Genomic DNA, 282,693 nt, shown 5'->3' with positions numbered 1-282,693 from the left:
CATTCTCCAGCTCCTCAGAGGCTCCTGGCTTCTCTGGGATGGCAGAGGCCCCGCCTGGCTCAGGATGGACCACTTTTCTGCAGAACATGGGAAACTCCCCACCCCAGCTGCCATTCAGAGCCCTGCAGAGCTGCACCCCGCTTCCCATCTAACCTCGCCCTGGGCAGAGACCGTCAGCATGGCCCCAGTGGGGTGCAACCCCTCCCCTGCCCTTTTGCCCTCAAGGACCCTCAAGGGTTGCTTGCTTTAGACTGGGCTAGAGACCCTAACCAGGTTATTTTCTTATTGAAATTCCTAGAGGCATTGGCGCTTCCATCCCTGACATGGATGCTGGGTTGTTATGTCTACAAACAGTGCGATGGGCCCTTGTATGAATTTATTTTGTCCTCTTTAGGCTGTTTCTCCAGCTACCTTTTGGGGGGAGTGGGACAGAATGGAGAAATCTCTTTGCATCATTTTCAGCAAGAGTGTTCCCAAATTGGTGTCGTCCACTAAGAAAGATGTTTCTGGTGCTGGTGGGAGCAGGGCTGTTCCTCTGCGCTTTGGGAGGCCATGTCAGTCACAGTCCTGCCGGCCTGCCTGTGGGGAGAGGGAGGGCAGACCTCAGTGCCACAGACTTTTCATGGCGGGGAAGCTCTGCTCCCAAAGCGTGGGGGAGGAAACAGAGGGCCTCCCACACCAGAGCTGCAACTTTCCTCATTTTGTTACGCGGAGTTCGGGGCGAGCAGACTCTCCTTGTTGTGGCTTCTTGTCCTGCGAAGTTTGAAGAATAAAATTCGAGGACTAAAAGATTTTAAATAAAAATGTGGGAGTTTATTACAAGTGTATACAAACTCCCCCTGGGGGGGATGGGGGAGCAAACGGGAAAAACCTGCTCTCTCTCTCTCTCTCTCTCCCTCTAACGGGAAAAAATCAGTTCAGTTCCTGAGTTTCTTTGTCTGTGGGTTTATAAAGGCTGGCTGCTCTTTGTCTCTTCATGACCCTTTCTAATGGGACCCTTTATGTCCCCTGTCCTCTCCTAATTGGCCCCTCTCCTGCAGGATATCCATTTCCAAGTTCAAAGCCCACCCAGTGCCCCCTCTTCCCCTTATCTTGTAACATTCCTCTATCCTCTGTGAAGGTATGTCTTCATCCCTCATGGGCCCCCTTTCCCTGATATTGCCTTTCCTGTCTCTAAACTCCTTTCAATTTTAAAGACCTTCATCTATTTTAATGAATTTGTATTCCTCTAGTCCACATATTTTGACCCAATTTCTCACTAATACTCAAGCCTTGCTTCAGTGAAAGAGCATCACTCCCTCCCAATTTCCAACCAGCTCTCTGCCCGGAATCACATCACCAAACTTCTTGCACTGATTTGGTAATGGAGAGAATAGCCTAAGAGGGTTTCCTTTCATCTGGGGGAAGGGCTTAGAGGAAGGAGATTGGGGCCTCAGTGGCTGTCACACCTAAATGGAACTGGCAATCATTTGAGGAGGAGGGATATTCTGAGTTGAAGGATTCTTGGTGAGTTAAAGACCAATTCTTGTCTTTGGCTACGAATGGACTCACTAGGATGCGAGCAAAAAGTAAAATGAACTCTATCTCTCAGAATTAGTTAAATGACAAAGAAGGTGTAGGAAACCCTTCCAGCCCTGGCCGGCATGGCTCAGTGGTTGAGCATCGTTTGTAAATGAAAGGTCATCCATTCGATTCCCAGTCAAGATACATGCCCAGGTTGTGGGTTCGATCTGATCAATATTTCTCTCTCTCATGGATTTTCTTTTCTCTCTCTCCCTCCTCATTCCTCTATAAAATCAATAAAAACATATTTAAAAAATAACAGAAAACCCTTCCAAGCTGCTCAGGCCTTTTGGGAGGAAGGTATGTGTGTGGAGAGAGGCTGACCCTAAAGGGGAAGGTATGACAAGATCTGAAACCTGTGTGTTTGAGCCAGACTATCTCTATATCTAGATCCATCTTTGTCTTTTCTTTTTTTAATTGAATTTATTGGGGTGACATTGGTTAATAAAATATATAGGCTTCAGGTATAAATTCTATAATATATCATCTGTATACTGTATTGTATGTTCACCACCCCAAGTCTAGTTTCCTGCCATCACCATTTATCACCCCTTTACTCTCCTCTAACCCTCCAATCCCCTCTCACTCTTGTAATCACCATACTGTTGTCTGTGTCTATGAAACTTCTCTAAAGAGGACATACAGATGGCCAATCCTATATAATAAAAGGCTAATATGCAAATCAACCTAATGGTGGAATGACCAGTCGCTATGATGCGCACTGACCACCAGGGGGCAGACACTGAATGCAGGAGCTGCCCCCTGGTGGTCAGTGCGCTCCCACAGGGGAAGCGCCGCTCAGCCAGAAGCCGGGCTCATGGCTGGCGAGCACAGCGGCGGTAGCAGGAGCCTCTCTTGCCTCTGCAGCAGCGCTAAGGATGTCAGACTGATGGCTTAGGCCCACTCCCTAAGCCATCAGTTGGACATCCCCTGAGGCTCTTGAACTGTGAGAGGGCTCAGGCCAGGCTGAGAGACACCCCCTCTCCCTGAGTGCACGAATCTCATGCACCGGGCCTCTAGTAGATATATGAAAAAATGCTCAACATCATTAATCACTAGAGAAATGCAAATTAAAACCACAATGAGATATCACCTCACACCTGTTAGAATGGCTACAATAAATAAATCAACAAACAACAAATGTTGGCAAGGACGTGGCGAAGAGGGAACCTTTGTGCACTATTGGTGGGAATACAGATTGGTACAGCACTGTGGAAAGCAGTATGGTACTACCTGAAAAAATTAAAAATGGAACTGCCTTATGAGCCAGCATTTCTACTTCAGGGAATATATCCCAAGAAACCCAAAACTCTAATTCAAAAGAATATATGCACCCTTATGTTCATTGAAGCATTATTTACAATAGTCCAAGTGTCCATCAGTAGATGAGTGGATAAAAAAGCTATGGTAGATTTACACAATGGAATACTACTTAGCTGTAAGAAGCAAGGAAATCTTACCTTTTGTGACAGTGTGGATGGACCTGTGGAGTATTATCCTAAGTGAAATAAGCCAGTCAGAGAAAGACAAGTACCATATGATTTCACTTACATGTGGTATCTAGTAAACAAAATAAACTAACAAACAAAACAGAAGCAGACTCATAGATACAGAGAACAATCTGACAACTGTCAGAGGGTTAGAGGGCTGGAGGCCGGGTGAAAAAGGTGAAGGGATTAAGCAAAAGAAAAAAAATAGTCTTTTCTTTTTATTCTTAAAATTTCATCAAACTAGTGATTAGTATTTTCCATGGCCAGACACTGTTTTAGGCCTTGGGAATACAGTGGGCAGAACAGGTAATATTTCTGCCCTGAAGGAGTTTACATCTCAATTGCCAGATGCAGATAATAAACATAACCAGTAAACAATTACATAAGGTAATTTCAGATAGTGACAAGTGCTATAAAAAAAGCGTTAAAATGTTTTGCTTAAAAAGGTGAGATAGAGAGTGACAGGGCGAGGGGAGGGGTCTTGGACTTTTCTGGGCTTCTACAGTGGGAAGAAAATTCAAAAAGGAAATGCTAAGTCTGTGCTTTAGATGGACGGGCAGGAAGATCTCTCTTGAGGAGGTGAGATTTACTCCAATGATCAGTAGACCTGGAAAGGGAGTGTTCTAAGAAGAGAAACAGTAAGGACAAAGGGCCTGAGGAAACCAGCTTGCTTGGGCCTGGCACCATGAGGTAGAGAAAACCAAGAGATGAAGTCACACATAAGGCAGAGGTTAGCTCATACAGACCTTTAATTCAGAGACAGGGACTTTGGACTTTATTCTAAGGGCTTTTAGAGAATGTTAAGGAGGAGAATAAAATGATTTAATTTTGAGAGCTCACACCGGCTGTTGGGTAGATTATAGACTGGGATGAGTGGAAGCAGGGAGAACATTTAGGAGTCTATTTCAATAGTCCAGGTGAGAGATGACACCTAGCTTGGATAAGGTGGTAACAGCAGAGATAGAGAGAGGTGAGCAGATTCAGGGTCTATCTTCGAGGTTGAGCCAACAGAACCTGCTGGTGGGTTGAATGTGGAGTAGGCGAAAATAAGAGGGATCTAATAGGGTTGCTAGTTCCATTCATTGAGATGGGAAGCCTGAGGAAGGAACCAGTGTTTGGAGGGGAATCAGAGACCTATTTTGCCCAGGCTTTGTTTGAAATGCCTGTGAGACATCCAGATGGAAATGGGAAGCAAATAGTTGGACAAATGAGAATTCTTGGAGCACAGATTTAGCATTCCTTTTTGAATTTTCTTCCCACTGTAGAAGCCCAGAAAAGTCCACGAATGGGCCTGAAAGGGCAGATTCCCCCTTTCACTTGGACCAGCAGAGGTACCCTCCAAGGGGCCAGGTGCCACCATCTAATAAGGGTTTTAGTGTGCCTATGGGTAGCAGTATGCTTTGGTGGACACAGCAGAAGTGCTTTAGAGTTGAGAGGGTCAAGCAGGTTGTAAGTTGCTATTTGTCATTAACTTACATTTCAATTTGCCAAGTGCCTTCTCTTTCATTATGAATGACCTTCAGTTGACTCTTAGTATATAAAGTTTCTCGTTTCTGCTTTCCCCTCTCCATTCTCATCATCCCTGTCCTGGCTTCTCTAACCACCCTTTACTCTGTGGGCTGTGTAAAGTAAAAAGCTTTAGTCCACCTTTTGATGATGGCGGGGAGGGGGATGGTGTAGGGAGAGGTCTCTAAGAAAGCTCAGGAAATAGCTTGCTTCTTTTCTCCTTCTGAAAAGTTAGGGAAGAAAATAGTGAGAGAGATGGGAAGCCAGGTTGGAAGGAATAACTTCAATTGTATTTTAATAAAAATCAAAAAGCAAGCTGCCCTGGGCTGGGAGCAGGCAGCCCCGAGGGAGAGCAGAGGAGACTGTTTTTCCCTGGGGGCTGCATCTCCGGAGAGGAAAAAGGCGACACAGCCAAGCCTAGAATGCTCAGTCACTCTACCCAGTTTCCTTTCATCACCAGAGGTGAAATGGTTAAGGCTCTGAGAGGGGACAGAAAGCCGTCCTCCTCATGGACCCAGCAAGTGGAGACAGGGCCTTCTCCTCTACTAGAAAATGAAAACGTTCACCATTAATTGGCTGGATTTAAATAATTGGATTTTCAGTAAGTAGGGCACAGTTAAGTTCAACAAACAGATATCAAGCACAATCCTGCCACTTCCTAGCTCTGTAATTTTGGGAAACTCACCTGACCTAAGTCTCAAATTTCTCATTTGTAAAGATGAGGATCATAGTACCTACCTTGTGAGGTCATTCAGGCAACGCATCCGGTGCACTGCCTGGATCAGCACAGGCACTCAGTAAAGAGTGCCTGCTGCTGTTACTACTGTAATGATGGCTATCACTATTACCATGTTAGGAAATCTGGGTGCTAGGGATATAAAGATAAAAGATATAATCTTACCACCTAAAAGCTTAAGATTCAGTCAAGAAGTAGGAATAATAAACATTAAAATACAATGTAATGCACATGTAGTAGGGTTTCTTACCAGAAGGGTGCCTGCAAGTGGTTACATTTTAGTGAGACTATATATCCATGTAGGCCAGGACAAAAAACCAATCATCTTGGAATTGGAGAGTCTTCCATAACCTTATTGGGTGGGGGTCAAGTAAGCAGCTCAAATTGTTCACCAAGAAAGGTATCAGGACATGCCTATAGTTTTGTTTGTTGGTTTTTGGGGTTTTGCTGGTGGTGGGGTTTTGTGTTTTTTGTTAATCCTCACCCAAGGACATTTTTCCGTTGACTTTTAGAGAGAGTAGAAGGGAGGGGGAGAGACAGAGAGAGACACACATCAATTCTGTTGCCTTCCACACGCAGCCTGCAACCAAGGCCCTGACAGGAATCGAACCCGGGCTGAACCTCAGTCCCCGGGCCGATGCTCCATCCACTGGGCCAAACCAGCTAGGGCTGTTGTTTTGTTTTGTTTTTTGTTTTAAATATATTTTATTGATTTTTTACAGAGAGGAAGGGAGAGAGATAGAGAGTTAGAAACATCGATGAGAGAGAAACATCGATCAGCTGCCTCCTGCACATCTCCTACTGGGGATATGCCCGCAACCAGGGTACATGCCCTTGACCGGAACTGAACCTGGGGCCTTTCAGTCCGCAGGCCGACGCTCTATCCACTGAGCCAAACCGGTTTCGGCTGTTGTTGTTTTGTTTTTTAAAAGGAGTTAGTCACCAGGGAGGAATAGAATAATGATGGCTTTAAATCCTCAGAATAGTGAAAGCTAGAACCAGCCCTGGTTTAGCACTACTGAGCACAGAAAGAGCTGATCACTTCGGAATCTGACACCTGGAGCCTAGACTGACAGCACCTGAGGGCCCGTGGGTCAGGGTGACATGGGGACAGACTGGCAAGACTCCACTCTGGCCCAGACTCTTGACCTTGCACTGACCGCACTGGGCGGGTTCCCCATGGGCACAATGCTTTATCTCTGTTTACATCTTCTGCCTTGCTGCCTTTTCCCTGAGCCACCTCACACAGCTGGCCAGTGCATACGCAGCCTATTATTGTGGAAGTAGCCAGGATGCCTCTTGCACAGTTTGGGGTACAACTGTTGTGCCTCCCAGTTCATCTGTAGAACACAAATGTTTGAGCCCTCACAGACCAGTAATAAACCCTGAGGTCCACACTGTCCTCCCTCCAACTCCTTCTCCGTAACCCTAAGTCCTTGCTGCCTCATCTGCTGTTACTAGGAATTTGGCCAGGAGCACTTCCTATTGGAGAGCTCTGGGGTGGGGGTGGGCCATCCCCAGAAAAATATGCCAAGCACCTTCCAGGAATCAGGGACACATGGCCAATGTTGCCGCATTTACCCTCTGTCTCAGCCATGAGACTGACCTACTAGGTTCTCTTTCAGGTACCTCTTAAGCACAGTGAATCCTGTATGCACAGGGATAGAGTTGGAGGGAGGATAGTCTGAACTTCTGGGTTTCCTATTACGGGTCTGTGAGGGCTCAAACATTTGCACTCTAGAGATGAGCTGGGGGGCACGACAGTTGTCCCTGAAACTGTGTAAGAGGAATCCTGGTTACTTCCACAGTAACAGACTCGTGCATAAGCTACAGTGGCAGGAAGCAAGGAGTGATGAATTCTGCAAGAAGAGGTATTGGGCCCTGACGGGTTTTGCTCAGTGGATAGAGCGTCAGCCTGTGTACTGAAGGGTCCCAGGTTCAATTTTGGTCAGGGGCATGTACCTTGGTTGCAGGCACATCCCCAGTGGGGAATGTGCAGGAGGCAGCTGATCGATGTTTCTCTCTTATCAATCAATGTTTCTGACTCTCTATCCCTCTTCCTTCCTCTCTGAAAAAAATCAATAAAATATATTTAAAAAAAAAAAAAGAAGAGGTATTGGCCTGAACAGGTTTTGGAAGAATGGGTAGTTTACAGTGATAGAATGGAAGAAGTTCATTACAGATGGAAGAACAGCATGGCCAAAGTTTTACTGACCCGAGACATAAGATGGCTCTTCAGTGAACGCAAAGTACCTTTGTCCACTTTGCCACAGTTTTGGTGGATTCATTTCTTGTTCCAGTATTTAGTGATAAGCTTCCTCCGTTCCTGACAAAGTACAAGTTTAATATATGTCAAGTATTTGGAAGAGTGCCTGGCACATGGTTAGCACTATCTCAGTGAAACTTTGGATAACTACATTGTTCAACTTTTTTAAAAGTATAAAATGTAAAAAAATTCTCTAGCCCAACCAACCACCCTTTTCTGTTTTCTACTCTTGCCCTCCTTAATCTCCATCCCTCAAAAATTCCAAACATTTCCTTTCAAAAGCCAAACATTTTAAGAGGCCAGTCTGAAATAGATGCAACACAAAACATCCCAAAACGGAAAGGCTTGCAGGACAAGGGCAATGTGCAATGTTTTGGGTCTGGGTGTGATTACTGGCAAACAGATAGTATCTAAAACAAGGCTTGACATTTTTCGTCTGTTCCAGCCGAAGTCCTATTCCAGAGGTTCGTTTAAATAATCGCCTCCAGGCCCTCTAAGAACCTTGTCCTCCGTAGATCGCCAAGACGGAGGGAGGCGGCGTCGAGAACCCGCGAGGGAGCGCGGAACCGGGCCAGGTGTGGTGGTTCTCGCCGCCAAGTGCCAGCCAAGTGCCACGTAACCGGGGCGCGGGGGCTGGTGTGACATCTAGGAAAGGTAAAGAGAAAGGCAAGCCGGCCTGGCTGTCAGGGCAGGAGCCTCGGGAGGGGGCAGAAGTAACGAGCCGCGCAGTCCCGGGAGGGTGGGCACAGGGCGAGGAAGAGGGTCCAGGGTGGGGCGCGAGGAGGATGCAGGAGAGGAAAGGAACGTGGCGAAGGTACCTGCCCGGGGCGCCGGGTCCAATGGGAAGAGCGCGCGAGCCGCACCTCAACCTGCCCGACGACGTCACGACGCCGAGGCGGACGCCAGGCCAATGGGAGGCCGGCACGGGCAGGGGCGGGGCCCGGAGGAATCGGGGCCGGGGCGCCCGGAGACAGTCGGCGGAGTCGTGTGGCCACCGCGGGAGACAGGAGCGCGAGCGGGCGGCCGAGGGCGCCACCGCCACCTCCCGCATGGTGCCGAGCCAGCCCTAGGCGGCGGCGGCGAGGCCTGCGGGGCGGCGCCGCGGAGGGGGTCGCGGTCGCGGTCGCGGCTTCCCGTCGCCCACACTTCCTCCTGCGGCGGCCGTCTCGGTGGGCGGGATGGCGGCGGCCCGGGGGAGCGGCCGCGCCTCTGCGCCCCGGCTGCTTCTGCTCCTGCTGCTTCCGCTGCTGTGGGCCCCGGCCGGGGTCCGGGCTGTCCCCGACGAAGACGGCCTCCGGAACAAGGAGCCGCCGGCGCCCGCTCAGCAGCTGCAGCCCCAGCCCGTGGCCGCGCAGGGCCCCGAGCCGCCGCGGGCCGAGGTGAGCCGGGCGGGCCGGGGCGGGCGAGGCTGCGGGTACCCGGCTCGCGGCCGCCGGGAGCGCCGCCCTCGGCCCGGGGCTGCGGGCGGGGGAGGGGAGGAGAGCCCGGCCCGGCTCCCGGTGGGTGGGAGACGGCGGGGCGCTTTTCCGGGGTCAGGCCCGGCCGCGCCCGGCTCCGCGCGCGGCGGGGGAGGGACGGAGCCCGCGGAGATCCCGCGGCTCGGGGGCCGGGGATGCTGCCGAGGAACGGGGTCTGGTCGGCCAGGTGCGCGGGGAACACTGGTCCCGAGCGGGAAGTGGAGCCCCGAGGGCGGCCGGGAGGCTTTTCGTTATTCCCAGGGCGAAAGAACGCCGGGCTTTGCATTGTCGGAGCAGCTTATCCCGAGCTGTTGGCCCCAATTCAGCTTTGCCGGACTTGTGTGTTTTGTCTTGTCTTTTGACAAATGTACGTACCTGGGTTTTGGGAGCGTGACTCTCACTTTTTAAGAACGTGCTCCTGCCCGCGGGAAGCGGCCCTTAGGCTCGCCGGGGGATGGTCGGTGTTGGGCGGTAGCCCGAGGGCTGCGGCGGCGAGGGGGCCACCGCTCGACGTGTCCGTGCGCCCAGCGCCCGGTGGCCTCTCCCCTAAGGAGGGATCCGTGAGTGTCTGAGTGGATGTTACTAGAACCACCTAGTCGCTTGTATTCAAGTTCAGCATTTCCTGCCTAGACCAGTCCCGGGCTGTCTCCGCACTTCCCATTTGAATGCCTGAATTCAGGTCTTCTGTCCTGCGTCTGGCACTCCAGCCCCCCACCCCCACCCCTTCCACCCGAGGCGACCACGGCCGGTCGCCACCCGGCGAATCTTCCTAAACTTTGAGCTCAGTTTTACTTCTCGGAAATGTTCCCCGAGTGGCCCCTGCCTGCTGATGGCAGGCCGGCCTCTCCAGCAGGATGTTCAGGTTTCTGCAGGATCGGGCTCCGGGCTCTCCAGTCACCGCTCCCGCGCCCACGTGCTCCACTCGAACCGGAGACCGTGCCATGTGCTCGGTGGCAAGGCTCTCCAACAAAGGGTCTCCCGGAAAAGGCTGGGGTGGGCTGGAAGCCCACTGGTCGGAACCTGCCCACCTTCCAAGAACCAGCGGATACCTCCCCTCTGGGAGGGCTTCCCTACCTCCTTCAAAGGGGTTTCTCTCTGGCTCCTCGCTCCTGGGCGTTGTTGACCCTGTTTGCCATTTCCAGCTCCGAGATGCTGATTCATGACATTTTTTCATAGAGTTTATCATTTAGCCGCCTGTCATTTAACTCATTGGAAGTTTCTTTTTTTTTTCTCAAACAGTAATTATTTTGGGCTAAGTAATAACTTTGTGAGTGAGAGAGGTATTTTGAATGTAATTTTCTAGGCCTTTCATTACAGTTTTAGTCATACAACAACTTTTGAGATACAAAAATAATACCCTTTAGGCAACTTGGGTGAAAAATCTAGTCATAAAATAAAGTCATCAGTATCTAGTGAGCATATTTAAGTGGCCTTAAGGATCCTTGTCTTTGAAATTGGATGTGGAGGCAAGGGGCAGGCACAGTATATGATTTTTGTCTTTAATATTTTGATATATTTTTGATAGGAATATATTCTAATTTCTATATCATAGTAGAATCCAATTGTTTTAATTATATTTTCATGTAATTTTTTGATAGGCTCAACTATTTTCTCTACTTAGAGTACTACAGCATGTTAGAAGACATTTTTTAAAGGCTGGCTATTTAAACTTACCCTTTTCATGCCACTGTGACCGTGGATTTCTGAAAATGGAGGGGGAGAAATCTCTCCTTTACTGGTCATCATTCAAGTGAAAGATGTATTATTAAAATGTAGTTATATCTTACAGGGTGCTTTGAAGCAAGATAACTGAATTTCTAACAGCTTTCTACTTTGGGTATTTTTTTTCTCTATGATCAGATAAAAGTTGGGGGAGTTCACTTTGAACTTGAGAATTAAACCCCAGTATACAAACTCATGAAAAGAAGTACTGTTGATCATTCATATTCATTTATGCAGTTAATGCTTCTAGTGACTTACTCAGGTTTTATTATTCCTTCCCTAAGCTAAGTGTGTAATATAAGAAGCATTAAGTCCTTTTAGTTGAGGGAGGTTAGATAGATTTAATAAAGGTAATTTGTAATTAGCTGCATATTCCAGAAATCCCAAGAACTGTTCTGGTTAAGTAGCACTGTTGATAAAGCCTATTATCTGACCCAGTACAAATTCTTGATATTTACTGTTTCTTGGCATTTCTTTTATTTATTATCTTTTAACTGTGAGAAGGCCTTCCACACAATATTTGAACTTTTTTTCATTTTCATTAAGTTAACAGTTCTGCTTCCTGCAGTCCAGTCTCCCAGTTCTAGCCTCTTTATAGCTAAGATTGAGGCCAGGAGATGTGAGAAGCTTTTCTTGCTCAGGATTGCTGTGTCAGAATGAAGTGAACATTATGTTGCCAAATTCGTTGCCTGGTGTTCTACCATCAAAGCAATTCATTAAAATCAGTGAAACACTTAATACATTCAAATGTCCAAATTTATTAATCCATTAAAAACAACATTCATAAAAATAAAGTTGTTAAAACATTCATTAAAATAAAAATGTATTTGTTAAATATGTATTATTCTAGTATGAATTAACAAGTAACAATAAAAAATAAAATATTTAAAAAAACAGACTACACCATTCATGAAAAGAAACGATAGTGAAAATTTATTTTTTTGAAATATATTTTTATTGATTTCAGAGAGGAGGAAGGGAGAGAGAGAGAAAGATAGAAACATCAATATGAGAGAGATTCATTGATTGGCTACCTCCTCCCTGCCCCCTCCTGGGGATTGAGCCTGTAACCCTCATGCGCCCTGACTGGAAATCGAACCTGACCTCCTGGTTCATAGATAGACACTCAACCACTGAGCCATGCCAGCCCGACTGGTAGTGAAAATTTATAATAAAATATAATCTTCTATTGTAGTGCAATTTTTAAAAACCAGGTTTATGCATGGTGTCATAGTTGAAGTTGAATGTGTATTTTTGTGCACACTTTCCAACTTCTGAAAAAGGTTTTCTGGCTTCTTATAATAAAGTAATGGCTATGAGACAGTTTTAAGGCAATTCTAAGCATTTCCTTCTGACTCTTATCTTTAAATAATCTAACCTCTTGTGTGGTAACTTTTGTTCAGTACTTTTTGGGTTTTTTTTGCAGGCATATCAGTCTTTTTTCCTAGAAAGTATCTTCCCTAGTATTTTGTGTAGCTGAAGATTCTAATGTAGGTATCATGTTATGTTTCAGTAGTCAAACATATGTGTTCATTTGAACTCTAGAACTAGAAGGAATTATTTTTTCATTATTGACTTATTTTTTTTCCTTGAAGATCATGAAAGTAGAAAAGAATACTTTCTAAATGAGCATACTTTTTTCTTTTTACAGTTCTCCAATTTGGAACTAACTTTAACTTTGAGTAAAGCAAGTTAATTTCTAATTATAATTTGTTGACCCTGCTTTCAAGATGTAAATGTTTTGGATTTCAGACCCAAAATAAAATGAAACAGTGGTATTTGTAGCAAGGAAAACACTGTATTTCATTACTATTTCATTACAGTATAATTGAAGAGTGGAGTATCAGAATTGAAATGATAGTCACCGCATCTGACTCTCTTGTACACATCTAAGTATTTGCTTCTCTGCCCATACCTTCTGCCTTTAGACTGGACAGAACTATCATCCTTCCCATACCTTTTCTCTGACCTCCAGTATTTTTCCCCCCTCAATATCTTTATTCTTTCTATTGGTTCCTGTCTGCATACACATGCCCATAGGTTCTTTCCTACTTGGGGAAAGAAAGAAGGCCATTGATTTAACTCATTTTGACTGCATTATAAGCATACCTCGGTTCATTGCGCTTCACTTTGTTGCGCTTCACAGGTGTTGCGTTCTTTACAAATTCGAGGCAAGACCCTCCACCAGCAGAAAGATTACGACTTGCTTTATTGCGAGGCTCGCTTTAATGTGGTAGTCTGGAACTGAACCCACAGTATCTGTGAGGTATGCCTGTAGTTTCTATTCAGTTTTATCAACCAAATTTCTATCTAGGAAATTAGTTGCTTTTTTACTTTGCTTTAGTCTTCCATTGTCTGGCTTGAGCCCCTGTCTTTTTATTATTCCTTTTTTTAGTCCTCACCTGAGGATATGTTTTTACTGATTTTAGGTGGGGAGGGGGCAGGGACAGAGAGAGAAAAAAATCCATGTGAGAGAGAAACATTGATCAGTTGCCTCCCATACATGCCCCAACTGGGGATCAAACCTGCAACCTGGGTATGTGCCCTGACCAGGAATCGAACCTGCAACCTTTTGTTGTATGGGACAGTGCTCCACAACTGAGCCACCCAGCTAGGGCTGGGCCCCTGACTTTTTATTGAAATTTCATTTTTGAAGTATAACTTTACCTTACCTAATTGCTAAATGCAGGGTTCTTTTTCAGTTCTCATTTTGACACTTACCTCTACTTTTTGAAGAGTTGGACCCCATCTTTGCTGTATGAACGTGGGAAAAATTATTTAACATTATTGGTCCTCTGTTACTCCTCTTGTGTTAAGTTGGGATGACAGTTTTTAAGGTTTTGAGTATTTGAACAATGTATATGAAAATACCTGGCATCTAATTAGTAAGTAGCTCAGTGAATGGTGTTTGTTTCTATCTCAACCATCTGTGGTGTTCTCTTGCCTGGCTTTCTAAATATCTAAGACAGTTTTTGTTTTCTTTCTCTTCTCCCACCCTCTTTTCCCTAAATATAGACATTCCCTAAGGCTTTTCAACTTAATCTCTAGGCCTTTTCCTATGGGAATTTCGTCTACTTGCAAAGCTCTAACTGATAAATTTAGGCTCCCAGTTACATGCTCTGAGGCTAAAATCAGGGGTCCCATTTGTATGACTTCTTGGAAACCTTCATTTAAAATGCTTTTTTATCACCTCAAATTGAATGTGTCTGAAACCAAATCCCTTATTTTTATTCCTCTTTCCCACATATCTTGTAAGGAATACCAGTATTTCTCTTAGTCAACCAGATAGAAAACCTTAACCATCATCTTTGATTCTCCCCTCTTTTTAAAGTTCTGTTGATTTTCTTTCCACAATGTACAGAATTTTTTTCCTTCCCTATTATTAACATTGGTTTTGAGCAGCTGACTTCCTAATTAATTGGTCTGGTGGCTGGTATTCTTTTTTAGCCCTGATGTACAGTAGTATAAGTCACAGTGCTTTAATCATGTTTGTGTCTTCTACTCAAAAACTTCTAAAGGCTTCTTGCTTGCCTCTAAGCTGGACCATAACCATACAGGATTTTCAGTCTGGGCCCTATTTTATCTTGCTACCCCAGTCATTCATCTGATGGTTTGCTTCCTGTTCTCAGAACATGCCAGTATTCTTTCACATTGTCAGTCCAGGGAAGGAGGTAAATGCATGTACCCCACTGCGTTTTCAAGTTAGCCTTTGCATGAGTGACTAGTACTGAATTCTGCTGAGACTGTGAAGGAGCCTTATAGAATGAACCTCAGAACCAGCTTCCCTCATCGGTCAGAGATTGCCCCACAGTTGTTAACTCTATACTTCTGGGTAGTGAATGCATAATTGCAGAGCGCTTTCTGGTTGTATCTATCTGAAGACTTAGAGCCTACAAGGAATTGGTTTCTTTCTATAGATAGATAGATGGTAGATAGATAGATAGATAGATAGATAGATAGATAGATAGATAATATATAGATATAGATATAATCTTATTCTCTTCTCCCTTTGTAACCATCAGCTTGTTCTCAATCTATAGGTCTATTTTCTGTTTTGTTTTGTTTTAGATTCCATAAGTAAGTGAAACCATATAGTATTTGTCTGACATTTCATTTAGCATAATATCCTCAAAGCCCATCCATGTTGTCACAAATGACAAGATTTCACAGTATGCCTGTGTCTGTGCATGTGCATGCATGAATCATATCTTTGATTAATTTTTTTGCTTGTATCTGTCCAGTTTTCCCCGCACCACCTATTAAAGAGACTGTCTTTATCCCATTGCATATTATTTCCTCCCTTGTTATAGGATGACTATAAGTGAGGATTTATTTCTAGTTGATGCCATTGATTGTGTGTGTGTGTGTGTGTGATTATGCCAGTACTATACTGTTTTGATTGTAGCTTTATTATATAGTTTGATATCAAGGAGCATGATCCCTACTTTGTTCTTTCTCAAGATTCCTTTGGCTATTCGGGGACTTTTGTGGTTCCATATAAATTTTAGGATTAGTTTTTTTTTAAATGTGGTGCCTCAGAACCGGTCCTAGTATGAATTAACAAATAACATTAATAAAAAATAAAATATTAAAAATGTGGTGCCTCAGAACCAGTGCGCAACTTTGGGTAAAGCAGCGGTTCTCAACCTGTGGGTCGCGACCATCGGAAAACAAATATAGCATATCAGATATTTACATTAGGATTCATAACAGTAGCAAAATTACAGTTATGAAGTAGCAACGAAAATAATTTTGTGGTTGGGGGTCACCACAACATGAGGAACTGTATTAAAGGGTCGCGGCATTAGGAAGGTTGAGAACCACTGGTAAAGAATGAGCATTGTAGAATGATGGACATGTCACTAACTCTTTAAAGCAGCGGTCGCCAACCTTTCAGACCTCACGGACCACCAGTTGGCGACCGCTGCTTTAAAGTGCTTAAAGTGCTTGTTGCCCTTTTGGAGCTTTGCCACATTTTCAACTTGAATATCAACCAAAGCACTGGTTTGTCTTTTTATCAGGCCATATTATCTCTTAGGATATTTTTAGCTGTTAGTGTAGGACCATCGATATATCCAGCTATATTAGACCTCATCTTAGCAACAGTCAGCTTTTGCTCCAGCCTATTGAGAGCTTCCTCTAAAGTGTTAATGAAATTTATCTCAGCTTCTTGTTATTTGGATATTTGATAAGCATACCCTGGTCTTTCACACCAGTTACAAATAAAAAGCTAAGAACTTAATCTCAGCTCACAAATTCTTAGAAAATGAGGTAATTTTTATGTGTGGATATTGTTGGTCTACAATTATTTAAAAATAGTTTTGTAGAATTGTATTTGGATCTGCATTGTAGCAATCATCAATTAGAGGGTTCTGTGATTACTGATGGCTTTCAAAGTGATTACACAGTAAATAAGTCTAATGACCATGACAGTAAAAAACATCTTAATTCACATACAAAATAAAAGAATTGTAAATAATGACTTCTTTAAAAAAATAGCTGATGTATATATATATATTTTTTTTATTTCAGAAAGGACTCACACCAGCTGTCCCAGTTCATACCAATAAAGAAGATACAGATACCCAAACTAATTTGGGGTTTATCCATGCATTTGTCGCTGCCATATCAGTTATCATTGTATCTGAACTGGGTGATAAGACATTTTTTATAGCAGCCATTATGGCAATGCGCTATAACCGTTTGACAGTGTTGGCTGGTGCTATGCTTGCCTTGGGCTTGATGACGTGCTTATCAGGTAAGTGTACTTTTCCTCCTAATAAGTTTATTGGTTTTAAGCAACAGCATGGTGTTTGATATTGAGTCACTGAATCATTCAGTTAATCATGGAATTTGGTTCATGTTCCAGAGTTTTGTAAAAAGAAAATGGTTTTAGTACCTAAATTCCTGAAAACTATACTGCATTTAAAATTAAATGTTCAGCTGTTCAATAAAGATACATACTCCTCATTTATTCACTGGATTAGAATCCTTACTTTTGCTGTGTATTCTTGCTTTTTTTTCCTTTTCATTCCAGATAAGCTTATTTATGTCTAATATCTTACAAGTAGAACTCAAGCAGCCACAGAGAATTGCATATTCTTCTGTTGAAGGACATTTGATATCAATAACTGTGGAAAACTCTTGGGTTGTTGTGTTCTATTAAGCTGTTGTTACCCATTATAGTAAAAGAGTGAAACATTCTTAGATTCCTAGTTTGTGCTGCTAATACATAGGCTTGCTTTTCAAAGAATTAGACCATGAGAAAGTAAACTTACCATTCAGTAATTAAACATAATTTAATCTCTGATTCAGAAGCAGCCTTGAGCCACGTAGTTGGGTAGGAAATAGTAAGCTTCCTCCTTAGAGTCAGGCTTGGGCCAGACTCTGACTGTGCCGTGTGTTAGTGGAATGATAAGTTACTTCACCTCTTTGAGTTTCAGGTTCCCCATTTGTAAAATGGAAATAGTATCTACCTGCCTTATAGGGTCACAGTGCTCAGTCATTCACCCCTGTTCTTCCCTCAGCAGTTTTTATTTCTGGCTGCTTAGATGCTTGTAGTAGTTTACGTCTTTCAAAACATACGAGTATTTTAATGATTAAATTAATTTGACTTCATATTTTAGAAATTAGCATTAGTGTTATTCATATTTCACAATAAAAACAGTTTTCTCTTCAAAAGTAAATTTTGATAGGAAATGGGAAAAGTGGGGAGAGTTGTAAATGGTAAAGTTACTTTTTTGGAATGAGTTTCAGTAAATTAGAGAATTTTATCTTTGAAACTTTGAGCTTCTAGATAACTAGAAGGCTGTCCTCTCTGCCCATTCCCTCACCAGAAGCTGGCTCCATCAATCCCCTGATGTCTTTGTGTTCATACCCATTTTCTCAGCTCTAAGTAGGGTTACTCTCTCCTGTCCTGACCCTCAGCCCACCTCCCTTTAGCTCAGTGGTTCTCGACCTTCTGGCCCTTTAAATACAATTCCTCATGTTGTGACCCAACCATAAAATTATTTTTGTTGCTACTTCATAACTGTAATGTTGCTACTGTTATGAATCGTAATGTAAATATCTGATATGCAGGATGGTCTTAGGGCCTAAGACTTAGGCGACCCCTGTGAAAGGGTTGTTCGACTGCCAAAGGGGTCGCGACCCACAGGTTGAGAACTGCTGCTCTACCTGCTGGTGGTGTCTGACAGCTCTTCTCACCTGTTCTATAGAAAGGATAGGTTTTATTTGTGGTCTTCAAATCTTTTCCTCGTGTATCTAAAATAATTTTGAAAAAGTATGTACCTCCTGTCACATTGAAGTGATCTAAGACTTGTCATATTAAGCTTAAGGACTTGCAGAGATCTAATTTCTGGTATAGTATACAAAAACTGTATGGCATTCTTTTAAAAAAGGGGTGGGGAACCTTTTTTCTGCCAAGGGCCATTGGATATTTATAACATCATTTGTGGGCCATACAAAATTATCAACTTAAAAATTAGCCTGCTAGGGACATATGTAATACTTTCAAAAATAAATATTTAAACAGAATTAGCCTGCTATATGTGGTCAAACATTTAACTCACCCTAATGCCTTGGAAGGGCCAGACCAAATGATTTTGAGGGCCTTTTACGGCCAGTGGGCTGGATATTCCCCACCCCTGTTTTAAAACATACCCAGTGGACTCTAAATACCATTTATCAATCTGATAGCCACTATCACCATCATTTCTTTAAAAAAGCATGAATAAACTCTTTAACATTTAGAAATTTACATTGATCTTTTCTATTATTTTCATTTACTTTTGTCATAGAACTTTAACAATTACTACAAGTTTTTACTTGAAAATCTTTTTTGGATCACACTGTCGTATTTATTTTGGAGCAAAAAATATATATAAAATGTGTTTTAAAAGATGCTGAAAATTTTCTTTAGGTCTCTAAATGTTAACAGTTTATATGACTGGAGTTATAGTTACTATTATTTTTTTCTAATTATCACCTGAGGACACATTTTTAATAATTTTAGAGAGAGAAGGAGGAGGAGGAGAGAGAGAAACATTTATCTGTTTCCTCCTGCATGTTCTGACTGGGGATTGAATCCACAATCCAGGTATGTGCCGTGACTGAGAATTGAGCCTGCAGCAACTTTTTAGTTTACGGGACAATGCTCCAACTAACTGAGCCACCTGGCCAGGGCGATAGAACTATTATTTTAAAAATTAGTTTATATATACTGACCTGGCAGGGGAGGTACCATGATTACGAAGGTGGTTTTCCCAGGGTGAGATTTATCCATTGCACTCCAGATGTGCTGACTCCTGTGATCCCCTTCCCACAAAAAAATTAATAATAAAATTAGATTAGATGTCCATGACAACTTATTGCTAGTATGGAGCAAGGTTTAGAATCAATTCTGATATAAGTTAGTGATTCCCAAATCTGTATCTTCACTTCAAATACATTGCCAAGGTGTAGAAGGGCCATACGTTTGTAGCTCTCTTCTGACTTGATGAAGAGAGTAACCTAACCTCTCATTGTTCCCAGAGAAAAAGTGCTTGAGCATCAGAGGAAAGGTTCCCAAAGAAAGAGAAAATAGAGGGACAGTAACTAGGGAAGAACATCACAGCTAGAATACCAGGTGTTTTTTGCTGTCTGTGGAGATGTCAAGGCATCCCAAAGATAGGATTTTTAAGGGTAAGTAGTAACGCAGGTTGTTGTTGTTTCTTAAATATTACCTGAAGATAAAAGGAAAACTAAGTTTTCAACACATTTAAAAAGGTTTGCTACATTTCATTAAAAATTACTAAAACCTCTTTATGGAAAATCTTTTAAGTTTATCAAGTTACAAAAAATACTTATATGCCTTTTATCCAGATTCACCTGTTAACATTTTACCCCATTTGTTTTAGCATTTGTGACCTATCTATCCATTTATCTAAATCTAAATAAAATTATGTACACACACAATGTATATATAGATATATGTGTACATGTACATACAACTTATATATCTTACAGATGTATAATGTATATATACATTTAAAAAATCATTTATTTATTGACTTTTAGAGGGGGAAGGAGAAAAAGAGGAAGGGGATAGAAGCATCAATTAATTGTTCCACTTTTTTAGCACTCATTGGTTAATTCTTGTATGTGTCCTGACAGAGTCAAACCCTCAACCTTGGGGTACTGGGACAGTGCTCTAACCAACTGAACTACTCAGCCAGGGCTTTATACACAATTTAATATGTATCGTTATACACAGATTGATACATTACTTTAATCTATCACCCATATTTTGTTAATTGACCTAATATTCTCTACAGCAGGATCTTTTAGTATTTTAATCTGAAATGTTTACATAGCCTTTTCTTGTGTTTTAGACTATTTACATTTTTAAAAGAATAGAGCCCCTCTAGTGGACTGTTACTCATTTTGTGTTTGATATTTCCTCATGATTAGATTGAGATTTATTTTTTTTTCTTTGAGTTTATCTTTATTGTTGAAAGTATCATGTCCCCCCCCTTTTTTTCCCCATTAACCCCCTTCACCCCACCCCACCTTCATCACATTATTGTCTGAGTCCTTGGGCTAAGCATATATGCATATAAGTTCCCCAGTTAATCTCTTCCCACCTACCTCCCCCCTTCCCTCTGAGATTTATCGGTCTGTTTCATGCTTCTATGTCTCTGGATCTATTTTATCAGTATATTTTGTTAATTAGATTCCACGTATGAGTGAGATCATGTGATACTTGTCTTTGTCTGACTGGCTTATTTCACTTAACACAATACTTTCCAGGCTCTTCCATGCTATCTCAAAGGATAAGAGATTCCTGTTTACAGCTGCACAGTATACCATGATGTAAATGTACCACATACAGCTTTTATATACTAGTTTATACTGTGTGTGTGTGTGTGTGTGTGTGTGTGTGTGTACACTAGAGGCCCGGTGCACAAAAATTTGTACCCTGGAAGGGGGTCCCTCAGCCCGGTCTGTGCTCTCTCGCAGTCTGGGACCCCTCAAGGGATGTCCACCTGTTGGCTTAGGCCCGCTCCCCGGGCGATCAGGCCTAAGCTGGCAGTCAGACATCCCTCTGGTAGCCTGGGAGCCCTCGGGGGATGTCCACTTGCCAGCGGGGAGCAGGCCTAAGCTGCAGTCGGACATCCTTAGCACTGCTGAGGAGGCGGGAGAGGCTCTCGCCACCACTGCTGTGCTAGCTGCCGTCAGCCTGGTTTGTGGCTGAGCAGAGCTCCTCCCATGTGAGAGCGCACTGACCACCAGAGGGCAGCTCTTGCATCGAGCATCTTCCCCGTGGTGGTCAGTGTGTGTCATAGTGACCAGTCATTCCCAGTCGTTCTGCTGTTAGGGTCAATTTGCGTATTACCCTTTTATTATATAGGATAGAGGCTTGGTGCACAGGTGGGGGCTGGCTGGTTTGCCCTGAAGGGTGTCCCAGATCAGGGTGGGGTCCTGCTGGGATGCCTGGCCAGCCTGGGTGAGGGGCTGATGGCTGTTTGCAGGCTGGTCAAGCCCCCCAGTGGGGACCCTTACCCCATGGGGGTGTGGCCAGCCTGGGTGAGGGGCTGAGGGCTGTTTTCAGGCTGGCCACAGCCCCTTCAGGGTGTTGGGGTGGTGGGTCCTGCTGGGGTGCCTGGCCAGCCTGGGTGAGGGGATGATGGCCGTTTTAAGGCTGGCCACGCCCCCTGGCGACCCAAGCTCCCAGCCTCTCCTTTTTTTTCTGGGATTTATTTATCTTCTATAATTGAAACTTTGTAGCCTTGAGTGGAGCTGAGGGCCAGCCAGGGAAGGCAGGAAGCTTAGCTTCCTCCATCGCCGCGGGCAGCCCAAGCCTCCTGCTCACTGCAGCTCTGTGACCGCCACCGTCTTAGTTGGGTTAATTTGCATACTTGCTCCTGACTGGCTGGTGGGTGTGGCTTGAGTGTAGCCGAGGGATGGTTAATTTGCATGTTTCTCTATTATATAGGATACTAGAGGCCCGATGCACAAAAATTTGTGTACTCGGGGGGGAAGAGAGGGGTCTCTCAGCCCGGCCTGTGCCCTCTCGCAGTCTGGGACCCCTCGGTAGATAACGCCCTGCTGGCTTAGGCCTGCTCCCGGGTGGCAGAGGGCAGGCCCAATCCCTAGGTGCAGCCCCTGGTCGGGCTCAGAGCAGGGCCGATTGGGGAGTTGGGGCGCCGCCCCCTGTCATGCACAGAGCAGGGCGGATTGGGGAGGTTGCAATGCCACCCTCAGTCACGCTCAGGGTAGGGCCGATTGGGGGGTTGGGGCACCGCTCCCTGTCACACTCAAGGCAGGGTCGATGGGGAGGTTGCGGCGCCACCCCTGTCACGCACAGAGCAGGGCCGATCAGGGTGGTTGGGGCTCCCTACCCTGTCGCGCACAGAGCAGGGTCAATCGGGGTTGGGGAGCTCCCCCCTGTCACGCACAGAGCAGGGCCCATCGGGGTTGAGGAACTCCCCCCTGTCCCTCACAGAGTAGGGCCGATAGGGGAGTTGGGACACTGCCCCCTGTCACACACAGAGCAGGGTGGATCAGGGGGTTGGGGCGCCGCCCTCTATCACCCACAGAGCAGGGCCGATCATGGGGTTGGGGCGCCGCCACTGTCACACTCAGGGCAGGGCCGATGGGGAGGCTATGGCTCTACCCTGTCACACACAGAGCAGGGCCCGTGGGGGGGGGGGGGCGCCGCCCTCTATCACCCACAGAGCAGGGCCGATCAGGGGGTTGGGGCACCGCAGCCTGTCACACAGAGCCGCAGGGCGATCAGGGGGTTGGGGAGCTCCCCTCTATCAGGCACAGAGCAGGGCTGATCAGGGGGTTGGGGCGCCTTCCCCTGTCACAAACAGAACAAGGCGGATAGGGAGGTGTGGCCCCGCCCCCTGTCACACACAGAGCCACAGGGCGATCAGGGGGTTTGGGCGCTGCCCCCTGTCACGCTGATCCCGGTGCTGGGAGGCATATTACCCTTTTACTATATAGGATAGAGGCCTGGTGCATGGGTGGGGGCCGGCTGGTTTGCCCTGAAGGGTGTCCTTCAGGGTGGGGGTCTCCACTGGGGTGCTTGGCCAGCCTGGGTGAGGGGATGATGGCTGTTTGCAGCTGGTCACACACCCTTCAGAGTGGGGGTCCCCACTGGGGTGCCTGGCCAGTCTGGGTGAGGGGCTGAGGGCTGTTTTCAGGCTGGCGGATGATGGAAGCTCCCAGTTGCTCCTTTTTCTCTTTCTTTTTTTATTCTGGGCCAGCTTTAGCTCTGGCTCCAGCTCTGAGCCCTCTGCTGCTGAAAGCAGGCATCTGGTTTGTTTAGGTTCTATAATCGAAACAATGTATAACTCCAGCTCTGAGATCCCGGCTCGGCTTGCTGAAAGCAGGTTTCTGGGGTTTTGTTTAGCTTCTATATTTGTTACAGTGCTTCAAACTGCAGGCTCAGAGGCCAGCAAGGCAGGCGGGAACGTTGGTTTCCTCCGTCACTGAAGCAAGCAAGCGTCATGTTAGTTTCAAGCTGCCTGGCTGCCGGCCGCCATCTTGGCTGGCAGTTAATTTACATATCGCCCTGATTAGCCAATGGGAAGGGCAGTGGTCGTACACTAATTACCGTGTTTCTCTTTTATTAGATAGGATGGATGGATGGATGGATGGATGGATGGATGGATAGATAGATAGATGGATTGATTTCAGAAAGGAAGGGAGATGGAGAGAGATAAAAACATCAATGATGAGAGACTCTGGGGATAGCCCATAACCTCGGTATGTGCCCTGACCGTAAATCTAACCAGGACCTCCTGGTTCATAGGTTGACACTCAACCACTGAGCCATGCTGGCCGGCACCACAGCTTTTTTATCCACTCATCTACTCTTGGGCACTTCGGCTCTTTCCAGATCTTGGCTATTATAAATTGTGCTGCTATGAACATAGGGGTGCATATATTCTTTCTGATGGCCAAGAGTCATATGAAAAAAGTGCTCAAAGTCATTAATCATCAGAGAGATGCAAATTAAATTGACAATGAGGTATCACCTCAAACCTGTCAGAATGGCTACCGTCAACAAACCAACAAATGACATGTGCTGTTGAGTATGTGAAGAAAAGGGAACCCTAGTACACTGCTGATGGGAATGCAGACTGGTCCAGCCACTATGGAAAATAGTATGGAGTTTCCTCAAAAAATTAAAACTAGAACTGCCATTTGACACAGTGACCCAGTTTCTAGGAATATATCCTAAGAAACCCAAAACACCAATAAGAGATTATGCATTCTTGACTAGAACTGTACATAGCTGAGGTTTGACCCTGTAAGAGCATCTTATTTGGCCCTCGTTATGATGTTAGTTTTATTCACTCAGTTAAGATTTCTTTTTTTCTTCCTTTGCCACTAATATGCAATCTTTAGGGAGACATTTTAAGACAGTGCAAATACCCTATTACCCTCAGTTTAGTATCAGTTGATGACTCCTTACGATTTAAATATTCCCTTGATGCTTGCAAAATGGGCTAACTCCAGTACCCCACCGCACTCCCAATGACCCCTGCATACTACTTTACAAAGAGCTCTTCCTCCTGTCCCATTGGTTTGTCTTTCTAGTATAAACTCACGAATTTCTTTTTCCAGTGGTTTATAATTACTTCACTATATTGTTGCTTAAGTTGTCCCAGATTTGGCGGCTGGGGCCCTCCAGGCTGGCTCCTGTGTCCTTCTGACATGCTCCCATTGTTTGTTTTTGCTCTTCTTACTTTCTTTATAACGCGATAGTGCAGACTCATCTTGTATCTTCTCTGCCCAGTGTTGGAATTAGCCACTTCTCTGAGGAGCCTTTTAGTGGGGAATGGTATTAGAAACCAAGATCTGGGGGTAGCAGGCCCTGACAGCCGGGCTAGGACCTAGCCCATGTCTGCTGACTCCAGCTCTAGTGAGATCTTAGGGTATCTCCAGCAGTGAGGACAGGCCTGCCCCAAGAGAGAGGAGCTTGTCACTGACATTGTCCAAATTTGCCTGTGTATGATGGTGATGAAAAGCAGGTTGACCTTTATTTGTCTATTTTATCATTGGTTTTGATTCTCAAAAGACAAGGCATCCCCATGGCCCGCATCAAGCAAACGGCTCCTACTGCTCCCCACCAGCCATGGGAAGCCACAGCAGCCAGACATGTTCTGGCACCCCCAGGTGCTGGCTGCCACAGGTGTTTTGTAAGGTCTGTGTCTAGAGTGGGCCTAACTCATTCTCTTTCTCAAACAACTCCAATATGTTTATGACTTTAGTTACTTCCCCAAAGTCAGCGTTTATCAAGGTGGAGATGAAGCTGAGCTACATGGAATGCAAACCCAGGGATGAGATGCCACATAAGAGGAGAGGTTAAAAAAAACCCCACAAGATTTGGGTGAAAAATGGCTGTTACTAAGATGTCTTTGCTTCTTGGCCTTTTATTGGACAGAGCTAGAAAATATATGTCCATTTGTGTGTGTGTACTTACACAAATATAGTTCAAATATAGATGTGCATATCAGCATAGGTTTGGCACACTTCTAAACATGATTTAAATTTTTTTTTCAATTTTGTAATACAATGAAATAGGGACTAGTTCACCTATGTAGTTGTATACTTGATGTTCAGGCAGATTTATAAGTGTTGCACCCATTCTATAAAGGAAGAGTAATTATATTTAGAGAGGAAGAGAAGCGGGGAGGCATCAACTTGCTGTTCGACCCATGTATGCATTCATTGGTTGACTCCTGCATGTGCCACGATTGGGAATCAAACCTGCAATCCTGGCACATTGGGACAACTCTCCAACCAACTGAGCTACCCGGCCAGGGCGGTATTTGGGTTGTTGATGTAGGTCCAAGTATAGTTTTTGTATAACTTACATAATTGTCCTCTTAACAATGGAAAAGAATGTTACTGAATAAGTTTGAGTTTATTGTAAATGTTATTTTAATATAATGTATAAGGAATTCATTTTCTTTCATAAGATTTATTTTAAATAGTTACAAAGGAGCAGAGTTTAAATCACACCATATGAGAATCTTGTTACAGTTTTTCACTATAGAAGTTTATAATTTAAAGATTTGAGATGAAGAAATACCACTTCCATAGGAACTTGGTGTAGCTTCCAGGTTATAAGATTTCAGGATCCTTAGAAGACAACAAAGTTTACCTTCTACCTAAAGTACTAAAAATGTCTAGAGAGGAGTTCTGTGGAACACGTGCCATCTTCAGTTAGAACACTGATTCTTTTTTTCTTTTTTTAAAAATATATTTTATTGATTTCAGAGAGGAAAGAGGAAGGAGAGATAGAAACATCAATAATGAGAGAATCATTGATCTTCCGCCTCCTGGGGATTGAGCCCACAACCCCCAGGCATGTGCCCTGACTGGGAATTGAACCCTGACCTCCCGATTCATAGGTTGATACTTTAACCACTGAGCCACGCTGGCTGGGCAAGGAACACTGATTTCTTGATAAGCTATCTTAGGTCATTGGCTAGACCTCAGGGTTCAATATTGGTGAAGGGAAAGAATTGGAATTATTTAAGGTTATTACGCATTAGATTAGCTTCTAATGCAACCACTGTTCTTTTAAAACAGTAAATTATGGTTTCTGAAGGTTGGGATACTTGCTAATTAATGAGATGTACCGTGGCATTTTCTTCCAGTTCTGTTTGGCTATGCCACCACAGTCATCCCCAGGGTGTATACCTACTATGTTTCAACCGCATTATTTGCCATTTTTGGCATTCGAATGCTCCGGGAAGGCTTAAAGATGAGTCCAGATGAAGGTCAAGAGGAACTGGAAGAAGTTCAAGCAGAATTAAAGAAAAAAGATGAAGAAGTAAGTCATAGCACTGATAAATATCTTGACCAAAAAGGCACTCCACTAAGAATCAACACTGTCCAGAGGTTTTCCGGTGGTTATCCGTAGCTGTGTGATGTGTATAGTAGGATACACAAAATAGCTTATTTTGCTTAGTTTGCATTCTTGCACCTGGGTGCGATGAGACTCTGGGTTAGTGTGAATGTGGTAAAGAGAGGAGGTGGGGCTGAATACTAAACATGTGAAATCAGCTCCCTTAGATTGATTACACACTTCTGAAAGCAGAAACTGCTTTTTCCCACAGTACCTAGGTTAGCAAAGGACCAGGAAGTACTGTTGGATTAGTTTTGTTGGGGAGGAATGCACGCATTGAGAACATGGTATTGTCGCTGTGTGAGACAGTGATTCAAAAATTAAGTTTGGGGTCACATAACTTTAGTTTCTTGGAGAATAATCCATAGAATTTAAACACTTTTTAAAGAAAGATTAAGTTATTTTGTTCAGTTCAATGGTTTTTGTGTTTTGTTTTGTTTTAATTTAGTTTCAACGAACCAAACTCTTAAATGGACCAGGAGATGTTGAAACTGGTACAAGCACGATACCTCAGAGAAAGTGGCTGCATTTTATTTCACCCATCTTTGTACAAGCACTTACATTAACATTCTTAGCAGAGTGGGGCGATCGCTCTCAACTGACTACCATTGTTTTGGCAGCTAGAGAGGTAAGTGAGCATAACTAATGTTACTTTGCTCCGGAGGACCCTGGACGGAGTCAGGTTTTTTCATATGCTAGAGCCGTGGTCGGCAAACCGCGGCTCGCGAGCCACATGTGGCCCCCCGGACCCCCAAGTGCAGCTCCTCCACAAACCACGTGCGGGTGCACACGTACAGTGCGATTGAAACTTCGTGCCCATGCGCAGAAGAGCCGGTATTTTGTGGAAGGGCCACACCCAGGGGTCCAAAGAGCCACATGTGGCTCGGGAGCTGCAGCTTGCCGACCACTGTGCTAGAGAGTATTATTGTAGCTAGTAATTCGCCTGCTCTTTAACCCTTTGCGGTCCATTGTTATTTTTGGAATTCAAACAGTCTGGACCAAATTAATTGATGGGATTGAATGTTGAACTTTTTAATGTTCTTATTGCTCGACGTTGGACCTGCTCCTAGCGCCTGGTCTGTTGAGTCAGCCTCGAGGTTGGACTGTAAAGGGTTAAAACTGATCTCCCAGTTTCTACAGTCAGTGAGATGGTATTCTTGTGTGTAAACTTAATTGCTCTCTTGATTCATCTTGCTGAATACTCTTCAGTTTTGCCAGAATGATGCTGTGACAGTTGTCTTGGCTTGGCTTTCTTCTCTCAGAACTTTCCTTTGTATAGTAGCTGAGAACATAAATTGATATAATTTTTGAAGGTCAGTTTGGCATTAAATACCTAAAACCATAAAGGTGGGTATCTTTGAGTTCTTCTGTTCCTTGTGCTAAGTAAGTAGAGTGTTGGAGAGATGACATAGAAAATTTAAGTTTTAGTCCTAGGATGATAAGCCCTAAAAGACCTCAGATCATGTTTCTAGCCTTTGCTCTATTATGAACCACCTGAAGCCCAGAGATGGGTGAGTTGTCAGAGAACATGCAGTAGTGGGTAGCAGGGACAGGGACTAGAGCCAAGGCAGGTCTGTCTGCTAGCCTTTTCTGTATCTTGTTCATACTAGTAGTTATCAAAAGCTACTTACTTAAAAGATACCTGTTTTTTAAAAATGTTTAATCTTTCTTTTGAGGATAATAGTAAAGTTTTACATGAAGTCTATTAATATTCAGATTTATTGATATTAGCTGAGAAGGTTGTGGAATTTTCAGAATGTGCTACTTTTCAGGCTTTTCTTGATCTTCACTAATATTATTTATCTGATAAATTGCATTGTCTTCTGGGATTTTTGTGTTTTTAAAAAATGTTTTTATTGATTTTAGGGAAAGATGAAGGGAGAGGGAGAGAGAGAGAGAGAAACATCAATGAGAGAAAAACATGAATCAGCTGCCTCCTGCATGGCTCCCACTGGGGAGTCAAGCCCGCAACCCAGGCATGTGCTGTGACGGAATCAAATGGGCGACCTCTTGGTTACATGGGTCGGCGCTCAGACACTAAGTCACGCCGGCAGAGCTAAATTACATTATTTCTGTCTGATGGTAGAATTTAGATAACTAGCTTGATTACAATGTTTTTCACTCCTAGGAAATATTATAAAAGAACAACTTCCTTAACAAAGACTTCAGTTAAGATACAGGAGTTGAAGGCCCGGACTGAGGTAGTTGGAGCAGGGCCCTTTTGTCAGAGGAGCTTCAAAAATGCTGTATTTTGGAAGAAAAAAAAATAGAATTTGGCTTTTCATTTAATTCCTATATTTTAAAACAAACTTTCTTTTAAAATGTCACTTTATTGGCTTTGCCCTATCATTTTCTTGATATCCAGCCTCTTTTATTGGCTTTCAGATCACAGAACTGGGACTTGAAAGTAAGTGACCACTTTGTTGTGGAGGTGGCAGTCTTGTGGGTGGGCTATCAGGAGGACAGAATCATTGCCTTCTCCTTAACACTATCATCTGAGTGGCACAGCGGCTTGTGAAAGGCTCAGGATTCCGTCTGTATGAGTGACCTTGGCCTAGCGGCACATGCTGCCTGGGTTTGTCTCTTGCTGGGTGATCCCGTTTCCACAGCACCTCCTGCGACCTATTTTGTGGGTTCTGTGAAACAATATAATGCATGTAGGGTCCCCAACACAATGAGCACTCAGTATTAGCCATCTTCCACACTACCAGCAACATGGGGTATATATTTTTGTTCCCTTAACATTTTTTTCTTTTTGGTAATTTTTTGTATAAACCATGCATTCTCGTTCAGTCCATTTTAGTCTGAACATCATTTCTGCTTCCAACATAATTTAGTGTTCCCACATTGGATTCCACAGAATCCTAGTGTCCTTTGACATGTTAATGGGTACTAAGCAAAAAAGAAAAAAAAAATGAGAAGGTTCCAGGGTCAACTGAATTTGGCAGTAATACATCCTGGTTTTTTGTTTTGAAGATTGAGTATAGAAAATAACAAATACCGAAAAATCCTTTGTTAAAGGAACTATTTAATTTAATCCAGTGATTTTTCAAATATAATTTAAAAAATATATATTTATTGATTTCAGAGAGTATGGGAGAGGGAGACATCAATGATGAGTATCATTGATCAGCTGCCTCCTGCACGCCCCACACGGGATTGAGCCCACAACCTGAGCATGTGCCCTAACTGGGAATTGAACTGGGACCTTCTGGTTCATAGGTTGACGCTCAACCACTGAGCCACACCAGTTGGGCCAAATATCACTTTCAAATAGAATGAAAGCATCTTCTAGCTTACCAGTTTTAGAAGTTGCACTACACACTTTGGGAAATGCAGTCCCACTGTCCTGGTCTCACTAGGTGTTTCAAACCATCTCCATTTCATTAGTTTCTGCACATACACTGTCTACTCCTCAGCAGCCTCACCTGCCACTTAGAAGCAGAAGTCATTCTACTTCATTCCCACCCATTCCCTGGCAGTCCCTTACCTCCTGGGATTCTAGCCCTCATGTCCCCACTTAAAGTTTAAATCTTTGCCTTTCTCCCACCTGAATTTTTGAACATTTTAGCCTACAGATGTTTCTCATCTAAAATTGTTTTCCCCCTTCCTCAGTTCTACTTCTCTTCCAGATACCACCTTCTTCCTCTCTTCCCCTCAGTCTCAAAGCACTTGACTGATGGAAACAGGGTTTGGTACTACTTCTTTACTTACAAAACCCAATGAACTCTAGTTTCTGGCCTCACCGGTAATGTTGATATAGTGCTTGGAGTTCATTGTAGCACTCAAAACAGGTCCCACTTTGCTCATCTTGGGAGACTATTTACCTGGCCATCTTTTTCACTCTCCTTTGAGTGCCTCTTCCTCTGTCATCCCTTCGGTCTTGCTTTCCTCGTCACTGTGTTGCCAACATTCTCTCCCAGCGTTTTTATATTCAGTCCCATAGCTTATTCACCACTGAACTTAACTGACCCTTGACACTCTCCACTTTATTTTTATTTTTTAAATATATTGTATTGATTTTTCACAGAGAGGAAGGGAGAGGGATAGAGAGTCAGAAACATCGATGAGAGAGAAACATCGACCAGCCGCCTCCTGCACATCCCCTACTGGGGATGTGCCCGCAACCAAGGTACATGCCCTTGACCGGAATCGAACCTGGGACCCTTGAGTCCACAGGCCGACGCTCTATCCACTGACCAAAACCAGCTAGGGCGACACTCTCTATTTTAAATCCTGTTGTCATCCATAAACCCCTTCTCCATTGCTTCCCCTTTTTTAATCATATTGGTATTATTTATCCATAGAACTGTCACTGAGACACTTGGGTGCCATGCCTGAGGACACAGAGGAGAATAGGGTGCAGGGTCTCTGTTCTGAGGAAGCATAGTCAGACTATACGGTAAAGGTTACCAAGTTTACTCACAAACGGATGTTGCCTTCGGGAAGAGAAGTCGCCCTAACACTGAGCTAACTAATGTCTGTGAATTAAGTTTAACAGCTGAAAGATTGAGTTAGGGTTTTGATTTTACACTTTTTCTTTTATCTCTAGTCCTAGTATAACTGAAACATATTCCTTCAAGCAGCTATTATTACATGTTTCATAAATCTACATCGTAATTTTTAGAATGGTTTTGTGCTTTTTTGAGTTGTTTTGACCTCCATTTCAGTGCTTACTTTCTCAGCAGTTTCAACCCTGGTTTTAAATTAATGTTGCTTTGTTTCCAGGACCCCTATGGTGTAGCTGTGGGAGGGACAGTGGGACACTGCTTATGCACTGGATTGGCTGTAATTGGAGGAAGAATGATAGCACAAAAAATCTCTGTCAGAACTGGTATGTTTTGTTTTTCTTTTAATTACAAAGACAATGCCATGTCTTAATTCTTGGAATCACTGAGAGAGCTCAGAAAAGAAAGGGGCAGATTATTTTAATTATTTAAATGTTTTTACTTCTGGAGTAGACTTGGTCTTTGTAATAAAAATCTCTCAAGAGGTCCATTGTGTTGCCCCTACTTTTGCAAACATGGACTGTTTTTCGCATGTGTAGACGTAAAATACAAATTCATCCATAAGCATTACTAGATTCATGGTAGCTTTTTTTTTTTTTTTTTTTTAAAATATATTTTATTGATTTTTTACAGAGAGGAAGGGAGAGAGATAGAGAGTTAGAAACATCGATGAGAGAGGAACATCGATCAGCTGCCTTCTGCACATCTCCTACTGGGGATGTGCCCGCAACCCAGGTACATGCCCTTGACCGGAATCGAACCTGGGACCCTTGCAAGCCGACGCTCTATCCACTGAGCCAAGCCGGTTTCGGCCATGGTAGCTTTTTGTTAAGATTAATTTGCAGTAAAACAGTCATCATGTGGAAATATGAGAACTTCTGGTCCTAAAAATATGTCTTATAAGATTGGGAACCATAGGTAAAGACTGTATTTTCTGATTCTGTTGAAATTCTCATACGTACCTGGTAGGCCCGAAAGATGGCTCTTTGCTAGTCAGAAGTTGTTGGATATGCTCTTTTATAACTGGGTTTTAAGATGAGTTCTACTTTGCTTGTCAGTACAGTTCTATCATTTCTCAAAGCAGTGCTGGAGGAAACCCTCATTCTTACTGTTCAAAGTCAGGCATGTTAAGTGTTTCTTTGCTGTGGAAATGGGGTCTAAGCCAGTGGTTCCCAATGTGGTGCACACAGCCCACACGGGGGCAATTTGACTTTTAAGGGGGGCAATTCAAGAATGAGTTATTAACTGAATTTTTTGCATTTTTTACGGTCCTAGGGGCCTCATATACAGTATATACAATATAGTGACATATTTATGCTTTTCAGTTCTCTATTATGTTTTGAAATTTCATTTGCTATTTTTTCCTATCACTTCAATTTTTTTTTTTTTAACAATTTCTTAGCGATTTCTTCCTCAGTACTTCAGATGTCCTTTCATTATTTTTTCTTTCATGGATGCCATATTCTTTGGAAGCTTGTTTAGACTAAGTTAATGGCCTTTTAGGCTTCCTCCATGTGAATAGGAGTTCACTTTTTGAATAATAAGAATTATATGTCACAGGGGGCATCAGGATTTGAGAGATGCTTAGGTGGGGTATGGCCAAAAAACGGTTGGGAACCACTGGTCTAAGCTTTCTAATTTGTTTTTAAGGTTAATATACTTGACTGGAAAAATAATGGGCACCATCTTGGCTTCCTCAGGAATTTTGCATTATTTAACTTTTTTCTCTTCTCTTGCAGTGACAATCATAGGAGGCATCGTATTTTTGGCATTCGCATTTTCTGCACTATTTATAAGTCCTGATTCTGGTTTTTAAGAAGCTCTTTATTCACGTAACTCTTGTGTTTATGTACATAGTGTACATTGAAACAAAAAGTGATGGAAAATACTGTATTTTGTAGCAATGAGTTATGATGTCCAAAAGAAATAATCATTGATTCTATTTGCAACATGGATTTTTAAAAGAAACCTGACGTCTAAGTGTGGATTTTTCTCTTCTCCAGGATAATCATGTTAATATGGTCTTTGTTTTAAGGACCTTTTTTGCTTTTGGTAGGGGGGCAGTATATACAGAACCATTGTGCAGTGGGTCTACCATTTGAGTTTCTTTTTCAGCACTGACTAGTTTATAAGGAATACATACCTTTTTTTTCCCTGAATCACTGAGGTGCTTTAAGATGTTTATCTTAGAATTTTTCCTCCATGCCAGTAAGCAGCCATTTAATCCTAAGTCTTTCCAAAATTAGGTTGTTTAAAGAAATAATAAAAAAGAGCAAGAAAAGTGTACTAATTAGTCAGCTCTTCCACAAGTTCCGTATCCAGTAATTCAACCAACCACTGATCAAAAATACTTGAAAAAAATGTTACATTGTTGCTGATGTATATTCTGTTGTTAGGCCTACAATGAATGGCTGTGTCTGTACTGAATATGTACAGACTTTTCCTGTCATTATTCCTTAAATATAGTATATCATTTACATAGCCTTTATATTGTAATGAGGTATTATAATCTAGAAATGATTATAAGTAAATGTGAGTAGGTTACCTGAAAATACTCCACCATTTTGTATAAAAGACTTGAGTGTCCTTGGGTTGAGGGAAGGGGTCCTGGGATCAACCCCCTCAATACCAAAGGACAGCTGTATTGTTATATCAATAATATGACAAGAATTGTTTGCCAGGCCATTCTTACTTTTTAAAAAATTGGGTGGGAAACCCAATATAAAAGAGTCAATATTTGACAATGTGAAATTACCAAATTAAAGGAGAATACAATGAGTGTATTCGTATTTTTTCTATATTGAATAAGCAGTGTAACATACAATGTAAATAAAAGTGGTATGACCAGTGCTTGTTTTCCCTTTTGTTATACAAGTTTATAACTTTTTAGTTTATCAAAGTAGTATTAGGAATTATAGATTAGTTTCTAAAGTTGATATAAAATAACAGGCCACGCATGGTTCTAAAGCACTTACTTAGCCCTGACCAGTTTGGCTCACTGGATAGAGCGTAGGCCTGCGGACTCAAGGGTCCCAGGTTCAATTCTGGTCAAGGGCATGTACCTTGGTTGCAGACACATCCCCAGTGGGCAGGAGGCAGCTGATCGATGTTTCTAATTCTCTATCCCTCTCCCTTCCTCTCTGTAAAAAATCAATAAAATATATTTAAAAAAAAAATAAAGCACTTAACCCTCACATAGTTCTTTGAGATGGTAGGTACTAATTTAAGGTTAAAAAAAGGAGTTCACCCAAGGTTACATAATAGACTAGAAAGTCAAATCAGTTTAACTCTAGAGCCCTTAATCATGGCTCCCTCACTGTCATATAAGTATTTTTTAACTTGACTACTAACTCTATTCCATCCAAGCAGCATAACTGCTTTCTCCCAGCCTGACGTTATATTAACACTAGAGGCCTGGTGCACAAAATTCGTGCACTGGAGTTGGGGGGATCGAGGGTCCCCTCAGCCCGGTCTGCACCTTCTCCAATCTGGGACACCTCAGGGGATGTCTGTTAGGCCTAATCCTGGGATGGACATCCCTCTCACAATCCGGGACTTCTGGCTCCTAACCGCTTGCCTGCCTGCTGGTCTGATCGCCCCTAACCGCCTCTGCCTCGGCCCCCAGCCTAAGCCACAGTCTGTTCTCCTTTTGCAGGAGGCAACCTGGCAGATCAGGGGAAGGCGCCGCCCCCATCACCCACTGCTGCTGCTACTGCCATTGGCAGCCACCATGGCTGCCTGAGCCTCGGGCCAGCCCTGGGCAGTGGCAGCCGCCATCCATGGGTAGCCTGAGTCTCAGGCAGCCGCTGTAGCTTTGTCTGGATGGTGGTCCGAAGACATCCATCCTAATTAGCATATTGCCCTTTCATTAGTATAGATATGCAGTAACATTGCCATTAAACGCCTCTTTAAACCCAAAGGACAGTTCTAAAGAAACTCCCACATGTTCCTTGTGTGATAGCTACTACAAAAGTCCACAGTAGATAGTACATTTGTAACTTGAAGAGTTTTAGAATCTAATCTTACATATAATGTAATCACCCAGCAGTCAGCAGTGTAAATGCAGCCACCATTCTGCACTAGTAACTTTGTGGGAAAGAGAGCTAACCCCTACTGGGAAGAGAGCTAAAAGTAGCTGTCAGCCAAAAAGTAGCAGTAGCACACACTGACAAAAAAGTTACGTTTTGAAACTTTATGGTAACTCTTTACAAAGGTAGAAAATAATGTCCGCTAATTAGACTAAAGTACTATAAAGGAATTTCAGGTTAAGTCCCCAGACTGCACCATCATTCTCTGCAGTAGATACAAACAGAACAAGTGAGGAATTATGATCTTTTCCAAGAACAGAAAGATAATCCCTTGTTAGAAAGCAGCTTGTACCATCATGGCCCAAACTTGGCAATGCAGGCAGCCTAGTTTTAGGATTAGCCTAACGTGTGAATAACAGCATGGCTTTCTGAGGCACCACAATCTTGTAACAGGACATTACTGAATTTGGTAGCTCAGATCTAAGCTGCAAGGTAGAAATCATTAATGTGGGTAGACTCCATTGCTGAATAAAAGAAAAATTTCATTGATAGTGATTTTAAAATATTTAATACTCTTCTCTTTAAAATCCAAAATAATGTAATTTTTACAAGTTAAGTGCCACATAAAGCAGGTGTTATTTTTTGAGAAATGCAGGTGATACTGAAAACAGTACTGAGGTATTTTTTTATTTTTAAATTTGAATACGGAAACAAAGTCTGGACCTATTATTTTACATTAAAAAAAAACCAACAACAATGCTACTGCTTGGCTCTTTTGCTGTAATTTTAGGTTCTGAATACATTACAAGAGTATGAGAAAGAGCATTATAATAGTACATGTAGTTTTAAAAAACTGCACATCATAACCTGGAAAAATGATCATAAAGCGAGAGGCCTGAGTGAAGGTAGACTAGTAACACATTTTTACCTCTGAAAGGATAGCTTTGAAAAACAAGTGTAAACAATTGTAACACCAAATTAAAATGGCAATGTTAAATGTTAAATGTTAAATGACAGAATGATCCACATTTTATACAATATTGTATTTCCACAGATAGCTCATGAAAATCAGCAGAGAACTAAGAGCACCGTTGAAACCATTCATTGTCCCTTCCTGCTTCTGTGCAATTTAGGATTTGAGCTAAAGACAATACTTGGAAAATGTCAGTCTTGTTTTTTTATAAATCAACTTGGATTTCAGTTCAATGTTTGCTTTAGGAAAAAGAGGTATTCTATGTCAATTATCAGCCATTTATAGCTCCACCATTTCAGAAGTAAGAATGTTAGGCTACATCTAAATTGTATTTAAAACCAAGAACCAAGCAGTAAGGACAGCAATGTAGCACACAGAACATTAGAAATAATTCGGTGTATGTTTTTACAGCTACCAACTGGTGTTAACAATTAAAAATTTACAAAGATGAAACTTTTTCTTTTTTGCACTAACTGGTTTCAATACAGCACTGAATTTAACTCATCTTTGGGCTTCAATCTTTATACAGAGTAAATATGCAAGTGCCGTACAGAGATCCTTCCCCAGCTTACGCCACAGTAAGATAGTTTTCAAAATTATTCTAGAACGGTCTAAGTTGCTGCTGTTCATAGCTATTGAGAAAAGGACATTCCCTGGCCAATTTCTTTTTTTGCTTAATGATGATTGTCTAGCTATATAATACATCAACTTGAAGATAATACAGCTTTTCCTACATTTTAACACCAGTTCTGGCACAATCATTGCCAGCAGTGAATTTGTACCAGTACAGGCCAACTCAAAAACATATATTATGAAACATTTGAATGCTGTTCTTAAAGCGATGTCACAGTTTGTTTCCTCAGAAATTTAAAAGCATACATTTGAAAACATCACATCTTCAATTCAACTCTCAGAGTTAAGGAACATATTTTACATCATTAAATCCAACTTGCTTTAATGACCATTCTCTAAGGGATCCCAAAAGCTAGACAGCGTCCCCTGTACCTGACCTGTGGGAACCTAGAGAATTCTGTTCCAATGCATTCCAGCCAGAAGTATCCTCAAATGTCTAAACACTGCTTTACTGAGCAGTGCTGTGCATGGAGGTTTTGTTACTGTTTTTAAAGAACCAAGCAACATCACACTATACTAGTAGACAGCAAACATTTTTTTGTAGAAGAGTTTGCAGTGTGGATACATTTTCCCATCTCTATTAAAGACTTCAAATGGATTTTCATATAGATATGAGAGTAGGGCCATTTGAAGATGCTGACTGTTTTACTAACATTTCCCAAGTGGGCAAAACAGGCAATTGTGCCATTGGTTCTGTCATACTGGCCTTTGGCTGTAATCATAGAAAAAGTGTCCCCCAAATGGAAAAGGCAGGACATAAAACTAGAAAAAGGTTGGAGCTATATGAAGCAAATGTGAAAGGAGTTACCTTTACTTTTCTCTTAAATAAGTGGAGCACAGGAGGGCAGTGCAGAGGCACCTGATGTGGGCCCTCCCACTGCTGTCCTGCAGTAGAACAGGTGTGGATGCCCATGTGGAGTCCTCTGAGGGCTAGAGACTGTGCCCACATTAGAAGAGCCAGTTCTCTAGTAAAAGAGTACAAGGCAAGACAAAACAAATCACAAATTAAATACATGACACTGAAATCACCGATAGAAAACAGAACACAAAGATATTTAAAAATATAAATAAATACATTTAGCCATTTTTATTCAAGAAACCCAGAGAACTGCTTACAAAGCAATTTCTTCTTTAAAACCACTTTCTAAATTCCTCCGTAAATACCCACTGTTTTGATTGTCACTTAGCACAGCACCTCAGTGTTTGCTGGTGGTGGTGATGGAATTTCACTCTCTTCATAAACTATATTCTATTTCTTAAAGGTCGTTTCCTTAGGAAAACCCAGGCAGCTTACAAAATATGTTAAATACTCAAAACAACCTGCAAAGTATTTTATTTAAGAAAAACAAGGAATGTAGTGTTAAATTATGACATGTGGGGGAAATATGCAAAACAGTCACATGGGAAGAAAGTGTTTTAATCTTTAAATAACCACTTTTGTTTAATTTTTTGTGAGCTGTTCAATACTGTTAAATATCCTGAATTATAACTAAACCAACAAAATTCATCCCCAGTGTTTCCACAGAAGTCATTAAAATAAGACCAAATTACACATTTTTCTTTTCTTCAACCAAAGTAATCCTTTTCTCAGTCCTTTTTGTGCAAAAAATATTACAAGAGCAATTCAAATGGGAACGCTGAAATGACATGCCAACATTTCAGAGCACATTGAAAACACCCAGAATAATTCTTGAAATGACTGTATTCTAAAATATTACTAATAATCACTTTTAGGTTAGTTCTATACATTTATTCACACTGATACAATTTTCCTAGACTTCTGAAAATAAACAGGCTCTTTTGGTGTTCACACAATAGGCAAGATAGGTTTACAATAGTGTCTAAATGGAACTAGCATCAACAATCTCAACTCCACCACATTCAAAACAAAAGTCAAGTTCATTTGGCTACCTTGAAATCACTCCCATAAACCTACTACGGTTCACTGGATCTAAACATTTCTCAGAAATGGGTCATTTTAAAATTTCACCTAAGTGATGATTTGGGGATCCTTTAGAAATGGTAATGCCTAAGATAAACTTTATCAAAATGAATAATTGCAATAAAGTGCTTGTTATATTTAAAAATGATGCTTTTAGACTGTGGTATGTTGTTTTAAGTGTGTGCTATTCCTACATAAAGGATCCCCAGGCATGAGAGTTGGGTCTTCTCACCTGTCTCAGAAAGCAGCAGCACTATCTTTTGGTAGGCTGACAATAGGCACATTACCCATGCGGACGAGGCTATCCTAGTGCTATGGCAAAGGGGGAGGAAATTAGAAAAGGTGGGAGGCATGTGGAGGGTGGTTCCTACGATATTCATAGTTATATACAAATATATTAAATATGCTATAAAAATAGTCGACTCTTTTCCTTTGCAATTACTTCAGAAGCTCCTTTCAGAAGAATGCTCACCCAACCCAAACAAACTGGACAGGTTCTCTCTGTCGAATCACCACTACAATGGCAAGAGCCGTTGTGCTGTTTCTTTTCCAATCAGTTTACTCCTGGCTAGACTCACTCAGCAATAGTAATATCCAGTGTTTACACCTTCCAACATTGACTCCCAAGGGGCTATGAACAGGGACACAGATATTGGAAAGGTTAGAGATTTGAATGAGTTTAACACAAATGTTCATCAACAAACTTTCAGTCATCAAAGAAACATAGAAAAAGAAAAAATGAATACTACCAGAGTAAAATGCTACTTGCATTCCACTTTTTAAAAAGTTTGCCGCAATGTAGTGGGAACATTTTAAAATACGTTGAGTAATATCCAGTTAAGAAGTACTTTCACCTATCTGTAGGACCCCTATCTAAGGCTTCTTGAACAAGGATTCATCTCTTCTTTACAGAGCTGCACTGCTTCAGTGTGCTTACTTAACTAATGGCAAGCAGACTGCTGTAAGGCAATGACCAGCAGCTACAGCACTTCTGAAGAAACCAAATTACCATTTCACTATTCCACACAGTATTCTATAACCATTCAAAGACACTGGCACTCTCCTATTACTAGTACATTACTAAGCCAGATTTAAGTGACAAAGCAGAGCACATGACTCAAACTACCCCCTAAGTCGAAGTTTGGAGACTGAACTGTAGAACTTACTACCCCCATCCGCTATATCTGCTTTTCTGCACATATTTTCCACTAAAAAAATAGGGTACTTTTGAGTGTATACACGCATGGTTGCTATACACCAGCAGCAATTCTATTAGTCCTTGTAGTCTTCACTCGTAGTTGTTAAAACTATACTGACTTACGCAGTGCCACAGCAAGCCAAAGCAAGATAACAACTGCAGAACAGCTAACAATTTGCCTGATCTTTAATAGTTTCTTATCTAAAAAGTGCCACCCAGAATAAAATGTGTTTTTAAAAAGAAAAAAAATGACAGAGTAAAGCAGAGGAAAGATGATTTTTAAGTAGTTAGAAGGTGTTCCTATTTTGTTTTTTCATGACTTAGATTTAGTATTTTAATTAACAACTTTGGCTACAGAAATGAAGGAAGAACAGGCAACTGCTTAATCTTCATTAGAATGCTCAAGTCTCCATTCATGGGGAGGGGCAGGGACAGCTTTGCAATCCAAGTTCAAGAGAAGCAGGAGGAACAGTAAGGAGCTAAGAGGCAGCTGGTGCTTACTAGCTCTTCTAACACAACGAAGCCTACTGGCAGCAGAGGTAAAGCAGCTAGCTGCTTCTTTAAACTTAGTAATCAATTCTAAGCAGAAAAAAGTGAGCTGTCAGAAACGACAGTGATTATAAATGCAAAATTGTGCCTAGGTTTTGCTTTTGTTCATCTAAGTACACAGTACTCATGGTCCACCATCTTTCTTTTAAGTGTGATATTTGGAGGATAAACCTTAATAGTTTTTCATATATTTTATTAGCTAAATCCATATCACTAGATATCACCAATGAATGAAAGAGGCACAACTCACTATGGAATGGCATGATAAGGTTAACATAGGCAATTTGAAAGGGGAGATAATTAATACTGTTGCCATATTTACAACATCAATTTTGGTGTTGTATATATGCTCAAGTACACACATATTCTGACAACTATCCTTGACATTCATGAGTCAGAAATCTCTTCTGGATGATCATTTAGCTAGGAGAGGAGCTCCTTGATATGTTAATTATTGATTGGTATCTAATGACACTTCTTTTATAGAAGGGTAGGTACCAACTTTCTTTGGTTGTTTTCATTTTCAACATTTTCTAATTTAAGTGTGGCCAGGTATAGTTTTCTACAGAAAAACAATATATCCCTAAGGATAATAGCAAAGCTGAGGACAGAAAAGTCTGAAGAACTAACTTGGAGTTCCTCAACTCCTTTATCTAGCAATTCTGTATTAGGTTATTTTCATTGCTCAAAACCTTTTCTGTTCAACTTCAGTTGTGTTATACATTTTCTTTTCAGGTCAATTTTGATTTATTACAGCTTGCTGTCTTCCCTTTCCACAGTAATAATTTTTGATATTCTAATAAGATATTTTCCTTTGCTCTACAGTTGTAAATTTAATTATCAGTACCATAGAATATATAAAATGTTTTTATGAATATAATTTTTGTTGGAATTTATTACCTTTGGAATATGATATTGCCAAATGAAATCTTAGTTCATGTTTAGAAAGCATGTGAGTTCCAATATTCTAGTGTTATAGTGAAGGCAAAGCAAATTCCTACACCTCTTTGTAAAAATCATATTGAGCAAATATTTACTGGTAATTCTTCAATGACTCCTTATTTCAGCTTTAAAGAAAGATGCTGATTTAGGAAAAACAATTTGCAATCTCACTGATGACTCTGATAGTGTTAATATGTCATCTTTTATTTCTAAATTATTTATATCTCCAGCCAAGAGATTCAAAGCAGTCTTCATAGGAACTTAGGAGAATAATGGCACTGACACTCACATGCTATTAAAAATGTACTAAGGTTTCAAAACTGCTACTGAAACCAGACAATGAGTTCAAGATGGTGAGTTATCACCTGAATCAAAATCAAGGCACTATGGGTTTTTTCCCCCTCAAATAACCCTGAATCATTTCTGACTAAAAGAAACATTGAAATTGTGAAGGATAATAAAAAGATTCCAACAAATCCTAAAAGTTAAAATTCCCACCAGTGAGAATGTTAAAAAGTGCCTAAAATGTTTTGTGTGCAAATTTTACTCCTGTAACTGAAACATTCATGACATTTCTTTCAGGCTTGTTACAAACCATTTACTCAACTATTTCCAACTATGAACTATATCAAAATATATGATCAAAACTCCCAACCTTCTAAAATAAAGCAGTGCAAATCCTATTTTCAAACATTATTGAAAATAATGAAATGAAGGATACTTCTGAGTAACTTGAAAATCCTGTTATTTCAATCATTTAACCTGAAAAAAATCCATTCCCAGCAGCACATGATACCTCACTGAACAAACTGTGACATCACAGCCAAGTATGAACAAAAGACTTGTGCCCCGGAAAAGTGAAGAGAACACGATCGTGTTGTAAACGAAAGGGAAAACAAAGGATGTCTTAGTTTGCACATGGCATCAGAATCTAAGGAAATGTATTCATACCTTTAAGGAGGAGATAATGCTTCCATGCAGCATACAAAATGTTTTGCTTTCTTTCCTTTTATCCAGACATATACATAATATTTTTACAGCATCTTTACATAGAGAATGTGAACCCACACAACATTCTGAAATTGCGATTCCATCATTATCTGAGAAGGGAGAGGGGCTGGGGAAGAGGGCCTGGTGGGTCGACTGCACTGTCTTCATGGCATCATTGTAAGCAAACCCCTGATGTGGCAGTGGTGTGTCCTCTGTAACACTTGAAAACAGGCACTGAACCACTAAAAGTTACTAACATTGTTAGTGCCTTTCTGATTCACTGGAGGTCATATTTCTTTAGCTGAGCTTCTACATTTGGCAATATACTCTTTTTCCATCAAAAAATATCTGAGCAATTAAAACACTGTCAGAATTGGCTATGGCCCTATGGTCATTTCCTGCTGGCGGGTATTTAATGTACATCTGCAGCACTAGGCAGCATTTTCCCTGCTAACTAATTCGAGGAATTAGAATACTCAATACTGCATCTCAGGAATCTACTAGAACTTTTCCTCCTAATCCTCAGATCATCTGAGCAACTCTTTATGGGCCAACCCTTCCTCCCTTGAGGTCAGAGAGGAGACGTGTGCTACTGCGGTTGAACCTTGGAAGGATCCGTCAAAGTGTCAGTCCTGTGCCGACTCAGTTGCTGTTGCTGCTGAGACTGGTGTTGCTGGTGATGTGATTGAGGGAAAGTGCTCTGTTGTAGTGGAAACGCAGCAGAGAGGATAAGCTGAGTTGAAGGGTTCCCATGAAGCAACCTAGAAGTCTAAAAACAAATGGATTATGCAACATTGCTTTACTCCCACTAGTTTGTGTACATTAAGATTTACTTAAGTTTTCGGACAATGAAAAGGCAGTCACCACTACAAATGAAGGACACTTGCAAGCACACAGATAGATCCTGAACCTTAAGAACCATTAAGCTTTGCCAAGGATCTGGGCAATTTGCTTTCTGTCTTTGTCATTAAGAAAAACTTTTCTTTTTAAAGAGAGAAAAGAAATATAAACTGTTGTTTTACTTATTTGTGCATTCATTGGCTGATTCTTATATGTGCTCTGACTGGGAATCGAACCCACATTGCGACGATGCTCTAACCCAGCCGTGGGCAAACTACGGCCCGCGGGCCGGATCCGGCCAGTTTGAAATGAATAAAACTAAAAAAAAAAAAAAAAGACCGTACCCTTTTATGTAATGATGTTTACTTTGAATTTATATTAGTTCACACAAACACTCCATCCATGCTTTTGTTCCGGCCCTCCGGTCCAGTTTAAGAACCCATTGTGGCCCTCCAGTCAAAAAGTTTGCCCACCCCTGCTCTAACCAATTGAGCTACCTGGCCAGGGCACATTAGCAAAAGCTTTTGTAAGATAAAGAACCCAGGACATGCATGAGCCCTACAGGATTACAACAGAGGTACATTTTAGAACTAGGTAATAGACAAATTGTATAGTCCTTACTATCTACATATGAGTGTCTCTCTGAAGGGTATTGCTGATCTTACTTTTTTAGGTATCCCATGTGTTTGGAATGCTTTTTCCCAAAGTGGGGGGGGGGGGGGGGGGGTGAGAGAATGTTCATTCTTTTAAGGGACCTCGTTCTGATAGACTTAGAAGACTGAGGTCTTAAGGCAAGTCCTCTCCTTTTTTAAGCTTTTACTTAATTCTCATTGGTTATCTATCTGATAATAATACTTTATAACTTGCTATAAATTCTGCTTAATAATTCATTTACAACAGTAAGTGAGGCAATCATTAATAGCTGCAGTATAGGTATATGACTTGAGAGAGACTTAGGTAACTATCTGTTTAGTTTTCCACATCCCAAGGTTAGGAATTATAACTGAACTCCTAGGGTGATAAATTAACACTGTATTTATGCGTGAGTATACAATATAATATTAAATCTTCTAATTATACCATGTTGTATAACTCTAAAATTGATTTGTGCCTGGCCTATATGGATTGGTCTCTAGCACAATCCTAGACTACCCTCTATTCAAAATGGCTCCCCCTCAGCCAGAAGAGAAAAGGCTGGACTTCCCTGCTGTGCACCCGCCGTGAGAGTGCTAGAAACGTGTCCTGATATCCTTGCTGAGGACACTGTATCCTTTGGAGAAGTAGTTCCTGTCCAATACACCCCTAGGAGATGTGTGTCTGCATTCTGGCCAGTGTGTTTATCACTGGTGGTCATACACAACAGCTAATTTATATGCCTTATGCTATGTTCAGTGATTTACATGCATCATCCATAGCACCTCCATATTACAGATGAGGAAACTGAAGTTTAGCAAGTTAAGTAACCTGCCAAAGGTCCCGCAGTACGTGGTGCAGAAGTGACTGAATTCCAAGGCAGCAGGACTTAAGAGCCCAAGTTCTTAACTATGACATATACTGTTTCCACAATATTTCTAATACTAATGTTAACCAAAAAATCATTATAAAACTTAATCTTAAAAAATAATTTAAGATAATGCCTAATTTTTTAAAAATCCGACTTGATACCTCTGCCCAGTAGAGAGTCGTTTGATGGGCTGCTAAAGATAAGAGATGAAAGAAAGGTGCCTTTCCTTGAATTCCAGAAACTCTAGCCAGAGAGGGCTCTATATAAGTGTCCTGATATGGGCAGGTAGTAGCCCCTTATTCTATCCAGCAGTTTAAATAATTGGTTATGTCCATGGCAGGGCTGTCTTTGAAGGACTGAACAGGGAAATACATATAGCCAATCAGACAAACTTTGCCTTACAGAAATTTAACTTGTACAATTAGCTTCTATGCATTTTTCAGATCACTTACAAGTGTTCACTTAATGCCTAATTTCATTATTAAAAGTAAATAGGTTTGGGAGAATTACCTGTAAAAATTGCTGTGGTGGTTGGTTCAGCTGAGCCTGAGATGGTTGCTGAACTGATGTGAGCTGCTGCTCCTGGGAACTCTGCTGCTGCTGCTGCTGCTGCTGCTGTGTGACTGACAACGTCTGTGACTGCTGCTGTTGTGCAGCAAAAGTAGGGTAGGCAGTCACCACCTGACCCATAAGCATAGTGCTAGGTACCATGACCGCCCCACAAGCTACAGGAGCAGTTACTAATTTGGTCACAAGTTGCTGACCTTGAGAAAATCTGTAGGAGGAAGAAAAGAGGAATCAGAAATACAAAAAAAATATGCATTACAAAAGGCAGTGGCTGAATACTTCTCTAAGATAATACCCAATGATATTGCCCATTTAGTTTTTTAAAGCTGTATGTTTCAATTTTGTTTCGTGTTTTTAACCCTCTTAGTGCCAGGGAGCGTGACTGCACTCCTCCTGTCTTTCGCCAAAAGTGCTGGGAGCACCATCGGCAATTTTTTTTTTCCTACTAGTATTTTATAATACAATCAGCAAACAATATATGTCAAAGATGAAAACAAATGTAGTAAAGGTTTCCTTAAGTTTTTGAATATGTAACTTCATTTACTTGCGATTCATAATTTTTTTCCTAAACTGCTGTAAAAACAGCAAAAATGCCTTGGCAATTTTAGCATAGTTCCTAGGATATTGGTTGGCACTCAAAGGGTTAAAGATCCATTTTGAGATACCAGTAAAACAAAATGTGTATATAGCCTGGCTGGTGTGCTTAGTGGCTGAGCTTTGACCTATGAACCAGGAGGTCACAGTCGATTCCCCGGCAGGGCACATGCCAGGGTTTCAGGCTTGACCCCCATTGGGGGCATTCAGGTGACAGCTGACCAATGATTCTCTCTCATCATTGATGTTTCTATCTCTCCCTCACCCTTGCTCTCTCTGAAATCAATAAAAATATCTTTAAAAAAAAGTTTTAAGACTACAGAGATTCTAAAATTAGAAGCTTCCAAATATAAATGGCATTTCTTCAAAAACTTTGTTTCTAAGTCAGCTATTCCCACTAAAAGATATCATAGATTACTTTCTTGAATTGCCCATAAAAGTTATGTATAGAATATGTTTAAGCACTTGAGGTTTGAAATCAAACACTGAGGCTTGAATTCAGAAAGCCTTCTTCACCTCCTTAACTAGCTACAGGCTCTTGACCAAAGTATTATAAACTCACTTTTTTCTTACCTACAAATTAAAAGACCCTAACACATTTTTAAAAAATAAGAATTAAATGAAATAATGTTTTGAGCGCTTAGTATAGTACTAAACAAACTCAAGAAAGGCAAGCTACTTTTATTTCAAAACAAACTATGGTAGCGTACACCCTAATCATTGTTACTACATGAAAACTCACCAGTATCTGTATTAAAATAATAAAAATTTTAGTGACACAAAGCTTGTAATAAAAGTCATATAAAAGTGTGCTGCAGAATTTGGCTTCTACAATATTTGGTAGCACATTTCTGGACAGGTTGCTACCTTTTTATTACAAAGTCCTTAAACAATGAATACATTATGCATTTTTATTTCAAATTCAAGAATATGGGCTGGCCCTGACCAGTGTGGCTTGTTTGACTGGAGCGCCATCCTGTACACCAAAAGGTGGTGGGTTCAATTTCCAGTCAGGGAACATACTCATGTTGTGGTTCAATGCCCAGTGGGGGCATGTGAGGAAGGCAGCCAATCAATGTTTCTCTCTCTTTTTTTTTTCTTCTCTCTCCTTTCCCCTTCCTCTCTCTGGAATCAACTTTTTTAAAAAAAGAATACTATCTGGAGTAACAAACTAAAATCATGTTTTTAAAAATAACCTTACTTTTAATCAATTAAGATACAACTTACAGATGACTAATGAACTCCGATAACTACCTTATCTGTCTGTCCTGAGTGAATGTAGTTACTGCAGCACTCTGGGTACTGTTTTGTGGCATACAAGATGGGATCTGGACCATGCTTCCGGATGCCGGCTGAGAAATCACCATCGTGTTATACAGGGGGGCTGTAAGAGTGCTCTGGGTCTGACTAGGAAGAGATGTTTGTTGGCTATGCCCGCTTAAGACATTTTGTTGACTCTGTTGGAAAAGAAGAGATTATAATGACAGATTAACTGAAAAATTTACATCAGGAAGTATGCTTCTAGAGATCATCCTAGTAATGGTTGACATTACAGAAAAAAAGTGGCAAGACATATTACTCTGAGAGAAATCTGACCACAAAGTAATGACTTATAGTAACTGAGAACAGATTAGTCTTCAATATCTTGCTGAAAGGTAAGCTATGATCTTAGAAAAGGAGCATGATCTTAACAGGGATAATATAAAGTAAACATAAAGACTTTCTATTAAATCCCCCAAATGAGTGATCAACATTAGACATTTTTCTATACTTTATTTGTAGCCCTGGGATTTATAGTCACAGATGTACATCAATTACCAAAATTTCCTGGAATACTGATTAAAGCATTACTGCCCAAACAATTTATTCTTCATGTATGGTAACGTATTTCCTGGTCAGTCTTCTTTGCAAGTCAAACCTTTTAACCTACAAATTTTTAAATGTCAAAATAGTGAAAGTATTTAACAACCAACAGCTTCACAACTAACACTTTTGAACAAAATATTTTAATAATGACTTTTCACTATTATATTTTCTAATTATTATTAAAATTTAAATATAGTATTGTTCAAGATAGAGCTTTTTTTTAGTTGCAGCAATAATACACATTTTAATTGTTGAACACTCCATAGCCTGTATTAATAGATAACATTACCTGACTTGATGAACTTTGTAAAGTCTGCTGTTGTATCATGTGCTGAGTTGTGCCAACGTGTCCGGTATTCATTCCACTTTGAATTTGGTTAGTTTGAACAACCTGGCTTTGCATATTTACAGGTGCGAGTTGCTGGATGTTAGATGAATTTCCAGAAGAAAGTTGAACAGAACCAAAATTCAAACCAGGGGTTGACTGTTGTAAAAACATCTTTAAAAATAATGATTACATTAAAATGAGCTTTGTAGATTAAAAACAAAGATGGATAAACACATTTTTAAAAAAGGAAAAACAAGCTACGAATTAAAGTTTCAAAAGCAAGTAAGAACACTAAAACATTCTGAATTGAACAATTAGCAATAAATAATTACCAAATAAAACATACCTCATAATCATTCCTCCAGTCATCCTAACCATATCATGTTTCCAATGGTTAGACTGCAGCTCTGTATCACTTATTTATAATTTATGGCATTAAGTGAAAGTTGTTTTTACTTAAAGTTTCCCTTTACTAAAGTCCTAGTCTCTGACAGAAATAACTTGAGAGTGGCTAAACAAATCAGACTATGAAATTACTCCTACTGGTATTTTATTAAAACAATCATTGATGATTATAAACTCTGTACCAACAAGTACCTAAAAGTCTGTAAAACAATTTTTATATTACAAGTTAAAGCTTATTAAAAATTGAACTGCTAAAGAGGACTCCAATCTGGAGAAACAAGGATGCTGATGGAAATACTCTTAGGAATGAATTTTTAATGAGTATAAGTGCAATCACACTGAATAGGTAACCAATGAGTATTTACTTAACTATACTGATGAAATGTTTCTCTTGCATTGTCATTTTAAAGATAATTTTCAGTTACAGCTGTCATATTAGTTTCAGCTGTACAACATAGTGATTAGACATTCATATAACTTACAAAGTGATCACCCCAATAAATCTAGTTCTCATCTGACACCATGCATAGTTATCACAATATTCTTATTATTTTTAATCCTCACCCAGGGATATGCTTGTTTGTTTTAATGAACTGATTTGAGAGAGAGAGGAAGGGAGAGGAAGAGAGAGAGAGAAACATTGATCGGTTACCTTCTGTACTCACCCAACCAGGTATTAAATCCGCCACATGGGTATGTGTTCTGACCAGAAATCAAACCCGCGACGCTTTGGCACATAGGACAATGCTCCAACCAACCACACTGTCCCGGGCTACAACATTATGACTACTCTATAACAACAAATCTGTACTTCTCAACTCCTCCACGTTTTTCACCCATACTCTCAAACTCCCTTCCATCTGGCAACCTTCAAAATGTTCTCTATAAGTTTGTTTCTGTTTTGTTTGTGAATCTATTTAGGTTTATAGTTTCTACACATAAGTGAAATCATATTGATCTTTCTCTGTCTGGCTTATTTCACTGGGAAAAATACTCTCTAGGTATTGCAGATTATAAGATTTTATTCTTTTCTTATGGCTGAGTCATGTTCCATTGTATATATGTCCCACTTCTTTATCTATTCACCTATGGATGGATACTTAGGTTGCATCCATATCTTGGCTATTTTAAACAATGCTGCAGTGCACATATGGATGCAGATCTTTTCGATTTAGTGTTTTGCGTTTCCTCCGATAAATACCCAGAAGCGGAGCTGCTGGGTCGTTCTTTGTCCCTTGTTATAGCCTTTGTATCCAAGTCTGTTTTGTCTGGTATAAGTATTGCTACTCCAACATTTTTTTTCCATTTCCATTTTCATGAAATATCTTTTCCCATCCCTTTACTTTCTGTCTGTCTTTTGATCTGAAGTGAGACTCTTGTTGACAGCATATGTAAGAGACTTGTTTTCTTATCCATCCAGCCACACTATGTCTTTTAATTGGAGCATTTAATCCATTTACAATTAAAGTAATTATCTGTATATATAAAACCCCAATATGCAAATAGACTTAACGGTGGTACAACCAAAAAACCAGTCACTATGACGTGTGCTGACCACCAAGGAGCACACACGCAACATGGCAGGCATTGGCAGGAGGCAGTAGAGCATGGAACATGGTGCGCGTCGGCTGTGGTGGGGTGGTGGAGCAGGTGCACCAGACCAAGGCAGGCGCCGGTTGCTGCCATTGGGGTGAGCCTCTGATGGTTACTGAAAATTCTTTGCTCCTGCGCACCACGATCCCACCTGGTGCTCACACCTGTTGCCGGCCCTGGCCTGACTGGTCAACACCATCAGCTTCTCCACCTCCCCCTGCTCCTGGGGGGCAATTGGGGCAGCAGCACTGCTCGCACCTGCTGCTGGCGCAGGCCCCACTTGCACCTGCTGCTGGCGCTGGCCCCAATTGCTCCATGCTATCAGTGGGTGCAAGTGGGGCAGTGCCGTCAGTGTGTGGGAATGGCAGCAGCGAGAGCAGGGCTGCTGGCAGACAGGGGCCCAGGGGCTGCAGTGGGAGGGGCCAGGTGGGGGAACAGAGGATGGGCTGAGACCCACCCCTGTGCCCACCATACCCTCACGGCCCACAGTTCCTTTCAAAGTGCACGAATTCATGCACTGGGCCCCTAGTTGATAGATAAATGTAGTTATTGCCATTTTATTCTTCATACTTTTGGTCTTTTTTCTTCTTTTTAAATAAGTCTCAAACATTTCTTATAATACTGTTTTGTTTTTTTAATTCTTTATCATTGAAAGTATTACATATGTCACCTTTTCCCCCCATTGTCTTCTCCCAGCCTGCCCCTGATGCCCAGCCCTGGCCTTCACCACCCCCTTACTATTGTCTGTATCTATTGTCTATGCTTATATGCATACAAGTTTTTTTTGATTAATCTTTTATCCCTTCTCCACCCCTTCCCCCACCATCCCTCTGAGATTTGATGGTCTATTGGATGATTCTGTGTCTCTGGATCTATTTATGTTGTTCATTATATTCCACAAATGAGTGAGATTATTTGATACTTATCTTTCTCTGACTGACTTATTTTGCTTAGCATAATGCTGTTGCAAATGGTAAGAGTTCTTTATTTTTTACCTCAGCATAGTATTCCATTGTGTAGATGTACCACCGTTTTTTAATCCACTCATCTGCTGATGGGCACTGGAGCTGTTTCCAAATCTTAGCTACTGTAAATTGTGCTATGAAGATTGGGGTACATATATCCTTTCTGATTGGTGTTTCTAGTTTCTTGAGTTATTCCTAGAAGTGGGATCACTGGGTCAAATGGGAGTTCCATTTTTAGTGTTTTGAAGAAACTCCATACTGTTCTCCGCAGTGGCTGCACCAGTCTGCATTCCCACCAGAGTACATGAGGGATCCTTTTTCTCTGCATCCTCGCCAGCACTTGTTATTTGATGATTTGTTGATGACAGCCATTCTGACAGGTGTGAGATGGTACCGCATTGTCATTTTGATTTGCATCTCTCGGATGATGAGTGACTTTGAGCATGTTTTCATATGTCTCTTGGCTTCCTGTATGTCCTCTTTCAAAAAGTATTTAGGCCAGTTGCCCATTTTTTGATTGGGTTGTTTATCTTCCTTTTGTTAAGTTGTATGAGTTCTCTGTAAATGTTGGAGAGTAAACCCTTATCATATATCACATTGGCAAATATGTTTTCCCATGCAGTGGGCTTTCTTGTTGTTTTGTTGATGGTTTCTTTTGCTGTGTACAAGCTTTTTATTTTGATGTAGTCCCATTTGTTTATTTTCTCTTTAGTTTCCATTGCCCTAGGTGCTGTATCGTAAGATCTTAAGAGGAATCCACAGGCAGCAAAATCTAATTTTAATTTTGTGATTATATTCTCAGTGCAATCCTATATAATAAAAGCCCAATGACCAAATGGTGGAATAACCAGAACGACCAGTCGACCAGTCACTATGAGCTGCCCCCTGGTGGTCAGTGCGCTCCCACAGTGGGAATGCTGCTCTGCTGACTGGGATGAGCGGCACTCCCACAGCAGGCCGATCCCCACAGTCCATGCCCCCCACCAGTGCAAGAATTTGTGCACTGGGCCTCTAGTTTTTAATAAAATATGTGGTAATCATTAACTATTTACCTAGCTTCATTGGTATGAAAAATTTCTTAAAATTAATAAAGTTAATTTTAAGCCCTAGCCTGTTGGGCTCAGTCGATAGAGCATCTAACCTGTGGAAGAAAGAGTCCTGGGTTTGATTCTAGTCAAGGGCACATACTTTAGTTGCAGGCTCCTCACCTGGCCTGGCCCTGGTCAGGTCACTTACAGGAGGCAACCAATCGATGTGTTTCTCTCACATCAATGTTTCTCTTGGTTTTTCCCTCTCTCTTCCTCTCTCCCTAAAAAAAATCAATGGAAAAATGTCCTTGGGCAAGGCTTAACAACAATACCAAAAAAGCTGTGTAATATCTACATTCATGTATCAATAATCTTAATGAAGATAAACTATCTGTTCACTAATAAGCTAAACACAAAAGCTTTGTCTTCAAATTTTTCACAATGGACAGATCTTTATTAATGTCAGGACACAGTAGTATTAAAAAAAATCAAAGATTTAAGAGATTATGACGTTATATACAGCAGAAAACTTAATCATATATAAATTAGTTGTCTCATCATGATCCTCACAGCTTTCAGGATTACATTCCTGAAAAATGTTATATTTACTTATTATTAATATGTCAAACATATTTTTTATTTTAGTATTTACAACTGTCAAGTAAATATGTATTCTAACATTAATGTGTTTGTATTGCAACCTGCATCTAACTAACCTAGATGTGTTCCTACTGGCTAGTCACTTTGATCAGATTACAGGTAGGCAGTGCAGATACCATTTTCTGCAGAATTTCAGATGTAGGTTATACCTGGGAATGTTAGAGCTGCTAGTGGAAGAGATTCGATCATTCACCTCAACTTCTTCATTTTGTGGATGAGATCCAGAGAAGTTGCAGCTTGTCCCAGGTCAGATAGCTAATTAATGGAAGAACTAGGACTGAGATATTAAAATTCACTTATAACCTGTATGTTAGCCTTTTCTCTCTCCATTCCTCCATTGCCATCCGTCTCTACTCTGTTGCGGAATATTCCTTGCAACCTTGAGGTAGAGAGTAGTCAAGGAAATCAGGGCAATTTAGCCTGACCTCTATGCAAAGTCATCTTTAGGTGAAGTTCTCTCTTAGTGCGTTGTTCTTTCCCTTGGAAGCCGACAGCTCTCTCTGGTAGTCTACAAGGCAAGAGCTAGTGAGTGCCCTGTCAACTTCACTTTAGATACAAATCCGCAAGGAAGTTCTATCCCCTCCCCTAGAACTTCCAATCCAGTCTTCCCCGATTAAACACTCACTAACAAAGAAGGTTTACATAGTCCTTTTAATATGGCTCAATTAGGTATCAAATAGGAAGACAAGGAGTTTTAAATAATGAGCCTTCCCCTTATATCGTACAGTATGGAAGAGAGGTAAGTTTCACAGTCTTTACTTTTGGGAGGGGGATGTCTATATCTGAAGAGTTCTGATTTCAGTTCATTTCCCTTTACACAATAGAACTGCACCCCGATTCGTAACAAATATCCTATAGCAAATACAGATCATCATCGTAAATATTAATTTGCTTTCAAAGAGGATATAATCTAGCTCCATATGAGAAAAGCTAGTTCTTAATAACATCATTTTGACCTTTTCCTTATGAAATAATAATATTGGCATTATAAAAGAAATTTTTGTAAAAATAATTCATGAATTTGCATAAATTATAAGGTTTTTTATTCCTTCTACATTAGCCGAGAATGGGTTTCTTTTAGCTATTTTAGAAAGTAGTCATCTACTCAAAATAAGTTGTTTCTAACATCCAAATCCCCCGCCCAATAGAAGTGGTGGTGGGATGCCTTTTTTCATAGGTGTGCATATGTCCTTTATGACTGGTATTTCTGTCTTCTTGGGATATATTCCTAGAAGTGGGATTACTGGGTTAAATGGGAGTTCCATTTTAAATTTTTTTAGGAAAACTCCATACTGTTTTCCACAGTGGCTGAACCAGTCTGCATTCCCACCAGCAGTGTACAACGGTACCCTTTTCTCCACATCCTCGCCAGGATTTGTCATTTGTTGATTTGTTAATGATAGCCATCATCCTGACAAATGTGAGATGGTGTCTCATCGTTGTTTTGATTTGCATCTCTCGGCTGATTTGTGACTTTGAACGTTTCTTCATATGTCTCTTGGCCTTCGGGATGTCCTCTTTCGAAAAGTGTCTATATAGGCCCTTTACCCATTTTTTTATTGGATTATTTGTCTTCCTTTTGTTAAGTTGTATGAGTTCCCTGTAAATGCTGGAGGTTAAACCCTTATCGGTGATAACATTTGCAAATATGTTCTCCCATGCAGTGGGCTTTCTTGTTGTTTTGCTGATGGGTTCTTTTGCTGTGCAGAAGCTTTTATTTCGATGTAGTTTTATTTGTTTATTTTCTCCTTCGTTTCTACTGTTCTAGGAGATGTCAGTGAACAGGTAAATCTGATATTTTGCTGTCTACGTAATCTAAGATTTTTGTGGTAGATTTTTATGGTTTCCCATCTTATGTTTAAATCCTTCATCCATTTTAAGTTTGTTTTTGTGTATTGTATAAGTATGTGGTCTAGTTTCATTTTTTTGCATGTATCTGTCCAATTTTCCCAACATTTATTGAAGAGACTGTCTTGACTCCATTGTATGCTCTTGCCTCTTTGTCAACTATATATATATATTTTAATTAAAAAAATATTTTTATGGATTTCAGAGAGGGAGGGAGAGGGAGAGAGAGAAACATCAATGATGAGAAAGAATCATTGATTGTCTGCCTCCTGCACATTCCCTCCTGGGGATCAAGCCTGCAACCCAGGCATGTGCCCTGACCTGGAATCGAATCCAGGACCCTTCAGTCCACAGGCTCACACTCTATCCACTGAGCCAAACCAGCTAGGGCTTGTCAAATATTAATTGAGCATAATGGTTTGGGTCGATTTCTGGATTCTCTGTTCTGCTCTACTGGTCTATATGTCTGTTCTTGTGCCAGTACCATGCAGTTTTGAGAACAGTGGCTTTGTAATATAACTTGATATCTGTAATGTGATCACTCCAACTTTGTTCTTTTTTTTCTCAGGATTGCTGTGGCTATTCAGGGTCTTTTTTTTTAATTCCATATAAATTTTTGGAGAGTTTGTTCTAGGTTTGTGAAATATGCCGTTGGTATGTTTAGGATATTAGGCTTTTATTATATAGAATGGCCATTTTTTATAACAGCCACAACACAGAGACAGGTTTCATCCTCCTAACTCATATGCTTATCTGTTCATCTCTAAAGATTCTGAGGAGAGGACAAGTTCTCATGAGTCCTGGAATGGCTGAAGAAAGTATACCTCCATCATTAATATATAAAGAGAGGATGCTAATGGGTGGGCATTGTGATATTTAAACCAGTCACAACCAAAATATAGAACCAGAGATGATGTTCAGATGAACATTTACTCATGAAAACAGGTGGAGGAAATAAGATAAAAAAAACAAACTAGGTATCAACCAACAGTTTTGCTTATTTTGTCAGTCTTAAACATTTCAGCAAAAGTGTGAAATATCATCTGCTGGAATGCCACTGGTATTTTAACGGGATTGCACTGACGCTATAGATTGCTTTGGGTAGCATGGACATTTTAATGATGTTGATTCTACCAATCCATGAACACGGTATATTCTTCCACTTGTTTATATCTTCTTCTATCTCTTTTTTCAACGTCCTGTAGTTTTCCGAGTACAGGACTTTTACCTCCTTAGTTAAGTTTACTCTTAGGTATCTTAATTTTTTTGATGCAATGGTAAATAGGATTTTTTTTTTTTTTTAGTTTCTATTTTTGTGAATACATTATTGGTGTATAAGAATGCCATAGATTTCTGGGTGATAATTTTGTATCCTGCTACATTGCCAAATTCATTTATTAAGTCTAATAATTTTTTGATGGAGTCTTTAGGGTTTTCTATGTACAATATGATGTTATCTGTGAATAATGACAGTTTTACTTCTTTTCCAATTTGGATGCTTTTTATTTCTTCTTTTTGTTTGATCGCTATGGCTAGCACTTCCAGTATTATGTCGAACAGGAGTGGTAAAAGTGGAAATCCCTGTTTTGTTCCTGTTCTTAGGTGAAATGGTTTTAGTTTTTGCCCATCGAGTATGATGTTGGCTGTAGGTTTGTTATATAAGGCTTTTATTATGTTGAGGTGTGATCCCTCTGTTCCCGCTTTGCTTAGAGTATTTATCAAGAAAGAGTGTTGGATTTTGTCGAATGCTTTTTCTGCATCCATTGATATGATTATGTGGTTTTTGTTTCTCAATTTGTTTATATGATGCATCACTTTTATTGATTTGTGGATACTTTACCAGTCTTGCTTCTCCAGTAAAAACCCCACTTGGTCATGGTGTACGTGTAGTACGGGTTTTATGTTTTAACATAGACTCCTTTAGTTTTCTCTCTTGTCTGAGAAGCTCTTTATGCTTTAATTCTAAATGATAAATTTGCTGGGTAGAGTAATTGCGGTTGTAGGTCCTTGTTTTTTTTCATCACTTTGTGTATTTTGTGCCAACCCCTTCTCACTTCAAAGATTCTGTTAAGAAATCATTTGAGCCCTAGCCGGTTTGGCTCAGTGGATAGAGCGTCGGCCTGGGGACTCAAGGGTCCCAAGTTCAATTCCGGTCAAGGGCATGTACCTTGGTTGCGGGCACATCCCCAGTAGGGGGTGTGCAGGAGGCAGCTGATCGATGTTTCTCTCTCACTGATGTTTCTAACTCTCTATCCCTCTCCCTTCCTCTCTGTAAAAACTCAATAAAATATATTAAAAAAAAAAAAAGAAAAAAAAAGCTTTAAAATCAAAAAAATCAAAAAATCATTTGGTAATCTTATGGGAGCTCCCTTCTAGATAAATGCTTATCTCTTGCTACTTTTAAGATTCTCTCTTCAGCTTTAACCTTTGGCATTTTAATTATGATATGTCTTGGTGTAGGTATCTTTGAGATCATCTTTTTGAAAACTCTGCACTTCCTGGTCTTGTATGTCTATTTCCTTCATCAGGTTAGGGAAATTTTCTTCATTAATTTTCAATTCCTCTCTTTCTTCTCCTTCAGATACACCTATGATGCAAATGTTAGAACACTTGATATTGTCCCAGAAGCCCCTTAAACTATCCTCATATTTTTGGGTTCTTTTTTCTTTTTGTTCTGTTGCATGTCTTCTGCTATCTTATCTTTCAAATCACTGACTCAATCCTTTGATTCATATACTAGTAATCTGTTGATTCTCTCTAATGTATTCTTCATTTCAGTCTTTTTCATCTCCATTTAAAAAAAAAACACCCTCACTGGAGGATATATTTATTAATTTGAGAGCGAGAGAAATATTGATGTAAGAGAGAAGCATTGATCGGTTGCCTCCCATACACGACCCTACTAGGGTCCCAATTCCAACCTAGGTAAGTGCCCTGATCAAGAATCAAACTGGCGGAGAAACTAAGATGGCGGCATAGATAAACACCGGGAAATAGTCGCCCCACACAACAATTGAAAATTATCCCAAAGGACGGAGCAAACATCGTCCAAAACAACAGGAAGGCTGGCTGAGTGTAATTTCTACAACTAGAAGAAAAGAAAAGCATGCTGAGAGCCAGAGGAGTTGCGGAGGCTGAGTGCAGAGGTACGGGGGCGGCTCGTGTGCGTGCGGAAAGGGGGTGGCACCTGAGGACGCGGCTGTCTTTTTGAATCACAAGCTCCCGACTGCTCTGAACTCCGATTCCGGGAAGTCTCTGGGGACCCAGGACTCATACGGGCAGAGGCTGGTCTGTCAGGCGGCAGCGGGCGAACTTGAGGGTAGATTTCCCTCAGAGGTGCTTGCAGCCGTTACCGGGACACTGAGACGCGCGACTCCGGGCGCGGAGAATCAGCCATAGCATCTTTCTCCGCCCTTTTGACTCCCTGAGACTCCGCCCCACCCAGGCTGTGGCAGAGGCTTTTGCATGTGAATGTACCTAACTACAGCCCAGCCTGGCAGACCCGGAACTTCCAAGAGAAGGCCCAAGGCCCCGCAGCGGCTTGCATTGCTTCACAGCTGAGCCTCTTCGTGGTTCCTGCTGTGTGGCCTCAGGCAGGGGCTGAATTAGCACCTCCTTAGATCCAGGAGCCACTGTACCCAGTGGTCAGAGGGGGACCATTCTCCCACTTCAGACACAGCTGCTTCCCACAGCCAATTGGCCTGGAGGTCAATTCCTCCCAGTGATCCTACAACAACCGAGGCACCAAGAGTGCACCAAGAGTGTCCACCCCAGGTAACTGGGGAGGCTGAGCCACTGGGCCCTACAGGACACCTGGCGCGCAGGCCACTTTATCAACACAGGGAAGCAGCCAAAATGCGGAGACAAAGAAACAGGTCACAATTGGCAGAAACGGAGGAGGGCAGACGACTGGATATAGAGTTCAAGGCCACGTTTATAAGGTTTGTCAAGAATTTTATGGAAACCGCCGATAAATTTAATGAATCCCTCAAGGAGTATAGTGAGACCATGGAGGACATGAAAAAGGACCAACTAGAAATTAAGCATACACTGACTGAAATAAAGAATAATTTACAGAGATCCAACAGCAGACAAGAGGATCCCAAGAATCAAGTCAAAGATTTGAAATGCAAAGGAACAAAAAATACCCAACTGAAAAAGAAAAAAGAAAAGAGATTCAAAAAATATGAAGATAGTGTAAGGAACCTCTGAGACAACTTCAAGCGTACCAACATCAGAATTATAGGGGTACCAGAAGGAGAGAGAGGGCAAGATATTGAAAACCTTTTTGAAGAAATAATGACAGAAAACTTCCCCCACCTGGTGAAAGAAATGGACTTACAAGTCCAGGAAGCGCAGAGAACCCCAAACAAAAGGAATCCAAAGAGGACCACACCAAGACACATCATAATTAAAATGCCGAGAGCAAAAGATAAAGAGAGAATCTTAAAAGCAGCAAGAGAAAGACAGTCAGTTACCTACAAGGGAGTACCCATCCAACTGTCAGCTGATTTCTCAACAGAAACCATGCAGGCCAGAAGAGAGTGGCAAGAAATATTCAAAGAGATGAATAGCAAGAACCTGCAACCAAGATTACTTTATCCAGTAAAGCTATCATTCAGAATGGAAGGTCAGATAAAGAGCTTCACGGATAAGAAAAAGCTAAAGGAGTTCATCACCACCAAACCAGCATTATGTGAAATGCTGAAAGGTATTCTTTAAGAGGAAGAAGAAAAAGGAACTCTTACCATTTGCCACAGCATGGATGGAACTGGAGAGCGGATAAATACCACAAGATCTCACTTATTTGTGGAATATAATGAACAACATAAACTGATGAACAAGGACTGATCCAGAGACGGAGAGGCTTTGATTGGACTGTCGGGCCTTGGAGGGAAGGTAGGGGAGGGTGGGGGCAAGGGGGAAAGATCAACCAAAGGACTTATATGCAAGCATATAGGCCTAACCAATGGACACGGACAACGGGGGGGTGAGGGGATGAGCGGGGGGAGGGGGGGTAGAGGGTACACATATGTAATATCTTAATCAATAAAAAATATTAAAAAAAATAAAATAAAATAAAATATATATATAAAAAAAAAAAAGAATCAAACTGGCAACCTTTTGGTATACGGGACAACACTCCAAATGAGCCACCCATCCAGGGCTCTATCTCCATTTTTATATTTCCTGTCTCTATGTCGAAGTTCTCTTTGTGATCTTTGAGCATTTTTATAACCAGTGTTTCAAACTCTGCACCTAGTAGACTGCTTGTCTCCGTTTTGTTTAGTTCTTTTCCTGGAGCTTTGTTCTGTTCTTTCATTTGAGTCATTTCTTTTGTCTCCTCATTTCTGCTGCCTCCTTGTGTTTGCCTCTAGGTATCAGGTAGAGCTGCTACATATCCTGGTCTTGGTAGAGGGGCCTTATGTAGTAGGTGTTTGTGGGGCCCAATAGTGCACTCCCTCATCACCTGAGCTAAGTGCTCCAGATGTGTGCCCTTCTGTTATAGTTGAGCCTTGATTGCTGGTGGACAGGACTAACCCTCAAGCTAACAGACTGTGAGGACTAGCCATGACTATAGTGGAGGAGCTGTTATGCAGGAGCTGACCCTATGGTACAGGACCTGCTTTAGGAGGGCTCCAGTACCTGGTGAGTCTGCCCTTTGACTTATTTGTGGAGGTGGTTGGGTGGTGCTCTGGTGTAGACTGAAGTGGCCACGTTATGTTGGTTCTGGGGCCTCTTTGTAGGTGTAGGCCACAGTTAGCTGCTGTCTATCTCCTGCCCAGGGCCGCTTGGTATCAGCTACAAAGTGATCTGCAGATGACTATTACTTGTGCTCGGTTTGGAAGTGCTTGGCTTGAGAGGCTACACTGCTAACTGAGGCCAGCTTCCACTAGTGCTCGGCTTGTGGTTACTTAGCAAGAAGAAGTATGGGGCATGCTGAGACCAGATGCTGCTTGTTTGGGGTTGTGAACCTTTGAGAGATTTTAGGAAAGTCCGCAGCATGAGCCAAGATAGGCCGTCTATATTGAAAAGCCACTGGAAAAAGCTTGGGTGGAAGGGGTCTCAGGGAATCACCAGGGCAGGGGGAACAGTGATAGCCAGGTTGATGGAGGCTCAAGATATGGTGCATGCCTGCACCTGCAGGGGGAGAGCTTAGCAAACGGCTTCTGCCAGCCCTTCTATCTGGGAGAAAGCTGCCCCTCAGGTCCTCACCCTAACCTAAAGCCAGACATTTCAGTTTCTCCCTGTATGTCCCTGGCATTTTTTTGAGCTGCTGCCTCAGTGCTGAAGTTCAGAGGGAAAAACACCCTGTGAGCAGACCCTGTAAAAGGGAGGACTGGGACTCCAGCAGCTCTCTCTCTTACTCACCCACAATTTGTTCTGGTTTTCACAGTCAGAAGTTATGGGAACTTTTCTTCCTAACAGTGAAATCCTGTGTTGGGGGAGCATGGCATGAGGCTGGGACCCCTTGCTCCTCAGGGGCATCTCTGCAACTGAGATATCCCTGCACATTCTCAATCACCAAACATGGATGTAGGACCAGCCCCTTTCGCATACCTGCCCCTCCTACCAATCTCAACACGGCTTCTTCTGTATATTCTTAGTTATAGGACTTTGGTTCAGGTAGACTTCAGGTAGTTTTCAATGATGGCTGTTCTGGAATTTAGTTGTAATTTTGATGTGATCATGGGAGGAGACAAATACAGCATTTACCTATTCTGCCATCTTGACCAGAAGCTTCTCTTGCATGTCATTTTAAATTAAAAATAGTCTATTTCCCTAAAAAATTAAAATGTGATTGGCATGCTTTGTTAAAATCAAATATAGTAATATCTTACCTGTAGCCCTTGACCATGGACCATTTGAAGTTGTTCTTGAATTTTTCTTAGTTCTTCTTGTTGCCGATGAATATTCGCCTCTATCATTCGTGTCCGTTGTTCCAATTGGTCTTTCAGATGCTGCATGGCTCCTAATTGTGCTGAAAACTGAAACTGAAGTATCATGAATGAAGAAAGTGTAAAGTATTTTAGAATTACTTACTCCTTATAATTGTGCAATGAGAAAAGCAAGCAGTATATCATGAGCTAAGCATGTCTTGCCAGTTATCAATGGATGCCTATCAGCTAATTTACCCATCTTTGCTTGCCTTTGTCATACTGGAGCTGGACTCTACAAATAGTTCTCCTTTGCCAGCAAGCACAAACTGAGTGACACCAGTTTATGGTGCTGGAGGATACTACAAAGGGAGCTGCTTATCTTTCTGGTTCTGGTGTTTTTCCTTCTTGCTCTTCTACCAGTGGATAGCTTCCTACTAGGTCTCATCCACCCTAGCAGGTGGTTCTCCAGTAAAGTCTCACTAAGATCCAAGTGGTTAGCTTCCCAGCAAATTTTATTGGTAACCCAGCAGGTGACTTCCTTTTCTCCAGCCCTAGTCTGTGGCACCTCAGCGAACTTCTCTACCATCCACTGGCTACAGCCACCCCTCCCCCAGTGGGATCTTAGTCTCAGCCTGGCCTAGAAGAGAAGTTTAGGGGAGGGGTTGAGGAAGTCTTCCAAGTTGTTCTTTCCTTGGGTATTCTCCCTTTCACTATGGTTAGAGTTGCTCTCTATATCTGTTATCTCTGTAGTCTTAAAAATTTAGTAGTTAATCCCTGTTACTAGTTAACAACCTATATATATAAAAGCCTAAGCAACCAAACGACTTGTCACTATGATGCACACTGACTACCAGGGGGCAGATGCTCAACACATGAGCTGCCCCTTGGTGGTCAGTGTGCTCCCACAGTGGGAGCGCTGCTCAGCTGACAGATGGGCGCCAGACACAGGGCTCATGGCTGGCCACTGCAGCTCAGAAACCACAGTAGAGTGGCAGCGAGTCTACCAAGTGGCGGTGGCGGCAGGCACAGTGGGGCAGGATGAGCAGGAGTGGCAGGCAGGAGCAGCAAGCAGCTTTGGACTGCCAGTTTCTGCCCCATCCCCGCAGGCTATGCCGAATCCGTGCACCGGGCCTCTAGTGTTTTATAATAACCCTGTTCATATTTTTGACTCCTGAATGCATCTTGACTGATTAAAAGTACACAGTGATGTTAAAAAACCTGAGATCATATTGTAGAGCCATCACTTGTTAGAACAAATTACTTAATTTGATTTCTACCCTTTAAGAATGGTAAAGTAGCCTGCACCTAGAGTTATTCATAACAAATTCTGACATCCCTAGAATATCCTCTTTGTTATTATTATTCCTAATAATAACATCATTAGGAACTTACAAAAATCTGACAGATAACCAACCATAATATTTTTCTCATATTTTCAACTGAAACTGTTCTTGGGTTAAGTACAAAACATAAGCTTTGAAAGACTAAGCAATTATGAATTAATGAATACATACATGAATGAAAAAAAGTTATTCTATTAACAGGGCTTTCAGTCTTACTTATTTCTCTATGGTTTATCTGAGTGATAAGCAGTTTTTATTTACCACTGCTTGAAATTGAGCCATATTTGGGGATTCACTACTTAAGTCTACATTTAATTATTTTAATTACACTCATTTATTTTTTCCATGAATATTCGGCACAGGATACAGTATAAGAGCAGGAAGAATTTTATTTTATTGGAAATCTGTTTGAGTCTTAAAATAGTCTTCCAAGAGTGAACTGCATCTAAAAGTGAGAAATGCCCCCCAAAAGCTTTTAGTCAACTTCAAAAGTTTGCATTGAGGATACAGAATATTACTTTTCAAAGAATACAACCCTTAACTACTGAAGTTGATAATAGCCAGACCATATCATATATTAGATTACATATGGTGTTAGAAAATACTACAAATGCAGTACACCTCAACTCTCTCATTCTTTTATTTTTTTAAATATTATTCAAAATGTTATATACAAATATATTTTATCCTAAGTAAATTTATTTATACCTTTGGATAATTACATTGCATCACTTACAGAACTTCTATTAAGTACAAATAAGAAAACAGAAACAAACAAAATAAAATCATAGAGCTAAGAGGCAAAGTATCTTTATGAACAAAACATATGAAATTTGAACACTTATTAACATTTTTGACACAGCAGATATTCTTTACTTCATGAACATATGCCTTTAAAATGTTAAATGCTTATTTAGTATCTTGAGATTAATGAACTAATGGAAGTATGTCTAAATTTTTAAATAAAAATTGTTAACTTTCAAAATAAAAAGCATTTGAGGACTCAATGATGTTAAAAACCGTGACAACTGCATATAATATTTAATAACACAATGCTATTGTAAACACCTTACATGATCAAACACTGCTAAATGTCAAAACTATGATGTTTAGGAAATTTAATGCATTGTCAATATATGTATATCAGTATTAATTAATAAATAAATAAATGCCATATAAAGCAAAGGTTTTTTAAAAAATACTGTTTTTATCTATCATTATTTGAAATTAAGACACTGTTAAGTCAAGGTATATTTAATGCTAAACAAACCAGTAAGAAAATATTGGATTATTTTTACTACCAGTCAGTAATTTTTTTAATGTGTCTGAGGCACTGAATGAGTACGGAATCATAAATTACACACTGGAAATTTATAATAAAAAGCAATTTCTTGTCACTTTTGTAATACTTCTCCTTTGTTAACTTCTGTATTTAGGCCTCCTTCAGGACTCAGATTAAGCAAAAATTCTTCCAGAATGTTTTCCTTCACTTTCTCAGGCTGCACTGTATCCATCTAACGTGCACACCTATCGGGCTATATGTCCTGAATATAGACTATGTATTGAACTGCAGTTCTCATCATTGTGAAAAAATATTTTAGTATAGATATTACATATTTTGTACTATCACCACCTGCAATATCTGATACATACAAGAAATTCAATAAATGTTCTATTTGTGAACAAATAAATGAATGCATGAAAATTACTTGATTCTTCCAATATCCATAGGAAGAACAAAATGAACAGCTATATTTCATCTGTAACACATTTCTGTCTGCAGTGTTTCTCAATTGAGGTGTTATAGAATATTAAGCAGGTAATTCTTTGCTGTACAAAACTGTCATGAATCTTGAAAGATAATTAGCATCCCTGGTCCTTGCTTACTAAACTAAGGACCAGTGGTACCCCCAAAACAATGACAATCAAAAATATCCCCAGATATTCTAAATGCCCACAGTTGAGATTACTGCATCTGTAAGAATATTTTTAAAATCTGTACTAACTTAAAAACAATTTATTATTTCAAAACACTCAACTGAAACAAACAAACAAAAATACCTGGGACATGCCTTGTGGAACTGGTAAATTTGTGGCTTGAGACATCACTGGCTGTGTTAATGATTGACCAATAGACTGGGAATTTATCGACTAGAAGCAAAATAGAAAACAACACTGGAGTGATGATCATTCCCATACATGAGTATTTCCACCAGAAATACCACCATGGTATCTTTATAACTGAATTACAATTTGCCTCACACTTACATTGAAAATGCCTATTCCCTACTCATGTTTCTATCTTCCAAGGCATCTGCCACATTACTCTGCATGGGCTCTCAATAAGAGCTGACTAGATTTAATTTAAAGTCACTAATATTTAAACTCAGATGAACTATTTTAATCTTCATAGAATGGGAAAATGAACCAATGAGTTTCTAAAGACTTGGATGATTATTTTCCCCTTTTAATAAATCTTTATTCAGAAGAATATTAACAAAAGAGTTACCTGAATACTAAATGATGACCTCCTTTGTGCCATCTTTTCATGAGCTGGTAAATGCTGTCTGGGAGGAGTGCTAGTATCCGTTGGGATCTTTGTTGGTGTTGCTGAGATTAGTCAACAAAAACAGAAGAGAATTAGTACTTTATAAAATACAGTTTTCAAAAATGAATCTTAAAACATACTTCAGTGAATAAAAATAAGGTTTTTGAGTTCCTTTTCTAAATTATTCAATAAAAGTGAAATCTATAACAATAAGATGATTCTCTTTAATTACTCCTTTTTAAGGACAAAGAAAGGTTTGAAATAGAAAAACTTCAAATATAATAATGATTATGACTCCTACAACTCAATAGTAAAAAAATGAATTCAACTGAAAAATGGCCCAAGAAATTGAATAGACATTTCTCTAAAGAAGACATACAAAAGACCAACCAGTATATGAAAAAATGCTCAACATCACAATCATGAGAGAAATGCAAATCAAAACCATATTAAGATATTACCTCACACCAGTCAGGATGGCTATTCATTAAAAAAACAAAACACAAAATAGACAAGTGTTTGCAAGAATGTGAAGTAACTAGAATTCTTGCACACTGTTAGTAGGGATACAAAACAGTACAGCAATTGGAAAACAGGGTGGAGGTTTTGCAAAAAAATTAAAAACAGAACTACCATATACGATCCACCAATCCCATTTGTGAGTATTTATAAAAAATAATTGAAATTAGGATCTTGAAAAATATTGGCACTCCTATGTTCACTGCAACATTATTCATAATAGCCAAGAATTTGAAACAAGCTATATGTCTATTTACAGATGAATGGATAAACAAAATGTGGTATATACAGCAATGGGCAAAAGTAGGCTTACAGTTTTTCATATGGAAAATAATAATAAATAATACAAAAATAAACCTGTGTTTCACATACTCACAACTGTAAACCTACTTTTGCCCACTGCTGTATTGCAAACAATGGAATACTATTCAATCTTAAAAAAGAAGGAAATTAAATAATATGCAACAACTGGATGAACCTTGAGGACATTAGGCTAAGCGAAATAAGCAATGACAGAAAGATGAGGAGTGCATGACTCCATTATCTGAGATATCTAAAATAGTCAAATTTGTTGAATTAAAGAGACTGGTGGTTGCCAAGGGCTCGGCAGAGGGAAAGTGGGGAGTTACTAATCACTGAGCATAAAATTACAGTTAAGCATGATGAATAAGCTCTAGAGATTTACACTACAGACTGTACCTATAGTCAACAATAACACTGTACACTTAAAAATTTAACAGGGTAGGTCTCATTTTAAGTGTTCTTACCACAATAAAATAACATTTTTTTGAAAAGAAACAGCTATAGTAGGGGAAAATTTTTTCCCTAAGATTTCAGAAATCCTGTTTAACCTCTGATGTTCTACCGACAATGTTGAGTAGTTCACCACAACCTCTTTTCTCCTTACTATTATATATATGGTTTTAATACCATGAGATATTAAAAATTACTTTTAAAAAAAGGTTACTAATAACAATTATGCAAGTCTTCATAAAGGTTCTTTAAAAACTTTCAAAAAAGCAAATTTGAAGAATACTTACTGGCTTTACAAGTAAAATAAATAAAAGGAATAAACAGTTTTGCTTTCTTTTTGAGGGAATTAAAAACAACAACTTCAACATTATTACACATATATTTTATAGGTTACTTCATAAACTTAATTCTTTGTTAAATGTGAACAATATGCCTCTTACTCACTGGAAAGTTTAATATATTTTGAAATGTAAAAACTATTTTAAAGTACCATTTGATTGACAATGCTGATACTAGTAACACAATTTAGAAACAATCTCTTTAAAGAAGTCTGCTTTCAAGCTAGAGTACTCACAGGATGGGTCTGAGACTGCAGTGTGAGATGATTTTCTTGAACTACGGGAGGAAGCAGAAGGGGTTGGGCTGTGATCAAACCTTTCCAATGCTTCCTTGAGACTGACTGTGTTTATACGGTTATCAGACCCAGAATCTTGGCTCTAAGGAGAAAGAGTAAAATAAATGTTTTCTTGTGGTTCAGTTCAGAGACCCCAAATTATCAATATTGCTTACTAAGCCTTCTCCCCCCAAATCAGTTTTCACTCATAACAAAGCAATTATATTTGTGTATTAAATAAAAAAATAAAAATTTATTTTTTATAGCCAGATGGTTTTGGCTTCATTCTCGATTTAAAGAAACAACAGGTGCAAAAGAATGAAGGTGTACTCTTACCATATACCATACGCAAAAACTCAAAATGGATCAAAGACCTACCTAATCATAAGAGCTAAAAACTATGAAACTTCCAGAAGGAGCAAAGCTTTATGACCTTGGATTGGCCAATAACTTCTTATATTTGACATTAAATGCTCAAGCAACAAAAGTGCACCAGAGAAAAGTATACCAGAGTGGAAAGGCAACCCATGGAATGAGACAAAACATTTGCAAGTCATTTACCTGATAAGAAATTAATATCCAGAATATATAAAAAACTATATAATTCAACAGCAAAAACCCCCAAATAATCCAGTTAAAAAACTAGTAATGATCTTGCAGACATTTCTCCAAAGAAGATATAGAGATGATCAATAAAGAAAAGATGCTCAACATCAACAATCATTAGGGAAACCCAAATCAAAACCACAATAATATATTACTTCATATCCATCAGAATGGCTATTATGGGGTGGGGGTGGGGCACAGAAAATAACCAGTGTTGGTGAGAATATGAAGAAATTGGAATTCTTATGCACTGCTGATGGAAATGTAAACTAATGCAGCTACTATGAAAAACAGTAAGATGGTTGCTTAAAAATTAAACATAGAGCCCAGCGGAGTGGCTCAATTGGTTGGAGCATCATCTGTGCATTGAAGTTTGCCAGTTCGATTCCCAGTCAGAGCACATACCAGGGTTTTGGGCTTGATCCTGGGTGCGTACAGAAGGCAACTGATCAATGTTTCTCTCTCACATCAATGTCTCTGTCTGTCTGTTTCTCTCTCCTCCCCTCTTCCACTCTCTAAGCATATCCTTGGGTGAGAATGAATGAATGAATAAATAAATAAGTAAACAAATAAAAAGATAATTTGCCCAGCTGGTATAGCTCAGTGGCTGAGTGTCGACCCATGAACCAGGAGGTCACAGTTGAATTCCCAGTCAGGGCACCTGAGGGGTTGTGAGCTCAATCCCCAGTAGGGGGGGTACAGGAGGCAACCAATATATGATTCTCTCCTATCATTGATGTTTCTTTCTCTCTCTCTCTCTCTCTCTCTCTCTCTCTCTCTCTTTCTCTCTCTCCCCCTCCCTCCCTCCCTCCCTCCTCTCTGAAATCAATAAAAACATACCTTTAATAAACAAACAAACAATTACCATATGATCCAACAATTCCATTTATGAGTATATGCTCAAAAAATTGAAAGCAGAGGCTCAAATATTTGTACACCCATGTTCATAGGTGCATTATTCACAATAGCCAAAAGATAGATGCAACCCAAGTGTCTAATGATGAACAAGTAGATAACAAAAATGTGGCATATACACACAATTAAATATTATTCAGGAAATTCTGTCACATGTTACAACATGGATAAACCTTGAGGACATTATGCCAAGTCAAATAAGCCAGTCACATGAGGACAATTACTGTATGATCCCACCTGTATGTGGTGCCTAAGGGGAGTCAAATTAATAGAAAGTTGATTGGTGGTGGCCAGAGGCTTGAGAAGGAGGGAATGGGGAGTCATGGTTTAATCAATGAGTATGGATATGGAGTTTCAGCTTCGGAAGATGAAAAAGTTTGGTGGCTAGTGGTGATGACTGCACACCAGTGTGAATGTATTTAATGTCACTGAACTGTACACTTAATACTGGATAAAATGGTAAATTTTGTTATGTGTATTTATGACATTAAAGCAATAAAGAAAGTGTAAAAAATAAACATCAGAATAAAGATGGCACTTTATAGACAAGGTAGTATAAGCATCTTTGTAAATTCAGCATTTGATTGCTCAAAATCTTCCTCTTCACTCCAACACTGACTTTTCTACAGAATTTCAATATCCATGTGGATGATTCATCCAAAAGTCTGTACTGGCCTCTCAGCTTTCTAGGAACTCCTCATCTCCAACAACGTTCTCCTCTACTCCACGTTAGGTGTAATCCCTACACTTCCTAGGACAACTTAGCTTTCTGGTTTTACTCCTACCTCATGGTTATTTCATGCCCAAACATTAATGTTCAGCATTTGGTTGTTATCTCTCTCTGCATCCATTCCTTTGGTTATCAAATTTAGACTTGTGACTTTAAAACCACCCTACACTGAAGTTTCTCAAAAATATATCTCAAATGCACCTAACTCCCAGTAGAACATGGTGGTAACAATAATCATGGTGAGAAAGCGGACGGAATATGTTTTGGAAGTAGGGCTAGTTGAATTTACTAGGATTGGACACTGGCATGAGGGAAAATGAAGAAGCAAAGGGGAACAATCTGTATTACTTTAGTTTCTATAATGGTCCTCATTTCCAGGAACCCTAGATTTAAAGCACTTTTCTCAGAAAATTTATTTTATTAGAACATACTGGATATTCTTCCTCTACATATACAAAGCTTCTTTAAAACATTCTTTCATGTGGGATCCATCAGAGCAGAGAACTTGTCTGTGTTATTCGCTGCTGCATTCTTACCAGACGCAGCGGTTCTCAACCTGTGGGTCGCGACCATCAGAAAACACATATAGCATATCAGATATTTACATTATGATTCAAAACAGTAGCAAAATTACAGTTATGAAGTAGTAACGAAAATAATTTTATGGTTGGGGGTCACCACAACATGAACTGTATTAAAGGGTCGCGGCATTAGGAAGGTTGAGAACCACTGATTAGAGCCATGTCTGGTACTTCCTGGCACACGGAAGGTACTTAATAAGGTTTACTGAATGACTGAAAAATATCACCCTGGCACACTGCCTGTTTAACACACTTTTTATATAGATTCTTGCCTCTTCTCATTCCACTTATTTCTGCAAGTCGAAAATACCTGTGGTAGGCAATTTCTGACATGCCTCATGATGATTCCTACCTTGTGGTATTCACTCCTTTATATAATCCCTCCCCTTGAGTGTGGGCTGGACCTGGTGATTTGCTTCTCATGTACAGAACAGCAAGAGAGACGTGATATCACTTCTGTGATTAAGTTACCAAAGATTTTGACTTTCATCTTGCTGATTTTCTCTCCCTGGATCTTCTTGCATACTTGCTCTGATGGAAAGGACCACCTGGAATGGAACTGAGGGTGACCTCTGGCCATCAGTCAGCAAGGAATCAAGAACTCAGTCCAAATGCCCATGAGGAATCAGATCCTTCCAACAATCAAAGTGAGCCTGGGGCGGCAGGTTCTGCCCCAGGTGAACGTTGGATAATTATGGCCTCCACACACCTGATTACACCTTGTAAGAGACCTGGGCTGACACCTTGACTGTAGCCTCCTGACCAATTCTGAACCAGAGGCCCCAACTAAACTGTGCCTGAACTCTTAACCACAGAAACTAGGAGTTAATAACTATTATTTTACATCATTAAGTTTTGTTACACAGCCATAGGTAACTAATACACTACACTTCTACATGATATAATGAAAGAAACCAGAGTTCAAATTCTGACCATAACTTCCCAGCCATCTGTCTTTTTATTTATATTTTTATTTTTTTAAATATATATTTTTTATTGATTTCAGAGAGGGAGAGGAGAGATAGAAACATCAATGATGAGAGAGAATCATCTATCAGCTGCCTCCTGCACGCTCCCCATTGGGATAAAGCCCACAATCTGTGCACGTGCCCCGACTGGGAATCGAACCATTACCTCCTGGTTCATTAAGTTGATGCTCAACCACTGAGCCATGCTAGCTGGGTGCCATGTGTCTTTTTAAAAAATATATTTTTTAATTGATTTCAGAAAGGAAGGAAGAGGAAGAGATGGATAGAAACATCAATGATGAGAATCACTGATTGGCTGCCTTCTGCATACCTCCTACTGGGGATCAAGCACACCACCCAAACATGTGCCCTGACTAGGAATCTAACTGTGACCTTCTGGTTCATAGGTCAATGCTCAATCACTGAGCCACACCAGCCAGGAGCCAGCCATGTGTCTTTAGGGGAGGTTCCCCCCACCCTTAAAGCCTTAGTTTCAATATTTTGAAAGTGGGGATATTGCCTACCACGTAAGGATGTTTGAGGAGTAAAAGGTATTTTGTAATTCATATAAAGAACCTACCCAGACCCTAAACATATTATAGACAATTAATAAATGGTAGTTTAAATGTGAGATCTTACATGTCACTCATCCAATTATCACTAAACAGCAGGCCCTTCAAATCTTTTTTAGAAGCAGATGATGTTTTAAAATATTAAAGTAAAAATTTATAACCCTGTCACAAGTGAGAAAATAAAATATTTGAAAAACAATTTTCCTATAAATTAGTGAATCTTGTCTTTCATTGCAAAGAAATAATTAAAAAAAAAAAAAACAGAAAAAACCTGCAAGATACATACTTTGTCAGCAGCCATCTCAGGAAGAGACTCTTCAATGCCAAGTTCTCGTCGTCTTTCAGCCCTAACTTCTGCATAACTACAAATGAAAAAATATATAATTTTAGTGTTTCATCATTCGTTTAAAATAACACACAGGTGTACTCATTCACTGTTTGCTATGTGTCTTACTTGCTCATTACTAATTCCAAACTATTTTTCATGCACTACACAAACGTACAATATATGTACAATTAAAAGACAATGTACAATATCTTAATTAAAATTGTATTTTTCTAGGTATCTAATGTAAATGATTTGTAAATGCACAGTTCTTAAATTCAAATATATTAAATTTAAAAAGAGTATGCTTGTCTACTCAGTTTTTTTAAAATATATTTTTATTGACTTCAGAGAGGAAGGGAGAGGGGAGAGAGAGATAGAAACATCAATGATGAGAGAGAACCATTGACTGGCTGCCTCCTGCATGCCCCTACTGGGAATCGAGCCCGCAACCCTGGCAGGTGCCCTTGACCAGAATTGAACCCGGGACCCTTCAGTCCGCAGACTGACCAACACTCTATCCTCTCAGCCAAACAAGCTAGGGCTCAGTTTTCCTTTTATACAACTGACTCTGGTACAAAAAAAAAATAGTTACAACTTCTGCTCTAAACCATAAAATTTATGTCAAGAATTATATATATACTAAGAGGCCTGGTGCACAAAAATGTGTGCACTCGGAGGAGGGGTCCCCTCAGCCTGGCCTATGCCCTCTTGCAGTCTGGGACCCCGCAGGGGATGTCCACCTGCTGGCTTAGTCCCGCTCCCTGGGGGATCGGGCCCAAGCTGGCAGTCAGACATCCCTCTGGCAGCCCAGCAGCCCTGGGGAATGTCCACTTACCAGCAGGGAGCAGGCCTAAGCTGCAGTCGGACATCCTTAGTGCTGAGGAGGCGGGAGAGGCTCCCGCCACTACCGCTGTGCTGGCAGCCATCAGCCTGGCTTGTGGCTGAGCAGAGCTCCTGCTGTGGGAGCACACTGACAACCAGGGGACAGATCCTGCATTGAGCATCTGCCCCCTGGTGGTCAGTGTGTGTCATAGTGACCAGTCATTCCCAGTCGTTCTGCTGTTAGGGTAAATTTGCATATTACCCTTTTATTATATAGGACAGAGGCCTGGTGCATGGGTGGGGGCTGGCTGGTTTACCCTGAACGGTGTCCCGGATCAGGGTGGGGGTCCCGCTGGGGTGCCTGGCCAGCCTGGGTGGGGGGCTGATGGGTGTTTTCAGGCTGGTCACACCCCCTTCAGGGTAGGAGTCTCCACTGGGATGCCTGGCCAGCCTGGGTGAGGGGCTGATGGTTGTTTGCAGACTGGCCACACCCTCTTTAGGGTGGGGGGTCCCCACTGGGGTGCCTGGCCAGTCTGGGTGAGGGGCTGAGGGCCGTTTTCAGGCTGACCAAGCCCCCCCGGCGATGGAAGCTCCCAGCCTCTCCTTTTTTACTTTTCTTTTCTTTTTATTCTGGGATTTATTTGCCTTCTATAATTGAAACTTTGTAGCCTTGCGAGGAGCTTAGAGCCAGCCAGGGCAGGTGGGAGGGAAGCTTGGCTTCCTCCATCACCAGGGGCAACCCAAGCCTCCTGCTCGCTCCAGCTCTGTGGCTGCTGGCTGCCATCTTGGTTGGGTTAATTTGCATATAGTTGCTCTGATTAACTGGTGGGCATGGCTTAAGGCATAGTGAAGGTATGGTCAATTTGCATGTCTGTCTTTTATTAGTGTAGATATGTACATATATACATGCATATTTATGTGCGTGTGAATGTGTGTGTGTGTATATGTCTGCATTCTTTCGATATCATGTCTGTAAGTAAATTTAATAATATACTGAAACTGTGTATCAAAAATAAAGAAAATCACTCAGTAGTTCATTAAAAAGTCATTCATTTGCATATAAGCCAAACCAATGGACATGGACAACAGGGGGTTGAGAGCATGAGTGGGGGGGGGGGGGAGAATAGGGGTTAATGGGGGGGGGGATGAGGACACATTTGTAATACCTTAACTAATAAAGAATTTAAAGATTAAAAAAAAAAGTCATGCATACACACTGCACTGTCAATATCATTATGGATGTTACTATAGTTGAGAAATTTTGTAAAATAATTTACCTTACTACAGTGTGAGTACAAACAATAAACTCTGGCCTTGAATTCCACTGGTGATAAGTGATATAGTAATGAGTTTGAAGCCAAATCCACTGTTGTCCTTTGGTCAGGAACCTGTAATAACATGATTTGCCTTTCCCATATTGCATCACTAAGAAGAGAAAAAATTTTTTGATTCATATAAGTTATGAATCTGTTTTTTAGCAAAAGCTATCATTAATATTTATACCTATACAGTATATACAATTCTTCTGGATTTTATTAACATATATATCAATTATAAAATGCTATCTATAGAGATAGCTTAAAGTCTCAAGCAATTAATCTTCCACAATGTCCAACTTAGAGCCAATTACTGCTGATCTTAGATACTTTTCATACACAATAAACTTCCAAATACTCAAGAATAAAGTATTCACAATACTGACTTCCTCCTGACCAGATATACAAAGGATAACAATAAGTAATCACACCTGTACTCTGGCAGGTGCAGCATCTTTGAAACATTTAATTCTAAACCCTAACAGACCAAAATCAGATTAACTTAATTATTTGAACTGGTAAGTACAGTATTCCCCAAAATAGTCTTCATAGATTGTAAGTTCTGCAGCTTTTTAATAGACATTAAGCCAAAAAGGGGGAGAGGTTGTAGTTAAATTAATTTGGGAAACTATGTTAAATAGGTTTATTTAATTTTTTAAATAATTTACTTTTTATTTTTATTGAATTTATTGGGGTGCCATTGGTTAATAAAATTATATATTTCAGGTGTCCAATTCTATAATACATCATCTGTATATTGTACTGTGTGTTTGTCACCCCAAGTCAAATCTCCTTTCATCACCATTTATTATCCCTCTGCCTCTTCTACCTTCTCCTATCCCCCTTTACCTCCGGTAATCACGATACTGATGTCTGTGTCTATGAGCGGGTTTTATTTGCGTGTTTTTTTTGTTTTTGTTTTTTTGCTTAATCCCTTCACCTTTTTCACTCAGTCCCCCAACACCCTCCCTCTTTGACAGCTGTCAGTCTGTTCTCTGTAACATGAGCCTGTCTCTATTTTGTTTGTTTATTTTGTTCATTAGAGTCCACATATAAATGAAATCATATGGTCCTTGTCTCTCTCTGACTGATTTATTTCACTAGCATAATATTCTTCAGGACCATCCATGCTCTAGCAGAAGGTAAGATTTTCTTGTTGTTTTTTTCTGCAGCCAAGTAGTATTCCATTCTGTAAATGTACCACAGCTTTTTTTTTTTTAAACTCCTACTATTATGGAATGTTTATGATTTCAGATGTAATGAAAACCTATTACTTTAAATGGGACTTGCAAGGTGTTCCACCCAGTTTGTCAATCAACAGAACTTACACAACATTCACAGAGTAAGTTGTATTCATGAACTGTTATCATATTTTTAAGAAAATATTAGCATTCTAGCTTCCTGTGTTCAATGCTACTTTCTGGTGTTGTTATTTTTAATGTTTTTCTTTTTTATGGAATGTATTACGGTAATATGGCTAATAAAGTTATATAGTTCTCAGGTGTATATCACCATTTAGCCTCCCTATACCCTCTTCTACATCCCCCCGCCCCCGCCACCTCCCACCCTCCTTTTCCTCTGGCAATTACCACTCTGCTATCTGTGTCTATTAGTCTTCTTTTTAAAAAAATTAATCCCTTCAACCTGCCCCTCCAACCTAGCTCCCTCTGACAGATGTCAGTCTGGTCTTTGTGAGTCTGTTTCTATTTTGTTAATTTATTTTGTTCGTTAGATTCTACATTTGAGTGAAATCATATGGTACTTGTCTTTCTCTGATTGGTTTATTTTCTTTAGCATAATGCTTTCAAGTCCATCCATGCTGTTGCAAAGAGTAACCTTTCCTCTTTTTTTACAGCCAGGTAGTATTCCATTGTGTAAATGTACCATGGTGTTTTTATCCACTCTATTGATGGGAACTTGGGCTGCTTCCAAATCTTAGATATTGTAAATAACACTGTAATGAACATAGGGGTGCATATATTCTTTCCAATTAGTGTTTTGTGTTTCTGCAGATATATTCCCAGAAGTGAAATCACTGGGTCATAAGGCAGTTCCATTTTTAATTTTTTGAGGAAACTCAATATTGTTTTCCACAGCGACTATACCAATCTGCATTACCACCAACAGTGCACAAGGGTTCCCTTTTCTCCACATTCTCGCCAAAACTTGTTTGCTGATTGATTTATTGATGATAGCCATTCTGACAGTGTGAGGTAATATCTCATTGTGGTTTTAATTTACATTTTTCTGATGATCTTTTCATATGTCTATTGGCCATCTTTATGTCCTCTTTTGAGAAGTGTCCATTCCTGTCCTTTGTCCATTTTTCAAATTGGATTGTCTTTTTGGTGTTGAGTTTTCTAAGTTCTTTATAAATTTTGGATATTTACCCCTTATCACATGAGTCATTGGCAAATATGTTCTCAGTGGGTTATCTTTTCATTTAGTAGATGGTTCCCTTTGTGCAAAAACATTTTAGTTTTATGTATTCCCATTTGTTTATTTTTTCTTTGCCCAAGGAGATATATATTTAAAAAAAATACTGCTATGAGAAATGTCCAAAATTTTACTGCTTATGTTTTTTTCTATGATTTTTATGGTTTTGAGCCTAACATTTATAAGTCTTTAACCCATTTTGAGCTTATGCTTGTGCACAGTGTAAGAAAATGGTCTAGTTTCATCTTTTTGCATGTACCTGTCCAATTTTCCCAACAATTATGGAATAGACTATCTTTAGTTCCTTGTATGTTTTTGCGTCCTTGGTCAAATATTGAGTGTGAAAGTGTGGGTTTATTTCTGGGTCCTCTATTCTGTTCCATTAATTTATGCTAGTACCATGCTGTTTTGATTGCTATGACCTTATAGTATATTAGTTTGGTACCAGGTACCATGATTCTTCCAACTTTGTTCTTCTTTCTCAAGATTACTGTGGCTAACCTGGGTCTTTTGTTGCTCCACATACATTTTTGGAATATTTGTTCTAATTCTGTGAAATACACCATTAGTATATTGATAGGAATTGCATTGAATCTATAGATTGCTTTCGGTTGTATGGACATTTTAATGATGTTAATTCTTTCTATCTTTGAAAAGGATGACATATGCTTCCACTTATTTGTGTCTTCTTCATTTTCTTTCTTCGATGTCATAATTTTCCTAGTACAGGTCTCTTACTTCCATTAAATTTATTCCTAGGCATTTTTTTTTTTTAAAGCAACTGTGATGGGATCATTTTCTTAGTTTCTCTTTCTAATAGTTCAGTATTGGTGTATAGAAATGCAATTGATTTCTGGATATTTATTTTATATCATGCTTCTTTACTAAATTCATTTATTGGTTCTAGTTATTTTGTGTGAAATCTACTTTAGGGTTCTGTATATGACAGTATCATGTCATCTGGTGACAGTTTTATTTCTTCCTTTCCAATTTAGATGCCTTTTTTCTTCTTCTTGTCTGATTGCTGTGGCTAAGATTTCCACTACTATGTTAAATAAGAGTAATGAAAGTAGACATAGCTTATTCCTGCTCTTAAAGGAAATACTTGTAGTTTTTCCCAGTGGGCATGCTGGCAGCTGTGGATTTGTGGATATGTGACCTTTATTACGTTGAGATATGTTTCCTCTACTCCCACTTTGCTGAGTTTTTAAATAAAAAATGGGCTCTAGCCTTTTCTGCTCAGTGGATAGAGCGTCAACCTGTGGACTGAAGGTCCTGGGTTTGATTCCAGTCAAGGGCACATGCCCAGTAAGGGGCATGCAGGAGGCAGCCAATCAATGATTCTCTCTCATCATTGATGTTTCTATCTCTGTCTCCCTCTCCCTTCCTCTCTGAAGCCAATAAAAAGATATTTTAAATAATAATAAATGGGTGGATTTCATAAAATGACTTTTTTCCATCTATTGATATGATCATGTGGTTTTCATCCTTCAGCTTTTTATGTGGTGTATCACATTTATTGATTTGGAGATACTTGTACCAACCTGCATCCCCAGAATAAATCCCACTTAATGGTGTATGATCTTTTCAGTGTATTGCTGAATCCAGTTTGCTAATATTTTGTTGAGGATTTTAGCATCTATGTTCATCAGGGAATTGACCTATAATTTTTCTTCTTTGTAGTGTCTTTATCTGGTTTTGAAATTAGGATAATGTTGGCCTCTTAAAATGAGCTTGGGAGTCTTTCCTCATCTAGAATTCTTTGGAATGGTTTGAGAAGGACAGAAGTTAGTTCTTTGAATGTTTGGTAAAAATAATCTATAGACCCACACAGTCCAGGACTTTTGAGAATTTTTTTTATTATTGCTTCAATTTCACTAGTTGTAATCTGTCTATTCAGATTTTCTGATTCTTCCTGATTCCATTTTGGAAGACTATGTTTCTAGGAATTTATCCATTTCATCCAGGTTGTTGAATTTGTTGGCATACAATTATTCATAATATTTTCTTACACTCCTTTGCATTTTTTTTGGTATCAGTAGTTACTTCTCCTCTTTCATTTCTGATCTTGAGACCTCTCTCTTTTTTACTTCATGAGCCTGGCTGAAGTTTGTTAATCTTGTTTATCTTTTCAAAGAACCAGCTCTTGATTTCATTGATCTTTTATATTGTTTTTTAGACTCTATTTTATTTATTTGTGCTCTAATTATTTTCTTCCTTCTACTCAATTTGGGCTTTGTTAGTTGTTCTTTTTCTAGTTTCTTTTGTTTGAGATTTTTCTTGTTTCTTGAGATAGGCCTGTAATGCTATGGAATTCCCTTTTAGGGCTACTTTTGCTGTGTCCCATAGATTTTAGGTTGTTGTGTTCTCATTTTTGTTTTTTTCAAGGTATCTTTTAATTTTTTTCTTGACCCTGTTGTTAACCCATTCATTGTTTAGTAACATGTTATTTAGCTTCCAAGTCTTTGTGTGTTTCTCAATTCTTTTCTTGTGACTGATTTCTAATTTCATACCATTACAATCAGAGAAGATGCCTGATATGATTTCAATCTTCTTAAATTTATGGAAACTTGTTTTGTGTCCTAACATGTGGTCTACCCTAGGAAATGTTCAATGGGCACTTGAAAAGAATGTATACTCTGTGGCTTTGGGGTTAAATGCTCTGAAGATATCAATTAAAATCTATCTGATCTATGGTGACAGAAAAAAAAAAGAAATCTACCTACTGTTTCCTTGTTGGTTTACTGTCTGGAAGATCTATCCATCAATGTCAATGGGGGTCCCCTACTATGATTGTATTGCTGTTGATCTCTCCCTTTATGTCCATCAAGATTAGCTTTACATATTTAGGTGCTCCTATATTGGGTGCATAAATGTTCACAAGGATTCCATCCTCTTGTTGGATTGCTCCCTTTATCATACATAGTGTCCTTCTTAAGTCTCTTACTATAGACTTTGCTTTAAATTCTATTTTGTCAGATGTAAGTATTGCTACTAACTTTATTTCATTTCCATTTGCATGAAATATCTTTTCATCCCTTTATTTGTAGTCTGTGTGTATCTTTTGTTCTGAGAGTATTTCCCTAAATTTTAAATTCTACAGCCTTTTAACAGATATTAAACAAAAAAAGAGGGGGTTTTATGGTTAAATTAATTTGAGAAACTTTGTTAAATAGGTTTAATCTTCTCAAAACCTTAAGTATGTTAATGTATGTTAAGATTTGGGGAAGGCGGAGGATTGATTATGAAGGGTTTCCTAGTTTTCCTTGACCGTAAAATCCATTTTGAAAGGACTGGCATTCAATAGACCAAACCTTAGGAAGTGCTGGTCAAGCATCAATATCTATTTCTCTCAGTGTACGTTATCATGAGTTTAGTACCCATATTGCTTGAAGTGAATAATGCTTTCTTTTGTGATAAAATGACTTTACTCTAAAAATCTTCCATGTAATTATTATCATAAAACATGCTTAATTTTCATATAGAGAGGCTTATTAGACCAGCCTAAGAATCTTGAAAGAATCTTAAATATCTAATTTAAGTTTTAGAGGATATCTAAGATAGTAGGATTTGGGGAGGAGGATAAGGACAGCAAATAAAACCTATCATTGAAACAAACCTCTGAAACAAATTATAAACAGCATGTGGTCCAGCGATAGGTCTAGATTCTAATCCTTTTGCTACCACCAATGAGGTACCAGATTGTGGGCAAACTACTTGGCCTTGCTGTGCCTGTTTATTCATAGAGATAATAGAAGCTACTTTCTAGAACTGTGGTGATGAATAAATTGTTTGCATAGTGCAGGGCAGTGAGATAATGCTTTTGCTGTTAATAACAATAATGATAAGTAACATTAAGCATTCACTACGAACTTTCTGAAAGAATCTTTAGATGTATACCTACCTCCTGGGTAGATTTATATGTCTATAAGTCAAAATTTATGATATAGTGTCCTAATATTTTGACATACTATTTCAATTTTCAAAGGAATCTACTTCTTACTCCAGATATAGCATTTATATACTTCAGAACAAGGTTTATTAGACATCATTTTATAAAACTGTACTTACTATTACAGACTGAAATATGTAAATAGGAACAAATTTAATTTAAACTTGACCTATTATTCCTAATGGATTGGTTATATTTCAAAAATACAAAAATGTTTATATGTCTGTATTTTACCACCTTCTATTAATACAATAGTTACTTATATGATTAAAAACACTTATCACCATCAGAAAGATTAAAGTCTACTTACAGTGTTCATGACATTTTGCCAAATTTTCTAGGTCATCCACATGATAGTAATCATAGCCTGATGTTCCCAGAACTTCAAATGGCAAATATCCTATTATGGGTGGTGCCCTAAATTACATATAAAGCAATATTATAACTTTTTCCATAATGAGGAATATTCCAACTAAAAATCAATTTTAAGGGAACCTTTATATATTTGAAAAAGTGGATAACGAACTTGATCATCCAAATCAGAAAAAGTTTGTTTTGGAAATCCATTAATTTAAACAATTATATGACTGTTCCCTTTTTATAAAATTTAAAAATGGAGTTACCTGTGATCTAGAAATAGAAATTTCCATTCTAAACTATGTCTAGATGTAAACTCTTCATTGGGTTCTTCAACAGTGCACATTTCCTACAAATAAATTAATAATTAAAATTCAGAAATACTTTTCTGCCTTTTGAAGAATCCTAAATATTGTTAGCCACAGAAGTCCTTATTAGACAACTTTTCTAGCAATTTTTTTAACACATTTTAATTTTCTAATACTAAAGAATATGGCAATAAATAAATGCAGGCTTCTAGAGGAGTACTTCTTACTCGACACGTTTCTCCATTCACTCACATGCCTATAAATCCTAATTCTGAATTCAGATCTCTCTCCTGAACTTCAGTGCCATATTTCTGTGTAGATGTCCCCACACATCACAAACTCAGTATTTCCTAAAATGAACAAACTGCCTTATTCCTCATATCCAGTTAAAACAATTTTCTATATCACCTTTTACCATCTAAATGCTTACTACTAAATCCTTTCAAATTCACCTTCTATCTTAAAAAAAAAATCTATTTAACCCCATCCATCTTCAGTGTCTTAGTTCAGACTAGACCCTCATCATCATTGGTTCATATTATTGCCACAGCATCTCCCCAAACAACTCTACGTGTTCTTCAACCCATCTTCTATTATGGCTGTAATTACCTTACTAATACTCAAATATAACTATATAACTTCCCTGCTTAATGATTCCTCATTCTGTTAGGATAAAGTTTAAACTCTTCAGCATGGAGAAATAAAAAAAAAATAAAGAACGAAACATATTTCAGTTCTGGCCTTTTTCTATTTTTTATCATCTCCCAACATCCCTACCCCCTCCACACACAGTAACCCTAGACTCTACTCATATTCAACAATGTATTCCAACCTGCCTCTGTGTCCTTGAATGACCTTCTATAGCACAATGCAGTGATTAAAGAGTATGGGCTTTGAGAGAAAAAGAATTAGAATCAATCTCATTTCTACCACTTAATAACTTTGACTTTGGGCAAATAACTTAACTTCCCTAAGCCTGTTTCCTTATACATAAAATGGGGATCACACTAGCATCTACCTTAAAGGATTGTTATAAGAATTAAATTAGATAATGAACATAAAATATACAGTATGTAATAAGCACTAAATATTTGCCACTGCTATAATTTCCTAAGATCAAAACAAGAAGAGCAAAACTGTTTAAGATCTTCTAACTACTAATTCAGTACTTGTCCTACAATATGGCATCTTCCTAATTTTAAAATCTTAGCCTGGTTTACTTCCAGCCACGTTCTTTTAGTGGCTGAATTACCTCACCTTCCACTTCCCTACTAATCATCTGCTTGTGAGGTCCAAAAAATAAAAATACATTCTTTAATTAAATTTTAAAACTAAAAAGATAAATTGCATTCAAGTAAAAAGTAAAAAGCCACTTGTATATTTCTAAAGAAAATGTCAAAAATAATCTTTAAAATTACACACGTTTGGCCTTTCTCCTTTAATGTAGGTTATGAACTACACAAAAAAAAGCATCTTAAAATTTTGCACAAACGCACAACAGTGATATGTAACCACTGGTTAACTGCAAAGGATATATTTTTCAAAATGAATTCTAAATTTAATGAGTACCTTGGATAACTCATTATGTGCTTAAAAAATACAGCATTATGATGATATATATTTCAATATTAATGGCCATCACTATCTTTAATGTTTGTAGGAAGTTTCAGTTATTCTAGAAACAGCAAAAAAAAATTACATAAAGACTATTCGGCAAAATATGAATTTAAATCCCCTTTAGGAAATAAAATTCAAAACATACCTTGATGAACTGAGGTGTAGCTAATCTGACAGTAGCTACAAAACAAACTCTATCTTCATAAGATGGTCTGTGTGTGCGTTGTATAGTTCCTTCAAAACCATTGTGTGCTGAAGTGGATACTAAAACAATAAGGAAATATGTATCATCACTTAATCCAGTAAAATCTAGTTATTATTGATGTTCAAATATCTATGTTTTCAAGAGCTTGAAACAATACCAGATTAAAAATACATTGGGCCGAAACCGGTTTGGCTCAGTGGATAGAGCGTCGGCCTGCGGACTGAAGGGTCCCGGGTTCGATTCCGGTCAGGGGCATGTGCCTGGGTTGCGGGCATATCCCCAGTGGGAGATGTGCAGGAGGCAGCTGATCGATGTTTCTCTCTCATCGATGTTTCTAACTCTCTATCTCTCTCCCTTCCTCTCTGTAAAAAATCAATAAAATATATTTAAAAAAAAAAAATAAAAAAAATAAAATAAAAATACATTGGAAGAAAAGCATTTTAACTCACCACTGTTTAAAGATTTGAAATTTCCTATAAATTTCACATATTCATAGGTAGATGGCTCTTTTGGGTCTATTGTTCCTCGAAGCATATGACAACAGAATTCTAACTGATTTTTTGCTGAAGTGGGAGAAAAAATATATTTGTGATTTATCATGAGTGATATATTACATGAAAAGATTATAAAAGTTGTACAAGTTTACAATATTTTCTCTAACAGTACTCAATTACATTTTTATTTAGTCCATAAAAGTAGAATAACTATAGGAGATGATCTTCTTAATACAGAAAATAGATGATCTATCCTTAATAGAGAAAACTGATCTTCTGATATAAGCAACTCCATATTTCCCCATTTTTATCTGTCCTTCCTTCTCATTCTTCACTCTAATTTCAAAGAACAGTTGTGTTTCCCATTTTAAAGTTAATGCTTCTATGTCTACTGTGAACAGTCTTTCCTATGTTCTTTAGGATCAGGGCTACACCTTTATTCATTCCTTTAGCATCCACACCTTCTCTTCTTTGAGTCATTTGTGTCTATTTGTAAATCTGCTTAGGTCTTCCCATCTCAGATAAACAAAATTTTTTCATACTACTCTTTTTTTAAAATATATTTTCATTTATTTCAGAGAGGTAGGGAGAGGGAGAGAGAGACAGAAACATCAATGATGAGAGAGAACCATTGATCAGTCAGCTGCCTCCAGCATGCCCCCCATTGGGGAACAAGCCAGCAACTTGGGCATGTGCCCTTGACCAGAATCGAACCTGGGACCCTTCAGTCCACAGGCCGACTCTCTATCCACTGAGCCAAACCAGCTAGGGCCATGCTACTCTTTATAGTATCAGAGAAATTGCCTTGCTTTTCATTATGTGCTTTAAGTTCCATACGCATATTCATTTATCTTAACTTCACGCATGGTGGCTTTCTTCCTTATAACCTGTATAGCAGGGATGAGAAACCTTTTTTCTGCCAAGAACCATCTGAATATTTATAACACCATTCGCAGGCCATACAAAATTGCCAACCTAAAATTAGCCTGCTATATTTGGTCAAACATTTAAATAACTCACCCCAAATGCCCTGGCTGGGCCAGACCAAATGATTTTGTGGGCCTTACTTAAATGGCCCACAGGCTGGATGTTCTCCACCCTGCTCTATAGGAATTGCTTGCATAAAGATCACCAATACTTGTACAGTAATCCCCCCTTAATCCAGGGAGATATGTTCCAAAACCCCCAGTGGATGTCTGACATCACAGATAGTATCAAACCCTATAAGTACTAATATTTTGGCAAACGTACATACCTATGATAAAGTTTAATTTACAAATTAGGCACAGTAAGAGAGTAATAATTACTAATCATGAAAGAACAGTTACAGGTATACCTCATTTTATTGCACTTGTGTTACTGCACTTCACAGATACTGAATTTTTTACATATTGAAGGCAAGACATACCACTAGCAGAAAGATTATGACTTGCTTTATTGTGGTGGTCTGGGAACTTAACTGGAAATATCTTCAAGGTATACCTGTCATCACAATATACTTTTTATTATAGTTATGTGACTGTGGTCTCTCTCAAAATATTTTATTGTACTGTATGTACAGAAAGGATATGCTGGACAGAGAGATAATTCACATCCTATGTGGTACAGAGCAGGATGACATGAGATTTCATCACACTATTCAGAATGACATGCAATTTAAAATTTATGAATTATTTATTTTTAACATTTTCCATTTTATATTTTCAGATGGAGATTGATTGCAAGTAACTGAAACCATGCAAAGTGAAACACAAATAAGGGAATACTACTGTACTATTAACTTCAATGGGCTTTCCTCATTATTACTACCTCTTCTTAAAACTCCCACTTCATTCAATAGCCTGAAACTTACCTTCCTACCTTATTGAAAATTTCTATATTTCTACTAATCAGTCTTCAAATTGTGAGCACTTATAAACTTGTTTTGATCTTGATCTATCATTGCCCTTTATAAATTTATCAGCATTTAGTCAACTTACTTACCCCTAAATCTCTCTCCCCAACTCTAACATTTTGTATAAGACTAAGTCTCAGGTCACTATGTGCTTTCAGGACATTGCTACTTGATTGTCCCATCAACAACTCAAACTAAAAATATTTCAAAGTGAATTTATCCCTCTCTCTTCCTAAGCCAGCTATTTTTCCCCTCTGACCTATGTGTTCCTATTTCTCAAGATAGAAACCATATTAATTTGGTCTCTTCTCTTCCACAAGCCTCCAGTCTGTCACCAGGACCTGCTTTTTATTTCACCAAAAAAGCTCTCATAACTTATTTTTCCAAATGAGCATCCAATACCACCAATTTAGTATAGATGCAAACCATCTAGGTAACTACAAAAATGTATCCTATATATGCCTCCATACTCCTGCCACTAGAATTGAACTTTCCCTACAATTGTTAACTGATGTTACTTTCACAGTTATTATTTCAGCACTCAAGGACTAGTAATGCCTTCTTAATTCACAGCATCAAACTCACATTCTTCTGTCATTATCATGTATGACTTCATTACCTACCACAACAGGTTCAAAATCTAACCACCTTCTTCCTAAAACCTCCACAGATGAACTTTAGCCACTTGGTCTCCTGCCTAACACTAAGTCCTATTGAATTTATCTACTCAACACGCACATATAGGCTTTCTTCTCCATCCTTACTTCTGTAGTTTTTTACTTCCAGGCTAATCCTTTTCAAATTTTCCACCTGAGATTTTATCCAAACCAAAAAGCCACCTTTTTTGCCAGGTCCTCACTACATAATAAAAATCGAACAAGTCTGAATGAAAGATTAGGCCCCATTTCCTTTTCTAGACACAAATAACACCACTGGTACCACCTCACTTTCATTAAGGCTCAAATGACCTATTTGCAGAAACCTGAATTTACCTCCGTTTTAAATCATGTTTAATCTTCTGGCATGAAACACTTTTTTTTCTGGGAAAATAACTTTTTGTATATCGGTGTTTAACTAGGGGTAAGTCTTTTAATTAAGGTTTCTCTCTATCAAAACGTATTGTTGCCATCCACCCTCCAATCTTAGAAGCAGAAGCCTAACGTTTGTCTTTCTGCCAGAGGCTTTCATTCAGTTCTCCCACCAACTCTGCCCTATGAAGGCCTCTATAGTGGACCCTTTCTTTGTCATCTTTTAGGTCTCAGTGTTCTACCTTTCTAATTCTTCTCTCCTTACTCTATATATTCATCTCAAATAATACAATTCAATCAATGACTTGAAATACTATTTATAGGCATATAACTGATCTACATCATTATATCCAGCACAAATCTTTCTCCTAGTTGAAAAACTAGAGTGGTCTATTGGTAATGTCATAAGAACTTAATTTTTTAAACAATTATAAATAGGCTTCAAATGGACTCTCCTGGTCTCTAATTCATCTCATCTTCTGACAGGCCACTCAGTCACATCAAAGATATACATTCATACATACTTACACATATGTGTGTGTGTGTGTGTATTCTTGGACAGTTAGTTTTCTATAGAACTTGAGAGTTCAAAATACCAAGAACTTTTCAAATGATTAATAATATCAGAATTACCAGAAATGTCAAAATTAGTATCAGTATGACCAGAAAAGTCAAAATTAAAAAATAACGAAAAAAGTGATTAAAAAAAAAAATCTAATAACTAATGACCAAATATAAATATAGTCTTGTGATCATCTCAGATTTTACATAGAGAAAAATTTAGTGAAGAAAATGAGGTATTCTGGTCAAATTAATTTGCCAATGAACCTAGAAGAGATGTCTGATTATACCATAGTATTTTTAGTTTTCAAAAACAGGAACTATTTTTCACTGTTCTTGGCACTTCTTTGATATTGCACAATTGCCTGGCATGTAACATATACCCAATAAATGATTTTTTTAATTAGTAAAGCAAACAAATTTCTTTAGTTACTATTTCTTAAAAATACAGAAGTTATTATTGTCCAACTGGTTGATTATAGTGAAAATAATAATGTTTAATTTTCTCATTACATAAGATTTTATTTACAAATTAATAAAAACATATTATAAAGTTCCACTTTTGTGTAAAATACAGTTTATGGCATAACTATTATAACAAAAAAGATGGGATTTCAATATATTCTAGAATAGAGTTCAAACTTTAAAATACAGTCTTAATTCCGTATTATACATATTTTTTAAAATTTAAAAGTGATCTAATAAGGTATATGAAACGATGCTATGTGTTAGTCAAACATGACTGTGTTTGTTACAAAAGCAAAGTATAACATGACCAAATACATTTAGCTTTTTCCTTAACAGCTACTACTTACATTTTAAATATTCCGGGGTTAATGAGTCACTTTCCAGCAGATGGGTAGAGAGTATTTTATAAACCTCTGAATGTTCCCCCTCTGGGATGAAATTAAATATACTTTGATCCACAAGATCAGACTGAAAATAAAAATCCAAGAAAATAAAATAACTTTAGTGATTCAAGAGACATGTATTTTAAAAGGATATAATCACTCTTAAAACATCAGCTGAACATATGATTAACTTGATTATTTGTAAAAACTGACAAACATCAAGTTACAGAGAACAACTTAAAGAATAAGAGAAGCCTGGCTGGTATGGCTCAGTGGTTGAGCATCAACCTATGAACTAGGAGGTCAGGGTTCGATTCCCGGTCAGGGCACATGCCCTGGTTGCAGGTTTGATCCCCCATGTGGGGTGTGCAGGAAGCAGCTGATCAATGATTCTCTCTCATCACTGATATTTCTATCACTCTCTCCCTCTCCCTTGCTCTCTGAAATCAATAAAAAAAATATTTAAAAACAAAACAAAGTGGAAGATGATTAACATGACCTCCATGTCTCCGTGTCTTCATCAGATCCATGATCCATATGATCTTGAAAAGTCTGATAAATGATTTGCAAAGGTGAGTTTCACCAAATTTGAACATCTGCCAGTGGTTCTCAACCTTCCTAATGCTGCGACCCTTTAATACAGTTCATGTTGTGGTGACCCCAACCATAAAATTATTTTCGTTGCTACTTCATAACTATAATTTTGCTACTGTTATGAATCGTAATGTAAATATCTGATATGCAGGATGTATTTTCATTGTTTGCGACCCACAGGTTGAGAACTGCTGAATACTAATAATAGCCTAGGTGGTCGCCACGACCTCATGCATCACGCCCTCACAAGATGGCCCTCTCAAGATGGCTGTGCGCACAGCAGAGGCGGGGCCCAGCAGAGGAGGTGGGTTGCGGCAGGGGAGGGCAGTTGGGGGAGATCAGGCGGACAGGGGAGGGCAGTTGTGGGCAACCAGGCCAGCAGGGGAGGGCTGTTGGGGGTGATCAGGCCGGCAGGGGAGGGCAGTTGGGGGTGATCAGGCCGGTAGGGGAGCGGTTAGGGGGTGATCAGGCTGGTAGGCAGGCAAGCAGTTAGGATCCAGTGGTTTCGAATTGTGAGTCAGACATCCCCTGAGGAGTCCCAGATTGTAGAAGGTGCAGGCCGGGCTGAGGAACACCCCCCCCCACCCCCCCGCCATGCACAATTTTCATGCACCAGTTCTCCAGTTTAAAATATAACAGAACTAAGGAAGTTAATTAGAAAAATCTTTGGCTACAAGACATAACCCTATGGTATATCCAAGCCTCTGGTAATTTATGGTGGTATTTACTATAACACAGGACTAGCCACAGGCTAAACAAAGAGGAGATTTGACTTTGGTGTCATTTCAATTGTCTAATGTGTCTTTTCTTCTTTACTTCATCTTTTCCATCCATCCATCCTGTATCCCACTGTCAAAAAGCCCTGCTGTTAGCTAACCCTCCTCCCCCAAAATAAGTAGTATGTCAAACATAATCCTTGCTCAAATATGGCTTTAATAATGATTCAGTAAACTGTAATTTGACAAACAGGTTGCCTACAATGTGCCATGGCTATGGGAATCAAATACGAATAAAACAGTTCCTATCCTAATAACCACTGACAACAAATCAGTGATTTCACATTTTCTACCAAATCCAGACTATTCTACTTAGTTTATCCATATTTTCAAACTGCTCTGTGGAATGCTGGAGATACTGAAGGGGTGTCTCAAGGACTGTGGAGTGAAAAGGAGCTGTCAAGGCAGGGCTAAGGCTCTTTGCCTCTGTATTCACAAAAGCAGTTCCACTTTTATTTGGGTTTAAACATTGTAAAGATTTTGTTCAAAGAAAGAAATTCATGGTTTAAAAACAAAAACCCTCAAACAACAAAAGAGAGCCACTGGGGAGGTGGGAAGTGGGAAGAGTTTTTACCGTACTCTCCATAAAAGCCATACATTCACATTTTTTCTTTTCTCTAGCTCTCAAAGTCCACTCTATAAATTGGAATAGCCTTCCTCTCTTTCTCCACATACTAGTATTTGTATCTTCCATCTTTCAAAGACCAGTTCAAATTATTTCCTTCAAAAAAGTATTTTCTTAACACCATTAATCCACAGTAAATAAAATTCCTTCACTACTTATTACTTGTATCATTCATTTCCCATAAAACATTTCTGTCAATTGTATTTTAATGTCTATGTCTTACTGCCCACTGCCCATCCTATATATTAAAAGCCTAATATGCTAAGTGTCCGATCGACCAGTCGGCCGTTCAACCAATCAAAGCGTAATATACTAACGATATGCTAAGGCCACTCAACCACTTCCTATGACGTGTACTGACCACCAGGGGGCAGAGAGTTGACCGGTTGACCAGCTGCTATGATGTGCACTGACCACCGGAGGCAGACAATTGACCAGTCACTATGATGTGCACTGACCACCAGGGGGAAAACGCTCCAACCGGTAGGTTAGCTTGCTGCTGGGGTCTGGCCAATTGGGGCTGAGCAAGATGGGCCAGACATGCCCTGGAGCCCTCCTGCAGGCCTTCCCCAGCTGGTTAACTTCCCACATTTCTTCCCGGCCCCGATTGTACAGATCGTGCACCGGTGGGGTCCCTCGACCTAGCCTGCACCCTCTTGCAATTTCGGACCCCTCAGGGGATGTCGGAGAGCCAGTTTTGGCCCGATCCCACAGGCCAGGATGAGGGACCCCACTGGTGCATGAATTTGTGCACCGGGCCTCTAGTATGTAAATAAAAGCCCCCATCTCTTATATATTTTCCTCCTCCCTTCAAATTAAGACACATTAAAGTTGTGCATTGCATATAACAGTTATTAGTAAAATAAATGATTCTAGATTAAGGAGTTATTTAGTAAAGGCTTATGGATAACCACAATAAAAATATATCTGCATTTTAAGAAGGTATTTTTTCCCCCCCTGAAAGTCTGAAAAGCCCCTAGAACAGAAGTTATGCACTAAAAATTCAGGCATGAATAACAAAATTACTAGAAAACTGCTTTTTATTGACAAAAGAGAGGCATTGATATAAATGTAAAAAATAGTTTAAACAGAAAAATAAAACTATTTGAAGTAATAAAACTTTCATTTTGAAAACGATTATAGTTTTCTACTATTTGTTCTCACTGACAATTTCTTTTACTATTCAGGAAATTATAAACTGACCTATGTTATCCTTGCTTTTCCAGCTATAAACTGATAGGTGTTTCATATTCACAGAGAAAAGAATATAAATGAGTAGTATGATCATAGAGTGGTATGATCACAAGCACTGCTTCTCCTGAAACTTTATACTATGAAGGAAGGATCAGAGTTAGCAGGTGACTAACATGTCGAACTTTCCATTAATCACCACATTTAAAATCTCTAAATGAAGCTAATCATACTTAATATCACCATACCATTCACTCAGTTCCCAAACACAATTCAAAGAAAGTTAGAAAAGCAGCTATCCTGATCCTTTTATCTCCTTCAAGCATTATCATGAAGAAGAAATGTAAATCCTGCTGAGTTAGTTATGTGACATATATCAATAGCCTTTCTGTTTTTCTACATTTTGTGGAAATTATAAAATGTAACCAATTATCTTACCCCTCAGATAGACAACTGACAATTAAATAACTGCAGTAGAGTACTTGCTTAAAAAGGAGTGAAAGCTCCTCAGAAAATACGTTAAATATATGTTGAATATAACATATTTTTAAACAACTGTGTTCCTTATGTATAGGCATAAGAAGAAAAGTTCTGGCCCTATCAAATAATCATTATATAACTACTCAAAAAAATTCTAAATTCTATTTCTGTAAACTGCTGATAAAGACTGTACTGGCTTTCTTTATATATACTGATTTCAGAGAGGAAGAGAGAGATAGAAACATCAATGATGAGAGAAAATCATTCCTGCCTCCGGGGAATTGAGCCAGGAACCTGGGATAGGCTGTGACCAGGAATCAAACCGTAGCCTCCTGGTGCATAGGTCACTGCTCAACCACAGAGCCACCCTGGATGAGCACACCACAGGGTTTACTGCCTTTCTTAAAACACATTTGTGTTTACATTCCCAAACTCTCAAGTTAAGAGGAGAAAAGGAAAGGCTTGCCCAGTATCCTCACAGAAGCATTTTTAGTCCTGGACTCTGCTAAGCTATAATGTGGTTATCATCTTCTTTGTATTACTTGGTTACAACTTTAATATATTCTCTCTAAGGAATATATTTAAACAAGTGTGAGGAATCAATCTTTAGTTGTAAAATTTAAAACATTTTAAATTTGAAATATAGTAAGACACCAACTTTGTGTCTTGGAAGCTCCACAAAAATGTTGCACAGTTAAGTCCAATTTCTCTAGTTTCATGTTTCTTGCTGATAATATAAAGGGGGTGGGCTAAGGCTGTCTTAAATTTCTTCCGGCACTAAGGTGGTCTGAGCCTAATTTGTCACAGAAAGCTAGATTGGGAGACAAAAAAAATCCATAAGTTTTCTTTCCAATCTCAAGAGAATAAAGCATTTATGCCCAATTATTAGCCACAAATAGGTTAAAATGTGCCTAATAAGCATAAAGTGACAAAGTTAAGAAAACATTTTTCTTGCAGGACCTATAGAATCAGTCTTGTAATTTTATGGTCTGATTTAAAATTTAAATTTAAAATTTTTAAGTCATATTGACCACTAATTTAAGATGGCAAGTTTTAATTTCTCAAAAGAACTGAACTATAAACACTAAAGCCTAATTTAGGTATTTGCTAATGTGTCTTCCCTTCTGGCAATAGCCAAAATTCTATTTTAGATAACAGGTATATACATTAAGACACAATGAAAGAGACATCATTATTTTAAACCTTTTGTTTAGTATCTGTTACAGTTTGAATATTAACGACAACTAAAACAGAAAGTCACATATTTTTTCCTTATGTTTGATCCTGAGTATTATTTTCTCAAAAAATGTGTTTCTCTTTTTGCCTCCTGCCCACCCCGCCCCGCAGAACACTGGTGTTTACATTTTTCAAGGTGATGTGAAGAAAAGTGTCCATAGGAACTGGTGAGCATCAAAAACATATTAACAAAGGACACTATTAACTTAGTATGGAATGAAATGGGTCTACTAGAGCAGCAGCAGCAATTTCCTCTGCCCAAAAATTCACCTACCAATCTATATGCTTTGGCTAATACAAACAATGAAAAATATCAAGATAATGTTAATAACATAGGAAACTGGGTATGGGGCACATGGGAACTCTATGTACTATTTTCTTGATTTTTCTGTAATCTAAAAACAGTTATAAAATAGAAAGGCTTTTAAAAATCCAGGATGGAATGGAAAGGTAAAGACAGTTTTCACGAGGAGGGAATGTTAATGACAAAATGCTTGGATCCCAACTAGATCTATCACATGTTACCTATTTCAAAAATCAATTAAACGCCACCTCACTAAAGATTCAACACCAGTGTGCCATTAGGAAAGATTTTTTAAAACAGCTACATCAAATAGCCTACTCATTTTTATACATTCAATAAAATACTACCAAATGCCTCTCTAAGAAACTAGCTAGCCCATTGTAGATATAAAGTCCCTGCATTTAAAAAGCTACACCTACCATGATTACCCAAATAACCAGAAAATTACAATTCACTGTAAGTGTCATGATGGCAGTAGGTACAAGGTAACATAAGCAGAGAGAGAGGAAGGGCATCTAATTCTGAATGGAGTTCAAGGAAAGTGCCCAAAAAGTAGGCTTTTAAAAAGTGTTACCACATATATTACATAAGATGCTGATTATGAATAAAATTTTTAGAAATTTAATTTAAAAAATTAGTTTCTATAAATACATAATGAAAAGAAAACCTATACAATGGTATATGGTTTAAAAGCATATAATAATACCTTTATTTGTATTAATCTTATTTTAATCATTATCTTAATCCTACAATGAGTTTCTTTCCCCAGCTTTTTTCACATAATTAAAAAAAAAACAAAACCAGAAAATTCAGTTAATCAATCTGTCCTTTTCTCTGCCTATACTAGTTTAGTTCTATAATCTGTTTCCTCTCAAATTTTAGATGGGCTAATTACCTACTTTTTGAGCTTACTGTTAATGAAAGCCCCTAGAAAAGCAGGCAAACCAAGTCATTTTCTGGTGTGAGCCACAAAAATCAGCAAATTACTTAATGCCTGGCTTTCAGTAAGAAAATACCCTTTTAAATCTGGTCTTTTAAGTGTAGTGTCCATTCTTTATATAGAATACTAGAGGGCTGGTGCACGAAATTCGTGCACGGAGGGTGTGCATCCCTTAGCATATCCTGCACCCTCTCCAATATGGGACCCACTCACAATCCGGGACTGCTGGCTCCCAACCGATCGCCTGCCTACCTTCCTGATTGCCCCTAACTGCTTCTGCCTGCCTGCCTGATCACTCCCTAACCACTGCCCTGCCAGCCTGATCCATGCCTAACTGCTCCCTTGCCAGCCCGATTGCCCCTAACTACCCTCCTCTGCTGGCCTGGTGGCCCTTAACTGCCCTTCCTCTGCAGGGCTGATCCCTCTCAACTGCCCTCTCCTGCTGGCCTGGTCCCCCCAACGGCCCTCTCTTTCAGGCCTGGTCCTTCCCAACTGCCCTCCCCTGCTGGCCTGATTGCCCAAAGCTGCTCTCCACTGACAGCCATCTTGTGGCAGCCATCTCGTGTCTTGGAGTGATGGTCAATTTGCACAGTACTCTTTTATTAGATAGGATGAGGTGGCAGAGTAATCAGAGGGAGGAAGATACTGCTTATCAGTATCTCTTAAAAGAGACCTTTATAAAACAGGTACTTTGTATTTATAATAAATTAAGAGTAATTTATAAGTAACTTCAGAATATTTATACCACAAGCCCTATCTTAGATAAGAACATTACATATTAAATAAAAATTTCAAATTCATTAGAACTGTCAGCTGCAGCAGAGCATCTAACATCGTGTCTGGTAGAGAGTTGATATTCAATAATTATACTTGGAATAAAACAACAAACACATTAATTTTGGTGTTCACCATCTTTATCAAAATCATACAATGTAATTATTTTCCAATTCTGTAGCCTTAAGGTCATATTGATAACACACTGAATATGGCCACTTGGGCATTAGCAAGTCAAGCCATAGAGCACAAAAGTTCTATATCTATTATTTTTAGTGTGCACTTTTAAATTATTCTTTTGAGAAAATTATTTGTGTTCCTCTAGCTGTAACAGGAATATCTCAGTAGAAATTTAATTATTCCCAAGATATTCTCAGTGATTCAGCAACGTCTTCACCAGGCTGAATAAAAAGGAAACACTGAAAACTTAGCATTAGAAAAAATAGGACAGCAAGAACAGAGATTGGATACAGTGGTCACTGAATAGTTACTACAGATTACAGAGGCATGACTGAACTGAGAAAAAACAGCCATGTTAAAACAAAGATGTATTTTGCGTTCTCCTCCACACTCTACTTATTGCTTAACATCGCTCTGGAGGTACATTTTCAAGTACTTTAGAATGTTGAAAATAGGCATTAAATAAGAAAAAGATCACAGGATTTTTATACTTACTGGTAAATGTTCAAGTAATGAAGTTACACTCTCAGACACATATATTATGCTTCCATCTGTCATGATTGCTAAAAAAAAACCATCAAGAGCCTGAAATTAAACATAATAGTCAGTTAAATGAAAAGAAAAAAGTGTTTTCTAGCACAAAAATAAAAGTCTAACTTACTAAATGACAAAAGACATAAGGTAGAAATTTCCAGAGCATTATCAAAATGCTAGCTTTCCCCCTTCACAATACTGTAGTATAGTATATATCTTTGTGCATTTTTTAAATGCTTTTGGAGAAAAAAAATCACTCTTTGGCTATTGGACAGTTGGTTTCTAAACTATGGATTTAATGTTCTACCTTATCATTCATATATTGTGTACAGATGGCCTTATTTGAAGATGCTAATATCTCTGAAGTACACATATCATTAATAATGTCTTTGGCACACAAAGAATACATTATCACCTTTTGTATATATCAAACGAGAGGTGTATGAACTGTAGGGAGATACATGAGGAATTGAGTGAAAGGGAAATAAATCTGAAAAGGTAGGCTAAGGATAGATCATGAAAGGCCATGAAATGCCAGGTTAAGACATAAGGACCTATATCTTATGTTCAAGAGTAGTCTGGAAGCAGTGTGTAAATAGATTTAGAGGGGGAAAAAATTAAGATAGGAAAATCTCAATGACTTTAGAATAGACAGTGAAGTTAATGAGAATCTGAATGAAATTAAGTGCAGTAAGAATAGAGAAGAAAGAACTTAGACATAGAGAAATGTGAAGTTAGAGTTCAGGAGAGAAGCCATGCAGAGATACAATACTTATTAATAAAGTGATCCTGTATTTTACAGAAGATAAAGTATTTTCATTTGAGAATCTTAGGTACAGAAGTAACCGCTGAAGATATGAGATCTGCAGATCTGCATTCCAGACAAATCCTTGGGGAATTATCTACATGTGGGGATGCGAATGACAAGTACCAGAGAAAATCAAAGACAGAATACAACTGTCGATGAGGAAATCAATAGAAGAGAATGTGACAAGGTGAGAAGGAAGATGGATGGTTCAGTGTAAAATAAGATCAAATAGGATACGAAATGAGAAATAAATTTGGTGACTTTCAGAACAGATGCCAATAGGAAGATCGGTCAGACTAATGAATTTAGAGACGAGTGGATGATCAGAGGCACTTATAAAACCACTCTACCAAGAACTTTAGAATGGAAGAAAAGAGAGATGAAAGTTTAAAGGGAAGCAAGTATCAAGGGAAGGCAATTTAAAAAAAAGTTACAAGTATATTTGCAGGCTGAGGGAAAGGAAAATCCAGTGTAAAAGATATTGAAGATATATAGCAGAAAAAATACGAAGAGGAGTTCTGAAAGTTATCACACTCAATTTTGATTTCTTATTTTATTATAGGATCTCTCAAAGGATAGCAATCTCTGTTAAGAGCCATACATATCTTCTATAGCACTGTATCTGCAGGACCTAGCATATGTGTAGCATATAGCAGACAAAAAATACTTGTATTTAATTTCCAGAGCGTGGAGTTAGAGCAACCTCCCTCTATTTCTAAGTAATTATTGAAGTATACATTGAATGCATGAAAAAAAGGCATGCCACCACCCCTTCTATTGGGGGAGAGATTTGGATATTGAAAAGAACTTATTTTGAGTAGATGACTACTTTCTAAAATGGCTAAAAGAAACCCATTCTCGGCTAATGTAGAAGGAATAAAAACCTTATAATTCATGCAAATTCATGAAATTATTTTTACAAAAATTCCTTAATATAATGCCAGTATTATTATTTCATAAGGAAAAGGTCAAAATGATGTTCTTAAGAACTAGCTTTTCTCATATGAAGCTAGATTATATCATCTTTGAAAGCAAATTAATATTTACTATGATGATCTGTATTTGCTATTAGGATATTTGTTACGAATCGGGGTGCAGTTCTATTGTGTAAAGGGAAATAAATTGAAATCAGTACTCTTCACGACTTTATCCCACTCCTAGGACCATAGGTTGTCCTTTCATTTTCCAAAGCAGGCAAAGGTTAAGCAGAGGAAAGCCTCCACTAGAATCTTGCCAAATTCTTAATACAAGTAAAGACCAGGGCCCAGTCTTTTGAGTGATGGATGTAATTTCCCAAGCAGGTAGGGGGTACACCAAAAGCTCAAGGGGCCCTGAAGATGAAGATCAGAGAGATATGGACATCCCCCTCCCAAAAGTGAAGACTGTGAAACTTATCCCTCTTCCACACTGTATAAGGGGAAGGCTCATTCGTTAAAACTCCTTGTCTTCCTATTTGATACCTAATTGAGCCATATTAAAAGGACTATGTAAACCTTCTTTGTTAGTGAGTGTTTAATCGGGGGAAGACTGAAATGGAAGTTCTAGGGGAGGGGATAGAACTTCCTTGCGGATTTGTATCTAAAGTGAAGTTGACAGGGCACTCACTAGCTCTTGCCTTGTAGACTACCAGAGAGAGCTGTCGGCTTCCAAGGGAAAGAACAACGCACTAAGAGAGAACTTCACCTAAAGATGACTTTGCATAGAGGTCAGGCTAAATTGCCCTGATTTCCTTGACTACTCTCTACCTCAAGGTTGCAAGGAATATTCCGCAACAGAGTAGAGACGGATGGCAATGGAGGAATGGAGAGAGAAAAGGCTAACATACAGGTTATAAGTGAATTTTAATATCTCAGTCCTAGTTCTTCCATTAATTAGCTATCTGACCTGGGACAAGCTGCAACTTCTCTGGATCTCATCCACAAAATGAAGAAGTTGAGGTGAATGATCGAATCTCTTCCACTAGCAGCTCTAACATTCCCAGGTATAACCTACATCTGAAATTCTGCAGAAAATGGTATCTGCACTGCCTACCTGTAATCTGATCAAAGTGACTAGCCAGTAGGAACACATCTAGGTTAGTTAGATGCAGGTTGCAATACAAACACATTAATGTTAGAATACATATTTACTTGACAGTTGTAAATACTAAAATAAAAAATATGTTTGACATATTAATAATAAGTAAATATAACATTTTTCAGGAATGTAATCCTGAAAGCTGTGAGGATCATGATGAGACAACTAATTTATATATGATTAAGTTTTCTGCTGTATATAACGTCATAATCTCTTAAATCTTTGATTTTTTTTAATACTACTGTGTCCTGACATTAATAAAGATCTGTCCATTGTGAAAAATTTGAAGACAAAGCTTTTGTGTTTAGCTTATTAGTGAACAGATAGTTTATCTTCATTAAGATTATTGATACATGAATGTAGATATTACACAGCTTTTTTGGTATTGTTGTTAAGCCTTGCCCAAGGACATTTTTCCATTGATTTTTTTTAGGGAGAGAGGAAGAGAGAGGGAAAAACCAAGAGAAACATTGATGTGAGAGAAACACATCGATTGGTTGCCTCCTGTAAGTGACCTGACCAGGGCCAGGCCAGGTGAGGAGCCTGCAACTAAAGTATGTGCCCTTGACTAGAATCAAACCCAGGACTCTTTCTTCCACAGGTTAGATGCTCTATCGACTGAGCCCAACAGGCTAGGGCTTAAAATTAACTTTATTAATTTTAAGAAATTTTTCATACCAATGAAGCTAGGTAAATAGTTAATGATTACCACATATTTTATTAAAAACTAGAGGCCCAGTGCACAAATTCTTGCACTGGTGGGGGGCATGGACTGTGGGGATCGGCCTGCTGTGGGAGTGCCGCTCATCCCAGTCAGCAGAGCAGCATTCCCACTGTGGGAGCGCACTGACCACCAGGGGGCAGCTCATAGTGACTGGTCGACTGGTCGTTCTGGTTATTCCACCATTTGGTCATTGGGCTTTTATTATATAGGATTGCACTGAGAATATAATCACAAAATTAAAATTAGATTTTGCTGCCTGTGGATTCCTCTTAAGATCTTACGATACAGCACCTAGGGCAATGGAAACTAAAGAGAAAATAAACAAATGGGACTACATCAAAATAAAAAGCTTGTACACAGCAAAAGAAACCATCAACAAAACAACAAGAAAGCCCACTGCATGGGAAAACATATTTGCCAATGTGATATATGATAAGGGTTTACTCTCCAACATTTACAGAGAACTCATACAACTTAACAAAAGGAAGATAAACAACCCAATCAAAAAATGGGCAACTGGCCTAAATACTTTTTGAAAGAGGACATACAGGAAGCCAAGAGACATATGAAAACATGCTCAAAGTCACTCATCATCCGAGAGATGCAAATCAAAATGACAATGCGGTACCATCTCACACCTGTCAGAATGGCTGTCATCAACAAATCATCAAATAACAAGTGCTGGCGAGGATGCAGAGAAAAAGGAACCCTTGTGCACTACTGGTGGGAATGCAGACTGGTGAAGCCACTGTGGAGAACAGTATGGAGTTTCCTCAAAACACTAAAAATGGAACTCCCATTTGACCCAGTGATCCCACTTCTAGGAATAACTCAAGAAACTAGAAACACCAATCAGAAAGGATATATGTACCCCAATCTTCATAGCACAATTTACAGTAGCTAAGATTTGGAAACAGCCTAAGTGCCCATCAGCAGATGAGTGGATTAAAAAACGGTGGTACATCTACACAATGGAATACTATGCTGCTGTAAAAAGGAAGGAACTCCTACCATTTGCAACATGGATGGACCCGGAGAGCATTATGCTAAGCGAAATAAGTCAGTTGGACAAAGATAAATATCACATGATCACACTCATTTATGGAATATAATGAACAACATAAACTGATGAACAAAAACAGATCCAGAGACAGAAGCATCGATCAGACCGTCAAACCTCAGAGGGAAGGAAGGGGAGGGAGTGGGTAAGAGGGAATGATCAACCAAAGGACTTGTATGCATGCATATAAGCATAACCAATGGACACAGACACCAGGAGGGCGAGGGCATGAGCAGGGGTTGGGGAGGCAATAAGGGGATAAGGACACATATGTAATACCTTAATCAATAAAGAAAATTAAAAAAAATTTTAAATTAAAATTAGTATAATTAAATGAGTTATTTCCTTTCTCTGTTGTAGATGTTAGCTGTGTGCACCCTTTCATAAAAATAATATTTATTACCTAAAGAGATAATCTTGGACAATGTCAAACTACTTTTTAGAAAAAATATTTGACAAAATCAGAAACTATTTTCTGGTTTATAACTCAAGTGTCCACTAATTTAACAAGCTAGCTGCTGGTTACTAAGCTGCAAGTTCGGCACCATGGTTAGCGTCCACTGAAAGAAGTTTCACAGGGCTGAGGCCAGGGGAGCAGAGGCTAGTCTACCTGCAAAAAATCCCAGCTGAGCTACTTACTTTTGGGCAAGTTTCATAATCTCTTTGTTCCTCGATTGCCTCATTTGGCAGTAAGAAAGAGATACTAATAGTGTCTACATCATAAGAGTATTTTGAGGATTCACTGAGTTAGTATGTGAAAAGTGATCAGTTTTATTTCAGGTTTTTAAGTACAGGTTTAAATATATACAATATATTTATATTCCAACAAATTTCCATGTTAACATTTCTCTTGAATATACAAAGACTTAATCTAGCAATTAACTGTTCCTCATTAACTTGCAAATACTTTATGTTGCTTAGATTTTAGTCACTATACAAAGACACAATACATAGCCATTACATAAACAGGGTGGGGCAAAAGTAGATTTAGTTATTCATATAAAAAATACAATTAATAAATGACAATTCAAGAATTATGTTTCCCATACTCACAACTGTAAACCTACCTTTGCCCCACCCTGTACATACCCAACACAGATAAACACTTAAAGTGTAAAAGAATAAATCCAAACCAGCAGGATAAGAGATGTAATTATTTAACAATGCCTACTTCTCCATCTCAATTACTTTCCTCTAATCTTTCTAGGTTACTTTCTGTTATGTATCTACTTTCTTGTCCTTAACTGTACTGCCAACCTATACTGCCTCTGTTTCCTATTTATGGTAAGTTTTCATGGAAATTTGATACTGAATTCTGTGTGCTTTGTGCCCATAGATGATACCTACGTTATTCTACACACATAAAAAAGTTTCTACTTGAATTAAGAAGAATTGCCTTTCAATGTACATTTCATTTGTTTTACATTTTCAAAATACTCATTTATTATAACTTTATGTTATTTTGGGGTAGATTTTAATTTGTTAAAAAAACTACTGTCAAGTAGGATACATTTCATTATATTTAATATATGATGAATAAAATATATTATTCTTCATTTGAATGTTGCTAGTATCATCTCAGGTAGAGAATTTGGTAGCTATAGTTTTCTGACTTTTATTAATCCACTCAAAAATTCATTTAATACTGAAAATATGAAAATTTTGTCATTCTTTTACCAGATAATACTATTTGCTTACAATACTTGCACTGATTAATTTTAATTGACAATAACAGTTTATTGATTTACACGGAATTAAGTATTTTCAACATTAAATTAATATTGTTAAAATTATACTAAAATTAGTCACTCCTATGATTTATGTTGTGTTGTGGTTTTTTTTGAGGAAAATAAAACTTTTCAAAAATTAAATCTGGACATACCTCTAACATTAATTGTGTAAACTCTTCATTACTAAGGAATGTAGGTTTCCAGTCCTGTCGAATTTCACTAGCATCTGACTGTGCAGTGATTTCTGTAAACAGATTATTTGACACATTAGTGGCATACTCTTACTACAGGGTGGGCGACTGGGGCAGTACAAAAGTCCTATGACTGTCTTCTCTTTCCCCACTCTAATTAAAGATGAGAACCACAGACTACAGCATTGATCTAGATAGGTATCAGGAGGTCAAAGTTTTGGTATGATGAAATATTTGAGCTCCTATGGCAAATTATTTCCTTAGGATTTGGTCTTTGGTCTCTTGGAAATACCAGTTTCTTTAGATTTTCTCTGGGGAGCTGTGATAGCCTGTGTTGCTTCCTGCTTGACACAATGACCGAACAAAATTCAGAATAAGCAGATAGATCAACCATTAGGAAGATATTCTTTTTCCTCTTCCTTTCCTTGCCATTCAAGTGGTAGAACCTAGAGCAGATATAAGGACATGAGCCTGTAGGAAAATAGCCCAGGAGGTCAGTAAGCCTGCTTTTAACAAAGAGGACTTTCAGCCTTTCTACTGCCACATAGGAAGATTGCTCCCAATCTGAGGTGCTCTGTTCTTAATTAATCAATGAGACTAAATTAAGATTTGGGGCAAAAATTTTATAGTAGTAACCCCACAGCGATTTTGCTTAGTGTCCCCTTGCATGTTTTCTTAGAGGTAGGGAGCTGGTCAAAAAATTTTGAGATCCTTGGATTGTGACAATATTTTAACAAAATTATTAGTTTATTTTGCAATATACTACTTGCTAATGGATTTAGTTATGAGAAAGCTATTCATAAATGATGAAACATGAACTATTTAGCTAACAAATGTTTTTCCATCTTTAAATGCAGACATAGTTTTAAAAATCAGGCAAAATAAAAGTCTATGTCACAAATTTTACTCTTCAAAATATATTCTACTTTGAATTGAAAAGTATGGACTAAGTTGTTTAGATTTTTCTATAACCAGATATATAGGCTGTTCCAAAAAATGTATACATACATTTTGAATAATTACAAAGGCAGTGCTTATTAAAATACATTTTGTTTTCAAAATAGAGCTATCAGCTGTTACAAGTCTGTATACATTTTTTTGGGACACCTTGTGTATATTAAATTGTCACCAAAAATCTGCTATATTAAAAATGCCTGCACTAGAATATGAAGAGTAACTAAAAAGTCTAGCTACTAATTCTATGGAATATAGTCATACTTTTTCAAATTCACATCAATTATAAACATTCTGAAAAAAGAGTTAAATGCATAAGCAAATTCCATAAGTTTAGTTAAGCACAACTTATTTTAGACTAATAATTAAATGAGAACTCTCTTCCAATTTCAGGTAAATTTTATTTTTGTGAGAATCTTATACCCAATTTTGAAAAAACAAAACCAAACCTGACCTACTTAATGCCAAAATTAATCCTCTACTATCAGAGGGAAATGTGTGCATGCGTATTATTTCATTTCATTCAACAATCATTTATTGAACTACAATGCCTGAGGGGCTCAGTGTGCTATTTAATAAGGGACACTGAGGTAGCAAGAATACTATTTGTAAAGGAAAAATGTAATGACAAAAGTGGTAATAAAAATAAAGACAATTTTGACACATTTACAGAAGAATCAAGAGAATTTGGCAACTGTAATACAGTACTATGAAAGCTGAAAAAATGAAAGTCTTTTCAGGTTTGAATCCTGGGGGAGTAAAAGGATGGTGGTGTAAAAATAGAAAAAGAAAAGTTGAGAGAAAGAGATGATTGGACAAAATGAAAATGAATTGTTTTAGATGTGCTGAGTTTGATAACATGCAAAAGAAAGATCCAGAAGTTATCTGGAAATAAAAGACTAAAAAGTTAGCATCTAAAATACAGACTTAGTAGTTTAATAGAGAAACAATAGTTGAAGCTATGGAATGAGATAGCCAAGGGAAAGAGTGTAGAGAAAACAAGAACAGAAAAAATAAGACCCTCAGAAATGTCACATTTAAAGAGCAGAAAAAGAAAGAGAACGAAGAAGTTCGGGTTAGTCAGGAAGAGGGAGGTGAATGAAGAGGTACAGTATAACACAGGCCAAGGGAAAAGCCAGTGGAGGATGGATTAAAATTTCGAGTGCTTCAGATGTGCAGAAGAGAATGAGATTTAAGAAAAAGCTATTGCTTTATTGGTGGCAGAGGAGGGGTTAATGGCATTAGTGAAATTAACAAAAATGATTTCAGAGGGATAGAGCATGAAGCAGGCTACTAATGCATTACTGAGTGAGCTAGGGAGATGTAAAAAGAGGCATTAATTACAAATTCTCCTTCTGAGTTTTGCAGTTTAATTTACATCTGAAAAAGGAAATGTCCTTTTACAACTTTTTCATGTATTATCTCTGCTACTAAAATAGTTAATATTCTTTAAATTTTTTTTTCATGATTTATGTAGTCAAAATGATTTTCTTTAATTAAGAAATAATAACTTTAATTTAAACATAATGTTTTCTTCCTAGATATACACTGAAACAATCTTTTAAAATGATATAAAAGGGCTTACAATCTGGCTCTTGCCTTTCTTTCAAATATACCCATAATTTTCAAACTCAAACTATGCTCCAGTTACACTGAACTCGCCCTGCTTCTCTGCTTTTGCACATGCTATTTCCTCTCTGTGAAAAGATGTTTTCCTTACTTAATCTAAAAGGAAGACTCAGTTGAAAAGATCAACTATTTTTAAGCCTTCTCTGACACATTCTTGCCTGTGTTTTGCTAACAAGTTTAAGTTTACAAGCACTCGACCTGTTATAATATATGCACTGAAATTAGCCGTTTAGATGTTTGCCTCTCCTGGCTTGCGTTACCTGAGGGCCAGGACTGTTACCCTGCAGGATGAAAATGTAGGATATACTGGGCACTAAATAAATGTTTGTTGAATGAAAGAAAAAACATACCAGGAAATCTTTTAAAAAGCAATTGATTTCTTTCTCTTAAAAAAGGTTAGGAAGCATCCACTCTTAAGCATCACTGCCAAGATTCTATCACATTATGCTTTACGAGAAAGTCTGTTATTAAAAAAACCACACCTATTTTACAAAGTGAAAAATTTACCTTTATGTTTTCGTAAAAAATCAATGCTCTTCTGCAGAACGGTAGATTTGTCCATCTTTCTAGCATTACCAGGAAGCATGGATCCCAATTCTTTAATGAGAACATTAAATTGATCTCTACGTTTCTTTTCAGATTTGTTTCTAGATACTCTGGTGAAACAAAAAAAAAAATAAAGAAGTAGTTTTCAAACAGTCCATTTAATTACACAAATAGTTTAATATAATGTTCAATTTGGACACAACCACACCCATGTTCTTCTGTTAATCTAGATGGTAATAAATATTTATCTCCTAATTTACCAACAATATACAGTTAATATGAGCAATAATTTTTCTTCCCTCTTTATCAATAAAGAAACTTTTACACTCGGCTGGTGTGGCTCAGTGGTTGAGCATCCACCTATGAACCAGGATGTCCCGGGTTCGATTTCGTCAGGACATATGTTCGGGTTGTGGACTCGATCCCCAGTAGGGGGCGTGCAGGAGGCAGCCAATCAATGATTCTCTCTCATCATTGATGTTTCCATCTCTCCCTTTCCCTTCCTCTCTGAAATCAATAAAGATATATTTAAAAAAAGAAAGAGAGAAGCTTATACATATTAAGGTTTGGGCATACATGTTTTTATGAAATGCCAATAAGACCAACAGCATTCAAATCTGAGCTTTTATTTACTCTAATATGTACCAAGAATCTATAGTTTCCTTATAACATTATTAAAAACTAGGGGCCCGGTGCACGAAATTCGTGCACTGGGTGTGTGTGTGTGGGGGGGGGGGGAGTGTCCCTCAGCCCAGCCTGCCCCCTCTCACATACTGGGAGCCCTCAGGCGTTGACCCCCATCACCCTCCGATCGCAGGATTGGCCCCCCTGCCTGGGCAGGGGACCCTCATTTCCCCCCATCACTGGTTCTGCCCCCAACCCAGGCCTGAGGCCTCTGGCCCAGGAATCATGCCTGGGCAGGGGACCCCCATCTCCCTCTGATCACTTGCTCCTTCCCCCCCCCCCCCCCCCCCCGCCAAGCCTGACGCCTCTGACCCAGGCTTCAGGCCTGGGCAAGGGGACCATCATATCCCCCCAATCCCCGGCTCCGCCCCCCACCCAGGCCTGATGCCTCGGCCAGAGGAGTTGACCCTCATCACCCTCCGATCACCAATCACCGGATTGTCCTCTTGACCAGGCCTGAGGCCTCCGGCAGAGGTGTCAGGCCTGGGCAGGGGACCCCCAGCTCCCCGCGGTTGCAGGCTCCGCCCCTGCCCAGGCCTAACGCCTCTGGCCTAGGCGTCCGGCCCGGGCAGCGGGGACCTGCAGTGGCAGCGGGGGGCGCCGCGATCGTGGGCTCCGCTTTAGGCCCAGGCAAGGGACCCCTAGCTCCTGGGACTGCCAGCTTCGACCGTGCCCAGCTCCCATCGCTGGCTCCACCCCTACTTCCTGCTATCACTGGCCAGGGCGGCAAAGGCGCCTGATTCTCCGATCATGGCTGGGGGGCAGGGCAAAGGCGGCCCTGGGGCCGCCTTTGCCCTGCCCCCCAGCTCTTAGCTTCCCCCCTGGGTTTCCGATCACTGTCAGTGGCAGGGGGCTTCTTCCTGCTTTCCCTTTCGCCTCCCTGCATTGTGCCTACATATGCAAATTAGCCGCCATCTTGTTGGCAGTTAACTGCCAATCTTAGTTGGCAGTTAATTTGCATATAGCCCTGATTAGCCAATGCAAAGGGTATCGTCGTACGCCAATTACCATTTTTCTCTTTTATTAGTGTAGATTATTTTTTAAATTTATTAAATAATTTACTGGGGTGACATTGGTTAATAGGGTCATATAGGTTTCAAGTGTACAGTCCTATGATACAAGATCTGTATACTGGTCTCTGTGCCCACCACCCAAACCATCTTCCATCTTATTCATCACCTGTAAGTTTTAAATTACAAACAAATCTAAAGCTGAAATCTCCCTACCCTGAGGCTTACCCACACATACATTCTTCTTCTTTATTCCTATATCCCAGCCTCCAACACAGAGCTGTAATCATTTGTTTACATATCTGTCTTTCCATTAGGTTGTGCTCCTTGATAAGACAGCCCAAATTTTTCCATCTAAGCACTTAAGAATAACACCTAACAAACAGAAAGCACTCAAAATATATGTGCTAGACAAACAAATAATTACTACTATTCTCTGTAAAGCAGTAACCAGTAAACAAATACTTAGTTGCACAGAGACCTCTTGAGACAAGTAAATACAGTACAATTATTTGTAGAGCAATTAACCATTCTACAATACCTCTAATTATCTGCTTTGTGAAGTCACAATTTAGAATTCAGTTTTTGTTTAAGTAAAGTATACTACTTTCCCAAAATGTCAGAGGATACTTTGTTTTATTTTTTCCCATAAAGAACAAGCATTTTTTCTATATTAGTACTGGGGGGAAATTCAATTATTCAAATCTCTTATGAAACATAATAGATATTATCTGATAATGAATGTTGCTATAATGACAGAGACTGTGCTAATAAGGGCTAGGTATACTGGGGAAAGATATCCCTTCCCAGAAATACACCCAATTCCTTTGGAAACTATGTATTATAGGATTGTACACTTGAAACCTATATAATTTTATTAACCAATGAAACCCCAATAAATTTAATAACATTTTAAAAATTCACCAAATTCCTATGGAAACTCAGAGGAACCAAGGATGGCACCCAACTGTGCTGACTTGAGTCCTGAAGACTATGTGAAAAAGAGATGGTAGTGGGATATGTGCAGAACATTCCAGGCATAGGAAACTTGTAGAGATGAAAACCTATCACAACTAGTTCAGTGTGGCTAATGTGACCAGTGTATAGGTCCAAGTATGCTAGAGTTAAGGGGTAAGGTGGGAGTATTAAGTACTGAAAAAAAATCATGACGTTTTTATGCTACTTAAATCATTTAAGTTTTATTAAAAGATTTTCATTTAATCCTGAAAGCCATGAGAAGGCATTGAAAGATTTTAAGCAAATAAATGGCACAAATGAAATTGCTTAATAATACTATTCTGGCATCAGACTGATGAAAGGATCAATGCTTGGTGAAACAAATTCACTAAGCAAATACAACTGAAAACTTACCATACACCAAACAAGACTGAAAGCCAGATTACCATTTAGGAGGCAACTGCAATATCCTAACCTATGAGCCATAACAGGGGCACTGTTAACAAGGCAGTATGGTTTTGAGGGTCAAGAGGTAGAACTACCAATTCTTGGTAAATTAGATTCGGTTTGTAGTGGAGAAACAAAAAGGGAAATCTAAGAGGATTGTCAACTTAACTGATAATGCTGTTTATCAATGTGCAATATAACATGTGATACTGGTTTGGTGAACAGATGGCTTTGGGAGAATTTAGATATGGTGAAATGGCCTATTTGACATTTTAAAAGAAATTGACAAGAGGTAGTTGGATATATGAATCTAATTATATTTCTCTAGAAAGGAGTAAGAAATAAGCATCTGAGAATTAGTATATATGAAATATCTAAACACATGGGTAGGGGGTAAAAATAGCAGCCAATATTTGTTGTATACTTATGTGCCAGGTGCTAGTAAACATCTATGAAATCTCATTTAATTCCTACGAGGTAGATTATTATTTTCTATTTTACAGATGTGACAACTCAGGTACATAGAAAAACATAACCAGGATCATATAGTTACCATGAAGTACAAATTCCAATCAGGCATTTTGACTCCAGGGAAAGAAAATTTAGAGAAAGCAAATATTCTTGCCAACTCTACCACTGGATCACACCCATTAAAGCAAACTTTACTTCCATATTACATTCAAGTTGGAAATAATTAGTTCTTGAAACGACCTCACTGATAACAGGATAACTGATAACTGGTGTTCCATTTGGGGGGTAAGTATAAAACTCCCTTTGTTCTTTAACTCATCATTGTTTTCACTTAAGAGTTCAATGTGGTCCTATTTAATTCTGACAGCATCATTACAAGATTCCTTCTGTTTCTCTAAGGTTTCCATAGCAATAATATTTTTGGTTTACAAAAAAAAAACATGATTAAATCTTCAGAGTCTTTGCAAACAGAATACCCTTAGCTCACTTTATCCATCTATAAACTTGGCCCTTAGTCCAGGTCAATTCCTTAAAGTTCTGCCTCTTCATTCAGGTAAGACTGATTATTCCCATCTTAGAGAGTTTATCTCTATCCTGATGAGTCTATAAGAACTTTTCTCCACTAGTTTGAGGTTAAGGGGTAGGGACTGTCCTAGATTCTTTCAGCTTCAAATACAGGTCTTTTTATTTCCTTGAATAAAGTTACAGCTTTCCTTAAAATTTTCTTACAGATATATTTTAATCATTCATTAAAGTATTTAACAATTTATGTGGTTATTATGAATATTTTTCTCATCCCAGTACATTTTATTTTGCTAAATAAAGACATTTGGGGAACTATTACATGTTTATATTTTGTATCTGTGTATAATGCTACAACACCTCTACTCTTGTCTACGCACTCACTGCTCACCCCCAATAACTACCAACTTGGCTGTACTGCTACCTGGACTCTCCCTTTTAATACTATAATTAACTGACAAGACCCCTATTTAAGGTCAAAGCCCTGACTGTAACCACCATGGCTCTAGATCCCATTCCCTCACTACTTGGTGATATTTCTCTAACAATTCTTCCCTCCCTCTCTCTATCATCTACTTTCCCTTCTACTACAGACTGGAGGCATGTCAAAGGACACCTTCCAATGGCTGAAGCTGGAATAATTTGAGTAACAAAAGAAAATAGCACTGAAGTAGAACCTAAAGTATAAAATAAATATGAGTCCATACAGATATACATAAATAGGAAAGAAAAAGATTTTTACAGAAGAATTCCAAGTATGTGTGGTGGTGGAACTTAATTTCCCCAATCCCTACTCTGAAGGTGGGCTATACTTGCTTCCTAGAATAATGTAGATTAAGAGAAAAACAGTAACTATAATGGTGAATCCAGGCAAACCCTATTTTAGCCAAGTGATGAAGGTTGACATCCCCAGTGATGATGTAGAGATACTATCCACCCGTAATATGATTTGATGAGAAGAGCACATTTAGAAGATAAATTTATTTAACTTATAAACTGGATTCTGATATTCTAAGCTCTTCCACCTAATTGAATACTAAATTCTTAAGGCAGATAGGTTTTAAAAATCACTGATTTACTATTTTTACTATTACATTTATTTAGTAGTATTTATTTATTTATTACTATTTTACATCTTAAGTTGAACTACCTTTTTGCTTTGTCCTTGTCATCTTCTTCCACCAACCCATCAAAAATACTACCATCATCTCTAAAAGAAAAAAAAAGTGGATAGAAAAAGTAAGAGCACAATCATTAAGCAACAGCAATACTAAAATGAACGTGAATCGAATCAGTTGTAAGTTAAAGGACTGCCCAAATTTAAACTCCATAACTACTAACAAGTTTTCTAATAAATGTCAGTAAATTAAAATATAGGCATTTTTATTACATTTTTAAAACTTTATTACGGATGTGAATTTTAAAACTACACACTTAGCTATACTGCACACAACATACACCAAAATTTAATTTAACCAGAAGTAAAATATCTTGTAACCAGTGCAAACCTACAGAAAGTCAATTTATTTGCCATTATAAAAAAGGGTTCACTTGAAACTATTTTTAATTTAATAGCATAGTTACAAAACATATTTTCTGAGATATTCACTTTATAAAATCATAAATAACTCATAAACATCACAATATTTAGATAATAACTTAAACCACTGCTTTAAGATATCTAGCACAATATCCAGCATCATAGCACAATATCTAGCATAAATTTTCACTTATTACTGATTCATTTGACTAATATTTATTAACATTCATAAGCCAGGCTCTCTTCTGAACGTGGTTACAGAGCAGTTAACCAGATGTATAGGTCACTGCTCTCTTACCGCCTATTTTCTAGCAGAAAGAAAAAAAATCAACACAAAAAATGTATGACAAGTTTTTTTGTTTGTTTGTTTGTTTTTAAATGGGTAATGTTTGAGTAACTTGGTGGTTACTTTAGCCTGAAGGGTTCAGAAAGGACTTGTTGAGATGGGGAACATTTGAGCTGAGATCTAAGTAACAAGAAAAAGTTGGTTATGGGAAGGTCTAGGTGAAGAGTACTCTAACATGAAATCAAGAGTATTGGTGCATAACCCCTTAACCTAAGGAGCAATATTAAACAGTTTCAGGTGATTTATGAACTTTTACAACAATTCATTATTCACTCCTTTAACCAGACCTTACTGTGGCCTATGAAGGCCTGTAAAGTGTCTGTCAGATGTATTATTGAAATCATCTGCAAATTTTGCATCATAAAAGTCTATTGTATGGGCCTTTGGGGTTCCATGCACGCAGTGAAATTTATGAAAAATTCTATATACATATGCATTTTATTGAAAGGAGAGTCTGCAACTTTCATCATGTTCAGAAAGATAATGAACTAATATTAAGAACCACTGCTTTAAGTCTGAACACACAGATGTCATCCCTAGATGTGATATTGTCTAGAACGGAAATTGGCAATCATTCAGAAGTATAATGCCCAAATCATATTTAATCTCTCACAAGCAGTGAAGAAACATCCTTTCTGAGGAGACAACAAACAGATCCCACCTGAAAGTACGGCATAGCCCAAATCTATGGCAGTGGTGTAAGCAGCCCTCTCTAAGGAAACTCTTTGCCTCTTTGGTCTTAAGTTCTGGGAGAGTATACATTTTCCCAGAACTTAAGAGCTACACTTCCAAGAGCTACACTTAATACTGAGTATGTATTTTAGACTAGTTACTACAAATAGGCTGTAATAACACCATCTAATCAGCAATGAACATAAAAAAGGAAAGGGAAAAGGGCTGTCCCAGATGTCAAAAGTCACATATGAAGAATCACACAGTATAGTATAATAAAAGCACAGCAACTTTAGTGTCAGACAGACCAACACAGGTCATAATTCCTCCTCATCACTTACTATGTGACTTTAAATACATTATTTAATCTCTCTAACCTATAGTTTCCTCACCTGAAAAATCTCACAAAATAATTGTTAATTTAAATAATATATAAAAAGTATTCTGCACATTAGCTAGCTGTCAAAGAGAAGCTGCTTTAAAAATGTTAATGTACTTCAACTAATTTAAGCACCATTCACTATCAATATTTTATGTGCCACTAAGAAAAAAAAATGCTACCAATTAAACTATGATAAGCCAATTGTAAGATGAATTCCAATATCAAAAAGATGGTAAAATGTTAAAAATAAGATATTAAAATCAAAGAAACAAGGAATTTTATCCTTTTCCCAAGAGTAAGATATAAAGATTATAATTTCAACTAATAAAATCCTAATTATAGTTACCTTTTATCAGTCACAAATGTTAAAATGCTTAAAGGAATGGAGTTAGCACCAATTAATGAGGCAAAAAGGACCAAGAGATAAAGAAATAGATGACTCCAGAAGATACCAAGGAAACATTTGCAACTGTCACAATTTCTTTCAGAGCAGCTAAACAAAATACTCAAATACTCAAAATTATAGCTCAAAGACACAGCCATACACACCTTTGGCTCTTACTTACTATTACACTATGCTGCCTAAATACAGAAATTAAATGTAACAGTAATTAAATTTAAGCAAAAAAATTCCTTTTATCAGGTTTGATATAACCATTACTCTAATTTTGAGTCTTAAAATGGCTTTATATAATTCAAAATAAAAGTTTCTAACAACATACCTGTCAATAATCGAGCTCATTTTACTACAGCTTACGGTAAACAACATAACATATTACGTTTTCGTCTTGTGGTAGACATTTGTATTTCTCCTTGGGAGGGAAAAAGAAACAAAAACAATCAGTTTTCTAAAAATCTTATTCTACAAACATAGTAATATTGAGAAACACTATATGTTATTATAGAAACTTCAAAATATTTTTGTTTGTACTAAAGGCAAGAACATTTTAAAGCAAATAGCTTTAGCTGGGGCACATTTCAGGCTTTTTTTCCTTCAAAGAAAGGTCTACAGGAAAAAAAATGAGGTTCACAATTCATTTTCTCTCTACTATAAAATAATCAAAATTTAAGAGCTACACTTAATACTCAGTATGTATTTTAGACTAGTTACTACAAATAGGCTGTAATAACACCATCTAATCAGCAATAAACATTTGTTGCAAGCTTATTTTTGGTTACACATTATGGTAAGCTTTGGGAAAACAAGAATGAAAGACAGAGTCCCTTTAGGCAAAAATATGGAATTGAATAGGGAGTTATGTACCGAAATAATAAAAGGAATAATGATGGTAGGAAGGAGTGAGAGGAAATACTCTTGAAGACAATACGTTTGCCAAGTAGTCTACATTGTTGTTACTGAAAATATGGTCCAGAGACCATCAGCATCAGCCACACCTGTGAGCTTATTACAAGAGAGAATCTTGGGCCCACCAAGTTCTTCTGAATCAGAATGATATTTTAACAAAGTCCCCATGAGATTTCTATCACCATTTAAGTTTGAGAAATAACAGACTAGAGGACAGTAAGAGGTAATAGCTGAAATGACTTAAAGCCACAGGAATAACAATTTGCAAAGGGATAGGCCTTTGTGTGATGAGGTAGCATCATATTTGAGACACTTAAGAGGGTTAGCATTTTATTTAGAGAAAAAGCTAGCCTTGTTACAACTTACAGTTTTAATCATTACAGCATAAAGGGAGAATAGGGCTGGCAGTGGCGAGAGCAAGTAGAGAACAGCCTTATTATAAAGTCTTACACCCACATTGAAGAAATTAAAATTCACTGCTTTAAAACAGAATCACAAGACTAAAATTGGTCTCTCTACATTCTGTACAGTTTTTCTAAAGTGTAAGGAAGGCTTAATCCATACAAGATACTTTGTCCTTTAGTCACGAGTTAAAGAAAAACACCACCTTAATTCTAATAAATATCCTAATAGTTTTGAGGCATAAAAAAAAAATTCTACTTTAACTATATTTTTATTTAAAATTTAGAAAATAGGAAAATACCGGGGAGAGGAAGGTGGCGACCGGTAGGAAGGTAGGGAGGGAGTGTGAGAGAGCGAGGGAGTGATAAAGTATGTGGACGTGTGTGGTGTGTGTGTGTATGAGCTAGGGACAGTTAGATTCTGCAGGTCTTCCAAGGGGCTGCCAAACCAGGCAGCCATAGATGGCGGAGCCCCGCTCCCAGAGCGGACACTCCTGGGTGGCCAGCGCAGGCACAGAGACCACACCATCTTGAGAAACAGAGCTGCTTGAGACTAGCATCCTGGCCTCAGCACAACCTGCTGGAAGCCAGTCCATCCTTGTTGCTTGACACAGTTGCTGCAAGGAAGAAACATCTGCACAGCATATGTTTCAAGGGACCTGGCGTACTGTTCTTAATATGTTTGCTCCCCTTCTTAGCGCTATGTGTTCTAACCAGGGCCACCTCCCTGAGAAAGGCTGTTTCCCCAGGTGGGGATATTTCCCTGGAGTTGGGGATTGACAGGACTGGGGAGGGGAATGAATCAGTAAAAACCCCTAGTGTTATAGAAATACCATGTACTACTTATGAAGAACTTGGACTAAGACTATTGGCAATAAATTTGGGACTTGTTGGGCCCACATTCCCAGGGGTCTGCCCACCAGGGAAAGCACCAAAGCCTATACCCCTGGAGACCCACCGACACAGGGAAGTCCCAGGGAAGGAAAGCAGCGAGGCTGGGAGGACATAACCTTTACTGGGTAGGATAAACTCCTTCAGTCACTTCCTGTAGCTTATCAGTAGAGCAGTAGAATAGTGACCTTGGAATAGCCCTTATAATGGAACACAGAGATTAACCTAGACAAGATTAAAATCAACAGAACTAGATAGAGACAGGATTTTTGGCAAAGGCCAGATAAGAAACTATGGGCATGAAACTAGGAAGGCCAAGGGAGGACCCAAAACATACCATTATTTCATGCTTATAAATACAGTTGTAACAGGACAATAGAGGAGAGAAAAAGAGAGAACCTGGCTATGTTGATCAACTGAACGCTGTCTCCGTGTCATTCCTTCTTCGCCGACTCCGTCCACACCTTTGGGAACCTCTGCACCTGCTGGGGCTGGACCCCAACAACCATCCAGTCTGGTCGCAGACACAAACTAGGACCCTGCAGCCACTGGGGACAGAGACCTGCAATCACAGCTACAGACCCACAGACACCAGGAATCCAGATATCCTGGCAGCATATTTCTGTGAGTAACAGAGCCCATTCCTTCCCCGCAGGCTCACGGGCAGCACCATAGTAAGTGATAGACCCGCCCCTCACACTGCATGCACTGCTGCAGGAACTTGAGCCTAGGAGTGCTCAGACACTGGGAATTTGTTCCCCGCAAGGCAATCGGGCAACCAAACCCGAAGCCCATGCAGGGCTGTAGTGCCAGCTGACTTTGATTCTGGGCAAGCGCTCACTAAAGTCCCCCAAGCTGACCGGGACCCCGATTGTCCAGGAGGGAGGCAGCACTAAGCATCAGTGATTTGACTCTGTTTCTTGTCACGTGCGCCTGGGATCCCTGATTCCCAGTGCATTCACACTATGAGCCAGTGACTCCAATTCTTAGTGCATGCGCACACAGGACCCTGAATCTCAGCACGAGGCAGAGATACTGGATTCTTGGGGAACTCTGACTCCTGGCACACGCTAGGGGGCTCTGATTTTCAACACACGCCAGGGGGGGTCTCTGTTTCAGTGTGGTGCAGGCAGGGTCCCTGATTCTAGGTGTGCACACCAGGCCACACTGAGTGCTGGTAACACTGCCTCTGGGCGAGCCTGGTTTCCACCAACCCATGACAGTCACACATCTTAGTATCAGAGCTCTTCAGTGACACTAGGATGGTGTGAAGCTCCCACTGCACACGGCCCAGGCCCAAACAACTCAATGTTTGAACCTTCTGGTGATAATCAAAATGGGGAGACGACACAATCCGCATAGGAAAGAAAAGGAGGAGTCGCCAAGAAAGGAAATTAGTGAAATTGAAGCATGAAACATGACAGAAAAAGAATTCAGAGTACTGGTTGTACAACTCATTCACCGGATGAATGAGAAAATCAACAACCTATGCAAGAATCAGGAAGAAATGAAAAGTGATATAGCTACAATCAAAAACACCATGGAAGGTTTCAACAGAAGACTAGAAGAAGCAGAGGACTGAACTAGTGAGTTAGAAGATAAGGTAGAGAAACAAGTTCAACCTGAACAGCAACTGGAAAAAAAATTAAAAAGCAGGAGGAGAGCCTAAGGGAGCTTTGGGATAACATGAAACGAAGTAACATACGCATAACAGGGCTGCCAGAAGGACAAGAAGAGCAGCAAGGATGAGAAAATCTATTTGAAGAAATAATGACAGAAAACTTCCCGGATATGGGGAAGAAAAAAGTTACACAAGTACAGAGAGTCCCAAGCAAGATGAATCCCAAAAGACCCACACCAAGACACATCATAATTACAATGGCAAATCTTCATGACAAAGAGAGAATCTTAAAGGCTGCAAGAGAGAGACAGAGAGTTACCTACAAAGGATCCCCCACCAGATTATCAAATGATTTCCCAAAAGAAACACATCAAGCTAGAAGGGAATGGAAGGAGGTATACAAAGTGTTGCAAAGCAAAGGTCTGAATCCAAGAATACTCTATCAAGCAAAACTATCAATCAAAATTGAAGGGGAAATCAGGAGCTTCACAGACAAAAAAAGGCTAAGGGAGTTTATCACTACCAAGCCAGCAATGCAAGAAATGCTAAAGGGAATGCCGTAAAAAGAAGAAATAAAAAGGTAAGCAAGGACACAGGCACAAAAATAGAAATTACTACAAACAAGTACCTTTCAATAATAACTTTAAACGTAAATGGACTAAATGTTACAATCAAAAGACATCGAGTGGTTGAATGGATAAAAAGATATGACCCATATATATGCTGTCTACAAGAGATCCACCTCAGAAGAAGGGACTCACACAGGCTGAAAGTGAAGGGATGGAAAAGTATCTTTCAGGCAAATGGAAATGAAAAAAAAGCTGGGGTAGCAATACTTATATCTGATAAAGTAGACATCAAAGTGAAGGCCATAACAAGAGATAAAATAGGCCACTTCATAATACTAAAGGGATTGATACACCAAGAGGATATAACCCTAATAAACATATATGCAAAAATGCAGGAGTACCCAAATACATAAAAAATCTCCTGGAAGATATCAAGGGAGAGATTGACAACAATAGAATCACAGTAGGGGACTTAAACACACCACTGACATCATTGGATAAATCCTCTAGACAAAAAATCGGCAAAGAAACAGCAATCCTAAATGACTCACTAGATCAGATGGACTTAATTAACATCTTCAGAACATTTCACCTCAAAGCCACGGAATATATGTTCTTCTCAAGTGCACATGGGACATTTTCAAAAATAGACTACATATTGGGTCACAAGCAAAGTCTCCCCAAATTCAAGAAGACTGAAATCATACCAAGCATCTTCTCAGATCACAATGGCATAATATTAGAAATAAACTACAATAAAAACAATCCAAAAAACTCAAACACTTGGAAGCTGAATAGCATGCTACTAAATAATGACTGGGTTACCAATGAGATCAAAGAAGAAATTAAAATATGCTGGAAACTAATGACAATAAAAACACAACAATTCAAAATTTACGGGACACAATGAAAGCAGTCCTGAGAGGAAAGTTTATAGCTCTACAGGCCTACCTAAAAAAAAACAAGAAAAAGTGATAGTAAATCATCTAACTCCGCAACTCAAAGAATTAGAAAGAGAGCAACAAGAAAACCCCAGAGTGAGCAGAAGGAAGGAGATAATAAAGATCAGAGCAGAAATAAATGAATAGAGACCAAAAAAACAATACAAAAGATCAATGAAACCAAGAGCTCGTTCTTTGAAAGGATAAACAAGATTGATGAACCTCTAGCCAGGCTCACCAATAAGCAAAGAGAGAGGACCCAAATAAACAAAATCAGAAATGAAAGAGGCAAAATAACAACAGACCCCATAGAAATTCAAAGGACTGTTAAAAAATACTATTAACAACTCTACACCAACAAACTAGACAATCTGGAGGAAATGGATATATTCCTAGAAAAATACAAGCTTCCAAAACTCAATCAGGAAGATTCTAAAAATCTCAATAGGCCAATAACTATGGAAGAAATTGAAGCAGTCATCAAAAAGCTCCCAGCAAACAAAAGCCCGGGGCCAGACGGCTTCACAGGGGAGTTTTACCAAACATTCAAGGAAGAACTAAAACTTATCCTCCTCAGGCTATTCCAAAAAATTCAAGAGGAAGGAACACATCCAAGCTCATTCTATGAAGCCAGCATCACTCTAATACCAAAACCAGTTAAAGACAACACAATGAAAGAGAATTATAGGCCAATATCCCTCATGAACATAGATGCCAAAATACTCAACAAAATTCTAGCAAATCGGATCCAGCAATACATCAGAAAAATCATACACCATGACCAAGTAGGATTTATTCCCAGGGATGCAAGGATGGTACAATATCTGCAAATCAATAAACGTGATACATCACATAAACAAATTGAGAGACAAAAATCACATAGTCATATCAATTGATGCAGAAAAAGCATTTGACAAGATCCAACACCCTTTCTTGATAAAAACTCTCAGCAAGGTAGGAATAGAAGGATCATACCTCAACATAATAAAAGCCAAATATGACAAACCCACAGCCAACAACATGCTCAATGGTCAAAAACTAAAACTATTTCCCCTAAGAACAGGCACAAGACAGGGATGCCCACTCTCACCACTCCTGTTCAACATAGTACTGGAAGTACTAGCCATTGTGATCAGACAAGAAGAAGAAATAAAAGGCATCCAAATTGGAAAAGAAGAAGTAAAACTGTCCTTATTTGCAGATGACATGATACTGTACTTAGAAAACCCTAAAGACTCCATAAAAACATTATTAGATTTAATAAATGAATTCGGCAATGTAGCAGGATACAAAATTAATGCCAAGAAATCTAAGGCATTTCTTTACCCCAATAGGGAACTTACAGAAAGAGAAACTAAAAAAGCAATCCGATTTACCATTGCACTAAAAAAATTACGATACCTAGGAATAAACTTAACTAAGGAGGTAAAAGACCTATATGCAAAAAACTATAGGACACTGAAAAAAGAAATAGAGGAAGACATAAACAGATGGAAGGATATACCATGTTCATGGACTGGTAGAATCAACATCATCAAAATGTCCATACTACCCAAAGCAATCTATAGATTCAATGCAATCCCCATTAAAATACCAACGGCATATTTTATATATCTAGAACGAACATTGCAAAAATTCATCTGGAATAAAAAAAGACCTTGTATAGCTGCAAAAATCCTGAGAAAGAAGAACAAACTAGGTGGGATCTCAAGCTGTATTACAAAGCCACTGTTCTTAAAACAGCTTGTCCTGGCACAAAAACAGACATATAGATCAATGGAATAGAAGAGAACTCATAAACCAACCCAAACCAAAATGCCCAATTAATATTCGACAAAGGAGGCAAGAGTATACAATGGAGTCAGGACAGTCTCTTCAATAAATGGTGTTGGGAAAATTGGACAGATACATGCAAAAAAATGAAACTAGACCACCAACTTACACCATACACAAAAATAAACTCAAAATGGATAAAGGACTTAAACATAAGACGGGAAACTATAAAAATACTAGAGGAATCCACAAGCAGCGAAATTGCTGACATATGCCGAAGGAATTTCTTCACTGATACTGCTCCTAGGGCAGTAATGGTGAACCTATGACACGCGTGTCAGAGGTGACACGTGAACTCATTTTTTTAGTTGATTTTTCCTTGTTAAATGGCATTTAAATATATAAAATAAATATCAAAAATATAAGTCTTTGTTTTACTATGGTTGCAAATATCAAAAAATTCCTATATGTGACACGACACCAGAGTTAAGTTAGGGTTTTTCAAAATGCTGACACACCGCGCTCAAAAGGTTCCCCATCACTGTCCTAGGGCAATGGAAACTAAAGAGAAAATAAACAAATGGAACTACATCAAAATAAAAAGCTTTTGCACAGCAAAGGAAACCATCAACAAAACAACAAGAAAGCCCACTGCATGGGAGAACATATTTGCCAATGTTATCACCGATAAGGGTTTAACCTCCAGCATTTACAGGGAACTCATACAACTTAACAAAAGGAAGATAAACAATCCAATCAAAAAATGGGCGATGGACCTAAATAGACACTTTTCAAAAGAGGACATACGGAAGGCCAAGAGACATATGAAAACAAGCTCAAAGTCACTAATTATACGAGAGATGCAAATCAAAATGACAATGTGGTATTACCTCACACCTGTCAGAATGCCTATCATCAACAAATCAACAAACGACAAGTGCTGGAGAGGATGTGGAGAAAAAGGAACCCTCCTGCACTTCTGGTGGGAATGCAGACTGGTGCAGCCACTGTGGAGAACAGTATGGAGTTTCCTCAAAAAAACTGGAACTCCCATTTGACCCAGTGATCCCACTTCTAGGAATATATCCCAAGAAGCTAGAAACACCAATCAGAAAGGATATATGCATCCCTATGTTCATAGCAGCACAAGTCACCATAGCTAAGATTTGGAAACAGCCTAAGTGCCCATCAGCAGATGAGTGGATTAAAAAGCTGTGGTACATCTACACAATGGAATACTATGCTGCGGTAAAAAAGAAGTTCTTACCATTTGCAACAGAATGGATGGAACTGGAGAGCATTATGCTAAGTGAAATAAGCCAGTCAGAGAAAGTAAATACCACATGATCTCACTCATTTATGGAATATAGTGAACAACATAGGCTGACGAACAGGGATAGATCCAGAGACAGAGAAGCAGCGATAAGACTGACAAACCTCAGAGGGAAAGTAGAGGAGGGTGGGGGTAAGAGGGAGAGATCAACCAAAGGACCTCTATGCATGCATATAAGCCCAACCAATGGACACAGACAACAGGGGGGTTAGGGCATGGGGCGGGGGGCTTATGGGGAGCATGAGGTACCATGTGTAATACCTTAATCAATAAAGAAATTAAAGATTGGGGGGGAAAAAGAAAATACCAAATTAAAATGAAAATAGTGGGCATTCTTGCCTGGTTTTTGATTTTAATAAGAATGTTTTCCATATTCTGCTAATTAGAATGATACTAGCTATTGGTTTTTGATAAAGAGACTTTATGATATCCAACAACTATTATTTTGTTCTTATTTTCCTTAAAGATTAATAGGTGAATTTTATGAAATGGCTTTTCAGGAACTATTAATAGGATGATATGATTTTTCACCTTTAATTTTTCAACAAAAGTATTATGTGAGATTTCTTGATGCTGTGTTTAATCATTCTAGAACAAACTCTTCTTAGCTACAGTTTTATATTTCTAGACTACATCTGTTACTATTTTATTTAGGATTTTTGCATCTATAGCTGTAAGATAGGTCAATAGTTTCCTTTTTTATACTACCTTTATCAGAGTTAAATACTAAAATTATGCTTGCTTTATAAAATAAATTGAAAAACTTTCCTTTTTTTCCAGGGCCTAGAATAAATTAATTAGCATTGATATAATGTATTCTTTGAAGATTAGAAAACTGAGCTGTGGAACCATCTGTCTCATTTCCCTTTTTAATGCTAGATCTTAATCTTTCCCTTCTCTTCCACTATAATTAGTTCTTCAGGACTTTACTTCTTAGATTAACTTTGGTAATTTCCTTTAGATACTCAAACACATTGTTATAGAGTGAGCATATAATAAATTGTTATAATCATAAAATAAAATAAAATTTAGAAAATAGTGTCAATTTAAGATGTAACTCTAACTAAACCAGAGAAGATTAAAGGTATTCTAAGAATATAGATTCTAAAATATTTTGTCATTTTCTTTCTTTTAAAAAAAATATATTTTATTCATTCTTTTCACAGAGAGGCAGGGAGAGGGACAGAGAGCCAGAAACATCGATGAGAGAGAAACATTGACCAGCTGCCTCCTGCACACCCCCTATTGGGGGTGTGCCCGCAACCAAGGCACACACCCCTGACCGGAATCGAACCTGGGACCCCTCAGTCTGCAGGCTGACACTCTATCCACTGAGCCAAACTGGTTAGGGCTGTCATTTTCAAATGTACACTCATGAGAGGAAGAGAGTAACCCTTGATAAATGATGCTGCACTACCTGTGTGGTTATGGCTACAGAAATCAGACTGTGAAGGGTTAAAACTTCTTAAAAAAAAAAAAAAGGAGTGATCCCCCAAGGTAAAACTAAAAAGTACTAGCACCAGAAAAAAATATACTGATTTTAAATGTCTACATGGACATCAACAGATGGAACACAGGAATTACAGAATGTTAGAGTTAGAGACTTTAAAGTTCACTTAAGTACAACCCTCTGGTCCAAAAGACATATTTATCATCATGGTAATAACAGAGAATGGTTCTATCACTAGAAAAAAGAGAACAGTACTAAAGTAAGAGCCAATTTGGGTTAATTAAAAAATAATAGTTTCAGTTTAAAGTTAAAAGGCCAGATCTGAGCCTTATGTGGCACTGATATATGTTCGTTTAATTATCAAAAGGTAAGATAGGACAAACTAGAAAATAAAAAAAAGGACTCCAAGAATTAGGGCTTAGATTAGGAAGGGCCATGCTGACTATAAGAAGAATGAATACAAAATGGTTTAGAAGATACAAACCAATGCTACATTAGTTTACTATTGTTAACAATATTCTTCCAAACATTATTTGCTGTAAGCTAATTGAACAGCATAAAGACTGTATATCTAACACTGTAGTAGAAGATCTTTTCCATCCAACTGACAGACATGCTGTATTTAAGGGAAAAGTCGGGGCGGGGGGGGGGGGGGGTTAGGGGGGGAGTGAAATAGGCCTAAGCACTTTGGAGAAATTGTTAGAAGATTCCTCTTGACTTCTTTAAATGGTGTCAAACGAATTTTAAGGAAACAAAGTAGTAATAGGGGAATAGAACAGAAATGGGGAACAGTCAAAGTTCTTGTGTGACAACTACCCTAGGACTCATACTTTCAATACAAAAAAAACACAAAAAACAAAAAACAAAACTAGCCAGAGTCACACATGCCCATGAAAATTCAGTTTTAGAAGACATGTAATGTCCCTACATACAGCAAGGAATTTCAAGTATACAAACTAATATATATTAAGTTTTATTAAAAGTCTTTTTTCTTAAATATTAACATTAATAGGCCAGTATCGTGTGCAATATGTCTTTGAAAGGATCAGTTAATGTCATTGGAATCCAAAGTTCACAAATTAAATTATAAGAGATTAAGTTACTGTAGGGAGCGGCTATAGGGTTAAGCCTTGGACTGTCCTGTTGGCAAAGCCACAAACAAGTCCCAGCTTAGAGGGCACAGCCCTCTTAGCATAATTAGGCTTGACCTTATGAGCTCCCTAGATCTTATCTGGGTAGCTAATGGGCTGTGGGAGGTGCTGCAAGTGCTGCCAAAACAAGTGAAACTCACAAGAACATTGTAACTATGGTGACCACTACCTTGTTTACCTCTGGCTATAAAATAAAGGTTCACGTTGCCTCTGGATCTCTCTCTGTGGCCTCAGCCAGGCACAGGAAGATTCATCTAGACCTGAGGTTGGCAAACCGTGGCTCGCGAGCCACATGCGGCTCTTTGGCTCCTTGAGTGTGGCTCTTCCACAAAATACCACATGCGGACGCGCACATACAGTGCAATTGAAACTTCATGGCCCGTGTGCAGAAGTCAGTATTTTGTGGAAGAGCCACACTCAAGGGGCAAAAGAGCCACATATGGCTCACAAGCTGCAGTTTGCCAACCACTGACCTAGACCCAGCTTATTCTGACTGTCATTTCTCCATCCTTCACCACCCTCACTCAGGCTTGTGAACCCTTGGCTGAGCTGGCTCAGCACAAGTTATAGCTAGGAATCAAAGGTTCCTTAACATAAGCAACTTGAGCTCAAAGTCATTCAGTGATATGATTCCCAGCTGAGTAAGCACCACATTACTATTTTATAACAATGAAACCCAAGGGCAGTATATGTCTTTTATAAACATTTTTAAAACAAACTTTTAAAAAATATTTATCAAATAGGGAGATACTAGTAATTAATGAACTTTATAGGCCCAGCCGGTGTGGGTCAGTGGTTGAGCATCAACATATGAACCAGGAGGTCAGGGTTCAATTCCCGGTCAGGCCACATGCCTGGATGTGGCTTGATTACCCTGTAGGGGATGTGCAAGGAGCAATCAATCAATGATTCTCTCTCATCATTGATATTTCTCTCTCTCTCTCTCTGCCTCCCTCCCTCCCTCTCTGAAATCAATACAAATATAAATAAATAAAAATATAAAGTTTCTTTTCTTTAAAGAGAAAAGAAACTTTATAAACAATTCAAATTTTGCCAAATATAAAAGCAGTTATGTTTTTAATTCTGAATAGAATGTATTTAACAGGAAATCTCAGTGCCTGACATTCCATCTCTGGAAAACAACCCATATACATAACCTGCAACCTAGGTATGTACCCTGACCAGGAAACAAACCTACAACCTTTTGGTATACAAGATGATGCTCCAACCAACCAAGGCACCCAACCAGGGCTGGAATATTTCTTTGGGGGAATCCTTTTATTTTTTTAATTGTTTTATTTACTTTTATTATCTACTAGTAGCCCGGTGCACGAAATTCGTGCACTGGGGTGAGGGGGTGGGGGGTAAGGGCCCCTCAGTCTGGCCTTCACCCTCTCTGATTTGAGACCCCTCAGGGAATGTCCAACTACCTGCTTGTGCCCACACTTTTAACAGATAACAGCTCCATTGTTGTTTCTTTCTTATGCTTAAAACCATTGGAATTAGTAGGTATTCAAAGTGTGCATACATTTTGGGGGGACACCCTGTGTATCTCTAGTCAGCGGTGAAAGAAACCAACAGCAGATTTGGAACCCCCAGACAGGGAACCTCGCTCACTCCCCACACGTCTCCCCACTTCACTTTCCACCTTCATGGGCAGCAGGAGAATCAACGTTTTCTCTCATTAATTTGGAAAAGCACGTCCTGTCACCCGCTGCCTGGCAGGAGTGCGCTAGGCCCCAAGCAAGTGAGGCTCAGTCAGGGCAGCCTTCGCTCATGGGTGCTGGCACCCAAAGGGCACATTCCTCCTCTACAGTCGCCCCGACTATCCCACTGTTGCACTGAGAGGACGGAATTCCTCTCCGCCTCTGAGTTCTTGATCTTGAACGCTTTACAGAAGGCACCTCAGCGAGGGCCGCCCACGCCCACCAGGTGTGTCCGTCTGCATCTGCTCCCGCCTCAGCACCTGCATTAACCCCCTAGAGGTGATCTCGTAGCTGCACTGGCCTCCATTCCCTCTCACTGTCATCTCACAGGCGCCCACCCTCAGCACCCAGAACACCCAGACACTCTACAAAGGACGTGAGCGCCTCAGAGGGGATGTGTGCACATCCTGTGGGGGTGTTAGGCATGCCGGGTTGATGGAAGTGCGGTGGAGAGGTGGGGGGAACTTGTGCACGCCTTGGTTTGCAACTGTTGCAGGCGTGAGAGGGTGACAGTGTGCTGGGGGATGTTCGCACGCCAGGGGGGGATGTGCACACCGGAGGCCTCTGGCTTTGCAGATCCACAGACCCCCGTGGTGCAGCCAGGAGGACGTCAGTCTGGCCCGCCACGGTGGCTGTCCCTGCGATCCTGTACCTTCTGGGCCAGAAGGAGGATCTTGCACAGCCACTCCTGGGAGCTGATGGCCTGCAGGTGCTACTTCAGCTCAGCCTTCAGGCTCCGCTTGGCGTACTCACAGCTGTCACCACAGCCATGTGGGGAGTAGAGGCTGCCCTCCGCTGGCCTGCCTCCCCTGTCGAGAGGCTCTCTGCGCTGCTCACCTGCCCAGAGTGACTGGGGCTGGGTGGAAGCCAGGCGTCCTGCCCTGCCCAACCCTGGCCGATTAGCCCCTGTGTGAGCTGCCGCCCCGCCGGGAAGGGTCACGGATCCGGGTCCCAGGACCGTGGACAGCCTCAAGCACTGCCCCCCGCCTGGCAGGGTCACAGATCTGTGTCTTAGTCCCGTGGACAGCCTCAGTGCTGCCCCCCGCCCGCCAGGTCACAGATCCGGGTCCTGGACCGCGGACAGCCTTGCCCGCTGCCGCCCGCCTTCAGTATGCAAATTAGCCGCCATCTTGTTGCTTCAGGGTGGGCGTCCCCACTGGGGTGCCTGGCCAGTCTGGGTGAGGGGCTGAGGGCTGTTTTCAGGCTGGCGGGTGACTGAAGCTCCCAACATCTCCTTTTTTCCTTTTTTCTTTTTTATTCTGGGATTTATTTACCTTATATGGCTGTCACTGGAGCTGAGAGCCTGCTTTAGCTCTGAGGCCCGGCTGCAGCTCTGAAACCACGGCTGCTGAAAGTAGGGATCTGGGTTTGTTTAGCTTCTATATTTGCAACATTGTTTCTTAGAGTGCAAGCTCAGAGGCCGGCATCGGCAGGCAGGGAACCTTGGCTTCCTCCGTCACTGGAGCAAGCAAGCCTCCTGTTTGCTTCAGCTGCCTGTCTGCCGGCCGCCATCTTGGTTGGCAGTTAATTTGCATATCGCCCTGATTAGCCAATGGGAAGCATGTCAGAGCTACGGTTAATTACCATGTTTGTCTATTATTATATAGGATTTTTTAATTAATCCTAACCCAAGGATATTTTTCCATTGATTTTTAGGGAGAGTGGAAGAGAGAGGAAAAGACAGAGAGAAACATCGATATGAGAGAAACACATTGATTGGTTGCCTCCTGCACACGCCCTGACCAGGGCCTGGGCTGCAGAGAAGCCTTCAACTGAGGTACCTGCCCTTGATTGGAATCAAATCTGGGATCCTTTGGTCCGAGGACCAACACTATATCCACTGAGCCAAACCGGCTAGGGCCCTTCGGGGGAATTCTTAAGTCAGTTCCTTCAGATCTTTTGTCTTAGGCTGCTTATAATTCCAGAGAAAAATCTTCTAAACTATTGACTGAAAATTATAAAAATCTGGTATCCTAGGTTCTTAATCCCCCTATTTTTAATATGGTACCCCTATTCTCACCTATGTTTTATACTTCTCTATTTTATTCTTGCTAGAGAATAAATCTCCAGTCTTCTGCTCTGATCAGGAAGGGGTAGTTACCTGGCTTTCCAGTCAGAAAAAGGCAAATCATCCTGTTTTGGGTCCCACCCGCACTCCTATTTGCAGAAGTAGAGTGCTTTCAATTCCTGAACATTTCAGAGGTTCTATAGTAGTACCATAATGTTCAGCATTCTCACAGCTGGCTTGGGATTCTAGGATCTACAAGGAAGTTACCACATTTTCTTTCACTTTTTAGGTTCTAAAATTGTGTTGCAATTGCTTCCTCTCCCATCCTCTTTGTTCTTGTGAAGTTATACCTTCTGTAAAAATCCTTTTATTTCAGCTTTAATGACTTTTGGTAGAAAATTGAATTTAACTGTATTGTTTGCCATCTTAACTGGAAGATTTTCTTTCTCTCGTCATCAATTTTAATCAGGCTGTTATCCTCCTCTCACACTCTGAAACTGTTCACTCATATTAGAGTTATCAGTGATATGCATGTTACCTAATGGCTGCTTTACTGTACTCTCTATTTGACATCTTAGTAGCATGGGATGCAGCTGACCACTTCTGCATTTATTAAGTACTTTTCTTGGCTTCTACGACAGAACACTTTCCTGCTTGTCCACCTATCTCCCTGGCTGCTCCTTCTCCTCTAATTAACACTGACACATCCCAGGGCTAAATCCTTCTCAATCTATGTACACTTCCTAGATAATTTCATCCAGACATATGTTTTTAAGTAGATAATCCCCAAACCCACATTGCTAGATCAGATTCTCAACTTAGGAGTCATATATTCAACTACCCTTTTTAGATTACTACAGATTGTACAGTTGTCTAAAATATCACATACCAAAACAGAACACAACTTTCTTCTGCAAACCTACCCCTATCCCATTTTCTTCTCCAAGCTAAACTCCGTATGTTCTCTTCCCCACTTGCTATACTACAGCCACATTTGCTCCTTCTGTTCCTCAGGCATTCCGTAGTCATTTTCCCCCTTTCTTTATTGATTAAGGTATTACATATGTGGCCTTATACCCCCATTCCTCCCCCTCAGCTCATACCATCATGCCCCTGGTGTCTGTGCCCACTGGTTATGCTTATATGCATGCATGCAAGTCCTTTGATTGATCTCTCCCCCTTATCCCCCACCCTCCACTACTTTCCCTCTGAGGTTTGAGCAGCTGATCAATGTGTCTATCTCTGGATCTGTTTTTGCTCATCAATTTACGTTGTTCATTATATTCCACAAATGAGTGAGATCATGTGATATTTATCTTTCTCTGACTTATTTTGCTTAGCAATAATGTTCTCCAGGTCCATCCATACTGTTGCAAATGGTAGGAGTTCCTTGTTTTTTACAGCAGCGAAGTATTCCATCCTGTAGATGTACCACCGTTTTTTAATCCATTCATCTGCTGATGGGCACTTAGGCTGTTTCCAAATCTTAGCTATTGTAAATTGTGCTGCTATGAATATAGAGGTGCATATATTCTTTCTGATTGGTGTTTCTAGTTTCTTGGGATATATTCCTAGAAGTGGGATCACTTGGTCAAATAGGAGTTTCATTTTTAGGTTTATGAGGAAACTCCATACTGTTCTCCACAGTGGCTGCACCAGTCTGCATTCCTACCAGCAGTACATTAGAGTTCCTTTTTCTCTGCATCCTCGCCAGCACTTGTCATTTGTTGATTTGTGGATGATAGCCATTCTGATAGGTGTGAGATGGTATCTCATTGTCATTTTGATTTGCATCTCTCGGATGATTGGTGACTTTGAACATGTTTTCATATGTCTCTTGGCCTTCCTTATGTCTTCTTTCGAAAGTATCTATTTAGGTCGGTTGTCCATTTTTTGATTGGGTTGTTTCTCTTCCTTTTGTTAAGTTATATGAGTTCCCTGTAAATGTTGGAGAGTAAACCCTTATCATAGATCACATTGGCAAATATGTTCTCCCATGCAGTGTGGGCTTTCTTGTTGTTTTGCTGATGGTTTCTTTTGCCATACACTTTTTATTTCGATGTAGTCCCATTTGTTTATTTTCTCTTTAGTTTCCATTGCCCTAGGACAGTGATGGTGAACCTTTTGAGCTCGGTGTGTCAGCATTTTGAAAAACCCTAACTTAACTCTGGTGCCGTGTCACATATAGAAATTTTTTGATATTTGCAACCATAGTAAAACAAAGACTTATATTATTGATATTTATTTTATATATTTAAATGCCATTTAACAAAGAAAAATCAACCAAAAAAATGAGTTCGCTTGTCACCTCTGACACGCGTGTCATAGGTTCGCCATCACTGCCCTAGGAGCTGTATCGGTGAAGATACTGCTTTGGCATATGTCTGAGATTTTGCTGCCTTTGGATTCCTCTAGTATTTTTATGGTTTCCCGTATTACGTTTAAGTCCTTTATCCATTTTGAGTTTATTTTTGTGTATGGTGTAAGTTGGTGGTCTAGTTTCATTTTTTTGCATGTATCTGTCCAATTTTCCCAATACCATTTACTGAAGAGACTGTCTTGACTCCATTGTATCCTCTTGCCTCCTTTGTCAAATATTAATTCAGCATAGTGATTTGGGTGGATTTCTGGGTTCTCTATTCTATTACATTGGTCTATATGTCTGTTCTCATGCCAGTGCCCGGCAGTTTTGAGTGGCTCTGTAATACAGCTTGATATCTGGTATTGAGATGCCTCCTACTTTGTTTTTCTTTCTCAGGATTGCTGCAGCTATTCAGAATTTTTTTTATTTCCATGGTCATTTTTGTTTCACTGCCTCCTCCTATAATAACTGCCCTAGGAAGGGGATCGCTCTCAGATCTTCACATGGTTGGCACATTCTTGCCATTCAGATCACAACTGAAACATTTTTCTTCATTGAGGGCTTCTCTAACTACTAATGAAAGCAGTCGCCAGTCTCTATATCCATTTGAATTCTCTGCACAGAACTACAAATTCTTTTTTATTTACTATTTGTCCTCCCTCCCTTTAGAATGCAAGCCTCCTGAGAGCAGGAATAGTTTCTGTCTTGATCATCACAGTATACAAATAGTATCTGAACATAGCTGGCACAATAAATGTTGTAGGATAAATTAATAAAACAGGAAAAAATTTTAAGTAAAACTCTCTCCAAATTATTGTGTCAAGATAGCTTATGGATTTTGAAATATACTTTTCTGGAAAAATGTCATTCCAAAGTGCATTCTAAGATACAACCCTATCATTACCTTTTGTATTTTGGGGGATCTTTTGAACTGATTCTTCAGAAAAGTATAGGTTCAATGTATTCTTCAATATGGCTGACCATCAGTCTCAAAATTCTGTTTAAATAAGAAAAAAAGTAGTTGTTAGATTTATTCAACTTTTAAAATTTTGAAATATCACAAAATTTAGAACTTTGTCACAAAATGTACATAACAACTGCTAAACTCTATAAACTTGTTCTAAAAATTAAGAATGTAAAAATAAATTAAAACAATCACTTTAAATTTTAGTGCAAAAGTCAAATGACAAAAGTACAAAAATAAGTATAAAAATATGTTATGGATACACTATATAATTTGTGACATTGATGACAATGTATGGGAGGTGGAGAAAAGAAAAAGAGTAGAATTATTGAAGTTAAGTTATCAGCTTAAAAGAGATTATTAAAACTATAAGATGTTTTATGTAAGACCCATGGTAAGCACAGAGAAAACGTCTATGGAGAATACACAAAAGGAAATGAGAACGAAATTAAAGCAAGCAAACACACACACACAGTCAATGACACATCAAGGAAAACAATGAGAGAGAAAAAAATGACGAAAAGCTACAAGACACAAAAATAATGAACAAAATGGCAATAGTGATTCCTTCTCTACCTGTAATTTACTTTATATGCAAAGGAACTGAAGTTACCAATCAAAAGACATGGGTGCAACTGCCCTGGCCAGTGTTGTACAGTGCACAGATCATCAACCTGCGCACCAAATGGTCATGGGTTTGATTCCAGGTCAGGGCACATACCCTGGTTACAGGTTCCATCCGTAGTAGGGGCATGAGGCAAGCAACGGTTGTTTCTCTCTCTTTCTCTCCCTCTCCCTTCCTTTTTCTCTAGAATCAATGAAAAACATATTCTCAAATGTTAAGACAAAAACTGGGGGGAGGGTGGGTGGGAGGTAATCAACCAAAGATCTTGTCTGTATATATGCATAACCCATGGATGCAGACAATATGGTGCTGAGGCCTGGGGCAGGCTGGAGGGGGTTCATGGGGGGAAAAGGGGACATATGTAATACTTTCAACAATAAAGAATTATTTTAAAAAATTTTTAAGTAAATTATGTTTTAAAAAATACAAAAACTATCACAAGAAACAAAAATAAAGCACTATATATTAATAAAGGGTCAATCTGCCTGGAATGTATAATTATCTATAATAATAAAAGCATAATATGCTAATTAAACCGGACATCCTCCAGGACATCTCTCCGGACGAACTTCCGGATGAAGCCTGGGCTGCGAGAAGCCCAGATCCCAGGTGCCAGAGGGAAGCTGGTGCTGGCAGCTATGTGAAGGAAGGCCTTTTCTTGCACGAATTTCATGCATCGAGCCTCTAGTAAATATATATAAACCCCACATCAGAGCACCTAAATACAAACATTGATACAAACATTGACAAACTGAATAAAGAAACAGAGAGTAACACCGTAATAGATTTTAATACCCCAGTTTCAATAATGGATAGAACATCCAGACAGAAGATCAATAAGGAAACAGATGGCTTGAACACTATAGACCACATGAACTTAACAGACATACACAGAATATCCCATCACATAGCAGAATATATTCTTCTCCAATACACATAAAACATTCTCCAGGATAGATCACATATTAGGTCACAAAACAAGTCATGACAAATTTAAAAAGCTTGAAATCATATTGACTATCTTTTTCTGACAACAACAGAACAAAACTAGGAATCAGTAACATAAGGAAAACTGGAAAATTCACATATGTGTGGAAATTGAAAAACACCTTTTGAACAACCAATGGGTCAAAGAACAAATCAAAAGGGAAATTGGAAAATATCTTGAGACAGAAACATAATATATCAAGACTTATGGAATGAAGCAAAGGCAATACTAAGAGGTAAGTTTATAGTGATGGTAAATACATTAAAAAAAAAAAAAGACCTCAAATAAAGCCCTAACTTTACACCTCGAAAAACTAAAAATGTAAAACTAAACCCAACGTCAGCAGAAGAAAATAAAAAATATTAAAGCAGAAACAAACAAAATAAAGACTAGAAAAGCAAGAGAAAAAGTAGTTTTTAGAAAAAACAATAAAAAGAGGAAACATTATAACTGTTATAATTATAATACAAAAATTATAATACAAAAACATTATAATACAAAAATATCATATGAGACTATTATCAACAATTAGATGCCAACAAATTCAATAACCAAGAGGAAATAAATCCTAAAACATGCAAGTATCAAGACTGAATCATGAAGAAACAGGAAATCCGAACACACTTTTTTTTTTTTTATTGCTTAAAGTAATACACAGGGTATTACATATGTGTCCATTTTTGTCCCCCCGCCCTAGACAGTCCCCTAACCTCCCCTATCCCGAACACACTTTTAACTAATAAGAATATTGAATCAATAATAAAACCTCCTAACAAAGTAAAGCCCAGAACCAAACAGGTTCACCGGTGAATTCTACCAAACATTTTAAAAAGAATTTAATTATCACCAATCCCTCTCAAACTCTTCCAAAAATTGAGGAGGGAATACATCCAAACTCATTTTATAAAGCCAATATTACCTGATACCAAAGCTAGACAGACTCCACCAAGTAAACTACAGGCCAATATCTCTGATGAATACAGATGCAAAAATCGTCAACAAAATATGAAACCAAACTCAACAACATATTACAAGGATCATACACCACGATCAAGTGAGATTTATCCTTGGGATGCAACGATGGCTCAATATACAAATATTTGTAATACTGTCAACAATAAAGATAAATTCTAAAAATCAATTATTTTAAAAATTAATCAATTTTATCTCAATGCAGAAAAAGCATGTGACAGAACTGAACAACCTTTCATGATAAAAACACTATATAAGCCCTAACTGGTTTGGCTCAAAGGATAGAACTGCAGATTCAAGGGTCCCAGGTTCGATTCCAGTCAAGGGCATGTACCTTGGTTGCGGGCTCATACCCAGTAGGGAGCGTGCAGGAGGCAGCTGATCGATGTTTCTCCCTCATTGATGTTTCTTTTTTTTTTTTTTAAATATATGTTATTGATTTTTTACAGAGAGGAAGGGAGAGGGATAGTTAGAAACCTCCACAAGAGAGAAACATCGATTAGCTGCCTCCTGCACACCCCCTATTGGGGATGTGCCCACAACCAAGGTACATGCCCTTGACCAGAATCAAACCCGGGACCCTTGAGTCCACAGGCCGATGCTCTATCCACTGAGCCAAACCAGTTAGGGCTCTCATTGATGTTTCTAATTCTCTATCCCTTTCCCTTCCTCTCTGTAAAAAATCAGTAAAATTAAAAAAAAACAACACTATACAAACTAGGAATAGATAGAAGTTCTCAAGATAAGAAAGTCCATATATGAAAAGTCCACAGCTAAGATCATGCTCAAAAATGAAAAATTGAAAGCTTTTTCTTTAAAATGAGGAATAAGGCAAGGATGCCTACTCTCACCACTTGTATTCAACACAGTACAGAAAGTCCTAGCTAGAGCAATTAGGCAAAAAATAAAAGCCATCCAAATCAGAAAGTCTCAAACAGTTCTCAAATAGTCACAATAGTCTTTGAGAAAGAACTAGAGGCCTCTCACACTTTCTGACTTGAAAAAAGTACAAAGCCACAGTAATCAAAACAGTATGGTACTGGCATAAAGGCAAACATATAGACCAATAGAGCAGAACAGAGAGCCCAGAAATAAATCCATGCATATATCTCTCTATATAAAAAGCCAAGCAACCGGAATGCCAGGACGACCGGTTGCTATGAAGTGCACTATGGCAGCAAACAGCCCAATCAGAGCCCCCTTGGCCCCTCTCCCCGGCTGGCCCCACTCCAGATCAGCCCTCCATCCCAATTGGGGGTGAGGCCGGCCAGCCAACCACCCGCATCCCACCACCGCTGCCGGCCCGGACCCAATCAGCCCCAATTGGGGCGGGCTGGCCAGAGCCCACCCATGCACGAATTCATGCACCAGGCCTCTAGTAGTCAAATAATCTTCAACAAGGGTGCCTAGACTACATAAGAGAAAGGATAGTCTCTTCAATAAACGGTGCTGGGAAAACAGAATATTCATGCAAATAAATAAAACTGGATCCTTATCTTACACTACACTCATATACACAAAATCAAATCAAAATAGATTTAAGACTTATATGTAAGACCTAAAACTATAAAACTCTTAGTGTTTTCTTTTAAACACTGGAGAAAGTTTCAGGTCACTGGATTTGGCAACAATTTCTTGAATATGACCTAAAAAGGAAATACAAGCAAAAACTGACAAATGGGACTATAGCATACTGAAAAACTTCTGCACAGCAAAGGAAATCAACAAAATGAAAAGGCAATTTAATGAATGGCAGAAAATATCTGCAAATCATTTATCTGATAAGGAATTAATAGCCAAAACATATTAGGAACTCCTACAATCAGCAGAAAAATCAATTAATCCAATTTAAAAAACTGGCAAAGGACTTAAATAGCCATTTCTCCTAAGAAGACATACAAATGGCCCACAAGGTATACAAAAAGATGCTCAACATCACTAATCACCAGAAAAAAGTAAATCAAAACTACAATGAGATATCACATATATGTTAGGATGGCCACTATAAAAACAAAAAAATCTAAGATTAACAAGTGTTGGCAATGATATGAAGAAATTAGAACCTTGTCCACTGTTGGTGGAACTGTAAAATGATGTGGCCACTACAAAAAAATAACATAAGGTTTCTCAAAAAGTTAAAAATAGAAATACCGTATGATCCAGAAATCCCACTTCTGGGTATTTATCCAAAAGAACTGAGAATAGAACCTAAATAGATTGTTGTACTTCCATGTTCAGTGTAGCATATTCACAATAGCCAAGAGGTATAAACCATCTAAAAGTCCATCCATGGATTAAATGGTATATACATACAATGGAATACATGCAGCCTTTAAAAAGGAGATCTTGTCATATGTGACAACATGGATGAACCTTGAGAACACTTGCTAAGTGAAATATATAACTTACGGAAGAACGAATAATACATAATTCCATGTATATGAGGTATCTAAAGTAGTTGAATTCATAGAATCAGAAAGTGGAATGATGGCTGCCAGGGCCTTGGGGGCGGAGGGAGTAGGCTATTTAATAGATATAAAATAGATATTTTTTCCTCTGATTTCTTCCAGGATTTTTTTCATCTTTGATTTTCTATAGTTTGAAAATGACATGCCAAAGTGTCATTTGGGGCATGGAGGAGGGGTATTTATCCACTTGATGAACTCTGAGCTTTCTGGATCAGTGGTTTAGTGTCTGCATAAATTTGGAGAAATTCTCAATCATTATTGTTTCAAATATTTCTTCTGCTCCTTTCTCTTACTTATCCTTCTGGTAATCCCATTACATGTATGTTACACCTTTTGTAGCTGTCCCATCCTTGGATGTTCTGTATTTTTCAGTCTTTGTTCTCTTTGCTTTTCAGTTTTTGAGGATTCCACTGAGATATCCTCTAGCTCAGAGATTCTTTCCTCAGCTGTGTCCAGTTGACTAGTAAGCCCATCAAAGTAATTCTTCATTTCTGTTAAGTTTTTATCTCTAATACCAGAGGCCCGGTGCACAAAATTCGTGCATGGGGGGGATGTCCCTCAGCCCAGCCTGCACCCTCTCCAATTGGGACCCCTCAGGGGATGTCCGACTGCCTCTCGCAATCTGGGACCACTGGCTCCTAACCCCTCTGCCTGCCTTCCTGATCGCCCCTAACCACCTCTGCCTGCCTGATCGTCCCTAACTTCTCCCCTACCAACCTGATCACTCCTAACTGCTCCCCTGCTGGCCTGATTGCCCCTAACCACCTCTGCCTCACCCTGCACCCAGGATTCCCTCCTCCGGCCAGTAGCAGGCACCCAGGACCCGGGCTTCCCTCCCTCTGGCTGGCCATAGGCACCCAGGACCCAGGCCAGCTTTGTCCAGGCCAGCCACAGCAACAGGGTACCGTGGGCTGGCGGCTTTGCCCAGGCCGCAGCCGCAGGCACCCAGGACCGCGGGGCGGGTGGCTTGTCCCTCTTCTGGGCCGCAGCCTGACTGGTCCCCATTCCTCTCTCACGAGCTCATTTGTGCCTGGCTGGTCCCCATTCCTCTCTCCCCAGTGTTGAGTGTCTGAGCCATTACAGTGTGAGGACATGATGACCATTTGCATATTAGCTCTTTATTATATAGGATTCCTTTTGGTTCTTTCTTAGGATTTTCACCTCTCTGCTTACATTGGCCATTTGTCTTGCATGCTGTCTATTTTACCCATTAAAGCCCTCAGCATACTAATCAGAGTGTTTTAAATTCCTAGTCTGATAATTCCAATATCCTTGCTATGTCTGGTTCCAGTGCTTGCTCTATCTCTTCAAATTGTGTTCTTTGCCTTTTGGTATGGTTTGGATATGATGTATTTGTAGAAGGAATTTCTATAAGTAGGTCTTTAGTAATATAGTGGTGAGATGCAGAGGGAGGGGAAGCATTGTACAGTCCTATCATTAGGTCTAATCTTTTAGTGAACCTGTGCTTCTGGACTGTGAACTTCATAAGAGCTTCTCAGTTTTTTCCCTCCCTCCTTAGAAGGGATAGAATAGTCAGACTGGGCTAGAGTTGGGTATTTCCCTTTTCCCACATGCAGACTAACAGGGCTGGGAATTTCCCTTCTCCAGGTCATTTAGGCTCTAATACCCAAGCAGTTCAGAGTCTGGTTTAGTTCCCTCTGAGTACAGGCCTTGTTAAGAATAGAGTCTTCTAGTCTATTTTAAGTGTCCCTTCTTTCCTCCCTCTGCTGGAAGCAACAGTGGATTTTTCTCTAATATTTAATGTGGGAATCTGGTCAAGTTCAGGAAGTAAATCTCACAATAGTTGCAGGCCCCTCCCAATATCTGCAGGTCCCCCTGGAGTCTTTAACCGTTAAAATTGTCCATAGTAAGCTTCCAGCAATTTGTTAATTACAGTTCAGGTTTCCTACCCAGCACAGTTCCTTAAGGTGAATTCAACCAGTGAGTCTGTTCTGGGAAGCTGTTGCTCCTTGTATTTGTCTGTCTGACTCTCCACTCTTGGTGGCTTTCCCTCTCTCATGGATTTAAGAAGAACTGTTGATTTATAGGCACTTAATAATTTGAAGGAATTAGTTAACAACGAAGAATTTGTAGGGCCTTTCTTATAACAGACCATAATAAAGACTAATGAATGACATGATATAACTGCACAGGGACTGCCATAGTATTTATTATTTATATTTGCTAGGTTTCCTATGAATTAGTCCTCAATAGTTTCAAACATACCATTTCTTATAATGGAGAAAGCACTCAGGAAGTCTGACTGATAAAAATAAAACTTTAATCAAATGGCTTTAAGAATTCTAATAAGCATATATGAATTACTTTCATTGACGTCTCTGCATCAGATAATACAGAAAAGGTCATGATCCAATAGAGAATGATGACCCTATTTACAGAATATTTAAGGAACTGACTATTCAGATTATGGCTGCTTCACATTTTGTTTCTTCCCCCATCTCCCTACTTTGTGTGTGTGTTTGTGTGTATGTGTCTACTTTAGTTTTTATTTTCAACTTTGAGAAGGAAAATTAGGGCGAATTTTACTAAATTAAAATTTTTGGTGTGAAAAGAACTTCAGAAGTCTGTCAATTTCAATTAGCAATGTTCTTTCACTAACAAAAGTTTGGTGAGATATGTAAAACCTTGAAAGTAGTTATATCTTCTGACCCAGTAATTTCACTTTGAGAAATAATCAGAAATGTATCCCAAGTTTTATAGTCATTGCATTCTTATTTAAAATAGCAAACCTAGAAAAAAATTTAAGCGTCCAATAGCAGTAACAGTAGCATCAAAATATATCAAACATAAATCCAAATATGCCAAAAGTAACAACTGTGGTTATTCCAAAGTAATTATTTTAACTTATGAATTTTTTAAAAAATTTTCTTTAGTACTTTCTAAAGTTCCTTCCATAAACATGCATTATTTTTATAGTGAGAAAAACTTAATCGCTGTCTTTTTTCTTCCTTTTCTTTTAATTGTTTAATAAAGAGCACTGGTACCCTAGCTGGTTTGGCTCAGTGGCTAGAGCTTTGGCCTGCAGACCAAAAGGTCCCAGGTTCGATTCCGATCAAGGGCACATGCTTGGGTTTCAGCCTCGATCCCCAGTAAGGGGCTGGCAGGAGGCAGCCAATCAATGATTCTCTCTCATCATTGTTGTTCCTATCTCTGCTCCCTTCCTCTCTGAAATCAATAAAAATATATTTATTAAAAAAAAAAGCACCGGCTATACATAAGAACATAAAGTACATGCCTATCCATTTCAGAGAATGAAATCTGAATAACAAAGTAACATATTACCATTATGAAACATGAGTAAGAGATTTTTTTCTTATACTAATACAGCATTCACATAACTTAAAGAAACTTTAAATTTCATTTATTAATAATTTTTAAATTATTATTAAAATGGTTAACTCAGGAACCTGGGTTTTTATAAAATGGAAACCACAACTAATCTTTTTCTAACCTAATAACCTGTTGACCCACTGACCTACTTTCTAATTTAGGTTAAAGCTGGTATCACAGATATTTCTGGGACTGATAGATCTACTAGCATTAATTAAAAGCAGTGCTAAATTGAATTGACTAATATAATACAAAACCTAGTCAACAATCCTTAACTGTATTTATCACCATTTATAAAAATTCTAATTTGCTTCTGCAGATTATTAACTGTTTGTAGTATAGCTAAAAATAATTATTTCTGAGAACAATTTTAACTTGTGAATACCTAAATACTTTTAAAATTAATAGTTTAATATAGGAGTAAAGATGAAATTAAACAGTAATTCTCAATTCAATACTAAATGGGAATATTAGCCTACCTCTACAATGGATGTAAAATATTAGCATGCTGAAAATCATTCTTGACTCCATAGTAATTTTTAAGACCAACTTAAATTAAAAATTGACAGAACAAGAAACACAACCCATACCAAAGTCTCATGGAACAAAGACTCATGAAGAAGGCTCTGGCTCAAGAAAAACACATCAAATGATACCAGAACTGTAGCCTATCAAATGTCTAGATGCCAGGTAAAATTTTGAAGCCTCATTTAATAAACAAAAACTGAAAAATTAATACAGTTCTCTTAGTGGCATATAAGACTATTACAATGACTCAACTAATGTATTTCTTCAAATAATGCCTGAGCTCCCTATTCATGTAACAGACTGATCTGGTCCACCAAAACACATGAACATCTCATTCCTTTTTCAGAGATGAGACTGAGGCGTGAGCCTGTCCCCAGCCTCAAATGAGCCCTACAGAAGGTTCAGGGAGAGCTGAAGCCTGAGAGTCAGAGTGAACTTCACAGTGAACCAGGAACCATTACCCTGAATCTACACCACCACAGAACTACATCCTGAACCAGGCCTCTATGCTAATATCAGTAGGAAGAAAGAACGGAATCTGTGATAGGCAGAATAACGGCCTCACTAAAAGGACCAGGCCCAAATCTCTGAAACCTGGGAACATGTTACTTTATATGGCAAAACAGGATTTGCAGATGTGATTAAGGTTAAAGATCTTGAGGAGATTATCCTGGATTGTCTGGGTCAGTGGTCACCAGCCGGTGGTCCGCAGACCACTGGTGGTGCGTGAGGTCCGAAAGGTTGGCGACTGCTGGTCTGGGTGGTCCAACGTAATCACATGAGTCTTAAAAAATAGAGGGTCTTTCCTGAGAGATATATGAGACAGATGGAGGGTCGGAAAGATGCAATGTTGCTGGTTTTGAAAGTGAAAGACGGTGGTCACAAGCCAAGGAACCTGGAAAGCCCCATATCAGCGTAAGTGATGGATGTAGACAACAGGGGGTGAGGGTGAGGGCAGGATTAAGGAGATGAGGGGACATTGGGGGGATAAGGACACATTTGTAATATCTTATTCAATAAAGGAAAAAAAAAAGAAAACACAAGAAAACAGACTCTCCCCTGAAGCCTCCAATAAGAAATGCAACCCTTCTGACACCTTGATTTTACCCCCGTGAGACCCATGCATAACTTGAGCTGTAGGACGGTAAGCTAATAAATCTGCACTGTTTGTGATAACTGGTATGGCAGCGAGAGAAATTTAATACAGGTCCAAAATCTCTGGCAAATCTTGGTTAAATCTGCCTTTCCCAAATCCTCACTCTCAATATTTACAATAATCTGCCTAGAAAACCATCAAGACCAATCCCATTATGCCTTACTTTCCTTTTATATCAGTCACCAGGAGGGCCCCAAGACTCCCAGGTTATTCTGCATCACCTGGAGTCTTGTCCTTATATACTCTGTATATCCCTATATACTCTGTATATCCCTAAATTGGCCCATTTCCCCTTCCTTTCTAGATTTCCAAAATCCTTTAACTGTGTCCTCTGGAACTCACAGTATGTCATTAGCAAAATATACTATTTCTTCAATAGTACTGCTGCACACTCTCTTCACCTTTCTTGCACAAATGGAAATCTCACTCTCCTCTAGTTCTGCTCTAGCTCCATCCTTTCAAATGATGGCTTTTTTCTCTCTGCTATGTCCCATATGACTTGGCCCTGGTGGTGAGATAGACTTCCTTATTCCTCATTATCATTTCTAAGTTATTCTTTCTCCCTTCCCTAAAATTTCCAGCGTTGACTCTTTAAGTCTCCAGACTTATCAGCTATCATCCTCTCCTTACTGTAACTGCTCATAAATCCCAGAACAAGTCCTCTTATTCCCCAAAGGCTGTTACTCTCTCCAAAACCTCGTCTGTCACTGTTTTTGGATTTTAATATCTACATAAATGATCCTCTCAATATCTTGACCAGTCAGTTCCTTGTCCTCCTCTCCTCCAGCAATCCTGTGCTCCATCCTATCTCTTATTCATTCCCCTGGAGTTACTCTAGAACTCACCATTACCAATAATCACAAACACCTCTCCATCAGTTTCAAGCACCTTACCTCATACAAGCTAATCTAACATGTAATCAGCTTGATTCAAAAACCACAAAAATAAAACAAGACTTTTTATAAATTGGCAATATAGCTCTAGTTTACTTATGTTTATGTCTTTTTTTTTTAAGTGTTTTAAAAATATATATATTTTTATTGATTTCAGAGAAGGGAAGGGAGAGGGAGAGAGAGAAACGTCAACAACGAGAATCACTGATAAGCTGCCTCCTGCAAGCCCCCTACTGGAGATTGAACCAGGAACCCTGGCATGTGCCGATTGAAAATTGACATGTGACCAACTGATTCATAGGTTGATGCTCAACCACTGAGCCACACCAGCTGGGCATGTCTTTTTTTTTTTTTTTTTTTAACCTATCCTAGCCTTCTAATCTTTGCTGGGCCCTCACAGTTTCTCATCCCATAAAAGGCACAAAGGAGCAAGGTAAGTTGATCTGAGATAATCAGGGAAAAATATGAGATATTAAGTCTCTGTTGGTCAAGTTGCTCATCACATTTAGAGATGCTTAATTCTTTTTCATGTTTTTCTAAATGCTACTCTTCCTTTTTGCTATAGAGTGTTTATAATGCAGATAAGCCATTCCATGGCAAAATGCAATGGCTGCTTACAATTCTAATATAGCTGAAGTCGTGTTCACATAAACTTTTTCTAATTTCAACTATAGCATTTACTAATATAGACACAAATAATACAAACATTGAAGAACATAAGGAGGGGAATCAAGGCTTTTGGAGATCACTTGTTTTGCCATATTACAAGGCACCAATTTTCCTTTCAAGCTTCATCTCTCATTGTACCCTCGTACACATACTACCTATTTTCTAGCCACACTAAATTTGTACTTATCACCCTTCCCATGAAGTAGAAAATAAAGGTTCCTAGTAAACAAAGGTCTGCCCATTAGTGCCCAACATATTATCAACATAAATGACTTCTTAATATAATATACTACAGGACAGGTGCACAAAATTCGTGCACTTGGGGGAGGGGGTCCCTCAGCCCAGCCTGCGCCCTCTCATAGTCCAGGAGCCCTCGGGGCATGTCTGACTGACAGCCTAGGCCCGCTGCCCGCAGTCAGACATCCTTAGCGCTGATGTGGAGGCAGGAGAGGCTCCCATGACTGCTGCTGTACTTGCCAGCCATGAGCCCGGCTTCTGGCTGAGTGGCACTCCCCCTGTAGGAGCAGACTGACCACCATGGGGCAGCTTCTTCTGCATTGAGCATCTGCTCCCTAGTGATCAGTGCACATCATAGCAACCGGTCATTCTGCTGTTTGGTCAATTTGCATATTGGCCTTTTATTATATAGGATTAGAATTGATCTCAGGAAATCACATTGTCATTCACATCAGGATTCAATTAATCAATATGTAAAATTCATATTGTTAGTGGAAAACTAAACAGAGATACTGTGTATTAGTTCCCTATGGCTGGTATAACAAATTACTATCAACTTAATAGAAAGAACACAAATTTATTATTTCCCAGTTCCAAAGGTCAGAGTCCAACACTGGTCTCACTGGGCTAAACTCAAGGTGTTTGTAGAGTTGCATTCCTTTCTGGAAACTTTAGCAAAAAATCTTGTATCCTTGCCTTTTCAAACTTCTAGAGGTGCCCCTCCTCATCGTCAAAGCCAGCAGCAGGCCACACCCTTCTCTGGCTGCAATCTCTTCTGTCTCCCACTTACCTCATAAAGACCCTGTGATTACATTGGGCCCACCAGAGAATCAAAATAATTTTCCCATTTTAAGGTCAGCTGATTCGCAACCTTAATTCCTCTTTTCCATGTAACATAACATACAGGTTCTGGAAATTAGGACATAGACATCTTTGAAGGGCCATTATCTGCCTACCATATACCATGACCCAATTTTCCCGTTGGTGAAGACAAAATAAAGTATCTTGTGGGGAAGATCAAAGAATAATTTGATCTATCAATAGATAAAAGAATATGCCACCATACCAGTAAGCTTGTAACTTCTGAACTATTTTTTCCTTTCATGTTTCTTTAATGGAATTGAAAAACAACGTGGATAATAATTCCAGAAACATGAGTTCAACTGCAACTGAAGTCTAAATTTATTGCTATATGGCAGCAACAAGCTCTATGGATGTTTTACTGAATGGCAAAACATTTGTTTAATTTAATGTCCAAATGACTATTACAGCATACTTCCCTTTGGACCACTACTTAATGCGCTAGAGAATATTCAAAAATGGCATAACTTATAAGTGTCAAACAGCTATCCAAACAAGATTAATTAAATCATAGTCTATTTTAAAAAGTCAAGTGTTTGTAAATTTCTGAGATGGATCTCCAGAAAAAAGAAGGGGGAGGTAGAATGAATATGAAATATTCATATTCTCAGAATTTCATTAGTACTATAAATCTCCAGGGACCTGTTAAGAAATTTGATAATTAAGTAGTATTATGAAAATACTAGGCTTAGGATAGCTTATTAGATATCTAGTAATATATAACTAATATGTATTAATATACTGATAATTTTTGACATTTTATATAACTTTGTCACAGACCACCAGATCCATATAAAGTACCATTAAAACATATCAATTTTTAAGTATTCCTCTAAGTTTTGCAGTATAATCCCTTCATAAAATGACAGTTGGTCTGACCTATTTAACTTGGGTAAACTGCCAGGTTGCTTTTGTGCAGCCAAATAGGCCAAACAAGTTCCCGACCAACTGAAAACTAGTTCAATTAAGTTCAGATGCATCTTGAACCACAGATTATTCAGAAAACAACTGTATAGCATTTCCTCTTCACCAAAGTTATCAGTTTATCTACATTTATATTTAAGATAAATTTTATTTCCTTTAAAATTCTGCAATATATGATATATATCTATGCTACCCACTTCTACTTATCTCTCTATCCCTATTTTCAAAGCTTTTTTTTTTTTATCCCTTAATTGACTATTATTTTTAACCCACTGACTGTTGTGCTTGATCCTTACCTGAAATGAAAAGTCTAGAAAAATGACAGGCCAAGACCCTAGAGTAACAAGAGAAATGGGCTCAAATGGCACAGACCCCTCTTCTCTGCAGCATGCAAGTATGCAGTAGTAATTATGGATAAAAGAGGATGTGTAAATGGCACAAACATTCACAGCCAGAAGGCTTATGGCTAGGTTTCACAGGGTACAGCCGAGACTTTTATCAAGCATTATAGAACAGAGGTATAACCTTGATACAGAAGACACAGGATTTGAGATTTCTACTGATTTATCTTCAAGCCTGCTACCGAGCCCATGCAGTAAATATGTATTTCATATATAATTGTATTTTTCAGTTCTGAAATTTCCATTTGATTCTTTTTTCTAATTTTCAGAGATCTTTACATTCATGTCAAAAGTGTTTACTTTTATCTCATTGAACATGGATATAATAGTTGCTTTAACGTATTTTTCTGATGCCTGGCCAGCATGGCTCAGTGGTTAAATGTCAACCTAAGAACCAGGAGGTCATGGTTTGATTCCTGGTCAGAGCACATACCTGGGGTGGGGGCTTGATTCCAGTGTGAGGCATGCAGGAGGCAGTTAATCAATGATTCTCTCTCAGCATTGATGTTTCTCTCTCTCCCTCTCCCTTCCTCTCTAAAAATCAATAAAAACATTTTTTAAAATAACAGTATTTTTCTGATAATTCCATCATCAGGATCATCTCAGAGTTGGCATCTGTTCATTGTCTTTTCCCATAAAAAATGGCCAGATTTCCCTTTTTGTTTTATGTCAAGTAATTTGAGATTATATCCTAGACATTCTGAAAATCAGGTTATAAAATTCTAAATTCTAATAACATCTTCTGAAGAATTTGACGATTTTTTTTTTTTTAAGTTTAGACTGGAAGTACTATATTGCCTTCTGTGGGTGGTAGTTCCAATGTCAGTTCAATTTTCAAAGTCTTTAGTATGTATGTTATTTGGGCTTATCCTTTGTGAGCATCACTCAGAGGCAAATCTGAGATTTGAACAGTAGTTTATGTTACTAGTATAGTTCAATTCTCTTAGTCTTTGCTTTAGGCCGGTTCTGTGCATGTGTAGTTCATGTGTGAGGTGGAACTTCTGTGGATTCATACTCACCATGAGGGAATATCCTCTCATATCTGCTCTCTTTTCTCTGAGGTTCCCTCAGCATGCTCTTGTTTCCAGGGGCCTCTTTCCCAATTCCTCTGGCCAGAGAAATTATTTTCTCTCAGAGTTTTAAATAGTTGTGCCACCACGGCAATGCAACATTGCTTACAGGTGGAGATGGTCTCAGGGTAGACTTGAGAGAGCAAAAGAAAAGATTCCTTTCCTTGTCCTCTGTCTAGAAATAGGGTTTTTTCTTGGAGTTTTTGATAATTGCTATACTAATTTGTGTAGTTCTACAATTTAGCCCATTTGGTCAAAGCTGGGGCATAGATAAAAAAGGTACACTCACCATTATACAGACTATTCTTCAAGTTATGACTTCCTTTCTCAATTTGCCCATTATTAACTTTCAGAGTCTTTAGATGGTTTTTGTATTCTACTGACAGTTTATTGCATTGACACTGGTTAATAAAATTATATAGATTTCAAGTGTACAATTCTATAATATATCATCTGTATATTGCATTGTGTATTTGCCACCCAAAGTCAAATTTCCTTCTGTTACCATGTATTTGATCCCCTTTACTACCTACCCACAACCCCACTTCTCCTCTCGTAACTCCTGACAGTTTTTAGTTCCATTCAGTCACAGAGAAAGGCTTACTCCATCTTGGCTATTCATTGAATTATGTCCATTTCCCAACAGACTTTTACCTAAAGGCTTTAGTAGTCTTTGACTGATCATTATCTAGATTCATAATTTTACTACAGGGTGCGCTGTGGTGAGTTTCTAATCCAATCATTCTCCCAGCATTTCTTATTAGCTGTGATTCTTCTATAATGGTAAACCTATCTTCCTAACTATTTAGTTACCTTGAAATATAATTTGTGCAGAAAAAGAATAAATGCTTGATTCTTTCATTTACCAATAGTTTTCAGAGTAATGAACTGCTTACCTACAAAGGTTTTTTTAAAAAAGTATTATTATGAACTTTTGGATTATTATATAAATGTATATTTCAATCTACTGCAGTCATTACATTTTTAAAAACCTATTTTTGCCCTAGCCAGTTTGGCTTAGAGGATAGAGCATTGGCCTATCCTTGGACTGAAGGGTCCCAAGTTCAATTCTAGTCAAGGGCACACACCTCAGTTGCAGGCTCAATTCCCAGCCCTGGTCGGGGCAACAGGTGGGAGGCAACCAACCAATATGTCTCTCTCACATTGACGTTTTTCTCTGTCTCTCCCCCTCTCTTCCATTCTCTCTAAAAATCAATGGAATCAATAGAAAAATATCCTCAGGTGAGGATTAACAAAAAGAAAAACAAACAAAAAGAAAACCAACCATACCTGTTTTTATTGAAAATTTCAAACATATAAAAAAATAAAGAGTAATAAAATTATTAATCTATATACCCATCACCCATTTTCAACAATTATCAAACCATGGTCAATATTATTTCATTTATTCTGCCCCTTCCCCATTCCTTACTATCTCCCCTTGCATTATTAAAAGCAAATCCCAAAAACTATATCCTTTCATCTGTATGAACTCCAGTATGATCTACAAATTATAAGGACTTCTAAAAAACATACCAGTTATCACTATCATACCTTTAAAAATTAACAAAAGATGTATAAGAAGTCTACACACAAAATAACAAAACATTTCTGAGAGAAAACGTTAAAGGCCTAAATATATCAAGTTATATACCATGATTAATGTATTAAAAGTCTCAATACTGAAAGATGTCAATACACCCAAAATGATCTACAGATTCAATATTAAGCTAGTTAATAATAATAAATAACAAATAATATTAAACAAGTTTAATATTAAGCAGAGTTTGGTTGTTTATTGGGAAACTGATAGGCTGAGTATAAAATTTTTACTGAAATTTAAAGTACCAAAAAGAACTAATGCAATTATGAAGAACAAAGCAGAAAGATTTAAAGCTACACTAATTGAAAGAGGATTTTACTAACACAAGAACAAACAGACCAATGGAACAGAGAAGAGTCCAAAAAGTGACCCACAAATTATTAGAGTCACCTGATTTACAATAAAGGGACTATTGTATTACATTAGGGAAAGGATAGTCTTTTCGATAAATAATGCTTGACCAAATGGATTTCCATATGGAAAATAAAATGAACCATGAATCCTACCACATACCATGCATAAACCTAAATATAAAAGTTAAAACAATTAAGTTTATAGAAGAAAACATAGGAATATTTTCTTGGTTTGGGGATAGGTAAAGATTTCATAAAACACACAAAAAACACCATAAAAGAATACTTTGTTAAAATGGGCTTTTTTAAAATAAGGAAATTATATTAATCAAGACATGCTATTCTATTAAGAGTGAAGAAACAGAAGAATTTTAATACTTAATCCAACAAAAAACCTTATCCTATAAACAGATAAAGAATTCCTAAAAAGACAGACACAATAGAAAAACAGGCAAATGACATTAACAGGCATTTCTCAAGCAGATATCCAAATGGTCAACAAGTATATAAATATCTACTAAGCCTTTGAACGTATCAGGGAGTTGTGAATTAAAACTACAAAATTTTTACTACATATATAGAAGAGCTAATATTAAAAACACTAGTAATTTCAAGTATTGGTGAGGATATAGATCAATAAGAACTCTTGTATACTGCCGGTGGCAATGTAAATTGACTCAACCCCTTTGGAAAACTGGGAGAATCTACTAAAGCTAAGTAGGTAAATACCCTAATCCAGCAATTTCACTCTTGGATATTTAGCCAACAGAAATGCACATATATGTACACCAAAAGACACACAAGAATATTTACAGCACCACTGTTCATAACAGCCCCAAACTGAAAATTATCTAAATGTCCATCAACAGTAGAATAAAGAAATAAACTGTGGTGTATACATACAAATGATGCTATTACAAAGCAATGAAAAAAGAAAAATTGTTGCTATATGAGTCAACATAGATGACTGCGTAAACAAGATTATCAAATAAAGACAGACACTAAGTGCAAAAATAGACAATATTAATGAATAGATAATACTAATGAACTCAGAGTAAGTTACCTGTCGGAGAGCGTGATGTCAGGAGGCATGAAGAAGGCTCCTGGATTGATAAAAATGTTCTATATCTTGATCTTGGTATTGGTTAAAGAATGACTTCATAAAATTTCATCAAAATGATACTCAGAATTTATGCACTTCATAATATGCATGTTTTCATTCAAAGTTGTTTAAAGTTGGCATTATTATCAGTCCCTTCATTTTTAATTTTTAATTTTTTGGTTATTTTGCTTGTTGGTAAAATGAAGTTTCTAATAGAAATAGGTTCTACTTCAGTCTGCCTTTTAGTTGGGTTACAAAGTCACATTTACTTCCTTTTTCAATATAATTACTGAAGACTTGTCTTGATGTGGATCCTTTCGAAATTATGAGAGCAATAAAAAGTCTAGCCTGAAGTTAAAACTATCCCATATTCACAAACCACAAAATTCTAAAATAGTATTTTTTCTTAAAGTAAATACAATTGATGAATTTTTCTGTATTAAGGTCCAGTACACTAGTTTCTATAGTTTGTATTTGGCAAAAAAGGTAAGAAAACTCGAGCTTCTGAGGTTTAGCATCTAAGTTTTATCTTCAATTGAAAAGAGTAAGTCAAGGCAAGGTGTCATCATAAGGTTGTTGAGGAAATAAAACTGTTAAATGTGAAGTGCTTAGAACATGATGCATAGCACAAAATAAATGCTAAAAAGTAACTGCATTTATTAATACCATTTTGAGAAACACTATAATATATCCTTATTCTTGAATTTCCTTCAAAACATAATAAATTAAATTTAATAAATAAAACCAGATACACTTTTAAGAACAATGTATTTATGGAATTAAGGGAAGATTTAATTGAATTTTAATGAAATGAGCTGAAGTGAAGAAAAGTACAGACTAGATTAAATAGACTATACCTAAAATTTTTTGAAGTTCTAAATTACACCAATTGGCATTTAACTATGATCTTATGATTAAAATAACTAATGAGATAATCTGCAAGAATGCTGTTACTATAAAGATATTATCTTTGTATAGCAGCTTTTACATTTGCAAAGTTCTATTTCATTTTACCTTCACCATTACTCTAAAATAACTAAATCTGTTTAATAAGTTATTTATGTTATAAACTTATTAAATCTAGTGAAGTGACATAAAACAGAGCACCTGCGTTGATGACAAAATGGCTAATCACAAAACATCCAACAAAAAACACTGGTCAATAACAGCACCACCATGTAAACAGAGTATGTGTGAAAATACTTTAAAAAATAAACACAAGGAATATAAGTGCACTTTTTAAAAAGCTTTGTGAGCTTGTGGGGGGGTTTTCTGTGGTTGTTTTAATCCTCACCAAGGGATTGTTTTTATTGATTATAGAGAGAGAAACATGTCTGTGAGAGAAACATTGATTGATTGCCTCCATATTCACCCCAACTGGGGATGGAACCTGAAACCTAGGTATGTGCCCTGACTGGGACTTGAACCCCAAACCTTTAGTTGTACAATGCGATGCTCCAATCAACTGAACCACCCAGCCAGGGTGGAATACAAGTGTATTTTTTGATATTTTTTTTTAAATGTTTTTTGTTTTGATTTTTTAGAAAGAGAAGGGAGAGAGAGATAGAAACATTGATGAAAGAGGAAACATCATCGATTGCTGCCTCCTGCACAGCCCCTACTGAGGATCTAGCCTGAAACCTGAACATATGCCCCGACAAGGAACTGAACCATGACCTCTTGGTTCCTGGGTCGATGCTCAACCACTGAGTCACACTGGCCAGCCTACAAGTGTATTTTTAATAGAAGTAAATAATTTAAAAGCAATAGTATCTGGACATAATTTCCAGGGGTTTCTTTGGTAACTGCTAAAGACATCTCTTTAAACTTTTTACTTGGAAATAATTTCAAATTCCAGAAAGGTAATAAAAATAGTTCAAAGAACTCCTATATATACTTTATAGGATATATACTTTATCCAGATTCACCAATTTTTAACAGTTTCATCATTTTCTTTATCATATATAAGCATATCTTTTGATCCACTTGAGAGTAAGTCATATATAGCATGCCCTTTTACATCTAAGTACTTCGATGTGTACCTCTTACTAATAAAGACATTCTCTTAAACAACCATAGCATAGTTACTTCAGGAAACCTAAAAATTGTAAAATATTTTTAAATTGTAAAATATTTTAATTAATGCCTACTCTCTAATTTTTTAATTGATCAAATAAAGTACTTTAGGGTTTTCTTCCTCCTCCACTAGAGGATCCAGTCCAGAGTCACATTTAGCTGTCATATCTTTCTGAACTCCTTTAATTTAGAACAGTTGTCTTCAGCTAAATACCTTTTAAATTATCTTATCTTCACAAGATACTCTGCAAGGCAAGATTTTAAAAGTTGGGTAATCTTGAGCAAAATATATAGGAAAGCTTCGTTAAAAAAAAAAAAAGAGGTTCAGCCCTGGGTTGGTGACTCAGTTGGTTGGAGCATCACCCCATATACCAAAAGACTGTAGTTAGGGCACAGGGTTCAATCCCTGGTTGGGACACATATGGGAGGCAACCAATTAATGTTTCTCACTCGCATCAATGTTTCTCTCTCTCTTTCCCCCTTTCTCTCTTTCTAAAATCAATAAACATATCCTCGGGTGAGGTTCAGTGGAAGAGTAGAAAAAAGTTTCAGAAGATTTAGATGAGAATATATGTCTTCCTATCCAAGAGTGCTTTTAGTAGGTATATATTTTAAAACTTTACAATGAGGAGACTTCTAGTTTTCTTTGAGATTGGTATTTCTGGGATTAGTGGTTCATCTGGTCTCTTAAGATTTCAAAAAAAAAATAACAATATATAATCAACTTAGACAAATCTGGGCAATGATTTGATGACTGTCTATAAAGAATGAATCCAGAGGAAATCACTGTTTTCGACAAAATTCTCTCCTATAGTTAACAAAATCACCCAATCCCAATAAGCAAACCTTTAAAAAACAAACTAGAATCATTGTGATCGCATATAGATAGTTATTGGACTACAACAGATTTTGTTCTTTCACTCAACAAACATTGACTGTGTGCCAACTATGTACCAAGCCTGTGACAGCTACAGGGGTATTTAGTGGTTAAAAAAATAGGCATAATACCTATCCTTAAGAAACTTATAATTTAGTAAGTCTTAACAATTATTATTTTCCCCTATTTTGAAAATGAAGCAACTAGGATTCAGAGTGGTAAATGCTTCCAAAGTCACAAAACTATTAAGTGCTCTAGAGGGACAAGAAAGATAATACTAAAATCACAGTCTTTTGTCTCCTAATATAAAACTTAACCAGTCTCTGTCATTACAGAAGAGCTCCTTAAGATTATCCTCGAAGGCTATTCATAGACTCAAAAGGGACTATGTACCTACATCCCCAACAGTGAGTGAGTCAGCAAGTTTCCAAATATATTAGTACTTTCACTTAAAAATAACAGGAAATCTCCATATATTAGGAAAAAAGAAACTGTATAAAAGGTATGAATAATCTTATAAAAACCTAAGATATTATGGTAACATTAAATCCTGGTAAAAAAACTGAGAGTCCTACAATAATTCTCTCTCTCTCTCTCTCTCTCTCTCTCTCTCTCTCTCTCTCTCTCTCTCTCATTTTAGAAGAAAAGTAACAGAAGAATAGATTTCTCTTTATTTTCTATTTTAAAACACCAACACAAGCCAATGTAATTAGAATATATTACACTTTCCAGGATAAAGGTATAAATAATATAAATAAGTCACTGAAAGTTGGTACTGATTCTCACCTCCCTCTAATATCCTCCCACTCATCTCTTAAAACTTAGCATCCAATCTAAAAAAATACTTCTCTAACCACGTAGAGCAGAAGTCAGCTACTTATTCTGCAAAGGGTCACGTAGTAAATATTTTTGGCTTCCTGGGCCTAAGGTTTCTGATTCAACTACTTAACTCTGCCACTATAGCTTGAAAACAGCCATACACAATATATATATTAAAAAAATAGTAGCTGTTCCAATAAAAGCTTTATTCACAGATGCTGACATCTGACTTTCATATAATTTCCATGTTCAAAGTAGTATTATTAAGTTTTTTCTCAATATTTAAAAATGTAAACACTATTCTTAGTTCACGGGCCACACAAAAACAGGCAGCAGGCTGGATTGGTCGCGTGTGCACATCCTTGATGGAAAGACTTGCTTGTAAGCTGAAGCTGCAGTAGGTAACTGGTCCTTTTTTACCTTAATCAACTGATTCTTTATATCTAAACCTAAAATCCAACAGGAAATAATTCTTATTCTACTTTTTAGTCATTTGTGAATTACCTTTCTTTATCTCAGAAAAATAAACAAAAAGTTATACATCTTACCTTTAAGCAGTAAATTTGAAAAATTCCAGGAACTGCTAAAAATACTTTACATGTAGAATGAATAACTTTTTACTCCTAAGAATGAAAATTCTAAGGTAATTAAAAGTTATCAAAGAAAATAACAAATCATGCCCTAAATATTTTTATAATACTTTGTCCTATGCTCCTCGCCAGATTTCAAACCTCATTATACCCAATAATTATGAAAAGAGAGAAAGAAAGAAAAAAAAGATGGCATACCTCTTAGCTCAAAATGAAGGTTGAAGGTATCTAGTGTAACTCACCAAGTCTTAAAGAGTCATCTAAGAGGAATGCAGAATTTTCCAAAGGCATCTTACACTGTGACAGAATCAGCTTCTAAGTTTCGGCAGCTTTACAGGAAAAAAAAAAAAAATAAGTCTTCTGTTAAAACAAAGGCAGCTGTGGAAATAATGCTAACCAAATTCTAAGTATACTCCAGTATTTTTTCCCCATCCATATATACAACATGAATTGGGGTCTCATATGTGCCAGGAACTGGAGATGTAGCTATGAACATGTCAGATCCCATCACACTCAGGGAGCTCAGTCTACAGGGCAATGCTAAATGGGATAAAAGGCTTTAAGAATCATGATGGTGTGAAGAGAAAGCATGGCAGATATGCAAACCAGTCTGGTGGAAAATGTTAAAGAAGGCCTCCTTATGGAGGAGCATTTAATGCAAGCATGAGTAGGATCTGGCCAAATAAAGTTAGGGGGAGGGGAGAGAAAGAACATATTTCAGCCAAAGGAGCAGCATGTTCAAAGGGCCAGAGGAATATGGCGTTAGTGTGGAAGAAAAAGAAGTCCAGTATGGCTGCTCAGAGTAAGAAAAGGGATGAGAGAAGGCATCTCTGAGATGATATGGGCAAGGGAGGGAAGTAAGAGGTGAAGCGGTCATACAGGGCTGAAAAGCAGAGCCTATTTTAAACCCTTATGACTTGACAAAATATTTGCCATTTTGAAGCTCATCCCAGCCCCATAGCCTCAAGGCTTTGAGAAGGAAGCTGAGGTAAAGTCCTTGTGGAGGGTCCTTTCAGGGCCTGAAGAAAGACTGCCCTGAGACAACAAAGCCAGCCTCCCTATGCATGGATGTATTGATCAACTGACCATCAGGGGCCCTCCAGCAGAATGATGGGGAAAAATCAGTCTCAGTATCATTTCCAATGACTAATTAATAGTTACCAAGCACTTCATTATGTGTGAAGCCCTGTTCTAAGTGCTTTATACATATTAACTAATTCAATCTTCATAACATTACTATGAGGTAAGTACTATTACCTGGTATTTCCAGTATGATTCTATGAAACAGTCTAAACATTACCATTAATTTTTATTAATCAAAATAAAAATTATCAGAAATGTTAACACCTCTAACCACAATATAAAAGCATTTTAATTTGCTATTAGAAAAATACTATTATAACTATCAATTAATAAAAATAAAAGACTACAACTTATTAGTTTGGTTATTTCTTTTTTAACTAGAGCTTCTATTAAGAAGAGAGATGGAGAAAGTCTGTTCCTTGCTCCTTCAATACTATGATAGTTTCTACACACCCAACGGTGAGGGAAACACCAAATTCCTGCCCTAGTGGAGTTTTAGTCGCTGAAATATAATGAAGATTGATACCCTGTGGCAATTATATATTTACAACATATCCTGTTTTTTTTAATGAATGAAGAACAAAACAAAAAATACCAAACAGATAAAATCTGATGCATAACAACAACAAAAATCAAAACCTGAAGGGAGTGGACTGGGAATAAATTTAAAAATCACCTGTTAAAGGTGAACAAAGAGGAAGAATAAAAAACTGCTCCAGTGAGGAACATACTAAGGAAAAATGGAAAAGAATCCTTGCTCAAAGAACACAGAGAAATTGCAGTAATCAATGCACTATAATAAAGGTCCTTAAAGGAATTAAACAGTTATGAAAATAAAAAGCAGATGAATTTTCCACAGCAGAAGATTCAAGACTATAATGTAATGATGAAAGATTAAACCTTAATCCAGCAGTCTTTACATGGGGCCAGATGGTTTTAAGGGGATCAATTTTCAGATCTTTGATTTCCATAGTTACCAACCAGATACCAGAATTAATATCAAGGTCAGAGCATCACGCTGGTCTCTCCTTTTCTACACTTTATTTTATAATTATCTTCCTGTTCACAAGATAAAAATATAACGCTCACACATCTAAAAACCTCACTATAATGCACTTCCCTGAGATGCAGAAACAACCAAAATACCAAAGAAATCATTTGAAATATCGATTTGTGGAAGAAGGGGTAACCTTTAATGGAATCGCCAAGGTGGTCCTGTCTTTCCTTGCCCCATACATTTTTGTTAAAGGCAATTCCTGATATTAAAAATGACATATTTTGTCCCCAATACAAATTTTTGATTAAGAAACTGACCTGAGAGAATATCTAATAAAAACAGTGATGATAAATATTGAAGACAGCTACAACTTAGTTCATCCAATTAAAAGCTTAGGGCCAGACATCTTACATGAGTTATCTAGAGTTATTTAGAATTCAAGATCTGGGAAGCATCTTGAATTAGAACTCAAGATCTGCACTTTACCCATTATCAGAGAAATGAGAAAGAAGTTAGTACATTATACCAATCACTTTCCATGATTTCAAAGAGTTAAAAAGGGGCCTAGCTTCAAGCAAAAGTAATATACACCAAAGTTGTTTCACATTCTCTTGAACATTTATTGAGAAACATTTTTATTAACTTTTGCCAAAAGAATACTGGACACAGTAAATCCATGTGTTTTTTTGCCTGGACAATTATTACTCTGCTCAGTTTTTCATTCCTACATGGACGAATCTATCTATCTATCTATCTATCTATCTATCTATATCTATAAAAGCCTAATATGCAAATGGTCCCTGCAGGAGTTCGAACGGGAGACCAATCACTCACTATGATGTGCGCTGACCACCAGGGCAGTGTGGCACAAAGGAAGGCCCCGGCTGGCAGCCAGAAGGAAGGCCCTGTCAGTCAGCAGGAAGGCCCCAATCGACCCTAATTGCTGGCCAGGCCTAGGGACCCCACCTGTGCATGAATTTTGTGAACCAGGACTCTAGTTAGATATAATTTGGAAGGAATATACTGTAATTTCTATTGCAAATGATATACTTAAAAAATTATCAATAAATCTTTTGTAAACCTCACACTTACTAATGGCCAAACATCTCTGTTTATTTTTAATTTCCATTGGAACCAGTCTCATTCTAACATGTGTAATACTCAGTCATGGATACATATATTCTATGGAAAAAGCAGTCCCTTCTGAAAAGATATATTTATGTTTAGTAACTGTTTATAATAAAACTAACCAATATTTATGATGTACTCATAGTAATTATAATTTAGAAGAAAATGTTTTAACATTTAGACCATTATGTTCACAGTTAATGAAAACATTAAATTTCTATTTATATTCATATTTTTGATATCCAGAAGCATTTTTTCAAGTGCTGAAAGAAAAGAACTGCCAACCCAGAATCCTATATCCAGATAAAATATCCTTCAGGACAGAGGGAAATGAAAATATTCACAGATGAAGGAAAACTAAGAACTTGCCACCAGTAGACCTACCCTCAAAGAATGATTAATGGAAGTTCTTCAGACATAAAGGAAATGATAAAAGAAGGAATACTGGAAAATCAGAAAGGAAAAATGGAAAGAATAAGAACATGGATAAATACAATAGACCTTCCTTCTCCTCTAAGTCTTCTATATTATCTTTGAGGTTAAAGCAAAAAGTATAACACTGTGTAATATGGTTCTCATTGTATGAAGAAAAAATATAAAAAACAATTATACTAGAAATGGGAGGGGGAGCAAAGTGGACTTGACCAGTAGACTGTGATAAGCTATCCTATATAATAAAAGAGTAATATGTAAATTGACCCTAACAGCAGAACAACTGCTCAACCAGTTACTATGAGGCACACTGACCACCTCTCAGTCCCTTTCCCAGGCCCGCAGGCTCCCATTGCCCAATGGCAAACGGGGAACTGGGGGTGGGTGGCGGGGGACGTGGGTGGCACCAGGCCAAGGCCCCCGCCCCGCCGGTCACCCCACACACAGAGGGAAACTTGTGGCAGGGGCAGGCTGGCAAGCAGGCGGTAACGGCTGACCTCTCAGTCCCTCCCCCTGGCTGGCAGGCTCCGATCAGCTGATGGCGAACGGGGAACTGGGGGTGGGGGATGCGGGCGGCGCCAGGGCAAGGCCCCCGCCCCACCAGTCTCCCCACACAGAGAGGGAGACCGCAGTGGGGGCAGGGCCGGCGAGCAGGCAGGAACAACCAACCTCTTGGTCCTTCCCCCCAGCCAGCAAGGTCCAATTGCCTGATGGCAACGGGGAACCGGGGTGGTGGCAGGGGGCGGGGCCAGCTGCGGTCAGCTGAGGAAGATGGCCCTGACCAAAGGCCTGTCCTAGGGACCGTACCTGCGCACAATTTTCATGTGCCAGGCCTCTAGTGTATACATAATATAATGCCTAGAGTAAACACAAAATAGCTATTCAGAGAAAAAGGAGTCAAAACATCCTATCTAATAAAAGAGAAACATGGTAATTGGCGTACGTCCACTACCCTTCCCATTGGTTAATCAGGGCGATATGCAAATTAACTGCCAGCCAAGATGGCAGCCGGCAGCCAGGCAGCTTGAAACTAACATGAGGCTTGCTTGCTTCAGTGACGGAGGAAACCAACATTCCCCGCCTGCCTTGCAGGCCTCTGAGCCTGCAGTTTGAAACATTTTAACAAATATAGAAGCTTAAAAAAAACCCAGAAACCAGCTTTCAGCGAGCTGGGATCTCAGAGCTGGAGTCAGAGCTGGAGTTATACATTGTTCCGAACCAAAACAAACCAGATACCTACTTTCAGCAGCCGAGGCCTAACAGCTGGAGCCTCAGAGCTAAAGCTGGCCCAGAATTAAAAAAAGAAAAAAAGAAAAAAAGGAGCAGTTGGGAGCTTCCGTCACCCACCAGCCTGAAAACAGCCCTCAGCCCCTCACCCAGACTGGCCAGGCACCCCAGTGGGGACCCCCACCCTGAAGGGTGTGTGACCAGCTGCAAACAGCCATCATCCCCTCACCCAGGCTGGCCAAGCACCCCAGTGGGGACCCCCACCCTGAATGGTGTGTGACCAGCTTCAAACAGCCATCATCCCCTCACCCAGGCTGGCCAGGCGCCCCAGTGGGGACCCCCACCCTGATCCAGGACACCCTTCAGGGCAAACCAGCCAGCCCCACCCATGCACCAGGCCTCTACCCTATATAGTAAAAGGGTAATATGTCTCCCAGCACCGGGATCAGCGGAGCCGAGAGGCCTCCCGGCACCGGGATCAGCGTGACAGGGGGCAGCGCCTAAACCCCCTGATCGCACTGCAGCTCTGTGTGTGACAGGAGGCGGGGCCACAACCTCCCTATCTGCCCTGCTCTGTTTGTGACAGGGAAAGGCGCCCCAACCTCCTGATCAGCCCTGCTCTGAGCCTGATACGGGGGAGCTCCCCAACCTCTGATCGCCCTGCGGCTCTGTGTGTGACAGGGTGCAGCGCCCCAACCCGCTGATCGGCCCTGCTCTGTGTGTGACAGGGGGGAGCTCCCCAACCCCCTGATCGACCCTGCTCCGTGCGTGACAGGGTAAGGAGCCCCAAACCCCTGATGGGCCCTGCTCTGTGTGTAACAGGGGGCAGCGCCCCAACCCCCAGATTGGCCCTGCTCTGTGCGTGACGGGGTGGCGCCGCAACCTCCCCATCGACCCTGCCTTGAGTGTGACAAGGGGCGGTGCCCCAACCCCCCAATCGGCCCTACCCTGAGCGTGACTGAGGGTGGCATCGCACCTCCCAATCCGCCCTGCTCTGTGCATGACAGGGGGCGGCGCCCCAACACCCCAATCGGCCCTGCTCTGAGCCCGACCAGGGGCTGCACCTAGGGATTGGGCCTGCCCTAAGCCAGCAGGGCGTTATCTCCCGAGGGGTCCCAGACTGCGAGAGGGCACAGGCCAGGCTGAGGGACCTCCCCTTCCCCCCGAGTGCACAAATTTTTGTGCACCGGGCCTCTAGTCCTATATAATAAAACCCTAATATGCAAATCGACCGAACAGCAGAACAGCTGGTCACTATGATGCGCACTGACCACCAGGAGGCAGATGCTCAATGCAGGAGCTGCCCCCGGTGGTCAGTGCGCTCCCACAGAGAGAGCGCTGCTCACCCAGAAGCCAGGCTCATGGCTGGCAAAGCAGAGCAGTGGTGGCAGGCGCCTCTCCTGCCTCCACAGCAGCGCTAAGGAGCAGCAAGCAGGCAGGCAGTAAGAAGCGAAAGGTCCCAGAATGCAAGAGGGATCCCCCCTGCCCTGCCACTCCAGCGCACAAATTTTGTGCACCAGGCCTCTAGTTGTAAATAAATTGAGATCGAATTCTAAAAAAAGTTCAACTAACCCACAGGCTTCTTTTTCCTCTCTTACTACTACTGAAAAGGGATTTAAAGTACAGGCTATTAAATTCCTAGGCAGGACAGGTGTTGCTCAAGTTTGAATACTCTGATGAGTCACATACTCTAGGAGTAGAATTTTCAAAACACTTACACTATTAGCTTCGACATTACTCTCATACATTGCTGTTGGGAGTAGAAATTGGTGCAATTTTATGAAGAACAATATATCAACATCCTAACAAAATTATAAATGTTCTTACCCTTTGGTCCAGCAATATAATGAGTTATAACCAACATTCTAAAAATGAACAGGATAGGAAAAAAACTCATACAGGACACCTAGTAATGATAAGGATATTTCCTAAAACTATCGTTTCAGGTTTGTTTTGATGAATGTGCATATATATGTACTGGGTGACAACATAAATATATTTTTGACTATAGGTTGTGGTCAATGAAGTTTGGAAGCCATTGTTTCAGCTCATAAAGAAAGTCTGGGACAAAGGACAGCTGACACGTTGGCAAAGGAGGGTTCAATTCTAAGACATGAAGAAGTGAAAGGAAAGCAGGCATATAAAGAAACAAAGCAAACACAAGGTAGTATGCTATCAAAGTACACAGAGCCATGAGGAAACATGGCCTATCTGGGGGTGAATGCAAGGGAGAAGAGGACGGGAGAGAATTTATGAGAGAAGCACAGAAGTATAAAAAAAGGAATAAATCTACAAAAAATGAAAAGAATGGAGAAGGAAGTTATGAAGAAGTGAAATGTCAGTACATTATGAAGAACAGAAGGCAGATCTAAGTGTGTTAACAGGCTCAGCAGAACTAAGGAAAGCACACCCCAAAATTCACACATAAAGGGATACAGTGGAGATCTGATTCAATGGTCCTAAGACTCTAGGCTCAGAGTTAGGAGATAAAGAGGCTGAAAACAGGTGATTTAGAAAAAAACTGCACCTGTCCCTTCTCTGCACCCCTTCTCTGGCTAAGGGCCCACCCTTATCCATAGGCCCCAAGCTGCAACACTTTTCTATAGAAAGCTAACATACTGCTAAGAAAGAAAATGGATCTTCTGGGATGGCTGTTAGTATCCATATAGCTTATGTCAACACGATAATCAGAAAGCTCCTGAGATTAACAACAGGTTCTGTGCTCTTAGGCTCTAAACCTAAACTTTCCAGAAGACAAGATGCTTCATCTATGCCCAAAGAATTACCAGTATTTCCAATGAGAGATGACAATTAGAAAACAAACCCACCTATACAACAAGAAAGGAAACACAAAGCAGCTACCTAGAATAATCAAGATAATCCTTTAGCAACAAACATCAATCAGCCCTAGTCCCTTTGGCTCAGTGTTTGGGGCATTGGCCCATGAATTCAAGGGTTGAGGGTTCAATTCCAGTCAGGAGCATGTGCCTTGATTGTGGGCTTGATTCCAAGCCCGTCAGAACTCCTGCGGGAGGCAACCAATTGATGCATCTCTCTCACATCGATGTTTCTCTCTCTCTGTCTCTCCCCCTCCCTTCCACTCTCTTTAAAAATTAATGGAAAAAATATCTTAGGTGAGGATTAACAAAAGAATAGTAATAAAGTAAATATGAACCGAAAACAATGATCCTCAAACATTTAAGGAAAAAAAGTAGCCAGAAAAAGACCATTAAGGAGATCAACCAACCCCAGAAGAATCATATATTATTCAGGGTACAGAAAAAAAAAATATCCTCAGGAACTCCTGAAGAAACTGCATTCGATTATAAAAAGAAAAAAAAGGATGTATATTTATTTAATGAACAATAATATAGATTTCACAGCACTAAGAACTGTTGTAAATGCTTTACAAATGTAAAGTCAGACTATGTAACGTTTATATATGTAGCAAATGATTTTGAAAAACTTAAGAACTCTAAGCAAAGATACGCAATCTTACCTTGATACCAAATACTTTATTTTTTGAGTTCCATTAGCATAATGATTTTGGACCCACAGAGAAGAAAAAAATAACCGTAACTCAATAATTAACAGCAGTTTATTGTGTTCACCTTTTAAAAGAAACCTACTTACAATTCTGAATGTCTTAACTTTCATTACAGAAAAGAATGTAAATGTTATCAACCTAGTCAAATACAAAAGAAAAGGTAAGAATGGAAGTGAAGAAGTGATAAGATGGAGAAATAAATAAGGGTCCTATCCTTATTTGATATAGCAAGAATTTAAAATACAATCCTGAAGAAGTTTAAATATTTTATTTAGATTTGCACAGGTACTAATAAAAGAACTAAATTTAAGTTTTCAACTTTGGGATGAAGAAAGAAGACAGGGAAGCACAATCTCGTCAACAAATGGTATTGGGAAAACTGGGTTTTGACATGTAAAAGAATAAAGTTGGACCTTTATCGTACACAATATACAAAAATTAATTCAAAATGGGTTAAAGATATAAAATTATAAAACTCCTTTGGGAAAAAAAAATAGTAAAGTACCAGAACATTGGATTTTGCAATAATGCTTGGATATGACACCAAAAGCGGAGGCAACAAAAGCAAAAATGGAACTACAAACTAAAAAGCTTCTGAACATGAAAGGAAATAATCAACCGAGTGAAAAGGCAACCAACAAAATGGATAAACTATTTGCTAAGTAGTATCTGATAAAAGGCTAATATTCAGAATATATAAGGAACTTCTACAACTCAACAACTAAAGTCAAAATAACCCAATTTTAAAATGGGCAAAGGAAGTAGACATTTCTCCAAAGAAGATATATATATGGCCAACAGGTATATAAACAAGCACACATCTCTAATCATAAATGCAAATCAAAATTACAATGATATTATCACTTCAAAACCATTAGAATGAACACTGTGAAAAAGAAGAGAAAATAATAAGAGTTAGTGAGGATATGGAAAATTTGGAACCACTGCTCACTGTTGGTGGGAATGTAAAATGATGCAGCCATTATGGACAACAGGACAGAGATTCTAGGGCCCGACCAGCATGACTCAGCTGTTGAGCGTCAACCTATGAACCAGGAGATCATGGTTCAATTCCCGGTTGGGGCATATGCCTGGGTTGCGGGTTCCGTCCCCAGTGTGGGGTGTGCAGGAGGCAGCCAATCAATGATTCTCTCTCATCATTGATGTTTCTATCTCTCTCTTCCTCTCCCTTCCTCTCTGAAATCAATAAAAATATATTTAAAATATATATATTAAAAATAGGATTACCATGTGGTCCAGCAAACACATTTCCGAATATATATTCAAATTAAAGAAAATCTCAAAGAGATATTTGCACACTCATGTGTGTTGCAGCATTATTCGGAAGAACCAAGATGAAAACTACCAAATGTGCACTGACAGATGAATGGATAAAGAAAATGTAGGCTATATAAATAATCAAATATTATACCACCTTAAAAAAAGGAAATCCTGTCACATGCTATAAAATGGATGAACCTCAAGGATATTATGCTAAGCAAAATAAGCTTAAGGAAAAATACTGCATGATTCCATTTACATAAGGTATCTAAAGTAATCATTATCATAAAAACAAAATCATAGAAAGCAGAAAGATAAATGCAAAAGGCTAGGATAGGAGAGAGAGAGAGAGAATTTGTGTTTAATGAGTAAAAAGTTTTACTTTTGCAAGATGAAAAAGTTCTAAAGATCTGTTGTACAACAATGTGAATATACTTAACACTACTGAACAGTACACTTAAAAAATGATTGAGATGGTATTTAATGTTATTTTTTTCTAACAATTTTAAAAAATAAAAGCAGAAATATGATATTTATAATTAAGTGGTTAAATATAAAAAATGCAAACATGATTAAAAGTGTTTGCTTCCTCCAGGGGATTGTCAAGGGCGGGGGGTGGGGGGGGAGACATATGTAATACTCTTTGTAATACTTTAAGCAATAAAAATAAAAAATAAAAAGTGTTTGCTTCCTGCTAGTGGCTACTATTGCTCAGATAGTTATGGAGCACTTCCACCATCACAGGAAGTTCTATTAGACAATAATGATATAGAGAAATCCTAGTGTAATAAAACTAGAAAAATTACCAAAAGAGTAAAACAAAAAGCCTACCTACCTTGTAAATTATTGTGTTTGTTCTCTACTTCTGTTTTCTATTTTTCATTCCACTTGGTATTTCTCTGCTAATACACTGTGTTTATTGAATGCAAAGCATATTTTTTCTGGTTTCCTTCCATTTCCTAAAATACGCTTTATTCTGAGACATTTGTCTTTTGCATGTTACATTTCTTTCCATTTCCTTTGGCAGAAGTTTTAGTTAGGGCTAATTTTTGGTTTTGAATTATGTCAATTTTACATCACTTTTTGAATGGAAACTTACATTTGTTTCCTAGTGGTGCCAAAACAAAGGAACACAAGCTGCATGGCTTAAAACACAAATACATACTCTCCTACAGTTGAGGTATGAGCTTCTATACCCAATTTATTCAGATGTTATCATGAAAGGATGTTTAACTCTGTCAAATGCTTTGTCTGCATCTATCCAATAATTGATCATGTAATTTTTCTCTTTCATTCTATTAATGTAGTGTATTAATTTGACTCGTGCATTCCACGGATAAATCCTACTTGATCACACACAGTGTATGATCCTTTTGGTGAGCTGTTGAATTCAGTTTGCTAGTAATTTTGTTGTTAATTCTTGCATCTGTATACATCAGAAATATTAGCCTATAGTTTTCTTATATTAACTTGGCTTTGGTAGCAGGGTAATGCTAGTCTCATGAGTTTGGAAGTGCTCTTTCTTCAATTTTCTGGATGGGTTTAAGAAGGACTGGTGTTAACTACTCTAAATGTTTGGTAGACTTCATCAGTAAAACCATCTGGCCCTGGGCTTTTTTCTTTTTTTTTTTTTTTGAGAGGCTTTTGAATAGTTTCCATCTCCTGATTATTGGTCTGTTTAAATTTTCTATTTCTTCATAATTGTCTTAGTAGATTGTACAGTTCTAGAAATTCATAGTCCTAGTTTAAGCAATTTCTTGGCATATAAATTGTTCATGGTAGTCTCTTACTATGCCTTGTATTTCTGTTGTATCCATTGTAATGTCTCTTCTTTCATTTCTGATTTTGAGACTTTTTTTTCTGTCAATTTTATCTGTTCAAAAAACCAGCTGATAGTTTCACTGACATATTGTTTTCCTGCTATTTCATTTATTTCTGCTCTGATCTTTCTTTCCTTCCTTCCACCAACTTTGGGCTTAGTATGTTTCTTCTAGATCCTTGAAGTGCCGTTAGGTTGTCATCTTTTTTTTATCTAGGCATTTACTGCTATAGACTTCCCTCTGAAAACTGCTTTTGCACCCTGGCTGGTGGCTCAATGCTTAGAGCACTGGCCTGAGCATTGAAGGGTTGTAGGTTCAATTCTTGGTCAGGGGCACAGGAGGCAACCAATCGATACAGTGATGTTTCTGCTGTTTCCATTTTTGTTTCAAGGTATTTTTTGATTTCTTCTTTAACCAACTGATAGTTTAGTTGAGGAGTGCATTATTTAACTTCGACATATTTGTGAATTTTCCAGTTTTCCTTCTGTTTTGATTGGTCATATCATACTGTGGCTCAAAAAGATATTTACAACATTCTTAAACTTGCTAAGGCTTGTTTTATGACCTAACACACGACCTATCCGGGAGAGAGTTTGGGTGCGCTTGAGAAGAATGTGTACACTCTACTAATGTTGGGTAGAAGGTTTTGTATTTATCTGCTAGGTCAATTTCATCCAAAGTATATTTCATGTCCAGTATTTCCTAAGTTCCTATCTAGATCAGTGGTTCCCAACCTTTTTTTGGCTATGCCCCACCTAAGCATCTCTAAGATCCTGAGGCCCTCCCTGTGATATAAAATTCTTATTATTCAAAAAGCGAAGTCCATTCACATGAAGAAAGCCTAAAAGGCCATTAACTTGGTCTAAATAAGCTTCCAAAGAACATGGCATCCATGAAAGAGAAAAATAAAAGAACGAAAGGAAGAAATTGTTAAAAATATGAAGTGATATGAAAAAATAGCAAATAAAGTTTCAAAACATGTAATAGAGAATTGAAATGCATAAATATATCACAATATATATTTATATGATGTATATGAGGCCCCTAGAACCATAAGAAATGCAAAAAATTCACTGTTAATAACTCATTCTCGAATTGCCCCCCTTAAAAATCAAATTACCGCCCCTGTGGGGCATGTGCCCCACAGTGGGAACCATTGATTTAGATGATCTATCCATTGCTGAAAGTGGGGGTATTTTAGTTCCCAACTATTCTATAGTTGTTCTATTACTTTTTGCTTAATATATTTAGGTGCTCCAAAGTTAGGTGCATATATATTACAATTGTATATCCTCTTGATGAATTGATCCCTTTTTATTATATAACTAGAGGCCCAATGCACAAAAATTCATGCAAGAGTAAGCCTTCCTTCCCCCAACTGCTGGCACCGGCTTCCCTCCAGCACCCGGGACCTGGGCTTCCCTCCTCTGGCTGCTGGCAGGCACCCAGGACCTGGCAGGCACCAGAGACCCGGGCTGCTTCTCTCCTCTGGCCACCTGCAGGCACCCAGGACCCAAGCTGGCTTCTTTTGGGCTGCTCCCAGGCACCTGGGACCCCGGCCGGCTTCCCTCCAGTCTGGCTCTGTCGGGAAGGATGTTTGGAATGACATCCGGTCTAATTAACATATTACCCTTTTATTACTATAGATGACCTTTATTTGTTATTAGTTTTTTACTTAACGACTATTTTACAGCTACCCGATCTCTTTGGTTTACATTTGTGTAGAATATCTTTTTCCATCCCTTCACTTTCAGCCTACATGTGTCCTAAAAGTGAAGTGAGTCTTGTGGGCTACATATAGTTGGGTCTTTTTATTTTTAGTCAATTCAGCTGCTCTATTACTTTTTATTGGAAAGCTTAATTCATTTACATTTAAATAATTATTGATAGATAAAAACCTACTAATAACATTTGTTTTGTAGTCCCCATGTTCCTTTCTTCCTTTTTGCTGTCTTTGTGAATGATGATTTTCTGCAGTGGTATACTTTGACATCAAATCTTCTTTTATCTTTTATGTATGTACTTCAGGTTTTGCTTTGTGGTTACCATAAGGCTTACATTAAAAATCGTATAGCCATAGCTGGTTTGGCACAGTGGATATAGTGTAGGCCTGCAGACTGAAGGGTCCCGGGTTTGATTCCAGTCAAGGGCACATGACTGGGTTGCAGGCTCGATCCCCAGGAGGGGGCAGGCAGGAGGCAGCCGATCAATGATTCTCTATCATTGATGTTTCTATCTCTCTCTCCCTCTCCCTCTCCCTTCCTCTCTGAAATAAAAAATATATTTTTAAAAATCTTATAGATACGTCTATTTTGAGCTAACAACTTAGATCACATACAAAAATTCCACTTTTACTTCCTATATTTTGTGATGTCATACCTCTTTTAATATTGTGTACCCATTAACAAATTATTGTAGCTATAGCTACTTAATACTTTTGTCCTTTAAGCCTTCATACTAGAATTAAGTGATTAACATACTACCATATTATATTAGATTTTGCATTTGATTATACACTTACCTTTAAAAGTATGTTTATATTTTCATGTCTTTGTGTTACTAATTACCATCCTTTCATTTCAACTTGAGGAACTCCTTTCAGCAGGTCTAGTGGTGATAAAGTCACTTAGCTTTTGTTTGGGAAAATCTCTCTCTCCCCATTCAAAACAATTTTGCTGTGTAAAGTACTTGGTCAGCAGTTTTTTCTTTCAGCATCCTTTCTCCTGGCCCAGCAGTCACCAACCAGTGGTCGGTAGACCACTGGTGGTCTGTGAGGTCCGAAAGGTTGGCGACCACTGTCCTGGATTTACAGTTTCTGAGAAATCTGCTGATAACCTTATGGGGGGTTCCTTTACATGTAAGGAATTTTTTTCTCTTGCTGCTTTTTAAATGTGTGTTTGTTTGTTTTTTTAGACAGTTTTATTACAATGTGTCTTAAAGAAGATAATTTTCAGCTGAAATTTTGAGGTGACCAGCTTCATGAATTTGGATGTTCAACTCTCTTCCTATATCTGGGAAGTTTTCAACCATCATATCTTTAAATTTGCATTCTGCTCCTTTCTCCTTATCTTCCCCTTCTAGAATTCCAATAATGAGTAGACTGCTTCATTTAATGATATCCCATAGTTCACACAGGGTTTTTCACTTTCTTGTTCTCTTTTCATTTTGTACTTCTGATTGGATAATTTCAAATGAACTGTCTTCCCATTCAAAAATTCTTTCTTCTGCTTGGTCAAATTGAAGTTCTATTGAAATCTTCCTTCATTTCAGTCATTGTATTCTCCAAGTCTAAGACTTGTTTTTGTTTCTCTTAATAGTTTCTATTTCTTTGTTGGAACTTCTTTTGTTTTTTTGAGATTCACTGTATTTAAGAAAATTATTATGAATTCTTTGGCAGACAGTTCACAGACCTCTATTACTTTAGTATAAGTTATTAAAGTTTTGTTAGTTTCCTATGGTGGTGTCATGTTTCCTTGATTACTCATGATCCTACAGTCTTGTGTTAGTATTTGCACATTTGAGAGAGCAGGCACCTCTTCCAGTTTTTACAACATGCTTCAACAAGGCAAAGTCCTTCACCAGTCAAGCCTGTCCAGAGATTCCGAGTGGGTCATCAGGTGGTTTCTGAGGGCAAGTTTGCTGCTGGAGCTACTGGGCATGCAGGTGTGGTGTCTGGGTGAGCAGGTGGGCAGGCCTGGTACCTGGGTCCAAGAGGAGGTCCAGGAGCCTGTGTTCATTGGCTCAAGCCTAGGGCTTCAATCTGTAGTGATGGGCATGGAACCTGGTTCTGCATGGGTGGACCTGGATCCTGGGTCCACAGAGACCAACCAGGTACTGAGTACCAATGGGATAGGTCAAGCATCTGGGTCCATGGAGGTTGATCCAGCACTGGGATGAACCAGGAGACTGGTTTCATGGGAGTTGGCCTAGTGCTAGCATAAGCCTAGTACCTCTGGCTGTGGGAGTAGGCTAATCTGGGACCTTGAGGGCTGGGTTTGGCACCCAGTAAGGCCATAAGCCTGGGTCCATCAGAGCTGGTCTCAAAGCTGACACATTGGGGGCTGGCTTGGGGCTGAGGTTAGGCGAGCCTAGGTCCATAGGAGCAAATCTGGAGGCCAGCTTGAAGATGGGGGTTGGTCAAGAACCTAGGGCAACAGTAGTCTTCCTGACACTGGGTCCAGCCAGGAGCCTGGGTTCACACAGATTGGGAACTAGGGACAACAGGAGCCATCTAGGATCAAAAGAACCAGTTGGCACTGGTATGTGCCAGGAACCTGGGTTCACAGAAACCCACCATTAGTCTGATGCCCTGAGAACCAGTAGGCAGTGAGGTGAGCCAGGAGCTTAGGTTTGTAGGCGCCTTCTGGGAGCCTGGGTTCACAGAGCCTGGGGCACAGGAACCAGCTAGCACTAAGGAGGATCAGGGTCTGAGTTCACAGGGCCCCTCTGGGAAGCTGCTTGGAATCCCAGAAGTTGCCTGGGGCCACTGTAGCTGGCAGATACTGGAGTGGGATGGCTCACAGGACCTAACTTGACATTTTGGCAAAGAGTTAGAAAATCCTATGCTCCCATTTTTGCTCCAATGATGAAATCTGATATATATTCCAATGATAATATTGTGTCAACCTCTAATCTTTAATAATTAAGAATTTTAGAGATTCAAAAACTAAGTTTTGAACACATGGTTTAAATTTTATTGCTTAAATAAAATGGTTTAATCAATTAAAGTTGTTAATAGCTTCAATTTTCTTAAGTGGTTGATTAGTAAACTAGTATAAGTGAGAATTCTCAATTGGCACAAATTAGAGTATTTATATTTGGGCAACTAGGTTGTAATTTATGATTTAGTATTCCAGTGGTATGAAAGTTAATCTCAAACTCCTTAAGAAGCTAAAAGTCTAAATAGATTATATACAACTTAATGGTCTTTTAGATAGACAGGGAGATAAATTTGCAGCCTATTATTATATGCAGTAATGTTAAAATACTTGCTAAATACACGAATAGAGTATAAGATATATGCATCAATAGTTTCTGCATTTAGTTATGTTCAAAAACGAATTACTGACTATATACTATGACCAGGTACTATCTGGAGTATTAGGATTGTATCACTGAACAAAAAGTCCCTACCATTTGAAACTTATCACTATAGTAGAAACATAATATTTTCATTTTTATCCTTGTAATATCTACAGAAAGTATTCACAAGTAACAAAACCTCGGGGCTTTCAACAAAAGGTAGCAAAGGGTAGAAGGAGTTGTAAGGACAAAGAGATGCCCTCTTCTAATCACATACAGGCATATGGCTTGATTACAGATGAGAGAATAGAATAAGCACTTGTTTCAGGTGTGGTATTGTTCCAATTGTGCTTCATCAGACTCCTGCTGCACATTGTAAACCATAATTATCAAAGTAATTCTTTTAGTGCTGGTAATCATAGGTTAAGTGGCAAACAAATTTAAAGGCCATTTCATCACTATTGAATTTCTTAAAATATGCATTAATGTTTGAGGACACAAACAAAAAAAAAAAATATCCAGGATTTATGGAAAAGCAGTTTTAGAATTATCTTGAGGTCAAAAACAAGTATCCAATCTCCTAACCTTCCTCAAGCATTTTGTAATTAGCTTAGGAATAATCATAAAGACCATTAGTCATTAAAATGATTTAAATTACATTCCAAGGCAGAAAAATATACTAATATATTTCTAAAATATTTAACTTTTAAATGTTAAAAAAAGTATTGAGACCAAGACTTTTAGATCGTTATAAGTACAAATTAATTAGGAACACCATATTCCCTGAATCTTAATTGGGGGTTTATTTTTGGCCTTTTTGATAACTGCTGTGTAATGTTATTCCTCTAAGCTAAGTGTTTTGATTTAATCCCTATATGCTTAATTTTCTTATTCGTGTATAAAGCTTACTTGAATCATTAGCCAACAATATACTGAGAATTTCAGAGTGGTAAGCTGTAAAAAGTGGTGTGGCCAGTCTATTTGGGAAACTGGAAAACAAGTATTGTACTCATTTAGTAAATGACATTGTGTACTAGTCTGCCCATATGCTTTCAAGTAATATTCTCAGATAACAGGGCAAAACCTCTTTCTCTTTTGCCCTAACCCTTATCTAGACTTCCTCTCTCAGAGTGACTCTGCAATACAATGCAATAATATTTCTTAAATTAGATAATAACTATAGCAACAGGTTATGAGTAAATAATGCAATATAAAGTGACATCTTAAATAACCAGTACCTTCATTATATAAGCAGCAAAATTTCATATAATTGTTATACGTCCTTGTTAAAAATCACTCTTTATATTTAAAATATTCCCTAGAAATTACAAGAGGGCGTGAGTATATGTTTTGATGTTTATTTCCTGACCTGCTTTTGTTGTTTGAAAGATGTTTATTTAAATTAAAATCTTAAGATGCTCCCAACATTTTATATGAACCTTTTATTCACTAAATTAAGTATTTTCGTCAAAGATTAATATAAGCCCAACATCACAGAGAATTAACTCCTTGCTGCCCTCATTTATAAGCAGAAGACTTGGCTACTACTGCCTAAAAAAATGTGTTTTAATACTTTTAGTATAAACTGTAATCAAATAAATCTGAAGTGAACTTGTAAATTTTTTTACTTTATGCAATGGAATGAAAATTACACTTATAAGATTAGAAACTGTTGTGCAAAGACAATTTCTAGGCCGCTTTTATTTTGCTTATATCTCTTACCAATTTCTTAAAACTTACATATTATCTACATATATAAAAGGCTAACATGCAACGTGTCCCCTCAGGAGTTCCACCTGGAGACCAGGAGTTCGATCACTCGCTATGATGTGCACTGACCACCAGGGGCGGCACGGAAAGAAGCAAGGCCCCAGCCGGCAGCCAGAAGGCCCTGATCGGCCCTGATTGCCAGCCAGGCCTAGGGACCCTACCTGTGCACGAATTTCATGCACCAGGTCTCTAGTCCTATATAATAAAAGGCTAATATGCAAATCGACTGAAAGGCAGAACGACCAGTCGCTATGACACACACTGACCACCAGGGGGCAGGCACTCAACACAAGAAGTGCCCCCTGGTGGTTAGTGTGCTCCCACAGGGGGAGCGCCTCTCAGCCAGAAGCCAGGCTCACTGCTGGTGAGCGCAGCGGTGGTGGCAGGAGCCTCTCCCGCCTCCACGTCAGTCAGACATCCCCTGAGGGTTACTGGACTGAGAGAGGATGCAGGCTGGGCTGAAGGAACTCCCCCCCCCCCCCTGCCCGAGTACATGAATTTTGTGCACTGGGCCTCTAGTTGAAATAATAAATACACAAGGTTTTAAAAGAAATAGTGCTAAAGGCTTATAATGGAAAGGCAGCCTGTCCAACTGTCCCTACCTGCAGTCCTGCTATCAGGAAGCAATTACTTATACCTATTTGTTTGTGTATTTTTTTATATTTACCTCCATAATTGGAGACAACATGTCTCTATCTCACTCCCTCTTGATTAACTTTTAATTATCCTAGGTAGGAAAGAGAAGATTTTAGTTTACTTATGCTGTCTTCAATCTGCTCTCTTCTCTTGCATTCCACAGGCAATTATCCCAATTTAGCACTTGATATGTGGCTAGTAAGACTAAGAAACTGAATTTTGAATTTTATACAACTTTAAAATAAATTGTTAGATGTGGCTAGTGGTTATTATATAGGCAACTCTAAATTACTCCTACCTTTAAAAACATACTAAAGATTTCTTTATGATCTAGTATTACAATCAATTGTGTATATGTTCTTGGAAAGAAGGTATTGTCTCTATTTTCAAGGTAGGATTCAATCTATCCATCAAACTCTGCTTATTAATTGGGATATTTATCTGTCCCACAGCCTTAATTTTTTTGTTCATTTGTTAAACTATGATCTAAGAGAGGGTCATTAAATTATTCTATCAATAAGGTTTTTCTGAGTAAGTCTCCAGTATCTTTTTTGCCTTTTGAATATTAATGCTCTATTATTTTACACTAGAGGCCCAGTGCATGAAATTCGTGCACTTCCAGGGAGGGGCGGGGGGGACGAGTCCCTCAGCCCAGCCTATGCCCTCTCGCAGTCCGGGAGCCCTTGGGGGATGTCCGACTGATGGCTTAGGCCTGCTCCCTGGTGGTCAGTGCATGTCATAGCGACTGGCTGACCAGTCGACTGTCTGTACCCTGGTAGTCAGTGCATGTCATAGCGAGCAGTTTAGCAGCCATAGCATATCATTAGCATATTACGCTTTGATTGGTTGAACGGCCAACTGGACAACCGGACACTTAGTGTATTAGGCGCTTATTATATAGAACTAGAGGCCCGGTGCACAAAAATTTGTGCACTCGGGGGGTAAAGGGGGGTCCCTCAGCCCGGCCTGTGCCCTCTCGCAGTCTGGGATCCCTCGGGAGATAATGACCTGCTGGCTTAGGCCTGCTCCCGGGTGGCAGAGGGCAGGCCCAATCCCTAGGTGCAGCCCCTGGTCGGGCTCAGAGCAGGGCCGATTGGGGTGTTGGGGCGCCGCCCCCTGTCATGCACAGAGCAGGGCGGATTGGGAGGTGCGATGCCACCCTCAGTCACACTCAGGGTAGGGCCGATTGGGGGGTTGGGGCACCACCCCCTGTCACACTCAAGGCAGGGTCGATGGGGAGGTTGCGGCGCCACCCCCTGTCACTCACAGAGCAGGGCCAATCAGCGGGTTGGGGCACCGCACCAAGTCACACACAGAGCCGCAGGGTGATCAGGGGGTTGGGGAGCTCCCCACTATGAGGCACAGAGCAGGGCTGATCAGGGGGTTGGGGCACCTTTCCCTGTCACGAACAGAGCAGGGCAGATAGGGAGGTTGTGGCCCCACCCCCTGTCACACATAGAGCCGCAGGCAGATCAGAGGGTTTGGGCGCTGCCCCCTGTCACGCTGATCCCGGTGCCGGGAGGCCTCTCGGCTCAGCTGATCCCGGTGCTGGGAGGCATATTACCCTTTTACTATATAGGATAGAGACCTGGTGCACGGGTGGGGGCCGGCTGGTTTGCCCTGAAGGGTGTCCTGGATCAGGGTGGGGTGCCTGGCCAGCCTGGGTGAGGGGATGATGGCTGTTTGCAGCTGGTCACACACCCTTCAGGGTGGGGGTCCCCACTGGGGTGCCTGGCCAGTCTGGGTGAGGGGCTGAGGGCTGTTTTCAGGCCGGCGGGTGACTGAAGCTCCCAACTGCTCCTTTTTTCCTTTTTTATTCTGGGCCAGCTTTAGCTCTGGCTCCAGCTCTGAGGCCTCTGCTGCTGAAAGCAGGTATCTGGATTGTTTGGGTTCTATAATCAAAACACTGTATCAACTCCAGCTCTGAGATCCCGGTGGGCTGAAAGCAGGTTTCTGGGGTGTTGTTTAGCTTCTGTATTTGTAACAATGTTTCAAACTGCAAGCTCAGAGGCCGGCAAGGCAGGCGGGGAACGTTGGAGTCCTCCGTCACTGAAGCAAGCAAGCCTCATGTTAGTTTCAAGCTGCCTGGCTGCCGGCCGCTATCTTGGCTGGCAGTTAATTTGCATATCGCCCTGATTAGCCAATGGGAAGGGTAGCAGACGTACGCTAATTACCATGTTTCTCTTTTATTAGACAGGACAAGTATTTGGCATTTCTTCATTATAAATTATAACCTTTACAGTACCCATCTCTGTCTCATTTAATTCCCTCTTCTTTTTATATTTTACATATACTTATTATTTTAATAAGGTTCTTATTTTTGTACTAGTGGATACCTATATAATCATATCCATATATAATGAACTTAGTCTTCATTTCTTCACATATTACCTATTAGTTCTCTACTATAAGCTATGTTGATATGTTTATTTTTCCTTCTTTTCTCATCACTAGATTTCAACCAAAATCATGGTCTTTCTTAATGTTTACCTTACAATATTTGTTGATTTTAAGTGTTACTGATTCCTACTTATTAGGGAGGCAACTAGCAAATTTAGCCCACTTATTCAAGCTCCCACCTTCTTTCCCCTTTTCCTTCTGAAATTGTTAGTTGTTTCATTATTAGGGTATATAGTAAACTAAGGTCTGCTCATGTATCAAATTCTCAATGAAGACTTCTCTGCCCAACAATTTAAAATTGTAGGCTCTAACCGCCATACCCCCACACTCATATATTCCAACTCCCTACAACCTGATTTGTTTTTCTCCATAATACAAATGACTAGTACTAACATATCTTGAACTGATTAGTTGCTTATCTGGTTTCCCCCAGTTGTAATGTAAGCTCCCCAAGGACAGAGTTTTTGTCTACTTTGTTCACTGCTGTAAAACACTAGCACCTAGAACAGTGCCTGGCACACAGTAGATGCTCAATAAGTACTTGCTTCATGAACAGAATAAAGTCCACTACTAAAAGTATATTCAAAAGTTAGAAAAGCACTGCTGAGAGAAATTAAAGACTTAAATGAATGCAGGCATTTACTGTGTTTGTGGATCAAAACACTGAGTACTAAGATGTCAATTCTCCCTCAAATGATCTACAGGTTCAATACAATCAATCACAATCCCAGCAACCATCTATCTATCTAATAGAGGAATATGCAAATTAGCCAGGATGCCGTAACGCCACGACCGAACAGCAGGGACCTAAGGCTGCATGGCACCTGGCCAGGGCGAGGGACCTCAGGCCGCGACCCCGCCCCACCGGGCTTGACAAGAGACCTCAGGCCACATCCCCCGCCCAGCAGGGCTTGACAGGGGACCTCAGGCCACACCTCTCGCCTGGTGGGGATTGACCAGGGACCTCAGGTCACACCCCTTGCCCGACAGGGCTTGATGGGGGACCTCAGGCTGTGCCTCCCGCCCCAATACTGGGCTGAGGGACCTCAGGCCGTGGCCCCCATCCCAGCGCCGGGCCAGGGGACCACAGGATGTGCCCTGTACCTGGCGCTGGGCAGGGGGACCACAGGATGTGCCCCCTACCTGGCGGGGTTTAATGGGGGACCTAGGCCATGCCCCCCATCTGGCGGGCCTTGATGGGGACCTCAGGCCGTGCCCCTCTCCCATCCTAGAGCCAGGTTGGGGGACCTCAGGCCGCATCCCCCGCCCAGCGGGGCTTGACTGGGATGGGGCCGGCTGGGTTTGGGTCTCACCCAATGGGGGTGGGGCTGGCCGGGTCTGGGTCTTCTGCGTTTTGAAGCGCATGTGGGTGGTGGGCGGGGACTTGACTCTAAGTCCTGTGGCGCACCCCAGACTCTGACAGGAGATTTTCATATACATTTTACTAATTTTCTTTCATCTCTGTCACTTCTATTATACAGAAAGGGCAAATAGCAATATTAAGATATTTCCTCTAATTGCCTTTTAATGTGCACGAATTTCATTCACCGAGTCACTCGTCTATCTATAATAATAAAAGCATAATATGAAGCCAGGCTGCAAGGGAAGCCTGGGTCCTGGGTGCCTGCCAGCGACCGCAAGGAAGCCCAGGTCCTGGGTGTCAGAGAGAAGCCGGTGCCAGCAGCTGGGGGAAGGAAGGCCTACTCTTGCATGGATTTCGTACATTGGGCCTCTAGTTTTTATATAAAGTGACAAGTTAATTTTAAAATTCATATTAAATAAAGGGAACCTAAAAAGCCAAAAGAGTTTTAAAAAGGAGCACAAAGTTGGAGAACTTCCACTACCAGATTTAAAGCTACAATGACCAAGACATTAAGGTACTGATGTAAAAATAGACATCCAATTCATTACATAAAATAGAGTTCAAAAGAAGACCTACACATGAATGGTTGATTTTTTTATAAAAATGTAAGGTAATGTAGTGCAGAAAGTATAGTCTTTTTTCAACAAATGATGCTGAGACAACTGTATATATCTATGTGGGAAAAAAGTATTTTTTAAAGAATCATAATCCTTTCTTAATATCACATATAAAAATTAACTTGAAATGAATCAGACTTAAAGAAGTTAAACTATAAAAATTCTATAATAAAACTTAAAAAATATTTGTGGTAGGCAAATATTTCCTAGTACACAAAAAATAAGAAGCATAAAAGAAAGAACTAATAAACTAGGTTACATGAAAATTAAAAACTTTTCTCTTCAAGACACCATTAAAAAATAAAATAGGGACACTATAGTTTGGAAGATAATTTTCACAATTCAAACAGCTGATAAAGGCCTCATACCAGAATATATTAAAGAAAAAAAAACCTCGTATCTCAATAATATTTTTTAAAAACACACAATTTCTTTATTGGGCAAAGGATTTGAGCAGACACTTCACAAAAGAAAGTATTTAAATGACCAATTTAACAGAATACAGATTAGTGAAAGAACTTCCAGGGTAATAGAAATTATCGGTATCTTGACTGTGATAGTGTTTACAAGAGTGTATATGTTTGTCAAAACTCAGTCTGTATATTTACAGTGGGTGACTTTTAACATATATAAATTATCCTTAATAAATCTGATTTTTTAAAAAGTATATTAGGTCAAAAACTAAAATCCCACTATTTAAAACCTAAGAGAAAAATACTCAATACAAAACAGCTCATGAAAATTGAGTATTCTGCGCAGCTTTTTTAAAATGACGGAATTGTCCACATCCAAGTAGGATAGAATAGTTAGCAGAAGGCTAATAATCTTGCTGAGAACTAGAAAAGCTAAGTAAATTATAAATGTCATATTTTTAAAGAGAGCAGAGAGATGTGGAAGCATGGGAAACGAGAAGGTCTGAACTACAGGGAAGGGAAATCTTTAAAGGTGTTGAGATCTGCACTTGTCTCCCCAGGGGTTACTTCCACCTCACGAGCACAGACTGGAGGCTGAGAACTGAGACTTGGCTTGTATAGAACACTGCTGTTAGGAACGAAGAAGCCAGGAGATCTTTTGTTCACACAGGACAGGAGAAACAAAATTAGGAGATTGCTGGGCTTTGAGCTCAAGGCTAGCATCTCTTATAGAACATTTGCTTAATTTTAAACCTGTGCAGGATGAGAAGCTAAATAATTAATTGAAAAACTTTGTTAAACCAAGTAAATGTTCCACCTTTGGCACTGCTAGTGAGATAAAGACCATAAAGCTTTGAACAGAAAGTCCTGGAAAACCACACCTTACAAATAAGGCAAAGAAGAGAAAGAGTACCACCAAACCACTAAAATAGCAACCCAGCCTCCACATACATTAAGGTGACTGGCTCCCTATTCTATCTCCTTAGAAGAAAAGGTGAAACCCTCCTGGCAGAACATATTTGGCAATGCTTGCATTATTTTTTTTTAATCCACAATGTCTGACAATCAATCAAAAACTACAAAGCATAACAAAACAAAGAACTTGACCTAACTGACATTTATAGAACACTCCACCAAAAAACAACAGAATACACATTCTTTTCAAGTACATATAGAACATTTACTAAGATAAGCCATATTCTGGGCCATAAAACAAATCTCAAAAAATCTAAAAGGTTCCAAGTTATATAAAGTATGTTCTTTCATCACAGCTGAATGAACTTAAAAATAACAAAAAGATCTCTGGAAAGTCCTCAGAGATCTAAAACTTTTGAAACTAAATAACACACTTTTAAGTAATTTATAGGCCAAAGAGGACATCAAAAGGGATATAAGAAAGCATTTTGAACTGGATAAAAATAAAAGTATAGATTAAAATTTGCAAGTAGTACTTAGAAGAAAGCTCATAGCACACATATATGGGGTAAGGGACAGGAGAATCACAAATCAATTACCTCAGTTTCTAATTTAATAGAAAAAGAAAACAAACAAAACCTCAAAGTAAGTTGGAAAAAAAAAAAGGAAATAAAAATCAGAGGAAAAACAGTATGGAGATTCCTAAAAAAATTAAAAATAGAACTGCCTTTTGACACAGCTATCCCTCTTCCGGGAATTTATCCTAAGAATTCCAAAACACCAATCCAAAATAATATATTGCACCCCTATGTTCATAGCAGCATTATATACAATAACCAATATCTGGAAACAGCCCAAGTGCCCATCAGTAGATGAATGGAATATTAAGTAGCTGTAAAAAAGAAGGAAATCTTACAATTGGAGACAGTATGGATGGACCTGGTGATTATAATGCTAAGCCAAATAAACCAGTCAGAGAAAAGATAAATACCACATGATCTCACTTATATGTGGAATCTAATGAACAAAATAAACTGACAAAATAAACAGAATCAGAGGCATGGATATATGGAACAGACCGACAAATGACAAAGGGGAGGGCGTCTGGGGGGACCCGATAAAAGAAGGTAAAGAGATCAACCAAAGAACATATATCAGTGATGGCGAACCTATGACACGCGTGTCAGAGGTGACACCCGAACTCATTTTGGGTAACACACATCAACAGAGACAAAAAATTGCATAATTCAAATATTTGTCTCTCGCAACGGCCAGAGTTGGGCATCACTCAAGTAATATTATTACTCACGTTACTCATGATCAATAATGCAATTCTAAAACTGGATGTAAACATGTACATCGGTATTGTGTAGCAAAGATACATAGTGAAAACATACAAGATACACTGTTCCAATATTGACATCAATATAAAACGATTAAGAATTGCACTATAAAGAGATTAATCTTTACTCATGACATTTTATTTTTATTCGAGTGACAAAATGCCCAATTCTGGAAACAGCCTCGTTATTGTCAACATGTGCCTTGGGTAAGCTTCCCGTGCGTTCGGGTGCATTCGGCAAACAGACGCACTTGATCACCATGTTCGTTAGGAGACAGGAGTGGGAGGGTTAGAAGAAAAAGATATACAGCACAACAGTGCTCAACAAGACATTCTGCGTGTCGGATAACTGATTACAGCACCATATATTTGTTGGTTATACATACTATCTTTGAATTGTTTTGCACCAGGAGTCAGTGCAACAACACTGCAAAAAGTTAATAGGTAAGAAACCTATCAACCTTTTATAAAAAACGCCATGATTTACATTTATTAATTTTTGCAGCCTTGTGATGGAGAATCAAAAAAATAAAAAAGCAAGATTGAATGATAAAGGAAGTGGAAGTAGCAGTAGCCGACCCTTTCAAGGCATATGGACAGAGATGTACGGAATTGTCGATAGAAACAACAGATCATTGTACATACTGTGTAATGAAACGGTAGTAAGCAGAATGTGGAATGTAAAGAGACATTTTGAAACTAATCATTGTCCGCTCTTGAAAAAAAATATCGATGAAAGGAATACATTTCTAGGCAGCTACACCTCTATAAAAGTCAATCAAATTCCATCATTAAATTTGTAAGATGCTCTACAAATTTAACATCAGCAAGTTACTGTATTGCTCACTCCATAGTTCAGCATGGAAAAGCCCTCAGTGACGGAGAATTTATTATGGAAACATTTCTAAGATGTGCACCAGCTCTATTTCACGATATGAAAAATAAAGATGATATTATTAAAAGAATTTCTGAGTTACCACTCAGTAGAAATACTATCAAAGACAGAATAACAGATCTTAACAAAACGTACAGCATCAATTAAAAAAAAAGATTTAAATAGTTATAAATATTTTTCGATTTCTCTTGATGAAACTACTGATATCACATCAAATGCTTGGTTAGCCATTGTTGCTAGATATTCTGATGGTCTCACAATGAGAAAAGAGTTGAAAAGCTAGAATTAGTGCCAATAAGTACATCAGGAAACAAAATATGTAAGGTTGTTATAAAAACATTCGGTGACCTAAACATTGATATCTCTAAAATTGTGTCAGTCACGACAGATGGGGTACCAAATATGGTGGGAAAAAATGTGGGATTTCTGAAATTGTTTATGGAAGCTATTAGACATCCACTTGTACCTTTTCATTGCATTATCCATCATGAGGTGTTGTGTGCCAAATCGGGATTCTCAGAATTGAATGATTTAAGTTGTAACAAAAATTGTGAAATTTATAGCTTCTCGACCCCTTCACAAGCGAGAATTTTTCTGCACTTTTACAGGAAGTTGATTCAACCTACAGTGGACTACTGATGTTCAATAATGTGAGATGGCTGAGTCGTGGTAAAGTACTTGAGTGATTTGTGGAGTGCTTTGAAGAAATTAGGGTATGTATTGAGAATAAGGATCTGGCAAACTTTCCTCAGATCAATGATCATAAGTGGGTCAGCAATTTGATGTCTTTTACACACCTCTCTGTACATATGAATGAACTGAACTTAAAATTACAAAGTTTTGGCAAAAGTATTGACGTTATGTTTGGATACATCAAATCTTTTGAAAGTAAACTTAAAATTTTCGAGATATTGAAACTAAAACTTAAGTATTTTCCTCGGATAAAAAAGTATTTCGAGAAGGCCACTACAACGAGTGTAATGGAGTCCATACTTATGTACCAGAATATAGTAAACTCATTATTTGAACAGTTTAGCGAAAGATTCAACCAATTTAGAAGCCTAGAACAGACCATTAAAATAATTAAGTATCCGGATGTAGTTGTTTACAGTACTTTGGTATTAAAGAATTTCCAGTGGATGCAAATTGACGATTTAGAGATGCAACTTGCAGATTTTCAAGGTAGCATTTGGACTCATGTGTTTGTCGACTTAAGGTCGAAACTTGAAAATCTGGAACAAAATCGTTTGGATAATGAAGAAGAGTGCAACTACGAACAAGAAATTTTGAGTGCTTGGAACAGAGTACCTGACACTTTTAGCAACATAAAAAATCTAGTGATGGCTTTGCTAACAATTTTTTCATCAACATATTTTTGTGAGACTTTGTTCTCAGCATTAAATAATATTAAGACGAACAAAAGAAACCGGCTAACAGATAAAGTTAGTGGCACTTGCTTGGCCTTGAAGTGCACCAAGTATGAACCTGCAATTGAAGAATTAGCAGGAATTAGCAAACTTCAGCACCAAAAAAGTCACTAATTTCTAGTTTTCGTACCATTTGATTATCATTGTTTTTATTTTTTCCTAAATGTACATTGTTTTTCTGTTTTTGTTCATTTTATACATATTTTTTGATTTTTCTTTGTTAAATGGCATTTAAATATATAAAATAAATATCAAAAGTATAAATCTTTTTTTTACTATGGTTGCAAATACCAAAAAAAAATTAAGAATATTTCTATATGTGACATGGCACCAGAGTTAAGTTAGGGTTTTTCAAAATTTTGACACGCCGAGCTCAAAAGGTTTGCCATTACTGACATATATGCATAGCCCATGGCACAGATAACAGTATGGTGAAGGCGGGGATAGAGGGCTGGATGGATGTAGGCAAAGGAGGGAGAAATGGGGGATATCTGTAATAGTGTCATTCATTCATAAATAAATTTAAAAAGATGGAAGAAGGCCCTGACTGGTTTGGCTTAGTGGATAGAGCGTCAGCCTGCGGACTGAGGGGTCCCGGTTTCAGTTCCGGTCAAGGGCATGTACCTCGGTTGTGGACACATTCCCGGTGAGGGGTGTGCAGGAGGCGGCTGATAGATGTTTCTCTCTCATTGATGTTTCTGACTCTCTATCCCTCTCCTGTCCTCTCTGTTAAAAAATCAATAAAATATATTTTTTTTAAAAAAAGATGGAAGAAGGGGCCTCAAGCCAAGTAAAGCATATGGCCGCTAGGAGCTGACAAAGGCAAGGAGGAAAAATGATCAAGGCAAAAATAAGTAACAAACAAACAAACAAAAAAAACAGATTTACTGTTAACCCAATTCTTTAAGAACCTGCCGAAACCGGTTTGGCTCAGTGGATAGAGCTTCGGCCTGCGGACTGAAGGGTCCCAGGTTCGATTCCGGTCAAGGGCATGTACCTGGGTTGCGGGCACATCCCCAGTAGGAGATGTGCAGGAGGCAGCTGATGGATGTTTCTCTCTCATCGATGTTTCTAACTCTCTCTATCTCTCTCCCTTCCTCTCTGTAAAAAATCAATAAAATATATTTTAAAAAAAAAAAAAAAAGAACCTTAATAAAGTTGATAAATCTTTGGTTAAACTGATCAGGGGAAAAGAACACATAAATTACCAATATTAGGGATGATATTGAATTTCTTTAGATTATACAAATAGGCTCATTACAGATTCTAAAGCTATTTAAAGGATAATAAAAGATTATAAACAACATTATCAATAAAGTCAATTACTTAGATAAAATGGGCACATTTCTTGAAAAACTTAGCAAAAATGTGAAGAGATAAAACCATACAACTACATGACCAATAACCAATAGAAAAACAATGTAAGTAAGCCAATGGATAATGCAGATATTGATATTAATAGAAAAGCATTTAAATAGCTATAATCAATATGTTCAAGAGAACTGGATTCTATTAAAAATCTCTAAAATAGGATTAAATGGATATTCTAGAACTCAAAGTTACAATGTAAAATTAAGAACACAATAGATGGGCTTGGACAAAAAGGACAATTTTGGTGTACTGGAAAATAGGTCATTAGAAGATATCCAAACTAAAGTATAGTAGGAAAAAAAAATTCTTATGAAACATGTGGAACGTGATCATTGGACGTAACAATTTTTTTTTAAATTAGAACACGTAAAGGAAAAGAAGTAGAAGCAATACTTGAAGAGGTAATGATTGAGAACTTTACAAAACTAAAAAGCATCAAGCTATAGATTAAAAAGCTCTATGAACGTAAAACAAAATATTTACAAAGAAAACCACACCTCAACACATCCTAGCCAAACTACCCAAAAAAAAACAAAAAACAAGAGAAAGTCTTAAAAGTTGCCAAATAAACACAAAAGACATTATTCTCAGCAAGACTACAAGTTGATATATTACTTTCAATAAAACTGGTAACTAACTTCAACAGAAAGCCAGAAGACAATGAAATGTTTTTAAAATGAAGAAAGATAATAACTACCAACTTAGAATTCTATACCCAGTGAAAATATTATTCCAAAAAGGTGAAATTAAGATGTTTTCTGACAGACAAAAAATGGAAATATTTGTCAGTAGGAAGACCAGTATTAATATACATACTAAAGGAAGCTATCCAGAAAGAAGGAAAATTATCCCAGATAGAAACACAGAAATACAGGAAGGAAGAGCTCTAGAAAGGTTAAATATGAACAAAAATTGCCTATTCAAAACCAAACTAATAATGTTTTCTAGAGTTTAAAATATCTATATATATAAAAGGCTAATATGCAAAGTGTCCCCTCAGGAGTTCAACTGGGAGACAGGAAGTTCGATTGCTGGCTATGATGTGCGCTGACCACCAGGGGGCGACAGAGAACGAAGGAAGGTGCCAGCCAGCAGCTGGGGAAGGAAGGCCCGGGCAGCAGCCAGAAGGCCCTAATCAGCCCTGACCACCAGCCAGGCCTAGGGACCCAACCGGTGCACCAGGCCTCTAGTGTATAAATAAAATGCAGAATGATAATGCAAAAAGACTAGAGTAGGAGTTAAGTGTAAGGAATTGGCATTATTGGGGAATGGTACAAGTAACTTATATTATACTATTAGGTATGCTTTGTAATCTCTGGAATCACCACTAAAGATATAGTGATATAATATACTAGTATAATAAGCTAATAATAGGAAATACAGAATAAAAATAATTTTATTAACACAAATGAAAAAAAATATTAAGTATAAAAGGGAATGCAAAACACATGACTCAAAGAAAAGTCAAAATGGATAGCAGTTATAAACTCAACTATTATCAGCAAAAATGTAAATGAACTAAATACTCAAAGTAAAAGACTAAAACTAGATAAAAACAATGAATAGCTCTATCTATAAATAAAAAGCTAAGCGAACATCGCAACCAAATGGGCAACGAAACAGCCTGCGTGGGGGGAACGAGGACGGCAGGGGGTTAGTGAGGGATGACCAAACAACTCAGCAGCAGGCTGGGTGGGGCTTTTTCTTCACCTGAGAATGTCTTTGTTTGACACTCATTCATGAAAGCTAATTTTTGCTTGATACAGAATTCTGGGTTGACTTCTTTTCTTTAAGCAATTCAAAAATGCTGTACCACTGCCCTAGCCAGTTTGGCTCAGTGGACAGAGCATCGGCCCTTGGATTGATGGGTCCTGGGTTCAATTTTGGTCAAGGGCATATACCTTGGTTGCAAGTTTCCCCACCCTGGTTGGGGTTTGTGCAGAAGGCAACCAATCGATGTCTCTCTCTCACACCAATGTTTCTCTCTGTCTCTCCCTCTCCCTTCCACCCTCCCTAAAAGTCAATGGAAATATACCTCAGGGTGAGAATTAAAAAATATCTGTATCTAATCTAATAAAAGAGAAACATGCAAATTGACTGCACCTCTGCTACACCCAAGCCATGCCCACCAGCCAATCAAAGTGACTACATGCAAATTAACCCAACCAAGATGGTAGCCGGCAGCCACGGAGCTATAGCAAGCAGGAGGCTTCGTTGCCCCAGCGATGGAGGAAGCCAAGCTTCCCGCCTGCCCTGGCCGGCTGTGGCCTCCGCTCAAGGCAACAAAGTTTCAATTATAGAAGATAAATAAATCCCAGATACCTGCTTCCAGCCAGCCTTCACTGGGAGCTTGGGTGGCTGGTGGCTGTGGCCAACCTGCAAACAGCCATCAGCCCCTCACCCAGGCTTTCCAGGCACCCCAGCGGGACTCCTACCCTGAAGGGGCTGTGGCCAACCTGCAAACAGCCACCAGGCCCTCACCCAGGCTGGCCACACCCTCATGGGGTGAGGTTCCCCGCTGGGGGTCTTGGCCAGCCTGAAAACAGCCATCAGCCACACACCCAGGCTAGCCAGGCACCCCAGCAGGACCCCCCTCCCTGAAGGAGGTGTGGCCAGCCTGAAAACGGCCCTCAGCCCCTCACCCAAGCTGGCCAGGCACCCCAGCGGGATCCCCACCCTGATCCGGGACACCCTTCAGGGCAAACCAGCTCGCCCCCACCCATGCACCAGGCCTCTATCCTATATAAGAAAAAGGTAATATACAAATTGACCCTAACAGCAGAAAGACTGGGAATGACTGGTCACTATGACACACACTGACCACCAGGGGGCAGACGCTTAATGCAGGAGCTTCCCCCTGCTGGTCAGTGCACTCCCACAGGGGGAGCTCTGCTCAGCCACAAGACAGACTGATGGCTGCCAGTACAGCAGTGGTGGTGGGATCTTCTCCCGCCTCCTCAGCAGCGCTAAGGATGTCTGACTGAAGCTTAGGCCTGCTCCCTGCTGGCAAGTGGACATCCCCCGAGGGCTCCTGGGCTGCCAGAGGGATGTCTGACTGCCAGCTTAGACCCAATCCCCCAGGGAGCGGGCCTAAGTCAGCAGGTGGTCATCACCTGAGGGGTCCCAGACTGTGAGAGGGCACAGGCTGGGCTGAGGGACCCCCGTGAGTGCACACAAATTTTTGTGCACTGGGCCTCTAGTCCTATCTAATAATAGAGAAACATGGTAATTAACCGTAACTTCGCTACCCTTCCCATTGGCTAATCAGCGAGATATGCAAATTAATCTCCAGCCAAGATGGCGGCCGGGAGCCAGGCAGCTGAAGCGAACATGAGGCTTGCTTGCTCCAGTGACGGAGGAATCCAACATTCCCCGCATGCCTCGCCCTGCTCTAAGCTACACTCTAAGCAACAAAATTGCAATTACAGAAGCTAAACAAGCTCCAGATACCTGCTTTCAGCCACCAATGGACTCAGAGCTTAGAGCGGCAGTGATGGCAACAATGTTTCAATTACAGAAGCTAAACAAACCCAGATACCTGCTTTCAGCCAGCCGCAGCCTCAGAGCTGGAGCCGGGCCTCAGAGCTGGAGCCGGCTCTCAGCTCCAGTGACAGCTATAGAAGGTAAATAAATCCCAGAATTAAAAAAAAAAAAAACGGAAAAAAAAGGAGAGGCTGGGAGCTTCAGTTGCCTTCCAGCCTGAAAACGGCCCTCAGCCCCTCACCCAGACTGGCCAGGCACCTCAGTGGGGACCCCCACCCTGAAGGGGGTGTGGTGTGACCAGCTGCAAACAGCCATCAACCCATCATCCAGGCTGGCCAGGCACCCAAGCGGGACCCATACCCTAATCCGGGACACCCTTCAGGGCAAACCAGCCGGCCCCCACCCATGCAACAGGCCTCTATCTTATTTAGTAAAAGGGTAATATACAAACTAACCCTAACAGCAGAAAGACTGGGAATGACTGGTCACTATGACACACACTGACCACCAGGGGGCAGACGTTCAATGCAGGAGCTGCCCTCTGGTGGTCAGTGCACTCCCACATGGAGGAGTTCTGCTCAGCCACAAGCCAGGCTGATGGCTGCCAGTACAGTGGTGGTGGTGGGAGCCTCTCCTGCCTCCTCAGCAGTGCTAAGGATGTCTGACTGCAGCTTAGGTCTGCTCCCCGTTGGCAACTGGACATCCCCCGATGGCTGCCGGACTGCCAGAGGGATGTCTGATTGCCATCTTAGGCCCAATCCCCCGGGGAGCGGGCCTAAGCCAGCAGGTGGCCATCCCCTGAGGGGTCCTAGACTGTGAGAGGGCACAGGCCGGGCTGAGGGACCCCCCTTCGCCTTCGAGTGAACAAATTTTTGTGCACCAGACCCCTAGTATATATATAAAAGCCTAAGCAACTGTCACAACCAAAACAACCGAACAGACGACTGAACAGGCTGCGTGGAGCAACCAGGCCGGCAGGGGGGTTAGTGAGGGCCAACCAAACGACTGAGCAGCAGGCTGCGTGGGGCGACCAGGCCAGGAGGGGGTTTAGTGAGGGGCGACCAAACGTCCAAGCAGCAGGCTTCATGGGGCGACCAGGCCAGCAGAGGGTGAGGGGCGACCAAACAACCAAACAGCAGGTTGCATGGGGCAACCAGGCCCGCAGGGGGAGCAGTTGGGGGCGACCAGGCTGGCAGGGGGCGGGCAGTAAGGGACGACCAGGCCAGCAGAGAGGGGAAGTGAGGGGTAACCAGCGGGGGGGTGGGGGGGGCGGGGGGGGGGAGGTTGGGGCGACCAGGACAACAGTGGGGGCAGTAAGGGGTGACCAGGCCAGTGGGTGGGCAGTTAAAGGCGACCAGGCCGGCGAGTGGGGGGCAGTGACGAGGCCGGTGTGGGGGGCAGTTGGGGGTGACCAGGCCAGCGGGGGAAGGGGGGGCAGTTAGGGGCGATGAGGCAGACAGGCAGGTGAGCAGTTAGAAGCCATTGGTCCCAGATTGTGAGAGGGATGTCCGAGTGCCGGGGATTGGGCCTAAACCGGCAGTTGGACATTCCCTGAGGGGTCCCGGATTAGAGAGGATGCAGGCTGGGCTAAGGGAACCCCCTCCCCATGCACAAATTTCGTGCACCAGGCCTCTAGTTTAGTCAAAAGCAAAAACATCGAGAAAACTAGTTTACAAAACTGCATATTCTACTTGCTATAAAGCTGTAACATGTACATGTACATACACATACACACAAATGCCTTAGAATATGCTGAAGAATATATTAACAGAATTTATTCCTAAGATTTTAAGTTATGTTTTTCATAGATTATTTTTGTAGGTTTTGGTACTGTAATTCTTTTCCAAGGAGCAAGACTAATTTTTATAAAAAACCACAAAACTATTTTTCAAAAGAAAAAAATCAGATTAAAAATTTTAATAAAGATCAGCTTGCACAAAGTAACAGACGTACAAATAAATAGAATATGATCAAGTTTAAAAAGAAGACAAACGGTATAAACATATTTCACACAATAAACTCTACTGGTGAAACTAACATCTTTATAATTACAACTATATTATATTGTCACCATTTCTGATGGAGACAAAAAATATGAGTTGGAAATAGCTTTTTCCATTAACTACTGTTCCTCTCATATCGCTTCTTGCTTCTAATAAATATTTGTGGAATTCCTGTTAAACAATATAAGTTAAAGCTGTAAAATAAAACTTAAGTCCTAACAGTTTTCATTTTAATTTGGGGGGGTTTTCCTAAATAACTTCTAATATCATTTCATTTAAAATTGCAGTTACAACAGTCATCAGTTTTGTGAACCAAAACTGTACTTGGCAAAGGGTTTTCAAAAAACTATACAATACCATGCATAATGGAAACATGTTCTAGAACTTTCTACACTAATAAAAGAGAAAAATGGTAATTGGCGTACGACGATACCCTTTGCATTGGCTAATCAGGGCTATATGCAAATTAACTGCCAACTAAGATTGGCAGTTAACTGCCAACAAGATGGCGGCTAATTTGCATATGTAGGCACAATGCAGGGAGGCGAAAGGGAAAGCAGGAAGAAGCCCCCTGCCACTGATAGTGATCTGAAACCCAGGGGGAAGCTAAGAGCTGGGGGGCAGGGCAAAGGCGGCCCTGGGGCCGCCTTTGCCCTGCCCCCCCAGCCATGATCGGAGAATCAGGCGCCTTTGCCGCCCTGGCCAGTGATAGCAGGAAGTAGGGGTGGAGCCAGCGATGGGAGCTGGGCACGGTCGAAGCTGGCAGTCCCAGGAGCTAGGGGTCCCTTGCCTGGGCCTAAAGCGAAGCCCACGATCACGGCGCCCCCCGCTGCCACTGCAGGTCCCTGCTGCCTGGGCCGGACGCCTAGGCCAGAGGCGTTAGGCCTGGGCAGGGGCGGAGCCTGCAACCGCGGGGAGCTGGGGGTCCCCTGCCCAGGCCTGACACCTCTGCCGGAGGCCTCAGGCCTGGTCAAGAGGACAATCGGGTGATTGGTGATCGGAGGGTGATGAGGGTCAACTCCTCTGGCTGAGGCATCAGGCCTGGGTGGGGGGCGGAGCCGGGGATTGGGGGGATATGATGGTCCCCTTGCCCAGGCCTGAAGCCTGGGTCAGAGGCGTCAGGCTTGGGCGGGGGGTGGAGCAAGCGATCAGAGGGAGATGGGGGTCCCCTGCCCAGGCATGATTCCTGGGCCTGAGGCCTCAGGCCTGGGCGGGGGCCAGAGCCAGTGATCGGGGGGAGATGGGGGTCCCCTGTCCAAGCCTAACACCTCTGGCGGAAGCGTCAGGCCTGGGCAAGGGGCCGATCAGGCGATTGGAGGGTGATGGGGGTCAACGCCTGAGGGCTCCCAGTATGTGAGAGGGGGCAAGCTGGGCTGAGGGACACTCCCCCCCCCCCCCACACACACACCCAGTGCATGAATTTCGTGCACTGGGCCCCTAGTATTATTATAAGTCACATAAAAAGGTCAAGTACTCCCAAACTCTCTCTATAAATACAAAACTCTAAGCAACTTATTTAAATACATTTAAATTGTGACAATCCCTCCACAAAAAGGATAAGAGCCCTGTTTGATACACAGTATAAAAGTAATGAAACAAGGAATAATGACTAACATTTACTGAACACTTAACTATGTAATAAATGCTCACTGTTCTAAGAAATTTGCATGTGTTGTTTCATTAATCCTCACAGAATATATGGAACTAAAATTATCTTCATTTTATAAATGAGAAATTAAGGTACTATTTGTCCAAGCTCATATAAGCAGAAGAGCCAGCATTTGGATTCTAAGCAGGCTACCTTTAGCCCTATACTCTTAATCACTACACCATGCTAAAGATATAAGTAATTAAGATCCTGTTAAAATACTTTGCTATCTCTATTACTATAAATAATAATATATTTAGAATGAAACCAGATATTTTAACAATCTGGTCAGGTCTTTGAGAATACAAGGAATAAATATTTTGAAATTCCCTAATTTCATGACAAAAGATAAAGCAAAAGGCAGTCACTATCAAAAGTAATCATAAAAACCTGAGAAAATGTATAACTTCCAAAAATAGGCAAGACATTAAAACTATTGCACTAAACTTTAAGACTGTATCTATCTTGAAAATAGTTAACATAGTTTTTCTCCCCCATTTAAACTGAAGGATACAGATACCTAGAAATTGAATAAAATATCACGGAAATCCTGTTACAAAGCTGATGTCAATTCTTTGGATGACACAGGATTCTTTCTTGGTATTTAGATTTTCCTTTTAAGGAAGTGTTTTAGAGCAATCAAAAACCTCTCTACTGGACTTAAACTACTGTAAAAAATGGGATAGCTCAAATTTTTAATGCAGACTATTTTATAGACTCCTACATTACTTAGACTTCTTCAAGAGCACTGCTATCCAAATGATTTATGCTCCTGAAATGCAAGGTTAATTTAATATAATTCAAAGTAAAACATACTTTAGAAAAAAGATACACCATTATAAAAAAATCTGAGATTCATTATTATGAATCATGATTTAATAATTTATTATATAATTGTGGCATTTTTTTAAAAAGCACAAAATTTGTTTAATCTGTGAGCTATACAGTATCATTCTACTTGAATTCTAATTCTTCTGAATATTATCCTATTGAAATTTTTATCAAGTATCAACACTAGGTGACCAATGCTGTCACTTCTAAAAGTGTCATCATTATTTTAAAAATTAGAAAATTAAGTGTTCAACAGAAAAAGACCAGTAAATTACAGAGAATACTACATAGCTATTAAAATTAATCATGTTGTAGAAAAATACTAACATAAAAATGTTCAAGATTCACTGTTAAGTGAAGAGTACTTTGCACTACAACAGATGCATTATAAGCCCATTTTGTAACATTATGTGTCTACTTGAGGCCCAGTCCACAATTTCGTGCACTGGTGGGGTTCCTCAGCCTGGCCTGCACCCTCTCACAATCCGGGAACCCTCAGGGGATGTCGGATAGCCAGTTTCGGTCCAATCCCAGCAGGCCCAATCCAGACAGGAGGGAGCCCGATCCTGTGCATTGAGTGTTTGTCACCTGGTGGTCAGTGCACATCATAGCAATCCGTGGACCAGTCATTCAGTTGTTTGGTTGCTTAGTCTTTTGTATCTATAGACTAGTGGCCCAGTGCACGAAATTCGTGCATGGGGGCATGTCCCTCAGCCTGGCCTGCATCCCTCTCACAATCCGGGACCGCTGGCTCCTAACCGCTTACCTGCCTGCCTGCCTGATTGCCCCTAACCACTCTGCTGCTGGCCTGATTGCCCTAACTGCCACCCCCTTTCAGCCTGATCATCCCCAACTGCCCCCCTTACCAGTCTGCTTGCCCCCAACTGCCTCCCCCCACAGGCCAAATCACCCACAACTGCCCCCCCCTCCCCGCCAGCCTGATCGCCCTCAACTGCCCTCCCACTTGCCGGCCTGCTCACTCCCAATTGCCTCCCTTAACACATAAAGTAGCATATCATTCACACTGTCCTACACCTTATTTCCTGCCCCCCCCCACCCCGACTTTTATAACATACTTTGGAAATCTTTCCATGTCAGTACACAGAAAGCTTCCCTATTCTTTTTTTCACAGCTAATCTGATCGCCCCTAACCACCTCTGCCTCGGCCCCACCACCATGGCTTTGTCCGGAAGGAAGTCCAGAAGGTCTCCCAGAAGGTCTCCCGGTTTAATTAGCATATTACTCTTTTATTAGCATAGATATGTGTACACATACTTATATAATGGCTAAATAAAATGCAGGAAGAAAATATTCTAGAAGGTTAACAATAGCATCTCTTTGTGGTGGGATTTTCACTGTTATCTTAAAATTTTAATTCATGCTTTTTGTGTGTGTTTTCCAGGTTTCTACATTAGGGTTGCACTATTTTTATAAGGGGGAGGGAGTTAAGAAAGAAAGGCAAGTATTCACATTAAAGCCATGTTTTTTTAAAAGATATTTCTATTGATTTGAGAGAGAGAAGAAGTGAGAGGGAGCGGGAGAGAAGAGGAGAGGGGCAAAGAGAAACATCGATCTGAGAGCATAACACCCATTCATTGCCTCCTGCACACCCCCTATTGGGGATCAAGCCTGCAACCCAGGCATGTGCTCTAATGGGGAATGGAACTGGCAACCTTTCCGCGAATATGATGATGCCCAACCAACTGAGCCACACAGGGGCAGGGCAAAGCCATATTTTAATACAAATGATAAATTCTTAGCCTAGGCTTATGGTTTAACCCTCATTAATACAATACACATTTCTGGCTGTTTGTGTGTTTTTTAATCGTTAATCAACCTATATTTTCATCTTCTACTATTTGGGGTAAGAATTAAAATTTTAAGTACCTGATTAAATGCCTCTTTGAAAAAGATGGGAATTTTTGTCATACTATTTGACTTTATTGATGTAAAAATAAAAATAAAATATTTCTTAAAAGTAAAAGGTAAATGACATTCTGAACAGTATCCTATAAATCAAAAGCAATTCATAAAATTTTATTTTTTACAGCCTTGGCTGGTAGCTCAGTTGGTTGGAGCATCTTCCTGTACACCAAAAAGTTGCGGGTTTGATTCCCGGTCAGGGCACATACCTAGGTTGCAGGTTTGATTTCCAGTCAGGGCACATATGGGAGGCAACTGACTGATGTTTCTCTCTAACAAATTTTTCTCTCTCTGTCCTTTCCCTCCCTCTAAAATAAAAAACATATCCTCGGGTGAGGATTTAAAAAATTTTTATTTTTACAAGTAGTTTCTGTAGTTTTACAAGTAGTTTCTAAAACTAATAATAACTCAGAATTGAAATTATACTTATGAGGATGCATTTACATTAATTTAACATTTGAATAATCGAAATCGTAGAGCAAAACAGGAATATCTTATCCACCTGATTTACAGAAGTTTCACCTAACAGAGCTATAAAAACAACTAACAAATGGTTATAAAGGAACTATAAATACTAATGCCATTATAATAATTATAGTTAATTAGTAAGATTTAATTGCTGACACTTAAAAGTATTCTATAAATAATTCATACAACTCCATCTAGAATTTTATACTCAGAAAAGGAGAAAAAGCCATCTTCACTGGTGCAATGGCTACAAAAAACTACACTTAAAATTTTTTTACTTTAGGCATCTGAGAACTGGAAGTAAATAGACACAAACAATAATGGGTAGTTTTGCTATAATGTGGAACGATGATTGACTTTTTACCATGTTGTTTGCCCTCATAGTTTAAAATATTTAAAATAAAATAAATATTTTATTTGACACAGCACTGGAAGTTAAAATGTGAAGGAGAAGGTATATTAAATATGTGCTCTGACAAAAGGAAATGTAATAGGAAGAAACAATTTACTTTTAACACTAACACTGCCTGTAATATTAGATGACAGACAATAGTTGACTGACAGAATTAACTTCCTAATTTAATATTTCTAAAAATCCTGAAATCTGAGAGGCTGTATAATTATCAAATAAAGCATCAAATGGCTCTTTCCAGTGGGACAGAATAAAAACAAAACAACCAAAATAAAATCAGTCACATAAATGCCTGCTAGAAGGATGCAACTTAATGCCTTACTTCCTTACTCCTTAAGAGCTAAGATTTGAGCTTTTAAAATTTGTCCTATCCTTCTGTAACTATTTAAAAGGTTGAGAGATATACTCCAAACCACATGTCCCCCCAAATAAAAGATGGAAACAGTCTCACCCTTACAAACCTTGTATATGTTTTTCTTTTGGAATCCATCATATCCTAAATTGTGTTATAATCAATATGTACATACTCACTTAACCCTACTAGATTTCAAACCCATTGAGGAGAGAGTCAATTATACCTGTCTTTCTATGTATCTCACATAACTTAAAGAGTCTTGATTAATACTCTGAACTTTCTGCAGACTTTGTCACCTAAAAAGAATTAAAGCTTAGCAATTCATTGTAGCTTGGTTTAAAAACAAAAACCTCTGGAACCATAAAAGCAAAACACAAAACCAGTAGTGTTCTCTCTGCAGGGAAAACAGTGGGTGGGTGGGGTTTGCATACTACTTGTCAGCTGCTATGCACAAACTTCCCAAAAGACCTCTTCTTCCCTTTCCCCTTCCAAGGCCGGATTCCCTCCATCCAAGTCAACAATGTCTCTTAGTGAAGGACAGACAGAGTCTGCCCCAGATCACTTCAGAGGACCTGGAGAGGCTGAGGTAATCTCCGGACTTTCTAGTGGTCTGCAAGTACAGGAGAGTAAAATCAAAGTTTAACCTGCGAGCTATTGGCCAGGTGAAAACCCTAGAAGGTGGACTCTAGAATCCTATAAAAGCTATGGAATCCAAGTCCTTTTCCTGAATTCAATCTACACCAGTGGTTCTCAACCTTGGCTGCACATTAGAATTACCTGGGAATCTTTTTTAAATCCTGATTTCTGGGCCTCATTCTCGGAAATTCTGTTTCTTTGTGATGGGGTGGGGCCACAACATTAGTAACAAAGAAACAGAATTTCCGGAGGATGAGGCCAAGAAATCAGGATTTTAAAAAGATTCCCAGGCGATCATAATGTGCAGCCAAGGTTGAGAACCACTGCTCTACACCAAAGCTTATCAGTGACCGCACTGCAAACTCTGCCAATGCACCCCAAATCAACTCCTCGCAAGTAAAAAGATGTGTATGTCCTAAGGTGTAAATCATATGTGAAACTTTCTGACACACTCCAAATCATCTCCCTGTCCTGTAGGTAGTAACAGAGCCCACAGAAGAGACATAAATAGGCAGAACAGAATATTAATCAAGACAATTCAAATTTGAAACGTCTATATTTGAAAATCCGCAGTAAAAAATATATATATATATATAAGGGCTCTGGCCAGTGTGGCTCATTTGGTTGTAGCGTTCCATACACCAAAAGGTTTTGGGTTCAAATCCCAGTCAGGGCACATACCTAGGTGTGAGTTTCGGATGAGAGGCAACCAATCCATGTTTCTCTCTCACATGGGATGTTTCTTTCTCTCCTTTCCTCCCTCCCTCCTTCTAAAAGCAATGAACATATCCCTGGGTGAGGATTAAATGTATACATATATATGGTTATGTAACAGTGTTAACAGCAGTTATCTCTGGGGAGGGATGTGAGAAGTAGAACTGTGCAAAGGAGGTTTTCACTTACTACACAGGGGTGGGCAAAAGTACATTTACAGTTGTTCCTATGGAAAATACAAAAATAAATGAATAATACAAGAGTAAACTGCGTTTCTCTAACTCACAACCATAAACCTACTTTTGCCCATCCATGTATTACACTATTGTTTTAATTTTTCAAGAGTATCAACTTCTATAATATTAAAATTCTGAAATGTTAATTTTATTTTTTCAAAAAGATTAAATAGATCTACATGGAATTCAAAAGAAAAATGCCATTTTGGACTACTAGAGACCTACAGATCAAACAGAAATAACAATTATCCTATCCTATTAGATAAAAAGGAATATTGGTAAAGAAACAGAAATGCTCATAGCAACTGTCACCCACTATTCAATATTCATTACTTTGATTATACAATATTAGCCACCAGAGTGAGCTGAGTACCCCCCCTCAAAATTATGTCCATTCTCTCTAACTACGAATCCTCTCTTCAAGTATAAGCTAAACTGAAAGGTTAGGCTGGCAGAGATTTAAAAAATCTTAATACAATGTTTACAACAGTCTGTAAGTAATAAAAATTTTGGTTTTTTGCACTACCAGAACACTGTCTCAGTTTTATTTTAATTTTTTATTAAGAATTACACATACACACACACAAATTTACAATTTACTGGGGCTCATGTCTTATTTCCTTAAGATAAAAATGTTTCCTAATCTGAAAAGCAAACTACACTGGACAATGAATTCTATTATTTTAACTGAGTATTCATCTTTTCCAACTGTTTTGTCATGCAACTACTGAGTTAAAAAAAAATAAAAGTAAAATTTTATACAACTGTGACTCCTGATAAAAGAGGAGGGGGGACAAAAAACTAATCTGAAAACAGCATAACCCAGCTATAACGCCAAATGTAAATAATGTCATTATATATTTTAGCAAAGCAAAATATGATTAAACATCTTCAAAAGCTAAATGTGTGACGTCAACGTCTTAAAAACTAATGTATAAAATAGCCAACTTATTCTAAACTTTCTTTCAATTTGGTTCATTTTCCTAAAAAATATTAAAAGCAGTCATATTGAAAATGGCCAAAATCATCAGAAATTAGGGAAGAGAGACAAGCCGACAAAAACCATTGAGGAAATTATTCTGGAGGACAGGATTTTTGTTTCATCTAGTTTATGAACCCATAATATAGTCACAAATATTTTTAAAACGGTGTACGTCTCATTTCTCATCGTCCCCTCCTCAGGCTGCTACTTCCGCCTCCCCCATCGTTACTAGTTTCAAGTATCTTCCCAGAGCTCCTTTATCCTTAGGAAAGCAAACACAAGCGCATGTTCGTATTCCACCCCTCCCTTAACACATAAAGCAGCATATCACCCACACTGCCCTACACCTTGGCGGTGGTTTTCTCCCCCACTTTTATAACATACTTCGGAAGTCTTTCCCTGTCAGTACACAGAAAGCTTCCTTACTCTTATTTCAGGGCTAATCACGCCGAGCTCCGCCACAGCTTTCACCATCTTCCTCCGGGCTCACCTTTAACGGTGTGCTATTCAACAACTGGACACCCGAGTTCATTTTTCCCCCCAAGGTTTTCAAACGAACCAGATTTGAGGTGTCCCAAAGGATAACTTTCAAAGAAAGCAACTCATTATCTAAATTATATCCTTTTTAGAATGTTTGTTTTTCAATCAGAGGGAAAACATTCCACAATGTTCTCCTCTTGACACTTAAAACTACAAATTAGAATGCAATCCTCAAGGGAAATTACCTTTTCTGGGGGGGGGGGACTTGGGGTGTCGGCGGAAGAGTCAACAATGACAGTAAAAGTTCCTTTATTTCTTGTGCTTTTCTTTTACTGTAAAAGAAGAATTTGGTTGTTTAAAAAGCTTTCAAGTCGCAAAGTGTGGCACACTAATCACAAGAAAGCACCACCTGACCCGATCGCTCACCTGCCGGGTCAGAGGCCTAGCCTGCCCTTTAGGCGCAGTGGTTCTCAACCTGCTGGCCCTTTAAATACAGTTCCTCATGTTGTGACCCAACCATAAAATTATTTTCGCTGCTACTTCATAACTGTAATGTTGCTACTGTGATGAATCGTCATGTAAATATCTGCTACGCAGGATGGGCTTAGGCGACCCCTGTGAAAGGGTCCTTGGACCGCCAAAGGGGTCGCGACCCACAGGTTGAGAACCGCTGTCGGGGTTCTGCTCTACATCGACAGGAGGACTCCCAACCCGCAAAACACTCGGGAATGAAAGCGCCCCGGCGCTGCGCGTAGGAAATGTCACACCGGGGCCAGGGCGCGGGACCGGCCGCCCAGACTCCGGCTTCGCGGGCGGCGGGAGGAGAGGCGCGGGGTCGGGGAAGGAAGACCCCGCGCCGCCTCGGAGCCCTCGAACCCACGCAGTCGCTCCAGCCGGGCGCCCGGCGACCCGCTCCCCAGGGACCGAGCCCGGAACCACAACCACTAACGGAACCGGCCCAAGGGCGGCGACACCGGCCGCTCGGGACCGCGGCGCGCGGGTCGGGCGCCTCGGGATGGGGGGCGGGGGGCGGGGGTTCCTCCCGAGGAGCTGGCCGCCCCGGCGCCCCATTGGGCGCCGCTCCAAACGTGCCCAAGTTGTGACAGGAATAAAGTGGGTCACAAGGCCTAGCGGGTCCCGAGCAACAGCCCCGCCGGCACTGGGGCTCCGGCTTCCCCGGCTGCTCTGCCGCGGGGACCGGTCCCCGCCCCGCTAGGCGCACCAGCCACCCGGCCCCGCCGCGCACCCCAATCCCGCCCCTGCCCCGCAGGTAACCCCAGCTGCCCCGGAGGGCCCCGCAGACAGGGCGGGCCTCCGCCCCAACTCCAGGAAAAAAAACACTCCACCGCGACCGCCCAAACTTGGGCTTCAGCTCCCGCCTCCCTCTCCCTCGGCCGCCGCCCCCCGACCCCACACCCCCCGCGCCCCGCTCCCTCCGCTGCCCCGCGCCCTCACCGTGTGGCTGGCCGCGGCTCCGGCTTCTTCCCTCCCCCACCTGGGAGTCCGGCAGCGCGGCGCGGACTCGGAACCACCAGCCCCGCTGCCTTCGGCGGACTCGGCGGCTCCCGGCGCGAGCCGCACCTGGGGCTGTGAGCGGCGTCCCCAGCCCACCCCCAATACAGTCACCGCTACGGCCGCCCGCTCCTCCTCCCCCTCCCTTCCTTCCCCTCCTCCACCGGCCCCGGGAGCGCGCATGCGCCGCCCAGGCCAGCAGCCCGCGGACGTCAGGCCCCGGGCCCACCCGCTGGGGCGCCACTCACCGGGAGCGCGCACGCGGCGGAGGCCAGATTTCCTCCGCGCCCGCGCGCTCGGGGGTTTCCTCCTCCGCGCCGGCGGCCGCCAGCGGCGTCTGTGATTGCGCTCCCTCCCGGCGCATGCGCCGTCGGTGACCCCGCGGGCAGCGAGGGCCAGCGCGGGGCGCCCGCCCCGCCCCTCACTCTCGCTTTCCGCTGCGCGACGCCGTGCGCATGCGACTGGCCCCGCGGAGCATCGCGGAGACGCGGAGGGGATCCCGGGCTGCGGAGGCGACTCCCGCTCCCTAGGGCCGCGTGTGCGTGTGCGCGCGGCCCGCGACCGCCGCCGGGGACGGAGGAGAGCCGGGATCTTCCTGGCGCCCTCTTTCTTCCCCGCGCACCAGTTACTGGAAAGCCGCGGAGAGGCGGGGCCTGGCCGGCGGAGGGTGCGGCCGGTTCGGGGAGCGTCACGTTAGGTCGTGGCCACGCCGGCTTCCACCCTGGATGCCAGGAGAGCGATGGAGGGGAAAAAGAGCTTCCTGCCTGATGAAGGGTCCGGAGGCCAAAAGGCGGACCCCCTCTCCCTCCCTTCAAAAGGAAACTACTTTGCAAATGCCGGGGAGGACGTATTTCCCCCCTCCAGCGGCCTCACTCGCCTTTTCCCCTCCTGGAGCTGGGAGAGGGGGTTTGAGAAGATTGAATGGGCTTCTGAAGACACAGCCGTTACCCCTGTCCCCTGTCCTGGGACCTGGGCGGGCACGGCTTGGGTCGCAGCTTGTTGGTGGGTAGGCCTGGGAAGATGGCACCGCAGCCCTTGGCTGGAGGGAGGCAAGAGGAGGTCAGCATGCGTTCATTTGGAGTTTTTCACCTGGCCTTGAACCCTCACCTTTCTTTTGCTTCTGTAACTTGTTTCCTAATCCCAGGTGGGCCAGCTGGCTCCCTTCTACCTCTGTGACTTTCTAAATAAACTGTTGCTTGTATTTGAGTCTTGGCTCTGAATTCTCTCTTAGCCATAGCTCAGGTATGGAGATCTGTCACTGGTGATCATGAATCCTAACCGATACTGGTAGCAAAAAAAGGAAACAAGGTTGCATCCTACCGTATCAAGGGGGTTTAAATGCATTTCCTAGCATGTGGAGTCTGGATTTTATCCTAGAGAAAGTGATCCCTCCGCATATTCTGCATCATCTAGAGCACATATCTTCAAAAAATACCTTTGCCCTTTTTAATGGCTTCATTGTCCTCTTAGTCACCAGGATCAAATCATGTTCATCTTTTTTCCTTCCTCTCTCACTTTCTGTATTTAATCATTTACCAAGACCTGTTGATAATCCTTTTTTTTTTTCTGCCAGTCCTCTGCTACTACTTGAACATTTCCCATCATTCAGTTCACAACCATATCCTTTCTCCCCATATTCTCTCCAAGAATAAAACTGTCATATTTGTAATAACTTTTCCAACTTCCAGATCCCACTTTTCCCTAAAATAAAAATCCTGCCTCATAGTTAAACACAATTTATGTAATTAAAATATTCGGTTCATTCCTTATTGTATGCCTTGTTATTATTTAAGCATTTCAAACTCCCTACCTAACTAATTCCCCCAGTTGATGTCTTGATAGAGGCAATAGAGCATATTGTGTGATGAGAGGCAAGTGGGACAGCTGATCGGGATTTATAGGATGCAAAATGGTGACAGATTAGGTGGAAGGAAACTACATAATGATAAAGGGAGCAATCCAACAAGAGGATATATACCCTTGTAAACATTTATGCATTCAGCATAGGAGCACCTAAATCTTGACATAAAGGGAAAGATTGACAGTAATACAGTTATAGTAGGGGATTTTAACACTCCATTGACATCAATGGTTAGATATTTTAGACAGAAAATCAACAAGGAGATAGTGGCCTTGATTTAATTGATATGTTCAGAGCACTTTACCCAAAGCAGCAGAATATACATTCTTTTCAAGTGCCATGGAATGTTTTCTAGGATAGATTACATGTTAGAACATAAAACAAGTCTCAATACATGTAAGATTGATATATCAAGCATCTTCTCTAACCAAAATGCTATGAAACTTTAAACCAATCACAAGAAGAAAACGGAAAAACACACAAAGACATGGAGGCTAAGTAACATGATACTAAGCAATGATGGATTAACAATGACATCAAGGAGATAGCCAAAATGAGGAGACAAAGAAACAACCCCCAAATGAAAGAACTAAAGAATTCTCCAGAAGAAGAGATAAATGAAACAGAGATAAGAAATTTATATGAAACGGAGTTCAGAGTAACGATGGTAAAGATGCTCAACAGCATGAAAAAAGATATAGTAACTATGAAAAAAGAACATTCTGAGATAAAGAATGGCATAACACAAATAAAGAACACTTTGGGAAACCATCAACCAAACAACAAGAAAGCCCACTGCATGGGAGAACATATTTGCCAATGTTATCTCTGGTAAGCGTTTAATCTCCAAAATTTACAAGGAATTCATACAACTTCAAAAAAAAAAAGGAAGATAATCCAATCAAAAAATGGGCAAAGGACCTAAATGGACACTTTTGAAAGCAGACATACAGAAGGCCAAGAGACATATGCTCAAAGTCACTAATCATCTGAGAGATGATTAGTCAATCAAAACGACAATGAGGTACCATCTCACATCTGTCAGAATGGCTATCATCAGCAAATCAACAAACAACAGTGCTGGCGAGGATGCAGAGAAAAAGGAACCCTCATGCACTGCTGGTGGGAATGCAGACTGGTAAAGCCACTGTGGAAAACATGGAGTTGCCTTAAAAAATTAAAAATGGAACTTCCATTTGGCCTAGTAATCCCACTTGTAGGAATATATCCCAAGAAATCAGAAACACCAACCAGAAAGGATATATGTACCCCTATGTTCACAAGCAGCACAATATGCAATAGCTGAGATTTGAAAACAGCCTAAGTGCCCATCAGCAGATGAGTGGATTAAAAAACAGTGGTACAGCTACACAATGGAATACTAAGCTGCTGTAAAAAAGAAGGAACTTTTACCATTTGCAACAGCATGGACGGACCTGGAGAGCATTATGCTAAGAGAAATAAGCCAGTCAGAAAAAGATAAATATCAAATGATCTCACTCATTTGTGGAACATAATGAGCAACATAAACTGATGAACAAAAATAGAGTCAGAGAAAAAAATATTTTAGAAAAGAAGTAATCCTATTATTTGCAGATTTTTAATATTTCCTACAACTTTTGTGATATTATACTATGTTGGTACAGTTTTGATATTATATTTAAAATCTTTTTTCTTGAAATATTAATGTTTATTGCATGTAAATGGCTAATTATTTTGTATCTACAATCTGGTAATAGATTTATTTTGTATTGGAAAAAAATGACATCAAGGAAGACATCAAAAATACCCTGAACCCAATGAAAATGAGAACACAACAAACCCAAATCTGTGGGACAAGGGAAAGCAATCCTAAGAGGGAAATTTACAGCATTACAAGCTTATCTCAAGAAACAAGAAAAAGCTCAAATAAACAATCCAACTTTAGACTTAAAGGAACTAGAAAAAGAATAGCTAACAAAGACCAGAGTGAGTAGAATGAAGGAAATCATAAAGATCAGAGCAGAAATAAACAAAGTAGAGCCTAAAAAACAATACAAAAGATCAATGACACCAAGAGCTGGTTCTCTGAAAAGGTAAGACTGACAAACCTTTAAACAGACTCATCAAGAAAAATGTAAAAGAACCCAAATAAATAAAATCAGAAATGAAAGAGAGAAAAGAAATACAAAATATTGTAAGAAAATGTTATTAACAACTATATGCTAACAAGTTGGACAATGTGGACAAAATGGATAAATTCCTTGTAACATACAATCTTCCAAAACTACATCAGGCAGAATCAGAGAATCTGAACGGACAGATTACAACTAGTGAAATTGAGGCAGTAATAAAAAAAACTCCCAACAAATAAAAGCCCTGGACCAGATGGCTTTACAGGTTATTTTTACCAAACATTTTCAAACTGTTCCAAAAATTCCAAGAGGAGGGAAGACTCCCAAGCTCATTTTACTAGGCCAACATTATCCTAATTCCAAAACCAGATACAGACACAACAAAGAAAGAAAATTATAGGCCAGTATTCCTAATAAATATAGATGCTAAAATCCTCAACAAAATATTAGCAAAGCAGCCATACATTAAAAAGATAATACACCACGATCAAGTGGGATTTATTCCGGGGATGCAAGGTTGGTACAATATCCACAAAACAATAAACATGATACATCACATAAACAAAATGAAGGATAAAAACCACATGATCATATCAATATATGCAGAAAAAGCATTTGATAAAATCCAACACCCATTTATGATAAAAACTCTAAGCCAAGCATGTCAAACTCGAAGGCTAACATGGGCCAAATGAACAAGGTTTAAGTTTATGTGGGCCGCAAAAAAACAAAAGCTTCAATTTTCATAAAAATATGTTTATTTTGATAGAGACATGCTGAATACAAATGGCTGAAATAAATGAGTAATAATTAACATAAAATAACAGAACATTTTAATAAAAATTAATATTTTTTCTTGAACATTAACTTGCCAGACACTGAATAACTACACAAATAAGCATAACACAAATAAACCTATTTTTCTTGTTCTCTGAAAGTAAAATATTTCCTGTTGCGCACACCAAACAAGTCAGTCCAAGACTAATGACGTGGCAATCGGCTGCTAAAATATTCACTGCTAGTATCAGTGGAGAGAAATGGTGTGCCTGTGCATAAGGCGCATAAGGGAAATGAATGCAACATGATTATAGTAATCAGTCATTAGCTAACATTGTAATTTGTTAATAATTACGTATAACAAGATATTGTAAAAATTAAGTTATGAAATTTTTATTAAAATGTTTCTTACATACCATTATATTGGCTGGGCCACAAAAATATCATGCGGCCCACAAGTTTGACATGCTTGCTCTAAGCAAAGTGGGAATAGAGGGAACATACCTCAACATAATAAAGGCCATTTATGACAAACCCACAGCCAACATCATACTCAATGGGCAAAAACTACAAGCATTCCACTTAAGATCGGGAACAAGACAGGGATGTCTGCTTTCATCACTCTTATTCAACATAGCACTGAAAGTCCTAGCCACAGCAATCAGACAAGAAGAAGAAACAAAAAGCATCCAAGTTAAAAAGGAAGAAGTAAAATTGTCATTATTTGCAAATGACATGATACTGTGTATGAGAACCCTAAAGATTCTACCAAAAACACTACTAGAACTGATCAATGAATTCAGTAAAGTAGCTGGATACAAAATAAATATTCAGAAATTAGTTGCATTTTTATACAATAATAATGAACTATCAGAAAAGTAAACTAAAACAACAACAACCAATTCCATTAACAATTGCTTTAAAAAAGAAAAAATAACTAAGAAAAAATTTAACCAAAGATGTACAAGACCTGTAATTGGAAAATTATATGACACTGAAGAAAGAAATTGAAGAAGATACAAAAAGTGGAAGCATATACTGTACTCATGGATAGGAAGAATTAACATCATTAAAACGTCCATACTACCCAAAGCAGTTTACAGATTCAATGCAATTTCTATCAAGAAACCAATGGCATATGTCACAGAACTAGAACAAATACTCCAAAAATTCAAAAGATCTCAAATAGCAACAGCGATCTTGAAAAAGAACGAAGTTGGAGGAATCACACTACCTGATATCGAACTATATTGCAAGGCCATAATAAAACAGCATGGCACTGGCATAAAAACAGACATATAGATCAATGGAACAGGATAGAGGGCCCAGAAATAAACCCACACCTTTAGGTATAGGTTGAGTAAAGCAATGTACACTCCTGTAATTTGGCATGGCAAGAATGTGTATGTTTCTCCTGGGTCCACTGATGCTGTGTAGAAAGCGACATCCAGGTTTGACACCCAAGGGGAAAGAAATTCTAGCAGCAAGAGGCTGGATATACTTCTGAAAGGGGGAACTGAGAGAGACTGAAAGAGAGAGAGCTGCAGGCTAGGCTGATCTACCATGTCAAAGAACTGTGCAGGGCAGAGCCTGCCTCAGTTTCTAGAACTCTTGTGCCCATTAATGCGTGACCATTTAGATGCAACATGGATAGTACTTATCCAGCAGAGAAAAATGTATCCCTTTCTTCCCAATTTCCCTTCCAGTCCCCACCCCACACCACACCAGAGAGAAAGGGCCTTGAAAAGAGAGGGAAATAATTGATTAAAAACAAACCCCACCTTCTGTCTTCAGAGTTCCCAAGTCACAGTTCAGTCAGAGAACACTTGCCTTGGAACTGAGATTGGATTTTAAACCAAACATACTTTTATTTTTTGTTAATCCTCACCCGAGGATATTTTTCCATTGATTTTTAGAGAGAGTGGAAGGGACAGAGGGAGACAGAGAGAGAGAGAGAAACATGGATGTGCGAGAGACACATCGATTGATTGCCTCCCACATGCATCCTGGCCAGGGACAGGAATCAAGCCTGCAACCCAGGTATGTGCCCTTTACTGGAATCAACCAGGGACCCTTCAGTCTGCAGGCCAACACTCTAACCACTGAGCCACATCAACTAAGGCAAATGAGACACACTTTTAATAACCAAGAGTGTGGAGGAAAAGATTAAAGAATATATTCAAGATGTCTTTAAGGAATTTGCTACTCAATGCTGCTTAATCGCCTAAGGATCTCATTAAAACAACATTTCCAACTCAGTGAATGTGGGATAGGGCCAGAGATTCTGCATTTCTAACAAGCTCCCGGGGGATGCTTCTGATTCCAGGACCACACTTTGACAGACAAGGCACTATAAAGTAAGGAAGGGAGCTTCAAAAGAGCACAGTTGGCAGCAAGGAATAGAGAAAAAAATACTTGGTTGGAATATATAAAATATCCATTTTTGTAGGTCAAAAACAGTTGAATATTGGCAACTAAAAAAAATCTTGTCCCGCTGGGGTGGGTCAGTGGTTGAGCATCAACATATGAACCAGGAGGTCACTGTTTGATTACTGGTCAGGGCACATTTCCTGGGTTTCAGGCTCAATCCCCAGTAGGGGGTGTGCAAGGGGCAGAGATCAATGATTCTCTCTCATCATTGATATTTCTACCTCTCCCTCTCCCTCTCCCTTCCTCTCTGAAATCAATACAAATATATTCTTTAAAAATCTTTTGTTTGTATCCCATCAAATAAAAAATTCATAAAATGGGAAACACAATTTTGGAATTAAATAATGCCTCTGCATTCTAACAACTACTTATGCCCTACTTAAATCAGAATATATAAATGAAGAATCATAAGGAAGTAGTACTGACCTGTGTACACAGGCAGGAGTACTTGCCAGAAGTGTGTGTGTGTGTGTGTGTGTGTGTGTGCGCGCGCGCGCGCACCTTTAAAAATGGCTGGGGCTGGAATTACAGCCAGCCACCTTTAAAAGGCTATAGTTTTAGGATTTTTACAAATGTTAAAGTCTTCATGAACTGTGATTGTAGATAAAAACTTACTGCCACCTGCTGGATTTGAGTTTTAAGAGTTAAAAGGTAAATATGCATCTTTTTATTCAGAAATCTTAAATACTATTTATTAGCACGTCCTCTGTTCATTTTAATTTTAAAAAGAAAATAGATAAATATATACTTACTAGAAAAGGATTGCATTTAGGGGGACTTTCTCCATTTGATTTCAATTAAAGGGGAAAATAATATTCATATTTATATGCATTAGATGGCATTAAAGTTACATTTTAAGTTTATGATTATATGGCTTCTCCTTTCATTTCCACGATGCTTTTATTTTGAATAGAAATGTATCCATTTATTTGTCAAAGCGAACTTCAGGAGTTGGATCAGTATTAGGTAATTATTTCTCTTATATGTGTGCAGAATGTTGAAATAAAGACCATCACGTGCAACTCACAACTTTCCTTCACAATTTTCCTTCCTTTCATCCCAAGCTGTATATTTTCAAGAGCCCTTCTTTGCTATCTTAGAAAAAAGGTGTTTTCTTAATTCTTTCCAAAGTTAGACCATTTGATGTTACCCTACCTGCTGACATGCATTATAATTACCTTACTCAAATCTGTGTTTCTTAGTGGTTAGAGCACCTACACACTGAAGGGTCACAGGTTCAACTCCCAGTTAAGGGCAAGTACTTGGGTTGCAGTTCAGTCCCTGTCCCTGTTCGAGGCCTGTGCAGAAGGCAACCAATTGATGTGTCTCTCTCACATCAATGTTTCTCTCTTTCTCCTCTCTCTCTCTCTCTCTCCTCCCTCCCTTCCACTATCTCTAAAAAAAATCAATGGGAAAAATATCCTCAGGTGAGGATTAACAAAAATAAAAAGTAAAAATAAATATAAACGGTGTTCATTATTAAACCAAATTAAAACATCCTGCAGGCCTTCTGCAGTATCCTAATATTATATGTTTTCTGTTGGTGATTTATTCTGGGTATTACTATTAAAACATAGGTAAACTTCACAATATGTTTTTCTCCCTTCTCCTGATTTAGAAATTTGCATGTCATATAGTTCTAATGATTCTATAGTCTAGTAATGACAGTATTTATTCATTTTATAACTTAATAATAGAAATATTAAAACAATAATAAGTGGATGTGTTTCTTATGTACTTTTCAGAATGTTTAAATTGCATTTTTATATTGAGTGGTTAATTTTTTTTTAATAAGTGAGAAATTTCAAAGAAAAAGCGTATGGTCACAAATTTAAGTATTTACACGCACGGCCCCTAAATAATAGACTTTAAAATTTATTACTATAAATTAAATAAAATTTCATTGTTCTCTTTCATCATTCTCATTCATAGGACTTGTAATATCATTTTTGTCCAAAGTGGTTCAGAAAAAGGATAAGCCAGAGAAAAATAATTTAAGGATTCAGTATACATTCTGGTTTTGTTAGAGGCAATTTCTGAAATACCTGAAAGTTTTTGAAGTGATGTCTAAGCTATAATGCTAACATGAAACTGACAATAAATCTATAAATTTTCTGATCTCTGATTATAAAGGCAGTGACAAATAAAGCATTCAGTACATAAACACTTTAAAGCTATTTATTAACTATTTCCCTCTACTTGGTATCGTCATCATCACTGTTTGAACTATCAGTGTCATCATAAATAGAAGTGTTTCTTATTGAAGATACCATCACATCTATAACGCCTTTTTTGGGGTTTTCTTCCAAATCAGTCTGTATTGCTCCAACTTCTGCTAACTTCCATTCAAGTTCTGCAATAATAACCCATCATTAAATTAGGTTAAAATCTTAGAAAAATGAAAAGAATTTCTCATCTGTATGAAAAGAGTTGATTCTAATAAAATTAATGTGAAAAGGGTATATTTTTACTGAAAAATACATATTTTAATTCAAAATGAATTGACAGTAATACAGCATAAATTCTTATTTTGACACTCACCAAAATAGTCACCTGAAAAACCCATTTTTTGTGACAAAGTACAGAAGGCTTGGTCACATTTAAATCACTGAGAACTAGAGAGAAATACTATTGGAAAGGGTATATTTAGAACCGGATGACAATGAAAGCACTAAAATATCAAAATATGCATTGGATAGAGCAAAATTATACTTAAAGGGGGAAATTTTGGTTAAAATTTTTATTTTAAAATGATTGAAAATAAGTTGTTTGAAAGTTCAAATCAAGAAGCTAAAAAAAGAACAATAAAGTAAACCCAAGAAAATCAGAAGGAGGGATATACAGAGAGAAAACACTCAACAAAGAAGAAAAACAAAGTAAGTAGAGGTGACCAACACAATCAAAAGCTGGTGGCCTGAGAAGACTAATAGACACACCTCACACAAAAATGGTGATAAGAAAAGGAGGGAAAAACCAATAATACCAAGAATTGACATGGGACATAACCAAAGTAAAGTTTTTAAAGCTCTGAGACTACTTATGAAAACACTAATGCCAATATATTTGAAAACTTTAATGAGAAAATTTCAACAAAAAATATGAAATACCAAAATATATCCAAGAGAAAAACTGAAAAGAATTGACTTGATAACCCCAAATTCCCCCATTCCTACAAATTCAACATTTTGTAAATTTTATTCCTAAGCACTGAGTAGATGAACAGAATATGAGGAAAATGACAAAATATATTACATTACAATATATAATATATACATATTATGTTTATGAGGAAAATTATAAAAGACCTAAATAAGTGACAAGAGAGATCTCATTCGTGGATAGAAATATCCACTGTAATTAGGATATGAAGTCTCTAACAATTACTCTAATAAATAATCAACAGGATTTTCCACAGAACTTGACTGATTCTAACATTTATATGAAATTTTGAAAAAGATTTGGCCTACTAGAGACAACTAGATTGTTATAAAGCTATAGTTATAAAGCTAAGACCATGCTATATTGATTCAGAGATAAGCAAATAGTAGAGATGTCAGAAACAAACTAAAGTATTTTTGAACCATAAAAAATAATATAGGAAACATTTAAAATCAGTAGGGAAAATACCTCACACACATTAAGACGGCCACAATAAGAACAAACAAACAGAAAATAGCAAGTGTTGGTAAGAATGTGGGACACTGGAATTCTTATACATTGTTGGTGGGAGTATAAAATGGTGCAGTTAGTATGGAAAACAGTATGCTGTTGGTCAAAAAATTGTAACAGAATTACCATATGACTCAGCAATTCTACTTCCAAGTATATACCCAAAAGAATTGAAAACAGGGACTAGAACTGATTATTTGTACGTGTTCATAGCAGCATCATTCTCAATAACCAAAAGATAAAGGCAACTCAAGCGTCCATCAACAGATAAATGGGTAAGCAAAATACGGCATAAAAATACAACGGAGTATTATGCAGCCTTAAATAGGAAGGAAATTCTGATACATGCTACAACATGGATGAACATTGAGGACATTATGCTATGTGAAATAAGTTAATCACAAATGAACAAATACTGTATGATGTACTTATACAATGTACTGAGAGTAGTCAAATTCAGAGTCAGGAAGTAGAATGGTAGTGGCCAGGGGCTACAGGGAGAGGGGAGTGGGGAGTTATTGTTTAATTGGTATAGAGTTTCAGTTATGCAAGATCAAAGTATTCTAGAGATGGATAATGGTGGTGGTAGCACAATAATGTGAATGCACACAATGCCACTGAACTCTATACTTGAAAATGGTTAAATAACTTATTTATTTACAAAATAAAGTCCTGGATATATAATGTATATCATGGTAACTGTAGTTAATTGTACTGCATTATGTATTTAAAGATGTTTAAGATGGTAAATTTCATATTATGTATATTTTATGACAATTTAAAAATACTTTTAAATATTTTTATTGATTTCAGAGAGGAAGGGAGAGGGAGAAAGAGATAGAAACATCAATGATGAAAGAGAATCATTGATTGGCTGCCTCCTGCATATCCCCTACTGGGGATCAAGCCTGCAACCCAGGCATGTGCCCTTGACTGGAATCGAACCAGGGACCCTTCAGTCAGCAGGCTGACGATCCACTGAGTCAAACCAGCTAGGGCTAAAAATATTTTTAATATACTAGTAAAAAAGCCTGGACCAGATAACATATTATTCATGATAGTGATTGTCTCTAGGGAGGAAAGGAGGGAATAGTCCTAGGAATGGAAATATAGGTAATTTCAACTATATCTGTAAAGTTTATTTCAGCAATTTAACAAAATAGCTGAAGCAAACATGAACAAACATTCACATTTGTTATTTTTGGTAATTACATGAATGAGTGCTATATTATTGTTTTTCCTATTATTTTTTAAAAATATATTAAATAAAGGAATAAGGTCCAAGCTGAAAAAAACAGGGTGATAAAACAAAGAGGGCCCTAGAGACTAGGAGAAGGAAAGGGGGTAATTCAGGAACAATTAAGGTATTGGAGGCCTCAGGAAGGCCAAAAACAGTTTTAAGGGAACTAAAGAGTGGATAAACTAGCTGTTAAAAACAACTATTCACACAATGGTAAGAGAAAAAGATTTGTATAATATGAAATTAATGCAATTTCAAGTAACGACTTGATGAAGGATATGGCCTCAGAACTAAGTCAGGAAGTAAAAATCATTAAGGAAGGTAGAAATATCAAGTCCTATGTTATGTACTATGAAAAAGAAAATAATAGGATATATGGTCCTTGTACTTATTAGGGAGACAAAATTCAAAGGGAATTAATTAACCAACAAAATCAGATAGTATGTGGATAAGTGAAAAGTTAGTTGTATAGAGAATATATGCTATAGAAATTCAATAGAGAACAGGAAGATAGATTATGAATTGGTCCAAAATCATATCATGGGATAAATGGAAAATTAGGAGGACCCACGAGGGAATAGGATTTGGAAGCAAGAATAAAGAGTAGGTTATTTGGGGCACAGGGAAAGAGTATGAAACGAAGTATAAAGGAACAAATGAGTGTGTCTGGGGTAGTGGTTGAAGTCCAGCCTGGCTACACAGAAACTGGGAAGCATTGAGAAATACAGTTAGATAAGTGGGCTGAAATTCTCAGGCAGAAGATTCCGAATTTTTAACTTATTTGAGACAAGGAACCAATAAGGACTTAAAGAATTGGGTGTTATGATAAGAATATTATTATAGGAAATTAATCTAGAGGAATACAAGCACAGACTGGAAGAAAAGGAAAGCAATATTATGGAAATAAACTTTCACGATATTTGTTAATTTAATGAAGTTTCACTTCTTTTTTTTAAACAAATTTTAAAAATAATATAATTACCTTCTAGCTTGAGATTTATTCCTCCACATTCTATAATTCCAATGAATTTGCCTTCTATCTGACCATTTTTATAAACAAAAATTGTTGGTAAACAATTATCATGGTAGTGTTGAATACAGCTATTCACGATGGCTTTAGTAAATTTAGTTTCTGGAAACTTTCTTGCTAGAAGACTAAGATGCTGATTAACCAACAAACACATTGGTATGCTAAAAAGAGAAACAGTACATACATGATCTTTAAAAAACAAACTACTCATCTCAGTCTAATAAAATAAGTGAAACATCTCCATAACAAAAATATATCTTTAGATATTCTTTTAATAAGCCCATATCAGTATTGTCCTCTATTGTTACCTTCAGTCCTCTGATTTTCATTACAAACACCAAACAGCCTGGGAATAAAGCTAGCTACCATGGGAATTTGATGCCTAACTAAGGCTAACCACATCTGACTTAGCATCAGTTTAATCAAGCCAGTTCCTACTTTATATGACACTAGAGGCCCAGTGCACAGATTCATGCATCAGTGGGGTCCCTCAGCCTGGCCTGTGCCTTCTCACAATCTGGGACCCTTCAGGGGATGACGGACTGCCGGTTTCAGCTTGATCCCTGCAGGGATGTAGTAGTGCATGAAGTGGCAGGTGGCTGGGGAGGAGCCCGAGCTCTGGTCAGGCGCCGTGCAGCTGGCCCCACTGCGCCTGCCACAGCTGCTTGGTAGTGCTGTCATGGAGGTGGGAAAGGCTTGCGTCACTGCAGCTGTGCTTGCCAGTTGTGAGCCTGGCTTCTGGCGCCCATCAGTCAGCTGAGCAGTGCTCCCGCTGTGGGAGCACACTGACCACCAGGAGGCAGCTCCTGCATTGAGAGTCTGCCCCCTGGTGGCCAGTGCACGTCATAGCAACCGGTCAACCTGTGGTTTGGTCGTTTGGTTGCTTAGGCTTTTATATATATAGATAAGAGAGAGAGAAAAAAATGACACTTCTAGGGAACCCATGGCAGTTCAGAATTGAAACAAAGGAATTCCAACTCTTATCACCATCAAAGGTTTATTTTCACATGAGATTATCAAATCCAAAACTCCTTATCTCCAACTTCCTTGTTTTTCTTGACTCTAACAAACATCACCCACACTTTTCCTTGACATCCCACTCCATACCACATTCTGTTCTCCTTAATCCAGAACTATACCTCATTAGAAATTTAAAATTGATTGGAAGTGTAACCAAATCCTGTGATTTTTCCTGCTTTATCACTTATCTCCCATTACCTCCATTTTTCCCTTTTCTCCCAGTCTATCATTCACTCACAGCTTTATTAAAATGTTTCAAAGCTAGTCCTCTATTCATCCCATATTTCTTGCATTTCCTATGGGACTTTTCTCTGTTATTCTGCTTCCCTCCTTTCCTGTTTTCTCAATCTTTCCTTCTCCACTTTACATAAACACATTCAAGTCAGTAAATTTTTTTAAATTCCCTTACAACTCTCTGTCCCCTTCTAATAACTACTCTCTCTCCTTCTGTTCACAGCCCAGATGAAAAAGAAAATAAAAATCTATATGTTCTGTTCACTTCCATTCTTGAAAGGCCCTCTTATTTTGGCTCCTGGGAAAATACTTTCTATTGATTTCCTTTTTATTTCTTTGACTACCTTCTCCTATCTATGCCTCAAACATACATGTTCCTTGGGATTGTGTTCTGAACCCTCTTATCAGTTCAGACACATTCTCTGGGCAATCTTATCCATTTTGATATATACAGTTAATGAACTTCATTTCCCCTCCTCTCTTAACAGCTAAAACAAAAATCTAATCTTTCTCTTCTATTTTCTTTTAATAAACCTAAATTTGCTAGAAGTGTAGCTTTCCTTTTTGTCTTTGTACTCATTTCCCCATCACTCATATGGATTATATTTGAAATAGTGTATGAGAAGAAAAAGATTAGTGTAAACTATGTTGATCAGGGAAAGCTCCTTTGAACAGACAAAATTAGTTTTTCTCTTGGACTCCCTTTGTATGTCTTTTCAAAAAACATTTTTAAAAATAATATTCAATGTTTAATTAGCATCTTTCATGATATCATAGAAGCATCCTATTTCCCTTTAGTATTTTCAATTCCTAAAACCTGTCACACCCATAGTCTAAGCTCACTTACTGAGTGACTCATGCCAGGGCATGCTGCATGCTCCAGGCAGATGAAGACCCTTCTAGACTTTTGTGTGTTCTTCCTGTTTGTGGGACAAGAAAAATCATTGTAGTTCTTGTGAAAATCAAATGCATGCTTTAAAAAAACTTGATAAAAGTTACTAAGAAAAAAATGATGGTTAGATGTGGGCCAGACAAATGTAAATGATCAGAGAAAAATACAGATTTCTGCACTCAAATTGCTTTGCATGTATTTGAGTTCTTGTTCCATTTAAACAAATCCTGATAATGGAAATCAATGAAAATGCACTAAGTTCTAAGTGAAATAAGCCAGTCAGAGAAAGATAAATATCACATGATCTCACTCATTTATGGAATATAATGAACAACATAGACTGATGAACAAAAACAGATCCAGAAACAGAGAAGCATTGATAAGACTGCCAAACCTCAGAGGGAAGGTAGGGGAGGGTGGGGGTCAGGGGGAGAGATCAACCAAAGGACTTGTATGCATGCATATAAGCATAACCAATGGACACAGACAACAGGGGGGTGAGGGCATGAGTGGGGGGTTGGGGGGATAAGGGGGGGATAAGGACACATATGTAATACCTTAATAAAGAAATTAAAAAATAATAATAAATAAATAAAAATTATTTTTAAGTGTAAAAAAATGCACTAAGTTCTAATCAACATCTGGGAGAGGAATTTTATATATTATTCTCAATATATTTTTACTAAACTTGTTTCACAAATTTCAACAAAGTGGGTGCAGAAAAAAATGTATGTCAACATTATAAAGGCAATATATGACAAGCCCACAGCTAACATCCTACTCAATGGTGAAAAGCCTCTCCTGTAAGATCAGGAATAAGACAAGGATGCCCACTCTCACCACTTTTAATCAACAGAGTATGAGAAGTCCCAACCAGAGCAACTAGGCAAGAAAAAGAAATGGAGGGCAACCAAAATGGAAAGAAAGAAATGGAAGTGTCACTACTTGCAGGTGATATATGTAGAAAACCCAAAAGACTCCATCAAAAAAAACTATTAGAACTAAAAAAGAAATTCAGTAAAGTCGAAGGATACAAAATCAATATGTAAAAATCTGTTGCATTTCTGTACACTAACAAACTATCAGAAAGATAAAGAAAACAATCCCTTATACAACTGCATTAAAAAAAATAACTAGAAATAAGTTTAACCAATGAGAAGAAAGACCTATGTATTGAAAACTACATTAATGAAGGAAATTGAAGAAAAGAGCAAATAAATGGAAAGATATTCCATGCTAATGGATTGGGAAAATCAATTTTTTTTTATTGCTTAAAGTATTACAAAGGGTATTACACATGTGTCCATTTTATCCCCCCGACCTAGACAGTCCCCCTGCCTCCCCCATCCCCCAGTGTCCCGTGTCCATTGGTTATGCTTATATGCATGCATACAAGTCCTTTAGTTGATCTCTTACCCCCCTACCTCCTGCCCCTCAACCCTCCCCGGCCTTCCCGCTGCAGTTTGACAATCTGAGGCAGCTCTGCCTCTGTATCTATTATTGTTCAAAAGTTTATAATGGTCTCTATTATCCATGAATGAGTGAGATCATGTGGTATTTTTCCTTCATTGACTGGCTTATTTCACTTAGCATGGGAAAATCAATTTTGTTAACATGTCCATACTACCCAAAGCAATATACAGATTCAGTGCAATCCCTATCAAATTCCAATGACATTTTTCAAAAAAATAGGACAAATAATCCTAAATTTGTATAGAACCACAAAAAATACCTGAATAGCCAAAGCAATCTTGAGAAAGAACAAAGAAAGAGGCATCACACTCCCTGATTTAAAACTATACCACAGAGCTATAGTAATTAAAATAATGTGGTATTGGCATAAAAACAGATACAGTGGAACAGAATAGAGAGCCCAGAATTAAACCCATACATATATGGTCTATTATTTTATGACAAAACAGCCAGCCAAGAATATACAATGGGGAAAGGACAATCTGTTCAATAAATAGTGTTGGGAAAACTGGACAGCCACATGCAAAAGAATGACATTTGACCACTATCTTACACCTTAGATAAAAATTAACTCAAAATGGATTAAAGACTTGAACATAGGACCTGAAACCATAGAACTCCTCGAGGCAAACATAGGCAGTAAGCTCTTTGACATAGGTCCTGGCAATTATTTTTTTAACCTGAAACCAGAAGCAAAAACAACAAAAACACAAATAAATAAATGGGACTACATTCTACTAAAAAGCAAAGCAAAAGAACCATCAACAAAATGAAAAGTCAATCGACTGAATAGGAGAAAATATTTTCAATTCATATATCTGATAAGGGGCTAATATCCAAAATATATAAAGAACTCATACAATTCAATAACAAAAAACAACAACATCAAAAAAATGGGTCAAAGATCTAAATAGATATTTTCCCAAAGAAGACATACAGATGGCCAACAAGCACATGAAAAGATGTTCCACATCATTAGTTATCAGGGAAATGCAAATCAAAACCACAATGAGTAATCACTTCACCTGTTAGAATGACTGTTATAAAAAAGACAAGAAATAACAAGTGTTGGCAAGGATGTGGAGAAAAGGAAACCATGTTGGTGGGAATGTAATTTGATGCAGTCACTATGGAATACAGTATGGAGGTTCTTCATAAATTAGAAATAGAACTACCATATGGTCCAGCAATTCCACTTCTGGGTTTTTAACTTGAGAAAATGAAAACACAAGATTAAAAAAAAAAATGTACCCCTATGTTCATTGCAGCATTATTTACAATAGCCAAGATATGGAAACAACCTAAGTGTCCATCAGTTCATGAATGAATAAAGAAACTGTGAGATATATATATATATATATATATATATATATATATATATATATGCAATGTAACACTATTCAGCCATAAAAAAAGAATGAAATGTTTCCATTTGCAACAACATGGACAAACCTTGAGGGCTTTATGCTATATGAAAGAAAGACAAGTACCTTAAGATCTCTCTTAAATGTGGAATCTAAAAACAAAACAAAACAACAAAAAGCAGCTCACAGATACAAAAAACAGATTGGTGGTTGCCAGAGGTGGAGGATGGAGGTTGGGAGAAATGGGTGGAGGTCAAAAGGTTAAAAAATACGTCAAAGCAGAGAATTACACACACACAAAATCTTTATCTTCATCTGACATATACAAACATACATCCATTTACTAATCTTTATACTGGCCCATGGGCTGGTCATCGGAGTCCCCCTTAGCTTTTCTCATCTAAACTATACCATAATGCAGTGGTCAGCAAACTCATTAGTCAACAGAGCCAAATATCAACAGTACAACGATTGAAATTTCTTTTGAGAGCCAAATTTTTTAAACTTAAACTATATAGGTAGGTATATTGTTATTAACTTAATTAGGGTACTCCTAAGGCTTAGGAAGAGCCACACTCAAGGGGCCAAAAAGCCGCATGTGGCTCGGGAGCCGCAGTTTGCCGACCACGGCCATAATGTATTGTCTTCTTTATTTTCTTAGTCTTACACCCAGGCCAAAAACCTCCCTTTCGTCTACAACATCTAAGGTTGATTAGATTGATTCTACCTCCTTAGCTCATACCTAGCCTCTCCTCTCTTTCTCCACTGCCTTACTCCTTTTCTTTCTTATCTGAGCTATGTCAGATTACCCTAAGTGGTCTGTTTCCAGGTTTAGTTCTTCAAATTCATCCTTGACCCTGGCTGACAAAGGGAGCTCAGTATGAAAGTCTCATCGTGTAACAACTGCCCTTCCCTCAAGCTTAAAATCCTTCAACAGCTCTCACTGCCTTCATGATAAAGTCTGGGCTCCTCAGTGTAGCTTTCAAGGTTCTCCATGTTCTGGCTTCTGCCTATCTCTCCAGCATTACTCTCTGCCCGCTATCATATTACTTAAAGCACTCCAAAGCAAGATGATGTCTCTTATTTATGTACCTTTGTTCAAGCTGTACACTCCACCTAAAATATCCAATTCAGCCTGTCTACTTCCTCCACCTCTGTAAACTTGGGGGATTTTTTCTTATTTTTTGAGGACAGCACCAGGGTAGAACTTAACTACTCCCTGTTTAGTGCCCTCACTCTATAGAACTCAATCAAAGGACACAAAAGACTTTATTACTACATTTAATTGTCTCTTCTCTAGAGTACTGAAATTTCTTTAATGGCAGAGATAGATGCCTTATATATACCTTTGCATCTCTAACACCTACAAAATCTTCAGAAATATTCTTAAGGTAATTGATGTTATATATCAATTTATGGAGCAAGAAGCTAACAAGTTAAATGACTATATGTTTCATTTACACTTCAGAATTCTTTTGATAATTCTAACCTGCTATAAATGTAGACACTGCTTTATTTTAGTGAGTGGCCTACTAAAAGTAACATTAGAAATGCATGTACTGCCTAACTTAAATATTAATTTTCCAAACAAAACTGCCATAAATTGACTTTATAAGTTTCACTCTTCCTCAAATAGGTGAACTTAATTCACTAATATCAAGTTTAGGTTACTTTTATCATTACTATCAGAATGAGAGCTGAGTCAGTGGTATAATAAACCTTAGGAAGTGAGTGGTGTGAATGGCAGAAAGCAGGCGGGCACTGGTGGTGGCAGTGACGAGTATGGAATTAAGAGAGAATGGCATAACAGACTGTGGTGCAAGGAGACAGTAGCTCCTTGAAGACAGTTATGACAGCAAGTGGTAGGGGAACAAATGTGGATTTGGTGCTTGGGGGCCAGAATTAAACTCCGTGAGAATTATAAAATATCAAGGAGACCTCTCACATCAGAAAACAAGTTAAGAGCATAGTTAATGATAATTGCGAAGAGTGGGGAAAGTCCACTCTTCGCAATTATCATTATACCAGGCTGATGAGACAGGGGGACATATGGATTATACTTAGTACAACTAGGTACTCTAAAACTAACTAGGTATGCGAGATTCAACATATGCAGTTAGGTATAAGAATAATACAGAAGTTCCTCCTCCTACCCTGCCAAAGTCAGAATTTGGACACAGATGTAAGATTTCATAAAATCAGAAGCAAAGCTAATTTTAAGCTGAGCCACTAGGGTCAGTGGCCCAGGGTTAGTTAGATCCCTCTAAGGTACTCTATGTAGGCTGAGTCTTCACTTGGATAAGGAATGGGCCCAGTTCTAGAAATTTAGTGGCAAAAAAGTATTAAAATTATGAAACTTAGGAACCTAGTCAAAAAACAAACTCTTACCTTCCTAGGGTTACAAAAGGCAGCTAGAAATATAAGTTTAATAGTTATGCTTCATTTTATAATATTAAATTATAACTGTTATAAAGAATATTATGCCCTAGCTGGTTTGGCTCAGTGGCTAGAGCATCGGCCTGCGGACTGAAAGGTCCCAGGTTCGATTCCAGTGAAGGGCATGTACCTTGGTTGCGGGCACATCCCCAGTAGGAGGTGTGCAGGAGGCAGCTGATCGATGTTTCTCTCTCATTGATGTTTCTAACTCTCTATCCCTCTCCCTTCTTCTCTGTAAAAAAACCAATAAAATATATTAAAAAAAAGAAAACTAATATTTTATGTAACTTTATTATATTGCCCAAAAGAACTTCTGAGCTCACAGATACTTAAAGTATTATAAAAATGGATCCTTAGACTTTAAGTCCATCAAAGCACACAGCAGTTTGAAACCTGCTCATTCAACCTCTTCTATAAGTTTTTGAAAATTATTGGTCAAAACCAGTAATTTATTGCCGAAACCGGTTTGGCTCAGTGGATAGAGCGTCGGCCTGCGGACTAAAAGGTCCCAGGTTCGATTCCGGTCAAGGGCATGTACCTGGGTTGCGGGCACATCTTCAGTAGGAGATGTGCAGGAGGCAGCTGATCGATGTTTCTCTCTCATCGATGTTTCTAACTCTCTATCTCTCTCCCTTCCTCTCTGTAAAAAATCAATAAAATATTTTAAAAAAAACAAACCAGTAATTTATCTAGAAATAACCATTAAAATAATTTTATACCAGGGTATGGTAATTCAGAACCAATATCTATTCTGCTTATCATAATGGGTTTCAGGAGAAACATTCGGTGTACCACTTCAGTATATAACATTTATGACACACAAATCTTAGTATTGTAAATGTTGCTATTTCATATACTTATTTGTAAAGGACCCACATCAGCAAATCTCCAAATTGGGTTATCCACATAGTGGTATAGGATAAATGGGAAATGATTATTTTTAGACTATTAAAGAATTATTTACCAAGCATTTTAGTTACAGTAAAATTAATGTCTTCTTTTATGGGGTATGATTCCTATCAAAATTTGTCGGAGGAACTGGTGAGCTGGTAAACAGCAGGGCTCTAACTTGCTCTGTATAGAATTTCTCTGAGGACCTGAAGAAAGAAGATATTTTTTATTCAGAGAATGAAATAAGGACAACAAGGGCTACTGCCACAGCCTCCGTTCCTGGATCGGGTTAGAGCCCAAGCAGGGAGAGGGCTTGGGACCTAACACTAGAGGTGCTGTTTCTATGAGAGATTTGTGAAACTGGGAGGTTGCAGCTCCTCTTTGGCACAGACTTGGGGAAAGTCCACTCTTCGCAATTATCATTATACCAGGCTGATGAGACAGGGGGACATATGGATTATACTTAGTACAACTAGGTACTCTAAAACTAACTAGGGGAACAGGGACATGCAAGGAAATTGTTCTGTTAAAAGAGACAAGAGATATGATATATTCAAATTCACTGCCTGAGCATTGATTGGATTCAATGAAAAAATATATGTATTTATAAGACATTTTGAAGTCAGTTGGGAGAATTTGAGTAAGAGCTGTATATTAGACACTATTAAAAATGATTGTTAATTTTTTTAGGTGAGAAAATGGTATTATGGTGATATAGAAAAATGCCCTTATGTTTTGAAAATGCATGCTAAAGTACTTAAAAGTGTCATGGTGTGTGTAATTTACTTTTAAATCATTCTGTAAATACACGCAAATGATACAAATATGGCAAAATGTTAACTGTTGAATCTACCTGGCCAATATTTAGGGGGCTCATTTTATCCTTATATCTATTTTTCTATACGTTTGAAATTTTCCATATGTTTTATTTAAATTAACTGCTAAAGAATGCTTATTTTTCTAAAAAGTATGTCGTCTTTAAAATTAAACAAGAAAATATATTAAAATACCTAATTTAATCCCTACAGCCAATGACTCTATACATATATTCTTATTTTCTTTTGTGAGTAGTCTTTGTTATATGCTTTATAAACCCTAAAAACCAGTGATATGTTCTTAAAACATTAGTATATTAATATTTTACAAAAAGGTAATTACCTTGACCTGTATAGATGAATTATAACCCATACATCTTTGTCTGCATTTGTGACTTCATTCACATATTGATTTCCAGAAATTTCTATTAACTCCCCAAATTTTTGTTTTTTCTTAAGAGCTTTCCATTCTTGTAACCGCTTTTCTCTAATTAAAAAAATAAAATTGTTATATTATTAAGGTCATTCCCATCTACAGTAACAATTTAGGGTAATGAATGTAATGCTAGTACATATCAAACACTTAAAAAATTACAGAATAACTTTTAATGGTGTTATAATGCCAATTTATCTGTTTATATGGAAATCTGTGTTGTCATTAGTGTTGCAAGTAAGAAGTTAGCGACTGACTTCTAAATTTATTTTTATTTAAGACTAGGTCTTAATCATAGCTATAGAGAGTTTATTTAGATACTGAACCAACAAATTCTCCTATACAGGTTAAATACTTGCATATAATAATCATAACAATGGCTAACATTTATGGAGTGCTTATTATGTTGCCAGGCACTATTTTAAGTGCATTGCATTAGCATATCCTTGCAAAAAACTGTGTAAAGTTAATTATTTTTATCCCTGTTTATGTGCTCTCAACTATCACGCTAAACTGACCTTCAGTCTAAAGCCTTTGTGAATATGTATAATCACTTGTTATAAAATTTATTACAGGTAGAGAAGTGATAAAGAAGAATGATGAGTTTGAACTCTACGGTGAGACTAGACTAGGTTTAAATACCAGTTCCTAGTTCCTAGCAGCATGAATTTGGGCAAGTTATTTGATTTCTCTAAGCTTTTGCAAGGAGAATAATACCAATACCTACTTGCACGGGGTTGTTGGGAATTGAATGAGATAATACAGGTAAATTTCCTAGGATGGTGCCTAGCACACAGTGAGCATTCCATGTTACCTGGTTCTTCATCCACAGAGAGCCTTAAAGCTTTCTTAATCAATTCTCAAAATTTACATACTCTGATTCAGTTGTTGAATGCTCGGATTCATGAAGCAGATCTAAATGTTTTCTGATGTGCAAATGTCTTAAAAGTTACCGATTCTATATCCCTAAGTTATCTTGGGAATACTTTCTTCCCTTCTTTCTGTGTATTAACTGTATTTTCTTATTTTCTGTATTCTTGCCTTTGCTGATCCTGGACAGACTGTCCCTCCCAGGTCTAACTAATTATGAAAGATAGCAACCTCCTGCAGGAGCAAATTCCTCAGATGCAAACCGACCAGTCCAGAGCCCAACCCCTCAGTCACCTCTTCTATTAAACTGCGCCCCTAACCCTCTGCCCTAATTATCCCTGGGCCAGATACCAGACAACTAGAGACAGCCACTGTAGCCCTCAGCCTGCCAAAATGATCCAAACCAGCCAATCCTAAATCTGCTTACCCTGCTGAGCTTGTCTTTCCCACGGAAACCACAATGAAGGCGGGCGCCCATGGCATCCCTTCACTCCTGCCGCTCAACCACCTCCAGGGCTTCCCTGTGTGGCCTGGGATTGTGGTGCATGCCCCCTGTTCTTGAGAACTCTGAGTGAAAAACTCTTTTCAATGCCAATTATCTCCTGATCTGTTGGCTTCACTCTGCATGAATAGATACCAAATCCTGGGTATATTTTAAACACTCTGTCCTTATTTTACTAATTAGAAACATGTTAGGTGAAAACCACTCTACGTAACAAGTAATCCAAGCAAAACGAAGCCTAGAGGAGAATGCCAAGAATAATGACCCACATCTAGGGAGGGCCCCTCTCACAATTTTCAAACTGAAGTCCTTCCATTTTCCCTCTACTGACCCAGATATTCAGAGTTTAGTTCCTCCAAAGATCTTCTGGGAGCTGATTTTTTGGCACTGAGTATTTAATATCAAATTCCTCAATTTGATCTCACTGGCTTAATATCTTTCAAAATTTTCAAAAAGTTTGTGCTCCCTACTTAATGGTGCAACTACCAACTCTATCTCTTTCTCCTCCCCTCTTGCACCTCTCTTCCTCATTGTTCTTTGCTACGTCAATGGAATTAGGCAGGGAGAGACAGGAAGACCTGGGTTAGTTTTGCCATCAGGAAGTGATTTAATGCTCAGTAGCCTGCATTTTACACCCAACAATCATATCAGGTGGGACTCAGTTGAAGAAAGTCCTAGCTATTTTAAGCAGCAAGAAGCTTAATCTGTGAAATTAAGTGATTTACAAACTCAATGGAAAGGAGGGGGTTCTAAACCGGGCTATCAAAATGACTCCCTGAGCAACATTGCAAAATTGGTCTGCCAAGGGAACAGGTTTCTCTGCTACAATCCAGAAACTTGGGAAATTGGAACTACTGTTCCAATTGTGCCCTAGAACCTAATTCCTCTGGGGATCAGAAAACGGCTGTAACAACTGCTCTCTCTAGGAACCTATCTCCTTAGCAGTTACTGGGAGAAAATGACAAAAGACACATCTGACAAAGGACTGTTGTCCTTAATATATGAAAACTCTAAAAATGCAACAATAAGAAAACAATCTGACTTAAAAATAGGCCAAAGCCCTGATAGACACTTCACCGAAGATGATTCAGAGATGACAAATAAGCCTATGAAAGGGTGCTCCACATCTATGTCTTCAGGAAAATGCAAATAAATCAAGAAACCACTACACACCAAAGAGGATGGCCAAAATCTGGAACACTGACACCACTGAATGCCAGACAGGATGTGAAGCAGCAGGAACTCTCATTCACTGGTGGTAGGAACGCAAAATGGTACAGCTTTTGGAAGACAGCTTGAATGGGCCGCACTTTCCCATTTCTTTGTGATTCTCTTGTTGAAACTGAACATTTGATTCATATAATGTGATAACTCTGGAAATCAGATTCTCCTCCTTTCCCATGGTTTTTTTTATTATTATTGTAAGGTGTCTCTAGCCAGGGATCAGCCTGAATGAAACCATAACATCTTCTGTGAGCCTTCATCTTTTCCAAGGCATTTAAATTTCCCCATATATATGGTTGTTTTTTTAATGTCCATAAAAAATAGAGGTGGCTCCCTTAAATGCTCTGGAATCCCCCTGAGCCAATGGGGTTGACACAGTGATAACCAAACTCTGTGCCTGTACCTCTGCATTCAAAAGCAGCACTCCACAATCAGAACACAAAGTCCTTATTGCTCACCCTGCTCCAGCAAGCTTTTCCAGAAATAAAGGTTGCTGTCCAAACAGGAGCCTGCCATGGAACTAGAGGGTGAGAGATGGATAGCTATCACCAACTAAGGACTGAAGTCAGCCACTACTAACTGCAATTTACCAGCCAAGTTTTATCCTGGAAGCTGCAAGTGTCCACATAGACTCCAGAGTTCCAAAGCTGTCACTTCAGACATTTTCAGCCAATGCAATTGTTGTCTAGGTAAACAGATGGCTTTCTGGAGTTTTCTATTCTGCCATCTTTCCTGACATCAACTGGGTCAGTTTTTTGAAAGTTCCTCAAATTTTGGTTTCTGGTGTATTCTTATTAGATTGAGATGATTAATTATTAAAAAGGACACCACAGAGGTGGTGTGTCATCTTCAGCACATCGTATCGAGTTACTTAATGTCAACATGTATTATTGGTAATTTTAACCTTGATCATTTCCCTAAGATGGAATCTGCCAAAACTCTACATTATAAACTTACTATTTCCTTATAGTTACTAAATATTTAGAGGGGGAGATACTTTGAGATTATGCAAATATCATGCTTCTACTTAAAATTTCATCCACTTGTTTTAGTATCTATCAGCAGATCTTGCTCATCAAGAATTATTGCTATGGTGATATAATGATGATTTTTCTATTTTCCTCATTCCATATACACTTATTAATTGGAATTCTTTAGTGAGGGAGAAGTGTTATTTCTTTTGAATTTGTTCATGTATTCAGTTAATTACTTATATCATTATGGACTCATGGATATTTATTTTATTATTTATTTTATAATCTAATATTTTATCTTTTTGTTGTTCAAGTTGTTGCAACTCTGGTCATTGAGAGATCTTTTAGTTTGGCTTCTATTCCTTAAACTTTTTTTTTTTTTTAGCACTTCTTTACTTGCTGGAACCATATGATGCTCAAGACGTGTACTGTACTTTCACAACTCACAATGTGGAATAAAGCAGTTTTCCAAGGAACACTAGTTCAATTTTTATGAGTGCCAGGTATATTCATTGTGACTTGGCATTGCTGCTTCTAACACAATTTACTGGGTTTTTTTTGTTTTTGCTTTTGTTTTTGTTTTTTAATGTTAAGACAACCTTGCATTCCTAGGACTACTTCTCCAAAGTTTATTATTTTTTTAAAAAAATTGCTAGACTTAATTTGTAAATATTTTGTTTAAATTTTTGTGCCTGCATTCGTAAGTGATATCTTCCTCTGGCATAACATTTTTATAATCTCTTTGTCCGTTTTTAGAATCCAGATAAGTTGGGTAATGTATGCACCTACTCTAATTTCTGAGAGAATTCATGACTGGCAATTAATTATTAAATTATAGAAACCATTGACAGGCATCATGAAAGAAGGAACTTCATAGCCCTCTATTTATTGGCTGCTTATTGATATTTTCCACTTTACTCATATATCACTTGATGAAGTCCTATGGTACATTATTGGATAGTTTTTAATTCAAGCAAAGGCAAAAAAATTTCAGGAGCCGAAACCGGTTTGGCTCAGTGGATAGAGCGTCAGCCTGCGGACTGAAAGGTCCCAGGTTCGATTCCGGTCAAGGGCATGTACCTGGGTTGCGGGCATATCCCCAGTAGGAGATGTGCAGGAGGCAGCTGATCGATGTTTCTCTCTCATCGATGTTTCTAACTCTCTATCTCTCTCCCTTCCTCTCTGTAAAAAATCAATAAAATATATTAAAAAAAATTTTTTCAGGAAAAATTCTACTTTATATGTTAGTTTTAAAATCTTAAAAATTAGTTTCGTTAATTTTTTAATCTATTCTGTAGACAAAATAGGGCTTTATCTTAGTTTAATTTTTACAATTCTTCATTCCAAAACTCATAAATTACCCCAATGAATCACTGTACCTATATGTTTCAATAGCTCTCATATCTTCATCATCAAATTCATCTTCAGCCTCCTTCAACTGTGCAAGAGTCATCTTTTCATATGGTTTAACTAAAACAATATAAATTGTAAGCAGTTGAATTGTTTAAATATTAATTTTACTTTATAGTCACATGTCTAGAAAAAAGATATATTAGATAAGTGAAGATCAAGACTATCTTTAATATTGCAGTGTTTGCAATATATAAAGCTATTTTGTGGTTGACTGCTTTAGTTTTGTTTAAATATTATTACTCCCTCAGAGTTCACAGAACTACCAGGCTACATTTAGAAGTAGATGTAAAGCCCTAACTGGTTTGGCTCAGTCGATAGAGCGTCGGCCTGCGGACTCAAGGGTCCCAGGTTCGATTCCGGTCAAGGGCATGTACCTTGGTTGTGGGCACATCCCTAGTAGGGTGTGTGCAGGAGGCAGCTGATTGATATTTCTCTCTCATCGATGCTTCTAACTCTCTGTCCCTCTCCCTTCTTCTCTGTAAAAAAAATCAATAAAATATATTTAAAAAATAAAAGATGTAAAAATAAATTAGACCTCAGAAATTTAGATTTTCCCATGTTCCAGGAAATCTTGACAAATAATATATACTATATAGAATAATCAAAATATAAGGTATTCACATGGTAAAAAAATTATGATCTAGAGAAAAAAAAGCTCACTAGGTTAGATACCAGGACATTTCAGCTCTGTCATTAACTGGCATGTGAATTTTTAACACATGAATTAAGAATTTTAGGTATCAGCAAAAGTATGGTGGGACATACTAAATGATTTCTAATGTCCTCTCTTCCTTGAAATTCATGAAATACACTATCAGTAACATAACTGTATTACCCCCTTCATCCAGCCCACCAAATGCACAACTATACCCATTGCTTCTTTCTGTAAACGTAAAACCATTTCTTCAATTTCATCTTTTGGCTCTTCTTTTGGAGGAAGAATGCCAAAATCTCTTAAAATTTCATTCCATTCTGTATCTTCATTTGGATCCTATGTAAAAATAGAAAACCTATTAACATAGTTGTGTATTTTATTATGTGTAAAATTAATATGTAGCATTTCCAACTATGCACTGAATTCTACAGGTAAACATATAACCAGTTTCAAAGACTAAACCAAAGAAGCCTCCTTTTTCCCATTTCCCAGAACTAATGGAACTACACAGTTTGATAAACAGGACACATTCTCTACCCTCAAAATTACACTGAGGTGTTTAATAAAAACAAATAATAATTTAGAACATGTCAAATATTAATGAAGTAAATTCAAAAAGTGAAGGAATATTCTCTGGTAAATATAGTAGACAAAACCAATTCACACCATGAACAAATACTGTTTTGTTGCTATTTCTACATACACATTCAAGACCTCCAGGTGAACTCGCTTCTCTTTTCAGCTATACAGTTTCTTAGGACCCATATTCCCTGGTTAAATCTTAGAAGAGGCCAGGAATCTTCTTATAGTTCCATTTCTGTCTAATCACAATTTCTTTCTGTGAAAGTTAGCCTTTTTTTTTCTTTATTACTTAGGATTTGATTTTTATTTATTTATTTTTTTATTGCTAAAAGTATTACAAAGGGTATTACATATGTGTCCATTTTATCCCCCCGCCCTAGACAGTCCCCCAGCCTCCCCTATCCCCCAGTGTCTTATGTCCATTGGTTATGCTTATATGCATGCATACAAGTCCTTAGGTTCATCTCTTACCCCCCTACCTCCTGCCCCCCAACCCTCCCCGGCCTTCCCGCTGCAGTTTGACAATCTGTTTGAGGCAGCTCTGCCTCTGTATCTATTATTGTTCAAAAGTTTATAATGGTCTCTATTATCCATGAATGAGTGAGATCATGTGGTATTTTTCCTTCATTGACTGGCTTATTTCACTTAGCATAATGCTCTCCAGTTCCATCCATGACGTTGCAAATGGTAAGAGTTCCTTCCTTTTTAGAGCAGCATAGTATTCCATCGTGTAGATGTACCACAGTTTTCTAATCCATTCATCTACTCATGGGCACTTAGGCTGTTTCCAGATCTTAGCTATGGTGAAGTGTGCTGCTATGAACATAGGGGTGCATATATCCTTTCTGATTGGTGTTTCTGGTTTCTTGGGATATATTCCTAGAAGTGGGATCACAGGGTCAAATGGGAGTTCCATTTTCAGTTTTTTAAGGAAACGCCATACTGTCTTCCATAGTGGCTGCACCAGTCTGCATTCCCACCAGCAGTGCACAAGTGTTCCTTTTTCTCCACATCCTCTCCAGCACTTGTCGTTTGTTGATTTGTTGATGATAGCCAGTCTGACAGGTGTGAGATGGTACCTCATTGTTGTTTTGATTTGCATCTCTCGGATGATTAGTGACTTTGAGCATGTTTTCATATGTCTCTTGGCTTTCTGAATGTCCTCTTTTGAAAGGTGTCTATTTAGGTCCTTTGCCCATTTTTTGATTGGATTGTTTATCTTCCTTTTGTTAAGTTGTATGAGTTCCCTATAAATTTTGGAGATTAGGCCCTTATCAGATATGACATTGGCAAATATGTTTTCCCACATAGTGGGTTTTCTCGTTGTTTTGTTGATGGTTTCTTTTGCTGTGCAGAAGCTTTTTATTTTGATGTAGTCCCATTTGTTCATTTTCTCTTTAATTTCAAGTGCCCTAGGAGCTGTATCAGTGAAGAAATTGCTTCGGCATATGTCTGAGATTTTGTTGCCTTTGGATTCTTCTAGAATTTTTATGGTTTCCTGTCGTACATTTAAGTCCTTTATCCATTTTGAGTTTATTTTTGTGTATGGTGTAAGTTGGTGGTCTAGTTTCATTTTCTTGCATATATCTGTCCAATTTTCCCAACACCATTTATTGAAGAGACTATCTTGGCTCCATTGAATGTTCTTGCCTCCTTTGTCAAATATTAATTGAGCATATTGGTTCGGGCCGATTTCTGGGCTCTCTATTCTATTCCATTGATCTATATGCCTATTCTTGTGCCAGTACCAGGCAGTTTTGAGAACAGTGGCTTTGTAATACAACTTGATATCTGGTATTGAGATCCCACCTACTTTGTTCTTTTTCAGGATTGCTGCAGCTATTCGGGGTCTTTTTTTATTCCAGATGAATTTTTGGAGAGTTCGTTCTAGATCTCTGAAGTATGCCGTTGGTATTTTAATGGGAAGTGCGTTGAATTTATAGATTGCTTTGGGTAGTATGGACATTTTAATGATGTTGATTCTACCAATCCATGAACACTGTATGTTCTTCCATCTGTTTATGTCTTCCTCTATATCTTTTTTCAACGTCCTGTAGTTTTCTGAGTAGAGGTCTTTTACCTCTTTAGTTAAGTTTATTCCTAGGTAGCTTAATTTTTTTGGTGCGATGGTAAACGGGATTGTTTTTATAATCTCTCTTTCTGAAAGTTCACTATTGGTGTATAGAAATGCCTCAGATTTCTTGGGGTTAATTTTGTATCCTGCTACATTGCCAAATTCATGTATTAAGTCTAGTAGCTTTTTGATGGAGTCTCTAGGGTTTTGTATGTATAATATCATGTCGTCTGCAAATAAGGACAGTTTTACTTCCTCTTTTCCAATTTGGATGCCTTTTATTTCTTCTTCTTGCTGAATTGCAATGGCTAACACTTCCAGTACTATGTTGAACAGGAGTGGTGAGAGGGGGCATCCCTGTCTTGTTCCTGTTCTTAGGGGAAATGGTGTTAGTTTTTGTCCATTGAGTATGATGTTGGCTGTGGGCCTGTCATATATGGCTTTTATTATGTTAAGGTATGATCCATCTACTCCCACCTTGCTGAGAGTTTTTATCAAAAATGGGTGTTGAATTTTGTCAAATGCTTTTTCTGCATCAATTGATATGACCATGTGGTTTTTTTCTTTCAGTTTGTTTATGTGATGTATCACGTTTATTGATTTGCAGATATTGTACCATCCTTGCATCCCTGGGATAAATCCTACTTGGTCATGGTGTATGATCTTTCTGATGTACTGCTGGATCCGATTTGCTAAGATTTTGTTGAGGATTTTGGCATCTATGTTCATGAGGGATATTGGCCTGTAATTCTCTTTCATTGTGTTGTCTTTACCTGGTTTTGGTATTAGGGTGATGCTGGCTTCATAGAATGAGCTTGGAAGTGTTCCTTCCTCTTGAATTTTTTTTAGTAGTCTGAGGAGGATAGGTTTTAGTTCTTCCTTGAATGTTTGGTAAAACTCCCCTGTGAAGCCGTCTGGTCCTGGGCTTTTGTTTGATGGAAGCTTTTTGATGACTGCTTCAATTTCTTCCATAGTTATTGGCCTGTTGAGATTTTTAGATTCTTCCTGATTGAGTTTTGGAATGTTGTATTTTTCTAGGAATTTGTCCATTTCCTCCAGGTTGTCTAGTTTGCTGGAGTAGAGCTGACCATAGTATTTTTTAACAATCATTTGTATTTCTGTGGGGTCTGTTGTTATTTCGCCTCTATCGTTTCTGATTTTGTTTATTTGGGTCCTCTCTCTTTGCTTCTTGGTGAGTCTGGCTAGAGGTTTGTCAATTTTGTTTATCCTTTCAAAGAACCAGCTCTTGGTTTCATTGATTTTCTGTATTGTTTTTTTGGTCTCTATGTCATTTATTTCTGCTTTAATCTTTATTATCTCCTTCCTTCTGCTCACTCTGGGGTTTTCTTGTTGCTCTCTTTCTAATTCTTTGAGTTGTAGAGTTAGCTGATTTACTACCATTTTTTCTTGTTTTTTGAGATAGGCCTGTAGAGCTATAAACTTCCCTCTCAGGACTGCTTTCATTGTGTCCCATAGGTTTTGGATTGTTGTGTTTTCATTGTCATTAGTTTCCAGGATGTTTTGAATTTCTTCTTTGATTTCATTGGTAATCCAATCAATATTTAAAAGCATGCTATTCAGCTTCCAGGTGTTTGAGTATTTTGGGTTGTTTTTATTGTAGTTTATTTCTAATATTATGCCATCGTGGTCTGAGAAGATGCTTTTTATGATTTCAATCTTCTTGAATTTGGGGATACTTTGCTTGTGACCCAATATATGGTCTATTTTTGAATATGTGTCATGAGCACTGGAGTAGAATGTATATTCCGTGGCACTGGGGTGAAGTGTTCTGAAGATGTCTATTAAGTCCATCTGATCTAGTGAGTCATTTAGGATTGCTGTATCTTTGCTGATTGTTTGTCTAGAGGACTTATCCAGTGCTGTCAGTGGTGTATTAAAGTCCCCTACTATGATTGTATTGTTGTTGATCTCTCCTTTGATATCTTCCAGGAGTTTTTTTATGAATTTGGGTGCTCCTGCATTGGGTGCATATATGTTTACCAGGGTTATATCTTCTTGTTGAATTGATCCCTTTAGTATTATGAAGTGGCCTTCCTTATCTCTTGTTATGGCCTTCACTTTGAGGTCTATTTTGTCCGATATAAGTATTGCTACCCCAGCTTTCTTTTCCTTTCCATTTGCCTGAAAGATATTTTTCCATCCTTTCACTTTCAGTCTGTGTGAGTCCCTTCTAATGATGTGGGTTTCTTGTAGACAGCAGATGTATGGGTCATGTTTTTTTATCCATTCAGCCACTCGATGTCTTTTGTTTGGAGCATTTAGTCCGTTTACATTTAAAGTTATTATTGAAAGGTACTTATTTGTAGCCATTTCTTTTTTTGTGTGTGTGGCTGTTTTCTTTCTGAGCTTTTTATTATTTTTATACCAGTCCCTTTAGCATTCCTTGCATTGCTGGCTTGGTGGTGATAAACTCCCTTAGCCTTTTTTTGTCTGTGAAGCTTCTTATTTCCCCTTCAAGTTTGAATGATAGCCTTGCTGGATAGAGTATTCTTGGATTCAGTCCTTTGCTTTGCATCACTTTGTAAATTTCTGTCCATTCTTTTCTGGCCTGATGTGTTTCTCTTGAGAAATCATTTGACAATCTAATGGGAGATCCCTTGTATGTAACTTTCCGTCTCTCTCTTGCAGCCTGTAAGATTCTCTCTTTGTCCTGAACATTTGCCATGGTAATTATGATGTGTCTTGGTGTGGGTCTTTTCGGGTTCACCTTGTTTGGGACTCTCTGGGCTTGTGTGACTTTTTTCTTCCCCACCTCAGGGAAGTTTTCTGATATTATTTCTTCTAATAGGTTTTCTAATCCTTGTTCATCCTTCTGTTGTTCTGGTACCCCTATTATTCGTATGTTGTTTCGTTTCATGTTGTCCCAAAGCTCCCTTAGGCTCTCCTCCTGTCTTTTAATTTTTTTCTCCAATTGCAGTACATTTTGGGTGTGTTTTGCTTCCTTGTCTTCTAATTCACTAATTCGGTCCTCCGCTTCTCCTAGTCTACTGTTGATACTTTCAATGGAGTTTTTCATTGCAGCTATATCACTCTTCATTTCTTCTTGGGTCTTACTTAAGTTGTTGATTTTTTCATCTGTTTCTTCTAGCTTCTTCCATATGTTATCGATTTTTTCATCTGTTTCTTCTTGCTTCTTGCAGAGGATGTCGATTTTTTCCTCCATCTGGTTTATGCACTCTAGGACCCTTATTCTGAATTCTTTGTCTGTCATGTTGCATGCCTCTGTATTACTTAGCTGCTTTTCTGGAGAGTCCTCCTTCTCTTTCCTTTGGGGGTTTCTTTGTCTACCCATGTTTGATCTCACTGACATATCTAGACGTTGAGTCGTTCAGTGGTTGCTCCCTTGGTGGCAGTGACTCCTTGGTCTGTGGTTGCTCTTCGGGCGGTTGCGGTAGCAGCTGCTCTTCAGTTGGCAGCAGCTCCTCTGGTGTGTGCTGTTCACAGCTGAGGTGGCTCTTCTGGCTGGTGGGGCGAGGCTTCACATACAGCTGCTGTTCCTCAGCAGAGGGTGTGGTGCTCTGGAGGTTGCTGTAGCTTCGATCTGCTGCATTGATTTAAAGGCACAAAATACAACACAACAAGGCACCACGTACCTGGCAGTATACACAAATATATTCACGATATTAATAACCCCAAATAAAGGTGACCACCCGAATTAAGAGAATTAGGGGATAAGGAGGATGGAAGGGAAAAAGATAAAAGAGAAAAAAGAAAAGAAAAGTAGGGACCAAAAAAAGGAGTGCAAAAATGAAATTGGGAAAAAGGAGGGGGGAAAAAAAGCGAGAAAAGAAAAGACAAGAAAAAAAAAAAGAAAAGAAAAGAGTGAAAAGAGAGAATGAAGTGGAAGAGGGGAAGAGACTTTTAATATGAGGAGAATACTCCTATAGAACCGCCATTAATCCCAACAGATTCCAGCAACAGCTCCCTGGAGATGAATGCAAACTAGAAACAACCAATAATATAACGATGAAAATAGAATAAGAACACTAATCCCAAAATAAAATAAAGAGAAAATAAAATGGCACTTTAAAAAATGGTAAAATGGTAGCAGTAATAATACTGGTTAAAAATAAGAAGGTAGTAGTTAAAAGGGTAAAATGAGGTGATGGAAAAAGAAGAAAAAAAAAGAAAAGAAAAAAAAAAGAAGAAGAAAAAAATTGGTTTCTTAGTTAAAAGGTGAAAAAAGAAAAAAAAGAAAAAAAAAAAGAATTGCAGTAGTGAAGGTCCTTCGGTTCTTCTATTCTTCAGTGTGGCTCACCTTAGACCTGCCAGGTATTCAGGAGAGTGTTGGGTTTCCCTGCGATACACTGTTCCTCTGTGTTGTAAACCACAGTCCTTATTTTAAAGCAAGCCGCATTTGTTTCCCAGACTGCCTTATTTTGTGTTTAGCAAAGAGTCAGTTTGTGGGTCAGCCTCTGGGTGGCAGTGTTCTGGGGTTGGCCTCTGAGGCTATAGGGCCTCTCTGTCCAGTGGAAGTTCACTGCCCAGAGCTGGCTGCGTAATAGTTACCGGCGCTGTGTTGTTGCTGGGATTGAAAATCCCTCCATAGGCCAGACCCTGTTAACTCCCAGGGACTGATCAGATTATTTTAATCCTTGATCTCCTACAGGGTGGAATCTGGGTGTGGCTGTGCTCCTTGCCTGGGGGCTGGGGGGAGGAGTCTCACTCTCCGGAGAGAATGGCTGCCCCAGACCTGGGCTCAGGGGTGTCTCAGCACTCAATTCGCTGCCACCTCTCCCGGCCCCCCTCTCTCTTTAGTCTCTCCCCAGATTCTACTCCTCCGCACACTCTCCCTCTCTTCAGCACAGGTGAGTGTCTGTATCCGAAATGTCCCATGAACAGGATTCAGTGAAAACAAACAAACAAACGCGGGCCGCGGAAACGGGAAAGGCTCGGTTTCTGTAAGCTTCTTCTCCTACCAGGACTGCATGGTCTGGTCAGCTCTTCAGGCTGCCCCCTTTAGGTTCAGTCCTCCGTGATCACAGAACCCAGCTCTCAATTCCCCCGGCGGCGCCAGGAATCCCGCGGTTCTCCTTTCCCCCGTCAGGGGCTGTGCCTGTCCCAAGGGACGCGGCTGTCTGCCACGCGGTCTCACTCCGACTCTCTGGGCTCAGAGGTCTGGCAAACTTTCCTGCCCACAACCCTGGTTTTTTTTTACCTTTCCAGGGGAGTTCTGCTCTTCCCGGCTGCAAACTGTCTCACCAGCTGAGCAATTTCGCCAAGTCGGGGTGGATGCTATTAGTTTCAGCTGCTCTCTCCATTTGCTCCGGGACAGGACCTGGGACGCGTCTGCCTATATCGCCGCCATCTTCTCTCTTCCAGGATTTGATTTTTTTTTTTTCCTGCTTTTCCGGAAGTTGTCAATCATATATTAACTCTTGTTTCTCTAGTTTGCCATCTATTTTTTTTTTCTGATATTTCCAAAAGAAGGGAGTGAATACTGTGGCAAACAAAGTATAAGATCACCTGAATGAGCTCCACCTTCTGCTATTCACATCCCTGAATAATCTCCTCTCCTTGATGATGGGTGGGAACTGTGCCATGCTGTTACCCAATAGAATATGGCAAAAGTGAAGGAATGCCATTTCTGTGATTGAATTCCAGAGATTGTAACTTCTATCTTGCCAGCACTCGCTATCACTTGCTGGCTTTGATGAAGCAATTTGCCATTGCTGAACACTACTGTAGATTTTATAAACATTGTCCCACAAGCCCACCCCTCCTTCCTTCCAACAGGGTCAGAAATAGGACAATGAAGCGGCCAGTGCTGCTCCATGAACAGGGATGTGGGCTGGACTGATGGGAAATATTTAAGAGAAACTGGCTGGCTAAGGTTTAGATTACCATAATGGTGCCTATCAGGAGGGAGTATATGATGCTTTGAGGAATCTATGTACAAGCCAGCGACCATAACGCCGTAATGACTGGTTGCTATGATGCCCACTGTGGCCAGGGAAGGGGCCTGATCAGGGGGTGGGGCCGGCCAGCCAACCTCCAGCGGCCCCTCCCCTGGCTGGCCTGCCCATGATCGGACTCTCCCACTCCGATCAAGGGCATGGCCAGCCGGCCAAATGCCCCCCACCCTTTTCCCTGCCAGCCCCACCCTCAATTGGCCTGCCCCACCACGGTAGGCTCACAGACTCTGCCCCTGGCTGGCCCCACCCTGATCGCACCCCACACCCCAATAGGGGGTGTGGCTGGCTGGCCAACCTCCTGCAGCCCCTCCCCCTGGCCAGCCCCACCTCAGATGGACCCCCACCATACTGATTGGCCTGCAGCCCCTCCCCCTGGCTGCCCCGCCCCTGATTACTCCTCCGCACACCATAGAGGGCAAGGCCAGCCAGCCAACCTCCCACAGTCCCTCCCCGAGGCCACTGGCCCCATCGGCACCCCTCACCCCATTAGGGGGCAGGGCTGGCCAGCCCACCACCCATAGCCCCTCTCCATGGCAAGCCCCACCCCCAATTGGCCCCCAACCCCAATTGGGGGCAGGGCCCGCCAGCCAACCACCCATGGCCCCTTCCCCCAGCCGGCCAGGCCCTGATCGGCCCGGACCTCACCCATGCATGAATTCATGCACTGGGCCTCTAATAGTAGAAATAAGAAATCAAGGAGCATAAGGGATTGCGGTGGCAATGTGGCTTTGGCTATGCATGTTGAAGCAGAAGTCAGATTAATGAACTTTGTGGTATTCATTTTTTAAAAAAGAGGGTATTTAACATGGAAAGGATGTAGAACTGAAGACTCAATAGTTTGACTTTGGAAATTTGTTTTTGGTTCCATTGACCCTATCTGGCAAAAAAAAAAGCGGGGGGGGGGGGGGCTCTCTCTAGCACTGAATTGATGGAACAAATGAAACGCATGTTTTGCATCAATACAATCTGAAAATATTTCCAACGTATAGGAACAGGCTGGCTCCACACTACCACAGAAAGCTCGTACTAAAGTGGCAGCAGCACTTAATACTTACAATGGTTCCTGTGGACCTGTGTCCTTGTATAGGATTTTAGTTCCTCAACAAAGAATTACAGCAGTGTACTCTGAAGACCATCAAGCTAGATCTGAGAGGACTGTAGAACCCTCTGAATACGTAACCCTAGGGAGATAGGCTCCTCTATGCTGAAACTACAGGCCAGTAGTTGATGGGGATGTAAACTGCACACTCAGAATTGAGCTGCAGTGAGAGGAAATCTATTGCCAAGTTCCCAGATATTGTTCTCATCAGGAAAATAAAAATCCTCTTGAACCATCCCTTTCCATTTCTTACAGGGAATTCATCTCCGTTATAATCCTATGGGACCACCATCATCTATGCAGTCCATTGTTGACCCAAAAGGTCATTTGCAGCACATGTCTATATTTGTCCTTTTGTTACTGGCTTCACTTCACATAATTTTTTCAAAGATCATCCATGTTGAAGCATGTATCAAAATTTCCTTCTGTTCTAGGGCTGAATAACATTCCATTGTGTGTTCACACCATAGATTGTTTTTCTAGTCATCCAATGATGAACATTTGGGCTGTTTCCACCTGGCTAATGTGACTAATGCTGCTATGATCTTATGCATAAAATATCTTTTTGAGTTCCTGCTTTCAATTCTTTTGAGAATATACCTAGGAGTCGGATTGCTGGTTCATATAACACTATGTATAATCTTTAAAGGAATGACCATTTTCCATAGCAGTTACACCATTTTACAATCCTACCAGCAATGCGCACGGGTTCCAATTCCTTCATATTCTCACCAACACTTGTCATTTTCTGTTTTTAATAATAGTTTTTCGAATGGGTGTGGTCTCTCATGGAGGTTTTTATTTACATTTCTCTAATGATTAATGATATTGAGCATGTTTTATGTTTATATTAGCCATTGTATATCTTCTTTGGAGAGATGTCTATTCAAATTCTTTGTCCATTTTATATTTTAAAATTTAAATTAAGACTTAATATTTTAGGGCAGTTTTAGGTTCACAGCAAAACTGAGGGAAAGGTACAGAGATTTCCCGTATACTTTCTGTCCCCACAAATGCATAGCCTCCCGTTATCAATATCTGCCATCAGAGTTTAAGCAAATTCTTCATTTAAAGCCAAAATAAAACAACAACATTTTTTTATTAGGACTTTATTTTGATAGAGATTACACTGAATTTGTAGATTGCTTTGGGAAGTTTTGACATCTTAACCATATTATGTCTTCCAATTTACAAAGGTGTGATGTTTTTCTAATTATGTCTTCTTTAATGTCTTTCTAGCAATGTTTTGTAGTGTTCGGTGTACAATTCTTTTGCTTTCTTGATTACATTTATTCCTAAGGATTTTATTCTTTTTGATGTGATCATACATGGAATCATTTTCTTAATTTCCTTTTGGGTTACTTACTTCAGTGTACGGAAATGTCTTCATACACTGGATAAAATGTACTTGCTAGAAACCTATAAGTAACACAAAAGGGCTATCCATTAAATTTCTATGTAGTTTATGTTTAAAATATCCTAATAAATTAGATGGTATATATGAATGCCGAAATTAAATATGTAAAACAAGAAAAATCACAGTAGTTTTAATTTGGAGAAGCAGGTGGGAAGAAGCTGTTTCTCCAAGTCAGAAAGTGAGAATTTTACTCTAATAAAGAAACAAGAGCACAGGCACCTGGTTAATAAGGGTCTTTAGACAGAGCGGCGCAGCCTCGGGACCTAAGGGATCAATGGAAGCCTAACAGAGCTTCTGTGACCGGGCAGGAGAAACTTCAGGGACACCTGGTCTGTTTCAAGATAGATGCAACCAGTATTTTCGTTCCGATGGTTGTTTAAGGTAGTGGGGCAGAATATTTAAATTGAATTACACTTGGGCTAAAGCTGCTGGTCTATTTCTTAATTCAGAAATCGTGCAGCAGTGAGATTTCCAAGATTCAGGTGTGAAACACAATCTCAAACAATAACCCCCAGCGACAAACCTTGGGGGTGGGGGGGCCGGGAATGGTGCTCTCCTAGAGTTAATTTGGTTGTCTCTCAAATCTAGAGACTCACGCAAAATTTAGCTCTTACCAAAGGTAAACCTTAGTTAGACCCAGCCCCGGTGCGCCGCCCTCCCCTCGGGCGCTCAGCCTCAAGCCCAGCCAGGAGCTCGGCGGGTGCCCCGGAGTGGCCCGCGGCTGCGACTCCGACCTGCATGACGTTCAGCCTCGACCTTCAGGTGACCGCGTCCTCAGACCCCTGGCGAGGGACTCCTGACTCGGACGCTCCTCCGGGGGCTGGGGGCGAAGAGAGCCAGCAGCCGGGACAGCGGTTCCCACCGCCAGCCCGAGCGGGAGGGGACCACGAGCGCTCCTCCAGCGCAGCTGTTGCCAGGCAACGCGGAGGCGGGGTCTAGGGGTGGTGTGGGCGCTGACGCACCCGGTGCTGGGGTATTTATCCCAAGCTCGGCCTTTCCTGTTCACCACGTGGTGCCGAGGGCTGGCATGCCTCCCACCCTTCTGCACACCGCCACCAAATCCATGCGTTGTTTCTGAGCCCTCCGATGCCCTTCAATCCCTGAGTCATGTCTGCATGGAGTAATAATAAAATCCTGGGGAGAGAACCCTTCAGAGGAGAAGTTCTTAACTAAGAGCCCATAGTCCAGTGATGGCGAACCTTTTGAGCCCGGTGCGTCAACACTTTGAAAAACCCTAACTTAACTCTGGTGCTGTGTCACATATAGAAATTTTTTGATATTTGCAACCATAGTAAAACAAAGACTTACATTTTTGAGACTTATTTTATATATTTAAATGCCATTTAACAAAGAAAAATCAACCAAACAAATGAGTTCACATGTCACCTCTGACTCGCCATCACTGCTGGCATAGTCTGTTTGGATGGATTTTATGGGGTACCTAGTCCGCAAGCCTCAATTGTACACATAATTTTTGTTGTATGTGTACAATTTGGGGGGAGAGGGTGTGTGTGGAGTTAAGGACCAGAGCTTTCATCAGATTCCCAAATGACTCTTCACCCCCATCTTAAAAAGGCAGGGCACTAGGAGACAGAAGGTCTGACTTTAGGTAGGAAACCTAGATAGTTGGGTTCCTTGGTGTTTAGGTTAAGAAAATGTTTAGTAGGAGCTGCCAGGATCACGGGATAAACATTTGATGTTACTGCCAAATAAGCTTACATACAAATGGTCACAGAGATATTCTGATAAGATTTGGAGAAAAGAAAAAAAGATGTTTTTAAGGACACAATGTTAAACTGGGATAGTTTAACACCTGTAGTGCTCAATTAATACTTAATAAAAGTGCTATACTCCCCGTAGCCTATGTGTTTTGTGGTGTTTGTATATAAGATAGTAATGTGTTAAATATAAAATATTTTAAAACATCTCAATTTTTGTAACTATGTTTTGGTATTTCTTATTCTTTATTTTAATATCCTGTGAGCCCTAAAACATGTCCATAGCCTAAGTCTCCGGATTTCTGAGAGGCCCTGGGAACTGCTGGTTAAATTAGTGTTCCACTCCTTTTTTTAATTTTAACATATTTTTTATTGATTTCAAAGAGAGAGAGGGAGAGAGAGATAGAAACATCAATGATGAGAATCATTCATCGGCTGCCTCCTGCATGTCCACTACTGGGGGTCAAATAGGCAACCTGAGCATGTGGCTGGACCGGAATTGAACCCAGGACGCTTTAGTCCACAGGCGGGTGCTCTATTCAATGAGCCAAACCAGCTAAGGCCCACTCTGTTTTCTTATTTTAACAATCCAAAATTCATGCTAGTTGATTACTATGCATATCACTCCTCGCTTTACAGCAGGAGGCCCTCTCTGCTTTCAAGTCCCCAGCTTATCAAAGCAAATCATTTTTCAAAGATGAATGTACTTTTTGTCCTATTCTGCTCCGTTCTTTACCTATGTTCTTCATACAGATTGAGAAGAAGTGAAAATCAGGGACTTGACTAGTATTAGGCATAATTTAAACTATAGTCAGTGGTCAACATTAACCAAGATACTCTGCTCTGATGAATATAATACCTAATCCTATCTAGTCAGAGCCACCCTTCTGTCATCAGCCAGCAACCTGCTTGGTGGAGTAGGTGGTTATTCAAGAGTTGAGTGTCAAAAAGGAAAAACCCAAGGGAACCTGAAGGGAGATAATCTCAACATCTGAGGTTCATTCTGTGTCCACCAAACACTGATTGGATGTAAAAAGTTGTAACAGTATATCCATGATCCTCTACTAGGAAGACTGTTTTCTTTCTGATAATGGACAAGACTGGTTGCCTTTTAGATGTTGCAAGATAAAATAACTTATATTAAGATAAAGTGAATACTATTAGTTGGTAGAAAAAGCTAGTCCCTCGATAGGTTTGTAGCAATCAGATGTCAATTTTACATAATATAAATCAGAACTTGCTTATTGGACTATTGGATGGATCATGGCCAAATTCCCCAATAGGTTTAGTTGGTATTCCTCCAGCAGGTTTATTTGGTATTCACAGTCTTAAGACTGTTAACTATTGGGCATTCTGGTATTTATAAGAGCTGGCGAATTTGTTACTGACAAAATCCAAATAGGATAAACTAAAATAGCTCATTAAAACTCAACTCTCTACTGAGTGCTTTTAATAAAAATAACAAAAGGGCATAGGTATCAGGACTGTCAAAAGCTGCAGGGATCAATGGAACATCATTTTTACAGCTTTCTTGTACACTATCATTGCAACACTTAAGAAAAGATATTTTAAGATGCTCTTTTAATTTTCAACAAATTAGACATTTATAATCTCAACAGACTTTTACTGAGAATGTTCACAACACAGATATTCTCAAACATGTTAAACTTAGCAAGGATTGCTTTTGAGAAAAGAAAGCACACAAAATACCAGTATATTTTGTATTCCATGGCATTGCTTCTATGGAAAATAGTTGGTATTCTGTAAAAAGAGAAAAATTGAATTTAGATTCAAGTATAAATGAGTATGTAAACATGTATATAATGTTTGTATATAGACGTTCCTATAAGTATTTTGTCATGTATGATAAAACTGACACAAGGTATTTCTCAGCTTTTCTTCAGTTTATATATTTTTAGCTATCATTTAATCTTTTTAATCTCTCTTTGCTGTAACATTTACTCTGTATGTCTGTATTTCTCCAAAAATTTCCAGTATTTAACTATATAAAAGTGGCTTCGTAAAGCTCACTGATATCAACAAAGTTTATGAATAAAATATTTCAAAAGTTGAACAGTTGTTCCTCGTGTATTTATTTCCTTATGTATTTGCAGTTAAATGTTCCCGTTATGTGTGTAACTACTTTATAAGTAAATATAAGTGTTCAGGACAAAGTTTAAGACTTCAGATAATCAGATGAGAAAAACAAAGAAAAAGTAATTATTGAACTGTTTTTTTATTGACAAAATAAAATGAAATCCTGGGTAAATTAGTCTGTGTAAATCTGAATTTTGGAAGCAATCCAGATAAAGCTATTTTTCTCAGTTTCAGAGAGAATATTTTACTAAATTGATCAAATCATAGAATAAAATCTATTTCACATTTGTGAGCATGCTAATACTTAGTTTGATGTTATAATCAAAGATTTTTTCCATTAAGTATTAAACTATTTTTTGTTCACATTATGTAAATGCCTCTACAATTGTAAAGTATTATGAAAGATAGTTTCTTTTCCATAACTCTTTGTTCTTATTTCCTTGAAAAAAAAAAAAAAGTAAGAATATGTTGGCTCATATTTCTGATAGGAACATAACAGGCCTTTGTTGAAATAGGAGTTAATGCCAGAAATAGTTTGAAAATCTAAGTTCCTAACTATGCCCCTTGATCACGTTAAATTTTTCCTTTACTTTTCTTATATTTATGTTTTATTTTTTTCTTGTCCAACTGAATTGACTAATGCATAAGAACCACATTAAATAAAAGGTAACAGAGCATCCTTGCGTTATTCCTGACATTAATGAAAATGTTCCAAAGTGTTTTACTATCAAGCCTGTACTAACTTTGTTTGAAACCATTATCCTATCTAATAAAAGACAAAAAGGGTAATTAACCGTACCTCTGCTATGCTTCCCATTGGCTAATCAGGGCAATATGCAAATTAACTGCCAACAAAGATGGCGGCCGGAAGCCACACAGCTGAAGTGAGCAGGAGGCTTGCTCGCTCCAGTGTGGAGGAAGCCAAGGTTCCCCGCCTGCCACAGCCCGGCTCTGAGCCCGAAAGCAACAATGTTTCAATTATAGAAGCTAAACAAACCCCAGATACCTGCTTTCAGCCAGCCATGGCCTCAGAGCTGGAGTGAGCAGGATGGCAACAAAGTTTCAATTATAGAAGCTAAACAAACCCCAGATACCTGCTTTCAGCCAGCTGCGGCCTCAGAGCTGGGAACGCCAGTGATGGCAACAATGGTTCAATTATAGAAGGTAAATAAATCTCAGAATAAAAAAAAAATAAAAAAAGGAGAGGCTGGGAGCTTCAGTTGCTGGCCAGCCTGAAAACGGCCCTCAGCCCCTCACCCAGACTGGCCAGGAACCCCAGTGGGGACCCCTACCCTAAAGGGGGTGTAGCCAGCCTGAAAACAGCCATCAGCTCCTCATCCAGGTTGGCCAGGCACCCCAGTGGGGACCCCCACCCTGAAGGGGGTGTGACCAGCTGCAAACAGCCATCAGCCCCTCACCCAGGCTGGCCAGGCACCCCAGCGGGACCTCCACCCTGATCCGGGACACCCTTCAGGGCAAACCAGCTGGCCCCCCCCATGCACCAGGCCTCTATCCTATATAGTAAAAGGGTAATATGCAAACTGACTCTAACAGCGGAATGACTGGTCACTATGACACACACTGACCATCAGGGGTCAGACGCTCAATGCAAGAGCTGCCCTCTGGTGGTCAGTGCACCCCCACATGGGGGAGCTCTGCTCAGCCTCAAGCCAGGCTGATGGCTGCCAGTACAGTGGTGGTGGTGGGGGCCTCTCCTGCCTCCTCAACAGCACTAAGGATGTCCGACTGCAGCTTAGACCTGCTCCCCGCTGGCAAGTGGACATCCCCCGAGGGCTGCCTGGCTGCCAGAGGGATGTCTGATTGCCATCTTAGGCCTAATCCCCTGGGGAGCAGGCCTAAGCCAGCAGGTGGTCATCCCCCGAGAGGTCCCAGACTGCGAGAGGGCACAGGCCAGGCTGAGGGACCCCCACTCCCAAGTGCACAAATTTTTGTGCACCGGGCCTCTAGTATATATATAATGTGAAAATTCATCACTTTCTTTTAATACATCAGAAATTGATGTGGAATTTTACCAAAAGCATCTATTGAGATAATCGTATAATCTTCTTCTAATAGTGAAAATATTTTAATAGACTCCCTAGTGTCGAACCATCCTGAGTTGCTGGAGCAAACTTCGGGTCATGAAATTCTTTAAATATACTGCAGAATATGGTTCACTAATATTTCTTTTAAATTTTGCATTAAAATTTATTATAATTCGACCTTCAGTTTCCTTTTAAAAAAACAAACAAAAAACAAATCTTTATTGTTGAATGTATTACATATGTCCTCTTATTTCTCCCATTAACCCGCCCCCCACCCCAGGCCTTTACCACCCACAGTTTCCTTTTTTATACTACTTTTGTAAGATTTGGGTATAAGCTTCATTTAAAAAAATATGGTTGACTTTACAAAAAATATTTTGAGATTTTTCTTTCTTCTCTGAGCTGGAAAAATTCAAAATCTGATGGCCTTGGACTTTTTGAAGGGAGAGTTTCTGGATAATATTTTTTTCCATGGCCATTAGTCTGTTTAGATTTTTTTCTTTCTTCTAAAGTGAATTTTGCTAACACCTACTTTACTGACAACCTTTATTTTATGTAGGTTTCTAAATAGATAGGCACAGAGATTTGTCAAGTACTCTTTTATAATATCCATTTCTTCCATATCTGTTTTAATTTTTTTCTTTTCACTTGTAGTTTTGTATATTTATGCTTTCTCCATTTTTCTTAATTAGGCTAGGCTAATTAAACTAGCTTTATTTTTGAAAATAATCAGATAATTTTCTTTATTAACCTATTCTTCCACTTTACACTTTATTAATTTGATCTTTCATTTATAGTTTTATTTAGTTTGCTTTCTTAAGGTTCAACTTGTTCTTTTTTAACTTATTGAGTTAAATCCTTAATTCACTCATTCTTTCTTGCTTGAGAGTGTTTAAAGTCTTGAATTTTCCACCAACTATGGCTTTGGCAGCGTCCCATAAGTTTTAATATTCATTGTTTTCATTATCTTTATTTTCTAAATATTGTATAATTTGTGTTGATATCTTCTTTGGTAAGAAGTAGTGCATTTTTATTTGGGGGATTTTTTTGAGAAAATATTAAGAATTTTAGCACTCTACACCTAAATATGTATTAAGGGTTGAGATAAATGATATGGATGAAATATTTGCAAAAATATGTTCAGCATAGAATCTGCATTTAGGATTCCATAAAGTTGTAGTAGAACATACTTTTATTTCTGTGGTATAAATTTATCAGTCTGCATTTGGATTGATTTCAAAAGTCATAGCATAATAAGACATGAGGATTACCATATTTATTAAGTAGGTAGGGCAATTCAATAGCCTCTACCAGTGAGTGTCTGCTGTATCTCCAGCATTGGAGTGGGAACTGGGAGTCCCAAAGTAAGTCATGCTTTCGTGTCTTTCACATTTTGTTATTCTGTAGAAAAACCATACTTGAAAAATAAAAATGATTTAAAAAAGAATCTTTGAATATGAATGATTTGGACAACAGAAGTACATTTATTCTGTAAGTTCTGACCCATTACATTGAATACTAATTGTCAAAATAAGAACACAATCTCTTACATGTACTTGCACAACAAATGACGGTGCGGTCACTGTCTACATAATCAATGATAATGAATATTGTGGCACAGCCTGAGGAATACACGACATGGTAGAAGCAAATTTGGCCCTAAAATACTGACATTTTCCATCATATAGCCCTCACAGATCCTATAATAGGAATATTGATGTATACATGCAATCAAATAATAGAAGTATATTGCAAATAGTTTCATTTGTGGGTATCTGAAAGCAACCGAAATTTTCCAGCTGGGTTGAATTGTGAAACACATACCATTTTAAATGTAATCTTCTGATCTTTTTCCATTGCGTGGCTAGAAAATAACAAATTAGCAATAAATCAGTGTAACTAAGGAAGGAAGTTAATTTTAATAGAAAGCAGCCTAATAATGATCTTGATGCTTGATACTATTTTTTCCTCTATGTAGTCTTGTTCCTTCCTTCAATTAATTCTCCAATTGGTTGTTAGAATCCGTTCTCAAAATGCAAATTTTACCATATGGTTCCCCTTATTTCTACATTAAAGTTGAAATTCCTTAGCTAAATATTTCATTGGCTAATTTCCATTAATTCTTCAAACTCAGCCCTTAAAGCCTCTCTGGATCTCCTTCACTCCACAGCCCGGTTGCTTGCCTTTCTTTTAGAACCATAGCCCCTGGATTGAAGGTGCATTTAATATAGTATTTTGTATGTACTGATTTATAAATTTCTTATATTAGGCTGTAAACTCCTAGAGATAAGAATATAATCCTATCTGGCTTTATATTCTTAGCTTTTGATAAATTGTCCAGCACCCAATAGATATTCAATAATGTGCTGCTGAATGAATGAATGAAAATTTTTTGGTAATGTATTAGGGATACAAACATTTTAGAAAGTATAACTACTTAGGAAGAAACTCTTACTTTATAGACAATTCGGACATACAAAATACTAACTACAATGACAAAGATTTGTCTATTTATACCCTCTATTGTAGTTGATTCTTTTACTTTTAAAAGTGGATGAAAATAGTCATAACTCTCCCAATCTACTGAATAAAACATTTAGTAAATGAGTCCTTAGAACTTAAGGAGCAATACATCTTTAAGACACTCATTTCCTGCACATGAAATTTTATGGAACTAAAATGAGCAACAGGTGAATGTCACCTGGGGTATTTACAAACTTGAGTAGTGGATTAGAGGCCACATATGCCAGAGTATTAAAGCAATAAATAAGTTGGTAAAAGAAGGAAATCTCAGACTATGACACTTGATGTCAAATATCTATAAATAAACTTTAAAACTTATGAGTTAATGCAAATAAATGCACAGTGAGAGTATTTTTCAATTTTGATATTCATTGATTTTTTTTAAAAAAATACAATACATGCATACCCTGAATAAAAAGTATCTTCGATTATGGCTTGCAATAGGACCTTGAAATTCTCCCTGGAAGACAAAATGAGGACATTCCAAATCAAATAACAGGAGAAATAAGTGCAAATTCCTCTTGAGACTTTAGTGAAGCTCAAAGTTACTTACAACTATCATGATTAAACAAAGAGGGAATTAAGGACTTGAGTATATAACATATAATAGTTAATCTTTGTATTTATATGTGAAGAATTTTCAACAACTAGCCGTACAACAGAAAGTTGTATTTTAAAATAATGTCCTTATTAATATAAAGATTCTATTTTCAGGAAGGTTTGTCACAATGTATATTCGTCAATAAGTAGAAAGAGAAATGACAGACACTTTATAATGAACTGTAATGAAAGTAAAATTTCCTTTCAGCATTTGGTTAGAACAAAATAATTTCTTTAACATATGTATTGTATGTGCTAACACTACAACAAGGAAAAATATACAATAAAATTGTTAGGGCTGAAATACACAATATTGCTATAGGAATTTATATAGAAATTGAGGGTCAACTGTGGTAAACTATATTTATTCAATGAGACTTAAGAAGAGATTTTCCCAATATAATTCTTTTTATTAAAATGGCAATAAAAAATCAAATAGGAATAAACCAATTATTCATAATGGGTATATTGAGAAGTGTTTCTTTTCTAAAACATTTCTTTTTAAACTTAATGGGAAAAATATTTAACATTTTATGGCTTCCATAAAATTGGTTTTCATAGCTTCCTATTGTCATCAACTACAAGTATCAGGATGGCATTCACTAAGAAATGTGTCAACAAGACCTTTTTTAAACTATTCCATAATATAAGTAAATTCATATTTTTAAAATTCTATGAAATAGCTGTGACATCTATTAAAATTCTGAAATCCCTGCTTTATAACAAACATATCTTACACTTTCAATATTTATATCTAATTCTCATCTTGACTAAATCCACTCAAAATATTTAAAAGATTGAATTTTTTCTATTTAAAAATGTACACATTGAAACTACACATTGATACTATTATATTTTTTACAAGGACAAAATGTAACGTAAAATGTGCTAAAATTTAAAACTCTCAAATCCAAACATACAGGTTGTTTTAGTCTTATCATTGAAGAAAGAGCAGTATATAAAATAATTTGGGAGGTAGGGGTAAAAGAGATATAGGGATGAAACTGAGGATGTCTAGCAAACAAATTTTAAGAGAAGTGTTGGAATGTACTAGGATCTGAAAACTCATTTTCTTTAAGAACCCAAAGTACTTCACTTAAAAATATGTTTTAAAATTAGGCACCTTAGGCCCAGCAAAGCTAACACTACTGTAATTTTTTTCTATGTACGTTTTACATTCTTTTCTTTCGTATGGTCCTAGGAAACTTGTCTTGCTGCAATACAGGGGTTATATTAGTCCAACAGAATATACTACCAAGTCACAGTTCATAGTTTTAGGTAGTTGTCTGGAAATATAGTCTGAAGTGATATTGTAAACTCACAACTTGATATATTTTAAGAAACTGAATCCTTAAATTGAAATCTTACACTATTCATAAGTTAAGCAAGCTTCAGAGAGTAGAAGTTAATTTTTTTAAATATATACTTTATTGATTTTTTCACAGAGAGGAAGGGAGAGGGATAGAGAGTTAGAAACATCAATGAGAGAGAAACATTGATCAGCTGCCTCCTGCACACCCCCTACTGGGGATGTGCCCGCAACCAAGGTACATGCCCTTGACCGGAATCGAACCTGGGACCCTTTAGTCCGCAGGCTGATGCTCTATCCACTGAGCCAAACCGGTTAGGGCTAGAAGTTAATTTTTAAAAGCACCTCTTACTTCTAGAAAGCTTGATAACAACTGATTTGATTCTTTCCACACTGGAAATTCTGTAATTTTAAAGGCTATCACAGTTCCTTTTACATTTCTCTTTAAGCAGGTGGCAGCTGGTATCTTCCTTGATGGAAGCTAAGTTTAACAAAGTGAAGAATTTAGGGAGGAAATAGTGACCATAAAACTAAATTTTGAGAAAAATATTTGCCTAAACTGTATGGATGTTTGAAACGTATTTGAAGACTTTCAGTAGTACATTTAAGAAGAATAAAATTAAGATGGCATTTAAATTAAGGGAAAATATAAAATAAAATAATAGAAGTATCCAAGACTAGACTATAAAGGAAATGGTATAGTGAAAAGAAAAATATTTGCCTAGACTAGAAGTCAGAAGAATCTATTGGAATTTCTAATCTCACTTACTAGAATGATCTTGGGAAACACCTTTAACTATTCCGAATTGTTTTCCCTTTAGTAAACTGAGGATAGCAATACTTATATAAGTGCCAACAGAGTTACCAAAAGAATAAAATAAGAAAAGATTAAAAACTATAATGCATTTTAACAACGTAAGGCATTAACTTAAAAATAATACCTAGAAACTTTCATCATTGAAAGAGATAACATTCTTTTTAAATAACAATATAAACTCCTCGATTTCCAGTTTAAAAAGCTGTTTAACAAAGCTAGATTTATCTTAAACACAGATACCAATTTAGGGCCATTTTTTGTTAATTGTGGGAAAAACAAAACACACGTACAATTAGTTTCTTGAGCCTAAAGTGTAACTTTTACTAACACTTTAGAAAGATTGCCATCCCAGTCAGTAGCCAACTTGTATACAGAGGGGCAGTAAATTGTATTTTTTTTTCTTTTTCCTGTTCCCCGCCTACTGACTAGCCACAGTGGATGTGTCCTTCCTTTTTAAAAAATTGATGAGAGAGTGAGAGATCCATTTGTTGTTCCACTTATTTATGCATTCACTGGTTGATTCTTATACGTGCCCATACCTGGGACCAAACCCACAACCTCGGTAAACTGGGAAAACACGCTAACCAACTGAGCTACCTGGCCAGGGCCTGGCTGTGTCCTTTCTTAAACCCAGAACAGGCTTCCTCACCGGGAGGGTCATGATCCTTGGAAGGGAATCTAACGCCAGCTTTCCTCCTGCGCATAGCTTGAGACAGAAGGGCCATACTAGGGGGAAGGGAAATACCTGTTTTCTTTCGGAGTGTGAGAACAGTTAGGCAAACAGATGCTGTTAGGCTACCTGGGTGCTTCTGCGTGGCTTATCCTGAAGAAGAGCATCTTTATAAAACACCACACCTGGGAATTATCAGAAGGGCTGCCCGCACAGAGTGGCAAAGCAAGCATGCAGTTTGTGTTACATACGTTCAATTTGAATCTCTTCATTCTTCTCTCATGCAGTTGAGGAACGAGCTGCAGCAACGGATGCACGACAGACGACTGAGAGACACGAACACACACACAATGAGCACGGAGGCTTCTCAGCTCTGGGCACAGAGTCGGCCTCCTTACTGTCTGTTTTTACCCACTATACTAGCTTCAGACAAAACAGAACAAGAAAGATGTTCTCTAAGACGGCCTTTGGTGAGCATTTCAAAGAACTGTGGAGGATACGCCAAGAGAGGTAATAAAACTTGGTAGCTCTCTGCTAGGCTCTTTGCCATCATGTTGATGAAGCACTTTCCTGAAGGCTCCAGCCCATCATCATCTGCCAAGAAGTAGAACACCGCGTGCATCTTTGACAAAGAGCAGCGTCTGCTTCCAGACTTATTCAGTGATCTGGGGCAGATGAAAACAGCTCTGGGAGAATCGGTTTTTGATTATGAAAATGTTTCTCTAGAAGGTTATGCTGTTTGCACATCTAGTACTCTCCTTTATAAATGATATCGTTTATTGAAAATTCAGCATATGGAACAAGATGACAGGGGACGCAAAAAATGACACAATGTGTTGTTGATAGCAAAAAATATGACTAAGATACATTTTCTCGAAATGTAAAGATGCCAAGCAGAAGGACATGAAAGCACATCTGAGACATGTGGCTACCTGCTTCAGTCTCATTTTAAAAGCATGGCTTGCATTGAACCTTCTCACAAATATTAAAATCACTTATCAAATGGATTACTTTAAGCCCTATAGAAGGTTATCTGTTAACCAATTCAACTTGTATTTGGTTTTTTAAGCCAGTATAGCCTAACTTTCAACTCCTAAGTTGTAAGAATACTCAATGTGATAAACATTCAAAACTGAGTTTAAGATTACAGTTCCCTTTCCACAGGTATATACATGTTTAAAATACACGATGCTCCTCACTCCCTAAATTGGTCCATAGTTGTGAGTCACAAGCTTAGAAAGAATATTATAGTCAAATTATTATTAAGTATTCTAACTGAAACGCCAAAGTACGTTCATTAGCATTTTTAAAATCCATGCATAAAAAGAAAAACCACCACTAAACCACAAACTTAGAAGTGAACTGAATTCAAGTTATTGGTATCTGGCAAATCTTAGTAAATTCTCACTCTAAATGTCTAATTACAAATAAGGAGGTATTAGGAATAGAAGTAGATGTATCTAGTTATATTGAATTATATTTGACAATTATCTTTTAATATTCTCAAAATGCCTTTGAATAAAACTATTTCTCCCATGTACTAATCACCATCTAAAGTAATATGTTTTACTTGGTTTTGCCTTTAGAATGTAAGTTCGGTGACAACAGCAATTTCTTTTTTAATTTTTAATTTTATTTACTGCTTTATTCCTAGTACATAGAATTGTGATTAGCACATAGCAGATAGTCAGTAAATAATTGTTGGCTGACTGAATGAATGATTTTAATATATATGCAATTATTGAGATATAAAATAAATTAAATGTATAAAAATATTGAATGCTATTTGTTCAGGTATGTATAAACTTTTAAAGTAAAAAAAAATTAATTTTGCTCTAGTTCTATTAAATAAACTGCAAAAACAGGTTTAGAAAAAAATACCAATGATTACTAGTAAGAAGTAATTCTACTTACCACAACATTTGAGTTCCCCAACTTCCCTGTCTTCGAATAATGAAATAAGAACTGTTAAAAAATAAGTAGTGAGCTTTACTATAGATGATTAGTGCTTTCCTTTATTATTTTGTAATGTATATATTTATGGTAATCACCTTACCCTTTTGTTATTAACTTTTTCATCTGTTTTCTGTTGAAAAAAATATATACAAATATCATTATATTATGCATAACATAAAATTATAATATATGTTATATATATTATATAGTATAAAATTTGTAATATAAAATTGTCATATCAGTTTTAAAACATGACAAGTTACATAAAAATATAAGACTTAAATTGATTAAACATATATTGCTCTAAAAAATAAATGAGAAATTAAAGATTGTTCATAAATAAAGTGTACAAGATCTTTACTACAGCATTATTCATAAGAGTAAAAAACTGGAAACATCCTGCAAGTTCAACATTGGGAAGGATATGATTATGTCTAAAATATTCAGTGAAATAGACAAGAAGGAGTCCCATGAAAATACTTGTAGTTGTTGTCACCAATAAGATTATAAGTTATTTTTGCTTTCTTCCATAAACTTTTCTATATTCCTCTTTCCCTCCACAAATCTGTTTCTAAGAATGAATCATATCATTCCTTTTTGTTGTTGTTATTTTTTGTCCTCATTTGCTTTTAATATAAAAGGAAACTCATGGATAAATACCATTGTCATTTATTTTAATTAGAAGAAAGGATTTTGGAAAATGACCATTAAAAACACTGGAAACAAATCCAGTCATAAACACTTAGTTTCAGTAAATATTTATGCTTTCAAAATATCAAGGTTTCTTTGATTTATTGTATGTGAAAGGCATGACAGTCAGAATGTATCAATGATAGTGGTTAAATTAATTATGAAAAATATAATTCTAAACTTGAGGTGTTATTCTTAATAAGATAGTTTTAAAATAAGCGCATCTGTAAGATATAGAATACAAAATAGGGTTTGGTACATTAAGCTATTTTTCAATTTCCCACCTATTCTCATTTCAGGACTAAAAATTCTCCCAGAAGAATCAAGTAATTTTAATAAGAAACCAAGACAGTAAGAATATAATTTTCAAACTGACATTGACAATATAGTTTGATTTTTTTGCATTCTTAACGTCCTTCTCTCTAACAAAGATTCATCTGTTCTCCAATTGTAATGTGAGTCGGGAGAGAAAAGAAGCCAAATGACCCCACATTTCTCTCATCAGAGGTAGAACACATACTTGAGGGGACATATAACTTTTCAATCCATGACTGTAAACTTCATTGATAAGACCTTAAATCCTCAGACATCAGAGAAATTGAAGTATTTGTTTCTCATCCAAAACCAGCTTATTGTCTTCAAGCTCCTCTTGCTTGTTTCCTACATAGGGTATTTTCTTCTAGTAGGAATTCCAAGGTATCACTGAGCAATTTTTTGCCTACAAACAAAATACTATTTCAACCTTACCTGGGGCTTTGGTAGAGTCCCCATAATTGTGAAGCAAAGCTCCTCCAATGCATCGGATGCCTAATGGAAATGAGAAGGTACACAGGCTATGCTTCTATTTTAACAACATTTGCATAGAAGATATAACTGCAGAATATTGGAAGTACAAGGATATTCCAGCTACCCAGAATAGAATCCTTCTGGTGGCCCACTGAAACTCTGTTGGAATCCCTTGATTTTTCTCAAGACAAAAACTTGGCTCTTAAACATAAAGCCTTCCTTCCAATTAGAAAAAGGAATTATGGCCCTACCAGCCATGGGCAAACTACGGCCCGAGGGCCGGATCCAGCTCGTTTGAAATGAATAAAACTAAAAAAAAAAAAAAAAAAGACCGTACCCTTTTATGTAATGATGTTTACTTTGAAACACTCCATCCATGCTTTTGTTCTGGCCCTCTGGTCCAGTTTAAGAACCCATTGTGGCCCTCGAGTCAAAAAGTTTGCCCACCCCTGCGGCCTAACCGGTTTGGCTCAGTGGATAGAGCATCAGCCTGCGGACTGAAGGGTCCCAGATTCGATACCAGTCAAGGGCATGTACCTTGGCTGCAGGCACATCCCCAGTAGGGGATGTGCAGGAGGCAGCTGATTGATGTTTCTTGCTCACTGATGTTTCTAACTCTCTATCCTTCTCCCTTCCTCTCTGTAAAAAATCAATAAAATATATTTTTTTAAAAAAAGAAAAAAGGAATTATGTACAGTATATATGCACTGATTAAGGCTTCCACTGTGGTCCAGATGCATAGTCCTCAGTACTTGCTAAGATTTCATGGAGTTCTATGACTGAGAGTAATGAAGGCAGTGCCAAAAGAGAAATTATGGCTCCCGATTTGTAGCAAAGTCTGAATCTACAGGCCAAAGCTGTGAGCCTCGCTGAGTATTACTCATTATTGGCTAATTTGGAAGTCCTTCAATTGCTCGAAAACAATGGGAGTTGGAGGGGAAGGAGCGGTCAATGGGGCACCTAACCTCAGTTGCCACCCTTCCAGGCTGCTGACTGCACACCCCAGGATCAGGTTTTTCAAAGCATCTGAGTACAGAAGTAGGGCAGGGCTCCCTGTGGTTAGCAGCCAGCTGGGTGTGGTGAGGAGTAGCACAAATGGACAAGCAGAGGCGAAACCTGCTTTGCACAGAATTTAGCACAGTAGTACCATAAACAATTGATTACTTAATAAAAATGCACATTGGAAATAATGAGGATCTGGACCAGGGGGGTGATATAATTAGTGGTTAAAAACAGGGGCTATGCAGTTGAGCAGCCTGCAGCTCTATAGCAATACAAATTCCAGTTCTACTCTTTGTTAGCTGTGTTACTTTGGGCTGGCTACCTAACCTCTCTAAGCTTCAGTTTCTCCAGCCATAAATCAGGGATGACAACATCACTGCAGAGAGTTCTTGGAGGATTAAATGTCAGTAAAGCTCTTAGTACGGTGCCAGGTATTTAGCAATTAGTTAACAATGGCAGCATTAAGAAAATATGTGAAACTTGATTTTCAACTGCATTTACTCATAATTTAGAAGACATGTCAAAAGGATTGTTTGGGGCCACCAATATCCTCCACTTTTGAACAACAGTGAATGGGTAATATGGTTGGTTTTAGTGACGGATATAGTTGTAATCATGAAACAGCTTCTCTGAGCATCCTTCCTAGCATCAGAGGTCTGTTCTCTTCCATTTGTTTGTCTTACATGCAAATTGTTAGGATAATTATGAATAATATTAAATGACTCATGTTTATATAGTGCTTCAATAAATTATAAAACACTTTCACATATATAATTCTTACTCTGTCCTTATAATACAGCTATGAGGTATATAAGACAGGAAGTGTTAGCCTCACGTGTAGAAGTAAGGTTCTAAGAGACGGTCACGTGCCCCAAACCACACATGGCTAGTAGTTGGTAGAGTGTGGCCTGGGGACTAAGTCTTCTGACCTTCAGGTATTCCCATGTTGCACTAGTATTGACTGTTACACCTGTGGTTGGGAGTTGGCTGAGAGGAAAAATAGTGTGAACACTGAGACATCCCTTCTCATTTTTTCTCTTCAGGGAGAGGGACACAGGGCCCCCTATAAAAATCTGAAAATAAATCCCTAAAAGTTCTTTTTATGGCCCATCTAGAAATGCTACAAAATATAAAACAATGACAAAACTGTCCAGTGATGTCATTTGTCAAAGATGTATCTCTTAATTTAAAGAAGAATAAATTCTGACACATGAGTGTCTCCTTAGAAACATATTCTAAGCTGGATTAGGCTTTGCAACAAGATTGAGGTTTGACAGAAAAAGTTTCAAAACAAATTACGTTTTCTCCAGCAACTCTTCATGCAAAGCTATTATTTAATGAGCTACAATATTCTCTAAGGATCTATTTTAGTCTAAATTTTTAATATTTTATTGTTTTATGTGTGGGCCTTAAAGATCCTTTATTTCCTATTTGGTAAAAATGTTTTGAAAAAATATTCAGATAATCACATAAAAAATAATAGCTAATGTGAAAATTAATGATTTTAAAAAATTGTATAATGTAAAAGATTCCATAGTAAATTAACCAACCTCTCCTCAAAATGTACTCGCTATCCAAATCCAGCAAAAGCCTAGTTTAACTTGATGGTGTTTAAATGAGTGCTTTAAAATTTGCCTTTTTACTACTGCAGAAATAAAAGTGATTCTGAAGGTGTTCCTGAATTTTAAATTGTATGCTATATCCATCATGTGTTATATATCTACTAGTGGCCCAGTGCACAAAATTCATGCGGGGGGGGGGGGGGTTGTCCCTCAGCCTAGCCTGCACCCTGTCCAATCTGGGACCCCTTGGGGGATGTCAGACTGCTGGCTCCCAACCGCTCACCTGCCTGCCTGCCTGATTGCCCCTAACTGCTTCTGCCTGTAAATCTGATCACCCCCTAACCACTCCCCTGCCAGACAATTGCCCCCAACTGCCCTCCCCTGCTGGCCCGGTTGCCCCCAACTGCCCTCCCCTGCCAACCATCTTGGGCAGCCATCTTGTGCCCACATAGGGGTGGCCATCTTGTGTGAGGGCATGATGGTCAATTTGCATATTACCTCTTTATTATATAGGATCAACCCTCCTAAAGTAATTTGAATTATTATTCATAAACAGGTCACCTATTACAATCCTGGTCTTGCTTTACCATCTAATGCCTCTAAGTTTCTGCAGGTGATCCTCTGCAGACCAAGGAATGGCTTGAGGCAGAAGAAATATAGCATTACTAGTATATAGGGCTGCTGTCTCCACACTGGCCAGGATGACATTCTGGAAGGACTGTGACGGGCATAGAATCTTGGCCAGACTATGTGAAGATACGCCCAAGGTACGCCCTTAGTTAAGCACTAAGCTGATGACTCTGAAAGGGTCAAACCAGACTTCTGCTGAGGCCTCTTCTCCATCTGGAAGATGAGTGGTACTGATTTAAAAAGTCAAGACACTTAAGGCTACCTCTGCTGTGCTTTAACTCAGAGCTGCAGACAGAAGCAGCAGTGCCCAAAGATGGTGTACGGAGGACACACTTATATTCCATTCCTCATGTTTCCATGTACAGAAGTTAGACTAACACTCCTCTCTCCCCACCCCCTCTTAACTCTTTCCCATGGGGAGAGGAGTGAGTGATCTGAGAGGTGACTGAGGGGAGGAAATTGGGCATGTTCATTCAGCCCTTTCCTCCTAGGGAGCCAGCTCTTCGGCCAGGTGTTCTTGTCAGGTCTCTGTTCTACGGCAGAAAATCTGAATCTCGCAGGAGGCCCGAGTCCCTGTCTAACCCAGTTTAATTCTGGGGGTAGTTTGAGCAAACTTGGTATCAGCTCTCAGGCCACATTCACAAACTGACTTTTCAGTTACAATAATACTTTGATCTCCGTAAGTCTGATTCTATAAGTTTCTCCCTTCCTGGGTTTCAAACTCAATTGAGGGACAGAATATCAGCGCCCAAATACAGCAACAGGCACATTATTTTAATTAGCATTTTAATTTCCAAAATATGTGAATATTATCTGCAAATATATTTTTCTTAGAGATAAAAGTCCTAGCACTTTACAACATAAGCTCTTAGCTCTCAGTACTACCTGCAGATGATGTAATAATTTCTAATATGTCGACATGTTTTAATAAGTCCACAAAGTCATGACAGATCCAAAGGGGGAAAATGGAGCATTCAGCACTACACAAAAGCCTACATCAGTGATGGTGAACCTATGACATGCGTGTCAGAGGTGCCACGCGAATTCATTTTTTTGGTTGATTTTTCTCTGTTAAATGGCATTTAAATATATAAAATAAATATCAAAAATATAAATCTGTGTTTTACTATGGTTGCAAATATCAAAAAATTTCTATATGTGACACGGCACCAGAGTTAAGTTAGGGTTTTTCAAAATGCTGACACGCCGAGCTCAAAAGGTTCGCCATCACTGGCCTACATCATTACAAAACACCTCCCACGGGAATTACCTGAGGCTGAGAACCACTGGGCAGGAAAGATGAACAAGCAGCCTCTATCTGTGGAAAACAAAAATGCCAGTTACATCTTGGAGATAGACAGAAAATAGCAGAAAATGGAAAGCAGATTTTACAAAGTCAAGTTACCTATGCAATAGTAATCGAAATTCCATGACAGCTTTAGGACTCTTGGATTTGGGGGAGAGGAGCCTCTTAAACTTTCTAAGGAAGTCCTGCAATTGGGATTTCCCAAAAATTCACCCCCAGTCACAGGGGTCCTATGTTCATAGGGATCATTAGAGAGTACAAAGATGCTACACTGAGGGGGAATAAACTTCCTGTATTCTCCAGCCTGAGAAATGTGAGTGGTGACCAAAAAAATGGCCTCAGAATTAAGAAGCACCCTGCTATTATGTGGTTCTTTATTACACATAAATCTAACCACACCATCTAAATTAAATGACAATAGAATAAGTGCTAAATTATAAATAGCATGATAAGGAGCATACAGTAAAAACTCTTACACAACAAGGGCAGCCTACTAGTTTGCTCAGCATTAGAAAGGGTTCTATTGTACAAGAGTTTATGGAATTACAGTTGGCAACTAGCTGTTCTCCTAAAGAGAAGACTTGAAAGACTTTAAACTGTAATATAAAAGACTTATATTAATCATTTAAAAAACAGTGCTGAGAAGTTAAGCACTAAGCTAGATGCCTGAAGTTATTTGTGGCATTTATTTATTTTGGTGGCCTTTTTAAGTGGAACTGGGAAAAACGGTACTGATTCTTGTCTGTCTGGAATCATTCAGGTTGAGTCCTATTTATGGCATAATATCACAGAGGCCCTTTCCTAGTCTCAGAATTCTTTTTTGAACAGCTTAATTTAGTTTCCATTCTCCCACCAAACTGAAGAGGAGATTATCATACTCTTCAGTCAAAATTTCTCAAGTTCCTTGTTGCTTTCAAGTTGAACATATCCTAAAATATATGATTCTCTAATTAGAGAATAACAAAGGTGTCCAATATTATAAAAAAAGCAATAATATTATCCTCACAGAAGTTGTCATCTTCTATATATATCGCAGATTTGGGGGAGTTTTTTTATTCCACTTGTCCCTCGCTCCCTCTTCCATGCCATATAAACCCAGAATCAAGAATATAAGGACACATACACATGTACACACATAGTGATAAACTTCTTGAGGGCAGGGCCTACGCCATATCTACTAACTTGCCTAGAATAAGTTTTCAATAAATATTGTTTAACTAAATGTAATTGAACTTATGGAAAAAATATAAGACAAGTCAATTGAGAGAGGAAAGCCAAAAAAGATACCCTTTTAAACTCTGAATTATGACCCATGTGTAATATATCATCTCCCAATGACATTTACTGTGATTTAACAGGTTGGAGAAAGTGATTCCTCCTAAAATTTTTGTGTTGCTTATGTATCTGAAGACAGAAAAACTCAGGGGGAAGGCTGTCCACCCACAGACCAGGCTGCCCATCTGTGTGAGGTGGCCACAGTGTCTAAGAATACAGAACTCTTGAGCCACAAGATAAGTAATGAGTGCACCCACATCGTTTGAATAAAAACATAATAAGAAAAAACACCAATTAATTAAATTAAGAGATAATTGCAAAGCTTTTCAGTCTTTGTTCTCCTTTCTTTTAGAGGGCACAGCAACATTGCTCACCCATTTGTTCACTGTACTCAGATTCTGGCCCTAATAGTTTTAAGTGCCACTAATGGCTTTCGAGAACTCTGCAGAATCCATTGATGAATTTGGTTGAAAATGTATTACGATATAACTGGCATTCAGTTTTTTACAGACAGACGCTGCTTGTTCATCTTTCCTGTCCATTAATTCTGTGTATGGGTTGAAAATATGTTTCTAGTATTCTTAACATCTTAACTTACTTAAATGATAGGGCTTTTACATCTCGGAGTTTTACCCAGCATTATCATCTAAATTATTTTTTTCAAAAATTTCCCACAGAATACAGATGGTTTCAAGCTAAAATAAATGTGTTGTTTTTTTTTAATACATTACCTGTTGTTTAAATTATCTTCTTGTTTATATTTTTCTGGTGTGTGTTTTGATATACCAAAGCAAAGATCCTTATAATAAACTTTATGAATGCTATGCAATTAAAGACTGTTTAGTACTTGGCACTCACCATCTATCTTATCTTTTCCCTTGTATATATTATTGGGGGTGGCTAGGTACAAAGGGTATACTTCTCAGTTCATAGCTCACTATCATCATTGGACTCTATTTATTATTTTTACATTTCCATTTCCTACTCCTATTCCATCCTCCCATAGGCGACTCTTGTGTCATTTATGTGGATCAGTGGTTCTCAACCTTGGCTGCACATTAGAATCACCTGGGAATCTCTTTGAAATCCTGATTTCTGGGCCTCGTCCTCGGAAATTCTGTTTCTTTGTTATGGGGTGGGGCCACAACATTAGTAACAAAGAAACAGAATTTCCGAGGACGAGGCCCAGAAATCAGGATTTTAAAGAGATTCCCAGGTGATTCTAATGTGCAGCCAAGGTTGAGAACCACTGATGTGGATCCTTCATTTGCTTAGGATCTTATAAAATGTTACTGTTGTTTGGTGTGCACATATGTTATTTTCTTATTTTTTTTTCAATTAGCACTATACTTTGAGACCTATCCATGTTACTGGGTACTTTAGCATGCTGCTCCCAACTGTTGGAGAATACCTACAATGTGTACCCACATGTTGCCTACACATTCCCTGATGACAGACAGCTGGGTTCCCTTGAATCCCTCCTTTACCTCCTTGTATCTGTCCTCCACTCATGGATCTGTAGGAGAACATCTAGGCTATATACCCAGGAGAGGTAATGAGGAAATCTAGGTGGTTTTAAAGCTGGCTCCCGAGTTGACACTCTCACCAGCAATGTGTGAGGGTTTGTACCCCCCACATCCTTGCTAACATTTGCCATTATGACACTCTGTTTTCTTAATTTTCATTTCATTATTACTAATGAATTTAAGCATCGCTTTAGACAGATTTGTTGGCCTTTTACTAGTTATTAACTGGTACGTCTTAAATTGTTCTATCCTTTGACTAATTTTACCTGGATTCCCATCTTTATTTAATTGATTTGATAATATTTCTTAGGTTATTTTAGAAATTAATCCCTTATCAATTTAGACATTGTTAATATCTCATTTCAAAGGTTCTTACCTTTTTCCATGGCATCTTTTGTTGAAAAAAATCTTTACTTTTAATGTAATTCACTTCCTCATTTTTTGACCCTACGATTTATATTTGAAGTTTTATTTAGGAAGTCTTTTCCTGCTACTAGCTCACAAAGGTATTTTCCTAATAGAAAATATTTTCTATTAATTCCATAATTTTACCCTTTATATTTAGATCTTTAATCCACGGGGAGCCCCCCTTTGCATAGGGTGTTAAGTTTTACTTTCCTCCATATAGCAAGACAGTTTCTCAACCCGCACTGGCCAGACACTCTGTCCTTCCCCCACTGAACTTTAGCATTACTTTTATTGTAAGTTAAGTTTGTGTGTATCTGAATTTCTGTCTTAAGTTGGGGTCCTCCAGAAATAGGCCTTGAGATAAGGATGTTGATATATGTAGATTTGGGGGAGATGACCCAAGAAGCACTAATATAAGACCAGAGAAATAAAACAAAAGAAATCCAATTAAGGGAATGTTATCAAGCGGGTTATCACTATTCGTAACTGGGGTCAATATGTCTGGGGAACTTTGGGAGCCAACATAGAACTCAGAGTTAAGGTATTTAGCCACCAGCTCCCTTGGGTCACCAATTGGGGGCTGCTCTCAGTGGGGGCATTTACTCCCAGGCATTTCTGGTGTGCCCTGAGCATAGGCCAAGCAGGCAGATTCACAGGGGCATGCGATTAGAATCAGCAAATTTGGAGTGCCCCGGAATGGTGAGTGCCAAAGGGACATGGCAGGGCACTGACAATGTCTGTTAAACTCTCCAAGCTTTAGTCCCTGTTCCGTTAGTTCATCTGTCTGTTCTTGTGTCATTACCTTTTCTATTACTACAGTTTTCTAGTACCTCTGGATATCTGCTAGGGCAAGTTCTCATTCTTAGCTCTTTATATTTAAAATCTCCTTAGCTATTTTTAGACCTACACTTTTCCATATCGATTTTAGGTTATATTTATGAAGTTTCTGAAAAAAACTAAATGAATTTTCTTAATGTAATTCATCATGATTATAAAGGAGAAAAGGCATAATGCTTATTTCGAAAGATGCAGATAAAGTATTTGATTAAGTTCAAATCTGATTTAAGATTAACAAAACTCTTAGTAAGATTATTATGCTAAGCAAAATAAGCCAGTCAGGGAAAGACAAGTATCACATGATCTCACTCATATGTGGAATCTGATGAACAAAATAAACTGATGAACAAAATAGATCCAGAGACATAGAAGCATAGAAGCATGTAAAATCTCAGAGGGAAGGTGGGGGTAGGTGTGTGGGTAGGAAGAGATCAACCAAAGAACTTGTATGCATATACGCATGACCCATGGACACAGACAATAGTGCGGTGAAGGCCTGGGGCAGGGATGGGCTAGAAGGGGAAAAAGAGGGACATATATAATATTTTCAACAATAAAGATTTTTTTAAAAGATAATTTCCATGCCTAGCCAGTGCGGCTCAGTGGTCAAGCAGGGAACCATGAACTAAGAGGTCACCAGTTCGATTCCAGGTCAGGGCACATGCCCAGGTTGTGGGCTCGATCCCCAGTAGGAGGCGTGCAGAAGAAACACCTCTCACCAATGTTTTCATCTGTCTATCCCTCTCCCTCTCTCTCTCTCTCAAATCAATAAAAACATTTAAAAAAAAAAAAAAGAGAGAGAGAGAGAATTTCCTGCCCTAACCGGTTTGGCTCAGTGGATAGAGCATCGGCCTGCAGACTCAAAGGTCCCAGGTTCGATTCCGGTCAAGGGCATGTACCTTGGTTGTGGGCACATCCCCAGGAGGGGGTGTGCAGGAGGCAGCTGATCGATGTTTCTCTTTCATTGATGTTTCTAACTTTCTATCCCTCTCCCTTCCTCTCTGTAAAAAAAATCAATAAAATATATTTTTTTAAAAAAGAGAATTTCCTTAACTTGATAAATTACATAACAAAATTATAAAGCAAATGTATACTTTATGGAGAAGCTTTATATATATTTGCTATGTAATATAGTATTGGTGGCTTTAGAAAAAAACTAAGGAAAAAATAACTTGTTTCTTCAGTGCTCATTGTGTTACTAATGCACCTTTTTGGCGTCAGTTTTCTATGAATTTATCCATTGCATCTAACTTTTCAAAATTATTACCATATAGCTGTCCATATGCTCTTTGTGGTGACAGTTTTATTGAGATACAATTCACATACCATACAATTCATCCATTTAAAGTATACAATTCCGTGGGGGGTTTTTTGTGTGCTATTTTCAGAGTTGTGCAACCATTGTCAGTCAATTATCCACAATAATTTTTTTGTAACTAAGAAGGAAAAGTTTATTAATGTGGTTTCAGAATTTATATTGTAACTAACCTTTTTATTTTTTATTTTATTTTTATTTTTTTAAAAAATATATTTTATTGATTTTTTACAGAGAGGAAGGGAGAGGGATAGAGAGTTAGAAACATCAATGAGAGAGAAGCATTAAATCTATTAATTTCTAGCATAATCTAAGAAGCATCAGCTGAAACCAAGGTACATGCCCTTGACTGGAATCGAACCTGGGACCCTTCAGTCTGCAAGCCGACGTTCTATCCACTAAGCCAAACAGGTCAGGGCTTTTTTATTTTTTTTTATTTTCTAAAGTTTTACATATGTCTCCTTTTTTCTTGATTGAGCCCCCCCTTACCCCACCCCTGCTCCTCCCACCCCCAAGGGCAAGCCCCCACCGCCCCAGTGTCTGTGTCCACTGGTTATGCTAATATGCATGCATACAAGTCCTTTGGTTGATCTCTAACCGCCGGCCCCCTGCCATTTGTCTCTGGATTTATTTTTGTTCATCAGTTTTATCCATAATAATTAAAAAAAAAACAAAAACACTTTGTAAATCTCTTGTTTTTGATGGTCTAACCTTTTTCAGTCTATACCTTATTTATCTTTATCTTCCCTCTGACCTTTAAAATCAGTATTGCCTGTGCTTAACAACATTTTGAAAGAACAAACATTTGGTTTTGTTAATATGTTCTCCCTTTTTCTCTTTTAAAAATTTATTCTGCCCTTATTTTTATTATCTACTTCATTCCTGATTCTTTGAATTTTCCCTGTTGTTTCTTTTTTCTCACATTTTTTAGTTGACTGCTTAGCTTGTTTTTAAATTTTCTTCCTTTCTGACAAATACATATGAAGTTAACATTCCTCTAGCTATTAAGTTGTTGCCTACAAATTTTGACTTATAATATTTTTATGTCATTTAGTTCAAATATTTTGTAATTTCCTTATAGCCCCGGGGTTATTTACCAAAATGATATTTGTTTTCTAAGTAGATGGAATATTTAAGTTATACTTTTGTTTTCATTTCAAATCTTATTGAATTATGATTGGAATACATTTAAAATGGATCCTTTCTAATTTATGGAAACTTTCCTTGTGTGTTAACACCCGGTCTATTTTTTGTTAATGTCCAATTATATTAGAAAAGAATGTGTATACTATTTAGTGCAGGATTTTAAAAATATAATAGCTCAAATTTATTAATTTTATGATTAGGTCTTTGATATATCTACTTATGTGTTATCTGTTTTAACTATCTGTTTTGAGAAAGGTATATTAAAGTCTCTAACTACAACTGTTCATTTACCTATTATTCCCTGAAGTTCTATCAATTGTTAAATAAATTTTGAGGTTGTTTTGTTAATGTATGTTAATGATGAATGTATCTTTATGTTTGTTCTTTTATTAGCATAGAACATTCTTCTTTGTTATAACAGTTTGTTCATTTACGTTGATGTTATCAGATATAAGATTGCTACTCCAATTTTCTTGCCATTCATATTTGCTTGGCACATCATTTTCCACCCTTTTATGCTTAGCCTTTTTTTGTTTTGTTTTCTGTTTTAAATGTACCTTTTATAGATAACATATGCTAACTCTTTTTTTTTAAAAAAAAAAATACAATCTGATAAGCTCTTTTAAGAGTGTATTTTAGCCCACTTTTTTTTTTAAATTACTCTTATGGAAAAAAAAATTACTCTTATGAGGACTTATTTCTGCCACCTTACTTTGTTTCTTTTCACTTTGCCTTCTTTTATTTAATAAAAGTTATAATTGTAAATGTTATAATATCAGAATGTTAGTAAAATTATAGCTGTCCCAAATCTCAATTATATTATTTCATTTTACTATAAGTTCAAAGAAGGGTATAATTTCCACTAATTTATATGAGGGTAATTCTTTACCTCATTCCACAATTGTAACTCTTCTTCAGGCTGTAATTCTTGAAGTAAAACTGGAGCACCTAAAAAAAAAAAAAAAGTTATACTCACATGTTAATTTTATAGTCCTTCTTCAAAAATTAAATATTTATATATACATTTATTAGTTGCTTAACAGCGGGGATATGTTCTGAGAAATCCATTGTTGGGCGATTTTGTCATTATGCGAACATCATAGAGTGCACGGAAACTTAGATGGTATAGCTTAATATATACCTAGGCTACACAGTATAACCAATTACTGCTTCTAAGCTACAAACTTATACAGCATGTGACCGTACTGAATCCTATAGGCAGTTTGTAACTCAATGCTATTTGTGTATCTGAACAGCCCTGGCCAGGTAGCTCAGTTGGTTAGAGTGTTGCCATGATTTGCTAAGGTTATAGGTTCAATCTCTGGTCGGGGTGCATATAAGAAACAATCAATGAATGCATAAATAAGTGGGTCAACAAATTGACATTTCTCGCTCAAATCAATACAAAACAATTAAACATATATAAGTATAGGAAAGGTACAATAAAAATACAGTATAAAAGATTTAAAATGGGCTCTGGCCAGTTTTTTTCAGTGGTTAGAGCGTCGGCCTCTAGACTGGAAAGTCATGGGTTTGACTCCTGGTCAAGGGCACGTACCTCAGTTGCAGGTTCTATCCTAGCTCCGGTCGGAGTATGGGGGGAGAGGGGGGGATCGGCAACCAATCAATGTGTCTCTCTCACATCGATGTTTCTCTCCCCTCACTCTTCCTCCCCTCCACTCTCTCTAAAAGAAAAAAACAACCAATGGAAAAAATATCCTTGGGTGAGGATTTAAAAAAAAAAGATTAAAATGGAACACCTGTAGAGGACACTTGCTGTAAATGGAATTTGCAGGACTGGAAGTTGCTCTGGATGAGTCAGTGAGTAAGTGGTGAGTGAAGGTGAAAGCCTAGGGCATTATTGTACATGCTATAGACTTTGTAAACACTGTACACTTAGGCTATACTAAATTTATATAAAAATGTATTCTTTGTTCAATAAAAATTAATCTTAGCTTACTGTAACTTCTTTAATTTATAAACTTTTAAATTTTTAGCTTTTGACTATTGTAACAATACTTAAAACAAACACATTTTACAGCTGTACAAAAATATTTTCTTTCTTTTATCCTTGTTCTATAGCTTTTTTCTACTTTAAAATTTGTTTTTCACTTTTCAAACTTTTTTGTTAAAAACTAAACCACAAACACACACATTAGCCTAGGCCAGTGGCCGGCAAGCTGGCCCCTTGAGTGTGGCTCTTCCACAAAATACCATGTGCGGGCGCGCATGTACAGTGCGATTGAAACTTCGTGGCCCATGCCAATGGGCCAAAGAGCTGCATGTGGCTCGTGAGCCGCGGTTTACCGACCACGGGCCTAGGCCTATTACAGGGTCAGTATCAGGAATATCACTATCTTCCACCTGCACACCTTGCCCCCCTGGAAGGTGTTCAGGGGCAGTAAGGCACCCGGAGCTATCATGGCAAACCTCGTGAAGGGTCTGGAACACCTCCTGAAGGGTCTGCCTGAGGCTCTTTCTGAGGAGGTATCAACCTTTTCAGAAATATGTCCATGGTGGTTTGCTTGATTTGTCTCTTCTTCCCATCATAGATTTGCTTATAAGCAGATAGTGCATCATAATTATTCTTTTCTATTAATGAAAACCTTTTGGTATTGGGTCCATGTTTTTAAACTTTTTAAGTAACTTGTTTAAGCCACCCAGAGCTAGCAGTAAACTCAACACTGTAGTTGGGTCCAGCCTTTTCTTTCAACACTGCAAACAAACTTTTTGCTTTGACCACAATCATCATGATGCTGAGAGGGATAACTTCTGTGTCCGGTCTTCAATCCAGGCCATGTCTGTCCTAGGCCCTTCTCAAATTTTGTTAGTCTTGTTGTCTTTAATGAAGTAGATCTTTAACAGCTTCTGTCACTTTGTTCTTGTTCTTCAAATCTTGTACTGATTTTCCATCTTTGTAGTCAATCACTTTTAATTTTGTTTCCAGGTCAATCACTAAACACCTCTTATTGGCAAGATTAGCAGTGGATTTTATTTGCTTAGGGGCCATGATGAAAAACAACAACATGATATTAAATCAAGCACAAGAGAAAAGGAACAATTAAGAGACACAGTAAATACAAGATGCATGAGGCTGCTGCTGGCATAATGTGGCATCCTGTTTTACAGCAAAAAATTTTTTATAAGTATAAAGAGTACACTCTAAAATAATGGTTAAAAGTATAGTATAGTAAATACATAAACCAGTAACATAGTCATTTTTTATCATTATCAAGTATCATGTATTTTACATAACTGTAAGTGCTATACTTTTACCTAACTGTCAGTGCAGTAAGTATGTTTACACCAACACACGAGCAATGCATTACGGCAGGACAATCAGATGGCTAGGACATCGCTAGGCAATAGGAATTTTTCAGCTCTGTTATGATCTTACTAGAAGCCCGGTGCACAAAATTCATGCAGGCGGGGGGGGGGGGGGGCGTCCCCTCAGCCCAGTCTGCACCTTCTCCAATCTGGGACCCCTTGGGGGATGTCCAACTGCTGGCTTAGGTTTAACTGGCAGTTGGACATCCCTCTCACAATCCTGGACCGCTAGCTCCTAATTGCTCAACTGCCTGCCTGCCTGGTCACCCCTAACTGCCCCCCCCCCCACCCCGCGGACCTAATCGCCCCTCCCTGCTGGCCTGGTTGCCCCCAACTGCCCCCTCCCTGCCAGCCTGGTCACCCCTAACTGCCCCCCCCCGCCAGTCAGGTTACCCACAACTGCCCCCCCACCAGCCTAGTTGCCCTTCACTGCCCCCTCTGCCACCTGGTCGCCCCCAACTGTCCCCTTCTGCCAGCCTGGTAACCCCTAACTGCCTCCCCTGCCAGCCTGGTTGCCCCTCATGGCCCCCGCATTGTCCTGGTCACCCCATGCATCCTTCTGTTCAGTCATTTGGTCGTCCCTCACTAACCCCTCTACCAGCCTGGTGGCCCCTTGCATCCTGCTGTTCAGTCATTTGGTCGTCCCTCACTAACCCCTCTACCAGCCTCGTCGCCCCATGCATCCTGCTGTTCAGTCATTTGGTCGTCCCTCACTAACCCCTCTACCAGCCTGGTCGCCCCTTGCATCCTGCTGTTCAGTCATTTGGTCGTCCCTCACTAACCCCTCTACCAGCCTGGTCGCCCCATGCATCCTGCTGTTCAGTCATTTGGTCGTCCCTCACTAACCCCTCTACCAGCCTGGTCGCCCCTTGCAGTCTGCTGTTCAGTCGTTTGGTCATCCCTTACTAACCCCCTGCCAGCCTGGTCGTAGGCAGCCATCTTGTGAGGGCATGAGAGTTAATTTGCATATTACCTCCTTATTATATAGGATAGGACCTCCATTGTTGACTAAAAGGTCATTATGAAGCACATGATTGATTGTAGTTCACTTGGGGGCAATATTTCTCATTTTTTATTGTACATCACTACTTTCCTATTGCAACTAGATATTTCAGCATTTGACTTAATATAAAAAGACATAATTAAGAAATAAACCTTTATAACATTACAAAGGCATTACTCTCAGGAAAGAATTACTTATATGTCAACACAAAAAGTTGTGCATGAATGTGCATAGCAGCATATTCATAATAGCCAAAAGTACAAAAAAATCCAAATATTTACCGTCTGGTGAATAGGTAAAAAAATATGGTACATCCAAACAATAGAATACTATTAGCCATTAAAAGGAATGACAAATCTCAGAAGGAAGGGAGGAGAGAAGAGATTAACTAAAGAACTTATGTTCATACTAGAGGCCCAATGCACAAAATTCATGCATGGGTAGAGTCCCTAAGCCTGGCCAACGACCAAGGCAGATCTGTGGGGTGACTGGCAGGGCAATCAGAGGGGCCCCACTGACACCCGCCTTGGTTGGCCTGGTGCCACCCACTCACTGGCCCCACTCCCTGCCCCCACCACTGGTCACCTCCCTCTGCGGGTGACCTGCAGGACGATCGGGGGACCCCCCGCTGGTACCCGCCTTGGCTGGCCTGGAGCCTATGGGTTGGAGGCAGCTCCTGCATTGAGCAGCTACCCCCTGGTGGTCAGTGTGTATCATAGCGACTGGTCGTTCCACTGGTCATTCCATCATACAGTCAATTTGCATATTAGGCTTTTATTATATAGGATAGGCATAACCCATGGACATAGACAATAGTGTGGTAAAGGCCTGGAGGGGGTCGATGGGGGGCAAAACGAGGGGGGTATATCTGTAATACTTTCAACAATAAAGATAAATAATTATTTTATAAAAAGAACTACAGTTGCTCCTCAATGTATGATGGGGTTACATCCCAAACATCACAGCTTAGCCTAGCCTACTGGTATATCAAATGTGCTAAGAACACTTACATTAGCCTACAGTTGGGCAATTATTTTGAGTTTCATCTCGACAGTAATTGCCTTCCTCTTTTTTTCACCATAAGCAGGAGATACAAATGGGCATTTTGTAGCCATGATGGGATACAAAACACAATATCCCCAAAATGGTGGCAACACAGTACACTGCAGAGTGTCAGTTGTTTACCTGCATGATCACGTGGCCGACTGGGAGCTGTGACTTGCTGCCTAGCAGCACAAGAGACTGTCATACCACATACAGGGTGAAGCAAAAGTAGGTACAGTTGTTCGTATGGAAAAATAATACAGTAATTAATAAATAAATAATAATACAAGAATAAACTCTGTTTCACATACTCACAACTGTAAACCTACTTTTGCCCTATCCTGAATTGCTAGCCCGAGAAAGGATCAAAATTCAAAGTATAACATCCACTGGATGTATATTGCTTTGTGCCATCACAACATCAAAAAATAGTAAGTCGAGCCACCATTAGTCAGGGACTATCTGTACTGATACACACTGAGTGGCCAGATTATTATGACCGGCCAGATTATTATGACCACCCCATCAGTACAATGAAGTAAATTAGTTATGCAAATAATAATAATAATAAAACCTTGAGAGTATTTGCTTAGGAAGTTTTCAATATTCAGTATTTTTGGAAGTGTCAGTGAGGTGCTGATGGGGTGGTCATCATAATCTGGCCACTCCGTGTATATTACAACATAGCTGAACATCCGACATAGGAGACTAAGTCCAATAAGACCAAACATTGTATGATTTCACTTATATGGAATTTCTAGAAAAGGCAAACCTACAGTGATAGAAAAATTAGTGGTTGCCTGGAGCTGGGATTAGGAATGAATTTTAAGAATTCTTCAGTGAGTAGGGGCCTGACTAGAGAAGGACACTTCTTCATTTAGTCCCGGGCGCCTTATCACTTACTGTCACCGATCAAATCAAGTGATAGCTTGTTGCAGATATCCCAAATGTTCCCCAGTTATAGGAAATTTCCTTCTTTATTTTAATATTGTTCTCTGAGTAGTAAACAGTTTCCATCCACAGAATCCGACTGGCCCTTTATCTTCTCGTTGCTATTCCATGCTCTGCTAACTCATTTATTGACACTATTGTATTTTCTTCTGGCTTCATGACCTGCATTTTGTTGTTTTTAGACACAGCCAGTTGCATCTCCTGTAAGGATTAATCCTGGTAGATTATCTCCCAGGCGTGCTTCTGTAAGTCAAGCTTCCCCGTCAGTGTCATCTTTAGAGATTCAGGACTAGGGCATCTCACACTGTATATTCACCCTCTCCCCATCCCTTCACCATGGCAGAGACATAAAATTAGCTTTTAGCATCAAGAGCAGTCTGAAGGGGAAAGAAGACACAAAAGGGTCGTTTGGGAGCTCTCTGTGCAGTGACAGATGTGTTTCATCCCTTTGCTTGAGAAATGTTAGGGAATATTTATGAGTCAATCTGTCAGACAGCAGATACGCTATTTGGGAAATGAAGCCCAAGACGTATCTTTTCTAGAAAGCAGCTGCTGACTTCCATAGTTTCTGTTCAATCAGCAGCACTGGAAGTGCCACCTCCCCCAAAAGCAGTTACCTCTCACTGAGGCCCAAGCCACCGCAAACATAGAGCGGGTAACCTGCATGGAAAGTACACTTGCTTTACAAAGGAAACAAACACACACACACACACACACACACACACACACACACACACTTTTAAAACTATGATTATCTGCTTCCTTAATAAGCTAGATAAAGATTACCTTCCTAATTTTACCTACAACAAATTGAGAAATATCACCATTACTTTGCATACGTCACTGTGTCACTGCTGGCTATGCGATGGAGAAGGTTCTGGTCTCCTGGCTTCTGATGGCTTAGCTCTCAAAGTCAAATTACCTTGTTTTTCAAGCAGAGGACTCCTGGTTGCCTCCCTCCCACCACCACCACCCAGGAAAGGAGAAAATCAGAACAATTAAAGGACAACAATAAAAAGAAGTAAATTAGGAAAAGGAAGCATAGCTTCAGTGTCCCCACCTCTACCTGAGAGCTGAGCCGCGCTCTGAAAGGTCCCTGCAGTTGTGGTTTCTGTTCCTGATATTCTGAACAGTGATGAAAGGGTCTGCTGTTTCTGACAGGGGAGGAGAGGGAAGCTGGGAAGGTGGGAAATTCATGGTCTTAGGGCAGTGGCTGCCGGAAGGGCGGTCCCTGGAAAGGGAACCTTGAGGGACCCGGTAAGTGTCTCCCCAATATGAGGAGCGCTCCGCTCTGCCTTGCCTTCCAAGCTTCAGGCCTCCCTCCCTGACCATGTCTTTGCTTTTCCCACTTCTGTCCTCTAACCCAAGCTCAGGACGTCCCTATTGTGATCAAATCACATCACCTTCCGACCTGAGCTGGAGCACAGGCTGAACGCCTGCTTGCACATGTGCCTCTCCAACTCTATCATAAAAAAATAAAAACCCCAAAAAGTATCTATCCCTTTTCCGGATCTGGTGCCTGAAACCTACAAGGCGCAGAGCCCTCCCTCGCATCCCTCTAACCCTCTACCTAGAACAGGCCAGTTTCTCTGCTCAGGGTTATCTGACCGCCGGTGGAGCGCTCTCCAAGTTGACTTCGCATCAGCAGGTGAAGAATCGCCCTCGCTCTAGTTTTGCTTCGACCACCCACCCCTCCACTCACTAAGATCAAAGGGAAAGCATTTCAGTTCCCACTCTGTTAACTCCCGTCACCCGTGGGCCACGAGGGATATTTCCTCGCCGCAGGCTCTCCCCTGCCTGCTCGGCTCCAAGGCGCGGAGAACACGCGCCCGGCGGCCGGAGGCACCTGCGCCGGGACTGCAGCGCTCGGGGCCGGGGCGAAAGCGAGTCGCGGCTAGAAAGGAAGCGGGGCGCGCGGCCGGGCGGGCGGCGGGGGCGGGAGAGGCGCGGGCGGCTCACCTCGGCAGGCGCCCGCCCAGCAGGCCAGCAGCAGCAGCAGCGCCAGGAGCGGGGGCGCCGTGGCCCCTGGTCCGGGGGGCGTCCCGGGAAGGCGCTTCGCTGCCGGCGGCATCTCGGTGCCCGCGGACGGACGGCTCGGGGATCGCGACGTGCGCTGCCCCACGCGGGGTCGGTGTCCTGGCCTCGCCTCTGTGTCCCTGCAGCGCCGCTCGCGGGGGCTCGGCCGCTGAACTGACCGCCCCGCTCGCCGCCAACTTTTAAACCTCGTGGACACGTGGGCTGATGCGCGCGGTCCCCGGGCGCGCCTCCCCGCAGCCCGCCGCCCGGCCTCTCCGGCGTCACTCCCGCCCCCTGCCCGCCCCCTGCCCGCCCCCGCTGCACCCTCCTCGGGACCCGCGCCCCCTCGCCCTGGCTCTGACTCAGGCTACCCTGGCTTTCATCGTCGCCGCCCTCGGGGCTTGGGGAACGCGGAGAAGGGAATTAAAACAACGACCCCCCCCCCCCTTCCCCTTCTTTGGAAGGATTAGAGTGGCCTCCGACGGCAGATGGCAAACCAGGGGGTCCCAAGAGGCCGGGACTTTTCGCTTGAACGCGGCTACCCTCTCTCGGTTCTTGAGCGGATCTGGGCGCCCCCGCTTCCTCGCCCTCAGGGGAACCCTGCCCACCCTCCTGCGTGGTGCCTCCTCTTCTGGCGCCATAGCACCTCGTTAGCTCACGCATTCCCAGCTCCTAGCGCGATGCCTGGCGCGTGTGAAAACAACGCTGGGTCCACCGTGATGCTGATGCCCCCAAATCCCTGCAAGTTCTGAGGCCATTTGGGGAAATGCAGTCGTCTGTTAATGAAGGTCAAGAAGAAAGGACCTCTCCCTAAGCGGTTTGGCTCAGTGGATAGAGCGTCAACCTGCGGACTGAAGGGTCCCAGGTTCGATTCCCGCCAAGGGCATGTACCTTGGTTGGGGGCACATCCCCACTGGGGGGTGTGCAGGAGGCAGCTGATCAATGTTTCTCTCTCATGGATGTTTCTAACTCTCTATTCCTCTCCCTTACTCTCTGTAAAAAATCAATAAAACATATTTTTTAAAAAGAAGAAAGGACCTCGAGGGGGCGTGACCACGCATACATTTCTCACAAGTCTAGAAAGTCTCGGGTTGTCTTGTGGGTGGATTTCCAAGCCTGAGGTCACCCCGTTTCCTATGCGCCTCAGCGGCTCTCAAACCCAGCGGTTGCATTCTGATTTCCAGGGTGACCGGACTTCTGCGGTCACTGTGGGTACTTTACTTTCTACGGAGAACTGTCCAGGAACAGCCTCTTTCAGGACACGGCCTGATCAGGTTTTAATTTCCTCCTACAGAACGAGGGAAGGCTGATCTTATTTGATCTCCTTTTGAAAGGAACGCAGAGGGAAGCGTAGGAAGGCAGTACATTCACAATTCTTAAGGGACCTCTTTAAGTCAGGCACTCTCCCTTGCTATTTCATTTCATATTCATGGCATCTCTGGGGTGTTAAAGTATTTTGCTCCTCCTTGGGTGATGCTCGGAGAGAGTTACACAATCTGCTCAAGGTTGTCAGCATGTGAGAGAGCCACTGCCCCTTCTACTCTCCCAAGATGCTTCTCACCCAAAGCAGGCTCTTTAAGGTATCAGGCGTGCCTGGTGCGGCCCGCTGTAATCAAGGCCTGCCCTTAAGGATCCAACACTTAATAACAGTAGGACCTTTCCAAAAGGTAAAGAGGCCCAAACTCACACTCAAATAGCTGCATGGCAAGGCAGGTTGGGACAGTGCTCTGTCAGAAATACAGAGAGAGGCCAGGTATAAGCCTGACAGAAAAAGTGAGCAAAAATAATGGCTACCATTTTTAAGTTCTTTACATACACAAAACATGTGAGCAAGGCCCGATTATAGAGCCTGGTCCAGGTCCAAGGATGGATGAGAATAGCTTTGATTCAAGATTGCTTGTACTTTGATTTATTTCCAGAATAATAAAATAGTAGTGCAAAAGATGTAAAGTGTAGGGCGCGGCTATAGGGTTAAGCCTTGGACTGACCTGTTGGCAAAGCCACAAACAAGTCCCAGCTTAGAGGGCACAGTCCTCTTAGCATAATTAGTTTTGACCTTATGACGCCCCCTAGATCTTATCTGGGTAACTAATGGGCTGAGGGAGATGCAGCAAGTGCTGCCAAAACAAGTGAAACTCACAAGAACTCTGTAACTATGGTGACCACTACCTTTTTACCTCTGGCTATAAAATAAAGGCTCGGCTTGCCTCTGGGTCTCTCTCTGTGGCCGCAGCCAGGCACAGGAAGAGCCACCCAGACCCAGCTGATTCTCTCTGTCTGTCTTTTCTTCATCCTTCGCCGCCCCCCACTCCCCTCAGGCTTTCGAACCCTTGGCTGAGCTGGCTCCACACAGTAAAGGAGGTAAATGAAGTAAGGATGTAGGAGGTGGCTCTGGTTCCTCATTGCTTTCCTTGTGTCTCCTGAAGGTGCACAGAAAGATCCCTAGTTTCAGTGGTCTATGTAGGGTGAGATGTCCGTGGAAATAGAGAAGCCTGAAAATAGCGAGCTCAATGCTTTCTAACAAGGTGGCTCTCAGAGGATCAGCAAAAGAAAAACTCATGCATTACAAGTTCTGTTTTGGTTTTGTTTGCCCCCCCCCTCCCCCCCCGCACAAACCGAGCTGTTCTGAATGTTCTTGTACAAGTTCCTTGGTGCACATGTGAAAGAGTTTCCTTGTTACAGAGTAGGAAAATTTTTAGGCCTGCTTAATTATGTAGCCACCTCAGCAGCTTGACAGCCTTTACAAAGTTTCTAGGAACTGAGCTCCCACACCGGAGCTATGGCCCACAAAGAACAAACAGATCAAAATTAAGCATAGTCCTGACCTTTACGTGGCCCAGAAATGAATAACAGGAGGATGATGAATAGCTTGGCTAAAACTACACAATTAGCTTTTGTAACTTGGCTTTGCTTGCTATGGGAACCTGAACACAGATGTAGTTGTCCCCTTTAAATATTGGACTCTGCAGATGGTCGGGGCTGCTTCTCTCTGGGGCTTCCCGAGTGGAGGAGCGGACACTGGCCAGTCACTAAAGGCTCTCTAAATTTTAATCAGTCTGGAGTTCTGGTCATTCTGTCGCTCGCACCCCACAGCATTCTGGGGTATATACCTCGGAGCAGAGGATTTAGGTCATAGGGGATAACCTAGTAAACTCTGCTTTAAATTGTCTTTCCGATGTGTTGTACCAATTTACACTCCACTGAAATGCATGAGGTTTACACGGCTGCACGGCCTTGCAAATATCTTTGCCAGGCTGGTAGGTGTGGCATCTCATGGTGGATTTGCCATTCCCAGTACTGATCAGGTTGAATATCTTTTCACAAAGGTATTGGCCATTATTGTTTTCTCTTTAGAAAGATGTCTATGTATCTCTTTTGCCCATTTCCCCGCAGGGGTTGTTAGTTTTTTTGTGCGTTTTGTTTTGCTTTGTTTTTTTCATCCCAGTGTAGGGATGTCTTCTGTATTCTGGAACTTTTGTTAGTCAAATGTATAGCAAATTTTACTCCCTATTTATGGGATTTTCTTTTCTCTGTATGTAGGAGTTGTTATTTTTTGAAAAAATGCTTAAGAAAAGCCTTGCAAACTAATGGTCATGCCATTATGTGACTGGATGATAAAAGAAGATGGATGGGGGATTCTGAGTATGATGCTGGTTCCTCTCATCTGTTATCGCTTACATTTCTGACCGCACATTGGCAACTGGACTTTAATTTCTGCTTACAACCTATAAGAATTAAGACTTAGATCATGGGCTTCCAGATTAGCTAGACCTGCTAGCTTGTCATAGGAATGTCCAAAAAAGTCATCACAAAAAAGCATTAGGAAGAGTACAATGGTTGAATGTCAGGAGAAGGGGAGAGTTGGCAATAAATAGAAATATATTGAGGCAGTAGTTAACAATAGCAAAGTCTAGTAATAGGTGAAAAGACCCAGCTTGAGGAACTGAGCATAGGGGCAAGATCTGAAAATTTAGGAATTCTAGGCAAGATCTGCATTCCTTCAACTGTTAATTGAGCACCATCTACGTTTCATTCTAGAAGCTTGGGGTACAGCAGGGGCCACATCAGATAAAGACTCTGCCTTGGTGGAGTTGGCAGATAGCAGTGAGAAAACAAAACAAAAATAATCTCAGATAGTAGTAAGTGCTACAAAGAAATTAAAACAAGGTAATGACATAATAGAAGATGACCGGGAGTTGGGGGAAATATACTTGAGACAGGATTATCTAGGCTTGCCTGCTCAGAGAAGATATTAGAGGCCAGGAAGATGGGAAGAAAACTGTCAAAAGAACTGTGAAAAAGCCCCAAGGCAAAGGGAACATCATGTGCAAAGGTCCTGAGGCAGGAAGTAGGCTGAACCATTCAAGAAGCTGGAGGAAACCAGTGTAACAGGCATAGGGTGAGTGGGTGGAGTGTGGGGAACTGAGGTTAGACAGGGTGGGTCCTGATCATTGAGAGGTCTTGGAGGCCATGGCAAGAATTCACATTTTTCTCTAAGTAAAATGAGGAGCCTTTGGGGGATTTTAAGTGAAGGAGATAATCTAATTTAACTTTGGGAAAGAGTACTCTCACTTTAGTGGTGAGCTGGTTCTGGGAGACCCTAGTAGAAAAAAGCACAGTAGAAGAGGTAGAAGGGCATTGCATAGGTCCACCCCAGAAAAGAGATGAAGTACTATATATACCACAACATGGAGGAACCTTGACAATATTATGCTAAGTGAAAGAAGCCAGACACAAATGGCTACATATTATATGATTCCACGTATGTATAATATCCAGAATAGGCAATGCTATAGAAACAGAGAATAGATTAAGTGGTTTCTAGGGCTTGGGGAGATAGAGGAGTCACTGCTAGTAAGTACAGAGGCTTCCTTTTAAGGTAATGAAAATGTTCTGGAATTAGACATCGGTGATGGTCCCACAATTTTGTGAATATACTAAAAAAGGCGAATTCTACATTTTAAAAGGATGAATTTTATGGTATGTGAATTAAATCCCAATTATAAAAAAGAAACAAGTCCAGGCAAGATATGACAATGAAAACCTGTTGGACTGAATGGTGGCAATCTGCAATTTAGCACAGGGAAAATGTGTCTATTTTTGGCATGAAATATACAAATTTTGCTATTTAATGCCTGGATATCCTTGGTAACTATGAAATCCTTCTCTCCCACACTGCGAAGGCATTCACCTAAGACATGTCTGCCTCGATGACTATGCTATAGCCACTAGCTTTAATGTTTACAGGGCAGAAAATACTTCAAGGAAAACCAGATGGAGAATGTTGGTCTTTATCGTCACTTTGATATAACTGTTAACTATGATAGATTACCAATAAATAGAAAGTGAATACTATTTGTGAAAGGATGTTATGTCTCAATAGGATATGCAGTCATTCATTCATTCAGTGAGCCTTTTTTAAGCCAGTATCAGCTATTCAGATGTATAGACTCAAAAAATGCTGAACATTGTGTGTTCTGTTTTATCTTCTCTAAGATCACCTGCACCCAGTCATATATCTTCCCAATGTCCTATTATTTCTGCCTATGCTCATGCAGGAGGGACCATTTAGATATACCACCCTCATCTCAAATAGGGAATGTAGAGAAAAGGTTTTTCTTAAGGGTGTCTAATGCTAAAGGGTAGAAGTTCTACAGAGGTTATGGGAGTTAAAAGCAAATGACTGCAAAAACCCAATTTAGCCTGTGGACTCTAAGAAGAATGCTGGGTCACTTGTGGAGCTACAGAGCGGAAGCTCAAGAAGAGATGGTCATTTGTGGCAATTACAGGACAATGGCCAAATGGCTAAAGGTCTGTTTGGTTCGCAAGATGGGTATCTACTTAGTTTCAAGGATACCTCTCGGCTCTCTCCACAAACATCTTTGGCCTCTGGATGAAGTTCCCATTTTATAACTGAGTTTGTCTTCTCTTTGAACACTATTATTTCGTAAGTTTTATAGTCACTTCAATAAAATTGTCATAATTATTTTTTCCCATCTGTCTCTTCAACTATCTAGAGATCAACCGCTGCTTCCAGGAATATCTCTTGACTAAAGTGTTCTGAGTGAACTACATTGTACTGGGAAATCATCCCAGGAGAAACACTCTTCTAAAAGACAGCACACGGACAATCAATACCAAAAAAAAAAAAAAAAAAAAAAAAAAGGTCACAGAGCAAATACACCTACATTTCTTAAGACTTCCTGTTGAAGGATAAATAACTTTGCCCTGATAATAACACAGTTATTCTGAAAGATACAACACATAATTCTAAGAGATACAACATCCTCTATAGGAGAGCTTTTCCTATGTTCTCTAATTTCTTGAAAAATTAATTTAAACAGTTTAGAGAAATAGTAAGCAACATTATTGGAAGTCTTTCCCCTTGAGGTTGTTTTCAGGTTCATCCAATGCCCCTAGTGACTGTGATGTGGACTGATGGCGAATAAGAGATTCGTATGTCCAAGAGACATTCTTGTTAGTGTTTTTTTGCAAAAGGTTTCATCTCTTCAGTCTCTCGAGGTCAGGAGGCGCTGTGGGTAGAGAAACTGTGGGTGAATTCTCTCGACACAGGCCTGGGGACAGCAGCTGGGGTTCATCTCAGAGGGCCTTCAGAGGTAAATGCCTTTCGAGAAAAGTAATGAGATTTTTTTTAAAAGCAACTCAATAACGTTTGCAGTTCCTTCAGTGCCCACAAGGCTAGCATTTTCATGTGATAGATGTTCTGAGAGTAAAGCCATTATAGAAAAGCAGTAACGTTACTGCTAATTTGAAACATGACACTGAAAAAAATTCCCATCTGCCAAAGTCAGAATCTTTTATTTGTTCCTTAATTTGCAATTAAAATATTAATACACACTCATGAAAGATTTATTGGATTTTCTTGAGATATTTATGAATCGCCTCAGGGCAAATCTGGCAGTAAAACAGATACTTCCAGACATATGAGGTTTTATTAAAATGGAACCTAAAATTAAATGATAGCTATAAAATACAAGGGTGGATCAAGTAAATTTCATTATTTCTACACAGTAAATTGTATAACCATTCTTTATAGCTAGACTGGTTTTTAATCTACTTAAGAATGAATCAAAACATATTTTCTAGACATCTTATATTTATGAAAAATACTTAATTTCCTTACATAGGTGTGTTCAAATCAAAATTTTTATTGCATTTGGTCAAAGGAATTGAGAGGAAAAAATTGGCATAATTTGTACTTTATAAAGAAATGCTAAAATAATCCAAAGAGACCTGGAATGAGTTTCTGAATATAAAAATAAGTGACATTTCTGTTAGTATTATAAAAGAGGTAATCACTACTCATTTTATCTCTACAGTCTCAAATAATTTTAGCTCTGATTTTTCAGTGTATCATACAGATATGAAGTTCTGAAAGTTGTATATATATATGTATATATATATATATATATATATATGTCATATCACTCTAAATTAAATACCAGTTGATACTATTTTAAGAAATTTTTGAGAAGAATAAAATTAACAATGTTGTCCTTCTTCATTTGTAATCAAATTCCTTTTTCTAAAAAATGAATCACAGGTTCCTTTTCTATATTTCCTTACCCGTTAGTATGATTTCAAATATAAGCTATTTTTGCCTGACCAGTGTGACTCAGTGGTTAAGCATCAACCCATGACCAAGAGTTCACAGGTTCGATTCCTGGTCAATGCACATGCTTGAGCTGTGGGCTTCATCCCCAGTGAGGGAGCTTGCAGGAGGCAGCTGATCGATGTTTCTCTCTCATCAATGTTTCTACCTCTCTATACCTTTCCCTTTCTCTCACTCTAAAAAAATAAATAAAAGCATATATATTTTTAAAAAATGTATTTTTATTGATTTCAGAGAGGAAGGGAGAGAGAGAGAGAGAGTCATCAATGATGAGAAAGAATCACTGATTGGCTGCCTCCTGCACACCCCACATGGGGATAGGGCCCTCAACCCCAGGCATGTGCCCTGACCAGGAATCAAACCCTAACCTCCTGGTTCACAGGTCGATGCTCAACCACTGAGCAACATTGGCTGGAAAAAAAACATACATTTTCTAAAAAGTAAGCTACTTTCAATCTTACTGAGTTTCAACCCTAATTTAAGAGATTTTTAAACAGCTTAAAGGGGGGAAAAAGGCAGAAATAGGTAAGGTAATATATTTATTTCTCGGGGAAAACTGAATAATAAAAGTAGGTTTCCAAGCAGATCACCACTGGTATTGTCCATCATGACATCCAAATATTTAATATCTATTGGGTCAACTGCCAACAATTGATTTGTGACAATTGTAGTTAATCAATCAAAATCAATTTGATCTTCTTTTCATACCCTTCTATCCTGTGCTTTTATTCTCTATAAGACTGTGTCAAGGAATCGCCTCCAATTCCTACCCTATCCTACCACGTCATGGCTCCATCTTATAGTAGAGACCTTCCGGAATATTGAACTAATTTTATACCGGACAAAGCACCTCAGGCAGATAATACATTACCTTACTGATGGCATCTTCTTTCCTGATCACTTGATACTAAATAGCACACTCCTCCTTCTAACCACTTCCTATGTCTTCCACACAGCTTTATTTTTTTCTCCTTAGCACTTATTACCACTTGATATACCATGTTAGATATCTTTACCTATGTAGTTGTTGACTTGTTTATTGTCTCCCTTTACTAGAAAAAACAAGTCAGATTTTTAATCTCTCCTATCATTTAAAATACACTTACTTTATATATTGTTCTGTTATCTCAAGTTCTTGGTGGTGTTAATTTGGAAACAGCCTAAGCGCTCATCAGCAGATGGGTGGATCAAAAACTGTGGTACATTTACACAGTGGAATGCTACACGGCAATAAAAAAGAAAGAACTCTTACCATTTGCAACAGCATGGATGGGCCTGGATTGTATTATGCTAAACAAAATAAGCCAGACAGAGGAAGAGAAGTGTCACATGATCTCACTCATATGTGGAATCTAATGAACCAAATAAACTGATGATCAAAAATAGACCCAGAGAGTTAGAAGCATGAATAGACTGTTGAACCTCAGAGGGAAGGCAGGGGGGATGGGTGGGAAGAGAGTAACCAATGTACTTGTATGCATATATGTGGACACAGACAATGGGGTGGTGAGGGCCTGGCAGGGGGAGGTGGGGGGGCGAGCTAGAAGAGGATAATGGGGGGAAAAGGAGGACCTATGTAATCCTTTCAACAATACAGATTTTTAAAAATGCTATGTGAGATTTAAATAGAAAAAAAAATGGTACTTAGCATGAAGTGAGAACTAACTGTGTGTGTGTGTGTGTAAATAAGGGAAATATATATGTGTAAATAGGGGAAATAGATAATCTGATTTCTGAAACATTTATTTCTAATAGCATACAACATTTAAGTATATATATATATATATATATACATATATATGTGTATATATATATATACATATATATGTGTATATATATACATATATATACACATATATATGTATATATATACTGCATAAATACTGATACACCCTTAACTTATATGGGAATGATGAAATGATCTTTCACTGCATAAAACATTGCTTAGAATATTCCTAGGTTCTATTTCTCATTCTCTCCTACTCAGTTTGGGAAACTTCAGAACCTGGAATTGATATAGAAAAGAGTGAATAAGTATATGGTAAAAAATTAAAATAAATACAGAAATGTTGTTAGGAAGTGGGATTGTCTAACTAAGAGAGCAAGAATTCTTGGAGGCACTATGAGCTCATGATGAGAACTTGAGCAATGGAGCTGGACCATCTAGCTTTGAATCATGACACCACCACCTACTAGCTGGAAGACATTGGGATAATAATTGACCTTTAAAAGATACAGTTTGCATTATTTCTAAAATGGCAGTGTATCATATTTTTGCCTGCACAACATCCCCTTCCTTTGGAAAATCAACCCTTCCCTCTTCTATGAGAACCTCACATAGGTCAAGGATCAATGCCTGGATTTGTGCAGGGGCTATGGCAAAGGCTTTCTCTCTGTGTAAATCCAACATACAAGGACAGTGTGGGTTACATGAAGAGAGGCTGTCTTAGAATGACACCAAGTAGTGATGAGA

The 282,693-nt window shown here is 39.2% G+C and overlaps 4 protein-coding genes across 7 annotated transcripts; 1 reads left to right on the top strand and 3 right to left on the bottom strand.

The window, feature by feature from the left end:
* Positions 1–8,507: 8,507 nt before the first annotated feature.
* Positions 8,508–34,011, top strand: TMEM165 (transmembrane protein 165). Of its 2 annotated transcripts, XM_081097056.1 has the most exons (6): positions 8,508–8,940; positions 16,273–16,498; positions 26,403–26,578; positions 27,102–27,281; positions 31,382–31,487; positions 32,901–34,011. In XM_081097056.1, the coding sequence occupies exons 1-6, from the start codon at positions 8,740–8,742 to the stop codon at positions 32,975–32,977; spliced, it is 966 nt and encodes a 321-aa protein (XP_080953182.1). In that variant the 5' UTR covers positions 8,508–8,739; the 3' UTR covers positions 32,978–34,011. The 2 variants fall into 2 exon arrangements, with proteins under 2 accessions (XP_080953182.1, XP_080953183.1); XM_081097057.1 differs by lacking the exon at positions 31,382–31,487 and having other exon boundaries at positions 8,513–8,940.
* A 7,006-nt stretch (positions 34,012–41,017) lies between these two features.
* CLOCK (clock circadian regulator) lies at positions 41,018–198,780 on the bottom strand. 2 transcript variants are annotated; one of them, XM_081096990.1, is made up of 25 exons: positions 198,547–198,769; positions 197,337–197,423; positions 153,433–153,563; positions 148,834–148,873; positions 130,612–130,704; positions 112,918–113,007; positions 110,406–110,465; positions 105,126–105,274; positions 101,997–102,088; positions 95,408–95,497; positions 87,777–87,897; positions 83,434–83,547; positions 82,925–83,043; positions 81,121–81,203; positions 80,808–80,914; positions 74,071–74,218; positions 71,930–72,005; positions 67,233–67,374; positions 65,348–65,448; positions 64,900–64,989; positions 61,457–61,609; positions 48,077–48,286; positions 47,176–47,378; positions 45,271–45,535; positions 41,018–43,185 (listed from the first exon to the last, which is right to left on the bottom strand). In XM_081096990.1, exons 6-25 carry the CDS (start codon positions 112,962–112,964, stop codon positions 43,006–43,008), a joined length of 2,550 nt encoding a protein of 849 aa, XP_080953116.1. In that variant the 5' UTR covers positions 112,965–113,007; positions 130,612–130,704; positions 148,834–148,873; positions 153,433–153,563; positions 197,337–197,423; positions 198,547–198,769; the 3' UTR covers positions 41,018–43,005. The 2 variants fall into 2 exon arrangements, with proteins under 2 accessions (XP_080953116.1, XP_080953117.1); XM_081096991.1 differs by lacking the exons at positions 101,997–102,088; positions 148,834–148,873 and having other exon boundaries at positions 153,477–153,563; positions 198,547–198,780.
* A 9,145-nt stretch (positions 198,781–207,925) lies between these two features.
* PDCL2 (phosducin like 2) lies at positions 207,926–226,320 on the bottom strand. The gene is made up of 4 exons (XM_081097233.1): positions 226,232–226,320; positions 221,193–221,336; positions 211,677–211,885; positions 207,926–208,138 (listed from the first exon to the last, which is right to left on the bottom strand). The coding sequence occupies exons 1-4, from the start codon at positions 226,303–226,305 to the stop codon at positions 207,981–207,983; spliced, it is 585 nt and encodes a 194-aa protein (XP_080953359.1). The 5' UTR covers positions 226,306–226,320; the 3' UTR covers positions 207,926–207,980.
* Positions 226,321–240,105: 13,785 nt separating this feature from the next.
* NMU (neuromedin U) lies at positions 240,106–272,834 on the bottom strand. 2 transcript variants are annotated; one of them, XM_081086875.1, is made up of 10 exons: positions 272,531–272,834; positions 265,136–265,194; positions 257,704–257,751; positions 253,201–253,260; positions 251,864–251,893; positions 251,722–251,772; positions 250,059–250,133; positions 246,818–246,871; positions 245,713–245,752; positions 240,106–241,507 (listed from the first exon to the last, which is right to left on the bottom strand). In XM_081086875.1, exons 1-9 carry the CDS (start codon positions 272,640–272,642, stop codon positions 245,717–245,719), a joined length of 525 nt encoding a protein of 174 aa, XP_080943001.1. In that variant the 5' UTR covers positions 272,643–272,834; the 3' UTR covers positions 240,106–241,507; positions 245,713–245,716. The 2 variants fall into 2 exon arrangements, with proteins under 2 accessions (XP_080943001.1, XP_080943002.1); XM_081086876.1 differs by lacking the exon at positions 250,059–250,133 and having other exon boundaries at positions 272,531–272,825.
* Between the last annotated feature and the right edge of the window lie 9,859 nt (positions 272,835–282,693).

The sequence above is a fragment of the Myotis nattereri genome, assembly GCF_964212035.1.
Source record: "Myotis nattereri genome assembly, chromosome: 1".
NCBI classification, from domain to species: Eukaryota; Metazoa; Chordata; class Mammalia; order Chiroptera; family Vespertilionidae; genus Myotis; species Myotis nattereri.
This window is presented reverse-complemented; position numbering and strand designations above follow the sequence as displayed.

Bases quoted from the DNA above. Each gene is read 5' to 3' on its own strand.
- CLOCK (XM_081096990.1), bottom strand. From the start codon at position 112,964: ATGTTGTTTACCGTAAGCTGTAGTAAAATGAGCTCGATTATTGACAG. The intron at 83,548-87,776 runs GTAAGTAGTAGC...CTCCCACTTCAG, and splicing joins AACCCCGGAATATTTAAAAT to CAAAAAATCAGTTAGAATTC. The intron at 74,219-80,807 runs GTAAGTAGACTT...TTCTCTTCTTAG, and splicing joins GGCAAAATGTCATGAACACT to TGATGCAATATGGGAAAGGC.
- NMU (XM_081086875.1), bottom strand. From the start codon at position 272,642: ATGCCGCCGGCAGCGAAGCGCCTTCCCGGGACGCCCCCCGGACCAGGG. The intron at 257,752-265,135 runs GTAAAGAATTAC...TGTTTTCCACAG, and splicing joins AGTTACAATTGTGGAATGAG to ATAGAGGCTGCTTGTTCATC. The intron at 245,753-246,817 runs GTATGCATGTAT...GTTATTTTCTAG, and splicing joins GAAGATACTTTTTATTCAGG to CCACGCAATGGAAAAAGATC.
- TMEM165 (XM_081097056.1), top strand. From the start codon at position 8,740: ATGGCGGCGGCCCGGGGGAGCGGCCGCGCCTCTGCGCCCCGGCTGCTT. The intron at 16,499-26,402 runs GTAAGTGTACTT...ATTTTCTTCCAG, and splicing joins CTTGATGACGTGCTTATCAG to TTCTGTTTGGCTATGCCACC. The intron at 27,282-31,381 runs GTAAGTGAGCAT...CTTTGTTTCCAG, and splicing joins TTGTTTTGGCAGCTAGAGAG to GACCCCTATGGTGTAGCTGT.
- PDCL2 (XM_081097233.1), bottom strand. From the start codon at position 226,305: ATGACTCTTGCACAGTTGAAGGAGGCTGAAGATGAATTTGATGATGAA. The intron at 211,886-221,192 runs GTAATTACCTTT...TTCTCTTTTTAG, and splicing joins ATTCATCTATACAGGTCAAG to CATACCAATGTGTTTGTTGG. The intron at 208,139-211,676 runs GTAATTATATTA...TTATTATTGCAG, and splicing joins AATAAATCTCAAGCTAGAAG to AACTTGAATGGAAGTTAGCA.